Source organism: Sceloporus occidentalis, unplaced genomic scaffold (assembly GCF_023333645.1).
Source record: "Sceloporus occidentalis isolate IW3139 unplaced genomic scaffold, rSceOcc1.0.p SCAF_4, whole genome shotgun sequence".
Taxonomy (NCBI): domain Eukaryota; kingdom Metazoa; phylum Chordata; class Lepidosauria; order Squamata; family Phrynosomatidae; genus Sceloporus; species Sceloporus occidentalis.
The window spans coordinates 37073630-37361987 of NW_028316984.1; the positions used below are offsets into that span (position 1 = coordinate 37073630).

Here is a 288358-nt window from a genome sequence, read left to right on the forward strand (position 1 = left end):
CATAGTGTGAATGGGGGGGGCCTTTTGGAATTGGGGTTTTCCCTGTGGCAGACCCAGGATCCAATGCGGGTCATGCCACCAGTGGGAATGGGCTGTGATTTTTGCCAGATTCAGGATGATAGGATTACAAACTAGCTGTTCCATTCCTCAGCATTTTTTAAATCCTGTTCATCTTGAAGAAAGATTATGGTGATAATTGTAAATGTAATGGGTTAAACTGAATTAGAAGGTGTTTTACTTTCTCAGTACACACTCCCTGTCTTATACACATATTCAGGAGGGAGAGAGCACTGTGGGGTTATAGAAGGGAAAGAGAAGGAAAACAGGGCGAGGGAGCTCAGCCAGAATTGCAAGCTCGGTCAATAAACATTGTTCTTCAAAGGATTACAGTAGGTATCACTAAATTCAATTGGATTTACTTTTGAGACAACACAGATCAAATTGTTCTGTAAGCTTCACTTTAAAAATCGGATCAGACTTCAATGCCATACATAGTTCCCTGGCAGTAAACACCACTGAACTCAATGAGATTTACATCTGTGCAGATGTAGCAAAGACTTGTGCATTTGATAGACCATTGTCATCTATGTCCCATTTGCAAGCAGCCTTGCCCTAAAGTCCTTACTGTTCAAACTAGAAGGAATTTTATCTAGTCTCTACAGGAAGAATAGCTTCAGACAAATGCAATCAAAGGCAAAATTACAACTATTTATAAAACTGCGCATATATATCTGCGTTACTTGCCATATTTTCCCTGTCTGTAAACACACACTCCTTTTGGAGGATGTCTGATTGAACCCAATATGATTTATTCCAGAACAGATGAGCATGGAAAGCTGAACTGTGTTGACCATGGCAGTGGGACAAAGTCTGACTTACTCCTGACTAGATCCATTTTAAACATAATTCACTGGAAAGACACCACATTAAGGTACCGACATGTTACTTTCTAGTAAGGCTTTCTCTAGTTTTAACATTATGGCTAAGGACCAGAGCTGTGAGAAAGTGCCTCTCTTCTTTGGACTACATGGCTGGGTGGGTATTCTTAGTTGTATAGTGGCACCATGGGATCTGCTTGGTTTTTGTTCCAGGACCTACCATGGATACAAAAATTTGTGGATGCTACAGTTGCATTACATAAAATGGTGTCCTTTATATAAAATGGCAAAATCAAGGTTTGCTTTATGGGCTTTAAAAAACATATTTTCAAGCCATGGATGGTTGAATCCATTGATGCAGAATCGGTGCATACAAAGCACCAACTGTAGTCCAAAAAATGTGGATTTTTGTTTTGTTTTTTACAACCTGTGTGCTCTTCCCCTGCTTTGTTGAGGAGTCAACAACACAAGATGGAAACCAACCCTGTGAGGAAGGTGTATAGATGCCATGCAATGGGAGTGCAGGTGGTAAGATTGGCAGGAAAACAAACAACCTATACTTATTTGTATAATATATGGACTGTACTATAATTAAATGCAAAATAATTAATTTAGAAAGAGAAATTCATAAACTACAGTGATACATCAATCATATAACTTGCATATCATAGTGATCCACAAAGACTGATAGTGTCACAACTGATCACTATGTTAGAAAAATATATAAGTGAATAAGAAATTCTTTTTTTTTTAAGTACACGTTAGGGAAATTATTTTTGCCAAGGCTTCCAGATCACTCACAGACCTTGTACCCCCTTGATGTTAAAATTACTTAAAGATATAAGCAAGTCTATATTTAATGTAAACATCTACACTTCTCATTGTGTAGCCAGCAACCAGTATTACCTGTTTCCAGATTGCTCTAATCATGTACATTTTTAGGACGTAGCACTTTGGGGTTCAACATACATGTACTGTAGGTGTTGAAAGAAAGCTAGAAGGGAGACATGAATGGAAGTGTCTTCCATGTCTATTCCTGTCACCCACATCAAATGACCAAATAGGTTCTTGTATTGTTAATCCTTAACAAACAAACAAAACCAAGCACATTTATAATTGTCACCTTTAGCTTGAAGAAAAAGCAGCCAATTAATGCAAGCCTGGAAAGTGATCCCATTCTATATTGGAGGGCCTTACCTGTTCCCTTTTGAGAATCACCTCCCTTCTTGGCTGCTACATGACCCCAACGATGTTGTGTAAAAATAAAACTACACGCACAACTTAGAAAATAAAAAGCAGTCAAGGTAGCATCCCATTTTTCTTCCTTCTCCTAATGTAAATCAGCAGGTACTTTAGGGTGTAACCCACAGAACCTGTATCTCCACTTCCCACAGACAGTCTCCTATCATTACATCTAATAGTGGATTGGCTCCAGATTTAGACATACATACGTAAAGCTAACTCACTGAAATTGGGATCCACTGATTTCAGTAGGCATCCTCCAAGTACAACTAAATCTTCAACCAACTGTTTTTCTCAGACATTTTAAATTTAGAACACACATACTGAGAAGCCAACAATGGTTTTCCTGGCATTAGAAGATGCACCCTAAAGATGCTTCCAGACAGCACAAGCTCAGCAATAGTGTCTCTTTCTGCCACCTGGCTGCAACTAAGCTTGCTGCCACACTGCAGAAAGAAATCAGTTTGACACCACTTGGAAATTTCTGCCTTTTTTAAAACAAGAAGTGACCAGGAAGTGACTTCTGTAAAAATGTTAACAGAAAAAAAGTTGTTTAAAAAGGCCTTTACTGGTTCTAAAAAGACCCAGGAAGGCCCAAAAATATGATGGGAATGACTGCCAATTTTGGAAGCACAATTTTTTTATGGCAGCTAGTGCAGTGGGGAGGACAGCCAGCATGGTATAGTGGTTTGAGTCTTGGACTGTGACACTGGAGACTAGAGTATGAATCCTCATTTAGCCATATAAACTTACTGGGTGACTCTGGGCAAGTTACACTCTCTCAGCTTCAGAAGATGGCAGTGGCAACCCCCCCCCCCCCGAAGAAATATTGCCAACAACCCCTTGTGATAGATTTGCCTTAGGGCCACCATAACAACACAAAAACAACAATAACAATGTGCAGTGGAGAGAGAATGAATGAATGAATGAATGAATGGAGATTAGGGCACCCCCCTAGCCTTCCACTGTTGCCTACCATTGCCTTAGTCTCTAAACCTTAGAATGAAGGGAGAGAATAAATTATGAAGCAGCTATAACACAAGTAGAGAACATCTTATGACTAAGCATGTGCAAGAGCTCATTATCAAAACTCTTCCATGGTGGTGATGGTGACCAAAAGATAATGGTTTGCCACTATCGTTGTATTTGCACAGTGACATCTTATGGATTTTTTTCTGAGTGGTGTGGTGGTGGTGGTGAGGATGGTTCTCCTGTAAACTGATCCAATAGGAGATATCGCAGAGCCCTCAGCAAGCTGTGACATGGCTGCAAGACTTTTGGAGGGCAGAGTCACTCCCATCTATCACAATTATTTTTCTGCCTCATTCCCTGGCTGTTTAATGTCTACATGAAACTGCTGAATGAGGCCTCCAGGAAATTTGAGTGCAGTGTCATCAGTTTGCAGATGACACTTAGCTGTAATCTTTCTCATCAAATCAAATCAAATGGTGGATGTACTAAATCAGTACCTTGGTGTAGAAATAGACCAGATAAGAACCAGGAGATTGAAGCTCAGTCCAGACCGGAAAGAAGTACAGTTAATGGGTGGTTCCTTTGCTAGACGGTGGATCCACACTATTCAGGTATAAGGATCCAATACCACTTTAACGGCAAAGTTGCCATCCTATGGAATGCTGGGATTTGTTATTTGTTAAGGTTCTTATAATTCTGTAGTCCATTACCAGCATAAGAATTTACTGGTAGAGAATTTGAAGTACCTCCATTAAACTACAAATCCCAAGATTCCATAGGATGGAGTCATGCAGTTAAAGTGGTATAAAAGTGCTATAATAGTGCAGTGTGGATATCCCAGGAGAGTGGTGTTGAGCCTGTTCTGGAAGGGCTTGCGCTCCCTGCCAAAGGTCCATGTTCACACTACAGGGTATCACCACAAGCAGCCTCTATGGCTCAGAATACCTTTTATCAGCTTGGCACAGCCCTATCTGGATAAAGATAACTTGTTTTAGTGATCCATACTCTGGTAATTTCCCATCTGGATTACTGCAGTGCATTATACATTTGAAAATGGTTCACAGTTTCTTTCTTTTGAAGAAGCAGGTGATGCTGCTGGAAAGTTCTCCTAGGGGCCATTCATACTACCTTTTACCCTGGATCAGAACCCAGATTAACCACGGGAAGTTCATATTCGCCCCGAATCTCCCACAACCGAATCAGAGGCTTGCACACCCATTGAGGAGCAAATGCCTCTTAGCGCGGGTCATTTGGAAGTGGAGTAAAAGCTGTATCTTTTGGAAAAAGACAGGTCCGGCGAATAGGAACTTGTCCCCAATCATGATCGGGACAAGTTCAGGGGAGGGATTTAGGTCAGAGGGAGGGCAGAGGGCAGAACATGCCTCCCCTTCATCAGGCAAAGGAGGAGGAGGATGAAGCCGGAGGAAAGAAGGGTGCCATGGAGGGCAGCATTGGATGGAGGAGGAGGAGGAGGAGGCAGGAGGAGGAGGCAGGAGGAGGAGGAAGGGTGCCAAGGGAATCGGGATGACGGATGGAGCTGGGGATGCCAAGGGCAGAATTGGGGTAATGGGGGAGCAGAAGGCGGAGGAGGAAGGAGCCGGAGAAAAATGTGCCACGAAAACTGGAGATCTGGAGCCCCTGAGATCTGGCACCTCTAGTTTCCATATTATCTAACATTTACAGGATATTGCAGGACAGAATGCTTTATTGAGACACACAAATTAATATTTTATGACCCTTTGTACACCTTTAAAAACAAACTAGATAGTTTAGAAATCTTATCAGTTGAATGACACATGATGTCTGTTTGCTCCCCCCATGTATGAAGAATAATTTGTTCCAGATGTTATTTTCTTTAGTCAAGATCTGAATTCCTGATAAAACAATTAGGCTTTTTGTGTGTTCTGTAAATTATATCAGCAGCATGGCCATGGAAATTAAAAGGTCCATAATAACTGTATTGTCCCTGTCTCTAACCAGCCTATCACCAACCATGCAGAACTTGGAAAGTTACTTTAAGAAGGATGAAGAAAATACACACTGAAGATCACGGTAGCTGAGCAGTGGTTAGATGGTGTCTCAGCCCCATGTTATTATATTCATTCTGAAAAAAATTAACTCTCCAAACTCTGTCTGGGAGAGGAACTACCAACAAAAGGCACTAAGGAACCCTGACACATCATTCTGGAGAGTGGATATCTGGCTTTTAAAGGGTGGTCCACATAGCTGTGCTAGCAGTTCAGTTTTCAGAATTGTGGTGTTCTCTAACACACCTTTGTGTTAGCTAAAGTAAATATCATAAGACCTGTATAACTCATATAGATATTCAGTGAAATAAATTTACAGAAATATTTTCATGCATGGCTATATTTTAGCTTCATTTTTTTTTCATCCTAGTAATATGTTTGTAGACTGGATCTGCTTCCTCCTCCCCTACCCCCTGTAACAAGTGCTTCTCTTTTTCTGTGTTCAGGATATGTCTGCAGCATGAGTAGAAAAGGTACTGCATTTGGTTTCCACCACTACATCCTCTTTAGACAACAGTGAAGTTAAGCCATTTTATCCTTTATTATTTCTACTAATGTCACAGTTTGTAGTTGATAGATTTACTCAGCTGGCACTTACTCCTACATGGTAAATATTTCCAAACATATTCTTAATCTTATATACAGCCCTCATGCTAGTTCTTATATTAAACTTTGCAATCCAATAGTGTTAAATTGCTGCTCTAATTTCAGAGTAGCACTTGTCTGTGGTGTGATGTGGTTTCAACGCTGTTTGTGCTTGTTTTTCAATCTGATATGAACGTCACATTGTTTTAACCAGTAGCATTGTCCAATCTGATCTAAATCTGTGCTCATGTTGATCCTTTGCTATCTCACCTGCTGCTGCTGCTGTTCCTGGGTTTAGGCAGTGCTATGAGCTAGCTAGCTCTTCTGTTCAAGAAGATGACAAGGTCCACCTCATGCCTCCTCATCCAAGATGTGGTTTTGATGACACATTAACAACTGGAGTAATATTGCCTTGAGAGTGACACATGGTCTGATACAAAGACTTTTCCAATTGTAGTTCATTATCTTCCAAAACTGTTGTACTCTTGCCCATTTCTCTCTGTCAATTATATCAGCAGCATGGTCATGGGGTTAAAAGCTCTACCCCATTTCCATCTGTAAATTATATTAGCAGCATGGCCATGGGGATTAAAAGGCCCATAATAACAGTATTGTCCCTCTCTCTTACCAACCTATCACCAATCTTGCAGAACTTGGAAAGTTACTTTCAAGAAGGATGAAGTTGGAAATACAATTGGCCCTCGACATCCACAAATTCTTTATCCATGGATTCAAGCATCCATGGCTTGAAAATATTTTAAAAAATATAAATTCCAAAAAGCAAACCTTGATTTTGCAATTTTATGTAAAGGACACCATTTTACTATGCCATTGTATTTAATAGCATTTGAGCATCCATGGATTTTGGTATCCACGAAGGGTCCTGGAATCAAACCCCAGTGGATATCAAGGGCTCACTGTATGTACCAAGTGTATATACACATTCCTTCTGTCAGAGAGATGGTTCCCATGATGCTTGAAAGATACACTTCAATTATACATGTGGAGGTCAGACAGTTGGAGGGTATGTTTAAATTTTCTGTTATAAGCACTACCCATGTGATCAATTTTTGCCTCTGATATTTGCATTGCATGTGGATTGTGAGTTGCTTCTCCCCTTCCCTCTCCCCCAAAACTAGACTTTTGCAATGTGTTGTACTTTGAGCTACCTTTCTGTACCAAGTACAGAAAATTCAACTAGTTCAAAACATGGCAGCCAGATTGGTTACCAGGACATCTAGGAATGATCATATCGCACAAATATTAAAATCACTCCACTGACTACCAATTAGTTTCCAGGCAAAGTACAAAATGTTGGTTATTACAATACTTTAAAGACCTACATGGTTTGGGTCCAGGTTACTATGGGATTGCTTCATCCATTATAATCCACCCTGTACACTTAGGTTCTCTGCAGAAAATTTGCTCCAGTCAGCCAAAACTAGATAGGCAACTGTCAGGCAGAAGACATAGCCTGGAGAAAAGAAAGTTAAGAGGTGATATGATAGCCCTGTTTAAATATTTGAGGGGATGTCATATTGAGGGGGAAGCAAGCTTGTTTTCTGCTGCTCTAGAGAACAGGACCTGGAGCAATGGATGCAAGCTGCAGGAAAAGAGATTCCATCTCAACATTAGGAGGAGGTTCCTGACAGTAAGGGCTGTTGGACAGTGCAACACACTCCCTCGGAGTGTGGTGGAGTCTCCCTCCTTGGATGTCTTTAAACAGAGGCTGGGTGGCCATCTGTCAGGGATGCTTTGATTGAGAGTTCCTGCATGGCAGAGGGTTGGCCCTTGTGGTCTCTTCCAACTCTACAATTCTATGATTCTATGACTTTTTCTTCTACTGCCCCTAGACTGTGAAACAACCTGCCAAATGAGATTCAACAGCTGAATATGCTGTCTGATTTTAAAACAGCATGAAAGATCAGCCTCTTTTGGCAGGTTTATCAAGATGATTTTTAAATTATGAATTTTAAATGATGAGTTTTAAATGTGGATTGTTTTAATATGTGTGCATCTTATATGTCCTTTTAAACTGATGTGTGTTTTAACTGATGTGTTTTAAACTAATGTTGTGTACTTGTGAATTGTTGTTTTTTCCTCCCTTGATCCTTGGGGAGAGGTGGGTAAGAAATAATAATAATAGTGGTGATGATGATGATGATGATTCTCTTTCGTCTCCTAGTTTCTTTTCTTTGATCTTTTGTTCCTCTTTATTATTGTTGATAACTACTGTCAAGTTGATTTCAATTTATGGCGACCCTATGAATGGTTACCCTATAATTAACAGCCCTGGTCAGCTCTTGCAGACTCAGGGCCATGGTTTCCTTGTTTAAAGATTAAGTCTATCCATCTGTAATGCAGACTTCTTTTCCATTATCTTCTATTTTTTCAAGCATCATTGTTTTTTCTAGTAAGTTATGTCTTTTCATATGTGCAAAGTACAACAGTCACAGTTTAGCCATCTTGGCATCTTGGAAAGTGCAGGTTTAATTTGCTCTTTGTTGTCAATTGCCTTCAAGTCAACTCATGGTGACCCTGTGAATGAGACACCTCCAAGACACCTTATCCTTAACAGCTCTGCTTTGGTCCTGCAGACTCAGGGTTGTGTCCTCCTTGGTTAGGTCTATCCATATGGTATGTAGGCTTCTCTATCTACTGCCTTCTACCTTTCCAACCATTGGCGCTTTACAGACCACCCATTTGGGGCGGCCTGTAGGAGCTGCTTTTCTCGCTGGATCGGGGCCTCAGCTTTCAGAGCGGCAGCCTCTGAGGCCCCGATCCGCCTCTTCCCAGGCCGCGGGGAAGCGGCAAAAGGCCGCTTCCCCGCGGCCTGGAAAGGGGTGTCCTTGGGGCTTCATGCCCCAAGGACACCTGATGGTCACGGGGAGGAGGAGGAAGGGGCCACTTGGCCCCTTTCTCCCTTCCATCGCTGGGGCAACCGTCTAAAGGCTGCACCAGCGACGCAAATCTCACCCTTGTGCAGCGCAACGATGTCACGTCCGTGCAGCCCTGTTTGGAGGTGGCGCGTTCGTGATGTCATAATGGCGGCCCCCGTGTGGAACGGGCGCCACCATTTTGTACGTCCTGGGGACGTACTAGGGTTAGGTGCGTGCGTAAGGCACGCACTTTGCCTAACCCTAGTACGTCCCCAGGACGTACTTTACGCCCGTCTATAACGGGCCATTATTATCTTTTCTAGAGAGCCATGCCTTCCCATGATGTAGCTGAAGTACAATAGCTCAGATTTGGTCATCTTGGCTTGTCAGGAAGGTTCAGACTTGATTTCCTCCAGGACCCATTTATTTGTCTTTTTAACTGCCTAAAGTATTTAGTTCATATTTTGGCATGATGGTTGGTTTAGTGTTCTTCCTAAGCTTTATTCTAATTTTTGATATTATTAGTTCATGGTCTGTGCCACAATCTGTGCCTGGTGTAATTTTTGCTGCGAGAATACAGCTTTTCCATTTTCTGTTCCCAATTATCCAGTCTATCTGGTTGTCGTGTTATCCACCTTGTGATGTCCATGTGTACAGGTATTTGAAATTAGTAGATTGTTGGCCTCACAATGCTCTATCAGGTGCATTCCTGCTTCATTTCTTGATCCTAGTCCAAATTTTCCTATAATCTTTGATTCTTCTCTGTTTTCCACTTTTGCATTCTAATCACCTATAATAAATTAGTAATCCTGTTTGATGTTTTATCAGTTTCTTCCTGGACTCCATCATAGAATCGCTGTGTATCTTTCTGTTAATTCATGCTTTGCTGAGTGATTCCAAATTGGAAGTTTCATCTTCTGGCACTACCTATTGTTTCATTTTGGATTATCTCATCATATGGTTTTAATGGTAGAACACATTGAAAGGGGGTTTACCTTACCTCCTTCTGCACAGTATTAATAGAGTTAGCTATGGTGCCATGACCATTGTCGCTGAGAGATTCTCCGCCAGTGTCAACCCCCACTCCTGCTGCTGCCCAGTAACTGTGGCCCATTCAGTCTGGCTCCTCAGTCAAGGTTTGTCTGACATGGGAGAATCTCCCAGCAGCACTACTGCCATCAGCATAACTTCTTGCCTCACAGGAGCACAGGAGCCTCACTACTGTGGAAAGGTAATTCTAGGTTGAGATCTGCTTTGTAGAAGTACATTTACAGTAGTACCAAATATTTCACAGACTTTCAAAATATATCGCTCCTCCCACCACAGCATTATGAATCACTGTATTTGAGAGACAACCCACATTTTGCCGCCTTGCTTCATCTTCTGCAAATGACCAACATTGCTTATCTTAAAAATGCTTTGCCCCCAGTTGCACTCTCTCATGGAACCCAAAGTGACCTTTCATGGAATCCTAAGGTCCCAGGGAACCCTGTTTGAGACATCTTGCCTGATATGAACTCCTGGTCATGGGTGAGTAATATATCCCCCTGCCTCCAGACTGTCTGCCCATGGCAGCTAGGCCACTGGTGAAGACTGATAGGAACTGCAGTCCAAGAACATTTGGGGTTGTTACACGCTGCTGTAGGCAGTGCCTTGGAAGGACTGGGATTCCATTCTTCACTGATAAACTGTCAACATGGTCCTCTTGCCCTGTTTGGCTCCTCATTCTTCTGGGCTGATCAGAATGGCCAATGTGTATTGATTTCATTTACCTGTATGGATCTGTATATATGTGTGTGTTGAACAAACACAACCAAACCCACACATTCCATAATACATTGTGTTTCCATAGATTTGAATCTTGCACATACAGTGGGAAGCCTGTACATGTTTACACTCAGACCAGAGTCAGGGTGCTGTAGAAGTTTCTAGTTTTTTATTATTTTTTTAAAGGAAAACTTTTTTAATCCGGCTATTATTTCCTTTGATTGCTAATACGTTGACCTTTGGTGACACCTTGCTGCTTATGCCTGCTGAACTTTAATGCTGATCAGAGTAAAGAACACTGTGGTTATTTGAAAAGGCCGGGGTGTAATGCATTTCAGATTAACGGTGAAAGAAAAGCTATTCAGGGAGGCAGAGGTTCACTTTGCTATAGCACACTCTATGCTGCTTTTCTTATTATCAGTAAGAAAAAAAATGAAATGAGAATAGCACATCTTTTAATTTCCTTCCACTATTACCTCTTGATTTGCATTCAGGTCTCCCAGAAGAAATACCTCTGAATTCAGAAGAAGGCTATTTAAGCTGCATGGTGTTTAAAAATTGCTGGAAGAGGTTAAGGTACCGTATATTATGCAGTTGACCTTACTAAGAAGCTATGCTAACGATTTAGACTTATAATTTTCTCCAGTTACATTTTGTTAAAATATTTCTTTTTATCATTTTATTTTTCATCGCAAAACTCATTATCCCTTCTGGGTACCCCTGCAGGTTAAACCCTTCGATTTTCTCTTAACTTGTTTTGTTATATTTTTTTAAATGGCATTAAAAATTATATGAAAAGTTATTTTACTTGCAGAGAATTGTCTGGCCCTTTTCCCTTTCAGTTGAGTGAATTATTTTGTTTTGTCTTTTTATCTCCTTTCATTGTATGAGCCCAGCAGCAGATAGCATCCTATATTACCCACTGCAGTATTTTATCATGACTAGTTCTCTTCTTGTTCAAATCTTGGAGACTGAGTAAATCTGTTCTTTGCTTATCTTGAGTGCTACAAAAATGAGGTTACTATTAGATGTCCTATACTGGATTGAAACATTCTGGGTCCAAGACAGGACCATGATGCTCCAGAGTACAAAAATCAGTGAGCCCACCCCTATGGTGGACTGATTACTATCATGCTGTTGCTTCATGACTCCAGTTAAGAATATTTTTCCCTTACTGAATGGTACCATGCTTGTCTAATGGAGAAAAGTGCCCCTTAGGTCTATCTAGATTCAAACATTAAATCAGCATGCAGATTTGTTCTCTATGGATTCCATGAGAAGACATAGTGATGCTCTCTAGTTAAGAGGAGATGTACATTCTTTCCCTGTATGATGTCCTAGATGGCTAGAAGGCAGACAGGACCAGCCCTACCATTTGACAGAGTGAGTCAGCTGCCTGACTGGCAAGTCATTGTTAATACTACCTTGTGGTAGTTGTTCTGTCCTGTTGCCATTGTAGTGCCATCTGGTGGACCATTTGGCATAGAGTTTGGGAGCCTATTGCAAACTGACCACCTGGGGATGTGAAGGAAACTTAAAAACAAACACATTTGTATTATATTTTGAGGTCAAAATTGCTCATACCTGTTGAGACCCCAACAAGACTGAAGAGTGGTCTGTAGAGATGCACAGAGATCTGTCTGGTCCTATTTAGCCATGTTTCAGTTATTGAGTCCAGAAGTTGTTGATATAATTGCTTGGACAACTGTGGCCTATCAGAAATGTGGGTCAACCTACGCTCTTATAGATTCTTGAAATACAACAGAAATGATCTGTGTAAGAATGTGGTAAATGTTTTTCTTGAATAGAGTGATCCTAAACACCTTAAAAGAAGCAGTGATATGACCACTGCAAAAGAAACCTGGCTTCCACAAAGAAGATTTGAATTATCTGTTAGCAAGTTTGCTGTTATCTCATTCCTGGAAAAACTATAATGCGTGTGCACACGTGCACACACAAAGGCAACTGCATCTGCACTGTAAAAATAATGTAGTTTGACACCACTTTAACTGCCATGGCTCCATCCTACATAATTCTGGGATTTGTAGTTTTGTGAGGTACCAGCATTATTTGGCAGAGAAGACTAAAAACATGTAAAACTATAATTCCCAGGAATCCATAGGATGGAGCTACAACACTTAAAAGTGGTGTCAAACTGCAATATTTCTACTGTGCAGGTGTACCCTTGGATAAGACTGACTTTTAAGATCAACTTCAAGCCACCTTTAGGCCTGGTTTTTGTCTGCGTTGGGCACTCTAATGCATGGATGATCTAAGGTAGTACAGGGGAACAGGAAACTGTTCACTGTCCTAGGCTCCTCAGTAGTTTGTTAATGTTACCATACCCTCATAGTATTATTCTGGACAGACTGTCTGGAGTGGGAGCAGAATACAACATTTTATAACCATTTCATTCCTGCATGGATTATAGATGTTATTTTAGAACAGGGGTGGGCAGCTGTAGACCTACAGATGTTTTCTGAACATCTGTCAGTCATCAGTTCTAAACTAACTATTCCGATCAGAGCTGCAAATCAAAATATCTGAAGAGCTACAGTTGCCTCATTCTATATTTTTGAGCCTTGCTATATTACAGGTCATTATGCTTCTGCATTCCAGCAAAGAGCCTCCTGTGCCAGCAACCAGACCAAAAATGTAATTTGTTTATTTCTGATTATTTCCCCTAAGAAGCATACATATTCAGGCATGCTAAAATTAGTATATTAACAGCTTTCAGGGCCTTCGTATCTTCCTCTTAAAATATTTACAAATTTACCACTGAAAATAGTCTTCCAATTCTGAATGTGGTTATATATAGCCCTTGAACTACAGCAAAGCAGCAATCCAATGGTCCCTCCCTGGGAGGATATCCCAAAGGCAATAGGAAACACTGGCTCTTTCTCTGCAGCTGCGGAGAGAGCTCCAGTCTTGGCTCTTCCATCTCATCCTCTGCCTCTTCACACCACTTGCCTCCCTGATACTGATACTGGAACTCCAATGTCAGCATGACTGAGAACAGATAAAGCAACTGAAGTATACCCGATGGTCCATTTTCTGTTCCTGGGACTCCCTGGGAAATGTAAGACTGCCAAGAAAATGCAACTAATGAAAACAAAAGAAAACCTATAAACAAACAAAAAGGAAAGTGGCCATCAGTACTTCTAGACATATTTAAAAGTGGAAGTGCCTCTCCTCAGGTTTCCAGGTAAAACAATTAACCTTTTGGCCAATCTGGGGGATCAGGAAGAGCCAAAGGTCACAAAAACAGCCTTTAGAAATCTAAAACTCCACCACAATGCAGGCAGGATTGCCCTGTAGGCCCATTTTATTGGTTTCCCCACAATCTAATTAATAATAATAATTAATTAATAATTTGTTTTATTTATATACCGCTATTCCAAAGATCATAGCGGTGAACAGCAAGTAAGCTAATTAGCAAGTAAGCTAATTTGCCCCCAACAATCTGGGTACTCATTTTAGCGACCTTGGAAGGATGCAAGCCTGAGTCAAGCTTGGGCCCTTTTGCTGGTCTTGAACTCGCAACCTTGTGGTTTCGAGTGAATGGCTGCAGTACAGGCATTTAACCACTGCGCCACCAGGGCTCCTTTCAGCTACTTTGGGCTTTGGAGGGAAAATATTCATATCTTCTATACATGTAAAATTATATGGATACTTGTTAAATCTCACCCCCATCAAATCAGAGCAGCAGGAAAAAAATCTTGTTCAAAAACTTCCAGAAAACTCATATCACTGGGTGCAGTGGATAATTTTCCAATGTGTATCTGATTCCTGTTCTCTGAACTTAGAGCTGGGGAAGGAGCAGACAAAATGAGGTACCAAGATGATCAGAGTAGTACAGTTCACTGTATGGTGGAAAGCTTAATATTGTTCTGCCACAATATGGCCAAAAACAATTTCAGCAAAAGTAATACTCCAGCATTTGATATAGTCATAAGGGACATCCATTGGAATCCTAGATAACCTGTTATGTAACTGTATATAAACCTAGCTATGTAGCATAGAAACTAAGAAATCCCTTTACTGAATTATGAAGATGCATAACAGCACACTAGCAAGTGAGTGATGCATGTCAGGACTGCCCCAAAACACATCCAGTTGTGTGTTTGTCCTGTTGTATATTGGTCTCATTGCTATGTAGTAATGTAGCAGTAACCTTCTAGTGGATACTGATGTTACAGAACTCAATGTGTGCCTTCAAGTTGTTTCCAGTGCATGGTGTCCCTATCATGGGGTTTTCTTGACAAGTTTCGCCTGAGGGGGTTTGCCATTGCCATCCTCTGAGGCTGAGAGAGTGTGGCTTGCTCATCGTCAACCAGTGGGTTTACATACCTGAGCCAGAATGTGAACCCTGGTCTCCAGAGTCATAGTCCAATGCTCAAACCACAACATTATGATGGCTCTCACCCAGTTCTGATTCCTGCAGATGTAAATCCACTTACAAAGACACAAGATCCCCGACAGGGGTCTGGCCTTGTTCTTCACAGTCTCATTCCTGCTTCATTGATATACTTTCACATTCTTTCACTCTCAATGGCAAAAAAGAATGTAGAAAAGATCTTGGTCTCATTCTCTCGCAAATGTATTTAAAATTTGCTTTAACAGATGTAAATTGTCCTGATGTTTGACAGGGGATGTTGACATAAAATCTAATGAGGAGGATATCAGTTGTTACAAGTGTTAATTTGAGCTGTTTATTGTATCATCAACATCTAGCTCCTTTGAGACCATGGGGGGTGGCTTGAGTAGCAGAGAGGAGAATACTGTTGTTTCAAAAGCAGCATTAGTTAGATCGTTTATAAATTCCTGCACACCAGCTGTGTTCCTAGATTATTCATGCTACTACAATTAATACCATTACAGAGGGAACACAGACATCCTTGGAGATTATCACTAATAATGTCAGATAGCAATCTTTGTTAACCCAGTCACTTTCTCTTATGTCAATCTGTCAATTTCAGCTTCTCTCTTTTTGACATAATTCCAGTCTTAAATTGATATGTCTGAAAGTGTGAAAATCTGAGCTGTCTTAGGTTTGGTTTCTCCTCCTCCTCCTCCTTCTTTTGAATTTCAAAGTGTTAACAAAGTCCTGGGTATTGGTTCAAACCTGTGAAATTAGGTAAACTCACCTCAAAATATAAACTGAATGAATTTCTCCTCATCCCCACTTTCTCAGTAAATGATAACCTGGAGCTACCATTGCAAAAACACTTCCCATAAAGCAGTCATTCTCATCCTATGGACCTCCAACTGTTTTGGACTTCAACTCCCAGAAGCCCAACACATTACAGCCAATAGCCAAAGATTGTGGGAGTCAAAGTCAAAAACAGTCCTAGGCAATGTCTGCATGGGCCAGAATACTCCAGGAGTAAACCAGAGTATTCTGGCCCTGGAGTTGCCCCAATGTCCCCCAGTTACCTGGCACTCCCACTGCAACGTGGGGCGGCTGTTCACACGTTTCCCATTGTGCTGTTATGGTGGTAAATCACTCACTCTGAGGTCAGAATGAGGCACCCAATAACAATTACATGATTGGGTGCCTCCTTCTGAGCCCTGAGAGAGTGACTCACTGTGGTAGCAGTCACGCTGGGCAGCAAATTGAGACATGTTGTAAACAGCCACCTGGCGTCTCAAATCCCATCTCCAGGACCTTGCCATTGGCCACAGAAGTAGCAATAACAAGTATATTTCTATACCGCTTATCAGGGCACTTAAGCACTCCCTAAGCAGTTTACAAAGTGTAAGCTAATTGCCCCCAACAATCTGGGTACTCATTTTAGTGACCTTGGAAGGATGCAAGCCTGAGTCGAGCTTGAGGCCTTTCACTGGTATTGAACTCGCAGCCTTATGAATGGCTGCAGTACAGGCATTTAACCACTGCATCACCAAGGCTCTTCATTAATAGCAGCAAGTCTACAATCTTTCCCAGTCCTACTGGTGATCTAAGAGAATGGAGATGGAGCTCTCTGTATAGAAAACATGCATCTAAAACTGAGCAGTGACAAGTTAGAGTCCAGTTTTATGGAATGGAGCTGGGCAAAGGGGTGTTGGTGGGCCCCTCACACATCACACATAAGGCTTACTTCTAGTGAAGCAGCACTGTATATGAATGAGGTGCTTCCATTTAAGAGGGGTGCCCCAAAGAAGAGATACAAGGACTCCCTGAAACAACATCTCAGGCTTGGCCAAATTGATCACCAACAATGGTCTGCCCTGGCCTCGCATCGGGAGGCATGGAGACGCACTATCCACGATGGTGCAGCTTTTTTGGAAAGCTCCCGCCGAACGAGTCTCGAAGAGAAACGACAATGCAGAAAGAAACGCGGAAACATCACCCAAAGAGACTTTCCGCTGTGCTTTCTGCAACCGGACCTGTTTGTCCTCGATTGGCCTTTTTAGTCACCAACGCGCTTGTACAAAGCGCAGGATGAGACCTTCCTGAATCTTCATTCGCGAAGCAAAGCCAGAGAGAGTAACATAATATAACTTAAGGGCACTGTAAAAATGACAAAGGAGTCTGATGTCGAAAGTCAAGGGTAGCCATCTGTGCTGATGAGCTCAGAGGGTACACAGGGGGCTTGGTAGCTGCCCTAAGATGAGAGGTGCTGGTGCTAGGCCTGAAATATGGTTATGACATCCCAGCCTATTTGTATTAATGCAGGCTAAGATTCTAGATTAGTTGCTTAATTAAGTATAAGTATCCTTAACTAGTGTCCCAAAACACATGGGCCCAAATTGCCAGCTTTGGGATGATCTGGGGATGTGTTGTACAGATGACACATGCTCCTGGATCAGGCCAAAGGTGCGCCATGGCTGCCTAAGAGCCCAGCACCACCCACAAAAGGAGCACAAAAAAAGTGCTGCTTGCCAGTGGCCCATGCAGAACTGCAGCTGTGGCCCGTTTTGGGACCATGGTGTCTGAGTGCCGCAGTCCCACACCGAACAGGGAGCGACCGGGGCTGGAGTGGCCAGAGGTTGCTCCAAGCTGCCAATCTGCTTGATCCCAGTGTTTTCTGGCCCAACCCTCCCCCTAGTGAATGTGTAGGGATCAGGAATACAAATTAGTTAAGGATGTGTAACTCTAGGTTTATAATTGCAATTGTGAATTCCAGCTGCATTCATTAATGGAAAAGAGGAAAGTACTTGAACATTCAGTAGCAAAGTCTACAGTCTACACTGGCAAAAGATAGTAACTATAGCAATAGATCAAGGTGCAAATAGCAGATGTTGTAGTATTTTTTTTTTAAAAAAAGACAGCAAACATATTTTAGTTGGCAGTTACTTTTAATGAAGACTGCATTTTATTTACATGAAACACATAACACACTCCTTGTAGGCATGAAACGTAGACCAAGTACAAAGATCAAAATTGTATTTCCATTACATGCTAAATAAAATAGATAAAAATAATAATTATGGCACAGTGACTAACACAAAGAAATAAACTGTCACAATGAATTAACATTTATGTATACTGCCCATTTAAAAGTGCAAAATTATTCCTGAAAATTAGAAGATTTTTGTAAAGTTTAAGGTCCAGAAATATGACCTGATCAGCCCAAAGTATAGCTGATGTTGAAGGTTTCAGCATCCAGGAAAATATTACCTTGAAATAAATTGTGCATATTGTGCTCTTTTTTCAAAAAAAGAACTTGTGGTGGTTGTGGGGGTTTGCTGCTTTTAATGCTGTTCCCACCTCCAAAAAACCTTCATTGCCCTTTGTCTTTGCGGTCTTCAAAATCCAGATTGGCAGTTAAACACACACACAAAAGAAGTGAAATGTAAACACATAATGTACCTAGATCTTAGAGACCCAGTCAGTCTCAGGGTTACTAATGGGTCCACAATGCTCTACTGCTGTAAGGCAAATGTGGTTAAGATGCGACTTTTCAAAAATAGACTTCTTTTGCAGAGAAAGGCTTTAACTATTCTCTGAATGCCAAAACCATGGTAGTAAGTAACTGTACCTATTTTATGCCATTAGTTATTTTATTTTGCTACTGAAGCTCATCTGAGCTAAACATGCAAAATCAATGGCAAAATCTGCATGTCAATAATAAATTTAAAATACTGCAATTTATCTCATTAGATAAGAGAACCCACTGATATATTCCACAGAAATGGGAGAAGTTTTAGGTTCTCTTCTTATACCAGGTTTCAGAGCATTTTCTCTTTCTCACCCTCTCTTTAAATAAAGATTTCTAGTCTGTACAACACTTTTTTTTTTTTTAGAATTAACTAAGTATACACCAGTAACCTCCCAGCTACAACGTATGACCTCTTCAACAGCCAAACTCCTCTGTTGTTTCTTAGGGACAGCAGGTAGATTGTGCGTTAATTATCAAAGATGTCACAATCTGTTGTTACTTATATTTGTAGTGGCAGTGCATTAGCGGGAAGAGGTGGCCTTCTTAACAAATGACCTTGTACGGGAGACAAAAAGGGAGGTGTAATCACTTGGAACTGCTTAAGCACGCCGTGGTTCTAGTCGGTGTGACATCTGTGATAAAGTCCTCTGGTTGTCAATCACACTTAATTGTCGTACATAACTCCGGACATCCTGATGGTTCTTGTTCGCCAGAGATGCATCAGGATCTGATGAAACAGAAATGATGCACCATTGGTACGCTTAGTCAAACTCAAAACCTGAGCAGAATATCCAATTCCCTCTTTGCTTCTAAAAGAATGAACATATGCATAGCTATTTTTGTCACATTTAAATTAACCATGCCACAGTCTTCATTGATTCTTCCCCCATAACACAACCTGATGCTTTATTGAGCTTTATTTTATTATTTTCACTGATATAAAGAAACTACATGTATTCCTTCATCAGCCTACAGTAAACTATGTTGTAAATAAATACTGACAATTTGATTAAGAGGATTCTCAAAGCCATACCTTCGTTTCAGTAGCAAGATGCCACGATACAGCAAAAGCTGATTTCAGTGGGATTAGATTGTGCCTCTAGTTTATAATTTTAGATTGTGCTCCTAGGCTATAACCCATGATGTTAGATACAGATGGAAAATAATAGTCATGATGAATGAACATATTGCAATACGTACTGAAAGGCTGGCTCCGGCAGAATTTCACTGTTCTAACAGTGTTTGAAATCATGCGCTACAAGGAGAAAAAAAGATCTGTATAAATTATAATAATCAACAGTGGATCAGAATTAAAAAAATCACCATGCATAAGCAAGCAGGGTTTTAGGTTGGACTGCTCCCTGATCTGTTTACTGATTTTCCAGGTATACTCCTCTGTTAATATGGGACATATGTAAAAATGCAACAGCCCACCTGGTACAGTCTTTCTCTCTCTAGTCCAAAACACACTGCAGAAATAATCCAGTTTGAGACCTCTTTAACTGCCCTGGCTCAGTGCTATGGAATCTTGGGAATTTTAGTTTACTGTGGCACCAGAGCTTTGTGACGGAGAAGGCTAAATATCTCACAAAACTAAGGTTCCCAGAATTCCTTAGCATTGAGCCAGGACAGTCAAAGTGGTCTCAAACTGGATTATTTCTGTGGTGTGTTTTGGACATTAGACACACATACACATACATGGCTTTGTCATTTTGCCAAATCTAAAATAGCACTTAGAAGCTTTTTCAGCATCGGTGGTGAAATATGTTGGAGGAAACATAAAAAAAACCCTTTCTAGTAGTCCATTACTGTGGCCAGAGAGCTGCTTTTGTGAGCTTGGGGGTGGGATGTGGCAGCAAAAGGCTTCCCTTGTTTGTCTCAAATCAAGTCAGGCCCAAAAAGCCTTGCCACTGGGCAATGCTACTAGTGCAAGAAGGGACTAATTTGGCTTGCTGGTGTCGGTGTCAATGGTGGCTCCCTCATTCCTGGCTTATCTCTGGCCACAGCCAAGCACTGATAGATCATTCATGCCTCCACCCCATGAGATTGCCAGCCAGGTAGTAGTAAGACAACCTCCCATTCTCATACCCCTTTCCTTTCCGCCACCCTGTCCTCTTTCAAGAGGCCCAAATGAAAGTGGTGTCTCTACACAAAGCAACCTCTCGGTAGAGAGGGCCTGTGAAGCAATCTTGTAGCACCTTTGAGACCCACTGAAAGAAATAAATTGTCAGCATGAGCTTTCGTATACTTCAGTCTACTTCCTCAGGCTGAAGTCTAGGAGAACTCATGCTGCCAACTTCTTTCTTTCAGTGAGTCTCAAAAATGCTACATGCTGATTCTACAGACTAACACGGCTATATCTTTGAATTGTACCCCTTTGAATTCAACAAGGATTGCTCCAGGGCATTAAGTTACACCACCCTTTGAGGGAACAGGGCAGAACATAGGACACAAAGAAAACCATCCTCTTGACATGTCACCATAATTCCCCTCCCCACACACATGGAATCTCCCCCCCCCCTTTTTTTTTTTTTTTTTTGTTTTTTTTGTTTTTTGTTTTTGGTGATATGCCTTCAAGTCAACTCTGGCTTAACAGTGATTCTCTCCTACTAAAACTTATTTGGCAAGATTTCTTCTGGAGAGATTTGCCATTGTCTTCCTCTGAGGTTGAGAAAGTGTGACTTGCGCAAGGTCACCTAGTGGGTTTCTATGGCTAAATGGGGATTATACCCTAGTCTGTGAGAATCCTAGTCTGGCATTCTTCATTGGCTCTCTTCATTCAGAAACATACTTCCTGTTGATAGACATATCCTCCAGAAATTTGTTTAATCCCCTTTATGTGAAGGCAAATAACCACACCCCATTTTCAACACACTCTTCAAGGCTGAACAGTGTTTTTGAAACCATGTTGAATTCAAATAATTGGGGAGAGAAGTTCATATAAACACTCCCATGGCAATTACAGAAAATATTTGGTTTGGATCCTTACTTAGTCATACTTTAGAAAGAGACAGAGAAAGCAATAAGACTTAAGTTAGTCATAACCAAATGTTGTTGTTCTTGTGTGCCTTTGTTGTTTCTGATTTATGGCAACCCCAAGGTGGACCTATCATGGGATTTTCTTGGCAAGATTTGCCCAGAAGAATATTCATAGTAATATTGAAGCTTGGTCCAGGGATGGATTTGCCTTTCTTTTCCCTGAGTTTGCCTCTCTTTCCTTGGAGGCTGAGAGTGTGTAACCTGCCCACGGTCACCCAGTGGTTTCTGTGCCCAAGCAAGAATTTAAACTCTTCAGAGTCATAACACCCAAACCACTATAATCCTCTTTCAGTAACCCTACTTTAGGTGTGATTAACCCCCTGTGAAAGGCATTCCCAGTGATTCCTCTCAGAAAAATGATTTAGGCAAACACAGCCATGCCAAGAGTCCAGTTCATGTACCTGAAGCATAATTAGGGCATGATCAACATAAACAGGCCTACCCCATATTTTCCCTTATGAGGCTTACTCTTAAATGATGCACGTGTGGCATTGAAGCTGACTTTGACATTGTTTCACATGGTAAAAGATGCTGGTTTTCTATTATTATTTTTGAAAAGAATAAAGAACAGAAAAGGGTGCAACAAAGAGGGAGATGAAGAGAGAGGAGTGAGCAAATCAATGAGGACAGCCAAACTGTTTGTCTGTGTGGCTCTGCATCCCCCCACCCCCACCTCCACTGAACTTAAGTTCACCCTGTGTGCTTTGGAAGTCTATTACTGGAAAGCCACATAATGCTAAATCTGGATCTCACAAAAATAGAGCCAACCCTCCTAACACAATGGATATACTCCTCCTGCCCAGCCTACCCGACCTGCACCTCTGGCTTCCTTCTCATCCGCACGCTGTTGTTCCAGTTCAGGTTGTCTGCAACCTAGAATAGTGCGGCAGGCGGCCAGCACTTTATCTGCTAATCCATTCCTAGACCAGGCTTCAATATTAATATGAATATTCATACACACTATACAAAAAAACTACTAAGGGTTTTAAGTCACATACTTTCTGCATAATCTTTATGTTCCAAAAAAACCCATGAAAGAATGTTTGCCCCCTCTTCACCCCCTCTCATAAGGATCACTGTGTGAATTCCTTTTGTTCACATCCATAAAACCTGAAAACCAATATGCACACATTTGCTAATCCTCATTTCACACCTCAAGGGTGAAGAGTCTCAGTAAAAAGAGGAACCCGTGGTTGATGGTACTATTTTGTACTGCCATGGATGGGAAAGCTTATGTTGCAGAAGTGCCTTGGAAGGGCTTTGTAGCTGCTTTCTGCAAGTACCAATGGGAGAGATACCAGAAATACTCCAAAAAGCACCAGAGAGAAAAAGTAAAGGAGGGGGGGGGGGAGAGCGAGCAAGAGAGAGAGAGAGAGAGAGAGAGAGAGAGAGAGAGAGAGAGAGAAGTTGCCAGTTGCAGTGCAGCTCTTCTCTCCATATAGTGATTCGAGGAGCATTGCTTTTATCTGTTTTCCTGCATCTCACTAATCTATTTATATTTACCAAGATGGATTACAGCTGAACAGAAAACAAAAATAAATTATTTAAATAATTTAAAGTAGGAGATTTAAAGTAGGAGATGAAAACATGAAAATAATTAAATATTTTCAGATAATCAGATAAGATTCTCAAGTGTAAAGATACATAGCTGAATTCCAAAGTCACAATCATCCATGTCACAGCATTTTCAATTTCTATGTATGGCTGTCAATGAATAAACCTGACAGAAGAAAATTAATTCATTTGAAATGAGAAGGGAGTTATGCAGATAACTATGGACTGCCAAAAGGATAAATAAATGTGTCTGAGAGCAAATCAAACTTGAACTCTTCCTAGTAGAGAAAATGCTATGTTTGACCTATAAAGCCCTATATGGTTCAGGTCCCAGTGATCTGAACAACCATGTTCCTCCATTCTCTGAGATCTGCTGGAGGCCCTTCTCTCTCTGCCCAACCACCCCCACAGGTTCCTTCTCAGAGGCTGCTCCCAGGCTCTGGCGCTACCTTTCCAGAGAAGACTGGCACACCCACAAAGTTTTTTTGTGTGAACAAGACATTTCTGTTTCAACAGGCATTTTATGAGTAAGGCCAGTTTCACCTTAACAATACGCTGGATCTGCTAATTGTGGTGGTGATGGTGTGTGTGTGTTTCTAATGATATGCTTTTTAATGTCTTTAATTTTTTGATTGTTTAATCATTTTAACTTTTGGATCTTGTTAATTCTTAACAATGTGTTTTTAACTTGCTGTAAGCCACTTTGAATCCTGAACTGGGAAAAAGATGGGATAGAAATCATCATCATCATCATCATCATCATCATCATCATCGAAATGACCAAATCAGAGCTATTGCACTCTGGATGCATCATGAGATGACACGACTTACTGAAAAAGATGACAATGCTCTGTAAAAGTAGAAGGCAGTAGCAAAAGAGAAAGACCTCCTTACAGGTGGATAGACTCAGTCAAGGAAGCCAGGTCCTGTGTTTGCAAGACCTGAGCAGGGCTGTTGATGCCTGGGGTATCTGGAGGTCTTTCATTCATATGGCTGCTGTAAGTTGACTTACAACTTACAACTTGGAAGTTGACTTGATGTCAAATAGCAATAACAAACAATGACAACCTCTCTCTGGCCTAATTTTGTCAAAAGAGTATTCTAGTTATTATTTATTTATTAATCCAAGAGTCATAAACTGCCTTTAATACTACAGGGCATACAACCGAAGTGAAAATGGGTGCCAAAAGACTTTTAGGACACAAGACTTTTAGGCCTAGAATATGGCTTGCTGGGAGATGTGGACCATATGCATACAATGCACACATGGGGACACATTCCATTGAACTACGTTCCTTGCTAGGAGACAATGAAGAGTCTTCACTGCCCCTCATTCCCAGGGATATGCTAATAACAGATTGTTCCTTCCTCACTGTTAAGTGACAGCTGGAAATGAGTATTTTACTCATGTATGTTAAGAATCAGTGTGAAATAAACAGTGGAGGAATATGATGGTGGGAGGGTAAGGTCAAGCATGGGAAATCAGTTCTAAGGTCTCAAGGTGGTTGATGATTTTCCATTCCTGATTTAAGACCACATAACACAATAAACAGCTATTATAGAATAGCTAGAATAATAATTTTATTTTGTCCACAACTCCCACAGTCTCCTAGTCAGTGTGGGGGATTCTAAGAGCTGTAGTTCCCATCCTGTCTGGGGGATTCTAAGAGTTGCAGTTCCCAAAAGTAACTTTTCCAAGCTCTGGTTTTAAAAAAAATGCAATCAAAACCATATGATAACATATACACAATAGCACTCAAAGTAGTCTGACTTCAATGACTGGCCAAGCAATATACATATACTTCTCAGTTGTGCATCTCTAATTCTTCTTCATTATCTACTCACTTGTTCTGCTGCTAACGAATGCCTTGACTATCATTCCAGATAGGAAATATAGAACTGTAAGTACAGTTCATCCCTAAATTCAGGACTTTTGGGGCAGTCTGTACTGAGCCAAAGATTCTATGATTCTGTGATTCTATGTTACAAAAGAAGCTAGGCTAAAATTCTTCTCTTTCCATCCTATAGCATTCCATGTTTAGGGAAGCTTTCTCTTTATTTATTTATAGTCAGTATGGAGGATAATTCCATCTTACAAGAAGCATCAGTACTGACACACCTGCCTATTTGCATCCACCATGGAAACTGTTTACTCACTGTGTAGCATAAAATACCATCAGTGTAGCAATACTGCAGTACTGGACAACATGATTGCCCTAACCATTGCCCCATAGGTGGCACAGCCACATATCAAGCCTGTAGTGCAACAGCAGAGCCAACTTCCCATACACCCCTAATTCTTCCACTCAACAAAACCGCTAAGCAACACTCTTAGGCTTGTGCAATGGATCACCTCAGCATCATAGGGCTTGAACCATCCTGAATAGGACTCTACCTGTGCACAGCCTGAAAAAAGTACAGCTGCTTGTATAACAGTATTTACACAGGTGTAAAGCTACAACAGGTTTCCAGACTCTAATCTTACATATGTAATACCTGTCACGGCTTTGGTGTTAAAACTTCTGGGAAAAAGACTTCTAAATTGGAGGTCAAGTGCATACATTCTTAACACTCTTCCAGAATCTACACTGGCTGCTTGGCATTCTCTGCCAAACTGATTTGCAAAATCTGAGTATGTTCTATACTGGTGTTAAAAGCAGCTCCAAATGCTGCCAACATCTCATTACCATCTAGTGACTTGGTACGTGGGAGTTTGCCCTCTAGAGGCTTATTTAAAGAACAAGTGGGCTGAGCAAGAATTAACCGTTTTTTAAATAGAATAACAGATAAAAATTTCTTTGTGATCCTTTGAGAGGTATCGTGGAAAATCACTTTTCTAAGATAGCAAGATATTCTAGGAAGATCAATAATTGCCTAACTGTTGGAAGTGAAAGGTGTCTTCCAAGAAAACTGGCTTATGAGAAAAAATAAGAGATAAATATTCATTAAAGAGGAGAACATGCCATTGCTTCATTTGTTGATGAACTAAACTAACCTGCAAGAGAAAAGTAAGTGTCTAAGACACATTATTCTGGATCTGTGGAGTTAAATTACTGGCTCACTTACAACAAAGAGTGAGAGTCTCCTTGGGATCAGAAACTGTTGCTGTAACTCTGCCATAATTTCCAATCTGAAAGCTTTCTGCCTGGATGCCTGGCTGCTACTGAGCCCCTGTGGTATGCAAATAGGAGAAAGCCATATCCCCAAATCAAAGGCATAATATGTTTGGCACTGATTCCAGGAGAATGGTGATGACATCCAGTGTTCATTTTCATCCTTACAGAATAGCCTTCCCTGGTCTGCTGCCCTCTAGATGTACTGGATGACAATACCCACCACAGAGACATTGCTTGTGGTCCAGCACATCTGGAGGGAAGCAGATTGGAGAATTTGCTAAAACACAAGAATACATGCTTTTGAAACATGCCATGTACCAACTCTGCTTACCATTTTTTCAAAGTTCACTAGACTGTCAATAAACGTCTTGTTCCCTTCATGGGTAAATGTCATGTCTGCAATGGAAAGAAAGAACTAATGAGCAATAATAGAATTTGACATAAACTAATATCTAAACATCTAGAACATGAATAATCCACCTCCCTTCAGTTACTTTATTGTTCAGTCAAAGAATTCACTCATCTGCTTTTATGCACCTTCCTCTGATTTGAGATTGGTTGGGAAGGCCATTTTTTCTGTCCCACCACCCTCACAGCTACATCTTATGGGAATATGGAAGAGGGCCTTCTGACAGACACTAGCACTCCCTTCCTAGGGAGGTTAGACTGGCACTTTTTTTGTTATGCTTCTGTTGTCAGGTGAAGGAAAAGGGATCAAACATCTCATTTGACAGCTCTCATTTTAATTTTCATTCATTTTACATTTTTCTCACTCATCACTTGGTTACCTTTTATGAGAAGAGGCATAAAGGGAATAATAGGAGGCTCCAGTTTAGCTACAGTGAGTCTGTAGGGCCTATGGTTTCTTGAGGGGTCCTAAGAAAACAAGAAATAGTCAGACCTTTACCATATAACTTTTAAAAAATATATAAATTACAGCCTTTTCTTTAAAAATGCAATAATCTCAAAATCTAATTGTCAGAAAATGCTTCCTTCAAAGTGAGAAGAGCTATGATCCATTTCATTAGTTGGCTATTCCACATACGTGATGTACCCTCTCTTTATTGTGTGTACAAAGTCTTTATTATCAAATGATAAACACTCATCAGAATAGAATTCTATTTTTTCTCTTTTATGCATTTGGTCTGTCATCTCCATCAAGCTGTAAAATCATCATTTTGTAAGAAGAATGCATGATAAAATTTGAAGTTGACATTGTAATAAAATTTATTCGGTCATTGACCAAGTATAAAAACAAAATCACACAAGCAACATATCAATATAACAATAACAAATTAAAATATAAACTGATAGTAGACTGTAGATGTACAGTATCAGACAGTTCTTTCTACACGGTAATAATGATAAAATTTGAAGTTGGAATATATAATCTAGCTATAGATATACAGGAAAGATTTTTTAAAAATCTACATTTCCCAGATTGTCCTCAAGCAGGGCACACATTTTCTCAGAACAGGTTCCCTGAGACTATAATTTATAAATTATACATGCCTGTTTTACCAGCACTATAATGGGATCATAAACTCTTTAAAGTCACACAAGGACACATAAAACATTGAAAATAGAGGGATTCTCCAATCAGATCCTCAGAGCAGGAGGGAATCCAGGCCACATGAGGTACAGAATTAAGACTGTCTGTCATTTACCATTAAGCTTTCAAACTCTGCATAGATCTTCTTGAACTTGCTTGGAAGTTTCTGTCAGTAAAAACAAAACACATGTAAAGGCCCAAATCAAGATTAGATTATTTCTTGAAAATACAGGGTAAATATTGCTTCCTACTGTCCACTGCAGCACAGAGCTCCACACACAAGATTCCTGACCCATCAGTCCTCATTCACATGTATGCAAGTGTGTGTGTGTGTGTGCTGAGGAATATTCCTCATTGGGGAATAGACTGAGTTTCTACTTCAGTTTCTTTAACCAAGCCCTGAGATGGAAACAGATACTTGTTCTTTTGCCACACATTTACAACAATACAGCAGGGGAAAATACAGTAAGTCTCCTAGCAACCAGCTTATAAATAGAGAGCCATGAAGCTTGGAAGAGATTTGGTTCCAAATCTTGAAATACCCTGGGAAATCTAGATAGCTTTGCTCACAGTTCACAGAGGCCATGCAGCAGCAGAGAAACCCACATTCCAATGTGGATTTCCCAAAGCTCCACTGGGTTAGGGGGTGGGAGGCCTGTTTCCATTTCCCCCCCATTTGTCCCTATATTTTCCTGCAGGATGTTTGACAAGCTAGTCTTTGGGAGCTCTAGGAGTAAAGTTCCCTTCTTGACCTTTTGCTATTGTTATTGGAACATTTCAGCTAGTGGTTGCAACAAGTAAACTTGTACTGTACTACATAGCTATGGTAGTTTGCTTCCAGTTTAGCTGCCATGGCTTTAGCTACCTATGGAGTGCTGGGGTTTGCAGGGGTACTTGGCATGTTCTTCTAGAGAGCTCCTAGTGCACATTCCCCTCAATTACATCATTAGAGCTCTCAGGATTCTCTTGGATGGAGCTATGATTCTATAACTGTGTATTGCACGTACACTGTAAAGCTACAATCCTATACTTACTTGCCTGGGAGTAATTCCCATATAATTCAGCTTCTGATTCAGACATCTATATGATTATGCTATCTGTAGCATCTTGAATACGAGAGCTAGATTTGTCCTGTCCTTCTCCATGCCTCATGGTTGGTTAACTCCTTTTGCAACTAAGAGGAGTTTCAAAAGCAGTCTGTGACATGACTGGGGAAAGTAAAATATTCCACTGGCTTAAAGCAAACACCCTTTGCCTGAGTTTTTAAGCAACTCTTTGGATTCTTGCCAAGGCTTCTCAGTTTCCTGTGCTGCTCCAAAGAAACAGCAGCAAAGTCAAAGGAAAGAATCAAAGCCAAATGCCTTCTCCTCGCACTTACCTCCCATGTCATTGTGAGGCGGCTTACTGCGACATTGCTTAGTCCCATGATTAAAGCAAAAAATGAATTCAGATTTTTGTATTCCTTGCAGCTGGAAGAGAAGAGGTTCACCATTTGAAGAAAAAGAGAAAGAAAATGAGAAATGAAGATGGGAGAGTTCCTCCAGACGGACCTTTGTAACACATCTAAATTTATCATTTGAGGGAAAATGAAGCACTTTATTTATTCTAAATGGACTTCTGGCCTGAGGTAATAATTCTTGGTATATTTACTTAAAGGCAAATGCCATTTGAATAATCAAGAATGACTTGCAAGAAAACCAGTTAAAAACCAAGCTGTTCAACTGAAGTCCTCAGAGTCAAATCAAAACACATTCTAAACAAGGCTTTAATACTTGTCCTCTTTTTCTGAAAAGGCCTCTACATCTTAATATATTGTTTTTAATTTTTATTCTTATGATTTCTTCACCCTCTCCCACTTAGTGATACAGCCAAGAATTTTAGCTCAGGTCATATAGAGTGTCCATTAGTAGAAAGAAAAAGCTTTGGCTGTCAGTGTAGGACAACCTTCCCCAACCTGTGCCCTCCAGATGCACTGGACTACAACTCTTATAATTCTCAGCCAGAATAGTCAGTGACTATATAGGTTGGGAATGTACGAAGGTGAAGCCCAACCCATCAGGAGATTGCCAGGCTGAAGAAATCTGCCTCAGAGAATCAGCTAAAAAAGCCAATGGCCTAATTCAAACACTAATTCAAACACTATTTTTTGTGTGGATGAGAGCCAACTTTCCAAAATGAGATTCTATGGTTCTGTAGTAATTTTTTGCTATTTTTAAATTTTAAAAGTTGTCCTAAGAGCATTTTTTTTGCAAGTTTGTTTCATACAAGCAAGAGAAAGAAATTATAGCTTTCACTCAAAATCAACAACAGAAATAATGTAATTTAAAATTCTCTAGTTCCTGATCCCAACCTAATGCTCTTCTTCTTTGCTTTCTCTTCTACTCATCTCACCCACTTTCCCTTATCACTGGTTTTACTCCCACCTGGTGCTCTTTTAGCAACAAATTTCTAAGGTCTACCTCTACTTTTGCTTATAATAGTTAGGAAAGGTCTGGCACCTGGCAGCTCAAGATGGTACTGCAGGATACAGATGGATTTTAATTAGCTCAAAAATAATTTATCTATTTTTTTAAAAACCTAGAAAACCCCCAAACTACACTCCCACCAGGGTCATCAAGTTTCAGATTCTACATTTTTATGGTGGTGGAGACATACACAGACACACATGGATACACCCACACATTACAGATATGATAGCTGTCAAATTTGCATTGATCTGAGTACTTTAGGCTATTCAGTTCACCAAAGCAGAGGCACAAAAATGTGCAAGAAACAGGAGGCTACCAAACTGAATTACATAACATTAAACCCGTGTTAGTCCTAGACTGGATGCAAACCAGTTGCTTACCTCAAGTAATTCTGATGCATTTTCTCCTAATATTTTTTACTTTTTAATTAATTAATTAATTAATCTTATATAAAGTTGCAACTGCTTTAAAAAAACAAAACAGAAACAGAAATTGTCGATATGATATATTATTTCATTCACTAATACTTCCCTCTATTTTGTACCAGTGATCTTGGAAAAGAATGACTTTTTAAATCTTCTGTATGTGTGCTACTGCCCTCTACTGGTCAGAATGTGGAACACCTCTGTGCAATGAGGTCACGGCAAAGGTTTTTAAAAAGAGAGAGAATTTTGGTTCTATTTGCACTGAGTTAACCAGTGATCCTATGCTGAAAGTCACTGAATGCACCCCGTAATACCCCTGCAAAACAGAGAGTACCCAACATCCTTTACAGTTAACAGTGCTCTGTGCTGTAGTGACACTATTAGTGTCCTATAGAGATTGTCCTACATTTTTCAAAATGATCCTACTTCTATTTTTACTACAACCAATAAAGACAGAATATTGACTGGAGAAGCCATCCCTGACCTGATGCCCTTCAGACATGTTGGACTACAACTCCCATGGTTCTGCTGACTGAGGATGATGGGATATGGAGCTCAATGCATCTAGTTAGAATCCAGCTTGGGGAAGGCTGTATAAGTGTTTTGAATTGGGAAGCCCAGTGTCAAAGTCCTGTATAATTGTGAAATAAACAGAGTAGTCTTGGACAATTCGATCTCTAAGTCTAACCTATCTCACAGGCTGGCTAAGAGAGAAGATTTTTTTCCTGCTTTCTTTCTCTGAGGCAGATCTGGACAGTAAATTCATAAAAAATAACAGTGATTCATTCTGCCAGAAACATAAAGCAATCATGTGACCTGGCCCATCTAGTGCAAACTACTGTCACTTTTTGACCAGCATGAACAACTGTCCTTAACTGGATACAGTACAACCTTTGCATCTCTTTGGCTGCATTGTCTATTTCACAATACTTACTGGGCTGCTATCTTGATAAACTTCTTTAAGAGCTGAACACGTTTGCTGAGCTGAGAACAAAGACAAATTTCTGTGACTACCCAGAATTGGATTTCATTAAATCTTCGTAAAAACAAATCCAAATTTGCTGTAGTCTTTCTAAAATTGTGCCTTCCAAACGTGTGGAAGACTAGTTCCAGCTGAAAAGGAAAAAAGAGAGGGGGGAGGATGGGGAAGAATATGAGTGGTGGTTAAGTAATTTCTGTTTATTTACAAAAACATTTTGGAGAAATAATTAGTGTCATTTCCAAATGATTGCTGGCTGGATTTTGCGGAGTAATACAGCTGTAAATCTTAACTCGTTTTGTTCTTCCATGCAAAAAGGAAGAATTTCAGAAGGTTTCTTCCTAATGAGTTAGATTTAAAGTGTTTCTGTGAATTTTCAATTATTTTTTTCTCCCACCTTTTTGCAGAGACTTCATTTGTGAAAAAACATTATGCATAAAAATGCTATCAAATGAAATTTTCACCACAAAGTTCACAAATGCAAAAAATCTTGTAGCAGCTGACCATTTTTTCAGTGAGATGTCTCTATGTACCAAACCACCCTGTCTCATCCAAGAAGAGAAAAACTGAATATTCGTCCCTGTTATGTAGCAAATGGTGGACAGAGGCTCAATGAGAGGCACATTTGTCTGTCTTTCCTCCCTTCTAGAATTGCCAATTGCTTTCACCCTTTTCTGGATTGCATTTTGGTACACCTAGAATATGCCTTTATAAATGGAGAAACTTTGGTTAGCACAAACCAGGAACTGAAATCATATGCAGGAATGCATTAGCAGACCATGGATGGAAACAATCCTGGTTTGCATTAGCCATTGTTTGTATCTCTGCTCTAGTTTCTATGTTGCTGGGTAGGTTTGTATGTTGATGGTTTCAGTGTTCATTTTATTCCCCACTGCATTCCCAACTAATTAAACTGAGATATATTTAGGCATCTTAATGTGCAGCAGATTGTTGTTCCTTCTCTTAATACCATGGAAATATTTAACCATTGTTTGAACAATCTGCAATTACACTCCTACATTTCATAAATGTACAAAATGGCATACTATTACATGCTGTTAAATTATATATGATTTGTTTTTGAGGACTTAAAAGCTAGGCAGTAAATTTATATTACATAAGAAGGTAAATACTTATATGTAGTTGCGTTTTCCTCCAAATATTTTTCCCTTTCAGTAAAACAAACTTTTTTCTTTCTTATCAATTGGCAGAGGTTTTCTATGCCCACCTACAATAATTCTCCATCACGTGTTAAATGAGAGCTCCCACTTATAGTCTGACATGTAGAGTCTGCTTAGCCACCTCGGTATTAAGTATGAAGAGACCAGGCCACAGCCAAAGGTGGGGGTGGAATTCCTATTACCTCATGCACACAGTTGAAAAGCTCCCACTCATAAATTGTCATCTGGTACGCCAGGTCTTTGGAGCTCATGAGTTCAAATGTTCCCACAGTTCCAGTAGATGGGCCTTCTTGTTCCTGTAGCGGTGTCTGAGGGAAATGAATTATAATAGAGATGATGATGATGATGATGATGATGCACCACCAAGAACTTTACCCGTGTCTCGGACTGACTGATAACTGATCTATATTCCAAAAGGTACTGTAATATATAAATTGTTTCAAAGGTATAAATATCCTCTGAAACAGAAGGCAGTGTGACAGAAACTGAAACTGTGTGACAGAAAACAAATGGATCTTTCAGCACCACATTTCCACTGATGGAATCTTTCAGTAAAAGTAGGAGAGGGAGTGACTCCATTTCCATCCTTGCAGCCACATATGTTAACCTCAAACTGCTCCAAATGGCTGGGTGAGCCCCTGGAATAGGCTAGAACTGTGTGTGCAAGAGACTTGAAGTTGTAATTGGAAGAACTGCTGCAGATAACATAGGGGAAACACTCTGGACCCTCTGAAGCAACTTGGCCTCACTTTCCTTTGCTGTTTATATAATACTAGTGTGATGAATGCCCTTCTCTAAGGTGTTTATCACACAGAGGTTTTTGCAGCTCAGATCTGGGGTGACTCCTGGTTCAGCTATGCAAATTCACATTATAACGCACATGTTTTATCACACCTGGTTGCCCTTCCGTTGCCCTTCTGAATTGAGGGGGAATTGAATCCAAGGCAATTCACATGATGCAGATTTACGCAAAGCGGAGTGAGTGCACATTGTATTACCACACCAGTACATACCATGCAGATTCAACGATTCAAATTGGGACCCTTGCGCATGCTCAGTGGGGGTCTGAACGCATCATGAACCTTTGCACTTCCGGGGTGAAGAAGGGGCCACTTCCTGGTTCCACTTTCACGTGAATGCTAGCCTCACATGAATGACTGCTTCACGTTTCTTCCTCCCTTCTATTTTCCTATCTCTGGCAGCCAAATTCAAACGGGTCCTCTGTGTCAGAGCCTTCTTCCATTTCAGCCACATCTACATCTATTTTCTTGTCATTCTCCTCATCCATTTCAGCTACATCTATCTACATCTATCCTCCTGTCATTCTCTTCATCCATGTCAGTCACATCTACATCTATCCTCCGTGTCTGAGCCCCCATCCATTTATTATTATTATTAAGGCATTATTATTATTATTTTAAAAATTCTTTCACTGCAAAATAATCAGTGTAGAAGCTGAAGGTTTACTTGGAAGTAAATCCTTTGGATCTGAAGGAGACCCATTTTGGAGGATTGCAGAAATTATCCGGTTTCCCTTATTCTCCATGCTCCCTAAAGTACCACCTCCCTGAATCCAATCCACTCTCCTTCCCTTTGTAACAGTTGCCTTCTCTTAGGTTTCATCCGCACTGGGGAGATAATCCAGTTTAATTCCACTTTCACTGTCCCGGCTCAGTGCTATGGAATTCTGGGAGTTGGAGTTTGTTGTGGGGTCCTTGGCTCGAGGATATGGAATTCTGGGAATTGGGGTTTGTTGCTCCCCCAGCCTCCGATGGCCCTCTCCATTGCTCCCATCTCTCCCCCCAGCCTCCTGTTTCATTCCCTCAATCCCTGTCATCTACCCTTCCGAGCAACGGAAGCAATTGGGGCAAAATTTCAGCGCAGCATCATGGGAAATGTGGGACCTTGGAGGTTTGGGAGGGGGTGTACCGGGATGGAAGCAAAGTTGTATTCCACACCAGACCAATTCGGAGTGAAATCAAAGTGCGCTTAGAAGCAATTTCTGTGAATTCGCTTGTTACCGAATTCACCAAAATGGGGATTCACTTAGGGATCACTGCGGAAGCACCATGGAACGAGCCCCCATAGAAAGGAATCACGTGTGATAATACATCATGTTATCGCGTGAATTCGCATCGTTGGACCAGCAGTCATGTTGGATGAGAGCTGCAAAAAACTGCAAAAACCTCCATGTGATAAAGCCTTAAGACTGAACTAGCTGGAATTTTGATGCCTTCCATGTTTCTGTATCATCTGCCTTGGAATTAATGCCAAGCAACTCTCATACAGTGGAAGTTGGGAGTTCTAGATGGTAAAAATGACAACTGCAAGTTTGGACGGAATAATATTGCCCAAATGAGTCAGTATTTAGAACTACAGTACTACAAAAGATGATCACCATTTTAGTTTAGTTACCAAAACTTCAATAACCTTCCAACTATATAAAGTGATACACTTCCAGTTACTTTTTCTTCCACAAGGGGGCAGTACAGTTCATTGACATTTTTTCCCCCTCCAATTTATCACATTATATTAAACCAATACCAGTATATCCTAGAAACACACACTATTCTTTCATTTTCAATGGGATTGATCCTGGAAAGGTTTTAAAAAGCTTCTGCCTAATTTGACCTGAATCAGGGCCTTTAAGTGATTGCTAAAGGGAACCATGATGGGCCTGCAAGAAACAATCTACCATCTTTTTTAGAAGTCTGCACACAATGTACATTTGTTATCTTTGCATCTTTCCTATTTCAGAAAATGTACAGGTATCTTACACCTGCATTTTTGCATTTTTTATATTTAAAATATATGAGATCGAAAAATATATATACAATATTTGCACATGAAGGCCAATTTCCATTTTCACAGTTGCTTGTAAACTGGAAAGAAATGAAAGCCCATAAAGCCTCTCATTAAGCAGCAAAACAAGAGGCAATATCAAGGCTTAGAGCAACAGAATTCATGCTGACAAGACTTGGCAGTGAGAGATGCTTTTAATCAAGTTAAAAGGACCACACAACATATATTTTTTTAAATAAAAAATTCCAAGGCTACAAAAGTGGACCCCCTTGGAAGATGGAAGAATTACTTGACTGGTAAGTACTTGTAAACATCTTTAATGTTTAAGGAAAGTCATTTTTTTTTCTAATGAGAACAACTCCAGTGATTTTATTTACTGAGACCAGAGGTACTTCTTTAAAAAAAATCTCTATGCCTACAGCCCACGTAATATTTAAAAATTCTAATTATAAACATTGGCTTAGATCCTGCATCAAACACGTATGTTAGCCTGAAGTAGCTGTGCTTTAACTCCTCATCTGACCCTTGAAACCCACCTTAAAAGCCAGTCAATCATCGGGAGTGAGAGAGATCTGTGCTGCTGCTGAGCAGGGTGCTACCCAACGATGTGAGCAGCCCCCTGCCACCAGCAAATGATGTAGAGTTGCAGTAGACCCCCTCCTCCCATGTGTCTCAGTTTCTGCTCCTTGCAGTGTTGCTTGCTGGTGGTGAGAAGGGACTAGTGAGATCCTCCTGCAGCGCCCTGCTAGCCACTAGCTACTGTTGCTCAGGAGGGTTGGCTGGCTTTTATAGTAGTTTTCAGGGTCATTTGTTTCACGGCAATAGCACCGCCATCATAAAGGAGAATACAAAGCAGTTATAATGTCCCAAGTCTAAGTTATAGCATCATAACTGATCAACAGAATGCCAGTCAGATGACTTGCAACTACTGATTGGGGAAAAAATGGGGTTATCTAATTACTTTCACACCACAAATCTGACTTTTTCCATGCCTAAGTAAATCCACCTGATGTGAAAGTTACAATTTTGGTTTTTAATATTACTATTCTATCCTTTCTCATAGATAGGAAAGAGAAAATAAAGTAGACAGGGCAAGGACATTTTATCTTATTCAGCATTCAAGTAACTGGAATTAGCAACAGCCTTTGATGTGAAATGTTTTCAGAGATTAGCATACTTACATACCAGTGTATCAAACTGGTCTCGAGGACAAGCAAAGAGTCGTCCGTTAACACTGAGTGTTGTAAACACTGAAACATCATTAGGTTTGAGCAGCACTTTTTCTGTAAACATGAAAAATAAGGGTTGTGTTATACCAAAACAAACAACAAAAGTAAATGTAGGCAGAATTTGGCAGCATTAGATTTTGGATAAATCTCAGTCTCAGAATCCCCCATCAGCATGGCCAATGACTGAAAAATCTCCTCCAATGTGGATTGTAGCAGGAATTTGAAACAATTTGTAGCTTCCTGATGCTCATTTCTATTTTGCAGTGAACATCACTGAGACCCTGAAACTTCTTCCTGTGAGGGGGTAAGATAAGACTGATACTAAAATATCATGATACTACTATAAAATAAATGTATCTAAAGCATCACCAGACTTTCCCTCAAGAGAAAGATAATTTGGGAAGCAATTGTGACTTTCTAATTTCCAAGCTGTAGCACACAGCAACCCTAATATTTCACAAGGTAGTTTGTGAAGGAGCATAACAGCTTTTGTCCATACCATGACTTTTAATAATTACCTGACGTGAAGAAGTGTTAAAACACTCTGCAATCCCATACACATTTAGCCTGATGTAAACTGCCCTCACCCCCACCCCCTTGTGAACTCAATTGCACTTAATTCCTGAGGAAACACACCTAAGATGTTGCTGTCAGTTACATTTAGAACTCATGGTCTCATTTAAAAAGAAAAAAAAGATGTCTGTGCACATTGTTAGTGGTGTATAAGAGCATATTATTCCAGTAAAAAGAAGCCCTGTTGAAATTACAAAACAGCAGTGCCCCTGGCATCAATTTATTTGCCAAAAAAAGAAAGGAAAAATTGTCCCTAACAGGAGATTCTATTTGCATTCCAGTGTAATTTTAATTAACTCTGTCAGAACTCACAGTGGCACACAAAATTGGAACCAGCAGTCACCTCAAAGAAATGTTGCCTTTTAAAACTCTTTCAAATAGGGTTTAGCCATTATGGTCAAGCACAACATCTTATGTCAAAAACAAAGCAAATGGGTGCAAAAGTCTTTTACCATAGCAATAATAATAACAACAACAATAGTGAGCATTAGTATCAGCATCCCTTAGATCTCACAAAATGAAAGAGGATGAATAGGGCATGATCCAGTCCACTGTGGGTGCACCAGTAATGCATAAAAGGTCCCCATTGTCTTCACAGACTTCTTCCCAATAAACAACTAATTTGTAGTACGGAGAGAAGGAAGGTTTGATAAGGCAATGGAGTGGGGTGCCTAGACTTCCCATTCCTTCAAAGACCCTATCATGAATTGAACCTGCTCCTTTCCTTCTAAAGCTTGTGCATGAGCAAATGCTTTCAAGTCCCTTTCAATACTGAGATCTGTCAAGCCTATACAAATCCTTTTTGCATGGAACCTTGCCCATATTGGACTGGATGAGGCACACAGATGCTATGCCAACCTCAAAGTCCAAATTAACTTTTTGTTTTTGAATGCATTTTATGAAACCAATATACAAAGAACTAGAGGTTTGTTGCTCTTATGGCCAAAGGAAGGTTCCTAAAAATTTGGAAGCAGTTCCTTTCACATGGGTGAGAAACTAGAATAACCCTGGGAGGACCTCCATCATCAGAATTGGGAAGTCTTCACCCTACACATTTCTAACTTTTCTTCCCTTGCAAGACCTGTCAACCTTACCAGCTCAGTCTTGATACCATCTGCCACCCAGTGACAAGTGATAGCTTCCGTTTCAATGCACCAATAGAACCACTCTGAATTTTGAAGGAGCTATCCAGTGTTCTGAACCCTATGCCCAATCTACAATTACTCTACAACTGCAGTGTGCAAAGTCTACAAACACTTTGATGATGCCTACCTACCAGATATGGACAGGTGAAAGCCAATCATTCTCTGCTCAACCTACCTCACAGGATTATTGTATGACAAATTCAGAAGGAGAAAATCCATGTACTACTCTTTGAGCTCAGTAAAAGAAATGAAGGATATAAATGTATCAAATAAACTGTTCTGGTCTCAGAACAGGCCAGTTGTCTAATTTCATATTTGCGAAGGAAGGAGCTGAAGAGCAGAAATGCAGATTCCTCTGCTCATGGTGAAAATTACTGTCTCTTCCCAAGAGAGACAGTCCAGTTTGTCAGACATTAAAATTAATTTGAGAAGTCTTTGCAAAATCAGTATGGGTCTTTTCCATTCCATCATGGTCTGCTGCTTCAAGGCAAATGAGGAGTGTTAAAGATTATGCAAATACTCTTACCTCCTCCCGAGCTCATCTTCACTAATATCAAGCCGTCTCCAGAGCCCAGTTTGTCAGCCACAGCACTGATGACTTCTTTAACAGAAGACAACACGGGAATGCGGATGGTGGTATAGGTGTGATCAATGCAGTACACCTTGAACAAAACTTCAGACAAAACAACAACAATATTATGAATGGCGACTGGCAAGAACAATGCACACAGTAAGGCACTCACTACTAAAATTGCAGAGGTTCTGTGCTTAGCCATTATATCCTAGTCAGTGGTGGCTGGCAGATTTAATGTCTGCACTGGGCTTTAATGAGAACATTAAAAGGATTATCAAAGCAACGTACTGTATTCCTTAAACAGCACCTTGACGAGTTCCTTTAAAGTTCAGATGAAAGCCCATTGTGTATTCACCACTCCTCTGACATGGGAACCACCATTTCACTGATCTAACTGAGTATTGCTAGTTCCAGGTTTTGGGGGATCCCTGGCTATTGTATGTTCTGCTTCTCTAAGTGCAATCTGTGCTTCCTCCTCCTCTTCCTGCTCCTCACTGCTGCCCATACATAGGATCTTCTTCTCCTTCCTGCCCTTATTGCTCATTCACTCAGAGAGGGAAGGTGAAGTTACAAAATGATGGGAGAGCATTAGGCCAATGGGGTTCAGGGATTAACAGCCAAATTTTAACCTTCACATTTTATAGTATCATAGAATCTTAAAGTAGGAAGAGACCACAAGGGCCACCCAGTTCAACCCTGTGCCATGCAGGAACTCTCAATCAAGGCATACCTGACAGATGGCCATCCAGCCTCTGTTTAAAGACCTCCAAGGAGGGAGACTCCACCACTCTCCACTGTTGAACAGCCCTTACTGTCAGGAAGTTCCTCCTAGTGTTAAGGTGGAATCTGTTTTCCTGTAGCTTGCATTGTTCTGGGTTCTGTTCTCTGGAGCAGCAGAAAATAAACTGGCTCCCTCCTCAATGACATCCCCTCACATATTTAAACAGAGCTATCATATCACCTCTTAACTTTCTCTTCTCCAGACTAAACATACCGAGTTCCTAAGTTGCTCCTCATAGGGCATGGTTTCCAGACCCTTCACCATTTTAGTTGCACCCCTTTGGAAATGCTCCAGTTTCTCAACGTCTTTTTTGAATTGTGGTGCCCAGAACTGGACAATGCCAATTTTAGTCGACAATGCCAACACTAGGCCAGCCTTGCAATTTAAACTAGGCAGATATAGTCCATTTCTAGAAAAAGTGGCAGTTCTGTGCCAGCCAGAGGTGCCAGCCATTCCCATCGCATATCTGGATGCTTTTATATAACTTCAACTTCAGAAACACAGTTTTGAACCTTATTTTGCTGTGCCTACTGGTTGTGCTATGGACCAATGAAAAAACTCTTTTTCTTTACTTTTTTTATCTGCTAGTAATCCCTCTTCATGACCCAGAAATCATGCTGTGTTTACACATCTTCCTGTCACTCCCATCATCCCTGGTGCTGCTGTCAATAGGTATTAGAGGGATTTCTGTGCTGAGACTGAGAGATCTCCAGGCACCAAAAAGAACAGAACCAATGGTGGTTGATGGTTGCCATGTCAGTGGGACAGCGAATCCAGTCTATGTTTTAGGCCACACATTAAAATTCCAAGGTGATGAGCTTCTTTGGATAAAGGCATCACCACCTTGGATTGCACCTTTAAAATCTGGATGAAAACCCTATCATCAGAAGCCATCAGCTACTGAACATGCATGGCCAAAAAACAAACAAACAAAAAAAGACCTGGAGGTTTCAAGTCCTAAAGATTAAGGGGTTTGTTACTGAAAGACTGACAAACTCATATCACTTTAGGGGAGGAAAAGAACAAGTCTGATAAACTTGTCTTAGAACTTTATGAAAGGAACCCACGCATCTCCAAATAGCTATTTAGCATAGGGTGGCTTATTAAGAAACATACTGAATTTACTTTACAGCAACCAAATTAAGACGTTTTTAACCTGTAAAGACATTAAAGTGTTGATTTAATTTTTGTAGAATCCTACCTTCGCATAGCTTCTGGGATTAGTGAGGATCAAGCTGACCACATTTTTGACAAAGGTTCTTTACCACAGTGCATTATTTTCCTCACCTATGTATTTTGCTTTTAGTGTGCTTTCTTCAGGGATTGGTCATTTCAAAGTAAACACAGACTTAATTTACAAGCCTCATAGCTAAGGCTGTACCCATTGTGAAAAAGAAAACAGGTTAATCAGGGGGAATATTCATTTCCCTTAATATCTAGTTGTCCATGAACTTTGTTTCCATTCAGTACTGCAACCAATTGACTTACTCTCATCACTGCCTCTGATGGGCTGGCGTTTCTGTGTCCTTTCATCACTTGTGTTGAAGTGCTGCAAAAGAACTTTGTGCTGGAAAAACAAAACAACACCCCATAATCATAAATGTGAGAGAAACTTTTCTATACCAAATGGAAACACAGGTGGCCCAAGGGTGGTTGCTGATTACAGTTCACATGATCCCACCCTCTTGGCTGTGCTGTCCAGCAACTCTGGTGAGTCCAACAATGGCTAGGGAGCCACGTGGTCCACACCGCCTGTTCTAGACCCCATAGCATATTAATGCCACTTACTGAGGATAACTGTAAGGGAAAAGAACAGAAACATATCCACACATTTCAAGATGCTTCACTGCCTCCCCATGAGTTTACTTTGGAGGCACAGTCACACATTATATTTTTAATGTTACATATATATAGCCCATAATTCCCCAAAGCACATATTATATACAGATACATGGTGTCAGGATTTGATGTGCATCCTTATAAAATGAACATGGTGTGGTGAAGATAAGTTTTCACTCTGAAGGTATGAGGTTTACTAACCCTTAGTTCAAGATACAGAACATGTGGCTATCCAGATGTTGTTGGACTGCAGCTCCTATTGTGCCTTGCTTCCACTAGCTATGCTAGCTAAGGGTGATAGGCATTGCAGTCCAACAACCTTTGGAAGACTACATAGGTTACCCACTGTTTGTGTTAGTGATTTTACGTGAGTTGAGTATCTTATTTACCTTTTTCTGAGGTGCTTTAGCATCTTCTGATCTATAAAAAGCAAACAGAGCATATTTTTAAACAGCAATGTATCATTTAAAGTGTTATACTCACTTTTTTTGAAACATGAACTTTACCATGCAAGCAGTCAGATAGACTGGATGCATCCAAACAGAGGTGTTAGGTATGATTTCATTTATCACTTTACCCACCTTTTCTCTTTGTGAACACACAAAGTGTCTTATGGGATTTCAAACAATAGAAAATAAATAAGGAACCCACATCATAAAAGCAATCACTGCATGAATGATCAGAGCTGAAAAATCAAATTTTAAAAAAGCACACTAAAAAGCTTCAGCAACTGAGGAAGATGCACCAACCAACTGTGAGCAGACACAAAACATTCCACATTATTAAATGCAATCAATTGACTTATGCAACCAATTGAGCTGAAAGCATGGGGAAGGGGAAACAATGTATTTCCTAGGGCTGTGGATGTCATTATAGGAGTGGTGGCACAAAAATTAAATAAACAAATACACAATAAAGTACAAAATACAACAGACAGCAGCACAAAATCCTTAATGAGTGAATCCATTTTCAACCCTGCAACTTTGGGGAGACTAACCATCTCCTGTGAATTTTTATTAAGTCAATCAATTAACACATAAAATGTTGACAATAACAGAAACATCTGGAGATTTAGGAAATGACTGTGGAAGAAGAGAGAGGAAGTTGTACCTTTCTCCTTTAACACAAGAATCCTAGCCAGTGAAGAGCTTGAAACAATTGCACTATTAGAATAATTGATAATCCATACCAACTGATTCATTTTGGCAGGGACAGTGCTGATTAGACTTGAGCATTCCACTTTTTCAGCTGTTTTCAAAATGTCCCACTTTCCCTATCCTCCCGCTTTGTCCTCAGCTTACTTCAGTTGCTGCAAACTGTGTTCAAAGTGCAAAGGTAGTTTATACATTCATTAATTCAGTGGGAGGAGAGGAGGGGCCAGAATCTTGCCCTCTCAGTAGGCTTAGGCTGTGGCCTCTCCGAAATTGTCTTCTGTTCTTTCTTATTATGTAATAACTTCTGCCATGCTGACCGCACACTGATGTTGTTTGGCCAATCATGTAGTTTTCATCTATGAAATACCGGAGGATATGGAAAATCTGCCTCTGAGAAGGATATTTACATTAAGTAACAAACTACAATCATCCCTACCAATTTGCGGGGGATCTGTTCCGCTCCCCTTCGCAAATCGGAAAAACTGCAAACATTGGAACCCCATTGTTTTTAATGGCTGCGCTCCATTTTGTCGCTCCTAGCTTCCTGTCCACAGAAATTCAAAACCACAAATGGGAAGTCAGTGAATCCAGAGGGATGACTGTATATATTATTTCTAGAATAGTGCCCTAATACTATTGCTGGGAAGAGTTACTTTCTTGGACTAGAATGTCTTGAATCTCCTAGCCAGCCTGACCATTGATGTAGGAGTGGTGGCTAGGAGATTCAAGAAATTAAATAAGCAAGTATGCAATAAATAAAGTACACAATGAGCACGGTAGCTTGGAGCAGTCATTGTCAGAGAAAGTAATTACTCCCAACTTTGATGGACAAAACAAACAAACAAAATAAACAAAGAAAGCTGTTTGAAAGAAAGAAATTAAGAGAACAGAAACAAGAGAGAAGGGACTTTTTTTAAGTCAAGTGGCTTTTCCTCAAAATCCATATTAGTAAATTCCCTCCCCACTCCCAACACTTAGAAACATGAAATATACAATATGATGTTATGGTTTCCATATTTTGCTTCACTGATCTGGTCCACATATATTGTAAAAGAATAATTGGCTGCCACTTCAGGGAACAAAAAAACTCAAGAACATCATAGCACTACATCATGCATAATATCAGAAGCTATTCAAGAGAGTGGGAAAACTTGGTGTGCAGCTGCTCCTTTTCATATGTGAATGTCTTTAAAAGTACTATTAAAACTCTGCAATGATGGCTAGTCTGAAAATACTGCCTTACATCTATTCCGAGACATTCTCAGAGGACATTTTAGGGATGAATGAACTGAAGGCTATACTTACATTTGTTTCATAGTCTTTTCTAGTTCTGGGAGTTGATCTTTGAGTGCTGTAATCACTCTCGTATCATCTGATACAGATACATAAAATTCCTGTTAAATGATAAAGAACACTCTTCAAATAAGTATACAAAGAGATAGTAGACTAGTCAAGATATGCATCAAAGGTAGGATAGTTACTGATAATAAATACATTTAAAATATTTTTATGTAAGCCTCAAGGCAAAAAAGCGGTTGTTTTTGTTGAGTGCCTTCAAGTTGTTTCCAACTTATGGCAATCCTAAGGCAACTCTATCATGGGGTTTTCTTGACAAGATTCTTCAGAGGGATTTACAATAAATGGTGTGGGCAACTATTAATGGTGTGAAGTTCACACATGTCCCCCACCAGGAGTTGGAGGGCCACACAGCTCCACATACCTTCATACACTTCATTTTTAAGAGCTCAAAGGGTTCCTCATGTACTGTAGGAGGGGCAAAATTTAGTATGTTTTTGGCCTCCCTAGAGCTGTTTTAGTCCAGGGCACGTTTCAAAACTAGATTGTGTTTGGGGGTTAAAGGTGAAAAAGATCCCCTTCCCCCTAGCAGGAGCAGGGGATCTTTTAAAGTAAAAACATTTTTTTATTTATTATGGAAATCTGCTGGGCATTCGAAAGGAGCATGCAGCCCACATCATTCTTGGGCCACTCCTGGTTAACACAGTAAATTTTCAAAACAATAAAATATAAAATGCAAATATAACACCAGGAGGAAACATTTATTTAATGTTTAAAGTCTTTCTGGATTGTCCCATTTTGAAATACCTCAGCACATCATTACAATTATGCTTGTCAAATCTAGAGTAATGCCACTAAATCAGTTAGTGAAGGGTGAGTCTATTATAGTTGGGAATGAAATTTAATTTGGGTGCAAATATTCCAATTCTATGTGCTGTTCAATGGTTTAGAATGTTCAATGCCTTAACTGGAAACTCTCTTTTCCTGCCCTACAAACACCAGAAATGATAAAATTCCTGACAAATCAAGGGTCATGTAAGAAAAAATCAGAAAGGATTGTACATATTTCCAAAATGCAACTATTTCTAACCAAAGATTATCTCAAATTATAGGGATATGAATGCCTATTGGCAAAGTCAGGATATCTGGAGTGCCATGAATGGGTGGTACTTTGTCTGTTATTTAATATCATCAGCACCAGCATTATATCAGCAACAGAATCTGCCATTTTGTTTTTCCTGATGGAATAAAAAAGCCTCTCCAATCAGATCGCCATGCTGATTGTAAACTGATGGGCATTGCAGCCCAGTACTTTGGGGGGGGGGAGCATGGGCTTGGTGAATTAAAACATCTTTGGGTGGCAGAAAAAACATTAGCAATCAACAATAATGATTGTGGCTGCTGCCACAGTGCAGAATTAATGCACTTTCACACTGCTTTAACTACCATGAGCCCATCCCGTGGAACTCTGGGATTGATACTTTATTATGGCACCAGAGCTCTCTGACAGATATTTCACAAAACTACAAATGCTAGCATCGAACCATGTCAGTTATAGCAGTGTCAAACTGCATTAATTCTGCAGTGTAGATACAACCTGTGAGTACATTGGTCCTGGTTGTCTTCCATTTGCATCAATGAACGTTGGTTTGTTTGGCCAGGGTTTTTTTAAAAAGGCACAGTATATTTAATGCTTTATTATTTCTGAAACAATGCACTATGCCACAGCATTTCCATGAAACCTGTTTTGAAGAAGTGAGATGCCTAGGATCTTATAATGCCCATTTCCCGTGTAATGTCCATGACGTCCTATGGATTTCACTGTAATTCACTCCCCATTGTAAAATACACACCATTCTCAAATGATGACACTTGGTAGCTCCCCTCCCCTTAACTCTGCACTCAAGTGAAATCAACACCTGACTTTGCATGTCACCAAGTAGAGAGAGAGAGAGAAAGAGAGAGAGAGTGTTTAGTGTGTTCCATATCCTTGGAAAGACTCTAAAGCCTGAAAGACTGAGATGGTTCTCCAACCTCACTTACAGTCAACAGTCACTCTCAAGAAACAGACATGCTAGCAGTTGTGCCCTACCTCCAGGAAGGCCATTGCAGCTTCATCCTCTTGCAGGAGATCACCATACAAAGCAGCCCATAGCAGAACTAAGCGAATGACTCGCCTTTTATTGTTTAGAGCGTAATCCATTTTTTCTTGCTCAGTCCCTTGGGAAGGCTGAGCATGGTAAGTGCCCAGATGTCAAGGAAAACCTTCATTTTGCTTTTTCCCTGCATGCCGCCCTGCCTCCCTGAATTTCAAATCGCTTGCTCATAAGATGGCATACTTTCAGTAAATTAGCTCTTGCAAGCACTATTACCCAGTGGGTTTTTTAGGATCAATAACTTTTTAATGCATTCCCCAGTTTAAAGTTTTTCATAGCTTCTGATGGATATGTGTGTGTATGTGCATGTGTGTGTATGCACATGCACACATACATATCGGGAGATAAACTCATAAAAGCATGGCTGGTTCATTGTTGCCATGACTGGAACCCAACTAATGAAATTTTTGCATGCTGTGGATTCTCACTATAGCGAGAAGAAGAGAGTTCAGATGGTTCCCTCTGCCATTCGCATGGTACATATGCAATTGTCATAGGTCTAATTCTCACTATTCTCCTGAACCAAATAGATGGTATTGCTTGTGCTATCCCACCACATGTAGCATACCCTCCAGCATTTCAAAGATCAAAACCAGGACCTGAGTGGCCAAGCAACATCAGAATGTACTCAATATGGCAAAAATCATAACTGAGCAAGAATGGACAAGCTAGAAGAGACCGTAGCAGTTTGGTTTTGCCTAAGCTGACAGAGAAGGGCAAAGTTCTGTCCCCTCCTCTGCCCCTCTACTAAGTGCAAACCACTTTTGCACTTTGAATTTAGTTTGCAGCAATGAGAGTAAGCTGAGGACAAAGGGGAAAAGTGGGAAGAGGAGTAAGTGGGACCTTTCAAAAGCAGTTGAAAAAGTGGGATTAAAGATAATTAATTGTGACTGTTTCTGCCAAACTGTGACACTGGGGGGTAGGATGTAGGAAAACAGCGCCTTCTGGGAATGCACGAGGGACCATCAAACCTTGGCAGTAGCACATCCTTGCAGGTTGGTTCCAGTCACAAAATATACACAGTAATTGCATTGGGATTTAACAAATATTTCTGCAGCACATCTAACAGAGGATCAGCCAGCTCACAAGTGACAAATGGATACATCCTAAGTAAATAAAACAAAGAATGAAACACACTTCCATGAACTGGGGTTTACTTATGAGGAGGAAACAGACTTGTTGAAAAGTAGAGAGATTAGAAAGTACTATTTCAAAACCAGGCTGCATCTGCAAGGCAGTAAGCTAATGGGGCCCTACCTTTGAGCAAGAGTGGTCTGCATTTCAATTTTAGGAAGTTTTGGTGCTCAGAGCTAAGATAATCCATAGGTCTAAGGTTTTGGGGAGATGAAGAAAATAGGAAAGAGGTTCAAAGGAAGAGTGCAGAGACCAAGGAAAACAAAAAGATGCCAAGCAGTTTTTTTGCAAGGGGCATGAAGTGTTAATCTTAATTCTGGGTGACTGGAAAAAAGAGGAGGCAGGACAGTTTGGAAGACTGATTGTAAGATACATAGGTGCACAGTGAGGGCTGCTGGTGATGCCCTGTCTCGTCTGGTGGAGGTGAAGCTCCATTAGGGAAGGGACAAGGTTGCCAGGTAAGGAGTACCCCAGGCCCTGAGATTTCAGGGCCAAAACACCAGAACAAGGGATGGCACCTAATTAGATCTCTTTTCTTGAGATATCTCCTCTTATCCAAGTCCTAAGAGCTTGCAAATGTATAAGTGTGTGTGCGTGGGAGGGGGGCTCTCTTAACATGACATAATCCAGTTTTCCTCAGATAGCCATTTCTCTTCGAGCAAGACACAGAGAGAGAGAGACCATCAAACATGTAGTTACAATGTTGTAGCTAAGATCTATTTCCTGATCTTACCCCCCGAAAGCCCACCTTGAAGCCAGGCTGCTATAAAAAGCAAAGGAGTTCATCAGTGCTGCCAGGTAGGGTGTTGCATGACATATCTAGCCCCCTCCTGTTAGCAACCCATGGTGCAATAAGCAAAAGTAGGGACCTATCACAGCTCTTCATTGCACTGGGGCTTGCTGGCAGGAGAGTGCAGGATGCACCATCCTTCAGCACTTTGTTTGCCAGCATTGCAATATGCCTTCACTCGGTATGGCTGGCTGCCTTTAAGGTGGCTTTTAGAGCAATGATGCCATGATTGCAAATGCGAACAGCTTTGAAATTTTAAGTCCAGTCTATTACATCATAACTGCCTAAAAGAATGCTGACCTATTTTTTTTGGACTGCAATTTCTAGAATCCACAGAAAAACGCTTTCCATGCTCTGGCAGGGAGAAGATGTTACACTGCAAGCTTTGGTCTCTATAACATTTCAGAAATCAGGTATTATTTCATTGAGTCATTCTCTTCATGCAGTGTCTACCATGCAAGCACTGTAATTATTTAATATCTTTTTACCTGCTTATTAAATGACTCACCACAGGCACTGCTAATTTTCCCCCTCCCTCGTATTTCCATTGCTCATCTACTTATTTTTAATTCTGCTAATGATTTTTTCCATGCAAATTCTAACATGGGAAAAGACAGAGACCTCTCTTTCAAGCACTCACGCTGCATATCTAGCAGAATAATAGTGTTGTGCATATAAATAATGCCAGAGAGGCTGTAATTTCTAAAGTATTAATCAACAAAGATGTTGTGACTGAATACTGATTTCATCATATTTCATAGTTCTAAAATTTCATTCTAACAAACTATATAGCCTGTTGTCATCTCTTTCTGACTAAGGATCTGCTTCCTTTAATGTGGATACAACCCAAAGCAATTATTGATGACAAGAATGTATACAATGCTTCATCATGTCCATCTAAAAAACTAATCTTAAATAATAATAGTTTTATGTGCTATCAAGTCATTTTTGATTTATGGCAACCCTAACCCCAAGCAAACCTTCATGGGATTGGGGTGTCTTCTGTTACTGAGAGTGTCTGGCTTGCCCAAGGTCAGTCAGTGGTTTTCCATGGCTGAGCAGGGAATTGAACCCTGGTTTCCAGAGTCATAGTCCAGTGCTCAAACCACTACACCACACTGGTTCTTGATAATAATAGACAGTATAAGGGGTAGAATCTGCCAGTACAGACCCTGCCATATCAACCCCTTATTAGGTGTCATGAGGAAGGAGTCAAACTCATAGAATTAGCATTCTCCATGATCTTAAGTGTTACATTAGATTGCAGGGTTAGCGCTTACAAAATGTCCTGAAATAGTTACAAAAAGATAACAGGCTGTTGGGAACTGTGGTTCGGTTTCCTTACTGTCAGCAAAATAGGACAAGGCTAAAGCTTACTAAACAAATTAATCTGGCTGAGAGACAACAATATGGTTGTGTTCAGCATAGAGGAAACCCATAGACTCCATGTTTGACAAATACAGCTGGTTCTTAAAGCTTAAAGGGACTGAGTTCAGGAGAAGAAGCACATTACCTGGGAGCTGTCCTTGGAGTTGAACTTGCGTATTTCAATGAGGTGAACCAGGAGCTCCATACAGGTTACTGTATGCGGTCAACTTTCTATGGTACTAAATTTCTCCAAACTCACACTCCTGCTAACAACAACATTTATATGGCACTTGACAGTTTTCAAAGTGCTCCACATACCTGATGTTGTAGTGACCCTCATAAAAACTTTTTAAGGTAGGCTAGGAATGTCTGTCCCTCTGATGCTGAACCTAGGTGGTGAATATTGGTAAAAATTGAGCCCTGAGAAGCACAAGGCGAACTTCAACCTTTGAAATATTTTTAAAAATTAAAATATTAAAAGAGAGAGGACTGTTAATGGACCAAGGCAAAATTCCAATCATGAACCAAGTAAAATATATCTTGGCAAGGGTCAACTACAGTGAGATTCCACAGCAAGGAGTAGCATGGAAGATTTCAAAGAGTGGCAGCAGGGACGTAGCCAGGATTTTGGGAAGGGGAGTCCAGACTAAGTGTCACCATTATAATGGGGCTTGGGCACGGCGGTGCAGCGGCGCAGACCATTCATTGTATCTAATCAAAGGGGGGGGGGGGTCCAGACCCCATGCCCCCACCTTGGCTACGTCCCTGGTGACAGGGATGGGAAAAATTAGGAGGCAGAATATAACCTACTGTGGGGCTGATATGCAAGGACAGACCTCCTTATTGGTAGAGAAGCCACAGGTCCATAACCCAGTTTATTAGATCAAAGCTAGAACCTAGGATCAAAGAGAGGTTTTCGCACTGTATTTGCCAGAAATTATCATACATCTAAACTATTTTTTGATAATTGTAACAGCACAAGAGAACTCAGTCAGATCTGGTTTCCAAGGTGATTTTACTAGCTGATGTCAAAATCTGAAAACAGGTGGGTTCCAAAAGTGTATTATTTTACACGGTAAAGTCTAACTTCATCATGAAGAAGAACAGCACATGGTGCTGGAGGAGAAACAAGGAAATTATACTAGATAAACACTTATAAAATGGATTGAGACAGGCAAGAAATTAATTGGTGTCATATTTTGATAGATAAATACAAGTTTTCCATCTCCTGATGGAAAGGAATGCTTCTTGCCTTAGATGCCCATGTATTTCCAAGATTGCTCTACGGTGGAAAAATACACAGAGTGCATCTTTTTTGGTCAAAGTTATATAAATTAATCAGTTATTATGATTTTCAACTTAATTCCTTTCAAGGAATGGTAGTGTTCACATCTGTTTAGCCTGAGAGTGTGTTTTTTTAAAAGGAGGAATTTTTTTTTTCTTTCAAAAAGGATATTGGGCCATCAAAGCTGGACAAAGCTGATTATTTGGCATGAACACGCAATGCATCATAACAAAATCATATACGCCAGCATCTGTGAAAAGAGCAGGAAAAGTAGCAGCAAATGATCAGCTTGTACACTTTCTGAAGAAAGCTTTTTATTTCAGTGAAATAATTTGCCCATTCCCCAAGCAGTGCAAAACACTTGATTTAATCAGGTATATTTTTGAATCAATAAATATAATTACAATATAGCACTAAACCACAGCTTAGCTTTATAGAATAAGCCAAATCCTGCCTGCCCCCTTCTGGTGAATTCTTCCACTCTCCCTCTGTTGCAGCCCACAAGAAGCTTTCAAAAGCCTTTATTCCCATTTTTATTAACAGCATCTTATTGTGTTGTCCTCTGAACCTGGACAAATTAATTAATCCTAACTATGGCTAATGGATTTTCACATAGTGTATCATTAAAAGATGGAATTCACTAACATAAGATACAGTAATAGCCACCAACATGGATAGCTTATGAAATCAATGAAGGATAAGGTCATCGATGGGGACTGGTCATGGTGGTTACAAATTTGTTCCTGGAGCAGAACCAGTGGCAACTGGTGGCTGTCATGTCAGTGGAATGGCAAAGTCCACCTGGATGCTCATCTAAATTTTATAGGAGCTGCCCAGGGTGCTGAACTTCTTTTGGAGAAAGATTTTGGTGCTTTGAGGAGCCACTTTCAAGTTCAGACTGAAACTCAATGGGTTTCCTGTCCCACTGACAGAGAAGGACCTGTAGCTACTGTCAGAAGCTGTCGCCATCTACTAAGGCAGTGGTTCTCAAACTGTGGGGCAGGACCGTGGTGGGTGGTGGTGCAAGGCTTGCGCAAAGGAGGAGGAGTGCAAGACTGGCAGGCCTTGATCCCTTCTCCTTCTCCACTTCTCAAAGCTTTTCTGTCCTGGAGGGGAAGGGGAAGGCAAGGAGTATGCTTGGAGCCTCTTCCTGACGGAGGAGAAAAAGGAGGACGAGGACAGTCATTTTCTTATACAATGTTATAATATGAATTCACATGAAGGTGTGAAGAAGATACACACATTAAACGAACAAAGTATTTTTATTCATATACAAAGTCACGTGGGGGGCACAGCATCTGGATGTAGATGTAAATGGGGTCACAAGGGTAAAATATCAGAGAACCACTATGCTAAGGCATGCACTCATATCCTGCTTGTGAGTTTTCCATAGGCATTTGGTTGGCTTCTGTGAACGGAATGTTGAATTAAGTAGGTCTTGGGTTTGATCTAGTGTGGCCCTTGTTATATTTTGTTCTTATATTGTGTTCTTAAGCAGTCAACCAAATCAATGTGTGCAGGTCTCTAATAAATTAAAATGTTTTTAAAAGCCTGAATTGCTTTCAGCTTGTACATTCTGTCTGAAGTCAACTTCTCAAACACTGCCAATTTCTAATACATAAAAATGTATTTTAGATGTTATGTATACTAAATCCAACAGATCTCAACGAAAGCACTGTTTTCTTTGCTACTATGCACAACAAACTGTTTTAGGTCTGTCTTTTATTTTAAGCTCATGCAGAAGAAAGACAAGCAAACTAGTGATTACAGATGTTTGTGATCCTACAACTGAAGAGTAAAATTTCGTGGCTGAAATCACAACCCATACACCAACAAATGGAATACTGCCCTGAGATGTTTTGGAAAATCTGTTTCAAAATACATCCAAAAGTTAAATCACATTGAAAAGTTTTGTAATATCTATATAAAAAAATAAAATAGATGGTTGCTAAAAGAAATTTGAAACTTCATCCCAATAAATTCCAGACGCTTTCCTTACCCAGCTGCCACGTTCCTGCTGCAAGGATTTTTTGTGGGTTGACATATAGCTACTTCTAAAACTCATTGAAAACAATGCCAAAATTCCTAGACACAAGACATGGATTGCACAGAATCTGGCTGGCTGGAATATAAGCAGGTTTCTATGCTGGCGTGCAGCATTGCTTTCTTCATTAAACTTCCATTACAAATAGGTTGTTATTAAATCCAGCCTACCTGTTCCATCGGTTAACGTTGATTCAAGACGCACTGTTTCTAGGAAGTGTTCTAAAATTTTCTCTGGTGTTCCTGACATCACAATGTACCTGAGAAGGGAAAAGGGAATTCATTACCTAAAATAGCCCTCTGGGTGTTGCTGGAAGAACAAAAGGGCATGCAAATGTTTAAAAAGTAATGTTTTAACATCAGCAAGATATGTTTTATACAGTATGTATTTACATTAGCACATACTTATCAGTAGGCTCCATATGAATTTAAGACCTTGCTTAGTTTAATTAGATTTTTTTTTCATTTTAGAACAGGCTTAAAGATAATCAGAGATCAAAAGGGAAAGGAATCTAGTTAAGTTGTTACAACAAATATCCAAGTCAAGAAGAATAGGAAAAATAGCCAGACACAAAGCAGTGAGGGCAATTGTGACAGATATTGAGAAATGAGCCCCCATCACAAGACAATTCTAAGTTCAGTGGTATTATTAACATCAGAGTCCTCCCCCAAAAGGCTCTATAGGTATTGTTGACAGCTGACAACCATTGATAACTTCTACATTATTACTGGGGTCAGTTGGGATAAGAAACAGTTGCCATGCCACATTTCTTAAGAGTTGAGCTACCAGGCTTTCTTAAAGTGTTTCATATTATCTTTGCTCCTGGTTGTCTACCCATGTTACTCCTACAATTATTTTGTTCTTGTCAGCACATTTTCTTTCTGAGCTCACTATGGAGCCTTATTTTGCAATGATCTGTGGTTGGAACGACTGCTGGAAAAAATCAAAGAAGAAAGTGCTAAGGCAGGCTTACTGTAAATGCATCTGAGGAAGTAGACTGAAGTTTACAAAAGCTCATGCTGTCAATTTCATTCTTTCTTTCAGTTAGTCTCAAAGGTGCTACAAAATCTCTCTACACACATTAAGAAAACAAAAATAATGACCACAGAGGATTTACATAAATTCAACCTAGATGATGAGGAAATTGAAACAGTTAAGGATCTTCAATATTTTGGATAAATAACTGATCAGAACAAAGACTGCAGTCAAGAAATTAGAAGACGATTGGAGAGAGCAGTTACAAAAAAAACTAGACAAAATCCTTAAGCGCAGTAGAAAGATGGGAAGGCAGTATTTCAGATGGATAGACTAAGGAGGCCATGGCCCTGAGCCTGCAAGACCAGAACAGTTGAGGACAGAGTGGCTTGGAGACATCTCATTCATAGGGTTGCCATGAGTTGATATCAACTCAAGAGCAGTTAACAACAACAACAACAATTGGAGCAAGTAAACTGACTCTCCTACTAATAAAAAGAGCATAGAAGTGACAAGTAGTATTCATATAATTGCCAAAGTTGTTGAAGTTCTTGAATTATGAGGGTAGAGATAGGAGGTTCTTTACAGTATCTGTAAGTCCTACCTTCCAACTCCTCCTCCAAAGTTTTAGCCAACTAATGGCCTTTAACATTTTTAAAACTGTAGCTACAGGAGGCATCACTAAGAAGAGGCTTGTCCACATCTGGCAACCTTGTAATTTGAGCACCGAATTGCACTAGTTCAGGTGATAATGAGAAATAGGAATGTCTATCATCCTCTCCAATTTTCTTTCTCAGTATACTTTTACTATACCACTTGGTTCTTACAACTTTGCATCATTTTACTGTATTCAAGTAGAGGGGGGAAATGGGAAACCTCCCCCTGCCTCCAAAAAAAAAATAAAAAAGGCACCTGCTGAGAAATAAGTAATGGAACTGAGCTCCTGGGAGCTTCTCCTTACTTTGAGCCCTGGCCATCACACAGTTCTTTTACCTGACAGCCCTTTGGGAAGAGCTGTATTGATGTCCCAAGAACACAAACCCTTGTTAAACCAAGAGAACATCCTTGCAGAGAGACTAACTGGGTATCTTGGGGAGTAAAGCACAGAGAGCGAGCAGGGGTGGGCGAGGAAAAGAGACAGAGAGAGAGTTCACTTTGCTGTACTTTAAATATGAAAGTGAAAATGAAACAGTAGAAGTGGCTTGCAGAGCCTGAAGACTAGTTGGATGCTGTACTCGGCAAGAGATCAGTCAGTTAAGAGAGAGGTTGCGATTGCCCACGAAGAGGAAGTTGGCATGCAGGTCTTTAGAGTTAGCTCTCAAGCAAAATCTCTTTGAGATGGCGCTCAGCAGAGATGAGATGTGATGAGACCATGGAGTGGCCTCCATTTTTTTTAATTCAGGCCATGTATTCCCAAACTGAAGACTTCCCTGGCCTTTTAATATTTCCAAAATGAAAGGAGACAGTGCGAAAAACTTTCCAAGTATTGTATCTCATGTGCTGTGAAGTTTACTCAGAGCATGGGAAAAATGAGGACATTTTGAAATTCCTCCTGGATAGAAGGTTGAAATGTAGAACATTTCCTGGAAAAAGAGGACATCTGCTTATTCTGCACATGACTAAAATAATTAGGAAAAGAGCTATCCTTCATTCCTGGAGCCTCAAAGAAAGTAGAATGACAGAAGGAGGAGAGTCCTGCATTCAGATGCAGTCAAGGCAGGATGGAGAGAAATTTCTTAGACACTTGAGAGTGTGGCCTCCAGCCAGAGGTGTAATGCTATTTCTGTTCAGGAAAACTTAAGCATGGTTTCATGGATGAAGTAGCACAGCCATAATTTTAATTGGACAATTAAAATAAACTACACCTTTAAACAGTTTTGCAGAAGAAGAAATTTCATCAGGCAAAGTTTACATGATAAGCTACAGTACACTTGCTGAACTTCCCTCCTTTACACAACTGTAAAGTACAGGAGCCCTGACCTCTTTGTCATGTGGCAACTCCAGATATGGGCCCAGAACAGGGAGGCAAGGCTGAGATAGGATATGAGATCCTTAGCAACAACATTGGTTTTGATAGTCAAAAAAGAAACAAAACAGTAACAATAGCCTATAAGCATAAATAACTGATTAACCTGAGAGGAGCCATAAGATAACCAGCCAAAGTTAGTCATATAGCTGGAGTTGTTCCCTGAAGGAAAAAAAATGCCTTAAAGGAATACCAGGCACAGCCTGAGTTGTTTATCTCTTCTTGAAGTTTTAGCAAATTCTCATGACAAACATGTATTACATCCATAAATATTTTAATATGGACTAGTGTTTAGAGCTGTCCACTATGATGGGGGGGGGGATAATTGAAGGGGTAATAATGCAAGCAAGCTGCACTTTAAAGGCAGCTTTCACAACTATTTTCAAGATAAAAGTCAGTGTGCACTTTGCATGTACCTGCACATCCTAAATTCTTAATCTGTGAGTCAGCAGGAACAATTTTGTGCAGAGTCAATCATTAGTGTTGAGTTGTAAATCCAACATTTTATATCTATTTTCTTAATGTCAAAACAATGTGCTTTAAAAGCTGTTCCTAGAGATTGTTCTGCTTAATAATAAAATTCTTATGATGCAGAGTTTTCTTTCAACGTTTTCTTCATGTCAAATATCTAAAATCAAAATTGCATAGAACTGATTGTGGAAATCTGAACAACTGTGGTTAATGTGTTTGAAAGTTCATATATTGTATACTTCAGTGCATGTAACTCACACCATTCTTTGCTAGTAGATCACATATTTTCAAATGTGACACACTGCATTCTTTCACAGAGAGACCCCCCCCCCCCCCACATACACACACTAACTTGTTATATAAAATCAAACATTAATCATAGGCTAGCTTCAGTGTTATGGAAGGGAAACATACTTGTGCTGAGGAGGCTGTGTATTTCCTTGATTAGAGGCTCTGTTTCCTGCTGGGATCTTCTCCAGGACCAAGACATCTTGGTCGTGTTCCTTAAGTCTTACTGTGTTTGCTTCAACATCCTGAAAGCCAATTTGCATAATTAATATAGTAGCTACAAATAAATTCTAAAACAATGGCTTGGACAATTGACCCTATCTAATGCTCCATAAATGGAAGACCTCCTCCTATCTAGACTAGAATGCTGGTGAGGCTTCCACTAGATGAAGCTATGGAGGCAATTTCCTCTGAAGCTTCCTGCATCACCTCACACACTGTTCCAGAGTCTTCTAAGTCTAATCAAAATTAGGATGTGTGTATGCAAGGGGCTTTAGAATAGAAGATAGAACTAACAAAAATTGTTTCACACTCTGCCCCAGTGCTATCAATGGCAGTGCCCTCTGAGCAAAACTCTGCTAAAGGGATACTGTCACAGAAGAAGCATTTGTTAGGATCCAGGCCAGTGAAATACAAAAAGCTTTTAACACCACAAGGGGACAGTGAACGGCAATAAAATAAATCCTTGAAATAATAAAAACATTATACAGTATTGCTGCATTAAGGAGTGATATGGGACCCAAACTAAGGAAAGGGGGTTGTATTTTTACATTGGCCTTAATGGAGAGTTCATGACAACCTGGAACTAACCAAACACCTATGAATTTCAAGAGGTGCCACTAATCTTCCTTGGACAATTATCCTGTATTTAGTTGTGTGAGTGTCTTTAAGTCACCTGTTGACTTATGGTGACCCCATGAATTTCATAATGTTTTCTTAGGCAAGGAATATGCCAGGGGTGGTTTCGCCAGTTTTCTCCTCTGAAATATAGCCTACAGCACCTGGTATTCATTGCCAGTTTTCCATTCAATTATTAACCAGGACTGACCCCGCCCCCCTCAGTTTCCAAGATCAGAAGGGATCTGGTACCTTTGTGTTCAGTCAGACTGCTTAAATCTCACAAAAGTAAATGAGATTTAAACAGCCTAATCAGCATATGTGACTTTTTTTTTATATGCATGCATTTTCATGCTTTAAGGTGAAACTGTTTCACACATTTCTTTTATCAAAACACAAAGAGAAATGACTCTTTCCTTCCAGATCTTTATTTTTAAGGTTCAAAACTGGATTTAAAATGTTTTTGCATGGGCAAGGCTGGTGAGGGCTGGTGGGAGCTGCAGTCTGACAACATCTGGAAGATCACAGTTTTTCCAGTCTTTAGCACAACATTTGAGAGTCAGCACTTCTGTAACATAAATCCTCCTCCACATTGACTTACCCGGAGTATCCTGTTAAAATCTTCCTTGTCTACCCTCAAGAAGTGGCAGTTATCTTCTCTTAGAACAATGGAAGCTGCTCTTGGAGCATCATTTACTAATGCTAACTTGCCAAAATCATCGCCTTCATGTAGTGTACAGACCACACCCTTAAATAATAATAAAAAAAACCAAACAGATAAACTGTCATTAAGAGTTTGTTTCAGTGACACTCCATTTGCAAACACTGAATTTTGAAGCCAAATACTATAATAAATGCATTTGGCAGGAAATCAACAGTCCAAATAATGATGAGATAACAATATGTGGCAGCTGGTTATTACTAATACTACAGAAAAGCAAGAGGCAAAGAAAGAATGGAATTTGTTCTCTGAAATTTGATTCAGACTTCTGGCTGCACTAATGAAGCCAACTTTCTATATTTTTTCTTGTTTTTCAGTCAACACTTTTTAAAATCAAGTTTGTTGAATAATAGACTTTCCTCAGTGACTAGCAGTTTCTATATGCACGGCAGCCTATTTAACTGCAGAGTTAATTGAAGTCGCGTTTGCTCTAATGTGACAGAAGAGTTTATTGGATCTAGTTACTTCAAAACACAAAATAAACCATTTATGTTATTCTAGCTATTTATTCTATCCCATCTTTTAAGGATCTTCTGTAAGCGGCTTATAGTCTCTAAGTAATAATGTTAAATAACTTCTAAGAGTCTTAGGCTCGGTACACACCGCCAGGAAGCAGTGTCCTGGCGGCAATAGTAGGGCTCGGGAGCATGCACCAACCGCACGCTCCCAAGCCCTACTACATGTGGCGCCACTATTGTCTGGCACCACCCACACGGGGGGCGTGTTGATGATGTGTGGCCATCTTAGCACCCATACATCTCTTTCAGGAAGCGGTATCGTAAGGGCTGTGACACAGCTCTTACGACGTTGCAAAAAGGAGCCACTCTAGGCGGCTCCTTTTTTGCTGCACAGTGATGCCTCTCCATTTGGTTGCCGTGGCAAGGCTACGCAGCAAAAAGGGGCAGCATTTTCCCACCCGTCTGTACTGCCCCATAGAGACAATCTGATGAAATGGGCAGAAAATTCTGCCACGCAACTCTTAGTGGTTTTGGCTGGAACACAGTAACACACTCCACCCCATGGAAGATATAAAGTACAATATAAATTTATTAATGCATTATGTGATTTCAAAACAATTCATTATTTTAAAAAGAAGATACAAATTTAAAAGAAACCACAGTTATTTAATCATATAAATCTATGGGCTAAATATAAGAAACTGCCTTATACTTTAGCTACTTGAAAGGGCAAGTGTTTGAAGATTGTTGCTGTTTGTTTGTTTTAATATCCAAACAACTGTTTTGTTGTTATGGACTATTTACTGCTAATTTCTGGCATTAGATGCAACATACAGTATTATTCCCACACTCGCATAGATTCCTTTTTCATTCTGAGACGTATCCGAACAATATGTTCCCTTGTTTTCTTCTTTTTTGTCTTAGTTTTTCTTTTTTTAAATTAGAGTGCTACAGTATATTGGTGACATATCATTTTTGCAGTATAACTCTGTAACTCTAAAAAAAAAAAAAGGAGGAAATTTTCCCTTCAGACCGTAGAACTCACTCAGTAAACCTCACTCTGGTTTTAAAAAGCCTTTGGAAGAGCCCTAGTGTGAATCCAAAAATTGTTACAAAGAGCACCCAGCAATAATGGAATGAGTGTCCATGGTGGTAAGAACAACCAGCAAGACCTGGTAAAAGCCAAGGAGCTAAATCACGAGAAGCAACATTTCCTCACACCAGTCTGGGATGCTACTGTTTCTTCTTGCTTAGTATTACCTGCTCTGGCAAAACGTTCCCAGGACATCAGGTAGAGGTCTGGTTGTCCCTTTTAATGAGAAGTGCCAGGGATGGCACATGGGGTCTTCGGCATATAAAACATGTTTCTGTGACTGAGCTCTGGTCACTAATGCTTAGGTCCTCCTGATATCAATGGGACAAGTTAAGATAGATTGTGGTGAACAGGGATTTCTCATATATGAGAATCATGGTTCACATTCCAGGCCCCATGTGTGAAGAGAAGGGGGGGCATTATTATACCATGTGCTGTATCCATGCCCAATTATGTCTGCAATCTACACACTAGGGCTCTGTGTACCTCTGCCTTTATTTGTGATTGAGATACACAACAATACAGATTGTTAACTAAACCTGAGAACTATTCCTCCCCACCCCACCCCACAGACTGGCACTATAGAAATATTGTGGGTTGCATCCAATGAAGGCAGAAAGCATTTATCTCATTTTGGAAAGCAGAGTGCTCAATATGCCTGCACTCACATTTATATATACATGTATGTGTGTGTAGTGCATGCACATATACATGCATTCATGCACACACACACACTAAAGAAGTATAAAGGAAATATAAAGAAGACAATACCTTGCCATAGATGACTACATTTACTGATCCCTTTAGAATAATATACCACGAGGTCCCCTCTTCTCCCTGATTAAATACTACAGAATATCAAGGAGAAAAAATGAAGGTACAATGAAAATGTAATGACCTCTTCATATTTATTTATTTAAATATTGTAATCCCACCCTTTATCATTGGTTCTTAGGGTGATGTTCAATATAAATAGTTTACAACATTTCTAGATTAAAACCATAAATGATTTAAACAAAATAAAAAGTATTAAATAAAACAAGAGTTATAACAACTTTGATCGTAAAAACAATTTCAAACCATGTACACTTTTACTCTGAAGCAAATACACTTAATGTATACAAAATTCAGTGGAAAAAGCAATTCTATGAATGTTTCCCCTTTTTATTATTTATTTATTGATTGGATTTCTATGCCACCTTTCTCCCAGATAGGGACCCAAGGCGGGTTACAAAAAAAAAATTCTAATAGACATATTACAACAAAACAATTAAAAATTGTTGTTTTTATTGTGGCCTCTCCTTTTCTCTAGTATGGGGTAGGCAAAGGCCTGACTAACAAATTCCATAGAATGAAATACAGAAGTTTTTCCTTAGTAGAATAATGTAACCACTTCTGATTTCCAGTAGATGATCATAATTTTTAATTGTCCTGGCTCATGGAGTCAGTATGATGTAGTAGTTTAAGTTCTCAAGTAGGACTATGGGAGACCAGCTTTCTAATTTCAGCTCAGCCATAGAAACCCACTGATTCTAGACAAGTTACATTTTCTCAGATTAAGAGAAGGAGGGAAATGGCAAAGCTCATCTGAATAAATCCTGTCCTATGAAAACCTTATGACAGAGTCAACATAGGTTGGAGCTGACATGAAAGCATACAGCAAATACACTCACAAGAAGAAAACTAGATTATCAAAGAGGAATCTGAGTTAGAACCTCTCTCCTTGATATACAAGTTTTCTTCTTGATTTTTAAAAATCTGTTTTGATATGGTTTTGTTGCTGCTGCTGCACGGGGAAGCATTCAACTTTGCATCCCCTATCTTCAGCCTGAAATGGACAACCTGCCCTTAAAACCACTACATCCTACTGTATGTGTAACCCTAAGCAAATTTATTTGGAAGTAAAGGCCATTAGGATCAATGGGGTGCATCTACACTGAAGTTTGACACCACTTTAACTGTCATGGCTCCATCCTACAAAAACCTGAGATATATAGTTTTGTGGGGCACCAACACTCTTTGGCAGAAAAGGCTAAAGACTTTGTGAAACTATAGATCCCAGGATTATATAAGATGAAGCTACATCACTTAAAGTGCCAAACCACATTATTTTTACAGGGTAGATGCATCCCCAGGAATTCCAAACAAATACAGAAACATGAAGATATGGAAATTAAGTATTACCCTACATATTTTCAGTTTCTCCCCTCAAAAAATAAATGGTATCAATTCATTGCTTCTGTTCCATATGCCCCCACACACACCTCAAAACCTCCAAGTCCTACATCATATCTCACAATATAATACAAATGGAATAGAACATTTCTGTTTCTTCCTGCCACTCAAATTCTAAAATTTTCAGTTGCAATGCAAGAAGTAATTAGCTCAGTGTCAGACACAAGGATAAGATGATTAAAAATTCATTTAACTCACAGACTGTTCCTGCTTTGGGGTGTGATTCAAACACTAGAACACCTGCTAACTCCCGCTTTACCTTGAAGAAAAACAAATGGCAAACAATAATTTTTGACACTCTTTAATTTGTGTGAAGCTGAGGGAAGGTAAAGGAAGAAGGAACATGTAGTAAAACAGATTTCAAAAGTTTTTTTTAATGTACCTAGCATATTTTATTTATACTATAGCACAATTTCAAAATTACCATCTACACATAAAGCTACACCCATGCATGTTTTATGCAAATATATTCTTTATTTTGTGGGGATAATTGGGGGGCTCTCAAAGGGTATTGAAGAGGGCTGGGCCAGGCCAGCATATGACAAATGTGTGCAGAATTAGACAGGGGTCAGCCCAGATTTATTTGTTTGTTTATTTATTTGACTGGAAATGAAATACAAATGACTCACTGTTGTCGAAAGATGAGATAAAGCTTTTATATGCAGAAGTTCTTCATATATAATTTCTAGGTCATCAACAGTTCTCTGCCCAGGCCTGTGACAATATACACACATAACAAAGAAGTGAACAGAACATCATAATTTTAAGTATACTGCTTGGTGATATAACATGGAGATGGTTGAGTAATGTTAAAACAACACTGGAGGATAAAAAAGTAGGCTGCTGTCTTCTATACACACCCTGAAAATGTATTAATTCTTTTAATTACAGTATTGTCTAACAATTTCTATATATTATTTTAGATGAATACTGTATGAATTAGTCCACAAATGAGTTCAAAGCATATTGAAAATAGGGCAGCGTGTTAATATTATTCAGTAACAGCTCTCAGTAGCACTGCCTCCGCTTTAAAACTACTGTTTTTACAAACAAACTTTATGAACAAGTGTGAGTTCTGTGACTGCAGCTTCCAGTTGCTTGATGTAAGGCAGCTGTGGTGGAGCTAACACTTTGTTTTTACCAGAACAGTACTTCCAAGACTGAGGTTATCAATCCTCTCCTGGCCTTATTTTCCTGATTGAAATCACTCCCTTCAAGCTGCATTTTGCCTAAACAGAAAGAGGGGTGTGTGTGTGTGTGTGTGTGTGTGTGTGTACATATATGCCTTCAAGTTGCCTGTCGATTTATGGTGTGCCATGAATTTCATAGGGTTTTCGTAGGCAAGGAATACTCAGTGGTAGTTTTACCAGTTCTTTCCTCTGAAATATAGCCTACAGCACCTGGTATTCATTGGCAGTCCAAGTAACTAACAGTGCTGACTTTACACAGCCTCCAAAATCAAATGGGATTTGGTGCATTTGCGGGATACATATATCTAACCCAGCCTCACAGATTCCCATCATCCTCAAACAATATGGACATTGGAGGCTCTGGGGAGAAAGTCAAATAACTAGGTAAACTATTTTACAAATTTTAATAGGTCAAATAAGTACAGTACTTTAAAATGTTTAAATAATTGATTTGAACCTACATACATGATGAAATAATATTCATTTAACCAGGTGGCAGCTCTAGTCTTAGAATAATATGTGGTGCCTCACAGGATCAGTAAGCAGTAAAGGACTGTGGGTCTCTCTGAGATGCCTGCATTATCTATGCTATTTTTACAATGCTCTGCAATGCAATACTCTTTGCCCCTGCTTCAGATCACTAACAAACATCATTCATGAAGGAAATGAGATGCTGCAACCCACAAGGCAAAAGGAGGGAAAATATACTTTCTGCTTAAAGCACAAATATAAGAACTTAAATAGCGTACAGATAGCTCCTATCTACATTACTAACACTCTAATGCCAGTTGTTAGTGAATCCTCCAGTTCAGTTGTTTGCAGATCTTGCTTTCCTTTTGTAGAAAGAGGAAGAATAGGCAGGGTGGCATATGCTTTCCACTAAACAACCAAAGGAACAAAAATTCAGTTCCAAGACCAGGTAGCATCTGCATAAATTACACAAGGCCCAGTGTATTTTGCTTATTTGAAACAGCACTTTGAAAATATGCTTCTGCAAACCATAGAGCGATGCCAAAATTTTGCCCCTGCCTCTTATAACTGAACGTTTTACTAGCCTTTCCCATTTTTTTGCATCCACCCTTTCTTTCTCACACACTTTTAAGTCAGCATTACTGTCCTAAGAACTAGAAAGACACCACAGCCTCAGAGAGTCTCAAACTGATCATTTCTGTGACCTATAGTAAACCCCAGGTTCCATTAATGCAACTGAGTAATAGCAGCAAATACAAAGCTCTGGAATTGAGTAATTCCTCCTTGTATGTTGAGGGAGGAGGGTTGGGTTTTCTCTCTCCAGTTTTAAAGGATGTTTGACTCTGAATTCCAGTTGCCTGAGGAAGAAGTGCAGGAGAATGCTGCGGCCTTCATGCACAACTTCTGATCCTTCAGTGCTATCTGTCCAGCACCTGACTGAATCCTGAATTAGTTTTACTTTGGTTCGATTTAGCAAGGGAATTGCTACATCCTTGTTCTCAAGAATATAAGAAACCTAACATTAATGAAGGGAATGCTGACAGAAAAAGCAAGCTTTGAGAGAAATTAATTCAATAAATTCATGGAAGATAAAACTATCCATACCTACTATACATCATGACTATGTACTGCTACCTTTAAAGTCCCAAATGGCTTATGATCAGTCTGCTGAAAGGAGCAGCTGCTCCTAAATCTTCCTGCCAAATTACTGAGGTCAGCCTTGGAAGACACTCTCTGGGTGTCACCAATGGGGTGACCCAAGGCTACCACGGAAATAGCTTTCAGAGAACTCCTGTCTATCGAGTATCCTTTCTAGAGAGATCCTCGATATCTCCTTTAGATGACAAGTTCAGGCCCTTTCCTTTTAGCAGGCATACTAAGAGTTCAAGATGCTTACTGCTTGTGTCTTGCTTCTGGGGCTGCATCTGCAGAAATAATGCAGTCTGATACCGCTTTGTCATAGCTCAGTACTATGGAATCCAGGAATTTGTAGTTTGTTGAGGCACCAGAGCTCTCTGACAGAGAAAACTAAATACTTCACAAAGCTACAAATACCTGAATTCCATGGCAGTTAAAGTTAAGGTTGCCATATTCCAATCCCCCATATCCAGGCATCTAATTTGAATATTATGCAAATTATTATAATTGCATTCTGATTATTCAATTCAGCACATTAATCTTTGCACTTTTCTACCATTATGTTTCAATCTTAGTACTAGTACCATGCTAAGAGCTCTTTTTCTTCTTCATTTACCTCTAGCTGGTGTAAAGAGAAGAGGTTTCCAAGAAGCCCCAGAGAGTGAAGGAACTACCTTTACTCTGTCAAGGCTGTTCGGAAGAGAAGTTTCATTGTGCTGCCTAGCCTTAGGCCTAAGCCACTGCACAACACAAGTCCGTCTTGGCTTGCCTCCTTTCTTTTCCTGCCTTCTGGGCCTGTCAGGGGAAGGGAGGGGGACTGGAACAATAATCCCGCAGGGCCTGCAGGATGGAATGAGGCTCCCACCAGTCTTCTTGCACAATTTTCCTGCTTCATTTACACTGCCGCATTTTAACTTCCCCATCAGACTATGGTGAAGAGGAAATCTGGGATTTACTGCTTCAACTGGCTCAGCTGGCTGAGACATTTTTAGTCCCTTCAATCCAGGATTTTCCAGGACAAATGGCAACTCTAATCCAAGTGATACCAAACTGCATTATTTCTTCAGTGCAGATGTAGCACAGGTCTGGCTACTGTGGGAAACAAGCCTAGATTCCTATGTGAAATTAGCTCAGCAAAAACTCACTCTAGCATAGTTGCACTGGATTTAACAGTTTCATGATTGGTAGTGCAAGAAGCCAGGATGGTATAGTGGTCTGCGTGTTGGACAAGGGCTGGGGAGGTCAGCCCTAGATATTTCTTGTGTGAATTTGAACAAGTCACACTCTTGCAGCCTCAGAGGAAGGCCAGGACAAACCCACTCTGAACAAAACTTGCCATGAAAGCCTTAGGGTAACCTATCTGAGGTACACAACAAGAGATGCAAGAAACAGAATGCATGCCATCTCATAACCAACTATTTTTGCAAAAAAATAAAAGAAAGAAAGAAAGAAAGAAAGAAAGAAAGAAAGAAAGAAAGAACTGGTTTCTGCTCAATGCAATGGACATTCTGCAAGCTTGATGGATACAGATCCTGAACCAGAAAAGCCTTAAGTCTGGTTCACCAGCTTCTTAATACTGGGTTGTGTTTAGATTTTTTTTTTTTTTACGTGGTGCATATTAACATAAATTCTGCAAAATTGCTGAATTTGCTATGGAATGTTTCAGAACTTTCTGTCTTCTTAATCAGGAGAGTGACACTAAATTGAGCTATGTGTGAAGCTCCCTGTGTTCTGTTCAACAGTCTGTATAAATTATTTATAAGGGAGAAGGAAAGAGGAAGAGAAGAAAGGTTTTGTGGCACTACCCAGCAATCTTTATCACTCAGCAGTTACAGCATTTCATCTTTGCCAGAAAGAAGTGGGCTGGAAATTCTTATTTAAATAGAAGTAGCTCCAAAAAGGTCATATGAAATGTAAAGTGACTTTACCTTACATATCTGACAAGAAAAGTATTTTTCATCAAGTGCAACTGTAACAGATTTGCTGAACTTTTCTGGATCCAGACCCTCAAAAGGAGATCTGGTCTATGGCTCTGTGGTTTCTAATTGCAACACATTGAAAGAAAAATCACCTTAAGAAAAAAAGTAATTTCTGGTCTATAAATACCTCATAGCGGATGTGCAAAAAGTCAAGATTTCTGTGACAAATCTTAAAAACTGAAAAGTGCATTCTACAATGATGTGTACATGTTATGACATTCAGATAATGGCAGATGCTTTGTGGGTTTTTTTTTAAATGGATGGATAGGGTTTGTTGTTATTGTTGTTTGCTATAAGGGGCACACTAAACAAAATGGGTTTTTTAATTGTTCCAACAAATATTTGAGATGTCACATATTTTAATTATAGAGATTTAAAAAATCAGAGATTAGGTTTCTTAATTGGGTCCTAAATATTTTGAACATAGTAAGTTAAAAATAGTGTGTGTTTGTTGCTGTTTAGCAGTTCACAACTTTTGCTGGCTGCATTTCACCAATACATTTCAATACATAGTTTTTACTGTGTAAGGACAATAATGCTCCATAATGCTGAAGGCAGTAGGAAAAGAGGAAGATGACATTGCAAGCCACAGCCTTGAGTCTGTAAGATTTGAACAGGGCTGTTGATGACCAGGGCTCATGGAGGTCACTCATGGATAGAGTTGCCACAGGTCAAACTTGAAGGCAATTACTGGCAAGTGTGCATTGTGAGAGTTCATGTATGGACGTGGGCATATTTTCTTTTCTTTTCTTTTCTTTTTGTAAATAGCCATAGAGTTATATGATCCAAATGTAAACTGAATGCTGACCTATTGTTGGACAGGTTAGATATTTTGTTCTGCTTTTAATTTAATTTTTATTTTTCAAGCTTTCCTTTAAAGTGAATCTGTGACACAGAAGCAGCAACAGGGAGAACCCAGGCTTTTTCGTATTCTGCTGTCACATGGTAAGATATTAGGTCTCACAGCTTCTATAAATCTGTGTGGTGCCCCACTGATGTAGATTTCTAGGATCCTGCTGTGTGAAGACCTACTTTCTACAGAAAACTCATTGGGCAAGCTATGCCTAGTTATACCCAGGATAATAAATGGGAGGCAGACAGAGAATGAAGCTGCACATTAGTGGAAGGGGGTTTGGGTTGAAAATTATATGATCAATAAATACTGTTGGCTGTTTGAGTAGGCCACCAAGGTCATGGAGACAGAGTTTCTCTATTGATGTGTGGAAACGAATAAGGGATGCACCTCTACAATAAGAAAACACTGCTGTGCTCTCACTGCCTGTTCCTACCACCCCATTTTTGCTGTAAACTTGGACAAACTTCCATCCAGAAAGAAAAAAGAATCTGAAGTGAGAAGAGGACAAAGAAAAGCCAATATAATGTTATTTAGAATCTAGTACTACAAACTACATATATCTTGTAACACATACCCTCCAACGGTCCCAATTTGGCAGAGTCAGCCCCGATTAATCCTTGGTTGTCCCACATTTTCAGCTGCTTTTAAAATGTTTTTCTCTCCTCCTCCCACTATCTCCTTTAGTCCTCAGCTTATTTTGGTCCCTGCAAACTGAGGTCAAAATGCAAAAGTAGTCTGCATTCCATGAACCTAGATAGGAGGAGGAAATGCGGAAACAGAATCTTTCCCTTCATAGAAGGCTCAGGCAAAAACAAATTGCAGGAGCCTCTTCTAGCTTGTCTGTTCTTCCTCATTAATAACTTTTGTCGTCTTGACCTGCTCTCATGCTGCTTGGACATATGTGTCCCAGTTTTCATCTATGAAATATTGGGAGGTATGGTAATGCACCAGCAATATGCCAGAGACTGTAGAAAACTGCAGTGTTATAAACTCTACCCAGAGGGCTGAGGACCAAATTACATTATACAATTAGCATGTCATTAGAAAAGTGGAATTTCATTACATAAAATACAGTATGCCAGTTTATTTTAGCAAACGTTTGCATCTCTCTGCATACTGAAAATTTGCTTGCTCCTTTTTATGATTGGTCATTGGTCCACTTTAATTTGTGATTTGGCATTGGTATGATTTATTTTGTAAGTAAAATTGCTCGGCATGGAAGTTTTAAGGAAATGGACCCTTAGAATTTAAATAAAGACAACTTGTGACCTTTCAGATGTAGCTGAACTGCAACCTCCATCTTTCCTCACCATTAGCTATGCTACATAGGGATGATGGGAGATACAGCATAGCAACATCTGGAGGGTCACAAATTGCTCATTCCTAATCTAAATGATAGGTTGCAAATGAAGAATAGGGACTCTGGTAACAGAAGCATTAAAAAGGTGTTTAGCCCAATCTAACATGTAGAGCGATCCCTGTTCAGCAGACAGGGTCAAAGGCTCTACCTGTGCCAGGCATGAACTGAAACAATACTATAAGTTAAGGCATAAACCCAAAGCATGCTCCCACTGAAGCAAGTAGTAGCACTGACCTTACAAGCTCAGAACCAAGACCATCCCACAGATGGTGGAGATGAATGGTGGAAGGTTCTAGATTAAAAAGAGAAAAGGAAGCCAAGCATGCAGATGTCTTGTGGAATCAATTGCCACAAGACATAGAAATGGTTGCCAACCTGAATGGCTTTAAAAGCGATTGGATAAATTTGTGGAGGATACGTCTATCAAAGCCTACTCATTAAGAAAGCTATATATCACAAGGCAATTGGCTAACCACCACGGAAACAAAATGCTAGCTAGATGGGCCTTTGGTCTGATCTGGCAGAGCCCTTTTCTCATTCTCATGCAAGTGCAAGGAGAAGAAAAGTACAGAGTGGCCCAACCTATTTCCATCATTCCCACTATCTTGCTCATCTACATGTAGAACAGAGATGGAGAATGTGCAGTCCATGAACTGTATGTAGCTCCTATTCGCTTTTTAAAAGATGCCCACAAGCTCTCACCAAAGCCCCTGGAATCCCCCAATAAAAAACACAAACACCCACAAAGCATCTAAAATTCAGCCAAGTATAGATAAAGTGCAAATCAGTGGCAGACTTCTAGTAATTTCTGAGCCACACTTTTGGCTAGTTTTCCGACATGTTCCTCCACTTGATGGTAGTGGTGCTCTATGGTACATTCACATAACATGACATAGGTGTGATATTGGGAATTCTGAGTTTTGGACCTAAAAAGTAATTATGTGGCTTCTTTTCAAGGCAAATAGCAGCATCAGGGTATTGTCCTCCTACAGCTGTAAAACTGTCCCCTCCAAAAGCTGCTACTATTTCCTCAGGGAAAAATATATGGGTTCCCAAATAACATCTGCATTATTGCCCTGAGACTAAATGGTCCCACCTCACCCTCAGCAATATGAATTGGGCTTCATAGGTGTGGTTAACTTTTTTTTAAAAAAAAAACACTAGAAATCCTATAACTTCTCTAATTTGGTTCTAGAAAAACAAGGAAAAGCATGTGGATCTGCATCAAATAGCAACTGTCTACTTCAGAACAACATTTTCTAATTTAAATGCCCTGGGTCATAGTTTTTAAATATTTGAATTTATGTTTAAATGAGAACAAACTAGCATTTCATGCTAATAGCTAAATCAACTAAATAAAGATTTAAAATAAAAATTCAATTTAGGTTGTCATTCTTGAATTGTGAAATAATAATATAGAAAAAAAGTAATCCACAGCTTTCAAGCATTTTCCAAGAGTATACTACAGATCTGTAGCTCTTACAATCATTAAAGGCAAGCAGCTTTGTTTGCTGCACCAAAAAGGAAGCTAATTTTCCATTTATAGCAATGTATGTTTTTAACAAAAAGAAAAAAACCTCACCAATAGCAACAAGACTCTGCCAATCTCCCCCTTGAAGCTTTATTCTTTTTTTTAGCACCAGAGACATTCTTTCATAATTTGACAGTTAAAATGTTGCAGTTAATGTAATAAATAGAGAATTTTTAAAGTTGCTGTCAAAACAAGTGACACATTTTGCAAGTGAGTTTCAAATTCGAAACAATAGTGAGCACCTTTTGAAGCAACAGCATCATTATACAATCAAATGCTCAAAGTAATCTTTGCAGCATTTTTTTTAAAAATGCATTATTTCTTTCATGATAATTATGTCAGTTTTGCGTGCTCCTGAACAGTCTCAGCAGCTGTGGTGATTGGCAAAATGAAGGTATTTTTCAAGCCAACACAGAGCCTACACTTCTTGTGAACTGCAAGAATCTGGCTGCAATATTTAGTCAAAGATATAGGGGCTAAACACACCAGCAAAATATGCTTGCTTCTCGGTGGCTTGGGGGCATGACTTCCACATGTTGCATGCCCTGACTCTGCTCCAAAGCCGCCGTCATGCTGCCCGCCCAACCAGATGGTGGCCAGTGTTGCAGCATTGCGCCATTTAGATGTTGCATGCTGTCAAAATGCAGAAAAACTGCCACAGCGGCGACAAAGGCACCTTTTCCCAGCGTAAAAAGGATCAGCTTTCTACCACTTCTTTTAGTGCCAGGAAAATGTCGGACTGGGGCCATGGCATGCGGTTGCCACAGCCCAGATCTGGTGCTCAAAGGGGTGGCGTTAAGCCACTCCTTTACTGCCGTCTGTTTTTGGCCATAGTTCTTACAGATGAGACAGGCAGTCTTAGCCCTCATACATGAGGCAAGCAATTAATGTTTGGACTATACCATTATGATTCCCCATAGTAGGGAATGCTAGCAGCACCTCCTTCCACATCCCATCACATGAACAGTTAGCACATCAGGGAAAATGTTATACTACAACATTTCTCTGATATATAGTTTTCTACATGCACAGAATATTTTTGCAAAGTGAAAGGTTACATTGTATGAACATCCACTGAAAATCTGAACTGACAGAGTCTCCAGAGTTTTAAGGAACATTTGGTCTTCCAGATGTTTTGGACTTTAGCTCCCATTAGCCTCACTCACCATGACATATGGTAAGGGTCCCACCCTTACACTCAACATATTTAAGGTTTATCACCTTACTGGCTGTTTTTGGCCACCTAAAGTACATCAAAGATCAAATTTCAGTTCAGAGGCCCTGCTATTCTCCAGAAAAAGTTGCACCTTATGTGCATAAGGGCATATAAATGAATATGAGCTTTGTGTGTAGCCTGTCAAGCAAGGAATCACATGTCCCTTTTAAGCAGGTATGAGCTGAGATTCGGAAAATGTTAGGGACCCAGAGAAGTGATTTAAATAACATGCTTTGAAATTATCAGTAGCCCTCATCCAGCTAGGCCCAGCATTTGTTTTCTGCATTGATCAAACAGATGGCTTTCAGAAGTCTAGACCAACTAATTGACCTGATTTGACAGAGACAGTCCTTATTAATCTTGTCACCCCACTTTTTCAATTGCTTTTAGAATGTCCACACTTCTCATTTTCCCCCTTCATCCTTGGTTTAGTTCAGCTGTTGCAAACAGTTAACTCTTCAAGAGGGAGAGGAGGTAGTCAGTGGATGGACTCTCGGCCTTTCCAGGAAGCTAAGGCAAAATTAAACTGCTTTAACATTTCCTGTCTTGTGTGTTCTTCTAAGGAAGAACACACAAGACAAGAGAGGCTAAAGCAGTTTGAAGTTTTGCTGGTGTGTTTAGCCCCTATGTCTTTATTTGACTTAATAACTTTTGCATGTTGATCACACTGCTGTTGTCTGGCCACCTGTGCTCCTATTTGCATTTGTGAAATGCTGGAAGGTATGTACTGTAAGTCTACAGCAGGACATGGGAACAACACTTATACAACAGGATGAAGGACATCATCACACAGTGCATTATCAAGCAAATTCCAGAATTTGCTACTGGAAGAAGAGTGCCAGCTTCAACACTTTTGAAAAGGAAGTAGACTAATTCATAGAACATAAGATCAATGGCTACTGATCATTATGGATATATTATCTCCAGTATCAGAAGTAGCATATCTCATTGCTCTAACTGCTGGAGTACATGAACTTGAGGGTACGTTTGCTCCCATGTCCCACTTGTGGACTTTCTAGTGGGTTCTGAAAAGATATATAGCTGACTTGAGTGGAAACAGAATGCTGAACTAAATAGGCATTGGCCTGATCCAACATGGCTCTGCTTAAATTCTTATGTCCCTTTAATTACATGCACCTGTGCTTTTTATTATTCCATTAAAAAAAAAGATCTAAAAGCAGCCCCAAAGGAGAAGGGAACAGAAAAATGCTGAGAAAAAGAGGTTGATTAAGCCTTTCTATTCTTGCGAAGAGTCTACTAAAATCAATCTCTTAAAATTATTTCCTACCTGTTGGGGGATTGTAGTAATAGAATTTTTGAAGGATTACTGTAAAGCTGAACTATTGACGACTTAAGTTATCTAGCATAAGTACAAAGCTTAAAACTGAGAAGATGCCAACCTGCCCAAGACTCTAAAAAATGGGAAATAATAATCTTACGGCTTTCTAAGAATCATCCTCATATGGGCATCGGGTCCAATTTGAGAGAGCAGAAGCATGATGTCTTGTAGTTCTTCATCAGATTCTTTCTTCTCTTCCTCTGTTGGCATTGGGGCATCTTCATGCTCATCATCCAGAAATCGATAAAATAAGTACTTGTCCTGGAAGTGTTGCTCTTGATCCACTGAAAGCATCAATATAAATGAACGATCAAGATGAGAAGTAGAGCTGTCCCAATCCATTTTGCTGCAATCTAGCTCCCCTTGGCCAGGGGACTCACTCCAGTCAAGGTACATAAACTCCACTGTTTTGGTTTTTGGTTTTTTACTCATGAAGGAGAATATCTGAAAAACACCTCATCTCTTGCAGCAAAAACATGATAATCTTAAATGTAATAATTATTTGCTGCTCTTACACATTAATGCAAAATCCACTGTCTGAGGCAGCTGCCTCAATAACGATAAAGTTGGACTTGGTAGAAGGACTTAAATGAAATGAAATGACTGAGATCCTGATGATCAAGGGAACTTGCTAAGAGAAAACTGAACTTCTCACAGATTTCTCCCTACATTATCTGGCCAAAGCCATGAAACAAAATTGTACTGCCAGAAGTACAATGTAATATTTAACTGTGTTGAGTATGACTACTGAAATATCCAAGAGGTTAAGATGGCCAAAAAAATATTATTTTTGTTCCATTGCTTTGTTGTTGTTGTTGTTGTTGCATACTTTCAAGTTGTTTCCAACTTATGGTGACCATATCATGGAATTTTTGTGGCAAGATTTCTTCAGAGGGGGTTTATCTCTGCTGAAAGCGTATGAGTGTCCATGGATGAATTTGAATCTTGGTCTGCAGAATTAAATGCTCAAAACCACTACATTATGCTAAAAAGGTATATTTTTCAGAGAAATAGCTGTGTTAGTCTGTTGCAGCAAATAAGGGGGGGGGGGAAGGAGGGGTGAATCTAGCAGCATCTTTGGGACTATGTAATTTAAATTCCAGCATGAGCTTTTGTGGTATTTTAAATTTTCTAGAATTTTTATGTGGCTCCCTCTGGGGAGAACAGCACATTCTGCCCTCATCCACTGGCCAGGGGACTGATGGCCACTGGGAGGCTGCTTGATGAACATCACAGGAAGGGGAGGCCAACCTGGCCTCATTCATTGCTCAGAGAAGCAGCTGCTGCAAGAAGTTGGCTTCATTCTCTCCCTGCCAGAAAGAACACCTCATATTTGTAATGAGGCTAACCAGAAAAGGAGCTGCTGCTTCAATGCTTCCTGTACTCTCCCCTGCCAACTCCCTCTTCCTTTTTTTTTTAATCAATTATACAATGAACCTGCAAACAGGAATTGTCCCATCTTTCAATATACATACAATAAAAATGTCATTCTTTGCTAATTTTCTTCTTCAAGAAAGCAATGAGTAGTTTTATCAATTTTCTTCCTGCTGCAAGAAAGTTTTGAAAACTGGCCAATTTTCAGGTACTATTTGCACTTCTGGGCATATTCTTCACAAAGTTTGCATGTGGTTGTTTTGCACAGAAAAAAAAATATTGTATCGGTAATGGCATTTTCTGTGCAGAAAATAATAGCATGTCCAAGTAGCATTTCCTCTACAGCAATGTAATCTTACCGTGGTTAAGAACACCCTCCTCCAGCAATACCTGCCACATGCCCACTGCCTGGGTGCGTAAATGAACACATGAACTTTGCTGCATTATCCAATCTACCAGTTCTGTTCCGACACAGCATTGTCTGAGGAAGAAAGGGAAGAAAGAGTTTTTTAAAAAAGTTCTGTATAACAACTAGTCATTTTTTTTCCTCAAGCCACTCATTATGTTATAATTATTTTAAAATAAATAGAACCACCTGAGGGAGAAAAAGTTTCCTCTGTTATCATATATAATGGTTGCAAGGAACTCTGCTTCAGCTAGACAAGTGAGACCTCATCACAGAAGGCAATGACACCAATTCACTCAATATAATCTCTCTATCTCACTTTGAAGGACTGTCAGAAACAGCCAATTTTTAGAAATAATTTAAAACCAATCCAAGACATTCTGGAAAAAGTAACCTCTATGAGTCAGCCAGTCCTATAGGCATATCTGGATCAGCCTATCTAGCTCAATAAATTTAGATGACATTCTGCATGTATTCTAGATATGCTCCTGGTCCAAGGCAAGTGATTCATACCCCTCTAGCACAGAGGAATGAAACCCAGACACATGCCTTCTACCACTCCTTCATACACTTAGAGGGTGGGGCTAACCTTACTTAGCCTAATTTTTGAGCGACCTCAGGGCAGGGAACTGAGGCTGCTTCAGATGTTTTTGGGTTAAGCACCCAGTAGCCCACCTTTCTCATACTGGCAGGCTTTCCAAACTGCTTTGGATTTCAAAAAGAAGAATATAGTACCTCAAAAGAAATTAGTATGGAACTTTGGGCAGCATCTAGTTTGTGGTTAATTCCTAGTCCAGTCTGTATTCCTACAGAAGTTTTTGGACTCTCATAGGTCCCTGCCAGCATGGCCAATGGTCACAGATAAAATAAGCTATAGTTCAGCAGTGAGAGGGCCACCGGTTCCCCATCAGCACTACAACACATACACACACACAGTGCCTACAGAGCATGAGAACTTTCTGACTGACTGACTGAAGGCTTTAGCCACATAATATATGTGAAAAACACAATCTGTTCATATTTTTAGAAAAGAGTCTATGTGCATTAAAACAGCTAAGGAGCAAACATTAAAAGCATAGAAGGGGAATATATCACCTAAGAAAAACAGGTTTGGAAGAATAGAGCTGAAGGAAGAGGCTGTTTTGTAAAAAAAAAAAAAAAACAAACAAGCCACGACAGCATAAATAGCATCACTACTATTAATCAGAATGCCCACACATAATCACAAACCAGGCAGAAGGCTGGTACTTCTGTTGATATTTATTGTTTTGTAGCTATAAAGTGACACTGAATACAGGACTCTGCAGGTTTCCATTGGCAACAAGCAATAACTTCCTGGCAAAGTTATCCAATCCTGGCACGCCATAAGAGATCCCTTCATCTCTCCCTCCCCTAGTTCTCCAAGCACCACAGAGAACTGAGAAGAACAGCCCTCTCATTTAATGCCAGATGGTAGCAGATACCCTCTCTCATTTTGCAATGGGCTTTGCAGATATTTGGAAGCAAAGAAAATCCGTCTCCTATTATTATCTCTGGTGCCAGAACTACAGTGAAAAGTCAGCTGTGCTGTGCTTTTGAAGGTGTGTAACCCTTGCTTAAGTTCTACCAGGCTCAGGGTCTACACAAGCTAACATGAGTCCACTCAGTCCCTTAGCTCCCCAAGTCTTCTGGGAGATGATAAAAGAAGAAGGTTACTCCCTAGAAATGAAATCTGAAAGCATGTCATAAAGTCATTTACTTCCTGACTCACTTCATGCCATCTTCCTGAAGGCTCTCAGAAGCAGCAGAGCACACCTCGGCTGTACTCCACACATACCCCCTGATGCATTAAACAGCTTTAAGATGAGAGTCTAAATTTCCTGTTCCTGAACTTTAAATTATACTGTATGTTTTAAAAAAAGAAATATTCTTATTCACCATTATGGCATATTATTATTATCATCTATCCTAACTTTTCCCAGATTGGGACTCAAAGAAGCTTACAATGATAAAAAAAATATTAAAAATCCACAAGAAAACAAAAATTATAACACAAACAATTTAAACAAATCATAAACCAGGTTAAAAGATGTTGTTAAAGCCCACACAGTATGAGCTAGCACAGCACAGTAATACAGATATTCCTTATGATGCAGGATCAAGGAGAAATAAATACAATGATGATTTTACAAGGAAAATTTGCTGAATTTATCAGAATGTATAGGAATTCATGTTGCTTCCTGTATGTTCGCTGTGTGGTTCTGCAGGGTGAATCCACACTGCAGAAATAAAACAGTTCAACACCACTTAAAACTGCCATGGTTCCATCCTGTAGAATCCTGGGATTTGTAGTTTGGTGAGACAGCAGAACTCTCTTACAAACCAGGCTGAAAACCTCACCAAATTACAAATTCCAGGATTCCACAGGATGGAGCCATGGCAATTAAAGTAGTGCCAAACTGTTTTATTGCTGCAGTGCAGAAGAGCTGCTAGTTATATATCACTGCGAAGGAAGGAAGGAAGGAAGGAAGGAAGGAAGGAAGGAAGGAAGGAAGGAAGGGGGGCAAAAAAATGCTAGCTAGCTAAAAGAAACACCACTTTAGCAAAATGTTATTTCAAATAACACATCTGGCAGGGTTTAGAGACTGGGTAGCAACTGGGGTCCAAAACACACTGCAGAAATAATTCAGTTTGAGACCACTTTAACTGCTCTGGCTCAATGGTAGGGAATTCTACGAACTGTAGTTTTGTGAGACATTTAGCTTTCTCTGTCAGAGACTTCTGATGCCACAATAAACTACAATTCCCAGGATTCCCTAGCACTAAGCCAAGGTAGTCAAAGCAGTTTTAAACTGGATTATTTCTGCAGTGTGTTTTGGACCTGGATGAAATTTAAAGGCATATTCTCAGATTTATTTGTTGCAGGTTTTTCTTTTTAAAAAAATCTTAAAAACTAACTATAGCAAGGATTCACCACCACGCTTTTCTTCAGAGAATGGAAATGTTGCTTTTATGGGTTACAACAGCCAGAATCCCCAGCCACCAGAGTGGGAAGCTGATGGAGTTGTAGTCCAAGTGTTTTCAACTTCTGATATGAATGTAGCATAAGACTGTGCATTTAGTGGACTAGATACAAAAATTCAGAGACATAGTCATGTTGGTCTGTAATAGCAGGATGCAAAGGGATTTTGTAGTACTTTTGAGATTAATTGAGCAAAAGAATTTGTAACATAAGCTTTCATAGACGTGGGGTGTATCCACACTGCAGAAATAAAGCAGTTTGACAGCACTTTAAATGAAATGACTCTATCCTACAAAACCTTGGGATTTGTAGTTTGGTTAAGCACCAGTGCTCTCTAACAGATCAGGTTAAATATCTTGCCAAACTCAAATCCTAGGATTTCACAGGATGGAGCCATGACAGTGGTGTGAAACTGCTTTATTTCTGCAGAGTGGAAGAGCTGAAGGTCTGCTTCCTCAGATCAGTTTCTCACTAAAATCAATTGGAAAATGTAACCATGACTCAGTTCCCAAGGTAACTAATTTAAGGGAAACTAATTTATTCTATTCTGACTAGGACAGAAATGTAAGTACCAGTAAAATAATCTTGTACAATCTAAAACATTAGGTTGAGATGGTATATTCTATAATTCCATAATCCCCTACTATATTGTACAGACATTTTAGAAAAGTATCACTGAAGAAAGCCAGACGACACCATTGTTATTGTTCAGATCTATGAAATGATTGAATGATTTTTATTTTATTTTAAGGAGATGGTGTGATCTTTTATGAGAACAACTTCTGGTTCTATAAGAAGTTGAAAATATTGTTGAGGTACACAAAATTTTGTATCAAAGGAAATACTGTAGCAAGAAAAAAAGTGATAATTCTAGACTGGAAGGAAAGAAAACAATCTAGGCAGGCACAAACGGAAAGGTAAATAGACAGCAGTCAGAGCTTGGAAAAGTTATACTGACCATGGTGGCTGGATTCTGGGGGTTGTACTCCAAAAAGTAACTTTCCCAAGCTCTGAGAACAGTCAAATCAATCACATATTTTGTATCATTCCAAAGACAAGATTTAATATGACAACCAACCTTGGGCTGAATGTTGGAGTTTACCACACGGGAGGAATTTCTCTTAATTTCGAATGAAAAGAAAGTGGGGCCAGAATGCATTCACATGAATTCACTAGTTCAGCGAATTTACGTGAATTTGAATTGTGTTCGAACTGACTTCCCATTGCCCAAAAATAGCTTGCCATTGCCTGAAATTGTGTGTGATCACTTCTCACGCAATAACGTGAAACCCCATGATTGCGTTCAGACTGACTTCCCATTGCCCAAAATTGTGTGTGGTAGTCTATCACGCAATAACATTAAACCCCATGATTGCGTTCGGACAGATTTCCCATTGCCCAAAATTGCGTGTGGTAGTCTATCACGCAATAACGTTAAACCCCATGATTGCGTTTGGCTTGCCATTGGATTATACTTCCAATTTCCCTTGTCTGATAATGTCTGTTGTAGAAGTGGTACAAGAATATTAGATTCCCACTCATTTTAAAATATGTCTGGAAAATAAAATAAAATTGAATATTTTTCATTAGTATTGCTCACCCTTTTGAACTTGCCTTTAAGAGAAGCTAGTCTAGCTACCTTGTTACAGTGATTTGATTACCCGGTGAATGTTTTATTTATTCATTAAAACACACACACACACAAAGGCATTTCCACATTACTGAACTGTTTGTTTTGTTCCAAAAGAGTCCTGCAGCTACTGTAATGGTGTGATAATCCTCCCTGAGTGATGGACTTGTGGTGACTGTTTTACGGACTGCTGCTTAATTATATGGAATGTCTTATATCCTATCACTGTTTTCTGGGATTTATTTTAATAGTTCGTGCTGGATATTAATTTAAGGCCCACTGAGACAAAGAATGTGTGACTCACAAGCTTTTTAATTTCTTCTTTAAATCACAGACTTACTGACTACAAAGGACTACTTCTAAATAGAAATAAATGTCCATTCTGCTGTTCTGAGAAAGAGTTCCATGTAATTCAAATCATTACAGGTTGAATTAATGTATCTCAGTAAACTATTTTATTTTTTATGGAAAAAAGTCCACCCTCAGCTCAAACACATTTAATACAAAGAGAATAAGGTGGGCATTTAATTCATTTGTTCAGTTTCACGGAAAACTGCATGTTGCTGCTGTTAGTCAATGAAAGAAAACAAAGTTAGATTTTCCTAGTTTTAAATTGTTTAAAATTGTTACCCTGCCAGAATTATACCACTAGCTCCTTTTAACAAAGCAGTGCTGCCACCAGCAGGATGTGTGGAACAATGAACAGTTGGTAAACAGAAATCTGTATCCACTAAAATGTACACACAGAAAGTGGAAAACACAGATAAACTATGCAGTTCTATCAAACCTTAAAAAAATACACTTCTCCAATCCCCGAATCCTATATTTGTAAGCCCGACTGAGTTCCAACTGGTTAATTTTCTGATAAGTGTGTATGAACATGGGTTCAAAATGTGGCTGATCCCAAATGGTGTTGGATTCAAACTTCTACCACCCCTGATCATTGCTCACAATAGCTGGGGTTGAAAAGAGCTGGAATCCAACAATATATCGTAGAATCATAGAATCATATAAAGGGCTATAGCCCTCTACTCCAAGAATATAAGGCACCTTCCAACACTTTTGATAGAAAGGGGCCCAATTTAAATATGGCATGGGTCATGTAAGGAAAACAGATGTGTGGCATTCCACCAGAACTAACTTCTTGTTCAAACCAGGACCACCAACCTATGCATGCAGCAGTAACTTTTTAAGAAGGCTAGAGGTTTAGCATATTTAAGGCCGCAGGTCAGCATGCTTGGAGCATAGTCATTATATGCCATGCAGGTTGGGTATTTGGAAACCTTGAAAGATAAAAGTTATAATTAAATATCAGAGGATGCATGTTCATACACTTAAAGGGGCGGTGCATTCCCATATTATACAATCAGTTCATAAGTACCGGTATGTCTTCAGATGATACTTCCGGTCTCTTATCATGTGAGGGGCCCGAGAGAGAATTGCATTCCGTAATATCTTTCCAGCTCGGAGGATTTTTTCTGATGGAACCTTGAGGTGAAAAAGGGGAAAAGAGGGGAGGGAAGTTTTCATGATTTCCCGAAAGATGAAGAATTCTTCAGTCTTGCATTTATAAATACAGTTTGCATATAATTCCTTCAACAATACCAGGAAGCTTAGTAAGGTGGTTTTTAAAATTACAATGTGGCATGTAAACGTGGCATGCTTGGTCTGTTGTTGTGTGCCTTCAAGTCAATTCCGACTTATGATAACCCTAAAGTGGAGTTTTCTTGGCAAGTTTCTTCAGAGGGGGTTTGCCATTGCCATCCTCTGATGCTGAGAGAGTGTGATTGCCCAAGCTCACCCAGCGGGTTTCCACAGCTGAGCTGAGATTTGAATTTCAGGGTCATAGTCCAACACTCAAGCCATTACACCATGCTGGCTCCTGGTTTGTTCCAGGTTTATCTCCCTGAAAACTGCAGCAGACCAAGGATCTATGTATATGCAGATGCAACCACAGGTCTTCTGCATTTCCTAGTTTCTGTCAAGAGAAGGACTCAACATTTTCAAGGATATTGATACTTAATAAAGGAGGCCATTCTGGATGGCTTTCCTCTGTATGCACTTCTGACCTGCTATGCCTAGAATGAAGTGTATGGATGTGCTACACATTTTGTTTCTGTTATCCTGTTGATTTCCAGCTGTCCTCCAGATGGAGTGTGCCATAACTCCCATCTCCACTGAGTCACTGTAACCCCTGGGCAGGTTGGGTGTAGATAGGGTTGCCATAATTGTCCACTTTTACCAGGGACAAAATGTGGAACAAATTCAAGACCAAACTGTAGGACAACTGCAGGACAAAACTCAGCCCAAAATGTAGGACATTGAAGAAAAATGGTGGACCTTAAATGTCCTACATTTTGAGCTGAGTTTTGTCCTGCAGTTGCCCTACAGTTTGGTCTTGAATTTGTCCTACATTTTGTCCCTGGTAAAAGTGGACAATTATGGCAGCCCTAGGTGTAGATGATGGGAATTATACTCTGATACATTAGGAGTGGGAGATTGGGAACGGCTAACTGATAAACACAGTTTCAGTAAGCTTTCTGTTCCTTCCAACATCAAAATGTTAAAAGTATACCCTATGTTGGTCTGAACTGGTTTATTTCAGTACAGTAGGGATATGAGCATTTGTAGGTATGGTGTCATTTCTATCATTCTTTGTCCACGCAACAGATACTGGGAACTATGCAGTACTGATCAATATCAATTATGCTTCATCTGATTAATGCATGGGGTTCCATAAGTACAGTAAAAGAAAAGTAATAAATTTTATTTTCTGAGCAAGGAAGAGTGAATAAGGGACACAAGACTAAATAACTGAGGCTGGTGCAACACTGCAGAATTAACAGAATTTGACACCACTTGAACTGTTATGGCTTCATCCTATGGAATCCTGGAACTTGTAGTTTGTTGTGGCACCAGAGCTCTCTGACAGAGAAAGCTAAATATCTGCTAGAATTACAAATCCCAGAATTCTACAGCATTGGGACATGACGATTAAAGTGCATTAATTCTGCAGTGTAGATGCAAGCCTGACTGCATACAATGAAAGTCGACAAATCAAACCAATTGTTGAATGATGAGGTAACACTTACATAAATCCCCTTGATTTAGTGAGTCTATTGTAATTGGGGCTAGCAATATTGCCACAATATCCTACTTTTAACACCTGGTAAGTCAAAGTCACTTTTCAGGTATTTGCAGTTTGCATGACATGAGAAGTAAGTTACATAGATCTAAAATGAACTTCAGTAAAGCCCTCAGACTAAGAATTTATTCTACTTTACCTATATTTGTACTGCTGACTACACTCGTTTGGATTACTCAAGAGTCTTACATCCATAACATCATAGTCTTAGAGTTTACTATATCTATGCCTGTTGTGTGTCTGTTGCCTGTTACCTCTGTAATGGTTTTAACTGGACGAAGTGGGATGTGATGCTCACTGAAAGGGATCTGAAAAATAAAATTTAAGTGAAAGAAATGAAAGAAACATTGACGAAGAAAACAAAAAATGGATATGATCTTTTAAAAAAAGGAGAGAGATATAAATGATCATACTAAAACAAACAAACAAAAAACTGCTTGGAGTCTGAAATGATGTAACCCAATCTCCTCATGAGTGATAAGGCAATTCTCCACATCATTATGGAAATCATGAACAGCAATAAATGACAACTAGGTTCTAAGTTGAGAGGAAAACAAAACAATCAATTACTATTGATATAAAAGATGCCCACACATCGCTGTTAAAAGTGAGCCAATGACGAATCACCGTGTAAGTCATGCTTCAGGTAACATTTTAGCAGTTTAAGTCAATGTAAGTTGCCTTTTCCTGATCAATACTGTACATACATTGAAACCATCTTGTAAAAACGTTCCACAGATCCAGATTTTACTCTTTTCTTCATATCATGCATAGAGTGCCATCTTGAAAAATTAAACAATTCCCCTAACAGCCTATGTTTCTTGCAACTGAAGGAACAAGCCAATTTAGTGTGATTTTCAAACCATGTGAATTCAGCTGAACATCACATGCTTTGGTTAACTGTCATAAAACAAGACGTGGGGAAATTTGTAGTGACCCACCAAGACATGAAATCCAAAACATCTATGTGTCCTTTAGAAATGCCATGAGTGTCACCAGTTCACATTTGAAAAACTACTCTATAAAACATTCAAGACAGGGATACTTATGTTTTTCTGGATTGAATGAGATTATATTAATTATTTTAAGTGTTTTACTTTTGTTTTCATCCCCCTGTACACACACACACACACTGTTATCTAGCAAACGAAAGAAAGAAAGAAAGAAAGAAAGAAAGAAAGAAAAGAAAGAAAGAAAGAAAGACTTAATCTTTCTTCCTTGATAGCCAGTTATCCAAAAGTTTGATTTTTCTCAACATAAGTAATCATTATAAGTATGAGGGATGAAAAGGAATGACCTTAAATATAGCTACCCAAGCTACCTTCTGCACTCATCTAAGAGTAAGAACTCATTTCAAAAATATTGCAATTGCATCTGTATGGTATGTGTGTTTTGAAACCCTGCCTTATCATATTTTTACTTTTCATATTTAGGTGTACATTTAAAGAGGAATCTCTTAAAATAATAATAATAATAATAATAATAATTTTTTATACCGCCTTTCCAAAAATATCAAAGCGGTTTGATAAAAAGAACCAAGAATACGGTTCAGGAAATGCTTTTAAAAAACTGAAGACTAGACCCATTAGAGCTAAACTAAATCGGGGTGTAGAAACTGTTTTTGCCCTCGAAAAACGTCATATCCTGTAACCCTTGGACACTGACAGTATTGAATGGATTAATATTTTTATTATTTACAAAATTACAAAAACATCTGAAGGCATACAGGTTACTCACAGATTAAGCATACGCAGAGCTCCATATTAATTTCTCTGAGGCATTATTTGTGTCACCTTCTTCATTTTTTAACCCAAAGCAGTCTGGGAAGATTACCAATTTGAGAAGAAGAGGCTGAGAGGAGCTGCATAACCCTTTCTATTTTTTCTTTTTTTAAAAAAAAAAAAGATTAAAACCATATTTCCCTAAAGCTGTTTCCCTTGCAGGTAAAAAAAGAGAGACAGATACCTTTTAAAAAGTCCACCTTGGTGTCTGTGCATGAGCACAAAATAGAAAAGGCAAGCTTTCTTTATTTAAAGAAGGACAAATTAAACATTGTTTCTGCTTTAGTGACCCCAGTTTATTCACAACACTGATAAAATATGTCCTTTTGAAATCTTTTCATGCAATCAGTGCAGGCAACATATGTTAGAATGCTACATGAGACATACATTATTTAACATTTGTACCTTGCTGCTTCAAACAAAGGGCAAGTCACCTTCTTATAAAACTATAGAACACACACACACTTACGCACACGTACAAAATGCAGCAACCATTATTAAAAAATGACAGGTCATGGCCAATGTCAGGAGAAAAAGAACGCTGAGGCAGAATATGATTTGCACGCAAATACATGCAGAAAAACTGGAACACAACTAATGATGTCTTATTTTCCTGTCATTTTCTTGCTCCTCTACTACAGCCAAACAGCTGCTGTAACTGTTTTGCATGAATTGAATAAAATGCCCCAAAAGGTGAAACTCCAGCATGTGTATTCAAGGTATTTTGTAAAATTTGAGGCTGCATTTGCCATAGTCATCCCCCAGTGGGGAGAACTTGTTTGACAGAAATGTTTTAATCTAGAAGAAAAAGGAGGGGGGGAAACCAATTTGCTTCCTTTTATGATGAAGAAAGTGTTTATTTAAACCACTGGCGCCTTTGAATCAAGGTACAGTAATTTTACTGAAGGCAAAGCTCTGAAAGTACTGAAGGCAAAAAATGTTCACCTTAAATCACAAATAAAATAACATGAGATTCTGATGGGGAGCTTTTACTGCTGTGATGCCTGTCCTACAGAACTCCCTTCCTAAGCTCAGCAGTCTTCTTTCTTTCCTTTAAGAAGGAAAGAACCACAAAAACCTTCTTATCCCACCAAATGTTTGGAGATAGTTCTCAGTGAGGGTGTTTTTACTGTTGCCACACTGATTTTTTCGAAAGGCAGCAATGCTATATTGCCTTTATTGCTTTTGTTATAGAATCATTATAGATATTTTACTTATACTATGTTTGTATTGTGAAATGTTTCTAAAGCCCTGAGAGACAATCATGAGATAAATGCATTTTAATAAAATCATCATCATCATCATCATCACCACCACCATCATTGTGCATATTTAAATGTTGCAATTCTTTCTCCTGTATTCTTCAGACTGTGTCTGTATTCATACTGCAGAAATAATCCAGTCTGACACCACTTTCACTATGATGGCTCAGTGCTATGGAATTCTGGAAATTGTAGCTTTTTGAGACATGAGCCTTCTCCATCAGAGAGCTCTGGTGCCACAACAAACTACAGTTCCCATAATTCCATAGCACTGAGCCTGTTAAAGTGGTATCAAACTGGATTATTTCTGCAATGTGGATGCAGCCTGCAAGAGATAATTTCCCACTGGGATTGGGAGATACTCTAGAAGAGGCAAAACCAGGGTAACAGCTGAGTATTAAGAAAAAGAATGACCACAGATGATTGACATAACTTTAAAGTGAGTAGCAAAGATATTCAAATAATTACAGATTTCCTATACTGTACTTTGGCTCAGTCATTAATCAAAATGGAGATGGCAGTCAAGAAATCAGAACAAGACTAAGAATTGGAAAGGCAGCCATGAGGGAACTAGATAAACTCCTCAAGTGTAAAGTTGTTGTTGTCATCAATTCCAATTTATTTGTTAAGTCAATTCCAATTTATGGCATCCCTGAAGCCATAACTCTATCATGCAGTTTTCTTGGCAAGTTTCTTCAGAGAGGGTTTGCCATTACCATCCTTTGAAGCTAAGAGAGTGTGACTTGCCCAAGGTCAACCAGTGGGTTTCATGGCCAAACTGGGAACCCTACCATCTGAACTAAGACTAGAAACAGAAAATGCAGGTCTATGGCTAACATCTTCAATTTCTTTCTCCTGTTTGCCTGAAGAAATTGTGCATTTTGGTTGGTCTAATAAAGGTATAATTGTTTGGATGTTATTTGAAAGACAATCAGTTCATCTGAAATGTAGTGCTGGAGGAGAATTTGCAGTTTAGGGAGTACTCAGCCTGAAATCTCCTCTGGGGCCACTGACCACTACAAACCCCAGGATTCAATAGCATGCAGCCTTGGCAGTTCAAGTGGAATGATAGTGCTATAATTCTGTACTGTGAAAGGTCTCTAATTTGCTGGTACCCTGTTCTGAAGGCATAGTATCCATGTAATGTTGCACTGTCTTGTATCAGATGACTCAGCCTGGGCAGGAAAGATCTGCTACCCTCAAAATTTACAGCTATATATGGAAGTATATTACTTTTGAAAGTGATTTTAAAAAAAGCACAAAAAGCCCACCAGATGCTTCTAATTTTCAAATTCCTTGCACCAAGACAACAGTTCTAGTTTAGCCACCTGTATAATTTACACCATTTACACAAAAATTATTCCCACAAATACAAAAACTTTCTCAAGACCAAAAAAAAAAAAATTATCTCACTTATCTCACAGTTAAGGAGGGGGAAATTGCAGCTGCTTGTATTTGCACATGAGCATGTGACAAGCATGGATTTACATCCCCATATTAATCAATATTTGCTGTTGTTATGGGTTTTGAAGTCATTTCTGACAATGGCAAACCGAAAGCAAAGTAATCACAGGGTTTTCTGAACAGATTTGTTGAGTTTACCATTGCCTTCTCTAAGGCTGAGAGAGTGTGACTTATACAAGATCCCCCAGGAGGTTTTGAATCCTGGTCTTCCAGAATCCTAGTTCAACATTTAAACCACTACACCACACTGGCTGTCTATTCATTCTTACCTAGGGAATAAGCCCTGCTGAACTTACTGGGGCTTTCTTCTATGCATATGTGATTAGGTTCATGCTAAGAATATGTTCCCTAGGAATATCTGGCACACAGTAAATCACTTTAACTTCTGCCTATCCTCCCACTAAACTCTGAAATCTTTGCCACTTGTCTTTCTTTTTATACATAAAGAAGTGCTGCAAGGCTTATCCCATGTATTTATTATTTTACTAGCTTCATCATATTATGATTTCACTCTGTAACACCAATTTCCAGAATTATCTGCAGAACTGGTATTCACAAAGCTGTATGTGAGATACTATGACAGACTACATAATCCTAAACTTTTTTTAAAAATTTCCTTTTTCGATTTTTCTGCTGAAGTTGAAAGAATAATTGTAAGATTCAAAGGGGAATTCATTTGGCTGTTTCAAACATAAGTGCCAAACGTGTTGCTCACATGTGCTTGAGTTGTCAGAGGAACTGAACCTTGAAATAGGCTACCTTGTTTCTCATCACAATTATCCCCCACACACACACACACAAAATGTCCAACAGCAAAAGCTAATGGAGTATGTCTGCATGTCTTTATAGACTATGATGGAATCACACAGAACATATTGAAAAGGTACAAGGTTGTGCAAATTGCATTTTTTGACTTGTATCTGATCACACTCTATGATCTGGTGCCTTGTCTGATGTGATTATTTCTGTGGTCCTTTACTCCCTTCTCCAGCATATGGGAATAAAATATATGGTGCTATACAATAACCATCTTACCCTCTCAAGAAAAGAATACCTGTACAACACTTTTTCAAATCAACAATTCATATATGCCTGCTATTTGTCCTGTCCTGAACAATGGATTCTTTTTAAAAGTTCCAACATTTTAAGGGGATTCATGGAAAACTGACGTGTTTCCACAGATTTCCATCTATCTACTAAATGCCTAATGAGAACAAAGATGCCCAAACAACTCATGGGATTGTTGATATTAATTATATGTTATTTAAGTTTTTTTTAAAAAAAAAATAACATAAATATGTTAAAACAAATGGATAAGAGTTAAAAAATAATTAAACCCTAATAAATAACAAAACCATATAAAGCGATTCAGCAGCACATAGAATCCATGCATTAACATTAACATTGCTCTTCCCTGTTCTCCAACACTTACTGGAATAAACTGGAAAACTGGAAATCATTTTTGACTGATTTCTTGCAAATTAAAACTGGAGTAACCAACTAAGCATCTTTGACTGGCTGAAAAAAAGAATATGGGGTGGAAGAGGAAAGAGCCAAATCTGTATCGTTTTGGTTGGCTCAATAAAGGTATCATTGTTTGGATGTTATTGGATTTACCATATGGCCAACATGGCTACCACAGATATACAGTGGTACCCCGGGTTACGAAATTAATTCGTTCCGCCGCCGCTTTCGTAACCCGGAAACTTTCGCTAGCCGAAATGCCCTTAGGCGCTAATAGCGAAAGCCGCGATTCCGTGTGAAATCGCGCCGAAAAGCACCAAATTTTTTTTCGTAACCCGAAATAACCTTCGTAACCCGGAAAAATGTTTTTAAATGGATTTTTTTCGTAACCCGGAAATTTCGTAAGGCGGCGCATTCGTATCCCGGGGTACCACTGTATTTTGCTAGCAGGAAATGTTAGCATGCTTTGCTCCTGTATCCTGCTAGCCTGGTTTAACTGGCATCTGAGAAAACTCTTCAGAGCATTCTCAGTTGCCTATTACAGACAACGGACAGAATCTTCCAGTCTGTTCATTCAGTTTCACAATTAAGTCTACCACACTGGAAAATATGTGAAAGCCTGAATGAGGAGTGATAATCTGTAGCCTTCTGAGATGCTTTTGAACTACAGCTTCCATAAACAATCACCACTGGCTAGACTGGATAGGGCTGACAGCAATTACAGCCCAAGGACAACTGGAGGCCCACATGTCTCCCCCCACTCAACTGCATCTATAACATCAAAAACAGTATAGATTATAACACTAGTATTGGTAAATAGGCTTGGTAAAAGAGGCACTCTGGAACAGAACCAGAGATTCCATTTTCAAACTATAACTCCCAGAGAGGTGGGAAGTGTCTCTAGCCCTAGACAGAACCACGTGGCTGGGATTTCTCCTTTCAACATTATAGTGCTAAAAGTTGGATGCATACAGCATGAAAGATGTTTTTTTTCTTATTTGTTTAATAGCTTGAAAGAAAGATGAACTATCAAGAAATGGAAAAACTGTGCTATGTTAGGATAATTGTCCTAAACTAGTGCGTTTGTTCTGCAAAATCAATGTTTACTTTACTCTCCTAAGCAGAATCCAAAACAGTTAATTCACATAAAGGTCCTTAATTATATTCAATGAACTGTCCTTCATATTAAAAACTGAAGCCCTTCAGGATGAGGTAAATTTCCATATTTTTATAGCTTTTGCATACCATGTATGCTTCTCTATACGTTGACGTCATATATAAGTTGAGGGCAGTTTTTGGGGCCAAAATGATGGATTTTGAGGTTGAGGGTAAAACCTAGGGGCATGTAATAAAAGATGTAAAGGATGAAGCAAAGAATGAAAGGATGGCAAAGAATATACAAGATTCTGGCAAGCATAACTGTTTGTGCTAATCCTAAAGGCTGGATGGACGAGTAGGGAACTACAGTAAAGAGTGGCTTTGCGATGCGTTGGGCTAAGAAAATGTGAATATGTCAAAAAGGATGTAAAGACAAGAGTTAAGGTACAATATTAACTCTTATCAAAAAAAGGAACAATCCCTTTCTCTAAGTAGAGTAGTGAAAGGTGAGAGCTTAGGAGAACCTAAAAGAAGCATCAACCCAACCCTGTACTCTTTTGAGCTTCTTAGAGGGGAGGTGCCAAAGAAATACCAATGCCACTGTTTTCCAATCCAGGCTTCAAAAAGGCCAGAAGAGAGAGTAGAAAGGTTGGATGCTTCTTTTAGGTTCTCCCAGGATGAACTAGGCTCTCATGTTCCACCACCCTTCTCTAAGCACATGGTTCCCCCCCCACACACACACAGAGTGCACCCGCCCCATATGCAGGCGCACTGTACACAACTTTCAGCTTATGCTGAAGCTGCGCAGCAATACAATGAATGGTGCACGTGCCTGTGGTGTGTGCACGTTGCAGCCGCACCACACCCAGCCCCATTAAATTCAATGGGGCTCGAGGATACACATTTTTTTGCCTTACGTTGGGGTGTGTGTGCCCAGAATGGATCCCCCACGTAAGGTAAGGGTCCACTGTATATGTTTGTGTGCGTGTGTATGTTAAAGTACATTACTTACACTGACCTGTGGATAAGTCAACCCAGTTTTTTAAGGTCACTTTTTTATTAAAATTTCTAGACTGATATACAAGTCTGTATTATATACTGTATACTATAATAGGAGGAAGTCCTATTAGCCATGGGCCTAATGGGGTATTCTGGAGTCTCTAGTCTGGCCCATGGAGGTTTCCCACATATCCTTTCCCTTCCCAGAAGGTCTGCTCACTCAGGAGAGAGATATTACATGAGGAAACCTAGATTAGGTCATTTCATACAGCTGTATTATGGAAAGGTTGAAGATAATGCTAAATTATCACCAAGCAAGAGAATCCAAATTTTTCTTCTGGAATTTCATGGGCACATACTGGGTATCCCTTTCCTCTGTACAAGGGAAACTTCCTTCATAATACATGGTATTCTGAACCTCCCACGCTTAGAGAAGGGAGAGTAAAAACCTTAAAATCATTGCTGACATGATGGGATTTCTCACCTTTCAATTTATATGAGCAATTTACACAAACCTTTAATACTTTAAATCTCAGCGTGCTTCAATATTTTATCTTATGTAAGGAGTGAACTGACAACAAATGAAGAACTATACATATGTCACGATGGATTTTTTCATAAATGTATTTGCCACAGACTCCTCCACACTCTTCTCCTTGGTGTTTTGCGTCACTGTATTTTCCTACTTTGTATAAATGTGATTCATTTCCAGACGTTTGTGGTATTCACAATGCCCCCTCTTCATGTATCTAGTCAAGGGGGACCTGTTGTAGTGAATAATAATCAGCTGGCGCTTGCTCAAAGTCAAGCAGTTTCTTCATCCAGATTACTCAGGATATGACTTATTTTATGATGGCTGCATACAGACTTCCATTTGCAAGTTTGCCTGTGGCCCTTCAACAGCCCCATTCCATGTTGTTTGGCCAATTTTCTACCAGATGCTGAGCACACCACCCACCCTCCAGGGCATTTAGGGTCTCTCCCAGGCATTTTCTGATCACTTTATGGACAAGTGACCAGTGGCATTACTAGGGTTGGTGCCACCTGGTACGGTAACTCATGATGTCGCCCCCCCTCCATTGACCTTCTCCCATTTCAGACTACAGTGCTACCTCGGGTTACGAAATTAATTCGTTCCGCGGCGCCGTTCGTAACCCGATACATTTCGCAACCCGAAAAGGCGCTGGAAAGCCGCTAGCCGCGCTTCCGATTTAAATTTCGCGCCGAAATTAATTTCGTAACCCGAAAAATCTTTCGTAACCCGGAACAGTTTTTTTAAATCTAACTTTTTCGTACCCCGGAAATTTCGTAACGCGGTCAATTCGTATCCCGGGGTACCACTGTATATGGAATCCTTAGTTATGCATTTTTGTACTAATGTTACTCGTGAATCATAATTCCCATATACCACTGAATGTAATGCTAACAATTCTGACTAAACAACTAGCAAAATTAAAATTATATCTTCAAATTACAATATTATATGCACAACCTAAATGTATTTACATATACACAGTGAAGATTTGTTTAAAATGTGATGTTATTAAAGAAAATTTTAAAAGAATAAAAATTTCAAAAAAATCATTTTTTTTAAATTAAAAATTTGAAATTTGACATTTTAATTTAAAAAAAATCTGGGGCCACTCCTTTCTCTTCCCACTGAGCTTCCCCCCACCATCTCTTAAAGCATTTTAAAAGGAAGCATATGAATGCCACAGCCTGTTTCTGCCAAAATGTAGATGTTTGAGGAACAGTAGTGTCACTCTCCCTTTAGTTAACTTCAGATTCCATGACACACACACCCCCCCCAGCATTCTGGAAGCTGTAGTCCAAAATATTGCTGGTTTTCAAAGTTTTGTGTATCCTGGGCTTTCATACTATCACTAGTATTGGTTATCTGAAGCAGCCTACATACTGTTGTCTAGTTTCTATTTGGGTTTGTGAGGGTTTTTTGGTGCCTTCCAATTTTAGATATCATTAATTTTATATTATGTTAATTTTTTTTAACAAAAAGGATAGTTCAGAATTGTTTTGAGATTTCTTTGTTGGCTGCCACAAAACCATTAACTCTTTTCTACAGCAAGTGGCGGACTGATATAATAATAAAGTATCCTTTTCTCATAGAATGTAATATTCAGAGTAATTTTGAGAATAAAGTCACTGGGCTTTATTTGCAAGTAAACATGCTTAGATCTCTCCCACCACCACCCCGCTTGACCTGCACTGTTTAAATTTAAATCAGTTTTTATAACAATAATAAAGTTGCATCCTGGGTAAAAATTATGTTTAGGGGTGCTAATCTTTCTTCCTGCATTAGTCACATCAGAAGGAATTCTTGTCAAAGTGTCACAAATTAACTCCACCCAAAAGGGTTTATTTTCATGAGGATAAGGATGGGACAGGAAGCCTCATATTATGGGACAGGAAGAAAAGCATGTCTATGCAGCAATGTCTGGAAGGTTATTAAGGCTTTGAAAGATGTGTTAAAAAGATACGTCTCCCAAAGGAAATAGGAAAGACAAACAGGAAATGGTAGCCCTGAAAAAGAAAGAAGGGGGAAAGTATTTTGATTCCCCCCTTCTTTTTAAACAGTTGTTCACTCTTAAATAAAAGGTTACAGAAAACATGTTTGTCAAATTTTATCAGACTATTATCAGACTATTAAGAATATTGATTATTTAACCGGAAGGAAACAAAAATAGATATATCAGTTAATTTTCACTTGTCAGGAAAAAAACCATAAAACAGGATTTTGATTAAATAAAACTTCAAGAATAGTGATTAACTTTTTCTACCCCGACCTAATAAGCTTTAAAAAGGACAGCATTATTAACTGTACTAAGTGGTTGATGTATGGAAACAATTGAATGTTAATAGATTTCTTTCAGTCTTAAAATAGAAAGTGAAGTTTTATTTAGATTATATGCCATGTATATTTTTTCAGCATGGCACACCAGCAGTGGCTAGTTGACGAATTAACAATTCCTGATTTAAAACACACACACATAGAAACAAAACAGAACAAAAACCCACCAAAAATCTCCCTTGAGCTTATTCCATGATTATTTGATGTAAGTAGACATTTTGTTATTATAATGATACTTTGCAATGCTTTTCTATTCTTTGTCATTTAGTGTTGTAAAAATCTCTCAGACTTGATTTCAGCATGTTTTGATTTCATTTTGCTTTTTTCCTTCCCTATCCTTCTCAGCAAGTTAGAAGACTTTTTTTAATTCCACCATTGGCATTTGTGCTAATTTTAATGCACTTTTATTAATGTGTGCATTTATACATATTTTTCTCAATGTACATACTCCCCACTGTCTAAAACAGGAACCACAGGGCTCTTGAGTTGCTATAGGAATACAGCTCCCATCAGCATCAGCCAACAGTGGAGGATGTTGGGGTTGTAGACCAACAACAGCTGACCGCACCTGTCTAAAGCACATTTTTGTGTATTTTTGCAATTGTATACATTTTAATAATTCACAAGTTAAAAGATCCACCTTATTTTGTGCACACTTTATTTGTCTGAAATGTGCTGTAAGCACTGCAGAAATATAAACCCCCACCATAAGATGTGTTTCTTCTTATTAAAAAAAAATCTTGTAAGAAGGGCACTTTTGCTGAGACTGTTGAACCTCACAAAATTCTTCTCCATTCCTATGTAGATCTTACGTAACTGTTACAGTTATGTGTTGCATGTTCTGGTTGTATACAGGCTACCTCTAGCAACATCTTCATCTTATAGTTAGACTAGATTGTGTGGTTACATAAAATAATGTGTTGTTTTCCAAATTAGCTGGTACATCTACAGAATGAGACACAGATGGTTCAGGCGTATATTGAAGATGCATGTTACTGGCAGAGAACAACTTTGGTGTGGCATTTTACAACAGGGGTAGGCAACTGTGGGAGGCTGGGGGGCTTCATTAGGCCTTCACCTCCATCACATATACCCCACCACTAGAAGCTAAAACCAAATATCCCCATATGCCCTCAGCACCATCGGCATTTTGTCATATTTTTATGCTCCCTTGGGCCTTGCCCTGCACCTCCTCAGCTAGCCTGATACCATCAGACAAGGAGGATTTTGTTCCATATACAGTCGTCCCTTCAAGTCTGTGGACTTGAAATCGATGGACTGGACGATCCGTGGAGGGGCAACCCACACCCTATACTCACATAAAGGAGCGTGCCCCATTCATTTCAATGGGGCTTGATCATCTGTGAGTCTCCTAACTTGCGGGGGGGGGGGGTTCGGATTGGATCTCCTGAGAGTTAGGAGGGGCGACTGTACAACATAAAAACAAAAGCATCTTATGCCAAAGAAAGACTATGCAAAATGATATGAAAGAAAAAACAAAACAAAACTGATTTACTTCTGGTTTTTAAAAAAGGACTGCCCTGGGCCAAAAAGGTCTTAGGAGGCCTCAAAACATGGTGGAAATGTCCCCCAATGTATTTTGGGGGCAATTTCCTTTTGGAAAACCCACCCCTGTTTTAGAAGGACAAGATGACACCCTGCCTCACGTTCCACATACAGAAGCCAACAGGATTTGCAGTTGAATGTCACTTTAATACATTAGCTAGCTATTGTAAAAACAACAGGGAATCTTGCCTAGTCTTCCTTTGGCACAAGACACTTTACTTTTTATTTTATATATGGAACAAAATTCTCCTCATATGGGCAAGGGAAGTGATGCAGGGCAGACTGCACAGATCAATCCCTGAACATGTGGCCTCTGATCACTGCCCTAAGGCACCCACTGCCTGGGACCCTGCTTTGTTTAATAATGTAGCTGGCCCTGTTATGGAGTGATATGCATGTTTAGACAAAAGGGGAAATTTAATATTGGTTTATCCATGTAGAATCTGGCTCTTACACATTTCTGAAATTTCTGATACAACTAGCCAAAAGTAATACAATAAATAAACTTCCTCCAGCACCTTAGTGCTAAAAAATAAGCTAAAGAGTAGCCTACTGCACTTTTGAAATATCAACATTTTCTCCCCACACTAGTCTGCCCAAGGACTCAAGTGGAGGGAAGCCTCCATAGACATCCCTCTCTTCAGACCCATTCCCAAAACTCCCACCTTTCAAGCCATCTGAGAATTGATGGCTTGGATTTTCCACAAGAACCTGCTGCTTTATTGTAAGGCATGCAGTAAGTTTTTTATATATATATATATATATATATATATATATATATATATATATATGAGAAGATGCAGGTGTGGGAAAGGGGGAGAAGGAGAAAGTTATCAGACGTTTTCTCTCACTTGAGTTCTCAGGTTGACTAATACACATAAATATTATAATAATTAATTATAATTATTATAATATTTATGTGTATTAGTCAACCCGAGAACTCAAGTGAGAGAAAACATCTGATAACTATAATAATTAATTATAATTATTATAAACATAATTATAATTATAAATTAGTCAACCTGAGAACCAAATACACATTAGTCAACCTAAGAACCTCATACAACGTAATACACAATATTGGTGTGGGTTGATCTTTCACTGTTCAGGACCTTATTACTTTTGTCACAAAGGCTCTGGAAATAGGGTTTTTTTAAAAAATTAAAGACATAAAAGGAAAGCACGAGGAAAGAAAGCAGAGGATGGAGACAGGGAAGGAAATACAGAGGGAGAAATTGAAGGATTGAGCATTCATTTTGATATCACCATTCCCATAATGACTAAATATAGTCAGGCTTCTCTATCTACAGATTCTGTATCCACAGATTCAAGCATCCACATTTTGAAAATATAAAAAAAAACATTCTAAAAAGAAAACATCGATTTTCAATGTTATATGTCCTATATTTGTCCTATATTTTATGGTGCCTTGTCTTTCTTTGCGGTTATGACATATGGTCACCCTGACTTCACAGGGTAGAAAAATGGGGTCTGAGGCTGCATGTGGCCCAGTTTTCCTACCCTGGCCTAGAATTTTTTTAATGTAGGAAGTTGGAAAGTATGGTTAAACAAATAAAATAAAAATGGGTACTGGCTTTAACTCATTGAAGTATATTTAGTTTCAAGACTCTATATATTTCAACAACTGATGCATGTTTCATTAATATTTTCACAAAACATTAACTTAATGTACCTAGATTTCATGCCCCTTTCCCCTCTATCTCTATAAAATAAACACAAAAATGTATTTACCTTATTGCTATTTTTAGACATGGAGCAGAGGCTACTGCTAGACATATTGTCCTTGTCTGGCATCCCTATAAGAAAATAAGGCATAGATTAGAATAATACTGTTGGGAATCAGAGTTTTCTTTTCAAGTTGCAAGATTCTGGTTACCTATGCATTTATAAAAATATGTTCTTCTGATTTAGTGAGGTCACTTAGTGAGGCTAAGGGCCCTGACAGATATCCCTAACACCATTAGCCCCATATATTCTAAACCCTTGGGCTCTCTAGGGTGAAAAGGTTCAGGAAAGGTATCAATTAAAATCAAATAACTGAACATTATTTCAGAACATATGGCCATTGAATGGAAGGCTAAAGTACTGGCAGTGGTAAAACAGATGCTTATTTGTCATTCTGGGAGAGAAAAACCCTACTGGAGCAAAGTACACAAAGAATGGGGAAAAAAAGATTTTTGTTTTTGTAAAAAATCACAAAATGAATGGGATTTTCTGTGAATTGAGATTCCTGACTTGTATTCTATCTTTTTTTTTAAAGACTACATGATGACTCCCATTTCCAGAGCTTAGAAAAGCTCCCTTTTGTGGATTACAACTCTCAGAATCCATCAACTGATGGATTCTTAGAATTATTATCGAAAAAGTATCATTTCCAAGCTCTGCCCATTCTTGAGTTTCATAAGGCTGAAATGCTCAATCTCTCTAAGGCCGCATTCCCACTATGATTTAAAGCAAATTGCTGATCAGGTTACCATCATTCCCATTTGAAACCGGTTCCGATCCTACTGTGATTGGTTTCAAACGCAAAAAAAACCCACTCTTTCCTGACCCTAGTTCTTTGGCAGTTCTTTTGAAAAGAATCAATTCTGAAGCATGTTCAACAAGTGAGAATGACAGATTTGAATTGCATCATTCTGGAGGGAAGGGACTAATGGCAGAGGGGTGTTTACCATTGTAGAAAGGGGGAGAGCAGGAGGGTTGAGTGGGCAGAGGAAAGAACGGAGCAAGAGGAGGCTGGGGGAGAGAGCAGGGACCCAGAGGAGGACTTAGGCTGGGAAGGGGCAAAGGAGGTCCAGCTGATGCCAGTCAAGAGCCTGGGGGAGGAGGGAGCGGCGAGGGCCCTTAAGGAGGAGGGTGAGGCGTTGGCGGGGAGGAGAGTTCCTGGCGGAAGAGGAACTCGAGGAGGGCGGCACGGAGGAGGAGGAGAGAGGGAGGACCCTCGTGAGGAGCCGGAGGACGCCCGGCTCCGCTTCCTGACTTGGCGTGGAAGGATTAGGGTAGGACCTTGTCACGTCTCCATACCCATAAGCCCTTGACAAGACGGAGGTAACGCCGGAGTGCCCCTGAACCTGGAAGCGTGTCAGACCGCAGGGGTGGGTGGCCTCCAAGAGCCCACGTGGTGGGAGTGGCGGACCCGGAGCGGGACGACCGGGACGCCGGTGGGTGCACCAGGACAGAGGGCAGAAGAGGCATCCGCCGGGCTGGCTTACAGGCCTGTAGGTCAGAGTGCAACCCGGGTGGAGCCCCGGGGGGAGTAAGAACTGGGGGAAAGGACCAAAAGGGGGCCCTAGGCCGTGGTCAGTGATGAAACTAGGCCTGAGCCACTCTCTGGCCAGACGAACGGGAAAAGTGCACTGTTGTTGTTGGTGGGACACCATTGGAATAAAAGTTGGAGTTGTTGAGCATCCCAGTCGGACGTCCCTCGTTATTTACTTTTTGGGCAGACTGAGGACCCTAACATGGATGCCCAAGGGCCCCTACCGCCCCGCTCACAACCATCCCTCCTCAATTTCTGATTGATCCCCCACCCACCCCCAGTGCTGTCTTTGTGCTTGTGGTGTGAACTATAGATGCATAATTTTTCTTAAAAAATAAATAAAATTGATAGAAGATTTGATTAATTGTTTTTTCAACTACTTGCTATCAGTGAGGCAAGTAGTTGTGAAACCAATGAATCACATCTTCTATCAATTTATTTTAATATATATATATATATAGAGAGAGAGAGAGAGAGAGAGATTGAGAGAGAGAGTGTTCCCAAGCCAGGCTGCCTGGGCTGCCGCTTACATCACTGATGACACATAGATGATTGACATGCATTTTGAAGTAGCACAAACTAGTGGGGATGACAATCATGCCAAAAAAGAAGCGATTACAAGGGGATAATGAAAAGATCCGTTTTCATAGTAGGAATGATGGACCTTTTGGAATCGATTTACCAACACAGAGCAAAGTCGAATCCCAAACTGGTTTAAATGTAAGTGGGAATGAGCCCTAGAAATACAAATAGAAGGAAATACTTTGACTAGAGGCATTTCCACACACAGAGCTCATAGTGCCACCAGTCAAAAGACACAGTGCAACTATTCCATGTTCCCCTTCACAAATTTTCTGTGGTGAAAAAATAAGTGAAAGAAGTAATGGGGGTTTACATAAGCAAGAAGCAATTGTCTGGATGGCTTGTAGAATCCCATGCACAGAGTAAGGTGATTTTAAAGATGGGGGAAGCCTAAGCTGAAAAATGGCTGACACATCTAAGGAGATGTTACTTACTGCAAATAGCAGCCATAATATTCAGTCAGTGTCTATAAATCACACGACACACATCATCCTGAGTCCCTATGTCAGATTTAAAATCTTGGGATTATATATATCTCCAAGTAGGTACTACCTGGTGTCCTGAGACATGACAAAAGGACAAGTTGTATAATGATTGTGTGGTGGTAATTCAATTTGCCAACGTTCACCCACTTCATCCATGGCTGAAAAGGCATGTAGGGGTGGCTTCATGCCTAACTTGGGAAGTTAGGAACACATGCTGGTTTTTCGTTTTCTTTTTCATTGGGGGGGGGCACATGCTGAAGAGGCAGAAAGGAGCAGGCTGCTTACTTCCCTTCAACCACACATACTTTCAGGTCCGCCTGCCTGCTAAGTCTGGAAGAAGAGGGAATTATAGAAGGAGGTCTCGTCCTCCTTTGCCTTCCTCATAGACCTGCTTAATTTATATTTTCTTATTATTTCGTAAGAACATGAGACAATATTCACAAGTATTACATTAACTGCAGCAGTTTGTTGTTGCTTTAAAATCCTGGTGTTTTTCAATAGAAACTCTCACAAACACTGAGGAATCATCCCCTTCATCCAGTAATTCCTCACCACCTCTGTCGAAAAAGCCAGAATATACACTACAAATTGGTGCTTTTGTTGTTCTTTGCAGTCAAGCTGCTACAAATAGATGAGGAATGGCAGTCTTCATAAAAATCAGTAACAAGATTTCTGCGTGCTGACTTTCAAAACATGCAGCAAAAACAAGAGCAGGAATGGAAAAGAAATTGGTTCAGCTCATAATTTTAAAAGTATATAATTTTGCTATTTTTATACCCATTTCTAAACTGAAACCTTGTTAGCCTATGAAAGTTGCACTTTTCCAAAATTTGCAATTGCAAATATTTACATCTAGGAAGAAAAAAAATCAAAAACACAGTGTGTTAGGATAATTGATAGCAAGAAATGCCTACATTTGTCAAAATTGCAAACATAAATAAATATATTAGGAGAAATACAAAGAAAAATCTGTACAATTTTGCAAGCAAACTAAAAACAATTCTCAGGCTTTGGAACTGAACAAATTTAATACTGGAAAAATTAGAAACAACAAAATTAAAATTAACAGACATGTCCATTCCAACTCACTAATATGCCCCACTATGTTCAATATCACCTAGCCCTAGAGTAATAATTCCAATCTTATTGTACTTACTATCATTGTTGGAGCCAGTTTCCATAACACCATAAGGAGGAGCCAGAAGTCCTGACATATACTGCCGATATTTCTGGAGAAAAAGAGTTGAAATGTCATTGTGCTGAAAATTTTGTAACTGTTGTTTTCTCTGTGTAGAAGTAAGACTTCTAATTTATTGTAAAATTCACACTGATTCATTCAATTGTTAAAAATGTGTTAGCTATGTTGCTTAGAGCTCTCTGCAAAACTGATTTATAGCGAGTCTTATTCTGATCTTATGAAGATCACCAACATATGCATAATGAATCACATTAGTACGGTATATTATTCCTACACTTTAGAACAGGAGAGTGCAACTGCCAGTGGTCCAGGGGCAAAGGGAAAAAGAGAGAGAAAGCAGGAGCAGAACTTGTACCCTCCAAGGTGCCAAAGGGTGAGCAATTTTATTATATCCAGGAGGGATCATTTGAAAACAAAAAGTTTGTGGACCCACCTTTTCTTATCCACCAGACTCCATATGGTTAAGGTTATGATGATCGCCCCACTCTTGATTATGATTGTTGGCTAATTGGTGAACTGCTATTTTAGAGAACTAATAGGAATGTTGGTGAATTCAGTATTACAGTAGTGTGTTACTGATTGTATTTTGTACTATGTATCATTTTAATGATGTAATCCCACCTCAATTCGTGGGAGAGGCAGGAAATATAAATAAACTATTATTATTATTATTATTATTTCCCGCATAGTTAAATTTTATAAAAACAGTCTAAAATATTGGTGCAGATATATTCATGCAGGAATTACTAGAATTGCAAAGGTGAAATGCCTGCCTAGAGATATCACACCTTTAGCACTGTTTTGGGACAGATCTCTAGAACCACATGGGTGACTAGCTCCACACTATAAATGTTGATGCGTGTTGTAGCGAGACTCCCTGAATGACTTTAATTAGTAAAGAGGGCTATAAATAAAGAGAGCTGTTCTATGGAAACGAAAATTGTGGGATACCCATTAAACAAGATGTCACTTTGGTTTGTTGTCATTAACGGCCCTTGAGTCGATCTTGACCCATGACGACCCTGTAGGTGAGACATCTCCCTGTTCTCCACTACTCAGTTCCTGCAAAGTCTTACCCATGACCTCCTTAATAGAGTCCATCCATCTAGCATGCATCCTTCCTCTCTTTCTATTTCCCTCCACCTTTCCTAACATTATTGGTTTTTAATAATAATAATAATAATAATAATGTTTATTTATATACCGCTTTTCCAAATTAGATCAATGGGTTGTGCCTTCGTATGATGTGGTCAAACTACAACAGCCTCAGTTTTGTCATCTTGGTTTCCAGGGAGATTTCTGGCTTTATCTGCTCAAGGACCTCCTTGTTTGTGTGTGCTTTTGCACAGTTAAAACTCATGTGCCAACTTTGTCCGAGAAGTCAGATCTGGCCACAGTGGTTTGTTTGTTTATTTATTTATTTATGGTATTTATACCCCACCCTTGCCTTGGTTACATCCTGTCTGGATTACTGTAATGCGCTCTACGTGGGGCTGCTTTTGAAAAGTTCTCAGAAACTTCAGCTGGCTCAAAGAGCTGCATCCAGGCTGTTAACTGGAGCTGGCTACAGGGAGCATACAACTCCCTTGTTGCAACAGCTCTATTGGCTGCCAGCCTGTTTCCGGGCACAATTCAAAGGGCTGATTTTGTCCTATAAAGCCTTTGGGTCCAGGCTATTTGAAGGACCGTATCTCCTTGTACGAGTCCACTAGGGTGTTGAGATCATCTGGAGAGGTCCTACTCTCTGTCCAACTACCCTCTCAGCCGCGTTTGGTGGGAACAAGATAGAGGGCCTTCTCAGTGGCTGCTCCCAACCTCTGGAACTCCCTCCCTAAGGAAGCCAGGATGGCTCCATCTTTGCTTTCTTTTCAACGGCAGATAAAAACGCATATTGATATGGGTGGTTTTGTTTTTGTTTTAAAGATTTTTAAATTCTTAAATTTTAATAATGTTTTTAATTGTTTGAATTGTTTAATCGTTTTTTAAACTTTGTATTTTTAATGTTTTATACTGTTTTAACTTAGATTGTTTTAAATTTGTTAGCTGTCTTGAGTCTCTGTACTGGGAGGAAGGTGGGATATTAATATAGTAATAATAATAATAATAATAATAATAATAAATTTGTCTTTTTGGCTGTCCATGGGATCCTCAGCGTTCTTCTCCAGCAACACTATCTTCTTTCTTAACTGTCCTGCTCTCACATCCATACATGGCAACAGGGAATATAGTCAGCCCTCAGTATCCGCGGACTTGCCATCCCTAGACCCAAGCATCCATGGACAGCAAGCCCATGTTGCCCCCCATGGCAGCATGTGTACATGGCCATGCCGTCATTAGCCCCATTGTTCCTTGGTGGCACGTGCAAGCGGTTGTGCCGCCATTAAGTTCTGTTGTCCCCAACTGCGGCATGGCCATGTACATGTGCCACCACAGGACAATGCAGGCTGTCCCTAACGATGGCGCAGCAATGTACAGGAGCCATCATTGGATACAACACGGGGGGGGCTTCAGAATGAATCCCCCACAGATACCAAGGCTGACTGTATAATGGCTTGTATGATTCTAGCTTTTGTACTCAGTAGTGTATCTTTGCATCTTAGGGTCTTTTCTAGTTCTTTCACAGCCACCCTCCCCATTCTTAATATTCTGATTTCCTGGCTGCAGTCTCCATTTCTATCAGGGTTTGATCCCAGATATGAGAACTCTTTTACTGTTTCTATTTCCTCATTGACTAGGTTGAATTTGTGTAGATTCTCCGTGGTCATTATTTTTGTTTCCTTTATGTTTAACAGTAAGCCTGCCTTTGCACTTCCTTTCTTGATTTTCCTTAGGAGTTGTTCAGGAGGCTTTCTGCTGGTATTATGGTGTCATCTACGTATCTTAGATTGTTGATATTCCTTCCTCCTATTTTCACTCCTCCTTCTTCTATGTCAAAGCCTGCTACCAACTGCAATTCATGCTGGCTCAGTCCAATACTTTTTCCCACCTGAGGCAATAAATAACATATCTCCCTTTTCAGGTACAGAAGCTAACGGAGTAACAGCTGAACCTTATTTCAACACTGGTGATAGAGAATATCTTCAACCACAAATAAGTACAGAAAGCTAGCTTAGAAGCTGCTGGCCAGGCTCCACAGGCCACAGAGCTTTCCTCCCCGCCAGGACCTTATGTCCTCCTGGCACAGTATCTGCCACCTCAGGAAGCTGCCTCAATCTGCTTACTGGCAGAGCCAGTCTATTATTTTACCATGTTGTTCTATTTTGGAAGAAGATTTTCAACTCCTCCCCCCCCCCCCATCCGCAGCTCATGATGTAACAGAGATTTCCCACAACCTGTAAATTGTACCAGTGGCCTGTATTGCACAGTTCACAGAGGGGCTTCTCTGAACTCTGTATTGATGCAGAGTACAGAAAATGATCATAATCATAAATTGTATCCTTTCATTTGTGCTGCACACCAGTGGCTGCTACCACTGTGCAGACATAATCAATAAAGCACCAAGCTTATAAAACTTTCTGCTTCACATTTAAGAGATATCTCAGTAACTTGAAAAGCAAAGAACACAATGCAACAAAAACACCTTAAAGTAACTTTAATAGAAATCCATATACTGTATGCTTACCATGAATCATGTCTCCTAGAGATTGTACAAATGATTAACAATCATACAAATGTAATTCCACTTGAAACATGTGCACTGCTAATTTGCACAAAGAAAACCCAGAAATCATAATGCCTCTCTCTCTCTCTCTCTCTCTCTCTCACACACACACACACACTTTTTAGTTTGAGTTTACCTACACTTCAACTTATAGCTAGCTGACATTCATTGATTTATTCAAAACTTGTCAAAATAGTTGGTTTCCCCCAAGTTAAAAACCTAATAGTCCCACCCTCACCTCAGTGTTTTTTCTCTCTCTTCACTCCTCCACCCCCTTGCCCTTTCCTTTCACCCTGGTCTTCCTCTCTTTCCAGTGAAGGTACTAATTCACCTAATACAAGCTTTGCCTGGACTACAAATATGTTTGCCATCCCCCTCCATTGCTGTTTCTGTTTCTTTCCCTGCTCTTTCTTTTTGTTGGTCTTTCTCCCTACCCTGGTGTTCTTCCAACTTTTCCATCCTCTGTTTCCTCTCTACACTCAGAGAGCATCATGAGTCTCTCTCCTTCCCTTGGTTTCCATTAAGTTCTTCAAATCCAGCCACTATGTTTGCATACTAAAATAATTATACTGTGGGAGTCATAAAATGGTTGACTAAAAGATATACACATACACCACTACTTTCCCAGTGAGAAGCAATGAGGATTTATGGACAGAAAATAAACTGTTTGCTTTTCTTAAGGTTTATTCAGACAGTGTAAATAAACCTGGTAGAACATGGTTAGAATCTGTGTTGTTCACATAAATTTCAAATGCATCTGATTATGTTTTTTTGGGGGGGAGGGGCTGCCAAAATACCCACAAAACCCAGGATAAATCGATCATGAGTTTTTGTTTATCTAAAACATTAACATTGTCGGCAGTGTGATAGACCCAGGATAAAACTGCATGTTTTGAACATGTTTCGAATACATCCACATCATCGACTCCATCTTTAGTCACAGCGCTGACTTGTGTGGGCAACAGAACTCGCAGAGATGTGTGGTTCCAATTAAAAAATAGTGTGAATAACAAATTGAGAATGTGTGAGTGAGATTATTTGCATAGTTGCAAAACGTGTAGATAAACCCTTAGATTTTCTGCATGCAATGCAGGGGATTATATACTGCAGGCCAAGGTGATTTGTCCTTCCTCCAGGAGTGACACATTTTCCCACCTTTTCTCCTCACAAAGTGCTTGTGCCTTTAACAGCTGTAGAAGATGCAGATATTCAAAAGTTATGGTTTTCCCAGAAATGAGGATTCCAGGAAAAAAATGAACGGTTTTGTAGCCTATGTAATCTTACACTAAATGGGCTGCAAGGATTGGTATCAAACTTCAGTTATTTACTAGGAATTCTGTTACTCCTGGGGAAGCTGGTGCATGCCACCTAATGGCCTTGTGACTCAAGGTTGCCTAGCCACTCATTGTACTATTGCAGGCTACAAACAGTTCTTAATTAATTAAAATTAATTCATTCATTTTAAACACAAAAGGCTCCCTAGATGCATACCGTCAGGGTCCCCTTAGTAATTATGGCAAATTTCAGGTGTTTGGTTTTCATGGTCTTGGTGCTATGGCAAGCACAGACACAGACTCACACACTATTTATTATTATAAATAATTTCTAGGCAATAGACCTAAATGATGAAAGAGGCACATAGACCTAACCTGACAAAACAACTTATGGCAACTAAAAACAGAAACAAAAAAGACAATCTTGAGAAAACAAAAGGTGTAAAAGACATGACACTGCCTTCCATCCTACATAACAATGGGAAGGGCATTCCAAAATACAGCCAGGGCTGGCATCTGGGTTGTTAGACAAATTAGTTAACCAGCCACTTTGGGCAAGGTCACCCCAGATGACCTTAGTTGCCCTTGTGGGTCTAACAAAGGGGAAGGTAATGCTGATTTTGCAGGCATACATAACAATTTTGCCATAAAGTTCCAGAGCTGATAAAAGGGTTTGAGGAGGGAGGGAAATCACAATTCCCAGAATTCTGACTGGTTATGCTGAAAGTGGTGCTAAAAAAAATAATGTGCCCACGGTCTGATAACATACCCTCCAACATTTTACAAATGAAAACTGAGACATGTGTGTCAGAACAACATCAGATTGCGGCAGAAGTTATTCATGAGGAGGAACAAACATGCTAGGAGAGGCTGCAGCAATCTGCCTACTAGGAACCTACTAGGAAGGGAAATATTCCACCTCTTCTTCTCCTGTCCTCTCAACCCTGATGAGTCAAATGAGTGCAATCTGCTTTTGCGCTTTGAACTGTTTGCTGCAAATGAAGAACACTGGAAACAAAGGAGAAAAGTAGGAGGAGAGAGAAACTGGGACTTTTTAAAAGCAGATGAAAAGGTGGGACAGCAGAGGATTAATTGGGACTCTCCCTGCCACATAGGGACTGTTACAGGGCATGTGATAAGCTATCATTCATAATGCAGTTCTGTTGAAAAATCCTTACTGCTGATCATAATGGATGCCTATGCAGGCCCTGACCCAGCAGTTCAGGTACAGAAATTAAACATGCATGTCAACAGATTCTCTTCACTCAAATCTCAAATGCTGAAGTTATTGGAGTGAAAATACAACCTCATTCAGCTTGCCCAGATGGTTCTGCCTATGATCCAAAACCTCACTAGCAGACTGCCTATATCCTGTACCAATGGCCAGAATCCTGGAGCCTCCAGGTCTTCTCTGATGCAAAGGGGCAACACTTTCACCCCAGTCACTGGAAGAAGGTGGGGCAGGGAGAGAATAGGAGCATTGCTATTTTCACAGTTTGAAAGTTTACATGCTCTTTATATGCATTATAGGTTCTCTGCTCCACTTTTCTGTGGAGTGGTATAAAAACAGCTATAAAAAGCAGAGTGTATCTCATGACAATAACAACAAAGGAGATTCAAACCATATATCAACAATCAGACTCCATTTTCAGACTATTAAATGCTAAAAGCCTACTACTGTGTTACTTAAATGGTTCCCCAAGCTATAATTTATTTGGAAAAAGAAACTATTAGAAGACAAATATTTTCAATTAAATAACTTTATTTCACACCCAGTGCATTTAGTCTTCTTCATGCTCTCCCTTCCCCCACAAGCCACGTTTCCTGCCACTCTAAACCTCATATGTAGACTTTGTTTTTGTGTATCACCTTCACCTGTGAAAGAATAGGAAACCCTCAGCATGACCCCATTTTTTTTTTAAAAAAAATGTTTCTTTTTTTCCCATGGGTTCACATTCATCAGTGTGAAGAACATCTCTGTATTTAATTACTTGACACATTCTTCTATAAATCTTTTTTACTCAGAGGAAAGTATTCAGTGGCAGAGGGGGAAGCCTTCCCATGAATTGTGCTAACAATGCCACATAATAAAAAAACACTAAAATAGCTCCACGGAAGATTTCATGAGTGAACTGTTCTTTGCCTATCTTTTGTAATGGTGTCAGTGACGCTGCCATGATACACTTGTTTGGGCAGAGATTGCAAAGGCAAAATGCCATGACAGAGAAAGCTCTGCTCTAGTCTCATTCATCATCTGCCATACTTCCATGGTTTGGAAGGAATGTGTTACAAGTCACAGTGTTGTCTGTGCAAAACAAGGGTGTAACAATGCCCCTTTTGCAAATCGCAACTAGTTAAACATTACTTTTTCATCTAATGAATAATATCTAATCATTACTTTTTCTCATTACTTTTTGATAGCTAAAATGCTTTATTGGGCTACTGTTTAATCTACACTGCTGCTTGATATCACTTTAATTGCCATGGCTCAGTGCTATGATTTTGCTGTTTTATATAAGGGAAACAATATGACTATGTCATTTAATATGATGGGACTTGACTTGAGCATCCACAGATTTTGGTATCTACAGGATGTCCTGGATACCAAGGGCCCACTGTATTCTTTTAAAAAACAACAACTGAATATTAAATTCAAATATGCATTTAACACGATGTTTACTTGACACTAATTCTCTTCCTGGATGCCTATTCAACACTGAACAGTGCTGTTATATTTGGCACTATGCATCTTCATCACAATTTGTTAACATTTAGATACCTTCTTTTTGTTCACAGTTTCCATTCCTATGTGCTTTAAAGACACTTCTGATTACAATACAAACTGCAAATGCTGCTCCATCTTACTGTCTGGATTTCTGTAGATCTTACTTTGCCTCCCTCTTCCCCCAATACAACAGGGTTGAACTTTTTCTACTGAATTGTTTTTAACAATTGGAATAAAACAAAATAAAAGTTGTTCTGGGTTTGATGTACTAGCTTTCTTTTCCAAATTAAGGCAGCATGTATTGTTCCCATAATGATAAATTTATTTTTTAATATTTGACTTAGTTATAATTGATTTCACCCAACTGATCCAAAGTGGAACTTAGTAAAACATCTAAATATTTTACATGCTTACTCCTCCATTTAACCTCCCCTAAAGTGCTGTCTAGCTTCCATTTCTTGAGTATTCAAATTAAAATCAATAACTTCGCTCTAATTGCATTTATTTTAAATCTGCGTACATGTGCAAACTCAAATTCCGTTTTTCTAGCTTTATTTTGCTCAGACAGGGAAACAGGAAATGTTCTGCTTTTAAAACACTTCTGATTCTGAATGTCATAGTATTTTTTCCATTTAAAAAAATGTCTCCCTATATCAATCAAGGGCCAATTACAGGCAAAGCTGCGGGCCCTGTTTATTTCTGTTTCTGCATCGGATCTGGATAGTAACAGCAGGAGTGTTACCATCCACATTTTAAACACTGTTGTCCCTAAATTCAGGCACCATCTTTACATAATGCATAGTTAAGATAGGGCTTTAATTTAGATAAAATCCAGTATGACTACCAACCCAAAAGCCTTAGAAGAGTATGAGACAAATTCCTGTAGGATAAGGCTATGGTCATAATGGCTGTGTATTATCTTCACTATCCTAGGCAGTATGCTTCTGAATACAGTTGCTGAGAAATATGAGTAGGAAGGTCCCACTGTGCTCATGCCCTTCTAGTGGGCTTCCAAGTGTCATATGTATGGCCACTATGGTAAACAGGAAAGTCGGACAAACTGGTGGCCAGTGATGGGAGGCATGTCTTGAGCTACATTGGTGAAATGAACTCTCCCCTCTTCACTTGGACCATAGGCTGCCACTGTTGAACCCCTTTCTTCTTGGGCAGCAACCCTAGTGCCCTCCAATGACTATTTCTTAATATTATGTCTTGAATTTTACCGCAAATTCAAAGCAATCCTTCTGCTCTGTTTGCACCTGGTCAGCCTGGGAGCAGCAACTGTGGGCTGGCTGGACAGTGATCAAGAAGCCTCTTCTCATCTATGCTGGCATTTGTGTTCAACAAGGCGTCATAGTGGTGAAAAGAGAAGTTTCATGCAACCCTCAACACCAGTATGGTCTTAAAGGCTGCAGTTTCCCCTTGTCTTTCTTGTGCACTAGTACTTTGACTGAAGACCACCCCATTGCCCCCTTTTTCCTCACCACTTTCCTGCTACCTCTTTTCTCCTCACTCCCCACAGGATCTTTCCACCACCCAGGTGGGAGTACTGACCACTTTGGGAATCACTGGCCCCAATCCTACAGAGTTCTTTTAAGGTTCTTACTCCTTGGTTGAGGAAATGAGGAAGTCTTAGGATCTTTGGTAATGTAACATTTAAACACTGTTTAGCATTCTGTGAACAAACCAGCTTAAGCCTTAAGCTTGCAGAAATCTCTTCTACCTGCTGTAAGATCAGAAATATCTACTGCCTGTTTCAAACTAAATGGATTTTTAAAAAACAAAAAACAACAACCTCAAAATAGCACACCTTTTAAAATTTCAGTTGAACACTTTGTTTTGGCTTCTTTCATCAACTAAAATAGTGCAGGGGTGGGAAAACTACAGCCTCCAGGACCATTTTTGTGCCCCCCATGACCCCAAAGAGTAAAATAAATACGTATCTTTACCAAAAATATTTTTTCTCCAAAATGCTCAGGGTGATGGAGGGCATTTATACCATATTTGGAGCCCCTTCACCACCAGGGGTTAAAAAATAGTTTTGCAAAATATTTGCAAATATTTTGCAAATGTTACCATTCCCTGCCATAGTAGCTTGAATGTTGGACTAGGATTCCAAGAGACCAGGGTTCAAATCTTCCTTCAGTCAGCCATAGAAACTACTGGCTGATCTTGTGCAAGTCACATTCTCTCAGCTTTAGATGTAGTCCATGGCAAATCTCCTCAGAATAGATCTTGCGAAGAAAACCCTAGGATGGGGCCACCTTGAAGTCATATAACAACAACAATGTTCAAACTAACCAAAGTTTCTCAACATTTGAATGTAAGAACAAAGTAAAACAAGATGGATGCTAGGGACTGAGTGGAGAGGAGTAAGAAGGTTTTTTAAAAAAAAAAAATTAATAGCTTGGTCTCAATAAAGGTAATGCTTAAAAAAAGATTCTCTGCATTTTGTTTGGAGTCAATACAGCTACCTGGGTTTGAGCTACAAATGCTTATGTAAGTTCTATTTTCTTATCATAAAACAGTCTTGCTGATTGCCCACACGGCATGTTTACAAAAGAGATTTCCAAATGCAGCACTCATCTTTCTAACAATGCAAAGGACAACAATAATTTTCAATCAACCGCAGCATGTTCATTACACTCAGCCCCTTGAGACTTTTAAATCCATCATGATAGCATATATTAAAGTCATCCAGTGACCCATCTATAGTGCCTTCAATTCCATTCTCTAAATTTACAATTTCGTAATGTTGTAACTTACAGATTAGACATTGCTTGCATTCTGAATAAACACAGAATATGACAGTTGTTTTCATAAAGACTGTTGATATTTATTCTTTAAAAAATTAAATGCAATGAGTAAATGTACTTTTATTTATGTCTGTAGCCTTACTCATGGGAAACTATGTGAAGTATAAACATCGAACATCTACTAAAGGGACAATTTGTTCCCAAATCGAATGTTGCATACTGGGTAGTTTTTTGCATGAACCATTTTTAAAGATATTCGCCCACCTTACATTTTACAGGATCCACCCATCACACACTGTATGACTGATCTGCTGATCTGAAATCCTGTTGCAGCATAACTGAATTTCCTTCAGCAACATTAATGCAATTTGGCAAAGACCGTTGCATAACAGCTTTTAAAAGGAGGACTACCTATTTTTAGTAATAGTTAACAAACCTACTCAGTGTGATCAGAACAACTGTGTTTGTGATACCTAGAGTAGAAGACATGATGGTGATGGTGTGAAAAATATGTGCAAGTTACAAAAACAGATAATAAATGTTCATAATATATATACTGTTGCCTTGGCAGAAGCTCTCAGATACCTTCATTTACTAGATCAAGAGAAATTTGAATGCTTCTGTTTTAAACGTCCTTTGCAATCATCTATTAAATTGGTTTCTGAGATGTGTTGTACCACTTGGACAATGTAAATCAAAATAATATTGATATGCTCAGCAGCGGCGTGACTACCTATGGTGACATCTGGTGCGGAGGGCTGCCGATGTGTGTTTGTGTGTAGGGGGGTGCAGCGGTGTGTCCCTGTCAGGATTTGAAGGGTTAAAACACAGTACACAGGGAAATGCTTGATGTGTGTGTGTGTGTTTGGCCATGAGCATTCAGCAGAGTGGCAAGGTTGAACAGCACAGCTGAAGCTCATTGGGCCAAGGACACTTCAATATCCAAGTGCACGTAGCCATGGATGATGAAACATGTGTCTGGATTGCACAGGAGACACATGACATGGCTACACACCTGAACTCACTGGGTTTGGGAGACCACATGGTCTGGAGACTATATAAACCCAGGGGTTGCAAGGGTGTGGTGTGGGTTTGAAGTAGGAGTTGGGTTGGTATGTTGTGGAGTTTGAGAGATCTAGTTTTGTATTATAGCACTGTTAATAAAGAGCACTTTGGGGACTTTTGTTTCTCTGGTGGTTTATCAGAAGAAGCTACAGCATCGGTTTGTTGTGTGTCCCTGGAGGTTCCTGCATTGCTGCAGTTCCTTGAAGACATCCAGTTGCTGTCATCCCAATTGGACTCTGGGAGCCACGCTTCGGCTTCTGGAAATTTGCCAGCTCTGCTCCAAGGGTCTGATTTAACTCCAGGACTCATTTGAGTTGCTGACAAGGGTTGTTGGACCCCAGCAGTTGCGCTGACAGTCCCACTCTCCCACTAACCTCCCCTCCAGCCCCTGCATTGCCCTGGTCTGGCAAGTGAGGCAATGTGAGGGGACAGAAAGGATGCATTCACCTCATCTGCTCCCCAGGGAGAAAGCCCAGTGACGGAGCAGGTGGGAAGGGTGTGTATTTGTTCCTCCTGTCTTGAAGGGGGAGGAGGACCCAAATGGGTGTCACCCCTCATCTGGAGTGTCACTCGGTACGGTCCGAACCCCACATATCCCAGTGACACCACTGATGCCCAGTTCAGCTATAAAGGGAAACCCTGGCTTTACATTACATAAACAAGCCACAGAAAAAGCTTGCACTCACATGCCCATTCCTCTTTGCTCCTCTTTCATATACCAGGGGTCATGCTTTCTACAATTGCCCATATTCAGATGATGTAGAAACTGTGGTTTGTTTGAAAACAGAAATGGAAGCTTTCAGTTCTCTTGCATGAGGGGAGAAGGACAGCAGAAATCTGAAGCTGTGGACCAGGCTCGTAAGGCACCACAACTGCATTAGTTTAGGAAATGCAAACATACTAGACTGGTGACACTCAATATTGCACAGCTCTTCCAAACTGCCATGGTGCTGCCTCTGTCCCAGCTTTTTGCCTTCTTCATGCCAGCTTCCATAGCCCCGCCTCCCTGCTCTACCCCCAGTATGCCTTTCAGTCTGTTTTTATTTTTATTTTTAGTGCAACTGCATGTTCATGCCAATCCACTAAGTAAAATGTAAAATAAAATAAAACAGCCTGCTCGGGAATGGGAGAGAGGAGCATAATTACACCCACTTGCACTTCAGAAACAATTGCTTAATATCCTAAAATAATGGTTAAGCAATTGGAGGCATCCAACACAATTGCTTGATCCTCATCCTTCCTCTCTTCTATGGAGATCTTCACTATCCCCTTTCCTGAGTAAATTATAGTTATGCCTACACCAGTGTTTTTGTTTGTGTTGTTTTAATTAACCACAGTTTGAAGTCATGGCTGGATTCTGATGTGATATAGGAGATTACTATGCATGACTTTTTTGATTGTGCTTCTTTTTTGTCCTGGGTGATCAAAACACTGGTAGACCGAGCAAAACGCATCTGCGAACCCCACTTCTTGGAAGATGAACTGAAGCACTTGGACCGGGCTCTACAGGCGAATGGTTATTCCAGCTCAGACATCAGAAGGGCTGCCAGGCCCAGGAAAACCCAGAGAGGTGAAGACAAGCAGCCACCCAAAAGGAAGGTATTTTTACCATACATCAAAGGAGTCACAGACAGAATAGGCAAAGTGGTGAGGAAGCATAACCTGCAAATGGTTTACAAACCGACAAAGAAAATCCAGCAAATGCTTCGCTCAGCCAAGGACCAGAGAGGCCCTCTCACAGCCGCAGGAGTTTACCACATACCATGTAGCTGCAGACAAGTCTACATAGGGACCACCAAATGCAGGGTGCAAACCAGAATCAAGGAACACGAGAGGCACTGCAGACTGGCCCAGCCAGAAAAATCAGCAATAGCAGAACATGCCACTAACCATCCTGGACATAAAATACTGTTTGAGAACACTGAAGTTCTGGACCATGCCAACCACTACCATGTCAGGATGCACAGGGAAGCCATTGAAATCCACAAACACTTGGACAATTTCAACTGGAAAGAAGAAACCCTTAAAATGAACAAAATTTGGCTACCAGTCCTGAGGAATAGCAAAATAAGGACTCAGCAAATGCAAATGGGAAACCATTCAGAGTCAGGGGCTTTCCCAGAAGATAATGATCACCAATTAACAGACATGAATCCTCTTTTGCATTAGCCTCCCAGCCTGAGGCCTGCCATCAGCAACAGAACAAGACACATGCAAATCACTCCTGCATTCCCAGGCTCACACAGTATCTATATACCCAACTTTTTCCAGGCAAAGCATTCTCTGAAGATGCCAGCCACAGATGCTGGTGAAACGTCAGGAAGAGAATTTTATAGAACATGGTCACATAACCCAAAAAACCCACAAAAAAACCACAGCTATGTTTCCATTTTTATTACACTGATGTGATTACTGCAAGAGTGAGGCTTGTGTAGTAATATCCATAAATTTTGCTCCTGAAATATAAGGGGAGGGGGGAAATATGCACATAGGAAGGACTGAAAGAGCCTTAAAATATTCCTAATCTCCACCCTGAGATAAATTCTAATAGGTCTTGTCCTGAATCATTTATCTATCTTTTCTCATCTATCACTTTTTAATATCACAAATTAAGCCATAAACATGAGTCCACATCACTGCTGAAAGCACTGGAAGGCCTTAACCTGGATACAAAATAAAGTTTATTTTAAGAAAAGTTGATAAAAGACCTTAAAATTTAATCTGATTATACCTCTCCAGAAGTCCCCGTCACCCCATGAGATGCTGGTGGAACAATGCTAGTATCTTTCTTACTATTTATGAAATATACAAAAGTGAACCAAATAGCTCCAAAAGTATCACTATTTTTTTGTCCACATTCATGGCTGATATGAAATATTAATTTTTCTAAGGCTCTTTCACACTACACAATTATACCACTGATTCCACTTCATCCCATGGAATCCTAAGTTTTGTAGTATTGGGAGGCACCGAAGGAGCCCTCTGGTCAAGAATCTTAAATGTCTCTCTCTAAACTGTAAATCCCAAGATCACATAAGATGCAGCCATGGCACTCTGAGTAAAATCATAGTGCTATAACTGTGTAGTATCAGAGGGGACCTGGTAAGGTTGAGTTCCAGTGTTTACAATACCATAAATATAAGTTTAGATGCTTAAACCCTTTCCTGGAAACCACCTGTTTGGCTGACAGCAAAAGAAAGGAGAGGAAATCCATATGTACCTGATCTTGTTATAAAATTTTAATTGAAATATTTATTAATTCCTAGTGATTCTCCATCCAAAACACTTACCATGTTCATGCCTCTTGGCTCTTCTTACTGCACCTACTTCTTGGTAATAATGCAACATCACTACCTATTGTTTTTTGCAGAACCCTCTGAGAAATCTAATGAAGTAGTGAAGTACAATATTATCCAAAATCCAGAAAACATTGATACATTATTGGGGCAACTAAAATGCACATTATATTGTACATGTTGCAAGCTTTCAAAGTGCTACTGGCTTCTTCATCAGGCAAAAGTGTTAAAAAATCACACCAGAGAAAGAAAATAAAGATGTTAGTCACAGGCCTGCATTCTGTCGAGATAAGTTTGTTCTCCTCAGTTCAGATGGTATAGAAGGGTATTCATCCAGGCAGGGTCCTCCTCCTTCTGGCCATGTGGGTACTGGGAGATTCTTAAAGTCTAGGAAATAAACTTTACATCCACTAGCAAGACAAAAAGCTATTGCCTTTGAGATCCATTTTGTCTTGAATCCTTTGTAAGGCTAACACCGAAGTAGTATTATTGTTGTTGTTTTCTAATGCAGATTTTAGAGGGGAAACCACTGTGTATTAATAAAATATTATGTCCCAATCTGCAAACGCCATGATGGCATTATTCTAATTTAAGATATTGCCTTCTCAGTATATTAAAGTAGAATAATTAGCAAGTGTTTCAATTAGGCAAGTTCAAACAAGGGAAACACACATACCCACTGGTACAGCAGATCAATGACACTGAACTGAATGTCATAAAAAGGACCTGCCTCCAAGCTATTTGTTATTAGAGAGAAAATCCTAAACTAGAACTACAGCAACAATATTGCAGATACTGATTCCATGATATAGGTCCAAAGCGCACTGCAGAAATAATCCAGTTTGAGACCGCTTCAACTGCCCTGGCTCAGTGCTAGAGAATCCTGAGAATTGCAGTTTATTGTGGCATCAGAGCTCTCTGACAGAGAAGGCCAAATGTCTTACAAAACTACACTTCCCATTGAGCCAGGGCAGTTAAAGTGGTCTCAAACTGGATTATATCTGCAGTGTGTTTTGGACCGTAATCACATCTAATTGAGAATGGAGTTAAGTAACTAAAAACATGCACATATTAAGGACATGTTTCTGAGAAGGTACAAGATTTGTTTCTCAGCCCGCCAAAAAAAGAACCTCTATCATAAACAGCTTAGGAGGTATTTGTTATGGACATACTGGAATAAAATTAATTCCATATCCTAACTTCTGGGTTCTTAACTCAGCAATAAAGGTCTGCAAGGGAAAGATAACCACAGTGAAAGCTTCTGAACTCCTCTTCCCACCCACATGCACAGAGAGAATAAGAAGCACATCAGTTCATGGCAGAGTTCATTTGCATCTCAGGAAACCATAGTTTAGTGTGACATCCAAAGACAATTTATGGTATAGCATACTACAGTTGGCCTTCTTATCCATAGATTCTACATCAACAGATTCAACCACCCACAACCATTCACTTGCACACCTCAAAAAATCCAAAAAGCAAACCTTGTGTTGACATTTTATATAACCATTTTACTAGGCCATTATATATAATGGGACTTAAGCTTCCATTGATTTTGGTATCCATGGGGGATCCTGGAAACAAATCCCAGTGGATACTAAGGGCCCAATAAATAAGTGAAACTTGAACTAAATTAACAAGCCCCCACCCTCCCAAAAAAGAAATGATCCATCCACTTTCAAATTAAAGTTAATCACACAATGATAATGAGCAGATCCAACTGGTAAATAAACAGTTGATTAAATTGTATATTTATAGGAGGATAATATATATTCCAAATACATATGAACACAAATGTAGTAAGTAATGAGTTTTGGATAGCAGGTACATAACAATACACATGTGGCTTCCCTACATGCAAAAAACATGGATTCAAGATTCTGTCAGAATAGATAGACCCATTCTGGTTAATTTCAAGGGGCAGGAAATATACTAAGCTTACTGGACTAGTATTCTTCTGTCTGTATAGTTGTTACACTCTCCACTCAACTTTGGTTAAGGGCAGGGCTCTTATTGCAATTCAGTTTGCTTTTAAAAAATGCACAAGGTCATACAATTTCCTTGGGTTTAAATCAAGAAGCAAAAACTGTGCTTAGCTCAAAGAAAATGTGCTCCATAGCAGAAGAGTTTTGAGAACAGATACATATGGTTAAAAAAAAAACTTGAGTGTATGTGCATGCCTTCAAATCGCCTGCTGACCTATGGCAACCCCATGGAATTCATAGGATTTTCTTAGGCAATGAATACTCAGAGGAAATGAGTACAAGGTCTAAAACTCATCTCCAAGGAAACTAATGTATGAACAACAATCAGACCACAAATCACTTAGTATTATTCTGCTTCAGTTAATTTATAGGCAGAAATCCTATTCTGTAGTTCTCTAGTTCAAAATTCAAAAAGAGTCAAATTCAGTATCTTAGAGGAACTCACTCAGGAAAGGTGCTTAAAGGCTGGGCACTGTTTCTAACCAGAAAAGGACAGAAAAACACATAATGGTAGATGAGTGGGAAAAGTGGCCCATCTGCAATATTGATTTATTTCCATGATAAGATTGCAGCACAAGTGACAATCATGTTGCTTTTTTGCTAAATTTGGGGAAATGAACTTTTTGGGACTCCCAGCTCCCATAATCTTCCAGTCAGCATGGGTACTGGGTATACTCACTGGGGATTCTGGGCTCTGTAGTCCAAATATATCATTTCTAAGCTCTGCTTATAAGGCTCCAGCCCCAAGATTTTTCCAGGCTAGGAAAATAAGAAAAGCAGCTATAAAAACAGTACAGTATTAGGAGAGTGCTGTCTTTTTTATCTGAAAGAACTCCTGACTAAATAGGCTCACTTTATAAATCAGATGATGAATTATCTAAGTACTTATGTCAAAAACATAACTCAGGACTTGGAGAGTCAAGCTGTGTTCTTTCTGCCTCCTCCATTATCTCTGTAAGCAGAGATTCCACAATCAGAAATTGTAGGAATGATGCAAGCAGCGTGAAAGCATCCCTCCTAGAGCTCTAACAATTGCAAACTCATCTTTGGAGAAGTAAAGTCAACATTGTGGCTTGATGACACACTGAGAGCCAGACTATTGGATGAGGTGATGCTCCATTCTGCATTTATTTATGTATTTATTTATTGCTTATGGCCTCACTTTGAGCTGTTTGTATATCACATTCCTACCAGAAGACATTCCATCTTACCTATATAAGAAGGAAGGAAGGGGGGGGGGGAGAAGGAGGGGGAAAAGAAATGGGGCAGGACCTTTAAGAGTAATTGGTTTTTATTTTCATTTGTGTTTTCATGGATATAATCCCACTTCTCCGGATGCAGTACTGAATAGTATTAAAGCTTCTGGCATAAAGCATATTTATACAATTGTAGATGTGCAGTAGAATGTAATAGGATCCAGAATGATGCAAATCATGGCCCCTGCCCTACATTTTCAAATGGCTGCATAAGGTGATCAAGTGTTCCAGATCACTAGAGTGGTCAGTCAGTGTTGATGTATGGTCTTGTATGATCTTTCTGGATCCTGTTACATCCTATCCCATTCTCACAAATATATAAAAATGCTTTATGGCTGAAGCCTTAATACCACTTGGTGCTGCATCTGATAAAGTGGGTTTATATCCACAAAAGTTCATGTGACAATAAAAAAAAGTTAGTCTTAAAGGTGCTGACACATTTCCTTTTTTCCTTCCCCATTCCTTCTTTTTATGCTGCAAGAGACAAACAGCCTCGAAAGACTCCATCCTCTCCCTTGCTGGTGCAATACTATGCTGGTGCATAGCAGTCAGCATCACGGCGCTCCTCTGGTGCTGCATCCAGATGATGCAGCACCAAAGGAGCGCTGAAAAACTGCAGTGGTGGCAGCTGTGGTGCCCTTTCCACCACGCAAAAAGGAAGTGCTTTTTGTGGCTCCTTTTTGCAACGCAGAAAGGCCAGATCGAGGCCATAGCGTACAGTTGCCACGGTCCCGATCTGGTGAAGGCAGAGGCTGCTGCAGGACGCCCCTTAGAGGTGGTCTATTCAGCTCCTAACATGGCTACTTCTTTGAAACATCTTACCTACAGTAATGGACATAAGAAAAGGCAGTATGTTTTCACAAGAGGAATTATTCAGGGACATTTCCTTGTTTTCCCCATACAACACGTATATGTTTCTTCAGTGGAATTTGAGACTAAGAACATGCTTCACATTCTTATGCTATTACATATGGGCTGGCTGTGTTATTCTGAATGTATTACTTTGTGTCTGTATGACATATGCAAGCCAAAGCATGAAGCCATTGATCTGAGCAATTATGGCCTAATTATTTATATCTAATTAACATAGGCTACTGCAACTTCTGTTTATTTGTGCAGAAGAGCATCAACATTAATCAAGCTTTTATGATTATTATTATTATGGGCACAGATTCCAAATATTTATCACAATTATGAGCAAGTAGCTCTCTACAGACCCATTTCATACTACACTACCAGAGAACTATGATCCTACTTTAACTGCCATGGTTGCTTCTTATGAAATCCTGAGGCACCAGAAGAGCCTTCTGGCTGAAAATTGTAAGTGACCTTCCCTAAACTACAAATCACTCGATTCCACAGGATGGATCCAAGACCATTAAAGTAAAATCATAAAACTATAAATGTATGGTGTGAGAGGGACAAAAACTATTATTACACTTGTTTTTCATTCTACGGGACAAGCTCATCTAGTGAATCGAAAGGCAAAAGGACCAATCTTACCAAAATTAGAAGGGGAAGACAAAAGAGTAATTAAAAGTGGTAGTCTATTTTATGGTTATCTACAACACAATCTAAAAACTGAGCACAGCTTCAAAAACTAAGCATGTCAAGACCATTTTGGACCCCTTTACCTAGGTCCCAAAGAGACTACTATATATGGTCAATAATCAGTGTTTGGGAAAGGGGACACAGTTCACACCCTTATTGTCTACTGGTAAACTGTGCACTCCTCTGGCAGGGGGAGCCCATATACATTAGGTTGTGCACACAGAGATTATACACAAGGAACTGCCCATACGCTGAAGTCTGTAGAAGGAAGCTATGCTTGGATTTTACCATGTAAAGCATTATTATAGTGCTACAGAGGCAGCCAGTGTAATTCACTGTACACTGAGGAATGAATGTTTACATGGCCATACAACAGGATATTTGACAATAAATCTGCCTATTCAGATTTAAGTCCCATTGTGTCAAATGGGCCTTGCTCCCAGGCAAGTACACGTAAGATTAAAACTTCCATCCAGAAAATCCTCTGAGCAATTTATTTTAGATCCTTCTGAATTTCATCAGATACTCACAGAACACCTGCCATCTTCAACTATTAATTGTAATATGCCATTCTTGGACCTTCAAAACCCCAGTTTAAAAATCCCAGTCCCACTATTTCATTCATCTTTATCTGGGAGGAAATAAAAGATCAAACCCTTTGAAACAGATGACAGCTTCTGAATTTCATCAGGCCCGGAGATGTCCTCACATGATACTTCTCAAAAGAGCCTTTGCCAAAGAAACCCTGGATGCCTTTTTAATATTCAATCAGTCTTTTTGATGGCTAATCCCACAAAGAGAATCCAGTTTCCGTTACGATTAAATCCAAGAGAAAACCCTTTCTATGTTTAATTTTCTATTGAAGAAGGCTTTTAAACTTTATATATTTCAGTGAAAAATCCTTTCTGGCTAGATTTCAAAATTTGTTTATGTCATAAGTAACAGTATATTTTGGCAGATGTTGATAGAAATCACAAAGAGTTGGCCAGATTCTGCAAGTGATAAACATGCTCATTTTCATTGCATTCCTTTCAACACAGCCATGAGGTTTACAATTGCTTTATCTTAAAAGGTGATGTTCTTCACAAGCGAATGAAACCAAGACTGGTCTGCAAATCCAGGGCTGATGAAGTTGGATACAGAGGAACAAAAAACCAGGTTACCAAACCTTTGGAAGGCCCAGACCTCTGGGGGCTTGGAAAGTGAAAATACAAGCAATACGCTGGGGTGGAGTGAGGAAATTATATCTCAACAGCCTACAGAATGTGAAGTTGAAGGCTTTCGTGGCCGGCATCCATAGTTTTTTGTGGGTTTTTCGGGCTATGTGGTCATGTTCTAGAAGAGTTTATTCCTGATGTTTCACTAGCATCTGTGTCAGGCATCTTCTCTGATGGTGAAACATCAGGAATAAACTCTTCTAGAACATGGCCACATAGCCCGAAAAACCCACAAATAGCACAGAGAATGTCAGTTCCTCTGAAATCTCATTTCATTTTAGATGCCACAAGCACTGGGTAAGCAACTAACACAAAAACAGCCACATTACATTTTACAACAACCTCAGAAATGCCACTGGATACAGCAGTTCCTCTTGTGAGTCTTTCTCTTTACTGGCTTGAGTACTCCCTGTACTATGCAGCAAACATAAAAAGCTGCAATATCCCCCTGCAGGATATCTGTTAGTAAAAGCTCTTTGAAACTGTGCTAAAATCCCATTGTGGGAGAAAGGCAGGATATAAATCCTTGAAATAAATAAATAATGAACAGAGTAGCCAGCGTGGTGTAGTGGTTTGAGCATTGGACTATGACCCTGGAGACCAGGCTTCACCTTAAGATTGTCATAGGTTGCAAATGAATTGAAGGAATACAACAACAACAACATTTGAAAAATTGGGTGGGGTTGCTAGTCATGGATAGCCAAATTATTAATCAGAGTGAGACAGTCACCTCAAGCACCAAATGTTACAAGTAGGACACCAGTTCCTCACTATTTTCTTTGACTCCCCTAAACTAGCCTATTGCTCCTAGGTTTTTTGAAGTGGGAGGGGAATTGTTTCTTGAGTTGTTAGTCCAGTGCAATTTTATACATAGAATAAGGAGTGGAACGGGTTATCCTTTAAGCAGAAAAATGTCTTGGGGCTAGATAACCATTAAAGAAAACATGTTAAAAACTACACAAATGGTACCTCATAACGGTGCAGTTAGTAAGGATAACAAAAAATACAACGTCCAATTGCTGGAGAGGATGCACTGTTAAGGGCACCTACTTTCACATGTGGCTGGAATGCCCAAAAGCAAATAAATTTTGGTCCACAGCTATATACTAAACAAAACATAAAATTCTGCCCAACCCTTCTCATACTCTCAGCATTCCTGGCTGAGAATAAACCATTAAACACAAGGAACTTATTGCCTTTTGGATAGCTATTTCCAGATCGGAAATTGCCAGGAACTGGAAGACAGGTGATTTTACTTTAGAAAATTGGTAGAAAAAGCTATGGGACACGTGGATGATGGAAAATCTTGCTGATAATGTTACACATTCAAAGGTGTGTGGGAACCAATTGCAGTTTCATGAGAAATGGTTCCCATTAATTAAATAGGTCAATAACAATTCACAACATGTAAAACCTCCATTGCAGCAGTCAGGATTTTGGAAAGATGTCTTGACAGATTTTCTAATAACGACAACAAGACAATCACTTTATAGATGCTCAGCTGTACCCAAGGCTTTTTCTGTGAGAGAAGGAAATTGATTGGGTGGGTTTCTTCTGAAACAGGAAGAGCAGAGCAAAGGATGCAGCTGAAGGAACATGGTTTTTAGCCTCCTGGTCTACTACAAGGCCATTTGTTAGTTGCCAGTGTTTCTATACTCAGTCTGGTAGTATATTAAGAATTGCTGAAGTATTTGAAATATAATGATGATGGAGAACAGAAGAAATTGTATCAGCTTCCATTTGGAATTCAATTAATTAAACTGAATTGAAACTAATAATCACCACCATCTCACGGTTAGCTTTTCTCTCATTACCTTGCAAAAATGTTAGCTTGCTTTTCATCACAATCTGTCAGGTAAATACCATATATACTCATCTAAAAGTATGCCCAAAATGTATGCCCAAAAAATTGACTTCAAAATCCCACTATGGAAATGTGATAGCATCTCTTTCAGATTTCCCCATGCTGTTTGGAGAGGAGTTTATTTCTCTCTGAAGCCCAGCAGAAAGAGTCCTGAGTGATTGATTGATATTGCTGTTTGTTTAAGAGTCCCCCTCCTGCCCGCGAATCTGGCTGAAACGAAAGCTGAAGTGATGAAGCAAAAAGCCTCAGTGAGAGTCTCTCTTGCCATACGTACACATACATCCACTGAAGGAGCCTCCAAGTTTTACCCATGACCTTATCCACGGGTCATGACAAAATCCATACTTTTGGCCCCAAAACCTGACCTTGACTTATAAATGAGGTCGACTTATAGTCAAGTATATATGGTAACTATGTTGATATTCTGAAATAAGCAAGTAGACTAACAACACAAAAAGAGACTGTAAAATATGCTAAGTAAAATAAAGATGCATTTAGAACAAAGAAATAAACTAGGGGGGGATATAGGCCTATAAAAATGTAAGTGTTTAGGGGGGAAAGTGCTAAACAGCAACCAACAGAAGTGGAGGGCAGCACTACTCTTTTGATCTCATCATATCATATTTTATTTATGGAAACATAATATGAAAAACAGAAAACACTTTCTATCTCTATGGTAGTACATGCCAATTGCTACATATAGAATATATGATATGTATTTATGCATTATGCATGTACTGACTTGACAGTGGTAAGTATAAAAAGGATCTTAAGGGTATTTTAACAGACCACAAGCTAAATTGAGTCAACAGTATAGTTCTGTGGCCAAAAAAGACAATGCAATTCTAGGCTACATTAACAAGAGTACACTGGCAAGTCAAGGGAAGTACTTGCCCCACTGCATTTTGCATTCGTCAGACCTCATCTGGATTCTGGGTACCACAGTTCAAGGATATTGAAAAGATAGGATGTGTCCATGAGAGGATGATCAAAATGCATAAATTCTGGAAAACAAGGCCTTTCGGGAATATCTTAGGGATCTGATTATGTTTAGCTTGGAGAAGAAAAGATTGAGAGAGGACATGATAGCCCTTTAAAGATACTGAAAGGTAAGGGAGAAGATGGGATAAACCTGTTTTCTACTGCTACTGTTTTCTAGACATGAGCCAATGGAATCATCTTAAAAGAAAAGAAGTTCTGTCTAAACATTAGGAAGAGCTTCCTCATATTAAAAATGGGTTGACAGCAGACTAGACTGAGGCAGAGTAGGCCACCTAGAAGTTAAGTGAATTTTAACTCTTAGGAGATTTTTAAGCAAAGTTTGGATGGCCATCACTCAATAATGCATTACCTGCAGATTCCTGCATGGCAAAAGGTCAGATTAGATGGCCCTTGTGGTTTGTTCTAACCTTGTGATTCTATGAACCTATTATTCTCTCGCTCTCTCTTTTGGTAATATCTCTCTCTCTCTCTCTCTCTCTCACACACACACACACACACACACACAATCATTTTCTCCTTATGTAAGTGTGTTAATGCTACATACTGTACTGAAGAAGTATATAATATGATGTCCCTGAACTACAAAATGTAAAATAGTCAAAATCAGAATGATTTGTAATCTCTTTTTTTCTTTTTTTTTTTAATTTTATTTTTATTTGGTTTTTCTTTTCTTTACATCCTTATTTTCAGTAATCATCAATAAAAGATCATACATATCGTCTATACCTTCCCTTATCCCTTTCCCTTCCCTCCCTTTCCCCCCTTAAACCCCCCACCCTCTTACCCTTACCCTCCCCTTCCCCCTGTACACATCCTAGTACTTCCAACCTATATAGTCCTTTATAGATTACATATTACTCTTTCGATTTTGATTTGTAATCTCAATAGAAATAAAAGCCAATAACTGGGAGTGGAATGTTATGTTATGTAAAGTACAAGAAAATGGAAGGGACAGAATCCTTCAGCAGAGGTCATTCTACAAAACTAACAATGAGAATTGCCATGGAGGGTAATCACCAAGGAAGACAACACACAGATGTTGGAGAGAAAGGGCCACAACTTTATTAGTAAGCAGCAAATGTTAGGGTTGGCCCAAAGCATGAGGTCTGGATCTGGATCATTAATCAACCCCTGGTTGGTTGATGAACTGAACTGCTTAGTCACAGCCAAGCTTTAAGATGACATAGGGGCAACGGAAAATGCCCTACCGAATACATGCAACCGGTCAATCGCATGTTTCTGCCCCTAGTCACCAGGAGATGCTAAATCAGTGTCGCCTCTGCAATGGCCACACCGCATGTCCTCAGCGCTCCTGGGTCCCCGAAGGAGTCCCAATCCAGTGTTACACAGCCCTGGAAACCACACCCACCAGACAGGCCAAAATAAAGCTGCTTCAGGTCACTTTGGAGGTATGCTGTTTAAATGACACATGCATGTTAAGAGGCCGGAAGCTGTGCCGAAGCTGTGCTTCAGTCCTTAGGACTGGAGTGTGGCTTTGGCACAGCTTCCAGCCTCTTAGGATGCATGCATAATTTAAACAGCATACCTCCAAAGTGAACCAAAGCAGCTTTATCAGGCCCACTGATTCTTTATCCACGGATTCAAGCTTCGATGGCTTGAAAATATTTTTAAAATTATAAATTAAAAAAAAACAAGCCTCGATTTTGCAATTTTATATAAGGGGCAGTATTTTGCTATCTCACTGTATATAACGGGACTTGAGCATACATGGATTTTGGTATCCAGGGAGTCCTGGAGCCAAATCCTAGTGGATACCAAGGGTGTTGTGTTCAGATGAGTAACACATTATTATGGAGCTTAGTTTCCAGGGACTATAACTGGCCAATAACCACCATGCTAAGTGAATTTGTGTGAAACTGCATAAATATTAGAAAGAGGGAGAGCATAGAAAATTTCTTTACAGATCTTAAAACATTTTGACTTTAGCTCAGTAGGAAAAGGGAAAAAACATTAAGATGGCTGAGGAAAACAACAAAAGACAAGTATACAGAATGTTCAGACATACATGGACGTCAGGCTCACCACTAATTGTCTAGAACGTTTCTGCTTCCTGCAACTATTTTCTTTCCCTCTCTCCCACTCTTTCCCACACACACACAAAACACATACGCAAAATTCAAAAGGTAGGAGGAATAGAAAGTGTGCAAGAAACAACAATATTATGTACAGTAGATTCAAATGCTCCATAGAGAATGATGCATGGAAAGATAATGTATACTTTCAGATTCAACTAGTATGTTTCCCCTGGATATTTTCTCACTGCTTTTTTGTGAAATTCTAAGTGTAGGGTCATTAATGCAGGTCCCACTATCTGAATATATATACTAAGTAATCGAAACAGAAATCTGCAAAACAGTGATATCTTTATTGGCCAATCAAAATGCACAATATACTTGTTGTAAGCTTTTGAAGCTCCACTGGCTTCTTCATCAGGCAAGATATTACAAACCAAATAGGAGGGGGGAAATGGAGATGTTAGTAAGATGCCTGCGTTTTGTTGTTTCTGTCCTTAGTTAAGATGGTATGAGGAGGGTAAATTCTGCAGGCTGGCTCCTGCTCCTTCTGGCCATGTGGGAATTGGGAGTTTAACAAAGTCCAGGAAATTTAAAGTCCATTTGCATATCAACAGGACTGTTCTCTTGCAATCCAACATGTCTCCATTCCTGTGAGGCCACAGGCCTCTTGTAGGCAGAGGGCAATGGATTTTTCAAGAAGCCTCCATGTTTTTGCATCAGGAGTAATTTGGTAGGTGTAGAGGTAAACTATGTTAATCTATTCCAAATTTCAGAAGGAAAAAAAATGGTTTTACCTGTCATGGACTGCCCTGGCCCTTATTTACAGGCACAGAGGACTCAAACTCTGAAGACATGGAGGAGACTGAGACAGGGGCAGATCTGGGGCTGCCTGGATCAATAATCCCAGAGCAGGCTCTGGACACTGCAGACGGAGAAACTCTAGGCTGTAGGTGCTAGGAAGGCAGGTCAAGGAGTCTTTGAGGAGGTCTTCCAGGCTAGAAGCCAAAAGGAAAGGTAATAGGTTTCAGCTGAGAGAAGCACAGGCCTTTTAAAAGACCTCCAGTTGCAGAGGTTCTTTGCAGCCAATAACCAGTCTTGCAGCTTTGTTGTTCTCGTATTCAAGTTGTCTGACCTCGACTTGCCTTTGCCCTGACTGGTATTGTGTGACCCTTGGACTGGACTCTGGGGTACTCCTTGGCATATTCCCCTGCTGTGCTGCCCTCAGTAGAGGTGAGCAGGACATTACCTTGGTTGAAGGTCTCAGTTCACTGGCTTGTTCTTTAGAGTCCCCTTGTTGCAGCTACAATGTGGTATCTCACAATCCAGAAAATATGCAGGGGTAGCTGTTTTTGCCACTTAGCAAATTCAAACAAAAATGCAACAAATAGTGATACCTTTATTGGCCAGCTGAAATGCAAACTCTCATCTCCTTGACAGTTATGACTACAGGCCAAGACCTGATGATTCCAAGATCTGAGATTTCACAAGTCCAAAAGTCTACTTCAGTGTTCAAAGTTTTGTATCAATGATCTTTCCAGAAACTAGCGTATTTTTATGCTTGGAAACTAAAAATATTTTTGCTCTGGTCTATGCAGAAATGTGTAGTCATTCTAGCTGATCTAGTATTTTAAAATCGAAAGGGTTTACCATGTCTTTAGCCTATGAGAAAGATTTATTCATTCACTTATTTATTTATATAAAGAAACCCTTCTCGACTTAGAGTGACAAAGAATAAAAATAAATGTCAGGAACAAACTCTTCTAGAACATGTACGCATAGCCCAAAAAAACTCACAAAAAATACAAAAAGAATAAAAAAGAATAAAAATCAGAGTTAGATCAACCAAAATGCCAACAAAACTGCACAAGCTTTCCGGTTTCAGGCTTTCTTGGTTAAAGGGTAGAAAATATCAAACATGGAAGGAGGAATAAAAAGTTTGTGGGAAAATGAGTGGGTGTTGTGGCCATTATCTCTGATACAGGTGTAAAGACTGAGTGAAGAAGAGATACATTTTACATTTAGTGCTCTTTGCCAAGATGTATAGTCATGGGTTCTTTTCTCCCCCATCTAGGGGTATAGCTATGGGGGAGGGGGAGACACAAAAATAGTACATTGCCCTCCCAAATAAATATTATTTGGTTCCATTCACACTATTAAATAATCCAGTGTGAAACCTGCGTTAATTCATAGGTGTTCACCTTTTCCCCAACTGCATTTGGTGCAGTTTGGGGGGGGGGGGGGAGAGAATCCAAACAATCCATTGACCCGATGCATTTGACACTGGGTCAACTAGCAAGGGTTTTTTGTGTTGCCACAAGGATCTGGATCTTTGGTAGTGGGAACTACCAATTGGGATCCGCATCACTGCATCCTCCTCCCTCCCTCCCTCTCCCTTCCTCACACTCCTCTTCCTCTCCCCCATGCTGCATCTTCCAGCATCCTCCCTCCTCCTTCCTTTCCTCCATGCGGCATCATCCCTTCTCCTCCATCGTCACCCTCCTCTTCCTCTCCCCGTGCCGCATCCTCCAGAACCCTTCCTCCACCTTCTTCCTCTTCGCCATGTCCTCCAGCGTCCTCCCTCCTCCTCCCTCCCTCTCCTCTTCCTCCCCCCCGCCACGATCAAATCTCTTGTGGCATTTTATCTCTATCGCCATCCCACCCCACCTCAGTGTGAATATCAATAGGGTTAGATGCCACAGAGAGTAGCATTTCAATTTGGTATTGCATTATAGAATCTCCTCAGATCTACTCAGTACAAAAATGTGACTGTGAATGAAGCCTTCACCTCTTCTAATAAAATGTTCGTTTATTCCAAATGTGTAGCATTACAGAAAGTGTCATTGAAAATCATTCACACTTAGAACACTTTGCTTTCAAAGATATGTCCATGTTAGACTGTAGAATCAGTATGTAGAGAGATCTTGCAGCACCTTTGAAACTAACTGAAAGAAAGAAGTTGGCAGCATGAGCTTTCATAGACTTCAGTCTACTTCCTCAGATGCATTTGGTGCATAGATGCATCTATATGCCACTGGTATGTGAGAATGTCAATTCAGACACAAAATCCTTTGTGTATGGAAATAAAGTAGCAAGGCCAGTTTTAACAATGGTCGATGGTCATTAGTGAAAAAAGACATTGGGAATTAGCCAATGTGTATGGAAATGAAGAGGCAAGACCAATTTGGCTTTGGAAACTAACCTGTAGATGGGGAGAATAGATGAATGTAGGACACCTCCCTGAGGATGGGGTCAGATAGTGTTGAAATTTTATCTTTATAACATTTTATATTATATTTTATGTTATCTTATTTTATTTATAGTTATCTTTGCATTGTTTGAATTATTTGCTGGCCTCTTTTGTTTGGATGCCTAAACTATATTCCTAATGCTCAGCTGAAGTTTTAAGTTATTGCAATGCTAGAAAATTGGAGACTGAAGGAAAATTGGAGAGTGGAATTCTTATCTGGTGGGTGCATGCCCTCAGTTTGCCCTCCCTCCTCTCCTAATTTTTCAGACAGTCTAGCCTGTTGAAGCTTTCAGGTAAGAAGTCAAACATCTCTATGACATTTTGGTCACTCCAAATGACATCACTCAACCTTGTTTTTATTTTTACCACCAGACCACACAACCGCATCTATGGGTGCTTTTAAAGTATTGTTTTGTGCTCTCTTGTTTTGTTTTGTTTGCAATGCGAAGCCAGTTCTTCCTCGTCCTGTCAGAGGGCACAGGTCTGTTCACTGCTGTGATAACAGAGAATGCAGCTTCCTGACAAACAGCAGAAAGCTGAAAGCCTGTATTTCATGTTGTCATTGTTCCATCAGATATTAATACCTGTTGCTTTCCAAGACATTTATTGGAGAGAAAAATGGACACACAAACATTTTCATGCCATGTTTTTACACAGCACTTCTGACATGGGAGTTAGTATCCTTGTCAGAAAAGCTTCCTTCACTCAGACAAGAACAGATGGGGCACAACTAGAGTTATGAAGGGTGGGCACCAGTGTAAATGTCATTGCTTCCCCCCAAAGAATGCTGAAGATTTTGCTAGGGAGACCTTGGCTTTCCCTCAGTGAACTATAGCTTACAATGATGGTGTTCAAACACTCGTATAAAGGCATCCAGAACCATAATGCTAAACCCCTCAGATTAGCTACATAGATATCCAGTTCCATGGAAAAATATGTCACATTGAAGTTTAAAGTATGTGAGGTTGAGGGGAAAGTCTTCTGGTTCATAAATATACAATATCAATGTATATGTGAGAGTCAGTCAGTAGTGGCTTAACTAGTTGAACTATGACTCTGAAGACCAGGGTTTGATTCCCTACTCTTGGGTGAGTCACACACGCTCAGCCCCACAAAGCCCTGTGATAATATCACCTTATGGTTGCCATAATTTGAAAACAACTTGAAGGCACACAACAACAACAGCAGCAGCAGCAACAAATATGTAAGATGTAGTTTAGTACAGATGAGTAAAGGAATGATATGTAAGCATCTCAATAACAGGTTAGTGTTTTTGCAGTCTTATACAGTATATTTCAGTATTCACCATCATCCAGAAGGAGAGAAGGGCAGGCCAGCTCCATCAGGCGTAGCCTGAAAAAGAAGAATGCCCTCCCCCTCCAGTCCATCTGCCTTGGTCCTGGTGGCCCTGGTGGCGCAGTGGTTAAATGCCTGTACTGCAGCCATTCACTCGAAACCACAAGGTTGCGAGTTCAAGACCAGCAAAAGGGCCCAAGCTTGACTCAGGCTTGCATCCTTCCGAGGTCGCTAAAATGAGTACCCAGATTGTTGGGGGCAAATTAGCTTACTTGCTAATTAGCTTACTTGCTGTTCACCGCTATGATCTTTGGAATAGCGGTATATAAATAAAACAAATTATTATTATTATTATTATTATTATTATTATTATTATTATTATTATTATTGGTCCAGGCCTCAGAGGGAGAGAAGATCTGCTGGACTTATTTCCCTTCCCCACTGCCATTCCCTTCTCCTTTTGTGTTATGTCTTTTTAAATTGTAAGACTGAGGGCAGGGAAATGTCTAACAATTCATAAAGCACTCTGATAGCCTTTTGGCTGAAGATTGGGGTATAAATACTCTAAATTAAATAAATTTCTTGTTTTCTCTTCATATCAGTAGCATATATATAAGTTGCCCATTAATTTCAAATTAACTTACAATGCAATCCTACATGGTCTAATGACAGCTAATTCTACTGCTTTCAATGAAAGAGACTCCCAGCTAAATTTATATGAAGGATTGTGGCTTTAGCTGCTATGGTTCCCCATTTCACTCAGGATTTTTATTTTAAAATACCTAATGTTAAATAAAATATTATCCAAGATATGTTTCACCCTCATGTTTTCAGAATAGTTTTATCACATGCCTCTATTTCAGAAGAATACAAACCACTAAGATACAGTTAGATTTTCCAATAGATTCCAATTTGATCATATTAGGACATGTGCCAAGGGTGTGCACTTAACAGTTTCCAGAACCAGAGATTACTGGGAAACAGGATGGGATTTACAAGCAGAAATAACATTTCATTTATTTCAATTGCTTCATTTTTTTCTGCTGATTCAAATCTGGGTGTAGAGGTGGTAACAAATGCTCAACAACAATGAACAACAACAGTAACAAATGCAAAATCTTCACTGTTTTAGATGAATTCCGGAGAGTCATTAGGCAAGGAGAAAAAAAAGTGATCTGGTTCCTTGCCTTCGGTGAAATGCCAGTGCCTGTTACTTTGACTTCATGTCTCCCTGAAATGTAAGACTCTCAGTGGAACCGCAAGCCACCTGCCACCAAAGAGCTAATTATAGCAGTGACTCAGCAGGGCTAGGACATCTGTGCCAAACTGCAAACCAGCTGTTGGCTAGCAGAGGGGGGCAGGGGATAAGATGGAAAATGTTTGCAAGAGCCAAATACTTTTCTCTTCTCATTGCCTGTAATGCTTAAACTGTCTTTGCATATTCTAAGCCCACTAAAAGCTTAGAAAATGAACTTTACTAATAATTCCAGCAGTGCCATCTCAGATCAGGGACAAGGAATTATGTGGACCTCCAAATCTTGTTGAATGCAACCCCCAGTCTTCTTGGCCATTGGCTATGCTGGCTGGGGCTTCTGGGTGTTGTAATTCAGCAACATCTGGAAAGGCACACTTTGGCCATTCTTGTCTTGGATCTATTTACCCTTCCTGGTCTAATTGGCCATTGCAGAAGTTGTTCTGGGAGCAGAGATAGCCAAGGATACAAAGGCATGACAGAACTGTGAAGGAGTTCTGTGAGCCCAAGGAACTTCAGATGTTTACATGCAACATGCTACAACTCAGCATTTAAGTTATATGCTACCTTAAGAACACAGTAGGAAGCTGAGCTCCCCTTGGAGTCCTGATCCACAGGCAGATTTTTTTCCTAAATTGCTGGGCTGTGTCTTGCAGAGGCTTTAAAAAGAAGGGGGGATGTATAATTTCAGAGAAGTGGCAAATGGGTGGGGAAGCAGCTGTACATGAAAGACTTACATCTCCCCTACCTGCACACATGGACCCTATGATGGGAGGCCAGGGGAGCTTAAATCCTCCTGAGACTAGGTGGCCTATGAGGCTGAGTCTCTTCAGGAGTTATCAATTAGATGTGTGCTAAAAGAGCAAGCAGTAAGTAGACAGCAAGTGTTTTTGAGCCTAAAATATGCCTGTGCCCAAGGCCTAAATATCCTAAAGGCAACACATCCCATCTGAACTTGGAAGCTAAACAGGGTCAGCTCTGCTTATTACTAGGATGGGAAACCAATAAATACCAGGTGTTGTAGTCTATATTTCAGAGGAAGGCTCATTAGGAGAGGAGAGGCAAAACCACCTCTGAGTATTCCTTGCCTGAGAAAACCCTAACGAATTCATGGGCTATCATAAGTCAACAGGTGACTTTAAAGCACTTATACAATACAAGCTGTATTGAACACAAGGAGGGCACATCTAAGCAGACAATGTGTTTGTGAGTGTCTGCATATTTAAGGCTGTTTCAGTGATAATGGATGGGGAAAGTAATTTGGCTACCCTCTGCACAGCAGGGGTTTAGACTGGATGACCCACAGTGTGCATCTGTACTCACAACTTTCTTGTGGGCATCTTATTAGGGTCCCTGATTGGCCACTGTGTGAAAGAAGATGCTGGACTGGCAATACCTTTAGTTTGCTTAGGTTCCTAGATTCACATAGTGGAATGACTCAAAATACAGGTAGTCTAACTTGCAATCAAAAACCAACTAAGAAGAGTAAACAATATTGGCTCTCTCAAGTATTAAAGATTCATAAGCAATGAAGATTCAGGCTTTCTGCAATGTTAACAAAGAGCATTCTGCTTGTTGTTATGGTTAATTATGCTTTTGACACACATTATACAGATTTTTTTCCCTTCTTGCTCAAAAGCAATTTAGAGCAAAAGAATTCAGTCACTACCACAGGCAGCTCCAGTATTACCTGTGTTTCAGAGGTGACATTTTTACTTGGCACTATATGCAGCTTTTAGAATATACTGTACAATAAATGTATTGTTAAAACCAAACAGACTACCCTGTGTTCATAACCAGCAGCAAGATATGCAGATGAAGTCAAGGGCAATTCTGCTTTCACAGAATTCTAGCTCCCTCAGAGGTGGTTATTCCTGTTACAACAACAGTACATGAACTATCACTTTGAAACGTCTGGCTGAAAAACAGTGAAATGGAAGGTTAGCAATATGTTGACTCTGAATTTGTGTGAACTCTTTTCTCACAACTCTGTACACATGATTACCCATACCTAGGCTACGTTTTTTAGTTGTGTTCCTTCCAGTGCAACTAACATATAAAAGCACTGTGTTCTTTCACAACTGGCATGACTTTCTCACAAACACCATCCCAGCTCTGAGTAGTAGCCACAGCGAGACAGCCAATTCAGAAAGGCCTCCAGCACCAATCTTGGGTCCAGGCCATGACACCAAGTCTTAACCAGACAGCCAGAAGCCCTCAAACTGCAGTTCCTAATCATTCCGTCACCTATACAATAGATAACAGCTCCTTCCTAAATAGGAGTCTTACCCATGGGCCAGATTCAGGCAGATTCAGGATAACAATGGAATTAGTGTGACGTGTGTGATAATTTTCCACACAATCGTGCAATAAGTATGGCAAAAAGATGGGAGCAATCTGCTTCGATCCCGTCCTTATCCTATGTGTGATAATCTCCAGAGAGGTGACACAGAGTGCTAGTTTTCAGGCTCAAGGCCTGGTGCTTTATTGATCAAAAGGAGGGTGAAGTCTGGAATGGTCTGCAAATCTGGAAATGATATGAAGGACTCTGTTGTGCCTGAGACGTGCAGGGACATGTTGTCCGCTCCCAAAGACATCTCCAGTGACCATTTTTCTCCAAGTTAAAGTTGTCAACATTTGGTTGAGCACAGAATGGCCATTTGCTTCTTGCCATAAATATCAACAAGTCTGCTTCTGGACTTACTTTCTTCAATCCTCCTCTTTTGGCTCAGTTTCCTGAGCAACTGACATTTTCCTCCTGAAGCTGAAAGTTTGGGAACTGAACAGAAAAAACTGCTTTCAGTTGCTTGGTAAAATTATCTGTTTATCTTTGTGTTGTGGAGTCAGTAGTACATGCACGCACACACATGCACTCAGACAGGTTGCTCAGCTTTCCGTTGATTTATAAACAGACCTACGTAAATTGTGAACATATAAAGCCACAATCTGAGAGTGAAAGTCCACTACCTGTTACCTTTCTAGTTTTTGCAGCATGCCAGTTCAGTGACAAATTTGTTTCTTGTATAGACACCTGTGTGAGAGAGGAACACATCTCCAAACAGGAAGTTAATAAACGCCAGGGAGTAATGGCTGAATGTATTTCTCTGGCACAGGTCTCCAAATGTATGAAACTGGGAATCTGCCTGGGAGATACCAATTTAAACTTTGTGGCAGCAGCTTGCTTCAGAGGAACGTATCAGGCAAATTCCTAGTTTCAGGCTGGAGTAAAAGACTGGTCAATGGATCCCAGCTGCTCATCTTTTTCATATGATGAACATCTTTAGATCAGAGGTTGAGAATACTACTTTTTTGGCCATGCTAGCTGAGGGGTTCTGGGAAATGTTATCTAAAGAGGTAACATTCTCTGGCTCATGACTAAATAAAATGTTCACTTGCATGAGTAAGGATTAGTGTGAATTATGTAACTATTGAGATGAGATTAACTGTTCCTCAAAAGAAATGCAGACACAGAAAAAGTAAGTTTTATATTAATTTGCTGTATTCTTGATATTTTGACAAATTTTAAAACAATTTTTAAATCTTGGTTTTTTTAACTGTACAGTTTGATTACTGTTGATTTTTCTTTTGGCTATAAACTGTATTTGGTTGTCTAATAATAAAATTGGAAATTAGATACTAAGAAGGGTCACGTTTCTATGTTGTATGTTTTGTAAAATAAAATGTCAGGATAGGTCTACTGAAAAATAGTAATAGTATCACCACCACTGTCTTAAATGATACATACACTGCAGCTTTCTGTTGTCACTGTGATGGATTATTAACCCCTCTTTTGAAGGTAAGACATGTCAAATTATAAAATAAAGAATTTGGAAATGGTCTTTTTGGATTATACCCCCAGAGCTCCCCACCTAACATGGGCAGGGGACAACTTTTCCAAGATCTTAAAGTATTTTTAGAATGAAATGTGTTGCATGAAGGTATGGGCAAAAATGCTGAGTTCATGTATTTATAAATCCTATAAAATTTAAAAGGAAGCCAGTGCCTGCAGACCCTTTCCCACTAATAAAGCTATTCACATTAAGTATCAGGATTGTGCTTCATATTCACTGAAACAATCAATTACATAAAGACACAAAGTACCAGTTTTAAAGTTGCTGCTGTCATTTTTAATCACTTATTCAGTCTTAAAAAAAATCCAAGCACAAAATTCAACTTTGACAAAGTTATGAATAACTTTGATGTAATATGTTGACATACTGAATAAATAAGCATCTTAAGCAAACAATGAGCAGATATGTTGAACAAGTGTAACAAATGCATAAGCAGTACAATCTATATGAAGGCAGAAACTCAAAACACAACACGGTCAAATTTAGGGGAAATTAGCACAGAAAAGCATAGGCCATCCGCTGGCACAGGCACCTTCAGGCCAGGGGCTGCAAAAGTTCAATGCCTCCTTGCACCAGAAGTCCCATGAGGAATTGGGCCTTGTTCTAATTTTGGAATCTGGAAAAAAAAAAACCAGGAAGGAATTTTTAAAATATATTTACATATGTGTCTGTGGATGAAAAAAAGAACATCCTTTTAAAGAAAAGGGAAAGTCGAATGGAAACAAAAAAATAAAATAAAATAAAAATATACTCATATGTATTCTTTTAAATTGATATATGTTAAATGGTTTTAATTCTTTACTGCCTAATAATGACATTTTAAACATAACTTTTCATTTGTTTTTATCTATATGTGTTTTTACTTGTATTTGCTTTTACCTTGTAAGCCTTGAGTCTCAGCTTTTCAATTGGGGAGGAAGTAAATTATAAATAAAACAATAAAAACCAATATATTTTATTTGGGTTTTTTTATTAAAATATTTCTATCCCATCCTATATTACAAGATCTTAGGGCAGCATAAAATTAAAATCAATATAAATAGATTTTTAAATTTTAAAGCAATAGAAATAATTTAAATAGACTATGGTCCGTTACAGACCGCCCAAAAGGGGCGGTCTCGGGCCGCTGCCGGTTTCAGCGCAGAAGAGTCACAGCAGCCAAACCATGTGACTCCTCCGCGCTGCAAAGAAGGAGCACGCTGGCAACCCGGAAGAGACGCCGCAAGTGCCAAAGCGCGCACTCGCAGCGTCACTTCCGGGCCGCAACATGCGGACACATAGCGTCCACTATGTCAAAATGGCGGCAGTGTGGAACGGCCGCCGCCATTTGTTACAGACTCTGTCTGTAACAGGGTAAAGGGCGTCTGGAAGAGATGCCCCTTTTTCAAAATGAGACGTCCTAAGGACGTCCCTTATGGCAGTCTGTAACCCGCCATATGTTAAGCATAGTTTTTAAAAGGTTTTAAAAGTTTTAAATCACATGCATAAACATTTTAGAGTAAGCCACTTAGGCCCCAAACAGCCCAACCTTATTTGGCAGCTAAATGAAGCCAGCATGGATGCTAAAGGAAGGGCATTCTCATGTTCTCACACAATGTATTGGCCCCCTCCCCATTCCTGAAGACCTCAGTCCTTGGGCAGGCATGTACAGGGAGAACCAGTCCTTCAAGTGCTAAAGTCTCAAATGATCAAAAATATATAAAAAATTGTTTTATGTGTTTTTTTGGGGCTATGTGGCCATGTTCTAGAAGATTTTCTTCCTGACATTTCGCCAGCATTTTCAGAGCAAGGGTTTGCCTTCACAGCAATATGAGGATTACTAGTTACCATCCTCTCCTTCACATGTAGCCAGGATTTCCTGTAACATGACATGCCTTTTTACTTTTCCTCTGTATCAATTGCTTAAACTTTGATGGAAAGAGCATATACAAGTCTACCTAAACCTTGCCCTTTGGGGCAACAGACTGTGCTGAGCACTAGCACCTCATGTTTCAAACGGGGGTAGGTGCCTCACCCTGATAATTTGGGGAGAGACTCCTCCTCCTCTACATAGACCACAGTGAAGTGGACCAAATGGTGGCAAAACCATAGGTTATGTGATGGGTTGCATTACAGTGAAGCAGGCACATGACAAATTCCAACAGAGAATCAATATTTTCAGCTTGCCAATAACTATTGTTTAAATAAGTTGTTAGTCACTGAGAGAAATATCACTATCAGCTGAACAGAGCTCAAGGAAAGGAATAAAAACATTATCTTGAGGGAGATCAGCTAGGCATGAACCTGTCAAAATGAATAGAAATACTATGGATGCCGGCTGTGAAAGCCTTTGACTTCACACATGCAAGGTCATTTTTCTTTTTAAAAAAACACAACTATATTTGTAGGATTGCTCAGTACAGAAATAATTCAATTCAAAGAATTTTCAACTTGGAGGCACAGAATATACATGAATCTATATTTACATATAGCAGATTAGTGTGGGTGTGGCACGCGCACGCACACACACACAGCTGGAATCAAGATGTGATGGTGCTGGGCCTGGCTGCTGTTCTTGCCCTTCTTTGAGGCCAAAAAAATGAGCCCTACAAATGTTAATGAAGAAGGGAGAAAGAGTGACAATGGGATTGCCAGTATGTTTCTTTAGGGTCCTGCAGGAGAACAATGTGGATTCCCAACTCCTGGTTCTGGTCCAAGCCTGATGTAGGCCCATGTTGAACACTCTATGTGCAAATATTTAGTAAGCAGTGAACACCACTAAAAGCTTGTACTCTGTTGTATTTTATATTTATATTTTATTTTACACATAACACACAAAAGCTTTTCATGAGCTATCATGAAAATGTCTGTCTGTCTTTCCATACAGGGTAGTATTGCAGTATTATATAGCTGTTGTCATGAAAAGGGAAAGATATGCATACTGAGTGTAGAATTGAAATGAACAACATTGGTTCTTTTTTTCTCTCTTTTCATACTATCAATAATTGGATTCCCTATATGAATGCATTGCTGCATTAGGCCAGTAAGCCAGTGGAGAAGTTAGTGGGAATTCAGATCTGTTTTACCAAGTGTGGTTAGGCAAAGACATGGGCCAACCCCCCGCCAGTAGGTTTAGGCCTCCTTTACCCTATAAAACCCACATGGAGTTTCATTTACTTTTAGGAAGAAATAAGTCTTCTGCACTTGCCACTGCTTTCAAGCCTCTAATGGAAAACTGACATTCAAAAATCAGAAGTGATGGTCTTCTCAGCTAAACCAAAAGATTAGGCTTGACTAACTACTGCAGACTGCATTGTTGCATAGAGTGACAGGGTTTCAGTGTCTGGTTCCAAGGTCGGCAACCCCAATGGAAATTTCATCCTTCTAGCCCTTTTTGCAAGCTGAGTCTAGTGATGCATTCAACATCAGAAAAAGGCTGGGGATTCCAACCAACATTTTCACATGGGCTAATTGTACAGCAAATGTATAATTGGTTCATAATATCAGCATTTGTGCAGTTCTCTAATCTATACACTGTTTAGACAGTAATAATTCTACAGGTAATGCCCTCAGGGTACATGGGGTAGGAACTAGAGAATATGAGATAAAGAGGGTGTATGCTGCTCTAAGGTATGAAATCTGAACCAAGGTAAAATTCTCAACAAAGCCTCTTGTGAGTCATGGTGGATGTAAAGAAGGAGCTCTTCCTCTCCTTTTCACTTGTGGCCAATCATCTGATTGATGTAACATAGAAAGTCTCTCTTCTCAAGGAGTGAAAAGTCAAGCCAGTCATGTTGTCCACCAGGTATTTCCAGAAAATAATTCCTCTCCCTTGTCTCACCACAAGTGACTTAGGATCTTCCATTTTAATATTATCTATTCCAAACCTATGTATTTCCAAAATAATATGAATGGGCTCACTCCAGATCCCTGCCTCCCTAGTTCCAGCAGATGTCCCTTTAACCTATTAAAAATTCAAGTTCTGTAACATTGTAGATCCTAGGTTCCTTACACAGTTAGTAAACTTAACTATTTGAAAAGCATCTGGACTGATACATATTGCTACATGGAGTGTTGGAAGCATCTTTCATGAACTTTTGGTTTTCAAGGATCTCTCATCTTCCCCTTCATCTCCCCTCCACCATAGCCTACTCCTTTCAGCAGTGTGTCTCTCTAAGGAAATTGTCACGCATTGATTTTAAGCCTTGATTAGACCCAGAAAAAAACAGCTTTAGCAATACTTATTGCACACCTCCAGCCGTTAGCTCTGGGTTCCAAAAGCATGGTTAAGACATTCCTTTTCATTGTTGGGGGAAACCAGTCAATGACCTCACAGTTGCACTTGTCCCCAGGTGCAAAACGTCACTACTGGGGCAGTTGCAATACTTGCAATCAATTGGTGTCAAAGTCCCCTCCTATCCCCCTGTCCCCTCTCCCCCTTGCTCTTCCCAAGCAGGCTGGCTCCCTTTATTTTTATTTTCCTATTTCTTTTGTTGTTGAATTTTCACTTAAATCACAGTAGCAGAGCTCCACAATTGCATTAGAAAGTGAAAATAAAAATAACATTTTAAAAAAACCTCAAAAGGCATGCTGGGTAGGGAGGTGAGATTAAGGAAGAGAGCACAATGACAGAAGCAGCCCCTGTCACACAAGTGGGAAAATTGTCATAATGGCTGCTCACAAACAGGTATAATTCCATTTTCTTTAACAAGAGTGACTACAATGAGAATGGGGCTTGTGCAATAATATAGAATTACAGAGGGCTGGAGGAATTGCTGTGGGGAAGAGGGAGTGAAGGAATCAGGTTTGGCCAGCCATGCTACGCACACACGAATCTGGATACAAGCCAATCACCCACCCACATACCATATAAGAATGGACAAACTGCAATGTCTGAATATTTTCTAACAATATTTAGCATTGTTAGAAAGAAAGGTAGCAATAAGATGGGACAATTGTTAAGACTGGTTTAAGGATATTACCGTATTGTTTTATATGCATTAGTCATTTTGACACACAATCATGAAGTCACACATATATAAAAATGGCAACCATGGAAATGTGAAGACAACAAACTCTACCACTATACCAAATCCTTGAATGCTTCATTCAAATGAATGGATGCATAAAATATGTACCCCATACTCAGCACTAATATAAATACACTAAGTATATTAATTTGAACTACAGCAGTCATTAAATATGTGTAACATCAGCCTCACAATATCACTTTAACCTCTCCCTACAACACTGTAAACTTTTTTTTCCTGCTGTTTCTATCTTTTAACAGTGGCAGTGACCTCTGCCTAGGGCTTCAGAAAGGATTAATGACTAACTGGAATTAATGGTCCTTGAATGTATTTCAGCTATCAACTCCTCCAGTCCATTATTAATCCCATGAAATACCCCAGACACCACTCTGTCATTATTATTAAAACTTCATTTATATATATATATAAAATAATCTGTGCACAGATGGGTGGAGTGTAATCAAGAATGGAATAAATCTAATTGTATCTTAGGGCAATGGTCACTGGACACAAATACAACCCCAGGCTTTAGAAAGGTACGGAATTTTCAAATATAGCAGGCTTTCTTTCAAACCCACATTCACTTGTGCAAAAAACTATTAAGCGTCAGTTCAGGTGCTTATTCACAACTATCTTCTTCTTCAGTGGAAGAGCTGCCCATATCACATACCACAACCAGAGTTTGGAGAAGTTTGTGTTTGAATTACAATTTATACAACTCTCCCACCCACAATTTCCAGCATGGCCACTGAGGTTCTGGACATTGTAGACTAAAGAAAGGAAATTTTCCAGGATTGGTTCTCTGCACATCTGTCCTTCACCTCCAGATAATTAATAATGATATTTTTAAGGTGAATGAACAGGGATGGTGTGTACTTCATGCACCATTCTAACAATCCAAGTGGATAGATAGTGAAAGACTGCAGTCCCTTAAATATTAACTTGGAGTCAACCCCGTTAAATACAGACTTATGGACAAATAACATGAATACGGAGATGATCAGATGGGGGGGAAGCCCGGAGTAAAAGGAATACTCCTGGCAAAGTTATGCGATAGTGCTGAAGATTTTCAGACACATCACGTTTATACAGAACTTGGATAAGTCCTGGATAAGCTTGTTGTCGTCTGAAAATCTTCAGCGCAATCGTGCGACTTTGCCAGGAGTATGCCTTTTTCTTCCCTGATTTCCTCCCAACTGATAATCTCCTATGATAGGACCGTGTGATATGAAATGCAGTCTAAGAAGATCAGTATTATAGGTTGAATCGCCCTTATCCCAAGAGCATGGGAATATTTTGGAATTCTGGATAAGGGAGATTCACTCTGCAAAATCCCCAAAAGATCACAGTACCAATAAATGTGCTCTTTAAACCCATGCATATTGGTTTAGGAATTTAAAGATTTGTTGCACCTATTATTTATATACTGCCCAGAAACCATTATCTTATGCTTACTTGGAAGCAAGCTCCACTAATGTCAGCGGGGCACTTTGACATGATAATCTGTTTCACATGATTAATATTTCTTATGAAAAACAAACCTACACCAAACTTTTAATACGGTGAAAGCTAATGCTCTCCTATCAGAAATCACTCTTGCATATAGGACAATAGATGGACTCAGTATACTAGAGTCTGGAGAGCTAGAATAACATACCATCCAACTGTCTCCATTTGACTGGGGCTGTACAATTAACCTTCTGTCATCCCACTTTTTCAGATGCTTTTAAAATATTCCAGTTTCTCTTTCCTCCTACCACTTTTCTCCTTTATCCTCAGCTTCAATGCTGCAAACGGAATTCAAAGTGTGAAAGTAGTTTCCACTCAATTAACTCAATTAACTCTCTATTGACAAATTACAGAGGACTTTAACAAGATAGGGAAGTTTATGGAATAGAGAGTGAACTGAAAAAGTTTGATAAGATATTAATAGAAGGGGGAAAACATATGATAACAAAGTTATACAAACTGTTATTAGATATATACAGATGCATGATGAAACCATTAAGACTAATATGATTAAATGGTTGCAAAATATCGGAAGAGTAATCCCATTAGCAAACTGGGAGAAATCATGGAAAAATAATCTTAAATTCTCAAAATGTAATAACCTAAAAGAGAACTATTATAAAAACTTATTTAGGTGGTATATAGCACCAACTAAACTAGTGAAGATCCAGAAGACAGACAACAAAAATTGTTGGAAGTGTAAGAAGAAACTGGGTACACTATACCACATGTGGTGGCAGTGCAAGGAAGTAAATACATTTTGGAAAGGCACCCATAAAATAATGGAAGAAATAATGCAAAAGAACCTGCTGCTTGTACCAGAATTATTCTTGTTAAATATAACAGAGGTAGTCAGTGTGATCTGAATTAGGAAAATAAAAGTGTTCTATTATACATGATAACAGCTGCACATATAGTACAGTCAGCCCTTCTTATACAGTGATTTTTTTATACACGGATTCAAAAAAGTACAGTGGACCCTTGTTATACGCTGGGGTTTGGTTCCAAGATCCCCCGTGTATAACAAAATCCGTGTATGCTCAAGTCCCATTAAGTATAATGACATAGCAAAATGGTGTCCCTAATAAAAAATGGAATATCAAGGTAAATTTATACTTTTTTGGAACATTTTCAAACCGTGTATGCTTGAATCCGTGTATAAAAAATCCGTGTATAAGAAGGGCCGACTGTATACATTTCAAATATCAAACGTTGATTTTCCAATTTTTATAAGGGACACCATTTTGCTATGCCATTATATTTAATGGGACTTGAGCATCCACAGATTTTGTTATCCACGGGGATCTTGGAACCTAACCCCAGCGTATAACAAGGGTCCAATGTATACTGGAGAAGTAAAATGATGCCCACAACTGATAATGCATAGTAAAACTACATGAACTAGCTGTAATGGATAATCTTTCTATTTATGTTAATGGGAAAACAATACAGAAATATAAAAAGAAATGGGGGAAAATATCAAAACTATGGATTAAAGAGTGAACGAACAAATGACTTTAAAAAGTAAGAGTTTATAGGATTATTTGTATTAAGTATTAGATACAGATTTTATACATATTATACCGTAGCTATGAAATAATATATAAAGGTATGCATGTCCTAAGGGAATGTAATGTTTGAGTTGAATTCGGAAAAGGTATGTTCTGTCCAAAAATCCTCTTTATATCAGAAAAAAGTGCTAAGGAAGTGTTAATGTGAAAATACATGTATAATGTACAATGTTAATTTAACTATTATGTGCTGATATAATTATTTTATATATATGTGTGTGTATGTGTGTGTGTATATATACTGTATATGATATGTATGAGTATGTTTTTACCTATTTTGTTGGAAAATAATAAAAATCACTTATTAAAAAAATTAATTCAATGAGGAGGAAAGAGAGAAGGGGACAGAGTTTTGCCTTCTCAGTAGCCTCAAGCAAAGCAAACAGCTAACAGCCTCTGCTAGTTCTTACTCTTAACATCTTTTGCCATCTAGACTGCAGTTTTCATCTGTTACATATTGGAAGACATGGAATAAGGGGTTATGTCATATTTCAGGCCTAGACAACCTAAGATTTAAACTACCTGATTCCATGTGAACCTATCTAACCTTCAGAGGCTGATGTTGGAGGCCCTGCTCTCAGCTTCATTCCTTTCACTCAAGACAACCCACATGCCAACAACTCTTGTTTTATTAATGAGTGCGGCAGATCTGCATTTAAGAAGACAGGGCCATAACTGTCATATCTAATTTAAGCCCAACAGACAGGGCCTCTGACCTGCAAGTCCAAAAAAAATTCATCATTTAGTTGTTAGAGAGCAAAGCCCTTGGTTAAACAAGGGAGCAAGACCTATGAATGGTCTCTTAACTTTTTAACAGCCTCATTTAAATGATGCAGAAATTGCCTCCCAAATTCAAAATGTCCACTGAAAAAAGCAACAATACATGTCCCGTTCCAGGTGTCCTGTTATTAAGCATGGACTTGGAATTATAGGGTGCCAATGTAGCTTCTTTTTTTCTTTTTTTGGTGCTAGGCCTGCACAAAATATTTAGTCAAAATAACTAAATACATTTAAAAAAATCATTGCAAATTCCAGCTGGCTTTCAAGCCAGGAAAAAGATCTATGGCTAGGAATGTGCTTTTAGGCAGGATAGTCTCTAAATAAGGTTTCCTCACTTTCCAAGACAAAGATAATTGGAAATTCACCAGGTCAACTCTAGGGCTTGCCTGAGGAGGAGGATGCTAGCTACTGCAAACCCCCTGTCTATCCCAGCTGCTTCTGCTCCTACTATGTAGACTGTTTGCCTATCTGATCCTCCCAGCCAATCCAGCTCTGAATTCCTTGAAAAAGGCTCTCTTGACTGTTAACCCCAATCTGAACTCTGCCAACATCTGATTTAACCCTCTGAACTGCTGACCCATGTTGGCTGATTTTTATCAGCTATAACCAGTGCTCCCTGAACTTCCTTTGTGCAGGGCTTGTAAGCTTAATGATGACAAATTTATGACAACACTTATAGACATAAAGGAATAGAAGTAAGCTGGAACAAAAATGTAATGACATCATTTGTAAGTCCCATTACAGATATAATGACACTGACATCTCTCTCTTTTTTTATCTGTCAGTTGATCAGTCCCTGTAAATAAACCTGAGAACTAAAATATTCTATGGCCTGTTACAGACAGCCAAAATAAAGCTGCTTCAAGTCACAGTGGAGGTATGGTGTTTCAATGATGCATGCGTCCTAAGGGTTCGGAAGCCACACCAAAGCCACACTCCAGTCCTTAGGGCTGGAGCGTGGCTTTGGTGCGACTTCTGGACTCTTAGGATGCATGCATCATTGAAACACCATACCTCCACTGTGACTCGAAGCAGCTTTATTTTGGCTGTCTGTAACAGGCCTATGATTTAGTAAGTAAATCTCAGCTCTCAGTGCATAGGTTTCACTCATATTATCATACAAGAGTGACCAATCTAAATATTGTGCCACACATGCCAGGAGCCAGCACAGTATAGTGGTTTAGGCATTGGGCTATGAGTCTGGAGACCAGGGTTCCAATCCCTGTTTGGCGATGGAAATCCACTGGGTGACCTTGGGGCAAGTAATGCCAAAGTGCCCTGACAAGTCTGAAAACAATCCCGCTGTTACGGGATATTCATGGATTTAAACCCCGTTTATCCACTGAATTTGGGTGCTTTGCTTCCTGTGTGATAAAACTCCTATGTCAACACCAAAGGAAGGAAAGGCAAACCTCGTCTGAACAAATCTTGCCATGAAAACCTTCTGAGTGGTTTGCCTTAGGATCACCATAAGCTGGAAATGATTTGAAGGCACACAGCAACAATAATCCATTCCAGAAGATGACTGTAAGTGGGTTTTGCCAAAAACAAAGCAAACCTGATCTTTAGCACTAACAACATGGGAGACATTCATGGTAGCCAGATGCAGAAATAAACAGCAGATTCCTACAGGTTCAACAGTTGTACAGAAGAGAGAATTTCAGCAGGTCTAATTTTTTAATTAAAGGTGCAGGAGCTCTGTCTTATTTTACATTAAGCCATGTAAAGGTGTTATACACTGGACAGTATTTGTGTTATCTGGTCTATAAATTAGGAACCCTTATCTCAGAGTCCCAAAATTCATTGGAGGGGGCACTGAAGGGGGGGGACTAACTTAGCTTCTCATTCTTCCACATTTAGCATTATAAGCCACTTCCCCCTGGGAAAAGGCTTGGAAGCAGCATTTCTGTCACATGGCTTACCAATTTCTCATCTCAGAGAAGTTGTATGGCAACCACAACCCCTCATTTTAAGGTAGTTTAAAGACCATTTCCTAGCACACCCATTCACAGTAAGGGAAGAGCAAGATGATATTGGCTCTTGTCCACAGTCTGCTACTACAGACGCTTCTAGTGAGAAGAATATGTGTCTACAATGTTTCAGGGGGGTCATTCTACCAAGCAAAAGAAGGTAAGCCTTTACAGTACACTTTACAGTATCCTCCAACACTTGTTTTTACTTGAAACTCGCTAGCCTCTCCACGAAAACAAAAACTTGCAGATATTCAAGCCTCATAGGTTTGAATGGGGATGCGTGCCTGTGAGTGACTATGGGTGCATGTGCCTCAGGCATGCACCCCATTTTAATCCCCTCTGTTTGGTCCTCATGAGTAAGTGAGGGCCACAGATCTGAAGTTCACAAAAATGGAGGGGAAATTGTATAAAGTCATATTATAAATTTGGAGGGAGCGAAAAGTCAAGAGATTGGGAGTGTTTGCAGAAGTGTAACTATACAGAGAATGTCTTCAGTCAGTCCAAGATACAGACCAAAGTTGCCAGCCTTCCTGATCCAAGAAGGTGAGTTCTTGGATCACTGAATACCAAAATGAAAAGTCAGGTCACAAAGAACAATTATACAAGGCCAGGTAGAAAACCATTAGGTCCTTCAGTCACCCAGGCTTAAAGATTTCAGTACACTTCGTAACACAGAGCAGCTGATAGCAAACAAGCAGTTTCTTCTAAACTAGGGGTGAACAACTCTGGTCCTTCAGGTATTTGGGGCCTAAATCTCCCATCAACCTTAGCCAAAACAGTAACTAGTAAGGGACTGTGGGAACTGCAGTTTAAAAAAAACTGACTCAGTATTGTAGCTAAGGGTCCGATTAGGGGAATTTTATTATTATTGTTATTAGCTCAAATATTGCAAGAGGAGGGCCTGCTACGACGGCCCTTGCAGAATCGTCTCCCATTGTGTATATGGAGTAGACCAGGGGATTCCAATAAATAGAGCTGAGACAGACTTCTAGAATTAATAACCAATTTATTTATAATGGGGGAAAACACATACGATTCACTAGCATACACACACACACATACAAGGCTCAGGAAAAGCATAGGTTAGCATGGAATAGGATTTTAGGCATCACTGGGGTTATACATACCAGAATGTGGATTCCCTCCAGGAATCCAAATGGAATATGATGCTGATGGCATGAGGCTCAGCCATGGAATGACTGGCCAGGAGTCAAGAGTCAGGAGCCCAGTCAGGGTTCAAGGGGACAGAGCTTCCCCCTGAAATCCAGACTGGCCCCGTGAACAGGCAAATCTGATGATATTTATAGGCAAAATCTTGCTTCTGGCAAAGGTGCTTGATGGTGAGAACAAAGGTGTTTAATTACTTTCTTTTCACCTGGATGTCCCTGTCTGATTGTCTTAGTGGTCTTAAGCTGCTCGGACAACAGACCCTGGGAGGGAGTAAGAGCCTCAGGCAAGGCAAACATTTGCTCTTCCTGCTCCTATGATAATCCTCTTATGTGACTCCCTACATATGATGATGTGGGTGCCCCTCAGGGGTGTGTGTACATGTCCTCATGCCTTGCTGGCAATGGTGGACAGGCTATGAGAGTTCATCTAGGGGTCATTAAGGGCTATCATTTATACCAAAATTTATATGGAGCAGCATGGGTAACAGTATTACAGAAAATAAAGTGCCTTGACCACGTTACTGGAGTACCTGATCCCAGACATAATCAGCCTCATGTTACCCCCACCTCCAACCCACACATTTTCTCTTTCACATATTTTCAATAACAGAAATTGTTACCAGTCATTATAAATTTACAAGTCGCTTATAAACTGTTAGTGCCATGTCAAGGCAGTAAGTGACAAGGTGCGCGCTACTGAGAAACATTCTTGGTTGCAACAACCCTGCAAGACAGAGATCCTTGGAGCTACTTTGGACACTGGACAGATGAACCTGAAGGAAGTTATGTACATATCAAGCCAGAATCTTCATGACTGATGAAACAGTAGAATTCCCTTTATCTATACAAACTATCTCTATTGATACATTATCCCTAATTATGTCATGTTTACCAAATCTCACAAAAAAAAAAAAAAAATTACCACAAATAGGAGTGGGGTATCCCCAGAGAGTTCATACCATGACGAGGCATGTCTTCCACCACTGTCATCACCACCTTTCCTACCATGATAATGGCCATTTGCTGATTATATTTCAGTATTTAAGGTTCAAATGTGTATCTTGTATTAAAACTGCTCTCTCTGAATCTGCAAAATATATCCTTTTGGCCATGTCCACACCTTATCCAAGCAGGTTGTTCTGAAAACTGTTATCAGGTTTTTGTTGTTCAAACAACCATCTGTGCAATTTCAAATATACTTGATGCATACTATTCAGTGATTTAGACTGCAATCCTATACATATTTACCTAGCAGTGGGATCTATTTCTGAGTAAATATATATATAGAATCACATTGTAAATATGATTATCTGGTGGCATTCTTGAATCAGATTTGTTTAAAGAACTTTCTGAATGCAGTTTTTATTCTGGTAATCATTGCTTATTCAGTCCCTGTGTCATTTCTCCCTTTTCCCTCTTTTGCAGAGGCAGGAATGATAATAAATGAAACAGCTAATCACATTAAAAAAAAAAACTTTAGGAAAATCACTGTCTATACTGTATTTTACAAATAGTCACACACAACATACTTTTATTATCAATGTTTTAATACCAAAAGCAACAAAAGTGCAATATTTGAAAGTTTTAAAAAATGGTGTGCCATAATGATTGCTTCTCTAGTGTTTCCCCTCTTTAATTCAAAGCATGAAAGAGCTAATATACAATGCCCAAACTCCTGGGGTTAAGGACAGACAAATGTTAAAAGGGACAACTCCCATTAATTAGTAACGCAATGTCAGTTATATAGCTGCATGGCATTCACTCAAATGTGTCATCTGTTTTTTCCAAAACTGAAAAGAGCAAAATTTTGTTTTTAAAAATATCATCCCCCAAACAGTTGATAAGAAATCTTAAAACTTACACTGTAGTGTTCTCATCAGTTCAACCCAGCAAGCAGCCTTACGGGTACATTTTAGATTTTGTATCCATACTGCGATCTTCTCAGTGATGTGACTGTTCAGGCACATGGTCAAGTTGCACTCAGCTTCTCCCTTAGTGATGTATGAGAGGCAAGCCCAGCTGATTTATCTGGTCTTTCTGCAGCAGATTAGCACTAATGTTTCTGCCTCTGCATTCTACCTTTCTTTAAGCGATAGGCTCTGCTCTGTCATTGGCAATCCAAATTATACAGCAAATGCAGCATAGATTCTCTTTCTCTCTCTCTCTCTCTCTCTCTCTCTCTCTCTCTCTCTCTCTCCACACACACACACACACATCAATGAAACAATTGCTAGGCAGCTACACATACAAGAAATTACACTGTATTGACTATCCCCTCCAATTTCCCTGCTGGGAAGTGCTGCCACAATAGGTGGCCTTCTGCAAGATGAGACTGCTATAGTTCAAAGGTCTGTTTGCAATTTATTCTTCTGAAATGTATTTAGCTGAATCAGACGCTGTCAGGCAAACAATCTGCATCAAGAAAAAGTGGGTATTTTGTAATTTCAGCCCACTGGTCATGGACATACCACATGTAAATTTTACTGTTTTACTCAAAGTAATAACATTTTGGGAAACCAAATACAAAGTGGGTCAGCCTTTAATTTATTTAACATCCATTAGTGGCCATGCATTCATGCTCATAACCAAGCTTTATTCAATTACATTATAACATGTATCTAGCTCTCCCACTCTAACTCAAATCTGTGCTTCTTTTTATGTTTTGCATGTTGACATTGTAAAAACATTTTGTAAACCGTTCATGTTAAGACTGATGTTTTTACACTTTGCCTCAGAAGATGTCAACAGCTTTGTGGCACTTATTAGCGAAAGACAAACTTGAATAAACCTTTGCAATGTTGTTCTAGGCCTTCCAGTAATCAAGGAGTGTCTTAGCAATAAGAAACCATATTTTATTCATGATGTTTTCGGGCAAGAGACCATGAGATTAAAAAACAGTTTAAATTTTCATAAGCCTCCCAAACACTCAAGAAAACAGAAAATGCCCCTGAGCATTTATTCAATAAAAATTTGAGCAGCCTGAAGTTTGCCCACCGTCCAGATCATTTCATAATAGATTTCTCCCTAGTTTGATGCCCACCACTCTTCCTGACTGACAACTGCTAGTAGCCTTAAGCCTATGGAAATAAACCTGCACAAGGTCCATTTGAGGTGAGTTATAATTTAATCTCTCATCAGTGCTGGAAACTTATTCGCAGATGTTGAACAGTTAAGAAGATTTGTGCTGCCATGATTACTACAAGTAGTAATTTTGCATAAAAATATGTACAGTGCACAGAATTACCAAACAGACCTCTTCCCAGGGATGATATGGAGTATTCCTGTTTGTGGGTATTTTCAGTTAATGTTTTAACTTCTCCACATACCAATAATAAAAAAAAAAGATTAAGCACCTTTGTCACCAAAGCAGAAAGAAATGTTATAAATGTTCAGAATAATTACATTCCTAGGCCCTTGGACGACAGCACCTTCATTCCATATAGTTCAGCGGCTATCTATGATGAGCAATTTTCTGCCCCCTCCACCCCACTACAACCAAATAGTGTAAGCAACAGAGATTTCAAGGGAGATGTTACAGTAGGCATAGGGTAGTTATACAAACAGAGACTGGTCATGCAATAACGGGGGGATAATTTTGGCTCTTGCAACTAAAGTGTCATGGGATCTGTAACGGCTGCAAGCAAAGAAGATCTCATTGTTTTACAATCCCTTTGAAGACAGGATTTAATATAGCAGGAACTTCAGAGCATATGCTTAATGATTCCTATGAGATCCATTTTTCTAGCTTGCCTGTTGATTACTTTGGAGCCCAAGCTTTCTAAACAAGGGTGAGAAAGCTCAGCTCTATATAAGCCTTATCCACACCACCAAGTTTGTCATAAATTGATACAGGCGAAAGTAACTGTCTTATTAAAAATGAAAAACTTTGAACATTAGTTGTAAGTACAGTCCTAGCAAGCTTCTTTTACAAAGTCCTAGTCTGCCACCTCATCATAGGGGAGTGTCCATCAATAGGGGAATGCTGGGTGGTAATGGCTGTTTGCCATGAAATAACTAAATGAAACAGATCTTAGAAATATCAAATAAATAATAAATTATAGGTGATGTTTAGTGCATTACCAATCAGACTTCACATTGTGGAAACAGAATCTGCTACTCCCACATCTTAGCAACAGGGGAATTATTTTTCCAAGTGAGAAAAAAATGGTCTTAATACAGAGTGTGATGGGAAGGGTGGGGGGTATCAAATGAATATTCAATCCCTAGGCCTCTTAAATGGGGGCTGAGTATTATCCAAAAGTGTTTAGCACATCAAAGACTTATCAAACCAGCCAAAACAACCTGCTGGCCAATGCTCTCTATCATGCATATTTGAAGTAGTAAAAGCTTTGATATTAAGCATTTTCTGAAGTGGCTAAAGGCAACTAGCCCTTATTTTAATATAACAGAGTATTATCTCCCTTTCTGTCATCTCTGAAGAAGAAAGAAATATAGAAACTATTCTTAAAGTACCCAAATAATTTTTATGCAAAGGGATCTTGCATTTTTTTATGCAAAGGGACTAACTAAAAGAGAAAAAATGGTAGCATGGGCTTTTATAAACTTGAACCCACTTCCTCAGAGGCATGGGCTGTTACAAAATCCCTTTACATACTGATTTTCCAGACTAACATGGCTAAGTCTTTGAATCAAATCATTTATTATGTCCAAAGTGTTTTGTAAAGGCAGTTCCTTCTTCAGAGTGATTCTGATCAAATACTCTGTATGATAGGGCTCCCAGTATCCTCCACTGGAGTTTGGTTACAGGGCCCACCATGGATACCAAAATCAGTGGATGCTCAAGTCTCACTGTTTACAGTGGGAAAGTAAAATGGTGTCCCTTATGTAAAATGGCGAAATCAAGGTTTGCTTTTAGATTTGTTTGTTTATAGAATATAGAATATTTTTCAAGCTGGGGATGGTAGAATCCATGGATGCAGAATCTGTGGATAGGGAGGGCTGACTGTAATGTGTCATTCAGGTAAAAAACAAACCAATTTCTCCCAAAAATCAGCCTTTTGGGTTAAATCAAATACCTTGCATTGTCTCTCAGGCAAGAAAATTTGGCATCTAGCTATGCTGCTGGTTCCTTTGTCTGATTTAGAGGAACCAAAGAAGCATCTCTCCCAAAGGAAACTACATGAAAGGCATCTGAATAATAAAAATTCAACCCAGAAATTTTTTTTTCATTGTCTGAAAAAACCCAGGCTTATCTAAAATCACCCTTACTCATCCCACGCTCCCTCCCAATCTGGAATTTAGCCAGACAATCTCATTAGTTTATTCACTCTCTTAAAGTCCTCTCAGATTTCTGCCAACACCTCCATCTCTTTGCAGTGCTCCATCCAGAAGTATAATGATACCCAGCACCTCCTCAGGGGGAAAAAAAATCACTCTCATCGTTAAATCTGACTATATTCAGTTGCTCCCGTTTTAACCCCTTTAACTTGAATTTTATTGAGGATTTAAATAAAATACACGGGATCAGCATGACTACACCAAAAACAAAATTACAAGTAATAAGGGAGAAGTGTGAAATTACAAATGCCTTGGCTCACAACCTGTTGTGCAAGAGAGATGCATACTACTCCTACCTGGTGTAATTTAGCCTCCTTCATCCCAGCAAACACACTATATGAACTTGTTCTGTGCTGCAACAAAAAGGCCAGTAGCTCAGTGGTAAAGTAGATGTTTTGCCTGCAAAACAGCTGAGGCTGAACTAGTGCCATCTCAAGGTAACACTGGGAAAGCCCCTGTCCCAAAACCTAGAGAAGTGCTACCAATGTAGACACCAGGAGGGCCACATACAGCCTTTACCCTTATCTCACACACCCCTCAATCAAAATTCAAAAACCCTCTTCAAGTCAGCGTACCTCTTTTTGGGGATCTACAGGGTAAACTATAAAAGAAAGCTGCAAACAATGAAAAACAGTTTGGAAATTTAAATGTAAAATACTGTATGTAAATGATAATGCAACAGATTCTATGCTAAACTGAACACATTTCCTATGTCCAAGTTCCATGCATCCAATGAGGCACCAGAGCAAGGATCTGACCATTTGATTATTCTATAGATGCTGTTAAACAGTTATAACTTTGGATGCAATCATAAACTGCTAAGCAAAATACAAAATACAGGTATACCTGAGTTAATAAAGAAGATGTATTCCTGAGTATTACTTGTTTAACAGAGAATTTGGTATCAGTGGTAGAAATAACATGGAAAGAATAGGAACCACAAAAAAATGAATACTTCAGTGTGTTTCAGCCAACCTTTTATCTAAAACATCTATTGTTGTCATTGTTGTTACTTATATGCACATGTGAAATGAAACAACCTGGTCAGTAAGGCTTTACATAGATGTACATAAACAAAAACACTGTGAATCTTCTAGAGACTAGTTGAACGTCTTTTCCAAAATGCATCCAGGGTCCCCCTCCCCCCCCCCCCCCTTTCACTAGCATCTGCTTTTCTTATGATTTTCACTTTGTTGGCCAAACTTAGAAATCTATGGTTCTTTAACATTATGTGAGTTGCTAGTGAGTGAGGCAGGCTTATCTTTTCTACCCTTTTCTCTTTGTTTTCTCTCTGTTCTGCTGCTACATACTCAAGTTAGGGATTCTGGAGGCAACTTCTGTTTACTTTGCCTGTTTGGGGCAGACACACACTGTAGGATTGGCTAGAGTAGAATCCCATTCTCCCCCCCCCCTTTGTGTGTGTGTGTGTGTGTGTGTGTGTGTGTGCCTTCAAGTCATCTCTGACTTTTGGCAACCCTAAGGCAACCCTATCATGGGGTTTTCTTGGCAGGATTTGTTCAGAGAGGGTTTGCCATTGCCAACCTTGAAAGCTGAGAGAGTGTGACTTGCCCAAGGTCATCCAGTGGGTTTCAAGATTGAGTGGGGAATCGAACACTGGTCTCCAGACTCATAGTCCAACACTCAAACCACTATGCGTGCTAGAAAATTCTTTCTCTGCTGAAGCTTTATTGCATTGTTTACTTCCAGACAGACAGAAGGACAAGGAAGAAAAGGGGGGAAGGCTTGCGAAAAGGGTGTTCTAAATAAATGTTTTCATTATTTTGCAAAAAGGAGCTTCTTTGTTAACTGAGGTATGGCTGTCAATGCAAACACATAGCAGAAATGCTACTGTAAGGAATTTACCTATTTATTTATTTTCCTGCATTTCTGCCCAAAGTGGCTCCCATCCTATAAATTCAGCACCTGCCTTAGGGTTTGTCCATAATGGCCAAAACAACAATTTAAATTATGGGGATTACATTGGCACTTCATTAGCTCCTCATTCCTGCATTTCTGATTCTTACAGCCATGCTTTTGCATGCATAGGTCCCTGCAGTTTCATGATCATGGATCAGGTACACTCCAAGGCAGTCTTGTGCAAAACAAGTTTTGTTTTCTCTTTCATCTAAGAGTGGTGTTGGATGGCTTTTCTTGGTTCCATTAAGTTACAGGGAATGATTACATGCAAGCCAGCAGTTATTCCTAGACTGACTGTCATGTTACAGACTCCACTGTTGAGGGCCCACCTACAGCACAGAACAAGACCCCCAGTACCAGCCTTCATTACAAACAATGGGAAGCTCACATCAGTGGATGGCAAGCCCACAGATAAGAAGAGTGCATTGTATTAGTAAAAACTTCCACCTCTGATGCTGGAATAGACTGACTGGAAGATGATAGACTTTGCTTCTTTGGATGTTTGTTAAAAACAGCTCAGATGGGCATCTCCCAGGGGTATTCCATTCTAGCTCTTGTGTTTAGATGACATGCTCAATGTGCTTTCAAGTTACGTCTGAAAGTGGAGGGGGTTGTTTGTGCTGCACACTGCCCTGAAATAAGGTGTGATAATGCCCTGCATGAAGTAATTAATTAATGATTTATTTTTAGAGGCTATCACAACAGTTGAGAGCTGATTGTGTCTATGTAACACATGGTGCCTGTTATAGCAATAGGGACATTCTAAGGTGTCGCACCAGCCTTTGGCAACAAGCCAGTGGTAAAGTGCTAGCGTTCTTGGACTGTGTACGTGCACAAGCGTGAGAGTTAGCTGTGAATTGCTACAATCAAAACTGAAGTAAACCTCCTCTTTCCTTAATGATGTTCTCCTCATTCATTTCCATTCCATTAGCAATAATAATGTAAACATTGTTTAGTGACTCCTCCTTTAGTGTAAGCGCCATGGGTCAAGGCTGCAGTATGGAATAGAGCACCATGCTATCCTTGCCACCTGTCATGACACGCTGTTGCAAATCTATAAACATTAGCAGCTTTTGAAAGGAAGTCGTAGTCATAGCTGAAGAGAGCTACATAGGGCTAGAGGATATATAATGGTTGCTACACAGATGCTGCTAAATACAGTCCCCCTGTTTACACTTCTGAAGGCATTGTGGTCCGGATGTAGATGATGCTACAAAAACAAGCAGAAGATAGGGGAAGAAGGGAGTCTTGCTGTCTAGCAGAGGGGGAAAACTCTTTTCATTGAACTGTAAAGCCCAGGATGCTCTGGGGAAAGTTATGGCATTAGAGTGGCATAATAATACTAAAGATGCTAAACTTTCATTCCAAAGTATTCTGCATCCCATTCAAATTGTCATAACCCCTTCCACTTTTTAAAGATTTACAGCATTATTCATAGTGAGAGCATAAAGGAAGGCAAAGGGAACTCCATTACAATCTGAAATTTTGCTAGTATTTACATTGCCTGCTTTGAGACTATTCCTCATGTGACATGACTAAAACTATATGATTCTCACCAGAGTTTCCACACATGATCTTGTAATTTTTAATCATTCAAACAGACCTACCTCAGGCATTAATTATTTTTATTAGCACAAATTCGTACACATATTTTACAATTAGGTCTCATTGTTTAGAATCTGCGGACCTCTTAAATACAGAAACACACACACAAATAGGATGTAGCAATAACAATAACATTTGCATTTCTATACCTTAATAGTGTTCTCAGGAGTCTGTAAGTGATTTACAATGTGTAAATCAACTGCCCCCAACAAGCTCGGTATGCATTTTACAGACCTATGAAAAGTTAGAAGGCTGAGTCAACCTGGAGCCCTCTGGGACTGAACTCACAACCTTGTGGCTGCAGTACTGGCATTTAACCACTGCAATGTAAAATGCTTGTTTTGAGATTAGCTGGAGTGCCTTCTGAACAAAGAGTATGGAATGAAAATGTTCCTGTTATACCACTATAAAAGGATTCTGAAAACTCTCCTACGTTTTGAAGGAGTACAGTTAGCCCTCCATTTCCATGGAATCAACATCCACCGATTCAACCATTCATGGCCTGAAAATATTCAAAAAGAAAAATCCTGAATGCAAACCTTGATTTTGTCATGTTATGTAAGGACATATTTTTACTATGCCATTGTATATAATGGGACCTGAGCATCTTCATTTTTTGCTGTCCAGGGGACAGGCTTGAACCAAACCCAAGCAGATACCAAAGGCCCCTGTATACTAGAGGGTTACATGTGGTGTGCTCTGCTGGTAACCTGGTCAAGTGGCCACAATGCTTTGCTGTCTGTGTATTTCACGAAGCCCTCTGTGTAAGCGTGAAAGTGCCACACTTAATGTGTGGTGAAGTGGTGTATTATAAGTTGCTGCTGTGAAAGAAATCACACTGGAAACATCCTTTACTCTGCTTACCCACAAGAAAAATTTGAACAAAATAGAACATTTCAAGGTTATTTGATGAAAATTCCAGATTAATAATGGAAGCCCTATTTAGTAGTTTTTTGCTCGTACAGATGACACAATAATAGTAGCAGAAAATATCAGAGATATGGAAAAGCCAGCATGGTATAATGGTTTGAGTGTTGGATTAGACACTAGGAGACCGGGGTTCAAATCCTGGTTCAGCTATTGAAACCCACTGGGTGACCTTGGGCAAGTCAAACTCTCTCAACCTCAAAGGATGACAATGGCAAACCCAGACAATCTACATAATTTTACAGTTGAGGTCAATGAAAGAGATATAGTTCAATATTTTCCATACTTGAGCTCAATCATCAATCAGAGCCAAGACTGCAACCAAGAAATTAGAAGAAGACTAGGACATGGAAGGGCAGCTATGAAGGAACTAGACAAGATCCTGAAGTGTAAAGATATATCATTAAATACCAAAGCTAGTATTGCCAATGTCATTGTATTTCCCATTTCTATGTATGTTTATGAAAGCTGGACAGTGAAGAAAGTTGATAGGGGAAAAAATCAAGCCATTTGAGATGTAGTGCTGGAGAAAACTTCTGATAATATCGTGGACTGCTAAAAAGACCAATGGATGGGTCCTAGAATCAATCAGGCCCAAACTCTCCCTGGAAGCAAAGATAACTGAAGTTGTTGTATTTTGGCCATATCATGAGAAGAAAGGACTATTTAGAAAAGACTATAATGCTTGGCAAAGTGGAGGGCAACAGGAAAAGAGGAAGACCACATTTCAAATAGATAGCCTCAATCAGAGAAGCCACAGCCATAAGTCTGCAGGGCTGAGCAGAGAGACTGAGAATAGCGTGACTTGGAGGTCTCTCATACATAGGGTCGCCATGGGTAGAAGGCAACTCAAAGGCAATTAACAACAGCAACAAAAAAGTTCTGTAATCTGTAGCCAAGCAGGCTCACCATGCCATTAATAGGACTGAAAAATCAGGGTTCTAAATCTATCCAAGCACAGAAAAATCTGTACTGAACAAAGTCCAGCTCCCAATGGGTGGGAGGCTACAGTGCTAGGTGAAGGGGATGCAAATGGAGGTGTGGGTGAGCCTTATACAATTGGGGAGGGGGGTAAATTACTGGATTGGGCTTCATGATATCTTTTAATGAATGGAGAAACCTAAAATAGTAGTAGCACATTGCTGTAAACTTCAAAGGAATGAAGAAAGTGGCAGACTGAAGGAGGTACATAGGAAAACAGTTTTATAATGAGCTGCAGTCTTAAATTCTACTGAGAGTCAAGAGAAGCTTCTTTGGAGATAAATTAAGTGGAGAAACTGTCAGCCAAGCAAAAGAAACATACTTCCTTATGACAAATTTAAATTTTATGCTCTGTCAATAGATTCAGAGAAAGGAGCTACATTATCCAAGTGCAGGAAAAACAGAAAAAGTATCTATGTGCATTTGTATATGTAGCCCAGTTTTCAGCATCCATGTTGAATCACAATTCCCATTACAAGTATTCCAACCAGCACACCTGATGGCTTTGTTAGATTGGGGTGATTGTGGTCATAGTCCAACACATCAAAAAGGCAACAGATTGGAGATGGCTTGCATTAACCTTTAATCAGCCTTTGAGGCAAAGACAGTAGCATAGGACCTAAAGAACAAAAGATTTCATTTTCTCTCATCTTCCTCATGTCAGTGTGCCAGTCATATTCTGCTCATAGTAGCAGAGAGTTTTACATACTTGTGTTTTACTGTATTTTCAAAATTACAGTACCTGATGTTTTAAAAAAAAAAAACAGTGTGAAAACTTAAGGTTGCTCTGCCTTCATCATGTCATTTGTGCTTTACAATACTTATTTTTAACATATTCAAAGGGCTCATTGTGGGTAGCAGACACTGAATATTAATTAATGAGTGGGCCCCTTTTCCCCATCTATCAAGCATGAAAAAAATACAGCCAAAACCCAGGAAAGTGCCATTTTAGTGTATTCATGTGGAATGAAAGATCAGTCCCTTCCATTTACTGAAGCATCTCATATTGTAACTGTTGTTATTTGTATGTCACCTTTTCTCCAGTCTGGGACTCACAGCAGCTTACTAAAGTTAAAACAGATGCAGCTGAAGAAAATCATCCAAAGGCTATACTCTCTCTTCCTGAATCCTGTCACAACTGTAATTTGCCCCCTTCTCTTTCCCAGACTCAGTTCACACATAACACCAAACCATGATTAAAGTCACTGGGTTTTGTGATCTGTCAGCCAATCAAACTAAGGACTTTTTCACGAAGGGAAAATTGGAAGTGTATCCCAGGGTCAATCCGCAATCAATCATGGGATTTCACGTTATTTTGCATGAGACTATCAAACGACGTCGAACACAATCCAGCCTCAATCTGAATGCAATCATGAGGCATCCCAAAAATAGTTAAATTCAGTAAACTATTGAAGTTATAAATCCTGTTCTACTCCAAATTCGCAGTCAATCTACTTTTGTCTGTTTTGAAATGCATGTCTCAATCAGCCTTGGATTGCCTTTGTAAGAAATACACTACAGTCCCCATGATCCTATTCTCTACCCGCCTCAGCAGCCTCACTGGCAGGGAGCCTAGCCAGAGTGTCCCTGGGCCTTCCTCTGCCGCCTCCTCCTCCTTCTCCCTCTGGCTGAGAGAGTGTGACTTGCAGCAGTGGCAGCAGCAGCGCTCTGTCTTTCTCTCCTCCAACTCCTTCCCCGCTGGCTCTCTTTCAAGCCGGCCTGGGGCCTGCTTGCTCTGGCTCCACTTCAACTCTAGAGGCCAGTAAAGGAAGATGAGGAGGAGGAGGAAGGCAGCGGGGATGAAGGGAGGGAGGAGAGGAGCCAGGAAGAGACCCCCAGAGCAGCAGGCAACGCTGAGGCAGCTGAGCAGCCCTGATTCAGGAATTGAGGAATTCCTCTCCTCCCTCCCTCCCTCCCTCCCTCCCTCCCTCCCTCCCTCCCTCCCCGCTGCCATCCTCCTCCTCCTCCTCTTCCTTTCCTGTCCCAAAATGCTCAGGACATTTTACTGCATGAGCCCAAGCAGCCAATGATTCACCCCTATTTGTGCATGTTTTGGTGTATAGTACTCCAGAAAATAACCAATGCATATCTCCGCCTCCTTGTCAACAAAAGTACCATATATAGAGCGCCTGCATCATACCGTGCCGCTGCGTGCACGAGTCCCATTCATTTAAATGGGGCTCGAGCATAGGCAGTATTTGCTTTATGTGAGGGAGTCTGGAATGGATCCCCTGCATAAAGCAAGGGCGCACTGTATATACCTTACTATAAGTCGATCTCATGTAAAAGTCGAGGTCAGGTTTTGTGGCCAAATTTATGGATTTTGATATGACCCATGAAGAGGTCCAAGATAAAATTTAGGGGCATGTAACAAAGGATAAAACAAAGGAAAACAATGCCAAAGAACTTACAAAATTCCAGCAGGCCTAACTGTGTTCACGCTGGATGGATGAGAGAGTAGAAGGGAGTCAATGCTTCCAGAGCAGATTACACTCTTGCCTTTCACCAGGAAATGGTTCCTTTTTCATAAGAGTTAAATTATATGCATTACTGTATTACAGTGACCCATGGATAGGTTGGTTCGGGTCTTTTTGACTAAAATGTCTAGACTTATACATGAGTATATATAGTAATATGGTATAAATTTAAATAATAATTTTCTTATCCTTTTATGACAACTCAAATCTTCTGCCTGGTGTGGCTGTCTCACTCTGTCTAATGGCAAAACAGCCCCCCAAATTAATTTTCTGTGGAAGCAAAATTTACAAGGGGTCCAGAAGGAAGATAATAGCCCAACAATAACTGAAAGACATTTCATACCCTGAAATGACCTCTTTTGCATTCAAATTCCTGTATTCAAATTCCAGCAATGTCAGCTTTACTGTGCTATTCTCAGAATAGCAGTGAAATTCTATCCCAGTACCACATTATCCAATTCACTATTTTAATAATAATAATAATAATAATAATAGGATTTATTTATATGCCGCCCAATCACTGGGAATCAAATCTAACAAATATTCAAGTCCACCTCCCACCCCAAAGTGGATGTTTCACTTGAAAATAAACGTTTGTTTAAAAACTAAAATTTTGATAAGGAAAGATTCAGCCAGAAATGGGCCCTGGAACAGATGAGGCCCAAACTCTCCCTGGAAGCAAACTGAAGTTGACGTATTTTGGCCATATCATGGGAAGAAAGGACTCAACAGAAAAAAACTACAATGGAAAGAGGAAGACCATATACCAGATGGATAGACTCAATCAGAGAAGCCACAGCCATGAGTCTTGGGGAACCCTCATATAAAGGGTCACCATGGGTTGGGCTCAACTTGAAGACCATTAACAACAACAAAAAGTGGCAGCAGAACCCTCTGACAGACAAGGCTAAATATAAACTACAGTTCCTGAATTCTGTGGCTGTTAAAGCAGTGTCAAACTGTATTATTTTTGTAGTGCAGTTGAAGCTCTAGAACTAGTTTAGAAAGTAGGAATATATGTTTTTAACTACATTTTGCAAAGAAACATAGTTAATACATTTTTGCACATTTGTGCACAGAAAAACAGACTGAGACAGAAAGATGGGGGGGGGGGGGGAGAGAAGAAGCACATGCCCACTAACGTTGTTATATTTTGGGTTGCTATACTGTGCTGGTTTGGATTATGATTTCAGATTCCCCTCTGTCTAAGGACTGATGCCCATAATCAGCTGAACATGGCAGAATTCCAAGATACTAGAATAAGCTGTACTTTCACTGCAGTGGAGGAGAAGGTTCTGGTGTTGAACACTCCAGCTATGTTTTAAAAAAAGTAAACTCCCTGCAGGTAGAAAACTAGCACAGCCAGAAGTAGCCTAGGTTTGATCCTTTCTTCTTCATATAATAAATTATTCTTTTTTAAAAAAAACACAGGAAGGATTTTTAAGATGGCATCCCTTCACAAATGCTGTAAGGTTATTTAAATCCACTCTGCCACCTCTGGACACCATCACATTTCACTCTCTGTACAGAGCAGGCCAAATGAGCCCTCAAGGGGCTGAAAGATAATGCTAAGCTGACTGTGCTGAATTTTAAATTTTGTTTAATGCTGAGCTGTTTAAAACCTTTATTTGGTCCATTTGTATTGTCTCTGGAAAAAAAATCCTAGCGGATATTGTTTGATTTGAAACAACTAGGCTTAGCCTGGATACCACAGGGAGCCCTAGAAGTAGGATTTCTATTTGGATCTCTCTCTAAGCTCTACATTTTAATTAAAAATTCAGCACAGGGTGCACCTTGAAGAGCTCTGCATGATTGGTCAAAACCAAAATATCCTTAACAGATTAAGCTGAACAGCTAAAGGGAAGCCTGTGGGATTTGCTGGATTCCCCAGGGAATTTTGTTGCCTTCTTCCTGACCCTTCTGATAAATTGGACAAATGTACTTTTTATTGCAATTGCTGCTGAGTTTATACAGTTGCTGTTTCTCTGTAGAATTCCTGGATTCCTGGCAGAATCTTATTTTTTGTCTGGTGGGAGCTGTCCAGGCTGAACATCATGGCTGACAATTTATTAGAAGCTGGAAATGAATTTCTTCAGGCTCAGCTTCACCTTAGATATGAACCCGTCTAACAAAAACACCACAGCCTGCCCCTTTGCTGCAAAGTCATTTCAGAAGAGCAACTGAATGAATAAGAAGAGTAGGCAGTCCTTTTTATGATAAGGTTGTGGTGTCTAAACAAGGGTAGTTGTTTTCTTGCCAGAAAGCTATTTTGAGAGGCAATGAGAGAGTGAGAGATGCAAACATACACAATACAGACATACAAACATACTGGCTCAGAAAAGAAGCAAAAAAAAAAAAAAAAAGACAACACTTAACCTTCTCTTCCCACTGATTCTTCTCTGAATTTTACCCCAACTCTCTCCCTCCCTCTCTGAATGTGGAAAGCAGTGTATGTGTGATCGTGTGTGTGCGTGAGAGAGAGAGAGAGCTCGCAGACACAGACACGGTCACAAATGCATTGCTTTTCACATTCAAGGTTGTATATTCATGTTTTACCTTGCAAATCTGCATCAGGAAATTTGGATGGAGGGGAAAACTGGCTATGTTTTCTTGGAGAGAAGTGGATTCAGTGAGCAGTGAAAGTATTAAGTATCGCACATCTCTGTCACTTTTCCTTTCCAGGTTCCCCTAAATTTGTTTCTTTCTCACTCTCATGTGTTTTGGAAGAAAACAACAACAAAAGCAGATTGGCCTGGTCACAGCTAAATCATGATTTTCCCTTTGGGGCCCATGCCTCATCTGGTTCCCTACACTCCCCTGACCTTTTTCCTCCCTTCACCTCAGTTCTTCCCGCTAACTTCCTGGCCTGCGGAAACAAGTTCAGCATAATGTCTGATTTGAGAAAACTATGTTTACCACTGTTTGCCTCCAAACTAGATCAGAAATACCACTTCAAAACATGGAGCCACATTAATTGATCATGTGGGAAAGGCCCTGAAAGCACAGCTCTGAAATATAAACGATCAAATAAGTTCAATGCATATCTGTCACTAAAAACATTCATAACATTCTCTCCAGTATCTGAACAGTTTAGTTCTGCAACCAAAGGTCCCTTCACATGGCTTCCTAGCAAGTAGTTTTGAAACCAGTTATATAAAAGTAGATCAAAAGGAAAATATAGAAGGTGTAATTTTACAGTGCGTTCCAAAAGAACTATGCAATCCTCTGACATGCAGTTTAGCTGTATTGATACCCATTCTTCTTTCGACTGTGTAAGCTGCAATGAAAATAGTTATATTGAAAGGCAGTATAAAGTTTTTAGAACAAATAAATAAAATACTGAGAGACAGGGAGGGAATTAAAGGATATGCCAAAGGCACAGACTCAGTAACCAAATTGCTGTTTGGCTAGGACATCTGGACTGGGCTGCAGTCTGGGTTATTTTGCATGATTTATGTGTAACAAGAACTAGGCTGTGACAGTAACTGTCAAAGGGAAAGCATTTCAAGAGAGGTCAATACAGATATAGCTACATTTGCTGTTTATTGAGTATACCTGTCTCTTTTTTAAAAAATTATAATTGCTTTGGCTTTAATGATAAATATGACTGAGTTGTGTCACTTTTTACAAAGAAGAGAACAACCCTGAAATCTAACTAAGGTTGCACCATGTGCCAAGATATAAGAGCTGGCTTGCATCTAATAGTTGTGAGCAATGCATTTATGAGGGTTGGTGTCACCCCAGTGCAGTAACTCATGGGCTGGAAACACAAGGAATCAGACCAATGGTCCCACAGATCAGGGCACTGAGGAAGAGAGGCTGGAATCCTTGCTGCTGACAAGGAGGTGAATCAGGAAACCAGAAGGGACCGTCTGTGTCCCAGGCCATTCCAGTCTACCTGCCTTGTTCAAAACTCCTGAACAGGTCCAGGCACCATTCAGCAAAAAAGTGGTCTCTGGAAGTTCACTGTGGCATTTAAACAGTGTCCCAGCCATCTTCCTTGCCACTCCTGGCTGGTGGACTGGGTCCTTCCAAGGACCTGCAGTCTCCAGAAGCCCCAGTCTACCCCTGGAGAGGCACAGCAAAACACACTGGAAGGCAATCCCTTCTCACAAATGTCACCAGATGTGGCCCGTACCCCTTAGAAATGCTCCTGGCTGAGATCCTGTTATAAATACTATGTAAAGATCTTATTTAAGTGAATGGGATCTGTGTACACTTCACTCTATTTGGATGACTCCCTTTCTGAATGCTCAAGTAAAACAGGTTTTCCTTCCTGTGGCAGCTGGTGGCTTCCATGATAGTAAGGTACAGTCAGTCCTTCTTATACATGGATGTCTTATACACGAATTCAAGCATACACGGTTTGAAAATATTCAAAAAAAGTATAAAGTTCAAATATCATACCTTGATTTTCCATTTTTTAAAGGGACACCATTTTGCTATGTCATTATATTTAATGGGATTTGAGGAGCATCCACGGATTTTGTTATACACGGGGGATCTTGGAACCAAACCCCAGCGTATAACAAAGGTCCACTGTATTAAGTCTGGTCTAGGTCTCAGTACTGAGTGTTTAAAATATTTTCTAAGGTGTTGAACCTCCAAAATAGGTTTAGCACCTTTGATAAGTCCTCTAAATCTTTAAACTAAAACTGGGAGCAAATCCAGCTATCTATCTATCTATCTATCTATCTATCTATCTATCTATCTATCTATGTTCAATGCTGGAATGTTCCAGCTGAGCATTAACGCTGAGAATTAACAACCTGATGGTCTTTCCCCACAGAAAGAAGGAAGATTTACTCACTAATCTCTGGTTATCACTCTATGGTGATGCTGAAGACCCTGTCTCCAAAGAACATTTTAAAACCTATGAAATCAGGAATAGGCAACCTCTGGCCCTCCAGATGTTGGACTACAGCTCCATCATCCCTCACCACCAGCTAATCTAACTAGGGCTGATGGGAATTGCAGGGCAAAAATCATCTGGAGCAGCACTAAAGATCCTTGAAAGGGCGGGTTGTGGGCACTGAGAAGAATAGCCATGTTGTTGCTTAGCACTTTTTAAAAACATGGCTGGATGAATGTCTCTGCATGAGTTTATGGCACAAAACTTCAAACTAAGTTTTAAAATGAATCAGAACGTGGTGCTGTTATGGGGGACAACATCAAAACGAGATCTGTGTGTGCAATGGTGTACATTTATTATACAGAAGTTGATCATATGTAGCAAGCTAAATTCCTCAAACACTATTGTGTTAGGCATGAAGAATTTTACTCTTTCCTTTTACAATTTCTGCAGCATCCAAAATCTGATGAACTACAGCAGATTTTTAACTCCATAGAAGCACTGATCCAAACAGAGCAGTGCCTATTAAAACTACAAATCTGAATGGTGAAAGGTACAGAAAACAAAAGACATGAATCAAATGGAGGGCCAAGTGCCCCACACTCCATATCATTTTGCTATAGCAACAATTGATTTTTGTAGATCTATGTCAAGAGTACTAAATTTGTGCATTATTATTATTACTGAAAAGTCTCCTTCTTGATATTATAAAAAACATAGCTGCTTCGCAATCCTCTTTTGTGTTCTGCAAAATCTGCATTTACTACATGTTAAAGTAACATATTTGGCTCCCTCAACTCATCTCACATTTAAATAAGTGAACTGCATGCACAAATTTCTATTTAATGGCTTTCAACATTCCTACAATGCAACACTGTCATGCACTGCCCAAACAATTTCCCCAAATTAGTAGAGTAACTATGGTTTAAACAATATTTCAAAACATCCCACCAAATGTCATGAAGGGACAAGAGGCTTGTATTAAGAATTATTGTATTATTTCTCTTTCCCCTGATTATATAGATAAGAGTTTCCTATTTAGGTCCCTCTCTCTTTAAGACTAACTGTCTCTATCTCAAGATTCAAACTGTTAATCTTATAGTTGGTATGTGTCTCTAGCCTGGCAATATATAAATTTTCCTGCTATATATAACTATCTTTAGCTAGATTAGGTTTTAGTTTTGTTATGTATATATTTATTAAAGCCATTATTATTTGTTTTTAAACTACAAACTTAAGTGTTTGTTGTTCCTTTGAATTAATCTTTATTTTTAGGAAAGCAAATTAAAATATAATCTGACCCACACCTCTGCTGTATTGATAGTGAAAGCTAGACTCTGACAGGTTTGACTTTTTATACTTGCTTATTTTTGTTTCCCTTTAAAAGGGTTAACACCCTGGGAAACTCAAATTGCAGCCCACACTGACTGATATTTGGAGCTGGAGTCCAAAAAAAATAAATATCAAAACTTTATGTTTTGATGCATTTCATGAAAATGAAAAAGATAGCAACTCTTCCTCTACCATTCCCTTCTTTCTAGCATACTGTAATCACATTATAATAGCTGCAGAAATTTTGCTGAATGTAATCAATTTACTGTGTTAGAACAAACTGTTGTGTTTTGTCTGCATTTAGCCAATAAAGCCATATTGGACAAGATGAATCAGAGCAGTCTGCAAGGAAGATGACCGTAGGTGGTCACAGAAAATTTCAAGTTCTTGTTCTTTTTTTTAAAATGGTTATTATTGATATTGCTATACGAGAGCTGCATACCATTTATGAATTTAGTATATCTTTGGGTCTCCAAGTACTTTATTGTATAAAATTACATGGCCATACAATAAAACAAACTATTCCTCAATTTATTAAAATTTTGGTTTTATATCTATACAGAACATAGAGAAATCACTGAATTATAAAAAAAATTCTCGTGTTTATTATTGTATAATAGAACAATATCCCACAAATCATCCTAATATTTTGAATGACTAGACCTAGAATCCAGTGTTTCTATGGCATTTGTACTGCAACATTTTCTTTCTTAAATTTAATTTCTCAGATAAGGTGTAAAACATTTCTGACATTCTACATTTGAAATGAACCAAATAAGTAAGCAAATTAGAGCCTGGAGATATAGCATTTTTACTGCTCCTCAAACAGCAAAATATATACATCGTCAATGTAGTTAGTTAGCCTACACTGAGCACAACAATGCAGTCAAAAGTACTATTGTCTCATACATTTCAATATGATAAATTATGTACATTAGTAACTATCCTTTGAAATCAATAGGACTTAAACAAGCTTAACTTGAGTTCTACCTGACGTCTCTTTTAAATCAATTCTAAACACAGCATTTCTTGATCACAGTAACAACAGGTGCAACATTAAACTCCCTTGTAACCTTTTTTTATCTCTTTATTATAAATCAGTCTAGGTACCTAGTACTTGTTCAAGCAAATATCAAAAATAGCTTATTAAAATTAGTTTTTTAATCTATTTCTTGAGCTACAAAGACAGTTCTCTCCCCCCCCTTCTCACACACACATGCACACACTCTGTTGGCATTAGATGCCTCTCTCTTTAAAACTGATGTATATTTTTAAAAAAAACAGTCTGAAGAATATTTGAATTAAGGTCTTTAATCTTATTTTAGTTTTTTTAAAAAGTCTTCCTAATCCTTCAAAATAGAACACATTTTATATTATGTAACATTATATAACAGTTCCAGTACTGTATAATTTGTTTTCTTAAACATGTTGCTATAAAGACTTAGGTTTTGTTTTTCTTTCTGAACAGTGGCTCGGAAATTAATTTTTGGTATGAGAGAGTCACATAATCCAGAGTAGATCTGATAAAGTACTGCTCATTAAAACAGTTTGTTCATGGCTACTATACCTAGTCAAACAGAATCAGACCCTGCAGAGCTCCTCTTGCGGTCTCTTTCCAAATAATGCTTTCTCAGTTATGCATTGGGAAATATTTCACTCCTGGGTGCTATGTTTGTATACAACTTCCTACCCATCCTCCTAATTGCACTAAGTTCTTATTTTATTCCCTAGGAGAAAAAACTGTTTGTTCTTCTGTTGTCATCTCGGGAAGTTCAGCATACACAGCAATAGGAAAGTACTCTAAAAATAAGTAATCTGTCAGCCAAATTCACTCCCTTCCTGTCTGCAATTTTACAACCCAGTCAAAGGATAAAACAAGGACACACTGTGAGCAATGCTTCTTTACCATCCTACAACATGAACAAATAAACATATTTCTTTCATCCTTTCTGTTTTGTTTTTTTAAAACCCACTAGTAAGATGTGGGAGGGATGGTCTTGTGACGTGCCATAGTGCGTAGTAGAAGAGTTGTTCACATACTGAATCCATTATACTGTTTACACTTGTTTTCCTTTGAAGCCAATTTCAAAACCTACTATAGTATTAATTTGGGGGTTCTGAATTTTTGTTTTTAAAAAAGAATAAAAATGTAAATTCAACACAGAGATCAGGGCTCACCTTTTAGAGCTCCTGGGTTTGGAGATAAGGGAATCAGACCTCTTCACCCTTAACCACTGGTTTCATCTTTTCCAACCTTCTGCAACAGCTGCCTGTGTAAAACTAGATGTCTCTAAGGAAGAACATGATCTGTGACTGTGCAGATGTTCTTGGACAGGGCGTTATTTGAAGAAAAGTAGTCATCTGACACAAGGGAGGGGAGAAATAGCCAGTTTTGTTAGAAATGGGTGCCAAAAGGATAACATTGGATGTCTTGATTGAATATTAAAAATGAGTAACTGCTGCAGGAGAAGGAACTAGCTATATATAAAAAAATGTTTAGGAGGAATCATAGTTGGCTGGTTTTAATACAATGGGAAAGCATAATTTGCCAATAGGAGACTAACTTTGCCTTGCAAAAGAATCAAGCCAGGGAGATTAGCAGTCAAAGAAACAGACCGAACTCAGGGCAGCAGACATAATGGTGGTTCTCCATCCAAGTACAGAAACATGCCACACTGGTAGGTAAATCTTACATTGGCACTGGTGATGGAACAGCACTCTGAGGAGTGTGGGGCAAGCGGTTCTGGCAGGCATGGCTCTGGCATTCAGCAACTCACTGCTGTTCCCCTCCTCACACACCTCTGGTAAGAGAGGTGCCTAACTCACTCTGCTGTATGGTTGCTCCAGACTTGTTACATGTTTGCTCCTACTGTATTTTATGAATGATCTGAGCCACTTTGGGGGCTCTAGTCTAAAGCCAGATACAAATTTACTGTGAAAATAAATTAGCAAGAAAGAAGTAATTCCTTTTGATTGTTCAAGGAGGAGGAAAAATGTCCTACCCTCCAACGTTTCACAGACGAAAACAAGGACACATCTGGCCAAGCAACATCAGAGTGTGGTTAGCATGGCAAAAGTTACTAGTGAGGGAGAAAATACAAGCTAGGAGAGGCTGCAGTAGTTTGCTTTTGCCTCGAACTGTTGGGAAGTGCAGGATTCTGCCCCCTCCCGTCTTCTCTCCCCTGGTGAGTTCACTGAGTACAAACTAGTTTTGCTATTTGAACTTTGTAGCTCTCGAAGGAAAGTGACAGCAAATAGTGAAAGAGGGAGGAGGCAAGAGAAACTGAGGCATTTTAAAAGCAGCTGAAAAAGTAGAACAACAGAGAATTGGATCAGACACAGGTATGGATTTTAAACTCAAGGTTCCTATCTGACTTCTCCTCATACCTTCACACTAAGCCACTTTCATCCACAACATTAGTTGGTTAAATTCTTTAAGCAGATGTTAAACTCTGACAATTCCTATGCATAGTAATAACAACATGGTTCATCGGTAAAGGTAGAACCCCTTTTGACATTGTATTCAGGCATAGTGAACCAAATAAAACACCAAAACAATAAAAAGATATTGTTGTGATAATGCCACATATTCACACTGCATAGTGACATTTTAAAAAGAAAATTTGTCAATCAAGTGCTTTCCACATATGTTTGAAGCCAAATGGCATCCTCTTCCCCATCCTTACCATAAAATAGAATCATAGAGTTGGAAGAGACTACAAGGGCTCCAGTCCAACCCCCTGCCATGCAGGAAATCTAAATCAAAGCATCCCTGACAGATGGCCATCCAGCCTCTGTTTAAAGACCTCTAAGGAAGGAGACTCCACTACACTCCGAGGAAGTGTGTTCCACTGTCGAACAGCCCTTACTGTCAGGAAATTGCTCCTAATGTTGAGGTGGAATCTCTTTTCCTGCAGCTTGCATCCATTGCTCCGGGTCCTCGTCTCTGGAGCAGCAGAAAACAAGCTTGCTCCCTCCTCAATATGACATCCCTTCAAGTATTTAAACAGGGCTATCATATCACCCCTTAACCTTCTCTTCTCCAGGCCAAACATTGGTCAAGCTATTATAGTTAAGGTCTGTTTCCTTCTGCAGGGGTCTAAGATGCTCTCAGATACTTTGTCACTTATATACCAAATTACTTCCCTAAAACCGACCACCACTTGACTGATTATGATAAATATCTGATTCTGGGACACTGTTAATCTTACAGCTGAAATGGGCAACATATGTCCATCAACACTGGCAATGCTAGCAAGGAATAATGGGAGTTGCTGTTCAATAATATCTGGAAGGCCACAAGTTGCCCAATATCTATTTGTAAGGCTACAAATTGCTTTACAGCTTGACACTAAATGATAGACATAGGCGGGTTATAGACAGCCATTTCGGACGTCCTCAGGACGTCCCATTTTAAAAAGGGGGCGTCTCTTCTAGATGCCCCTTTCCCTATCACGGACTCAGTCCGTGACAAATGGCAGCGGCCGTTCCACACGGCCGCCGCCATGTTTACATCTTGGATGCATAGCGTCCAGACGGGTCACGGCGGTTATGACGTCGCGAGTGCGCCATGGGTGTCTCGTGACGTCATAACAGCGCTGCAGGAAGAAGCTCCATTTTGGAGCTTCTTTTTTGCTCCGCGAGGGAGTCGCGCGGTTTGTATGCTGCGACTCCCTCGCGGAGCAAAGACTAGCGCCAGCAGACCGTGAGTCACTTCTATGGAACTCCACGTAAAATAAGTATCTTTCAAAGGGCTATAAAGGAGAATAAAAATCTAAGGATTCGAAGCTGATCATCACATGAAGACTTCAACCTAATTTATTAGCCTATGCAAACAATCAGTTCAGCTGCTGCAAGAACAATCTTTCTCTAATGCAGAAGTTCATTACACAGGAAGGCCAAGGAAAAGGAAATGTCAGAGAAAGAGGGAAACCAGGTAGCAAATAGAAGAGCCCATTTCAGGGACTTGGTTTACCACTGTCTGCAGCCCCAATTTACTGATGACATGTGGTCAACTTGTTACTCCCAAGAAAATGCAGCAATAAATATGAAAAAGATCACCCAATTCCTAGTATAAAACCTACAGTCCCCAAGTTTGGAAATGTTAACATTAGCACTAATGGGTCTATATTAAATAGTTATGAAAAAGTAATCTATTGATTTTTTTAAAATACAAAAAATCTATAAAATTAATTGTTATATTAGTCATTAACAAAAATTATAAATTGTTAAAACATCCCATTTTTAAAAATGTTTTTAAACTACTAAAAATGACCAAACACCCCCAAAAGCTTCTCCTAAAGTAACACGTGTTAATGGTTATCCAAAAGCTAAATATTGTTGGTATCTAATTCTTAAAATAGTGAATTTTAAATTAATTTTTGTAAGTGTAAATGAATTGTTGTTGCTGTTGTTAACTGCCATCGAGTAGACTTCGACACATGGTGACCCTGTGGATGAGACATCTCGAAGACCTCCTGTCTTCTACTGTTCTGCTTAGGTCTTGCAAATTCGTGCCCATGACCTCCCTGAGTCTAGCCATCTGGCCTGCAGTCTTTCTCTCTTTCTACTATCCTCTGTCTTTCCTAGCATATTATCTTTCCTAGCATTATTGCCTTCTCATGATGTGGCCAAAGTACGACAGCCAGGAGTTGATATATGTGTGAACTGTAGCAGTTCAACTGGAATATCATCTTTTCCTGGTGATTTATTCTTCTCAGTTTCTCTTATTGCAGCTTTGACCTTGCTTTCTAGAACTTGGGGTTCATCTTTGTATGATACTTAATTCGATGTGTCATACATTTTTCCTCTCTTTTATATAGCTCTTCTATCGATTGCATCCAGGGTCTAACAAATTAATGTTTAGGCATCATTTCTAAGCTCTGTACAGACCATATAGCACAGCAGGTCTGAAATATGCGTTCCCACTCCAAGTAATACTTCTTAGGTCATATTTTCAAATCCTAAAAGTCTTTACAGTGTCTGCTAGATTAGCATGTTAACACATGAGTGAGCCTTATGAAGCATGAAAACATAACTAATTATAAGCAGCAAGAGCATCAACAGTTTGTCACCCATGTGCCAACTAATGAGGTTTTTTTAAAAAAGTTAACCTCATTCTGTTGCCAAATTTAAAATTCTACAAACTGCTGGCAACAGGCTTCGCCCACAACATTACAAATATTTAGCAACTTCCAAATCTTTGGGGGTGTATGACTAAAGAGCAATGAAGAGCCTGGCAAACAGACAGCAACTCCAGGTTGTAGCTAAAAGATATTTTAATGGCATGGATATTTCATAGAGCTAATAAATACACATTAACAGAAAGAAAATCCCTTTAAAAAAATTATTAGCCAGGGCAAGGTACATTTGGTAAGTTAGCAAAAAGTGAAAATAGGAGGTCTTTCTTTGAAACAAAAAGGACTGTTGTGTTGCTTTTAAACTAAAAGGTATGATATGACACATCTTTTATGTTTTTGCAGTTACAGATGAACACAGCTATCATTATGAAAAAAATATTTCCAGTTTCACAGAGCCATTCTAGAATCCTTTTCTATCTGTACATTCCCTATGCAGACACTGCTGTAAATTCAGTGTTGTGGAAAGCTAGATTCATTGCCTCTTCAGGTCTTCTCCTTAACAATGTTAAAACTGATCAAGCATCTTTTTTTGTCTTACCTCCCAAAGTGCCTTGAAATCTTTCTGCTCAATTCGCAGCAGCTCACTGTTTTCCCTTGTAACAATAGTAGCATGGCGAGGGGTGTTATCCAAAATCGACTCTCCAAAAGCTGTTCCTATTCCCAAGGTGCAGATTGTCACTGCGTCCTGTGAATCAGAGTTAAAGGGATACACACTCAGCCCTTGAGTTCTGCAGAGTTTCATGTCACAGTACTGCCAAAGATACAACAAGCTTCAGTTGTAAACAGATGTTTTGGACTATGACAGTTCTTTGCCTGTGAATAACACAGTAAATTTTTTGACAAAAACTGTGACTTAATTTGAACAAAAGCTCAGCCTCCAACACACTTCTGTTCAGTTCAGTGTGTCTGAAATAATAATAATGAAAAAGAGAGCTTTACTATAAGAAAACAGTTTTCTGCCATCATAATTTGGTGATCAAAGTACTAGCAGTATTCAAATGGGCCCTGATCCAATAATGCAATGAACTAATTGGGGTGAAACACATGGTCAAAATGAAGTGGCTTCTGACCACTTTGGAGGTGTGGCGACATACACCTCCAAAGTGCTTGCCTTTAAAGCAGCCAGAGGCAATGCTGAAGCCACATTCCAGTTCATAGGACGAGAGCAGCCGGGATAATCTGCCTTCTGGTGGCACAAGTTGGCCCCTGTGTGCGTGGCCTGCCTTGGGAGCAGTCTGTGTGGGGTTCTGACCTACTTCTGGTCAGAGCGTACTCGGGCAAAACCTTCTGTGTATCCCTCTTTTATAAGAAAATCTCTTTTTAAAAACAAGAATGGAGTTGTTGTTTTTTAAAGGGGGGAAACACAGGGCTCCCTCTGAGGGCCTGGCAGAGATTCAATTTAGAAAATAAAAATTCTGCAAGGTAAGAAATGTGAAGAAGGGCAGAGACAGCCTAAGGCTGCACAGTACCCAAAATCAACCAAGTTATTCTGATACTCTACATGAAGTGCACATGCACACGCAGAAATCCCACAAGCACTGCCCTTTCCTAGCAGCAAAGATATAATAATAACAAAGATAAGTAATCATTTGCTGCCCTTTCATGACATTAAAAAACTTTACTGAAAGAAAAGTAAGGAAAATATTCTTAAAGGTGAGCTTTTTCCTCAGACCAGCTGCAAGTTCATTTGGTTTTCTAGACTTCAGAACCCCTATTTCTTTCTGTTCCCTATTAAGAAATCTACTCCCCTTGGGGAAAGTAAGGCACATGATTCCAATTAGGTGGGTTAACATGGCTTTCAAGGAACTCCCACTGTTCCTGTAGGCCAGTTTGAGGAATATTATCAGCTAAACACCTTTACCTTGCTTGTTGTCCGCTCCCCCCACCCCCCATTCCCAGAAATAGCAGGAGGATCTACTCCTGGGTATCCACTGAAGGTCAGCTACAGAGTGGTCTTAAAATAAATAAATAAATAAATAAATAAAAGATTACTCATAACCTAGGAAGATACACTTGTTTCTAAAACTACACACTGGTTGCACACCTTCTGGGCAAAAACTGAAAAAATCCGCATCACAAAATCACATGCTGTGAGGCAATCGATCTACACTGTGTTGTATGAAAAAGGAAACATGGAAGCTTTAGAATAACTTATGTCTGGAACTTAATTCCTTATTTATTTATTTGTTGTTGTTTTGTGCCTTCAAATCATTTCCAATTTATGATTACCATATAATGTGGTTTTCTTGGTAAGTTTCTTCAGAGGGGGTTTTGCCATTGCCTTCCTCTTGTTGTTGTTGTGCGCTTTAAAGTCACATAAAGTTTTGATTTATGGCGACCCTAAGGGGGACCTATCATGGGGTTTTCTTGGCAAATCTCTTCAGAGGGGATTTGCCATTGCCATCCTCTGAGGCTGAAAAAGTGTGACTGACCCAAGGTCACTCAGTGGGTTTACATAGTTGAGCTGGGATTTGAAGCTGGTCTCCCAAGTCCTAGTCGGACACTCAAACCACTACTGGCTCCCTTACATTTATGGCTATCCTCATACATTTATATTATTTTGCTTTTCTTCCAGTAAGCTCAAAGCAACATACATCTCCTCTTAATTTTATCCATAAGTGACAAGTCAGGCCAGGATAGTAATCTCCTCATTGACTGACTTTCACAGATCAGTCAGGAATATAACCTAGACCTCCAACATATATATAACCACAACACCACACAAGTTCTCAGTGGCTCCTCTTTCCATGCATTTGAAAAGACCAGTAAAATATTTCTATTTCATAGGAGCTGTAGGATTTGGCACCAGAAGAGATATGAAGCAGACTTTCTGTTGAAGATGACGGTTTAATTTTTGTTATAATCTGCTTTTATTTATTTTCAATTTTTGTTGAATTTCTTTTTCCTTTCTGTTCTCTGAAGATATTTTTAAACCTGCTGGGAAACAGTATATATCTAAAGACAAATAAATATGCTTCCAAAGCCTTTGTTCTTTTATTTACGTGAAAGCTTAAAATATTGCAGAAGAAAATGACTTTTGCTTTCTGCAAATCTAAGGACATTTCTATCAGCTTATTTATTTCTAGCCTAACTGTATTCCTTCCTAACCTCATTGCATCCTACAAAAGTATGAAGAATGTTACAAGAACAAACGTTTCTTTAGAGGCCATTTCTGCTACTATACATTAGGAAAACTTTTCAAACGATTTATTAAATGAACTGCATTGTGATCCTGAATGCCCAGCCTCTCCTAACTCATTTGTTGCCTTCTTCCCTAGGTCATCAGGTCACCAATTCCTTGAAGTGTGCACAAGAGAAGAAGAAATCTACAAAAGCTGGTATTCTATATGTTGGGGGGAAAATATTCGCATGTTAGTCCCTTTTGTTCCCAATAGGCTATTGCTGGCTAAGCTGCACATAAAGGAATGTTTCATTTTTACAGGTAAAAAGGGTTTTTTTTAAAAAATAAAAAAAAATCTGATCAAATGATTAGGTAGTGAAATGGAAAATGGGTTGTACTGTATTAGAATTATGTGCTCCCTTGAAATTTCTTTTAGGATGTTTCTCCATCCCGTGGAGGGGGAAAGGAAGATAATCTCTCTGCACTTCTGAAATTACAATAGCAATTATCCTGATACTTTTAAAAGGCCCGTCATAAGAGGCTGGCATGAGTTACGGTATACCAGGGGTCCCCGGAATAGGGGCAGCTTTATCAGTATGCATCTTCCCTGAGGGATGGACAACTCTGAAGGGCCACTATTTGGCTTCATGGAAGGTTGGTTGTAGTAGGCCCCAAAAATATCAAAATAAGTACCTAAGAAATCATAACTAGGCTGCATCCGCACTGTAGAAATAATCAAGTTTCACACCACTTTAACTGCCATGGCTCATGCTATGGAGTCCTGGGGTTTGTAGTTTCTCTGTCAGAGAAAGCTAAATGACTCTCAAAACTATAATTCCCATAATTTCATAGCATTGAGCTATGGCAGTTAAAGTGGAATCAAATTGTATTATTGCATTGTGGATGCAGCCCTAGATCGGGTTCAAAGGTTAAGACTATCACAGGTTCTGCAATTCTGCAGGACTCAAACTTGAGACCCATAGGGATGAAGATCTCACAAGAGCTGTTATGTGCTGTTATAAGAAGGAATTCCTTCTGATGTAATTATACAGGATATCACAGAGTTGCACAGAACATGCCATTCAGATCTAACAAACAACACACAGACACATTTCAGTGGGGTGCTCTAGCCTTGAGATTTCTTTCCCTCTCCCTTAGGACCATGCCCTGAGATCTGTGATTCCTCTAAATGGAGGTGGCTTCCAGCCTGTTGCCAGTTTTACATTTTGCAGTATAGTAGCTTAGGGGTGGGAGTGGGGGTGGTACCAGCACTCCAAACACAAACCAATGCTCCGGTAAGCCCCCAGATGCAAAAGCAGCAATTTCTTCTTTAAAAACAAAACAAAAAGGGGAGAGCAAGATGGCATGGGGGAGAGCTTTGCAGAGTCTGCTGGCTGTAAAAACAGATTTGTAGGTTGCAAAAACATATATGTGGGCCTCTGGACCAGCTCTTAACCTGCTGTTGCTTTGTTGTGTTGTGTGGCAAATGGCTGCTCCATTATTGCCTATGCTGATGCTACCATTAGTCAGGTTGTTGGATCTGAGGACCTGACCTATCTTCTATAATCCTCAGAGTGAGGGGGAAGAATCTCAGTGCAAAGGTGTTGCTTTCAAATGTATGTGTATATATACATGCTTTCCTCCTTTCAGGGATATCACTGTCACTATCAAGGAGATGCACCAGGTGACACTATAAAGGGGGATGACACCTCTGCTCCCCAAACAACTGCCTTTTGGCAGAAACAGGCTATGGCGTTTGTCTGCATCCCTTTAAAGTGCTGAAGAGATGTGTTAGTGGGGTGAGTTTCAGTGGGAGAGAAAGGAGAGGCCCCTAGGTTTTTTAAAAAAATAAAATTAAAAATTATTTTTAATTATTTTTTTAAAAAATATTCATTTTAATTTTTTCTTTAAAAACATCACATCTTACCAATTTTTCAGTCTAACAACATGAAACAATGTACATGTAAATGCATTTAGGCTGTGCATGTGATATTGTAATTTAAAGGTATAATTTTAATTTTGCTAGTTGTTTATGTTCCAACTATTGCCATTACATTCAGTGATATATGGGAATTAATGATTTATGAATAATGTTAGCACAAAAAAAATTATTAAGGATTCTGTATCATGTGGTATGGGAGGAGGTCAATGGGGGCGTGACATCATGAGTTACCACATTGGGTGACATCAGCCCTAGTGATAACACTGCCTCTTTTGTTAGCCTTGATGTTTTTTGGTACATATGTGGTTGATGCTTAATATAGCATGCTTAATGATATCACCAAGACCCTCGCTTGTGACAAGCAAATGTCACTTCCCCTGGGTCTCAGGTTTTGAACCTGAAATTTCAAGTCCTGGAATAGGTGCAGGATGTAGCAAGCCTAACTATTAGGTATACTAGTTGTGGTAATACTAGAGCTGTGATAGAGATAACAAGGAGCCCTTCTTTCCTCTGATGCTTTGGCAACAGTGGGTGGAATGAGGGCAGTAGCAGGGGCGTTTGGTTTTGGCACAGCTCTTCCCATGAAACTAGACAGCATTCAATGGAATTCACAGAAGAAACAAGAGACATGCATTTTAGACTGTGTGTACTCTCAAGGCTTTCTGTAGGCAGTTATTTGGACTCAAAACATCAAAAATTTCTGAACCAGGAATGACCAAACCATTTACAGGATAAATGAAAACATTAAATGTTTTGAGAGTTTCTCATTCTGAAATTTCTGAAGACCCAAATGAATTGTGCTTTTCTACTCAGAAAACAACCATTTTAAGTATCTTGAAATGTGTCTTTTGCTTCTTCTTTGCTTAGACTTTCTCGTACACACAAACAAAGCTGAATTATATTTGCCATATCCTACTGTGGTGATTATTAGCATTTCCATAGAGATTCAAAATCTAGATCACTGGTGTTGCTGATAAACTCTGCATGTTTGTTCCAGTAAACAAACAAGCCTTCCAAAATGAAGAAATATGATGGAATTACATGAAGAGTGAAGTCTGCCTCTGTTAGTGTGAAAATAATCAGAGAAGGAAAATTTTATGCATTCTCACACTGCCCTCTTGTGGTATTATTGTTTAGTAGATATTAACACAATCCTGTACTTTTCCTCCATATTATTTTTGCCTGCTAAAGTATATTATTCCCTGGAAAAAATGTTAATGACATTATCAGTGTCTGACATAAATTTAAAGTTAAATACATTTCTAGCAGACATGACACCAGTGATTAAAAATCTGGGATGTCAATAGAGGAAGTAAGTAAGAGCTGCATAATAGTTGTACAATAATACAGGAAAGTCCGTTTTAGAGTTACATCAACATCTGGACTGATAGTGCCTTTGCTGATTCTGTCCATACTGAAATCAGCCATATAACAACACCCACAATTTTCTTTTTTTAGGTTAAACTATGTGATACTGATTTTCCACATTTAAAATGTTTATTGTCCATTTCCAAGCTGTTTGCTTAGCATTGTCTCTTGTACTGGGTGAACTGCAGATTAACCTAACCATATATATCCCTTGACAGGCAGCTTTCTTAGACCAAATTGGCCCAGGCTCTCACCTAGCCCAGTTTTCTCAACACTGACATACTATGGAGATTATCACACGGAAGCTTACTGTCCCTAAAACATCACTAAACCATCTGTAAGGCACGAGGGTGTGATTGCCAGTTGTGCTTGTCCCCTGGGATTAAATCGTCATGGAGGTGTCACATCATTAAAATGTTCACAGAGCAGCCATTTTTCTGCATAAAAGGAACTTCCATCACAATCTTCTGAAGGAGGCACAGAGGAGCTGTATTTGTTAACTCTTTGCATATCAAGAGTTGGTATAATAGAAACACATTAAAGATGCAACCCTCTCATGCTGAATTTGCTCTGGCAGGAGATTTTGGAGGAATTTAGATTAATGAAGGAAGACTTTAAATCTACAGAGCAAGACTAAACCAGAAAGTTGAACTCTCTGATTATGAGGATAATGAAGAGGAATATTGGGAGATTGGGACTGGGATCTGCCATGGAAAATCAAGACTGAGAAACAATCCCGATGACTTGGAAGGAACAATCACAGATGGAGATGAGACATAGAATCAAGAGACCCCTGTTTTTAGGGAAGCTACTCTGGAGGAATTAAGGGAGATGGTTGGGGGCTGCAAAAACAACACAGTGTGAAAGAACAATAAGGAAACTGTTGATCAGTACCCATGGTGTGAAGATTTTGGTTTTGATGGGGGGTGATCTGTGAGGAACAGGGGGTGCTTGTTGAGGATATCAAGAATTATCTGGACTGGAAAAGAGATTTTGAGGAGGTGAAGGTAAAGGTATCGGCATGGGGTTGGGGTTGGGCAGGGAAAACATGAATGTGGATTTTGACTGGTTGTTCTCACCTCCTGGTTCAAGTAATTTGTGTTTTGCCCAATTTGCCCTATGTCTAAGATTTGGTAGAAAAACCAAAATGAAATTTAACTGCAAATAAGATTGGTAGTGAGGAGAGGGCTAGATTATTTGGATTTTGGAATATGCATCTTGTTATCTGGGGCTGATTTAAGATAATCGATTTATGATTTAAAATAAAGGAACAAAAGTGTTAGAAAGTGGATTTTATGGGTTTTAGTGTTTGATTATATTAAGAATAATTCAGAGGGAGCTGGAGACTTTCATTAAATGGATAATTGTGGTATAGTTCACTGCTTTTGAAAATGAAGAGAAGAAGATAATTTCTCTTTTCCTTTTTTCTTTTGTGGAGGTGGGAGATATAGCTACGGTTGTAATACAATGAGGTCAAATGGGACTGATTTTAAAAGAAAGAGGACGAGAAGTAATCTGATTATTATAAAAAGGGGGATTGTATTGTTTTTGATATTATCATAAAAAAGACAACATGTACTGGTTTTGATTGTGTATTCCTGCATGACTAATAGTTGCTCTGGACAGCCCTTGTAGTCTTTTCCAACTCTATGATTCTATGATTTATTCAAACTAGGGTTGATGTAATGAAATTAGAAATAGTTAATGGTTATTAATGTTGAATATTAATGTTAGATTTCCTGTTAAGGAATTTATTTAGAAGAATACTGTATAAGAACTTTATTAGAATTTAGATTTTATAGAAAGGAGGAAATTTATTATATAAGAAGGGTATGGATGACTTTTTTTAGAATGTATGTTGGGTTAATAACCTCTGAAGAGAAGATTGGAAGTCGCTTTTGGCTTCTTCTTCCTTTATATTGTATTTAATTCTTGTCTTTTTTTCTCTTTTGGATCCGGATATTCTGATCTTCTTTCTTTCTATATATTATATTATCTTCACTATCTTCACTATTCATTTCGTATGTTATGTACAGGATCAGAACCAAACTGCCTCTGACTACCAATTGTGGAACACAAGTAGGAGGATGCTGTTGGATTCTTGTCTGGTTTGTGAGTTTCTTGGTAGGCCTCTGATTGGCCACAGTGGAAACAGAGCACTGCCTTACACTGGGTTTTGATCAGCTCCAACATAGCTGTTCTTGTGTTCTTATGATTGCCATACCCGTGGCTTAAAAAATTATTGTGAAGAAGCATATTGTCATGTTTGCTTATGCTTTATAATGTTTGAAAACATTTTTATCCTGGAATCAAGAAATTTTACATCTTATTGACTTGTATGGGCTCTCAAAGGATTTGCTGTGCTCTTTAAACTATCATAGAGCTGTAAAATATATGAAGTCCCACATCTTGAAACATGACTTTTAGTTAGATTATACCTCTGTTGGCCTATCAAAATGTGCTCCTTGGTATGCCAAACTCCCTTTCCAAACAAGCTAACCACAATACTTAAATAATGTAACTAACTTCAAACAGAGATATGCCTTCACAGCCCTACGCTATCAGTCTATGATCACAGTCTATGACCATGGCTGTGGTGCAAGGGTTTTGCTATACGTAAATAACAAATATATCAGTTTTGTTTGTCTTAGGAGCTTGTTGCTGGCAATTGTACCAATTCCATTCCTATGCCACAGGAAGAAAGCTAGCCGCTGGTTTCTATGTGGGTTAATTTGGTGGCAGTGGTTAAAGGTTTTATCATTAATGCTTTGTTTTCCCTTCCCTCAGTGAGGGATCCATCTGAGAAATTTATTAGATCTTATGGGAGAGAATTCCATAGGCCAAGCAGGAAAAAAAGAAAGAAAGAAAAGTATACAGCTCAGGTTACCATATTATTTTGTTACATGCCCTCACAGTATGTTTCACATATTAGAGAAATCCACAGTGGGCATTATGGATGCTTGATAATGCCATCAATTTTTTTGGTCAACTTCTGTCAGGGTGGAAAAGAGCATCATATTGATGAAATCTCCAACCGTTTTATCCACTTGTAGTTAACAGTTTCCTCAGAAGATTGTACTCTGCTAGAGGAGCAATTTTACCTGGTGGTTGCTTGTATCAGAAACTTTAACGTCCAAAGATCCTGTCAGCACAGCATACCAATTTGTTCCAATATCACCTTGACGGAATACTGTAAGCCAAAATAAAAAGAGAGAAATAAGGAATACGCCTGCTGAAAAGTATGTTTAACCACAATTACTATATGACTGATTTTCTCTAATTGTGACACAGTTACCCAGTTAGGACATGTCTGTATTAACAGTCATTCCCTTTTGCAAAAGAACTGTGGGAGCTATATTTTAGGAATGGGGGTAGGAAAATCTTTAGCACCAGGCTACAATTCCCAATATTCTTTGAGGACTGACAATTACACTAGCATATACACTTTTTACTGTGAGTTTACCTGTATTCCTTTCTACCCATATGCTATCATAATTAATCAGGCCATTTCAATGCATCCTCTAAGTTATGCCACCCCTACACAAAGTTTGTAGTACAAAAGTGCAGTGTTCTCGGAGCAGTATCACACCTCATCAGATTTGTATATGAGAAGCAGAATTAACATGAAATCTATTTGAAAAATCATAGCGGCTAGATAGGCACTACAGTAGACATCTTTCTTCCTCTCCCATCCACCACTGGACTTTTCTTTTCTTCTCTCTCTCCTAAACTCACCCAAGAGACCTCTTTCCTCCTACACCACATGGGCTTACCCAGAAGTAGTGTTTTCATTCTCCTCTGATTGATACTGGATTCTAATTTAAATTTTCCTACAGTGTCCTAAGCCCTAATATACTATCAATAGGAAATACAGAACGTTGAGAATACCCAGCACTACTACTGCTTACTTTTTCTTCTTACAATTAAGGTGGTGGTGGTGAATGGAAGACTAGTACAGACATGAGGAGCTGACCCTAGTGAGCTAATACTCCTTCCATGTAGGACTTTATATTGAAGCATCCTTCTGATATTGTTATGAAACTTCCTTAAAGACCTTGCCCGAACTCTGCCTTAACCATCTTTTGAAAGCACAGTAGAGACTTTTCCCTTCAGACCAGATGTTCAGACTGCTGATGACCTATTTCTTGTTATAAATCCTAATATGATCTCTTTGCTTTTAAATTATGTGTTGCAATGGATATAATGTTGGACTTACAACTAAAAAGACCTGAGGCAAAATCCCTACTTAGCCATGCTGCTCTTTGGGTAATATGTGGCAGAGCTTAGAAAGTTCATTTTAAGAAAAATGAGTATAATATCATGTTGAAGCTATACATAATGGAGAAGTGGTTAGATGAAGCTCTGGGATCCACAGGGTTGTTGTGAGGCTCAAATATTTGTTACAATAAAATAGAAACAACATAATTTAATCAATTGATAAAGGCAATTAAAAATGGCAGAGACTAAAATCTTGGATAACAGTTACTGGGAGGCTGTTTTAAAGAGACCCCAAATGATGCCTCTCTCTATAGAGTTCAGTTTATGGACTTTTCAGATTACATATCCTGCATGCAGGGAAACCTATACAAATTTACACCAAGGAAACTAGGGAGAGAACTAAAGCTGAGAGTAACAGTTCTGGCACATAATGGCTCATTACATGTCCCTTCTCAGCTTATTCAACAAGCCATGATGGCTGTCTTCCAAAACCGGTGTATCTTCCAGAACATGGTGGTATCTTCCAAAACTGATTCAAGGGAAAGTTTCTATTATCTATTTATTTGTTCTTTTTTCTGAGAGGGTTGAATCACCAAATTCACAAAGTGGTTTATATTTATATTTTTCTCTTGCTGTTATAATAGCACGTAGTCTAATTATCAAATTCTCCCAGTCACTCAGCAGGAGATATTACAATCTTATGCAGGTCAGCTAAAAAATATGCTTCACTTACTTCTTCAGGGGGGCTTATGCTCAAGTATATTTTTACGGGACTGCTGCTTTGAATTCATGCTTGATTTTTGAACTGCAATGGTGAACAAACATGGTACACTTACCATCAGTTACATATGCATAGTACTTTCTAAGTCCTCTCACTTTCAGTGGTATTGGCTTAACTTTGTCTGCCTCATGGCCAACATTATAAAACACTAATAGATTGGATGAGGGTGAACAAATTGAAACGTAATCCGGACAAGACAGAAGAGCTGGTCATCTGAAAGACATACTAGGGGACAAGGATTCAACCTGTGCTAGATGGGGTTACCCCCCCCCCCAATCTCAGGTTTGCCTCTTGGGCGTTATCATCAGGGTCCCTGCCACGCCTGCTGGTCGTGGGATTCTAGTACCTTCCATTTCTTCAAAATTGAAAGTAAACTTGCACACAGGGAATGCTTGCTCACCAACCTTTTATTATTTAATTCAACACCAACCTTCTCCTGTAGTGCGAGGTAGGTTAACTCACCACCATGGTATATAACAGTTCGTAGGGTTCTATTTAAACTTCCCCAAACCAAGGTCCCCCACACAGATAAAGCTCCTTCTTGGACATCTCTAGGTCCATTTTCTCCCAAGCTGCGGGGTGTCTCCAAGACACCAACACTGTCCCCTTATATCCCAACACAGCCGCTGTCTTGGAATCCCCTTGGGGCGTGCCACTACTGGCTGTGCACACTCCACCAATGTGGACACTCTCACCCTCTCTGCCAAAACCCCCTCCAGGCATGGGTCCTTGAGGCTCTCAGAGCTCCAGCTTCCTCTTCTTCCCTCAAGCCTCTCCAACTCAAGGCTGCCATCCACCCTTCCCAGCTGCAGAGTTTTTTCTATTCCTCACTCCTTGTTCTGACCACACTCCATCTCCCCGTCTTTACCCCTCCTCCTCAGGTCCACCTCTCCCTCTCTCCTTAAGTTCTCTGCGCTCATATTCTCCCCTCTCCTTCCTCTCCCAGCTAAATCCTCTTGCCCCATCCCCTCCTTTACTTTTCCTTGGCTTGCTGGGTCCTGTAGTCCCTCGTCCCTCCCTTCTAGGGAACAACCCGATCCTACTCTCTCCTCCACTGTACTCCTGGACTCTGATCTAAATCTGTATGCTTAGGTTCAGGCTGTGGCCAGATGTGAATTTATATAGTTAGAACTATGTTTAAAATAAAGGTATTGTGGGCCCGGTACAAACGGGCAAAATGTGGCGTGGCGTCGTCGTCACTAAGGTTAGGGAGTGCGCACTAGTACTACATGGGTGCCGCCATTACATGACGGACGCATAGCATCCGCACATCACATCACGCTTGTGACATCATGAGTGCGCCATTTGCGCACTTGGGCATCGCAAGCACGACACAAAAAGAACCTACTTTTTGCGGGTTCTTTTTCTGCCGGCAGGAAGCCTCGCGGTTTGGCGGCTGAGGCTTCCCTCCAGCAGAAATCCATGTGCCAGTAGGCCCCCCTTTTCGGGCGGTCTGTATCTCGCCTCTGTTTTGTGGATTTTGGATGTTATTGTACTTTGCTATAAGGCCAACACAGCTACCCCTGAAAATGTTTCATAGTTAAATTAGCTAACTTTCATAGATTAGATTACACAGATTAGTAAATTACATATATAGTTTACATAGTTTACATGTAAATTATACTTCCCAAAATATATATATACCATAGATACTCAACTATACTCATTTATAAATCGAAGTCAGGTGTTGAGGCCAAAATTATGGACTTTGCCATGACCTGTGGATAGGTTGATGGCAAAACTTGGAGTCTCCTTCAGTGTGTGTATGTGTGCATATGGCAAGAGAGACTCTCACTGAGGCTTTTTGCTTCATCATTTCAGCTTTCGTTTCAGCCAGATGCGCAGTTGAGAGATGGACTCTTAAACAAAGAGCAATATCAATCACCCAGGACTCTTTCTGCTTGGCTTCAGAGAGAAATAAACTCCTTTCCGCACTGCAGTGGGAAATTTGAAAGAGCTGCTATCACATTTCCATAGTGACTTGTAAATAAGTCAACCTGGGATTTTGAGGTCAATTTTTGGGCATATGTTTTTAGACTTATAGACGAGCATATATACAGTAGTTAACTTAGGGCCCATACAGACAGGCCAAAATAAAGCTGCTTCGGGGTTCTTTGGAGGAATGCTATTTAGATGATGCATGCGTCCTAAGAAGCTGGAAACCAAACCAAAGCCACGCTCCAGTCCAAAGGACTGGAATGCAGTTTTGGTGCAACTTCTGGTCTCTTATGATGTGTGTGTCATTTAAACAGCATACCTTCAAAGAGACCTGAAGCACCTTTATTTTGGCCTTGTCTGTATGGGCACTTAGATAGCCAAAACAAGCTGCACCCATTCCTCAAGATATTAGATCTGCCAATGGTGACACATGCCTTGATTTCACCCCATTTGGACTACTGTAATATCCTCTGCGTGGGACTGCCATTTGGAACTGTTCAGAAATAATAATAATAATAATAATAATAATAATAATAATAATAATAATTGTATTCCCCTTTTTCACAAAGGAATCATAGCGGATTCCAACAGTATAATTAAAACATCAAACAATTAAAAATTACAATTTTAAAACCCCCAAACCCCAACCCTCCCCCCAGTCATAAAAACAGTGATCAACCCCTAAAAAAAGATTAAACATCAAAAAATTTAAAACTGTTCAATATGAATACACTAAAATTTTGGGCAGATTAGCACTAGAAATGAGTCTTCCTCTAGAGGACGGGAGGGACGTGGGCGATGGTATCAATCAATTTTGATATCGGTATCAATAGAGGGGGAGGCAAGTCTAATGGATCTAATGGTCTGGAAAGGCCTGCCAGAAGAGATCTGTCTTAATAGCCTTTTTAAAGGCTTCCAAGGTGGTAATATGGCGGATCTCGTCCAGCAGGTTGTTCCAGAGCCTGGGAGTGGCTGATGAGAAGGTCCTCTGGGTCACCGCTGAAAGTCTGGTCTTCTTAGGTTGTAGCAGATTCTTCCCAGAGGACTGAAGTGTGTGGGGTGGATTGTATGGAAGTAGGCACTCCCGCAAGTAGTCAGGACCCAAGCCATATAGGGCTTTAAAGGCTAGAACCAACACCTTGTACTTTGCCCGGAAACTGATAGGCAGCCAGTGGAGAGATTTTAGAACCGGTGTAATACGGGCTTCAGCAGATACCAAAAAACAAAACAAAACAAAACAAAACACTTCAGCAGATACAAAATGCTGTGGCCAGGCTGTTGACTGGGACTCATTACAGACATCATGTGATCCCCTGTTGAAACAACAGGTTTTTGCTGGTTTTGACCTTTAAAGGCCTAGACGGCTTGGGTCAGGACTGCTGAAAGACTGTGTCTTCTTATATAAGCCGGTGCCAGCTTTAAAATCTGCAAGGGAGGGCTTTCTCTCTGTCCCATCACCTTTGCAGGCACAGAATCATAGAATCACACAGTTGGAATAGACCTCAAGAGCATTCAACCCCATTCTGTCATGCAGGAATTCACAATCAAATCACCCCTGACAGCTGGCTATCCCGCCTCTGTTTAAAGACCTCCAAAGAAGGAGATTCCACCACTCTCCAAGGAAGTGTGTTACACTGTCAAACAGGTCTCACTGTAAGGAAGTTCCTCCTAATGTTGAGGTGGAATCTCTTTTCCTGTAGCTTACATCCATTGTTCCATGTTTGGTGAAAAGTCATGAAACAGCCTTCTCTGTGGCCATTCCAAGGTGTGGCAAGTGAAGACATTTTTATTCAGGGAGGTCACTGAATTTTAATCATGCAGTAGTAGCGTCTCTGTGTGTGTAAAGTGTATTTTTAATCTTTTACTGGAAATTATGTTTTAAACCTGTTTTTGTGTTTTTAACTGTTTTAACCATGATTTTTAAAATAATATTATTGTTCAATTCCTTTCTAACATTTATAAACTAATGTTTTAGTTTAATCTTTTTAAAATTATAGTAAGCCATCTTGAATCCTAGCCTAGGAGTCAGAAGAGATATAAATTCAACAAATAAAATCCCAAGAATGTGGGGCTACCCATGAAAGGAGTTCAGAATCCCAGGTGGATTCCAGATTTTGAAAAAGGGGTGTCTCTTCCAGACGTCCCTTACCCTGTTACAGACAGAGTCCGTAACAAATGGTGGCGGCCGTTCCACACGGCCGCCGCCATTTTGACGTAATGGACGCTCTGCATCCACACATCACAGCCCGGAAGTGACGCCGTGAGTGCACACTTTGGCACTTGTGGCGTATCTTCCGGGTTGCCGGAAGGAGCGCGATTTTCACGCTCCTTCTTTGCAGCGCGGAGGAGTCGCGCGGTTTGGCTGCTGCGACTCCTCCGTGCTGCAACCAGCAGCGGCCCGAGACCGCCCCTTTTGGGCGGTCCGTAACGGGCCCCCGTTTCACCAAAGCATAGAAAGGACACCTTTCTTGGAAGGTGATACTGATGAATGAGATGACTGCAGAAATCTGGTTAAGGATGGTACTTAGGTAGTAAAAAAACACAGTAACTGGGTTGAAAGAGGAGGCAAGGGTTAGGGGGGTTTGTCTCAGGCAGCCCTGATTCGTAACTACTTTCCTTCAGTTATCCTTGGGGTAAGAATCAGGCAGCCCTCCTAATGTTGCTTAATGGTAGTTACCAGCAACTCTAGCAAGCATAGTGAGAATTGCAGTCCAACAACATCTGGAGGGCTGCACAATTCCTAGAGTGATTTATACAGTTCATTCCTGCATAAGATTTACAAGAGCTTAGCCCATTTAGATGGGTTGTTTTCTTTTTTTTTTTCAAGTCTAATAGAACTTAGCTTAGTTCATAATATTCTCCTTAGTCTTAATGCAATGTTGCCGATTAAGTTTTTACTTCCTCTTTGATATTTCAGTGTTTTGTTATAATATCATGCTCTGAGCATTCACTTGAGTTGAAAAGCAGATTATAAAGCCTGTCTGCACTAAACTAATCCCTCTGCCAATACAGCTACAGCCCTAGGGCTCTCTTTTTGACCTTCTTTCTCCAGTGCTACAAAACTTGTGCCTCAAGAATAAGGAAGAAAAAAGCAAGAAGGAGAAAAGAAATGGAGGGATGATTCATCCAGAAAGGGAAAAAAGATCTGGAAGTACTGAGTTTCCAGTTCTTTTTGTTTTAATTTCACCTACATATTCCCAGGTTTCATCCAAACTCTTTCTTGCAATAGCCTAGGTTTCCCTTCCTTTCCCCCTCCTTTGTGTTCATCCCCCTCCTCCTCCTGATCATATGTTACATCTAGACACAAGATTTTCAGAAAAACGTAGCCCGAAAAACCCACAAAAAACTATTTCAGAAATTGATTTTCAATTTCCATAGACCCTTCTTTATTATAGTCAAAGTGCTAAAATGCTTCACCAGTATTAAACTAGTTAAATAGAATAATTTTATTTTAGTGCTGATATTCCTCCTTCGTTTGATATCTGTGGAACATGGGCCCTGGAAACAATTCTGTTCTGACAGTGGCCTCTTGTCCTTGGTACAGATTTATAATCAGGATGATCAAAAGTATTGAGTGCATTCCATTGCTTTTCATGATCTATACAGTTAATGTTTTGCTATAGTCCATGAAAACCATGCTGATTTTTTTTCTGGAATTCTTTGTCACGCTCCATTATCCATCATATGTTTGCAATTTGGTCCCTGTTGCCTCTCCCTTTCCTGAATCCTGCTTGCACCTCTGGAATTTCTCTCTCCATGTACGGTTGGAGTCTATGCTGCTGAATTTTGAGCATTATTTTGCTTTCTATTGTTCTATAGTTGCTGCTGCAGTCTTTTGTATCTCCTTTCTTGTGGATTGGTAGATGATAGATAGATAGATAGATAGATAGATAGATAGATAGATAGACAGATCATTTCCACTCTGTTGGCCACCTCTTTGTTTTCCATATTTGTTGACATATTTCAGTTAATACTAGAGTTGCTTCTGTCTGTGTGCACTGCAGCAGTAGAATTCAGATGTTATCTGTTTCTGGTGATTTATTTTTTCCAATTTCCCTTATTGCAGATTCCACTTCACTTTGTAGAATTTGGGATTCATCTTCACATGATTCATCTGGGGCAGAAATCTCTCTCAGCTCTGCCCACCAGGTTTTTCAGCACAGTAGCAGGCAAGACCTGCGCAATGAGGAGGTGGAGTTGCACTGGTCCATTGTGATTCCATCCCCCTAACCAGATGCATTCTCATAATTTGCAGGTTTTGAGTATGAATATCTAAAGGTGGGTAGGGACAGAATAAGGATTCTGTTGGCGTACTGCACACTCCACTGCTCAAGTCTCCCTTCCTGGCCTAGCTGGGAGGGGGTGGGCTCAGGATTAATTTTGGTCCCCACGGTTAGTAGTGTTGTGGGGTCTGCAACATCCAGGTTGAGACTGCTGTGTTGGGAGTGACTCAGGACTTCATGGCAACTATGGGCCTGTCTCAAGTGGTATCTGGCTCTACTCATGCTGCTGGGCACACTCTGGACCTTGTTTTCTGTGCTGGGTGTGGTAATGGTGATCTTGGTGTGAATTTTCTGCAGTTCCATTGTCATGGACAGATTCATTACCTAGTCAGGTTTAGATTCACTGGGACTTGGAACCTCTGCAGGTGTTAGGAACAGATTAGGATGGTCTGCTCCAGGAGGCTGATGGCTCTTGGGGATTTTACTGTCACCTCAGCAAGTGATTATGTTGGAGCTTTGGCTGAATGGGGAAATGGCCAGGACAATGGTCACAGACTCTTACAGAGTGAGCCAATCCAGCCCCCTGGTTTTCCTGGTAGTTAGTGGTGATGAAGCGACTGAGATAGAGACTAGAGTGATATTGGCAGAAGACTCAGAGTGAATCTGACCAAACATGAGCTAGAGCCTATTTGAAGGCCTACTCTGTGGCAATGCCAGCAGGAAAGTTGTTTTCTGGTTTTTTCCCCTGCAAGTAGCCATCCAGCATTTGAGTGGTCAGAGGTCTATCACACACTGGCACTCAAGTAGAAAATGCAGACCCACTTGATAGCCCACCATAAAGAATTTGCACCGCACTTTGCAGACAAAATTGCTCACCCTTGTTTGAACTTGGATGCTGTAGTTGAGACAGTTCCAGTGGATGTAACCTTGGTTCCTGTTTGCACAGTGTTACTGAATACTTGTCAATTTGTGTAGTTTGAGAATGTGGACAAGATCCTTGGAGAGGTGAGAGCTATCATATGTTTGCTAGATCTTTGCCCTTCCTGGCTTATCAAAAGGGCCAGAGGGGGATTGGCTGAATGGGTGAAGGGGGTATTCGATGCTTTCTTACACTAAGGCAGAGCTCCAGCTTAAGGAGGCAGTTGTGAGACGTTTGTTGAAAAAGCTATCCTTCCACCTGTCTATAATGGATAATTATCAGACAGTGCTAAAACTATTATTTTTGGTCAAGGTATTGGAGTGTGGGGTGGCCTCCCAGGACCAGGGGTTGCTGGATGAAATAGGTTACAGTCGGCCCTCAGTATCTGTGGACTTGCCATCTGTGGATTCAAGCATCCACAGATGGCAAACCCACATTGTCCCCAGTGGTGGCACGGCCATGTTACCATGCCACCATTAGGGACAAGAGGACTTTTCACCACCAGGGGCTCGGAAGACCACAGAATTCACTCTGTCAGAACAAAACAAAACAAAAGTGAACTCAGGGCCCGCCATAATTGCCAGGGAAATGCCTGCCAGGCTGCCTCTGCATCCAACTCTCCTACATTTTCATCAGCCACTTATCGGAGGGAGCCATCAATCACCCAGTCCTCGGCAAGCCTGACTCCCTGGGAGATTGACAGCTTCCCTCCAACAAGTGGCTGACAAGAATGTGGGAGAGGTGGGCATGGAGGCAACCCAGCAGGCATCTCCTTGAAAACTGTGGCAACGCCCCGAGAGGGGGCTTATAGGGATCAAGAGGAATTACTTTGTTTTTCTTTCATAACAAATGAGAAAATAGCCCATCAATGATTTGAAATTATGTGTTCTTGGAAATGTGCTTTAATAATACTTACTGCTCAGTTCTGACAAAAAACATCTCTGGTATAGATCTTTATTACTGAATAAAGACTATCTGAGTTTTGCTATGGAAACTTGGATTTCTGAACTAAGGGAGTCACTGTACTTGACACATAGGGGTTGAACAGACAGACAGGAAAAAGCAGCTCAATCCTAGTTTTTCCAAAAGCAGGTTGAAATCCCGCTGCCCACATGGTCTGCTCCAAAGACAGGCCAAATAAGCATGGTGCGGCATCAAGCTGCACTGCTGGGTAATATTTTTTGTTGCCTCCCACCATACATGTGCATCATCAAACAAACACACTGCCTATAACCAGTAACCTCTCACATCCATCCAAATGCCATCCTATTGCATGGCTGCCCCTTTGAATGGCCATACAGTCACACTTGCGATGCTCCGCCCATACAGGGCATCGATGCCTTGGTGTGTGAGTGATACATTGGCAAAGCACAATCATGGAGGGGCCCTCCACATGCCCCTTTCACCCCATGCCCCCCTGTTGGACTGTTTGGTTTGTGTGTATTGTAATTATCCATTGGTGTTGTTGCACTTTCATTTCTTTGTTTTGCTGCAAGCCTGCACTTGCATTTATATGCAGCAATGAAGATTTTCCGCCTTGAGCTGTACTATTCTGGTTTCTTTTTGCTCTGGTTTTTAGCCTCAGAGTGCAGCATTGATCCATTTTCCAGCTGCTTTCAAGGTGCATGTTGTCTAAACAGCCCACCTTCTAAGCAGCTGGAAACTGCTTTATTTAGCCCATCTGTTTCACCCCACAAGAATTAATAGTTCTCCATTCAAAGTTGCTAAAGACTATTCTAACTATTTAACACTTTTTAAAAATATATATATAATGGATTTCCTATTAAAAAGAACAGCCAGACTATATAAATGAACAAGATTCACATGACAGATGAAATGGTAACCAAGCTAACCACTGCTCAGAATCTCTGTCTTCAGGAAAACATATGATTCTACAAATATTTCTACAATACAAAGACCATCTGTCTGATTTTGGTTTACTCTTATACATTTTCTTATCCACAAAGAAGAACATCTTACATGTAATCCCTTTTTCCAGGTTTTCGTAATAGCCACAGAGACATATTTGCTGGAGCAGATTTGGGTGGAATTTTTCAAAAGCTTTTACTTCCTTTAGCCGGGTGAATATAATATCTATATCTTCACTAGAGCGTTCCAAAGGCCTGTAAGATCAGAAAACAAATATATATGGACATTTATAAAAGAATGAATTTATTTTGCTTTTTAGATCCCTTTATTCCAAAAACTATGGTAGGATTAATACATTTATAAAACCAAACCACTGGTGAAAAATATATATGAAATGTAAAAGTAGACCAACCAGGAATATCTTCAGCAAAGTGTTTCATTTAGCCTAAGGAGGACAGAATTCCACATCTGAGTAGCCACTGAAAGCATCTTTCTCGATGCCCATACAAATTGATCACAAGATACAAAATGCATAGTTAAGAAGTTTCTCCCAGCATCATGTACCCAGTATTAACCACAAAGAGTAAGCTCCAGCCACATTACTTACCACTGAAGCAGGTTGTGTTTCATATTTTTTTTCTTTTTATGAACAGCAGATTCATATTTCATTTCATAAGGATGAACCAACCAAGTAAGTTAGAGATGCATAACTCCCAGAAATTCGCAGATGAAAACAAGGAAACATGGGGCCAGGCAACATTAGATTAAGGTCAAGATGGTAGAAGCTATTAATGAAGAAGAGCATGGAAACTAGAGGAGACAGCAGTAGTTCGCTTCTGACTGAGCCTAGTGGAATGGGCAGGATTCTGCTCCCTCCTTTTATCTTCCTCCTAGGGACTTATCAGACAGTGCTAAAACTACCAAAGTACAGTTTGCAGCAACTGAAGTAAGCCAGGGGAAAAGAGGGAAAGTGAGAGAAGAGGAGAGAGAAGCTAAAAAAGTTAGATCAATGGGGCTTGTTCCTGCCAAATTGGGACAGTTGGAAGATGTGGAGATGGGTACATATAGATGTTGTTGGACTGCAACTCTGATCATCCCTCCTACTATTTAGGACGGATGGGACCTTCTGTCCAACCTGTTCAACTCTTGAAGTAAAGCAATCATAGGAGTCTGACTTTATTTTTACACAGTTGTGGCAACTGGCTCCACAGGGAGTGATGCTTTCCTGCATAAAATCACCATCTGTCTCTGTGACTTATCTAGTCTAAAGCATGGTTAGAAATGTTCTGCTTTGACTCTTTATTTTTGGTACTTTTTTAAAAGGGCAGCAATGAGGAACAAAGTGCAAACTAATCTGTTCTAATCTGTAATTCTGTCACAATAGGAAAAAATGAAACATTAAAAAAAACCATATGAGAAAAAGGGATAGAGAACTGTGTGCCTTGATTACTGGCTCTCTCACAACACAATTGCTTCCAAGATTCTAAACACTAATTCGTTTTGTTTTAGAGATTTATACCCAAGCACTTCAACAAGTTGCCAGGGTGATGTTGGCAAGGAAAGTAAAACTGTGCTGTATTTGTATTTGTGAGCTACAGACATCCATATCCCCTTTTATAGATGAAGAATTACAAGGATGTTGTCATCTCTCAGATAGTGTTAAATGTTTATAAAAGACCTATATGAACATTGTGACAAATTCAATGACCATGTGAAGGGCTTGGAATCTATCACAGACCAACCATTTTTCAGATCATTCTCTCTCTCTTTCTCTCTCTCGCGCTCTCTTATCACTTCGGCCTGCTAGCTAAGAATGCGAGACAAGCTAGGAGATGATAAAGACCAATCCATTGGCAACAGAAGCACAAGAGCAGTCCTGCACATTCAAGCAATCACAGAATAATTACAGTGGGGTCTGTTAGAGAGATTACTTTTATCATATTTCACTTCACCTGATGGCATGAATGTATCTTTTCCTACATCTGCCTCTTACAAAATGTACACAGAATGGCCACTCTTCCTCTGTAGTCCTTGTTGGTAGCTATTTTCATATAAGCAGTCCATTGAACTTTTTCATTATTTCTACTATAATAATAGAGAGGAATATAATAAACAGTCCTTAATTTAATCTTTCCTTTAGAGGTGGCTCTAATATAAAACTGTAGATGCCGTATGAACATCACAGAGAAACACTTTAAATGTATGGCTGAACTCTAAGTAGGAGCTAAAGCTATAATATCTGTAAATAACTTTCCTCCTGCTGATTGTGGCTTTACACCAGGGCAAAACATCCAGAGCTTCTCCTGGTACTAGTATGGTAATGCTCTATCTCATCATGAGAAACAACCAGGAAATTTGTTTACCAGTGTTACGGCTTCCAGGTAAAGTGCTGTTTAGCAGATTTGGTGTTTTTTTTCCTTCCTTCCCCATGTGCCTCAATTATATTTATATGAAAAATGGTTCTGTGGTACATGTTGGTTCCACCACAGCAAGGATGCATGAACTGAGGTATGTACTTGGCCAGTGCTCAAATTAAGTGCAAGAGCAGAGGGGGAACCCTTAGTGGAAACCGCAAGCACTATTTTTCCTCCTCACAATTTCAGCCAAATAACATGTACCTCCTGTAGCCTTTTAAATATAATTGATACCTTGCCATCCCTCCAATAAGTTCAGGATGGCAGGGCTCCCACATCCCACTTTATCTTCACAACAACACTGTGAAGTAAAACATTAAAAAAGCAAGAAAGGGGGGGATGTCAAAGGAACCAGCAAAATTGGCAAATTATTTCTAAACACATTCTAAAACTGGTGTCATTTTTAAATATTATCTTAATCTTCCCCCCATTAGTGCTCCTTCCTTGTCCTCTTCATACTCTAATGGGACTGTTACTGCAGCAGGTATTCCCAAATGACAGCTTTGCTCCTCTGACTATCCTCTTTTCCACTATACTTCATATAAGTTTCTCTTTTGTTAAAAACACCATTCTGAAGAATTAGGGAAGATAAGGGCAAATGCTGCCTTCAGCAAAACTAGATTCTGGGATCTGTACAGATGTGCAGATAAATCCATTTCCATGGGTTTGTTTATTTGTATCAATGATTCAGCTTTTGCTAGCAGGGAACAGAATTGTGTACTGAAACCCCACTTTAGCAACTGCAAACATTACTCAATCCATCTGTTGTTTCTCATTTTCCATATATGAAAACAGGATGCTGTTTTGTATTGAATTCAAGAACAAGTCCACCAAGCTCAATGCTGTCTACCCCAGAGGTGGCAATTATGCACCCCTTCAGCTGTAGGGGCTACAACTCTCTGCATACCCATGCCCTCCTGTGCAGCCAGTTGTAGTCAAGATGGCAAAGGTCATCAATGAGGAAGAACAGACAAGTCAGGAGAGGGATTGTTTTTGCCTGAATCTACAAGAAAGGACAAAATTCCACCCCCTCTTCCTCTCTCCTTTCCCTCCCTCAAGTTAATTACAGTAAGTGAAAACTACTTTTGCACTTTGAATTTAGTTTGCAGCATTGAAACAAGGTGGGGGCAAAGAGCAAAAGTGGAGAAGGAAAGAGAAAAACTGGGATATGAGAGTTATAATTGGACTGTTCCAGCCAAATCAGGACAATTGGAGTATATGCTCACCTCAATGGTTAATGGAAGTTTCAGTCCAAAAACATCTGGAAGGCTATATGATTTCCTAGTTTATTCTGACTGGCAGGAGTTTTACACGGGTTTAAACCAAGGGTTTTTTTCCCCAGCTCCCTCTTCTGAATACAATGCATGTGATCTACCACTGAGTTATGGTCCTTTCCTTGTGATGCTGCCCCGCATACCGTAAGGATCACATGAGCTGACTTGACTGTTAAGGCCATCTCCATTACTCCTCATGCTCAGAGGTTAGGCAGGTGATAGATAGTGCTACCCCAACTATGGAAATTGCTGCCTATAAAGTGTTCATCTGCCACATTGTAGGTCATTTAACCATGCTTTCAGTGAACACAAAGGTTTGTTCCTAGATGTGCTATTGATGTCATTGCTGCTACTAATCTGTGCTGCCCTACCATTCTACATCAATAACTGGTTTAGGCTTTAGGGGTAATTGGAATCTGTCTTGTGATTTCTTGATGTGCAATTAAAAACAGATGATATACTCTTCAAGAATGAAAGAAGACCTACAGACCTATGTTCACAGCCCAAGGGATAGACTCTTGATGTATTTATATGAAAGCTAATGCTCTTAGGATATTTTCTTTGTTTATGTGCTTCCTTATGCATAAATGCTTTGATTTAATTGTGTTCTAATATTTAAATTTGATTTAAATTTTAATTGTATTTTGTATTATGAATTATACTTTTGTGAGTCCCTTTTCTTGGAGACAGGTAGGATATAAACTCAACAAATAAACACTGAATTCTGCACCTAATAAGAGATTTTACCCTTGTAGAATCAAAGCAAATATGTAGCCCTAGAAAAGAATTACCAATATCCAATGCCATCAGCGTGCCCATGGAAACAGCTTCTGTGAGCACAAATGGGAAGCAGAGAGAGAAAGCAATAAAGGGAGTGAGTGAAAATCCTGTCTTTACTGCAAGTAACTTTCTGGATTTAGCCCAATATATTTACAGTGTGTACTTTGCCTTTTATACACAATGGTTTCTTTAGTTTAGAAAGAATTTAGAACTGTTGAAAGAAGCAGTTGTGCAATTGTATAAGATAAGTTTTAATATCCATTGCAGATTCTATAATAATCTGATTCAATGAATCTCTTTCTGCTTAATTGTTTCTGAAATGCAGCTATTGAACATGTTTTCAGAAGGACTGGGAGCTGTAACATTGATTACCTAATATCTAATTAAATAATAAACTGTCAGTTAATCATTTCTTCAAATACAAGAAATTCAGGTTTGAGATTGGATCACACCCCATTTGACTATCCTCATCCTTGTGTAATTAATTATAGAAATCTAGTTATAACAGACAGTTACAAATGTCTTACAAGGAGTGAACACCTAAAATAACCTGCAAAAAACAAGTCACGGATCATGTTGTCAGAAAACAACATTTGGGCTTATTGTTCACCACATTCACAAAGAGCAAGAGAATGGAAATCAGTGGGAAATGCTTTACACATTGTGTTAACTGTTAATGAGCTTGAAAATATTACCTATTTATGTTATAGCTTTTAAACACGATAACCTGCCCTTATGTTAATCATTAACATTTATGTTAGAAATCATAGGAGTGACAGAGAAAATGGTGTCTAATACTTGTATTGGGATCTTCCTCTAAGTCCCGTCAGTGGGAGCAATGTTCTGTGTGAGGACTTGGGAGCGCTTACCCTTCTCTCCTGTGGTGCCCCTTCTGTGCAATGACTTTCTATTGGCAGCCAAACTGGTGCCAACACTAGCTGTTTTCTGAAACCAGGGTCCAAAACACACTGCAGAAATAATCCAGTATGAGACTGCTTTAAATGCCCCGGCTCAATGCTAGAGAATTCTGGGAACTGTAGTTTTATGAGACATTTAGCCTTCTCGGTCAGAGAGCTGTGGTGCCACAATGAACTACAATTCTTCGGATTCCCTAGCACTGAGCCAGGGCAGTTAATGTGGTTTCGAACTGGATTTTTTCTGCAGTGTTTTAGACTGAGGTTAATCATGGCATTGGATGCCAGCCTTTGGGGGGTCTAAAGATGTTGCCCAAACTTGTACAAATTTTAAACTCTCTTAATTTGTTTTGAGAGTCAGTGTGGTACAGGGCTCTGGAAAACTAGACCAGGACTCCAGACGACCAGACTAGGATTCTAGGAAACCAGGGTTCATATCTCTAGTCACAATATCCCTTGTCACAATAACAAAATCTGAGGACAGTCCAAAGTCATAATGAGAAAGCTAGAATTTAACAAAGCCATGGAGTCTGTGTAAGAGAAGTCATAATAGACTGGAGTCATTGCCAAATAATCTAAAAATCCTCATGACAAAGGATTCAGGAAAGAAAAGGCTGTAAATGTGCCAAATCAAACCACTGAAGAAACAAGATCACTAGAAGGTCCCTTAGATGCTGTTTGCACAGCAGACAAAAAAGAATTGAGGTAAATGAGTGGGAACGGTTAGAGATAGTGATGAGGGTGGGTGGCACTACCACCAAAATGCTTGCCCACCTATTCTAGAAGTTTCCAAAGATGCACTGTTCAGGCGCAGGAATACCCAGTTGTGTGAGTCACAGAGACCACAAAGAAGATGTCACATTCTCTTACCCTCAGAGAAAGGCAAAGGCAAAGATCCTCTGAACAAATATTGCTATGAAATCCTCATGTTAAGACTGTCTTAGGTTTACCATACATCAGAAACAAATTGAAGGCAATGGAATAAATCATTTGTTTCAATTGCAGTGTCCTGTCACACACACTAGGCTTTTCCTGCCAGTGGAAGGAGCTGCAGTAACACCAAAGTAATGGGTGTGGGGGCAGGGGGTGGGTGAGGAATTAGCATTATTATTTAAACCCAAACAATTTGTTCTTGCCAAACAAACCTTGGCTTTAGATTCTGGCTTGTTAGGACAGTGACAGGGATGTAGCTAGAATTTTAGGAAGGGACTAAGTGCCACCATTATAATGGGGCTTGGGTGCGGCGGCGCAGCATTTTTCTAAGGAAGGGGGGGCGGACCCCAAGAAAACCTCCCCCCCCCCTTGGCTACGTCCCTGACAGTGACAAGGTTTGGCTGTACAAGAAGAGAAGGTTAAGAGGTGATATGATAGCCCTGTTTAAATACTTGAAGGGATGTCACATTGAGGAGGGAGCAAGCTTGTTTTCTGCTGCTCCAGAGACTAGGACCCAGAGCAATGGATGCAAGTTACAGGAAAAGAGATTCCACCTCAACTTTAGGAGGAGCTTCCTGACAGTAAGAGCTGTTCGACAGTGGAACACACTCCCTCGGAGTGTAGTGGAGTCTCCTTCCTTGGAAGTCTTTAAACAGAGGCTGGATGGCCATCTGTCGGGGATGCTTTGAATGAGATTTCCTGCATGGCAGGGAGTTGGACTGGATGGCCCTTGTGGTCTCTTCCAACTCTATGATTCCATGATTCTATGATTCCACAGTTAACAAAGCCTCTGACAAAGAAACTCCTTTTTACAAAGTATTTTAGGCCCCGAAACTCCTTTCCTTCCTTGTCCTCTGTCAACCTGTACGTTTTTTGGCAGCATCAGCAATGGGAAGATAGTAAAGATCTGGAGAAACAAAAGCTTTTGCTATCAGGTTATAGCTGCATTTCTGCAATAAATATTATACATTTTGATGTAAGAAAGAACAGGATTCAACTCCATCTGATCCTATTGTAGCTGTTTGCCTGCCTGCAACTGGCAAAGTAAGCAGCTGCTGATTCCAGAATCTCCTATGGAGCATAAATGAACAGCAAACCAGAAAGGAAAGCAGAGAGCAGATAAGCCTGCATCTTCAGCTACCCTCCAGGAAGTTAAATAAATACAAATCTAGACACTTAGCCACCAATATGGAAATTGTAAGAAAAGAGGAGGTTGGTGAAAGACAAAATCATCCCTGGAGACATTTTGAAATAAGTTTTCAAATGTTCTATAGCAGGTTTAAATGTTTTTGGTTACTTATGCACAGCATACCTGTTTCATCACATGTATGCATATTGTTTGCTTTGGATAAAAATGTTTGCTGAAAACAGTGCATCATCTTGTGGTGCAGGAAATTATCTCCACTCTTTCCATGTTATTTCTACCTCCGGTAACAAATTGTTTCTTAAAGAAGATTGCATTTTCCATCTAACTGAAGTATACCTGTATTGAAAAGCTTTTTCTTTCTTGTGTGTTTCTTGTCTTTGTATCTGCTTTCCCTGAAGGAACAGTGGGAGTGATTGGACAGCATCCACCAGCACACTGTTCATGATCAATAAGCCAGTACTGTGGGTATGATCATGCAGAGAGAGCTGGGGAGCATTATGAGATGTGTCAAGTAAACATATAAATAATTTCAGGATGGAGGCTTAAATCCTGAAAGAAAGAATTCAACATCACAATCAGAAGTTGAACAAGTATGGAAAAGTGTTCCAGTTCATACAATATAATAATTTAGAATGGGGAAGGAGTGTCATTATTCTCAGTATGCTCTTGTTAAATACAGTAGTATTCAAGAACGCATGTGTGAAAAACAATGTGGCATGTCTCTCCCTGAATGTCAATAATCTCTTATAAACTTAAATCAAGTTGTGTGTGTGTTTGTGTAGAAATTTCAGTTAAAAGCTGCAGAGGTATAACCTCATTAATCTGTTTTATTAAATACAGAATTCTGTAAAACTTAAAAAACAACAAATATGTTGCATGAATAAACTCTGTGCTAGAAACAGCTTCTTCAGTTTTTTAGAATCTAGTAAATTCTATGTTCAAACATCACAAACCATTTTTTTAAAAAAAGCAAACCTTGCTGGCTGAAATTTTTGAACAGAAAATGAATTTCAGTGTTTTTCAATAAATCAAAGAAAAGAGCCAAAGGGTTCTGGTAAAAACTAAAAAAGAATAACAGCACCCTGGAGCAAAAAAATGTGTTATCTAAAAGGGTAAAATTACCCCACTAGAAGATCTAAAATGCTAAGGGTGAATAAAATATCCAAAATACAAATCCAGAGAAACTAAACCCTGGTAAAAAGCCAATAAAACCACAGAAAGGGTGAAGAAAAGCCCCCTCTATATTTTTTGTTTTGGCAATAATAAACAAAACTATTTATAAAAGAAAAGGCCAGACGCGTTTCGACCTATGTCTTCTTCAGTGGCCTGTTAATGTTTAAAATATAAAAAGTGTAATAACTCCTTAGCAAACAATGTAACTTTGCTGAATTCAAAAGCTGCAATCAAACATCACAAACATCACAAACCATTTTTAAAAAAAAGCAAACCTTGCTGGCTGAAATTTTGGAACAGAAAATAAATTTCAGTGTTTTTAAAATAAATCATCATAAACCAGATTATCAACTAAAATTCAAGTAATTAACTTAACTTAATGTAGGCTTGCCATATCCCGCCTGGGGGCGGGACTTTCCCGGTTTGGGGCGGGTCCGCACGGTCCCGCCCCGGTTTGCCCCTGCCCCCGGGCAGGATGTGGCAAGCTGAGGGAGGCTTTCAGTCGCCGCTTGGGCCTCTGCTCCCCGCCGCGATCGCAGCGAGGCCGGAGGCCCAGGCAGCGACTGAAAGCCTCCTTAAGGCGGAGGCTTTCCCGCGCCGCTTGGGCCTCCGCTCCCCGCCGCGATCGCGGCGAGGCCGGGGGCCCAGGCGGCGACTGAAAGCCTCCTTAAGGCGGAGGCTTTCCCGCGCCGCTTGGGCCTCTGCTCCCCGCCGCGATTGCGGCGAGGCCGGGGGCCCAGGCCCTGAGGAAATCCTTCACTCAGGGAGGCTTTGCCTCCCCGCCTGGGCCCTGGGCCTCGCTGTGATTGCGGCGGGGGCGGAGCCCAAGCGGCGAGGGAAAATGTAGGACAAAAATTTCAAATGTAGGACACATGTTTGTGTGTCCTACATTTGAAATTTTTGTCCTACATTTTTCCCGGTTTCGAGGTCCGGAGGTATGGCAACCCTAACTTAATGTATTGCGTCTGTGCAGCAACAAACTAATGATACATGAGTATATTTACTTGTTGATTACACACTCGCAGAGAACTACACCTATATTAGGAACCCCTTAATTCCTTCTCCTCTGTTCATTCTTCCTCCCTTATCCTTCCATACTTTGCCCCCTTCCTGTACTGAATTTCCTCTCCCTCCATCCATCACAAGACTCACTCAGATTTTTCTTCTCCTCTTGCCCTGCCCCCTTTGAACTTCTTTGAGAAGTTCTTTGGGCCTTGTAGAGTCCAGAAGAACATGGAGTCCTCTAGCAGCCCTATAAAATAGTTTCCTAGGGTTGCTTCTCGCCTCATTTCTACAGTCATTTGGGGATTCCTAGCATCTAATCATCATTACAGACAACAAAAATACAGTCAGCCCTCTATATTTGTGGCTTTTATGGATTTGATTATTCACTGATTTAACTGATAGGTTCTCTCTAGGAATCTCTAGGCCCTCTAGCACAGGACCTTATCACACATGGGGGGGTTGCAGCTCAGATCCGCAGTCACTCCTGTTCTAGCACTGCAAAGCGTGATGTTTTTCCACACCAAATCCAGAGTCACTCCTCTCTAGCAATGTGGATTGAGGTTAAAACGTCATGTTTTCCCACACCTAGTTGCCTTTCTGTTGTCCTTCCGAAGTGAGGGGCAAGCGAAGTCAATTCAATTCCAAGTAAGTCACGTGATGCGGACTCAAGCAAAGGGGAGTGAGTGCACATTGTATTACCACACCAGAGTATACTTTGAGGGGTCAACGATTCGAATCGGCACCCTTGCACATGCTCAGTGGGGCTCTGGATGCTGCCCTCCTTCCCTGCCCCCTCCTTAGCTGTCATCCCTCATCGGGGTCTAGGAGAAGGCAGGAGATGGTGGGATAGGTCGCGGGGGTCCCTAGGGCCAGGATCAGGATGCAGGAGAAGGCAGGGGATGATGGGATAGCTCGCTGGAGGTCCCTGGGGCCAGGATCGGGATGCAGGAGCAGTCAGGGGATGATGGGATAGGTCGCTGGGGGTCCCTGGGGCCAGGATCAGGATGCAGGAGCAGTCAGGGGATGATGTGTTAGTTGGCACAGAGGGCGAGATGGGGATGCAGGAGCAGTCAGGGGATGATGTGTTAGGTGGCACAGAGGGCGAGATGGGGATGCAGGAGCAGTCAGAGGATGTTGGATTAGGTGTCAGGGTGAAGGAGGGGAGTAGATCGGGGTCTAAGAGAAGGCAAGGATGATGAGATTGGTGGGAGGCTGAAGGAGGGGAGCAGATCAGGGTCTAGGAGAAGGCAGGGGTGATGGGATTGGTGGGAGGCTGAAGGAGGGGAGCAGATCGGGGTCTAGGAGGACGCAGGGGGTGATGTGATCGGCTGGTTGGCAGAAAGGAGGAGATGGCATGAAGGAGGAGGATGACGGAGCTAGACGCAGGGGCCAAGGGGGGTGGCATTGGAGTGCTTTTCCACACCAGACCAATTCGCAGTGCAATTGAAGGCAGCCTGGAAGCGAATTCTCTGAAGTCACTTTTTTCCCGTTTTTACCAAAATGAAGGGTGACTTCAGAAACACTGCTGAAGCAATTCGCAAGGGGCTCCCATAGAAATCAATGGCATCTGATAAAACAGTCAGTTTATGACATGAAACTGCATCATTGGAAGTGCAATCTCTTCGGAAGTGAGCTGGAACTGAGCCACAAAACCATCAAAAAGCTCAGTGTGATATACTCCATAAACTCTGCGGGAAGCTGTCCATAGGAGTCATGCTGGAGGATCTAGAGATTCCTAGAGAAAACACTTATACATCATTTGTTCGTCCTCTAGCATGATTTTATGGTCAACTTCTGGCTGATGTCATCCACAGAGTTATGGTGCAGGACCTAGAGATTCCTAGAGAGGTATTCTCTCAGGTAGAAAATAGTTTTGTTTTGTTTTGCTTTCTTTCTTTTTTTTTTCTTTTTTTTTTTTAACTTTAACATGGATCCTGTGCCCCTAACTGCAGCAAATCTGGAGGGCCCACTGTATTTAAATGAACTAAAATTTATTTTAAAAACATAATAAACCTGAGGTGCAAACCCCCTCATCTTGGAGCCACATTGGCTCTGTTATTGTTGTCGTTACTTATCCTTCCTCTTAGGATCAACAGAAGTTTAGAAAGCATCAGTTCAATTGAGTTGGAGCCCACATTGGTCCCATCTACAAACCTTAAGTCAGCATGTGCTAACACATTTAGCTGCTGAGGAGGTAGTCATATGCTCACAGTCATGAGTGCTAAGACCCTAAGACTTTCTCTTCATGTCAGGACCCAGAAAACTTTTGCACAGCCAATGTCCCCAGTGCACTTCCTGCTTCATTCCAGCCCCCATGATGACATGGCCTGATAAGTCTGTCAAGGACTGTGGCAGATATACAGATGTAAGTACAGATGGCTGAGCCACCCTGCGTATCTGAACATGACATCCATAATACAGTGTGCCCGCATTATATGTGGGTGCGCCTTATGCAGACTCAAGCATATGCTGGAAGTCTGCGCCGGAAAAAGTCTCAGTGTGTCCGGAAGGGGTAATGGCGTGTGCGCCGCCGCGTACACAGCCACCATTATCTTCAATGGGGCTTGAGCATATGCGGAATTCCCTGTACGTGGGGGCATCTGGAACTGGTGAAACGTCAGGAAGAACCTCTTCTACAACATGGCCAGATGGCCCCAGAAACCCACAAAAAAGCTAGTAAAATCCTTCTTACACTTGCTTTTTGGCAAATAATGCACAGTGGGTACAAGCCAAGTCAGCATTCGCCTTACTTAAATGTACTGAAATCAAAGGGCGTAAATTCTGTGTTGAATTGTAGCTAGTAATTGGGAGATATTCCACGATGCCAAGATTTTAAATAATAGAACGAGAGTCTGGATTGTGTTGAAGACTATAACTCAAGGGATGACTGTATTTACCAAAATTCTATTGGAAACTACTAAGTGATTTCCCTGAATGACTGTATCATTTCTATATTGAAAGCACAATGATTTTGTTTCATTATTAATGGTGTGTGTGTGTGTGTGTGTGTGTGTACACATGTCTGTCAATCCCTTGAACTTCAGTAAGGTTTTCTTAGGCAAGGAATACTCAGATGTGGTTTTGCCAGTTCCTTCCTCTGAAATAGAACCTACAGCACCTAGTATTCTCTAGTAGCCTCTCATCCAAGTACTAACCATAGGCTGGCCCAGCTTCATCAGGGCTAGCCTGAAGAAAGAGGCTCCTCCCTCCTTAAATGTCATCCTTCGGCCTATGAGGGAGAGAACAGGCTGGCCCAGCTCCATCAGGGCTAGCCTGAGGAAAGAGGCTCCTCCCTCCATAACTGTCATCCTTTGGCCTGTGAGGGAGAGAGAAGGCTGGCTCAGTTCCATCAGAGGCTAGCCTGAAGAAGAAGAGCCCTCCCTCCGGTCCATCTGCCTTGGTCCAGGCCTCAGAGGGAGAGAAGAATGCTGGACCTGATCCCCTCCCTCCCTCACCTTTCCCTTCTCCTTTTGTGCCATGTCTTTTTAGATTGTAAGCCTGAGAGCAGGGAACTGTCTATTCTCCCCTCTGTTGTAAGCCGCCCGGATTCCCAGTGATTGGGCGGCATATAAATAAATCCTATTATTATTATTATTATTATTATTATTAACCAGGGCTGACTCTGCTTAGCATCTAAAATCAGAAGGGATCTGATGCCTTTAGACATACTTAATGGAATAGACAAATCAGAGTTTGGAGAGTTTAAAGGTAATTGGTTACAGTTACAGTACCAAGCAGCAGCAACTCCAATAGTTATTTAGTATGTCCCAAAATCCACAGTTGGGAGTAATACATCTGATAGGACCAGCCAAAACAATTCTTATAATCTAGCATTCCTTCCTTAGCGGGTTTCTTGAAAGTGACTAAAATAGTCAATTTTTAAAACCATCTGAATGCTACAAGCTGCTGATCTTTGGTACAAAACATATTCTGCTCCCACTTACTTTCTCATCACCTCCATATGCACAACAGAGCATGAGGCACAGCATGAGCCATTACATGAACCATGTGATATTCCTCATCTTCCTCCTCCTCCATTTAGAGAGACCATACACTCAAAACTGTAGAAGTAGCTTTAACCATTAGCATCACCCTGTAATTTATAATGTTACAACTCTAATGCAATGCACTTATACTTGTAACTAATTATAATTTTTGTATTACACATATTAGTTGCTTCCAACCACTGGTAAAAATCAAAAGGCATACAGTAAAGATGAAACTGTAAAGGAAAAGCAGAGATGTATACAGTAACTCAGCTGACTGTCCTCAAAACAGCCTTCTGCTTTTAAATAATTCAGCAAAAGCTCATCAACGATCATAACAATCTTGACACACCAGGACAGTAACATGACATTTGTTTATTGTGCGATCTGCTCCTGCAGCCAAGTACAACACTTAGCAAAGGCACTGCAGGTTCTGTCTACTACAAAGGAAACACATGAATTAATGTATACATCATGCACAGAACAGAAATCTCTAGGTTATCTATCTGGTCATTACCATCAGCTTGGCATTACAACCTGTTAATACCATTTTACTGCACCATTATATTTAATGGGACTTCAGCATCCATGGATTTTGGTATCCATGGTGGGTCCTGGAACCACCTACAGTGGATAACAAGGGGCCACTGTACTACAAGATCAAGAAGAAATAAAAAGACGTTAGATGCAATACACAGAACAGCTGCAGCAATTATGGGACTGTAGCATTAATTTCCCATGCAAGAAAAATTATGCTGTAAATTATGCGATATAGACTCCAACCATATAGAGAGAGAGATAAATTATGTTGAAAATTCTGTGATATAGACTCCAGAGGTGCAAACGGGGTTCAGGAAGATAAGAGGTTCTAGGGACCACATTGCAATATGATGGTTCACAGAGTGCACCAAGGAATTCCAGAAGAAAATTGATATGTGTTTTATACACTATAGCAAAGCCTTTGACTGCATAGATCGTGAAAATCTATGAATTGCTCTTAAACAATAATAATAATAATAAATAAATAAAAGTTTTATTTATATTGCCCCACCTTTCCCTTCGGATCGAGGCGGGTTTACAACCTGATAAAATGATAAATGCAATCATAAAATGCAATACTGTAAAATACAATACTTAAAATATAATCACAATCCAGGAACAGTAAAAATTCAAAACATGCTACAGTGGTCAATTACAGGGAATCAATCTGACAGATAAAGACATGAGAGTGCCACTACATCTGATAATTCTGATGAGAAATCCATACTTAGGGCAAAAGGCTCCTTTTATAACAGAAAATGGAGAAACAGAATGGCTCCCAATTGGCAAGAGAGTTTGGCAAGACTGCATTGTACTACCCTACTTGTTCAACTTGTATGCGGAAAATACCATACGAAGAGTAGGGTTAGACTTAGAAGAAGGAGGAGTGAAGATAGGAGGAAGGAATATCAACAATGTAAAATATGCTGATTACACCATACTACTAGTGGAATACTGTAGACTTTGAAAAAAATTAATAAGGAAGGTCAAAGACAAAAGTGCAAAAGCAGGCATGCTGCTGGTTATAAAGAAAACCAAAATAAGAGGATCAACATTAATTCAACTCAGACAGTGAAGAAATTGAAACAGTTAAAGATTCCCTGTACCTTGTATTCAAAAATTGATCAGAAAGAAGACTACAGTCAAGAAACAAGAAGAGGACTAGGAATGAGAAAGGTAGTGATAAAAGAACTATACAAGATTCTAAAGAGTAAAGATATGCAACTGAGCACTAAAGTCAGAATCGTCCAATCCATTGTATTCCCCATCACCATGTACAGATGTGAGAGTTGAACAGTGGAGAAAGTGGATAAAAGAGAATAATCTCATTTGAGATGTTTTGCTGAAGAAGAGTTCTGAGAATACCATGGACAGCCAAAAAGACAAACAAATGGGTTCTTGAACAGATCATGCCTAAACTCTCCCTAGAAGCCAATAAGATCAAATTGAGGCTGTCCTACTTTGACCACATCATGAAAGGTATGACTCATTAGACAAAATAATAGTGCTAGGAAAGGAAGAAGGTAGTAGAAAGAGAGGAAGACTGCATGCCAGGTGGACAGACTCAATCAGGGAGGTCACAAGCCTGAATATACAGGACCTAAGTTACAGAGCAATGGAAGTCAGGGGTTCTTGGAGCTATCTCATCCACAGGGTTACCATGAGTCAGGATTGACTTGAAGGCAGTTAACAGCAACAATAACAACAATATCAACTTTCAAGCACCACCACAATGATAACAGATTTTACAATACATTGGTCAAACAATATCCTAGTTTAAATGGCCTGCTTCAATAAAACGGCCTTTCTCTGCCAGCAGAAGGATAACGAACAACTTTATCGCACACCTTTTTTCCCCTCTTATGGGAACTGGAAGGGGACTCTCAGGGCCGTGCACGACTTGCAAAAAACGGATTTTATCTCACAACAAACTGTCCTCAAAAGGGCCCTGTTCTGTCCCCTGGCGCCAAGCCGTCCCCGTTCAGTGCTGAGGGGCGTTAAATATTCTGGTCGGAATCTTCCAACCAAGGAAAATGGCGCCCCTCAGTACTGAATGGGGACGGCTTTGCGCTGGGGGATGAAACAAGGCCCTTTTGAGGACAATTCGCTGTGTGATAAAATCCATTTTTTGCAGGTCGTGCATGGCCTGAGAGTCCCCTTCCAGTTCCCATAACGGGGGGGGGGGGGGGGGAGGTGTGCAATAAAGTTCAGAGAGAAGCCACCTGAGCTGTTCAGCAGAGATTCAATAGCCTGAGAACAACTACGGAGAAGGCCCTTTCAGAGGATGGCAAGACTACAAGACAAGGCCAGCCTCTCAACATGTCTGGGCATGGTCTTAAGTGGGAATTTATGCATGTGCCTTCAAGTCACCTGTCAATTTATGGCAACCCCATGAAATTCATAGAGATTTCTTAGGCAGAGGTGGTTTTGCCCGTTCCTTTCTCTGAAATATAGGAAATAGAGTCTTTCAAATAGCCTGATACCATGTCACATAGGGCTTTCCATGTCATAACAAGTACTTCTTGACCAGTTGGGCGTTCCTTGTACATGGTGTTCCTTGTACTCATAACACTACAGTAGTCCAATCAAGATGCATCACTACAACAGACCAGACATCTCCAGAAATAGGAGCAACTGACACACAAACTATGCAAATGTTCTTCCTGCCACTGCTGAAACACTGACATCTAGGAGCACATGCAAAATAAAGTCTTTGAATGAAATGTAAACCTGTCCAAACAGGTTGAATACCTATTCCTTGATGGGAGTCATTTCACTGACCAGGAGTATCTCTGTCTTGTTTGGATAAAGCTTCCGCCTGTTTGCCCTCATTCAATCTGTGACCAGTGTATAGCAACCATATCATCTCTGCACTGGTATCAACTGAAATAATTTCACCATGAATAGGATTAGTTGAGTGTGACAAAAGATAATTGCAATATGCCTAGCATGTGATCAAAAATGACTGCTGGTCACAGAATGAAATCATACTTGTCCCTCTCTCTGCCTGCAACCTGAGAGACATTCCAATGTTCTTAAGAAAAAGCTTGCTTTATTATTCTCTTTCCACCCTTTAATCAGTATTAATGAACAAGAATGACTAACAGTCTATTGTTTACTGCTAAACCTACAATCTGATCTAACAGTGTATTACCCAGCTTGTCAGCATCTGGGAACAATTGAAATTACTGCACATGATGATCATGACGAAATTACTACAGAGATTTTAGAGTAGGGAAGAGACTACAGCAACCTTTCCCAGTCTGGCATCCTCCAGATGTGTTGACTACATTTCCTACCAGCCCTGTGGGTGGGCACTGTTAGAGTTGTGATCTATAGGGTACCAAGTCAGGCAAGGGTGGGCAAAAGCAATCAGGCTCATTCTATTTCCAACATAGGTGATGCTGTCATGAGGTAGATTTAGGAGCCACATGTGGCCTGATGGGGATGCATATAGTCTGTGAGAGGCACTTACTTGCCTCACCTCTGGTTTAGAACCATCACCATTAATATCTACTCAGGACTAGAAGCCATGCACCCCAATCACAGGAACAAGGGACCCTATGGGCTTAAAATCTCCAAATGAATGGAGACAGTTCCCCTTAGCAACAGTGTGACTCTTCGCTATACCTCATCTACTGGTTTAACTACAGCAAGTGTGGAGAGCCTCTGTCTTTTTGGCCTATTCCAGACCGCCTAAGATGGCCACAATCTCTTCCCCATAAAGCCATTATATGGTAGCTATTTACATCAGTTGCAGGGACTTAGCTACTGGCAATAAGAGTTTTAAATTCAAATATAGTGGTATTTGGTGCCTCCTTCCCTTTTACCTTTACCTCCTCCCTCCCTGACTGGAATGGACTCCCCAATAACCTTTCTGAAACTGAATCTTGCCCTTAAAGTGGAAGGGGTCATCCACTTTGAACTGTACAAGCCACATGCACAGAGCCTGTGAGTTGCAATGGCATGGCCATACTTACAGTAGTTAATCAGCTATACACCATCAGATCACTACATGCAGCTGCCTCCAAAAAAGTGGGATGCAAAATGGCCTCCCTATTTGTGCCAGTAATGCTATAAAATACTGCAAGGCTATGCATAGAGTACACTACACTTGCTCCAGTAAAATGATTTAGGGGCATATTATGGAGTCAAAAGCCAGAGAGATGGGACTGAAAGACAGTGCAACCGTCTCTTTTTAAGAAATCAACTCACATCAATGGGTGAGTAAATACTACCCCAATTTTTGCATTTAGGACCTCCAAAGAAGTTTCTTTTCTGAATCCCAAGGCACCCTGGAACTGCGGCCGAGTCAGACTATTAGAGACAATCATAGGCCACATGGGCACCTTCTTAAACTCCCACCCCTTCACTGCCCCAGGACCTGTCCTACTATTACATGAAGGGAGGCAGCCACCTCAGGCTACAAATTTTTGGTGTAATGAAAAGGCAGCAAATGGTTAATCCTTAATATTTTGTCATCCTACACTTACTGACAGGTCAGTAAAGTATTAACTGCCTCAGTCATAAAAATAACTGAGGGTCACTGAATGCTATGCACCTTGTTTGGGGGCAGTAATTTGCTTATCCACCTCAGATAGCAAAAAATGTCTTTGATGGGCCCACTGTGGAAATGTGAGCATCATCATTTCATGTAATATAACATGGCCTTTCCAGCCTTTGACACCAAGGAAACACTGGATCATCTCCCACAATTCCCAGGAGTTCCTTTTCACCTTTGCACCTTCCAGGCAGCAACTCCCTCTCATAGGTGGCATCCAAATATAGATCTATCACTTACAACCCATCCCTGCAGCCTCTTGTGCATTTGCAACAATTATTGATCCCTTAGTAATCTTGCTCCCCCCTCCCTCAGCAGGGCCCTAAGGCCTAGCAGCACCTACCTGCTCTAAACTTGCATCCATACTGCAGAAATAATCCATGTTGACACCACTTTAACTGCCAGGGACCAAGGCTATAGAAACCTGGGAACTGCAGTTTGTTATGGCACCAGAGCTCTCTGAAAGAGAAAGCTAAAGATCTCACAAAACCACAATCCCCAGAAATCCATAGCATGGAGTCCTGGCAGTTAAAGTGCTGTCAAACCGGATCATTCCCTGCAGTGTGGATGCAGCCTAAAACACAAGCAGAGGGGGGAGGGAGGAAATGAGAAGAACTAGCAGCTCCTGGCAAACCATCCACTCTCAGCTTCCTTTTTCCTCCAGCATTGCACAGGCAGGAGACCCCTGATGGGAATGTATGGCCCATGGGGCGGCTAGGAGGCGGATGATGGGGTGCAGCAAAACGCCTCTCCGTTGGATAGCCTTTGGATATGCATCCCTGGAGATAGATAGATAAATAGATAGATAGATCTAGATATATAAACCATCTTCTCAATTTCCTTTTTCCTCTGGCAGGTGCAGCATAAATTAGATAGACAGGTAGATAATAGATATCTGTGTGTGTGTGTGTGTGTGTGTGTGTGTGTGTGTGTGTGTTATAATATTATATATATATATATATACACACACACACACACACACATATATATATAGATAAAATCATTCACACACACACACATATATATATAAAATCATTCACACACACACCCCTTCTGCACCCCGATTTGTACCCCAACCTTCCAGTGTATCGACTGCACTCCTAAAGGCAATTATATAAGGAATTGTTTGACAGATGGACTTGGGAAGTGGAGAGGGGTGGGTGGGTGAGGAAACTAAAAGGAAGGATGCAGGTCTCTCTCTGCAGCAGCCCTCCCAGTCCAGCCCCATCCCAGGCAGGTGGCGGTACCTTTTATCCAGGCATGCGATCCACTCGTTGGAGGAGGAAGCGTGGGAGGTGTGAGCAGCCACCATGTTTGCCCAGATCACCCAGGAGGAGGCTCTTGCAACCACCACCACCTCCACCACCACCACCCTGGCTGCTGCTGCTGCTGCTGCTGTGGTGGGTGGCTGCTTTGATCTCCCCTCCTTCCCTTCCCTTCCGCGCCTGCCTGCCTCTCCTTTCCCCTGCAGAGCTTCCCTCCCTGCTTTCCACTGAAAGGAAATCGGTCCTTGCAGGCAGGCTAGGGCTGCAGAGGCGGCTGCTCCTTCCCTGCTGTGCAAATGCCGGGCTCATCCGTCTCCTCTGTCACCCTGGCTTCCAGCCTTCCTCCTCTCTTGCTCCTCCTGGGCCCAGGGTCTCCTGCACTGCTGGAGGGGGGGGGCTCCCTTGCTTGGAGCACCGCAGTCTCCCTTGGACACAGTGGGCTAAATATAACCTGCTGAAGTCAGCAGATTGACAAGGAATATGGGGGACTTTGGGGGGGGGGTGCGCCTTATCACCACCACCATCATCATCATTATTATCACCACCATCATCATCATCATTTTTATCATCATCATCATCATAATTATCGCCACCACCATCATCATCATTTTTGTCATCATCATTATCACCACCATCATCATTCTTATCATCATCATCAGCAGCAGCATGGACTCTCAGGCTGACCAGTGTATGTCCTCTTCACTGCAAAAAAGGACAGAGGCATGGCAAAATGGAGGACCTGCAAGGAAAAGGGAGGACAGGACCAAATTCAGAGCTCAGAACATTTCTAGAGAAATGTCAATTCATGCTTCTGAGCCCTGCTGGAAATGGAGGACATTCAATAAAAAGGGAGGACATCCCCAAAGATAAAGCTCAAAACACTCCTAGAAATGTCAATTCATACTTCTTGGTCATGCTCGGAATGGAGGACATTCTAGAAAAAGGGGGGACATGACCAAATACAGGGTTCAAAACACTCCTAGAAATGTCAGTTCATACTTCTTGGTCATGCTCAGAATGGAGGACATTCTAGAAAAAGGAGAACATGACCAAAGACAAAGCTCAAAACACTCCCAGAAATGTCAGTTCCTGTTTCTGAGCCATGCTCAAAATGGAGGACATTCAAGAAAAAAGGAGGACATGACCAAACACAAAGCTCAAAACACTCCTAGGAGTTTATCACACGAAGGAGATCAGGAGTTTATCCCATGAATTTCCCAGAAAAATCATGTAATTACGTGAAATGATTTCACACAACATCGCACAAAACCTGCCATTAAAGTGGTCACAAAGAAGCATGAACATACATCTTTTTTACTTTCAGGATTTCAGCAACAATGCATTTCCAACATCGCTTTATCTGCGCAATTGTGTGTGATAATCATTTGCACAATTACGTGCCATTTTCACTTTATTTGCAGGATGCTTTAAATGCGCTTTAATCTCTCTTTAATGCCTAAATTAGCCCCAGTATGATAAACTCTCTAGAAATGTCAATGCATGCTTCTGAGCCATGCTCAAAGTGGAGGACGTTTTGGGATGAGAGGCTGCAATGGAGGGCTCAGCCTGAAAAGGAGGATATCTGGTCACCCTGTAATGGAGAAGCTGTGTTGCCCCCAGAGAGGAGGAGAAAGGGAGAGGGAAAGACCACATTTGGCCGATTACGCAGCCTCTTTTCTCTTCTTCTTCTCTCCTCAGTTTTACTCTAAGAAGAGGTACGCAGCTAGAGGACAAGGCCACCACCTGTCAGGGCCGGCCCAAGATATTTAATTCATCACTGCCTGGCTTGGAATAGGAAATGGGGCTTCCACCAGCCACCCTCAAGGAGCTGTGGTGCCCAAAGGAGCTGCCCAAGTTACCTCAGCACTTCTATTGTTGTGGGCCTTCAAGTCGTTTCAAGCTTATGGCAACCCTATAGGGTTTTCTTGGCAAAATTTGTTCAGAGGCACAGTGGCCAGACATCCTTCTTTTTCAGGGCACGCCCTACATTTCAATCTTCTGTCCAGGAGGGATTTCAAAATGTCCTCCACCATTTTGAGCATGAATATGAAGCATGGATTTACAGTGATATGAGTGTGTTTAGCTTTTATTTTGTAATGGCTTACATTTCCCTTGAGTGCCCTACATTTTGCAGTGCCTTGTCCTCCTGGACACCTGGTCACCCTGTTCAGAGGAGGTTTACCCTTGGCTTCCCCTGAGGCTGAGAGTGTGCGACTTCCCCAAGGTCACCCAGTGGGTTTCATGGCTGAGCTGGGAATCTAACCCTGGTCTCCAGAGTCATATAGTTCAACAGTCAAACCACTATGCCACACTCTCACACACCAGGCAGAAAATTCTCAAAAGTGCCTTTCCTCCTCTCCAGCATTTAATGACACAAGGAATAACCATTTGTTGCCCTTTCATGCCATCCTAAATTTTCCACATGAGGCAATCTGCCTCTCTCCAGGTCCCTTTTTAACAAAGATGACATCCTAAACCTAAAAGGCACAGAGCCAAGATACCTGAAAGATCAGCTCCTCTTTTGAGAATCAGGCCAAGATTTATTTTAATCTGAGGCCCTTCGTTCTACCCTCCCATCAAAATTAGTTAGTTGGTAGGAACATGGGACAGGACCTATCTTCCAGCAGGGGTGTCACTAGAGGGGGTGCAGACCTCAGCAGGTGAAACCCTAAAGGGAGGTAACCCCATTGCTCCCCAAACATCTGCCTTTGGGCTGAAACAGGCAGTGACATTTAAAATACTGAAGAGTTGGGGTGAGTGGGAAGAGGTTCAGTGGGAGGAGAGGAAAAAGGAGAGACCCCTGGTTTTATAAAAAAATAAATTTTAATTATTAAATGTAAGCATTTTTATTCTTGATTCTTTTTTGAAAAAATTCAAAACTTCACATCATACAAAATGTTCATTTCAACCACATGAAATGTACATATAAATACATTTAGGCTGTGCGTCTGATATGGTAATTTAAAGGTATGCTTTTAATTTTGCTAATTGTTTATGACACAACTATTGCCATTGTATTCAGTGATATACGGGAATTCCGATTCATGAGTAACATTAGCACAAAAAGCATTAGGATGGATTCTGTATGGTGTGGTATGAAAGGAGGTCAGTGGGGGGAGTGACACAAGAGTGACACCAAGTGACGCCAACCCTAGTGATGCCACTGTTTTCCAGTAGCCCAAATATAGCTTCTTCATTGTTCAGAAACTCTGTCTTAGTCAGTGTTTGTTTGGTGGCGGCTTTTATTCTTATGGAGATGCTATTGTTCTGGGTGGGTTGTTAAAATTAAATTTACTGATTAAAACAAATATGAAAATCAATATTGGCACAAATAAACATGACATATTATCTACAACATTGAACAACAAAAGAAGAAAGGAGAGAGAAAAAACCATATATTCCCTTTTTTTATACACCCCCTTCCCCCTTACATAACTAAACAAAACACATTACAAAACAGTACAGTACAAAACAAAACAAACTTCCTTGTCTTTCATGTCTTCTTCGTTACTTCGTACTATTATCTCAATTCTTACTTCAGAAACTATATATTACTATTTCCTTCATATTTATTTACATAATGTTAAACTTGTTAACTTCTTTACACCATACGTTTAACCTTCTATCCCCTATTCTCACCTATTCACTCTAACATCTGATGTATTTCAAATATATACAACCATAACTATTCCAGCCCTATTACAAAACCTGTCCCCCAGACATGTTGCAAATATGTAATCAAAGGTTTCCATTCTTTTATAAAATCTTCTAAGATCTTTTTCTTTATCAAATATGTCAATTTATCAGTCTCCATGAAATCATATAGTTTCACTACCCAATATATAGATCTGTCATGATCCATCCCTTCAGCCTCTTGTGCATATGTGACAATTATTGATCCCTTATTGATCCTGCTCCCCCTCCTAGCAGCAGTTATTGTTCTGGGTGGGTTGTTTTTTAGAGGTCTGTTTTTTATTTATGTTTTTCTTATTATTATAGTTTTTACTATATATATTACTATCAGAGCATCATGGAGAAAAAGGCTTCTATAAATGTTTTTGTATATACACGCTGTAGATAAAATATACATTCTTCTCTGTTTCTCACACAAATGCATTTCTCTCCCTCACACACACAAAATATAATTTCTATCTAGGGTTGCCAAATTGAAAACTAGAGTGGGGTCCTGTACCTTTAATGACTGGGTAAAAATAGGGGAATTTCAGCAAGTGTTACTTGTCTTGAAACCAAGTAACAAACAAGAGCTGCTGAAATTTCCTCTTTTGCACAACCATTAAAACTACAGGACCCCGCTCTAGTTTTCACCTGGGAAAACTTAGATTTCTCAGAGTGTGCTGGCTTTAACATTAAAAAAAATTAATGTACAAAAGTGGGATAAAATGCTAAAGTACGAGATTATCACTATTACAATATAGAATCTATATAAATAAAAATGTAAATATTCGTTTGTTCAAAATTTTAAATCTCCGAAAGTTCTTCACCGATTGCTTTGAAATTTTGACACAACGTTCCATTTGAATACATGCATGTTTTTATTTACCTACTATGTTTTTATATACCTACTAATATATAGATGTCACACTTGTGACAGGTAAAAATATGTTTTTAAAAAACAGCGCCATCTGTTGGATGTAACCGCAACATACGGCGTTTGCAATCACCATCAACAAAGCTCAGGGCCAATTTTAGAATTGTGCGGTTTAGATCTAGACACGGATTGCTTGTCACATGGACAATTATTTGCGTGTCCTAGAGTCAGCAAACCAGACAATCTCTATATCTACAATGGAACAACAAAAAATATTGTATACCCACAAGCAATGTGAAATTAAATATTTCAGAAACGTGCACTTTCTCTTTTCTTTCTTTTCCATTTAACCAGACTGAGCCACAGCAACAAGTGGCCTGGTACAGCTAGTATATGTTATAAAGTAGGTGAAGGTGTGGTATTATAAATACAAAATATTAGATATTATCTGTATATAAAACTAGATAATATTTAAAGTTATCTTTTTCTTGCTTTAGAGAAATTGAGGAGGATAGGAATGGAAAACTAAGGCCCTATACAGACAGGTCAAAATAAAGCTGCTTCGGGTCAGTTTGTAGGTGTGCTGTTTAAATGATGCATGCGTCCTAAGAGTCTGAAAGCCGCACCAAAGCCACAATCCAGTCCTAAGAACTGGAGCGCAGCTTTGGCGCAACTCCCAGACTCCTAGTACACATGCATAATTTAAACAGGATACCTCCAAAGTGACCTGAAGCAGCCTTATTTTGGCCTGTCTTATGGGGTCTAAAACTGTAACATGAGAGTGAGGGATTAAATAAACAAAAGGAGGATGTTTGAAAATATGGGATTGATGTACTATTAAACAGTTTGAGATAGGAAGTTAATTAAATATTCAGTAGGAATTACCAAAGAGGAACAAAGAAGGAAGTCAGAATGAAAGGATTAAAAGAGAGATGGAATGAAGGAAGATTAGCTATTAGAGTGAAGGTTGTAGTATGTTGGAAGAAGAATGAAGAAGTATATAGTATGCTGTGAGGGTGAGAGTAAGGGCCCATTCACACTCAGAAATAACCTGGTGTAGAAACCAGGTCATTTCCATTATTTGCCACGTTCTAATCTCTCCATGGCATTGATTTGCCATGATCAAATCTCTCTGTGGCATTGATTTGCCATGATCGTGGCATTTATCCCTGATTCTGTTTACATTTGCAACAGGATAAAATGCCACCATCCTGGCAGGAGGAGAAGTAAGGGGAGGAAGAGCAGAGACAGCAGGGGTCAGAGGAAGAGGAGGAATAGGAAGAAAAGCAGAGGTGGCAGGGGGAGAGGAGGGGGAGGAAGGGGAGGAAGTGCGGAGGCGGCAGGATGCACTGAACAGGTTCGACTTTTGAATTCCCAATGGCAGCTCCCACAAAAAAAAAAACCCAGTTCTTTTGAAAAGAACCACAAAAGAACCATTAAAAAACGGGTTAAGGGGGATTTGCACCACACCCCCTCCCCGAATCCAGGTCAGAAAACCCTGGTGCAAGTGTGACCAACCCCCTAATTCAGGTCAAGAAAACCCAGCTCAAGTGTGAACAACCCCAATTTAAACTGGTTTGGAGCCCAGTTTAAAATGTAGTGTGAATGGGGCCTAAGTGATAGAGATTGGAAGAACAGGTTGAATGGGATGAAGTTGGAAGGAACTAGAAGATGACAGAAAGACAGAAAGATAGAGAATGAGAAAATAGATAGGATGTTTTAGATGGGATGGGGAAAATGGTGTTAGGTGAACCACAAGAAGGTATAAGGAGGTAGGGGAAGGAAGGAGAGATAGGGGAAGAAAGAAGATGTAAGGATTTGAATGGTTCGAATGGGGAAGAAGATGTGAGGTAATGTTTTTATGTGATATATTTTGTATTTTTGTATGTGTATGTACTGGTATATGTATTGAATAATTTGTATTGTGTTTAATATGTGTCTACTAGTGTGTTTAGTATATATGTCTGCATTTGTATCCTTTTTAAAGATTTGATTTGTTGTTTTGAAATTAATAAAAAAAAATTGTTTGCTCCTTATATTTCTGAAGGTTCCCTTCATTATCAAATCCAATGCATAAAAGGAGGCATTAAAAAGCTGACAAACTTGTACTAATCATCCCCAAACAGATAATCTAGCAGTTGTTGTTGCTGTGTGCCTACAAGCCTTTTTGGACTTATGGCAGCCCTAAGGCAAGTCTATCACAGGGTTTTCTTGGCAAGACTTGTTCAGAGGGGGTTTACCTTTGCTTTCCTCTGAGGCTGAGAGAGTGTGATTTACCTAAGGTCACCCAGTGGGTTTCCATGGCTAAGCAAGGATTTAAACCCTGTTCTCCAGAATCATAGTCCAGTGCTCAAACCATTATACCACACATTATACCACATAGTCCAATGCTCAAACCATATCCACACCGGCTCCCTAATCTTGCAGTAGCTCTACTTAATCTACCTGTCTTAAATCATACAAACTAAACTCTAAATGGAAAACCAGAGCCATAATTCTTGCCAACAAATAGTTCCCCAGCAACAGGACTATAGCTTCCATTACTGAAATGTACCTACCTGTAATGCAATTTTCCTCTTTTCCTTCTGCCATTGCCAAGCATTGCTCCCTTTGTACAATGTCACATTATCTCATCATATGTCCAAAATATGACAGCATCCATTCAGTCATTTTGGCTTCGGTTGAAAGTTTAGGCATCATTTGTTCTACAACTCCTTTATTTTTCTTTTTGGCAGTCCATGATATGCTCAGAACTCTCCTCCAGCACATTTCAGCTTTATTTATGTCCAGCTTTCTCAACCATCACAGTAATCAGAAATATGATGGCATTAACAATACTGACTTTGATATTCAACAATATATTCTTACACTTGAGAATCTTATGTAGCTTCTTCATAGCTGCCTTTCCAAATCCTAGCCTTCTGATTTCTTGACTACAGTCTCCATTTTGATTAATATACAGAAAGTGTTTGACTATTTTGAAATCTCTATCATCCACTTTAAAGTTGTGCAAATCCCCTGTGGTCATTATTTTTGGGGGGTTTTGATGTTCATTTGTAGCCCTACCTTTGTACTTTCTTTCATGATTTCGCTCAATAATTGTGCCAAGTCTTTCCTGTTTTCTGCTAGTAGTATAATGTCAACTGAATATGTTAAATTGTCGGTGTTCCTTTCTCCAGTTTTCATGCCTCCTTTCGCTGAGGTTAATCCAGCTTCCTGTATGATATGTTCTGCATATAAATTAAACAGATACAGTGATAAAATGCAACCTTGTCTGGCCTCTTTGCCATCTGGAAGCCATTCTGTTTTTCGATATTCCCACCTTACAATGGCCTCTCTTCTTGTTGTAACTCTGGTGCCATAAGAAACTACAAATCCCAGAATTCTATAGCATTGAACAATGGTAGTTAAAGTGGTATCAAACTGCATTATTTCTGCAGTGCAGATGCAGCCAGAGTTAACTGCAGATTATTCATTCATTCACTCACTCACTCATTCGTTTTCCTTCCTTTTTCCTAATATGTGACCCAAGTTCATGCTCATAAAATTTACAGGTCATGTAAATTTTAAAAATTTAGCTAAAAACTATCATTATTATAAAAACAACTAAAAAGGAATTAAATAAGATATTCTGTTAAAAACAATGATGGGTTAAAACAGTTTTAAAGTATTTAAAATATAACTGAGAGACTAATGTCTGAGTTGTTAACAAAGGGCTAGAATAAGGATGCAAGAGGCTGGCTTGAATAAATTCAAACAAAAGGATATGAAACCTTACAGAGAGCAAAACCAAAATACCATATAAGCAAAATCAGAACAACCGACTGGTTGCTATCCGACCAAAAAAACCAAACCAAAACAAAACAAAACAAAAAAACCACATGGTGACCAAAAGTATTTATAACATTATATCTAGAGGCAGAGTCACCAGATATCCTAATGGCAAAGGAGGCCAGCACACCACAAAATGTAGGACATTCAAGGAAAATGTAGGACATTACAAAGCTAAAATCGCTACTATAAATATAAATGCATGCATCTTACTTGTGCTCAAAATGGAGGACATTTTGGAATCCCTCCTTGACAGAAGGTTGAAATGTAGGACTTGTCTTGGAAAAGGAGGATATCTGGTCACCCTGATCTAGAGGTAACTATTCACCAGATTTCCTCTCCTCCTCTCTGCAAACTTTGCCAGATTGGAGAAGCCAATAGTGAAGATTTGCGGAGCTTAGCCGGGAGGAATCAAGGATGAGTTCTACTTCTGCTGCACAAACCGAAGCCCACTTGTGAAACATTGGATGGAACCCCAAGTCAGAAACAGCCCAGGAGAAAACAATGGGCTCTTGATATGGAGGAGATGTGAAGCCAAGGTAGGACCTGCAGTTACAACTCTGCCACGGCTTCTCCACTCTGCAGTCTTGAATTATTCACTACACACCAGGGAATCCTCTTTGGAATCCAAATTGAGAGATGCTAAGCAATTTTTCCAACCAAAGGGATGAGTTGCCCCTCTTAAGAACAGTTAAAGTGAAGCACAAGCATAGTGGTAGCTGTTCTTTGTCTTTAGCTTTTAATAACAGTAGTGCAGTGGTTTGAGTGTTGGACTACCGACTTTGAGACCAGGGTTTGATTTCCCGCTAGACCATGAAACCTGCTGGGTGACCTTGGGCAAGTCACACTGTCTCAGCTTCAGGGGAAGGCAATAGCAAATTTCCTCTGAACAAATCTTGCCCCCCAAAAAAACCCAAAACCCATGATAGGCTTGCCTTAGGGTCGCTATTAATTAAAAACTATTTGAAGGCACACAACAACAACAACAACAAGAACAGCAACACCTCACTGTATGCAGTGAAACTTATGAGAGCCAGTGTGGTGTAGTGGTTTAAACATTGTACTATGACTCTAAGAGAACAGGGTTTGACTCCTCCGAAACCCACTAGATGATCTTGGGCAAGTCACACTCTCAGCCTCAGAGAACACAAAGGCAAACTCCCTCTGAACAAATCTTGCCAAGAAAACCTTGTGAATTGGAAACAATCCTAGCTTCATTAGAAATCCAATGTAATTGTGCTGCATAATATACATATAGAAAATCTTAAATTTTGCTTTGCTGGGTTGCTTTTATGTCCTAGAGATTCTGTTTCTCTGAGCTCCTGGTGGTGGCACCAGCACCCGCATCCTCAACATGAAATAATGGAACTGAGCAAATAGAAGACAAATAGCTACAGCTGATTAGCTGACACACTCTCGAATGTGGGTTACTTATAAATGTAACTTTATACCTCACTATTTACAGCTGCCTATTTACAGCCTGAACCCATATATTCTTGCAGCAAAATAGGTACATGTTTGTACAGGATTATCTTTTTGCTTTATGGTGGGAGTAGATTACAAATGAGCAAATGGAGTATACAACCATGAACAAAAGCATTCCAGTGAGTGAAGAACAAAGGTGAATTGTTGGACAAAGGATGAAAGAATCTCTGATAGGTAAGAGCTGTGTTTTCACTGTTGAAAACAGATGGCATTTGATGAGTATAAAGAGTCCACAGTCTGCTGTTGTGACACAGAAACCTCAATGGTAGCAGCTATGCAGCTAAATTATCATCTTCTGAGGTTACCTGCTTCCATTCTCTAAAATGAATTTAAAAGAGCATTTTACCCATGACAGAACAACAGAAACTAGGGCAATGGATCCTCTTGTTGGTACACATATGTATTTATATATAATTCCCACTGGGGTTTGAGCAAGATAAAAGGATTCACAAGATTTACTTTGAGATAAATCCACAACTTGAAAACGCTTCTTTTATCTTAAATGATCCCTCACTTTTCAAGCAACACTTACTATTGCAGGTTCATCCATGTGTCTACCAACCACATTCCTACTGGGTGATAACTGGTATTCAAGTGTTGTAAGCAATATAGGTGCAATTCTAAGCATGCTTATTTGGCAGAAAGTTTTGTGAGCTTTTTTTCTAGGAATAGGACACTGATTCAAGTCTTTTGTACTACATCAGTAACAAATAGAAGAACTCATTCCAAAAGTTGCCTAGATTGGAGTCCAGCCATAGTTTAGCTGGACTCCAGTTTATCACACCATTCAGTTAATAAAGAAATAGTTCTCAACCACTGTTATAGTGGAGTCAGAGCTCATGGGGTCAAAGTGCCAAAGCTTGAATGTGAATCCTGTCAACTCACTTTCTTAGCAAACTCTCCAAAATGAGGAGCCAGTAAGGATTCAGTCCGGAAGCACTGCGGATGCGCCACGGAAGGACCTCCCATTGAAAGGAACCGGGTGTGAACATACATTAATGTTATGACGTGAATCCGCATCGCACAATTCACAGTCACCCTGGATCTGAGCTGGTAAAACCCCTTTTGATAAACGCCAAAGACTTTTGCTTAGTAGGAATGATTAATGGATTTTCTCAGCAACAATCTGTAGATTGGAGGTATCCCTCTGTAAAAGAGAGGGTTTGGGGGATGCTTGGTCTTGAATGAGCAATTAAGGTCCATTTGGTTCACAAAAAGACTTGAATCTGGAGAAGATAAAACTAGTAGAATTGAAAGAGGTAGCCCTGTTAGCCTGAAAATCAGTATGCAGAGGGATCTTGTAGCCCATTTGAGACTAACTGAAAGAGAGAAGTTGAGCTTTCATTAGACTTGAGTCTACTTCTTTAGACAATTGGTTTGTTGTCTCTTTCTTTCTGTCAGCAAATACATTTTTATTTAAGTAGACCTTTGGCTCAAACCTTATGTGGCAGAAATGTATTTTAATAGGGTGCGCTGCACTTTTATCTATTTTATGTTTTAATTTGATGCATTTTTAAAAATTGTTTAATTTTAAAAACTTGTTTGCTAATAGGATTTTTAGCTGTACTTTGTTATAGCTTGTAAGCCAGCTTGGGTTCCATACCATGATATAAATAAAATACAAATAACATAAAATATCATGGCTGACTATATTTTTGCCCTCTCGAGACTGTGTGGTTTGTCATGAGTCTCTGCATATCAACATTTCTCATACCACCACTGGATCTTCTTTCTGAATATTGTGTTTAATGTCATCTCTGCCTTTAATAGCTGAAAGAAAATAAGGAACTATACAGATGAAACCATATTAGAACCCAGACCAAATGGGAAGTATGGTAGGAGAAGAAAACAAAAGATAGTGAGAGGGATGTGCTGGATTGTAGACCCCATGTTCTTCAGCCAACAAATCTGGAGACCATGCAGGTTATGGAAGATCACACTGTTATATGTGCATGGTAAATTCCTCCTTCTTTAAATTAGGCCCTGTGCAGACTGGTAGTTTGGTCCAGCCTGGAGGCGGAGTTGGGGCATAGTATCTCCACATCGAAAGCCCTGGCTCCATCCCCAGGGCACCGTGATGCTGTGTGCCGCTCCACACAGTGCACGGCATCACAGCGCTCCTCTGTTGCTGTGTCCAGAGGAGCACTATATAGCTGTGGCGCCATGGCTATCACACCCTTTCCAGGGCACTCCCTGCAAAAGCTAGATGCCGTTGCTGTGGCCCTGATCTGGCTGAAAAGGGGGCGGTCTGCACAGCCCCTTAGTCTATAATGTGGCAGCAAGATCGACATACCTTGCAACACACACTTGTTTTCTCGTCTCATTCTGCCTCTCATTAACAATATTTATACAGGGAACAAATACCACTAAATAGGCTCATCAGTGTTTTGAGTCTTTCTGAATATGGAGGAAAACACTACTCATAGACTCCTTGACTGAGTCATGCATTTTACAGTACACAAAGTAACATCACACTTTAATGAAACATAAAAATTAACTGAATAGACCCAGGATTATCTTGGCTTTTGAGGTGTTGTATTTGACTCTGCCTGCTCCTAATGGCTTCTGCCCCAAACTGAAAGCTGTCCCTTCTGTTCCTCTCACAAGACCTGGTAGCACCGAAGGCCTTTTAGCTTTGCTTCGTTAAGAGACAGTAAAGAACACTTTTCATTGGTAATAAAGCTCTAAGCCTCTGCTACTCAAAGTAATGGTGTTTTGGCTGGTGTTGGTCCACAAGCCATTTGCTTCTGATCGCTGGAGAGCTTCCAGGGAAGAAAGAAATAATTGTAGTCAGTGATCATAAATATGGTAGTGGTCCCTGGCACAATAGAGGGGGAAAACTGCCAGTCCCCCACATTAAACACACTGTTGTAAATTATGTATTACAGTGAACTGTAACACTGCCAAGCATAGGTCATATGCATATGGTAAGCATGCAGATGACACAGTTTTGAAACTAGGTGTGAATGCCACACCTTGGCCCCATTCATACTGGTCTAAAAGACCTGGAAGGAACTGGGCTGATCCGGATGCGCCTCCCCCGAATCGCTCCGTTAGCAAGTGCCCACTACAAATTTGAAATCGAATGCATTTTGACCTGCAAATTAGAAATCGAATGTATTCTGTGTCTGCTGGCGAGGTGGCTGCTGCCAATCAAGCTATCGTCATGGTGACGTTTGCAGGGCATCGGGGAAAGTGTCCTCCCTTTTTAAAGAGCCAGGCACAGGGGTTTCAGTGGCTGAAGCAGGGAGAGAGATGCCTCTCTCTCTCTCTCTCTCTCTCTTTTTTTTTATAAACCTGTGGGCTTTGGGGTCAGATCTGCCCCTGTCCCAGGCAAAGGATGGGATTGCCATGCATTTTTTTTATGCTTTTAAAAGCAACATTAGCTTTCCCTTTGCTTCCCTTGCTGTATCTGCTCAAGAAGACAAACCATGCGCATATTTGCTAAAAAAAAATTGTTAAAAATGTAACATTGATTGTTTGCAACATTTGTAGCTTCCCCCTCTGCAGAAGGAAGGAGATCCAAGGATATAAAGTGCAAGCCCAGCTCCATCTGCCTCTGGAATACAAACATAATGTATTCAATACGCATATTTGCTCCAAAAAAATTGTTTGAATTTGAAAAGGGGGGGGGGTTGCCTGACGTGAGCTCCGTTCGTGACCTGAATTTTTTCCTCCTGCAAGGGAAGGAATGCCCAGCAACAGAGGGCTTTGGGCAGGGGATGCAGGGAAAAGAGGCTCCTAAAGAATGCCTTCCTTTGCTCTCTTCTTCCCAGGGCTCTTTCCTCCTCCCCCTCCCCTCCGATGAGGGGAGGAAATGCCTTGCCCTTTGCCCACCCTCTGACCTAAATCCCTCCCTCAATTTGCCTCGATCGTGATCGAGGCCAAGTTCTCATTCCCAGGACCCGGGGTTTTCCAAAAGAAACGGTATTTGCGCCGATTTCAAAAACACCGCGCTAGGGGCCATTTAACACGGAACGGGTGTGCAAGCCCCGGATTCACTTGTGTGAGATTCGGGGTGAGTAGGAACTTCACGTGATTGAATCGGTTTCAGAACCGATTTTTTTTTGTAATGTGAATGGGCCCCTTGTTTCACGTAACTCTCTTTGTATAATTGAAGTACACTTTAATATAAACTATGTACTTTGTTTGATATAAGTCTTTCAAAGCAGTTCTCAGGCCTTTGTCTTCCCTTTCCCTAACACCACTCTATGGTATGATACGACAATCATTAGTTGTTTAGTACCTCTGGCATATCATCTAAATCGGTTTCACTGTTTCTCTTTAATGTTTTACTGACACTGCTGCTTTTATTATCAATATTTGTTTTACTGCTTTGCTCTTTTAAATTTATTTTTATGATTGTTGTCAGCCTCTTTTTATTATTGCAATCAATGAGCTGTGAAACTGAAGAACAGCATAGAAATGTCTTAAGCGGAGAAATAAACAACACAAAATTCCAAACTATAGAGGTTTTTGCATTTGCTGGCTTTTGTCTTCTGCTTCTCTTTTTTCCTTTCATTTAATAAAACTAAAATCAACCTTGGTTATCCTTGGTTATCATCAACTGGATTATCATCAACTTGGATGATAACCAAGGGAAGTCCCAACCTATGCTGAGTGTTCCTGGATTGCATTCACACTCTTTTGTTGTTGTGTGCCTTCAAGTAATTTGGCAACCCTAAGGCAAACCTATCATAGGGTTTTCTTGGCAAGATTTGTTCAGAGGAGGTTTGCCATTGCCTTCTCCTGAGTCTGAGAGAGTGTGACTTCTCCAAGGTCACCCAGTGGAATTATTGGCTACTTGCCTATTATTATTAGTCTTCCTTCATTCCTTTACCACCATCCAGTCTACTACAACCAGTTATTAGACACAGTATTGATTAGTATTGTTTGGGTAGATAATTTCTTCCCCACAACCCACCTTTGACTTGAACCAAGCAAGGTAAAGCAGGTTGCAACAGATAATCCAGGAACGAGCTTGATATTTTTCCTTTTTATCTAGCACTCCAAGTGGTGTTTTAAATAGGAGAATCACATAGCTATATAATGAACTTTTCACCATCAGGGCATGCTACTCTTTCACCCAGTAAGAATATTTGTGGAGTAATGTAATACATGGATCACTTCAACTTCAGATTTATAACTGTTCTTTCAATGGATGATCTTTTTCCAGGACTAATTTAAGATCTATTTGTGCATAAAGAAAGGGATCAAATATTTGACCCCAACAGTGTCTACTAAAGAATGACCTTGGAACACTCCCTGTTCAGAACTGGCTGCTCAGAAGAACTTGGCAAGTCCAAGCAAGGGTCACAAGGGCTCGTGTTTCCCTTCCATTCTGAGCCTCAGAGTTCTTCATGAAATATTTGCTGCACAACCTCTGCATGAGGTTTACTAGTAACATTAATGGCTAGAGCTTGGGGAAAAAACTGTTTTGGATTGCAATTCCCAGCCAGCATGGCAACTGGTTGCCCAAACCTATCAAACAGGAAATTATGGGGGTTGATTTTAAAGTCCAGGAATTAGATACTGAACTCTCTCAACTTTTCCCTCTGCAAATAGTCTCCCCATTGTTTTACTCTCCTGATTGAGTTCTAAGACTGTAAGAAGCCAAGGAAGGAAGGAAGGAAGGAAGGAAAACAAAATGTGGAGATGAGGGAATGTGAACACCAACTACCACCCAGCACTGTATCTGTGGGGAATTCAATATGTCTTTGTCATGATTGTGTCTTGTTTGCCTACAAACGAACAAAAATCCTATAGCAGTGATGAATGCAGTAGGGCCACTTCAGTGTTTGCTAAAACTAATCTCCCTCCCTCTCTCAATCCCTCTCTCTGAAAGAGATACATTTCTTGGTGCCACACCTCTGCCCATGTTTATGCCTTCAGAGTCCTATCCTGTATAAATACGATGGGCCTTCTTTAGATGTTAATACATGTTACTTGATTTATTTCAGATTATTTTAATAGGTTCTTTTCAGTGGTAATGCAGAGATTGGAAGTAACTAGTTTCAGACAATTAGAATCTTGGAATTAATAACTTTTTAAAAACAACTAGGGTACAACTAAGGTGCTCTCCAGACCGCCCCAAAGGGATGGGCTGGAGGTGCCCAGTTTCCCTCCGGAGGGATGCCGCAGCAGCCAAACTGTGTGGCATCCCTCCAGACCAAAAAGAACCCGAGAAAACCAGGTTCTTTTTGGCACGCGGGGATGACGTCATCAGTGCACCATTGGTGCACTGTGACGCATCCACGATGCAAGAGCAGTGCCCGAAGGTGTGGACATAGCACCGTGCTGGCATCATGCATGCACGCCACATATGGATGGGCCATGTAAAGATGGTGCTGTCCATATGTTTTAGGGATCTGGAGCATGTGGATGCTGCGCACTCAAGAACCCTAAAATTGGCCCGAGGACAGCGCTTCCCGCCCATCTGTCTAGGACCTAAATTACACTGTGATACTGACATAACAAGAGACAACACTGCTTCTTTCTATGTGTAACTCTCAATTTTTGATTATTTTTACAGTTTCAGTAAGGAATGAGGAAGCACAGTATCATAAGGCCAAGATGTCATCTGCTGCTGTGCCTATGTTCTGTTATCAGTTTGAGGTGATGTGATGAGAAGGTAGAGAGGAGGCAATTGTTTTGTACCCCAGGTCAGCACCCTGTAGCATTCAGAATCTTTAAAACAAACTACAAAATGACTATTTTAGTCAGTTTTGTGAAACTGGAAATAGTTGCTGTGGAGAAAAGTCAGATCTGAGTATTGGCAACATCCAATCAGAGTTAGATAGGGACCAAATAGAGTTGAATAGGGACCAAATAGAGACAGTGCTCTTAGTTAGAGGTTTATTAGACCCTGAGGGGTTTTAACAGCCAAAGTGGCTGAGATATACTGCTGAAAGGGGCAGCAGGAAGGGGTTTTGAGTACCCAGGTTGGTCTAAAAAGAGGTCAACTGTGGAAAGTGAATTGGTGTGGCTGGAAAAGGCATAAAGTAGCAACATAGTTTTAAAGTTCAGAGTCTAATCAAAAGTCATATGTGAAACTGTAACTGTTTAAGCACATAAATACCGTATCAATTCTGACCATCAACCAGAAGAGATATACTGTAACTAACTATCTTGTAAATAAAGTTTTCTTTTGTTTGGTTCAACGTGTGATCACTTGAGGTATTTTAAGAAACTATAAGTCAAACGCTACCAGGGATTAATAATACTTTTATTGCTCAGAACACACAAAATAGTGAGTACCCTGTCATCCTATACGGTGGCCCAGAGGTAAAGGAAAAGTGTTGGAATTACTCAAGCGAGGGATCCGAGTTTGAGGGTCTCATTGTGCAATTTGGTGGCAGCTAGAGAGGTAGCTGTCACATATTGGTGGCAGCAGTGGGATAAAAAGACCCATTGTGATGCCATCAGAGAAAAATAGTTGGGTGAGTAGACTCACCTTCATATAAGTGGTGGCAATACTGGCACACAGTAAAAAAAGAGTGAAAGATTTTGAGAGATTTTGGCAGTGCCATGTTGTCACTCTCACAGTTGCTCTTTTTAAAATGATAAGTTGGTAACTAACCATTTCTGGAAATTTGGAACAATGAGTTGATCTTGTGTTGTAAGACAGTCTCAGAACATTTTATTATATAGCAACATATATATGCAAGCAGGCATACACACGTAGATAAATACATGCACACATGAGCTATGAGTGCCGAGGTCAAATGATACAGGCAGCCATTGCCTTCATGTCCTCCTTCTGAGTTTGGAAGACACTGGAGGCATTTGGATAACTGCTGTTCACTGCTGGACCATATAGACCTTTGTCTAAGTTACAATTCTGATGCTATAGTTTGGAGCACTGCTTCTTAAGTGATTTTAGGAGAGGTACCAGCAGCTCCCCCTCTCATGCTGGTAGATACTGATTTTTCTATCGGTTTTCCACAAATGGAGCTACAGAAACCAGATTAGAAATGGGAACTGTGCTAGAGCTCCCAGGTTAATTTCTATCAATAGTGTCTTAAGCATGCCACCTAGGCAGAGTTCTGTTTCCTGCCTAAAAATGCAGAACCTAGATTTTTGAAATGGGAGTGTTTCAAATTGTCGTAATCCATCCAAGTGTCCCCTTACAATGAGTATTGGAACTATTAGTGGTTTGCTGCAAGAGGTACTCTGCTGGCACCGCAACTCCCACTATGGAAGCAGAGAGAAAGAGAGAGCTGCGATTTTCCCACACCTGACAGGCATGAAAGGGTGTGTCAGTTTAGTAATGGTGACTCCATGTACTGCAGCTTTAGAAAAGGCTCCTAATTATATGATAGCTTATGCTGTGTGAAAAGAAAAGACAATCATTAGGTGAGGCCATAATCTACAATTCTAAGACCATAGAAAACACAACTTAGAGAACAGAATATTTCCACAAAGATGTTTTTTATTTAAAAAAAACAAACACCTGCCATTCCTTTTTTGCAACATACTAAAAAAAAGTCAAACAGAAGCAAGGGTCAATCTGACTAAAACCTTCCAATATTTATGTTTTGAAAATGGTATAGTTCTTGCTGTTTTAGCTTAGCTATTTCTCTTATCTCTCATTATAGCTTTTCAAACTGTTGCCCTTCTCCATGTTAGTGTACTTTGCTATTTCTACTTTTAATATATTGCAGCACTTCATTTGTGATTTTAAATAACGTTGATGTTTTTATTGGTTTTATTGTGGGTTTTTTCTTTTTTAAAAAAATCAGGTATGTTGTAAAATAAATAAATAAACAAAAAAGATTAACATTACAATTTTGCTACTGAAGATGGGATGGAGTCCTATAAGAGGTGTGTTCTAGAAAGTGTGTCTGCCTCTAGCTGTAAAAGAAGAGAGCTTTCCCGAATAGGAAGAAAGAGAGTTGTAAGCTAGAATAAATGACAGTGCAATTTAAAGACAGTAATAACTCAGATTGTTTGGTCAGATCTTCACCACTGAGGTTGAACTGTATGTTATGCCAGCAGATACATATTTTTCAAATATGTATGTTGAATAATGGAATGGCTCAAATAAGGACATGTGAAGGGGAGATTAACCAATTTCCCTCCCACAACCCCTCTTAAGCCATGTGCTCATTTCTACTCTGAAAAGTTTGCCCTGAAAAATGCAAAGAAGGGGGAAACAATACAGGGAGGCATTCCAGATAAGAAGAAGTGGGGAAAGAAAAAGTTAAGCATCACAACTATGCTTGCCTGCAAAATAACCTTTCTTGGTCTTTGCATTATAATTACAAAGCACATGTGGGGGGGGAATTGGGTATGCTTAGTCTACAGAAAATAAGATTATGGAGTAGGGGCATGATAGCACTTCCAAAATACCTAACAGACGGTCACACAGAAGGCCGGAGGGGTGTGTGTGCTTGTTCACTTTTGCCCCAAAAGTCCGCCCTAGTTTTAGATACTTTAATTGGCAGGAGAATAGATTTGAGGTCAATATTAGGAGAATTATCTTGCCAGTAAGACCAGCTGGCCAACAGAACCAGTTACCTAGAGTGATGATGGGCTTACCTTTCTCTTGATGGGGGGTCTTCAAATAGGCACAGCTATCTGCTGGAGATAGTATATATCTGAATTTCCTATATCAAGCAAGAGCTGTAATTTGATGGCCTATAAGGCGACTTCCAACTCTATGATTCTAAGAAAAACACAGGACTGGGAAACTCATGTCTTCCCCTAATATGGACATTAATCTTGGGATAATAACAATAAAAATAATATCTCATGAAGAATCTCCATGGAGTGTGTTAACAGCTGATACAGTAAAATGAAACCTCCTTAAGTTATTCTTAGTGATTTATAGAAGCAATACTCAGTTTATAGAATTAATAGTGGTAACTCCATCCCATTCCAACCAAAATAACTTGTGACCTACTTTGGGAACACAAACCATGAAATAAATAATACAGTGGGGAAAACAAGATTATACTGCCACAATAAAGCAATTATTCTGTAAATTGCCATGTACTTCAGGATGACACAGCTTGGATCCAGATATCTACAAGGCCAGGCTCCAATGGACACATGAAGCTCTGTGCTGACAGAAGAATCCTTCAAGGATGAAAGAAACAAGCTAGCTAATGTTCAGTACAAAAGATTTCAATGTAAGGCTTCCCTGTATTTATTTTTAGAACCAGATTACCTCCTTACTGGCAAAAGACTGCATATGAGAGAGAAAAACTATGGGTGTACAATGTTATATGTAGCATGCATGGTACATATCTAGGTATGTGTACATACATATGACCAGTTTTCAAGAGCTACACATGCTTTGCTGAAAGTAAAAAAAGACTGCATATTTCTGTATCAGGGTGGCACTTGTAGACACCAAAGCCCTACTTACAAGTACCATGGAAGCTACCTTTCTCAATTTTTAAATTACTACAAATAAATACATTTCAGTACCTTCATGAAGGCTTATGGTGAAGAGGAAGTGAGGTGTGAGTTTCGATTGTGGGTGGATGAAGTGAAACAGCATGTTTGTGAATGCATAGAGGTTGTGTGCCATATACATAAGAGGAAAAAGGCAGAGGTGAAATGGGAATGAGTTATGTGTGGTGGTGGTGGTGGTGGTGGTGGTGACCCAAAGAAAGGGACATACCTTTGATAGAATAAATTAACTTTAGATGTGATTTGGGAAATGATTGCCTTACCTTTGGGTAAAATCACTAGTCAACATTAAATGTGCCTACTAATACAAAAAGGTTAGGGACCCCTGATTTAGGTGCTACTCCAGATAGCACAAGAGAGGTTCTAAGTTGGTTATGAGCACATTTTTGGATTTTGCTCTGCTCTCAATGTGCTTGCCACTCTTAATATAGCAAAGGAGTGGCTGAGCAGATGGAGAAGAAAAACTGGCATTAAGCTGTGCTGCTCAATTATTTTTCTGCCCCCCAACCCATGCATGTGCACCATTACATGAGCACACCACCTGTGACAGCCATTTACCTCCTTTGTACCACCCAGCTGCCATCCCATTGGACACACAAGTGACACACCACCTGTACAGTGCATCAGTGCACCCAGTGACACAATGGCAAAGCACAGTCTTGGAGGCCCCCCACACATACCCCATGGCCCCCTGTTGGATTAGCCAGTGTGTGGGTGTTTTTATTACATCCACTGCATTATTAGTGAACTGCCATGTTTATTGTAATTTTGCTTTATGGGGTGTGTGGTGGCTTGCTTGTGCGGTGCATCTGGCCATTCATGCACCTGTACTCTTGACGAAAGAAAAACACCATATAGCAAACAGTGGTGGTGGCTGCTTCTCACTGGGCCCAGGGTGCATGCTCCAGACCACTTTCCTAAACCATCTGGGCCTTCCCACACTCCTGCATTACCTTCTCTTCATGGAGTTTATTTGCTGGTGTGATAATGCACATTTTACGTGTTAAAGCAAAACAAAGGGGCTTTATTTTGCTCTGGTTATTCACCTCAGAGCATGTCATCATCCTGGTTTCACCCTGTTTTAGCCTTGTGTGTCATGTAAACAGCTGAGGCTTGAAATGGATTGAAATGGGGGGGGGTGTCCATGTGGACAGTTCTGGACAACAGAGAGGGGGCTACTCTAGTTGGTATATGAAACTGGGGCTGCATCTACACTGCAGAATTGATGCAGGTTGACACTGCTTTAAATGACATGGCTCAGTGCTACAGATTTGTGGGATTTGTAGTTTTGTGAGATATTTAGCTTTGTCAGACAGCTCTGGCTCTACATCAAGCTACAAATCCCAGGATTCCACAGGTTCGAATCATGATAGTCAAAGTGGTGTCAAACTGCATTAATTCTGCATGTGGCAGAAGCCTAGGATTGGGGAGATCTTGGTTCAATTCATAGATATCTTCTGGTGATGTAGAGCAAGTTGCTGTCTTTCAGTCTAACATACCTCAAATAGGTAGGTTGTTGTGAAGACAAGATAAGGGGAAGAATGGAAGGCTATGATTGAAAAACAATTAATAAATATACAGCAGAAGTGAATTTGGAAATAGGGCAAGCCTTGGTAATTGTCTTACAAGCATGGCTGGGCACTTAGCCTCTAGAAGTAAGGAAATGTTGAGATGGAGCAGTCAGGGCTGACATCTGGGCACTGCAGACAGCTTTAATGCTTTCTGATAAAATTGTGGTATCCCTATTTCTGTCATTAAGTACAGGGCAAGATAACTTTCCTTTACAACTGAGTTGATTTAAATATTGTTTGCTGGATTTACTCCCTAATCTTTAGACATTCTTGTACAGAAGTAAGACATTTGTTTTCAATTACATTACACTATATAGTCACCCTTCTGTCATGCCTTAATCTACTTACCAAATCTGATTAGTTACATTGCATTTGCTGCAAGGCAAGCCTTACTCCACCACTCCCCCTTTTCTATTAATGAATATGTTACACACATCCTCCCCCCCCCCCATCGGAGCCTGTACAGTTGAGTCAGAAAGGCATGCTGGAACACTGAACCTTGGAACTGCCATACCAGATCAGGCATGCTGTATGCATAGTCCAGGAACTTGTGTCCAGATTATGCATGATAAGTACATAGTCAACTTTACTCACCTGACTTGACCATTACTCTTGCAGCTTGAAAATCCCAACAGAACAGAACAAAAACTTGCAAAGGAGATCTGACCCACAACAAATAAAAACACACTCTCTCTCTGTCTGTGTGTGTGTGTGTGTTCATATATATATATATATATATATATATATATATTCATTAATTAGACTGTGATCCATTCATTTATTCATTCATTTTTGACACTTACCTTTGAACTCATGGGACTTGCTTATGATTTCTTTTCTCTCACTCCCTTTTCCACATTCCTGGCATTTGTATGGTTTCCATGTGGACTCTTTTGTGGATTACAAGATGTGAACTGAAAGAAAAAGATTTCCCACATTCCTGATCCCCTTTTGTTCTAAATGCTAAATACAGAAAGCAAAAAAAGGTGACAAAATGATAAAAATACATTGAGCTACAGACAGGGAAGAACTCCAATAGAGCACAGGCCTTGCATGAAGAAGGTCCCAGATCCAGTCCTTGGCAAGCATCACCTGAGAAGGCTGTTTGTCCAGCAAATAGAATGAAATTCTCAGCTTCAGAAATCTCTGAAGTCAGAGTTCAAATCACCCTGAAGGATATAAAATTATATAGAGGGGCCGAAACATGTGGGGCTTTTTGTACAGTAAAGCAGTAATCTATCAAGGACTTTGAGTGGTGTCTTCAGTTTCCCCCTGACTTGGTATAAGGTGCTTTTCCATACTGCATTCATACAACTCCCCATTTACTTGATTAGAACAGTGCTCTTAGAACACAATTAAGTGCCTCCTTCTATGATATCTTCAGCTCTGCCTTGGGTCTCCAGTCCAAGGATATATAGTGAGCCCTTGTGATCTACTAGGGTTTGATTCCAGGACCCCCCATGGATGTCAAAATCCATAGATGTTCAAGTCCCATTAAATACAGTGGCATAATAAAATGGTGTTCCTTACTTACAATGGCAAAATCAAGGTTTGCTATTTGGAATGTATACTTTTTAAAAAATATTTTCAAGCCATGGATGCTTGAACCGGTGGATGAAGAATCTGCGGATACAGAGGGCCAACTGTACATGGAGCTTTCCTACCAATTTAAGTGAACGGGGAAGCTCCATGCAGGCAAGAACTCTGTAAACACACTTGAAGTCCATACAAACCTTCTATTTGAGTGATATGTGTATTTATTAGAACTCCTGGAGTTTAAAAACTATATAGTAAGGGATCGCATTACAGACTATTCATGATATTCAGATTGTGTTACATCCTGTAGTGGTTTTCAGAGTCTTCATTTTAACAGAGCCATTCACCATTAATTTCTGGTGGGATTTCTGCCTTTGTTCACACCTCTTTCTCACACCTCCAAGTCAACATAGCCTGAAAGTTTAACTCCTTTCTTTCGACTGCAGACAGTCGGTCAGTAACAGCAGCAGCTGTAGAGGCGACACATGCCAGACTGCAATTCATGTTTCAGGAATGTCTCCTGTGAGGGTTGAGCAATAACTATTTAGTGAAATGCCTTTCCATGGAAACATAAATACCCAGGGATAGAGAAGAAGCACGGGTTTTGCTTTTGCTTGTCTTTACAATCACGCTTGCAGACTAGGCCATGAAATCATCTTTTAAAAAACTGAAAAAGATTCACTTAACCACCAGAACTGGTTAAGCTCAGAGTGAATGGGTAATAGGTTAATTATATGGTAATATACATTTTTCATACTTGACTAAATATGGTAAAAATGGTAGACACACAAATGGCAGAAATCCAAGATCCTATTCAATGCCAGCATGGTGTAGTGGTTTGAGTGTTGGACTACGATTCTGAAGAATGAGGTTTGAATCCTTGCTTGCTCATGAAAACCCACTGGATGACCTTGGTTAACTCACACTTTCTCAGCCTCAGAAGAAGGCAAGGGCAAACCCCCTCTGAACAAATCTTGTGAAGAAAAACAGATTTGTCTTAGGGTTGCCATCAGTCAGAAACAACTTGAAGGCCAACAACAATTTAGTGGTTTCAAAGGCCAAACGAAAATGCATTTTGAAAAGGCACTGAAGTAATTACAGCATATAGAAACTGAAATCCACGATACTGTTTGGCTCAGAAATATGTTATGGAAAAGCAGACTTTACACCAGCCAGTATAGTAAGGAGCAAGTATATTTTTAGAAAATGTACTGAGGGAATAAAGTTTGAAAAGTGCTGGAATAGATAACATTTGTAGTGCAGCCATGATATCATCATCATTTATTTACGGTTCCAGACCAAAATGACCCCCTCCCAAAAAATACAATTTTTAAAAAAAGTTTATATAGGCCCCATACAGACAGGTCAAAATAAAGCTGCTTCGGGACACTTTGGAGGTATGCTGTTTAATGTTGCATGCATCCTAAGATTCCAGAAGCCACACCAAAGCCACGATCTAGTCCTAAGGACTGGAGCATGGCTTTGGCGCAGCTTCCAGACTCGTAGGATGCATACAACATTTAAACAGCATACCTCCAAAGTGTCCCAAAGCAGCTTCATTTGGGCAGTCTGTATGGGGCCATAGAACAGAAGCTAGCCCAAGTTAAATACTTCTAAATCCATTTATTTGTTTCTTACATTCATGCCCAGCTTTCTCCCACAAAATGGGATGCAGGGTGGCTAATGATAAAATTAATAGAGCAATTACATGCTCAAAACATGAATTCTAGAAATTAAATATCTTTAAAAGCAATTTAAAATACACCAATAACTTTTATGTCAATGTGAGCTGTCAATCCAGCACTGACACCTGCTTATCTCTTCCCTTTAAATTAGTAAGAATTGGAAATATTTCTAACTGTAAAAAAATTAAACTGCTAATGGATGCATTAATTACTGAGTTTGAGCAATAATTAATTTACCAAAATGAATTCAAGGATTCCAGCATCACTGAAATATGAATCTGATTGACTATGCACCAGAATAGTGGAGCTTGGTGTTTGTGAATGTTTCTAAGAAAACGTCTACTATACCACTGGTACCTAAAATCACAGAATAATAGCATTTTAATTAGAAGGGGTCTCATCTAGTCTGCCTCTCTGGCAATTCAGGAAATCCACAGCTAAGCTCCCCATTTGACAGATGGCCATCTAAACTCTGTTTAAAAACATATAACGACGGTAAGTCCACTAGCTTTTCAGGTGTTATTGCTATCCAGTAGCAATTGATACTGTGTTTTCAATGTAGCTTGTGCTATCAGATGTTATCTGTTTTTGTGAAGATCCCTGAACAATTCTTGCAATCATATGCACAGGTACATATGAATGGCCAAACATACTCAATGTGACTAATGTGTAATTCCACATGCATAGAAGTATGATAAATAAGAAACAGACCATTCTTTCCAAGGATGCCAAGAGTTTTGTCCTTTAAAAAGAACATGGAAAGGTTAAATAATCCTTCATTACAAAATAAATGAGGCCAGCACAACTGATATCCTGCTACATTGCCCATGCTACCTGGGATAAAGATACTTTGTGTGTGTTCATGAAGCCGTATCATCTACCTAGTTCCAGTTGCTTTCATCCACCTTTCCTCAGGGCATAAAAAATACTCTATTTTTAAAATATGTTCAGAATAAATTGTCATAATTGTTAAGAATTCTGATTAAAGTATGATGAACAGGCCAAAAACATCAACTTTGGTTATTGATCTGTCTTCACAGTGGAAGAATACTATGACTTTGCAGAATTTAAATAAATTCTAAAACATTAACTATTGAGACTGAACAGTTTGCAAGGCATACCACAGAGTTTAATTGTTTGCTCAGGAATTCTTGCTTCAGGTCTATGAATGAGAGCTACAGAATGAAAAAGAATGACAAAAGGAACCTGATGCTGGACAAATCAAAATGAAAAGTCTGAGCAGCAACAGTTTAAACGGTAGTGATGGATTCATGTTTTTAAAGGAACAGAAGTATTTAAAGGGCCAGAGTGAAAAAAATGACTATCACAGTAAGCAGAAGAGTTAATGAAGAAGGAGACAAATAACTCAAAATAAAATTCTAAGAAATCAAACGGAGTGGTGAAGTGTTGATAGATACAGATGAACCTGGATCACGTTGCTGTTGTGAGGCTGGAGTGAGGTAGGGTACCTCCTGATCCACGTATATCTCCATATAATTGCAACAACATTATTTCACAGATAAGACACTCTGCCAATAAATGAGTATATATATCTTATGAAATCAGGCATTCCAAAAGCGGAAGGTCACTCATGCAGTGAGTAGTCCTTTTCTCTTATAACCTCTGTATCTCCCTATGTCCTCTTGGCAGTCTTGGAAATTTCCTAGAGAGGAAAATAATGAAAACTTAAAACTTTGCAAAAGCAGGATAAGATATTTCTCTTCCTGCTTATTTTGGGCAATTCTTTCCCTTCACTGCAGTCCCATAAGACACAGTTGTCACATTACATTCCCCTCCCTTTTAAGTGGCCTTTTAATGAGAACAGGGACTTGCAGAGGGAGAGAGAAGATCTGCTTTATGCATTGCTTTCTACTTATAGAATGCTGGAATTAGTCTCATATATATCAATTATTTGGCTGAATGTTGCATCTGCCAAATTCCATTAAAAACTAACCAATGAATTGCTGAAAAATTAGAATTCTTTCTTAGAGTTCAGTGTAAGGACAATGAGACATTTTCTATCTTTAGATAAATCCTTTATGGAGATGGACAGAATTGGTAGCTTCTTTTGCCCTCTTGCCTACCAAGGCTCTCTGCAATCATATTCAGACCTCTTTGAGCTGCATATTTTCTTTTTAATTGAGAAAGATGAAAGCAAATTCAGAGTACACTAAAGCAGTCTCTCAGCAGATGTAATGGGAGGAGCACCAAGGGAAAAACTAGAGAGTGGGTAGGAGGAGCTGGAAGAATCTCCGAAAGAGCTCTTGGAAAATAATAGAGAAGAGGGCTGGAGATCATCAAATAGTCGTAGCAAAACTTACTATATTAAACAATTTCAAGGGCAGCAGGTTAAATAGCATTACTAGTCCTTTTTTACGGTAGTTGGGGGGAAATGTCGATATCATTAGTACTTCCTAGCTCCCGTTTGAGAGAGAAAAATATATTGACTCACTAACTTTTCATGGATATTTCTTGACAAATTAAGGGATGGGTGCTTGAGACATCTTTTAGCAGCAGCTATGCAATCCAAGGAGTATTACAAGCCTAAATATAAGAAAACTTTTATTCATATGGAAGCATCCAAACTACCTGACCTTGCTTCTAGCCTGCTTTGGAGAGAAGGTTGAACCGGCCTGGCTTTGCCAATCTACTCGGCACATTTAAAAGAAAGTCGAGAAATGAAAGCGTCCATTTTAGACACCATGAAAACTAGGAAGATAAGAAAAGTTGAAGTTCTGAAAAGAGCCCTTTTCACTGAGCCTGTTAATAAAGACGGGCCATCTCTTCATTACCATGCTACACATCCACCTCAGTTAGACTTCACAAAAGGGGAAAAAAGCGGTCTTTATAGTTGTACATGATTATATTTTTCTTTTGTATTGAGTTCAAAGTCTTTTTTTAAAAAGCATGTGTAGATTGCTCACAATGTAATGGGCCATTCCCTGGAAATGGGGGGAAAATGGCCTTGGCGTTTTATATTAATACAATAGGTTATGTATAAAACAGTTTTTAAAAAGTTAATGCATATTAGCTTCGAACAGCCATATTCTAACACCGTGCGGCTCTTCCAGTAGAGCAGATGAATGGAGGTACAGAAGAAGAGAGAAAAAAACCCACAATGACAAAGGGATAAAGGTTTAACTAAAAGGACATGGATCTATGTTTCAGGTAGCTCTTTACCTTCCATCAGGAAACGAGTTATTAGGAGTAATGAAATCAGAGATCGACAATACAAAAACTTTTCAGATCCTCTGTACAAGGCGGCGACACTGGCCTTTTACTTCTCCACTTTGTAATGATTTCCTTTGAGTTGCGGTTCTGAAAAAGCTGTGAGACATCTTCCTGTTAGTTCTTTTTCATCTGTTCCAAACACTGGCCAATAATAACCCCAGTCCTATTCTTTCCTTGCTTTTTTTGAAACACATATTGACTATAATGACTATAAATTACCTAGTCAATGTACCGGGTTTGTGAAAGAGTTAGAGCTCCTCTGTGCTGCTGCTTGGTGCCTATGTAGAAGTTTGATGAGATGGAGCAGGAATGGAGAGGGATACATACTGCTATTGCATTCCCAGTTATAAGCTGCTGGATGGAAGAAAAGAATGCAAATGTTGTGATCACCAGCAGGGACTGTGGACAATTGTTCCTTGCAATGTTATAGATAGTTCTTCAGTGGAGAGAATCTTTTATTTTAAGTGTGGAATTTCAAATATGAATACATGTTAGAATGACTGAAAAGCTCTTCCAAGTGTCATCATGGCCTACAAAACCCAACAGGATGAGCTGTGGTAGTCAAAACTAGCCAACTAAACCTCCACTATGAAGTTATAAGCTTCTTGGATCGTTGTGTTTATTTAATTATTTATCACATTTATATGCCACCCAATAACTGCAGCTCTCTGAATAGTGGTCAAATAAATTAAAACATAAAATAAAACAACAAATAGTCTAAGATATTCTGGCAATAATATTGTGGGCCATTTCTTCCACACACCAAGGTCCACCAAAGCTTTCCATGAGTTTTCAGATTTTGTTGGGGAGCTCACTAATATGCTGTCCTGCTGTGGCTGTCAAATATTTTTTCAGTTCTCCCATCAGGCACACATTAACTGTAAGATGTAAACTTGCCTTTGGTCAATATTATTTTCAGTAGATTATTTTGACTAATATTTAGCCTTGTTTTGGTTAAATGTGACCTAATTAATCAACTTCTCATGCCATGTTTTACTCCGAATTCAGATAATCTAATTCCTAGCAATGGTACCTTATCACACAATTGCAAAACTAGTGTTTCATTGACTAAACACACAACCAGATGCTTGCAAAGTGTATAGACATCACAGATGCTTCTCAGTTGTACTCATGTTAAAAATAAAAGTGTCCCTCTCAACAATGTTAACCAAATATAATGCCTGAATCTGTAATTATTTTTCCCATATATTGTGAGCTGTCTAAAACACCATTTCTTTTGAGGAAAGGTGTCATATAAATTAAATTCTAGACCATTTACTTATGGTCACTTAAGCAGACCATCAGTATTATTCTTTGTTGGAAATATCAGAATTAAAAATTGCCTCTAGAATCTTTGTATCCACCCAAAGAACTTACACAACTTGATATCAAACTGGGAACAGCAAAGCTCTCAAATTCTTCAGTTGTCATAGTTGTGAAAGTCCCAAAACAAGATTATACCAACATAATGACACACTCCCATGTTTCCCAACTAATCTCACTGACATAATACAATCTGAAACAGATTCTAGCTATAAATACTAATATATTGACTTTTGTAACACAGTATATACATTTTATTCCAAAGTATCAGTTACCTATCTGTATAATTTTCTTACCAGCAATGCTATTTGATTTTCTGTCTGATCTCTAAATTACAAACAAAAACAAATTCCTATATGAAATCCATTTCTTTCCAAAGACACTTGCCAAACACCTATCGTTTTACAAACATCCACAAAAGCTTGAATAATATATTTGTTAGAGTGCTTCCAGACAAAGAGATCCTAACAAGAAAAATAAAAAGACATTGTAAACCAATATGTCATTTTCTCTTTATTTGATTTTTTTTTCTGGTAAGAAAAAAAGATGGAAGAAGGAGAAGGAAAACATAGGAGATCAATGGAAGGCAACACAAGCCCTTAAATTCTGTTTTGGGAACAAGGTGATTGCAGGATAGGGACATTTTCTGGAACCATCCTTAGTCCTTAATGAGCCATAAGACATTCTTATCCTATATCTTAATTATGTAACCAGTAAATATATAAGCTCCTGTAGATCTGACAAAACAGTTTGGTGGTGGGATAAGCACCTGATGGAATCTGATGTTTTCATTATTTAGGTAGGTGTCCAAAGTGTTCATCTACTAAGAACAAGGGGGTGCTGCATGAAGTAATGGGAGAACTTAGGACCATTTAGTAATCATTCAGATTTTGTGCTTCACAAATTTTATTTTTAAGACCAACATGATTTTAGTTAACTTCTTCAGTCTTTGTCCCAATTGCTACTACTGTTAGTTATGCTTTTTCAAATGCTCCTAAAATAGCTGCATAAAAATATAGCAATGCTTTATACTACACATGCTTTATACTACAAAATCTACATCAGGGAAAGCCTTTAAAAAAAACCATTCAAGATTTCACAAAGCATTCAAGCTCATGGGAATTTTTTTTATTAATTTTTATTAGTTAAAAATCCACATATAACAAATCACAAATACACACATTAATATACAAAAAAGACAAAACAATACCAAAACAACACATATGTAAGCCTCCTTAGAAAGTTCAATAGTCTGAGCTTCTTATACAGAGCTAACACCCATTAATACATAACAGTCGTGTTTTAAAATCTATTTGCCGTATACATTCCTGTTGAGATAAATATACTATCTTGTTTTCTTAACAACAAAGAATAATACTCTGTCATGAAACAAAATTAAATTCTGCCTCCACTCTCTGTGGCTGACCTTTATAATTTTGGACTACCAGATAAAATTGCTTACTATGCCTTCAACTGTTATAAATTCAATTAAAGGTATCCAACTTTTCTTCCTTTTACTCCAATCTTTACCCCTAATCAAGCATGTAAGTTTGTCCATTTCAAGGTAGGTCAGTAATTTCAACAACCAATCATTCCACGTCAGATTGCTTCTTTCTTTCCATTTTGAAGCGAAGACTATCCGAGCTGCTGCAATCATGTAAAACAAAAGTACACCATATTTAGCTTCTAAATGTGAGTCAGATATCATATTTAATAAATAAAATTTCAGTTCTAACTTAAATTGGCAACCTAATTTTTTTTTAATCTTTACATGGATTTGGGTCCAATATTTTTTAGCAACTGCACAATTCCACCACATGTGGAAAAAAGAACCTGGAGCTTTCTCACATCTCCAACACACCGGATTATTCTTTTTGTATATTTTAGCTAATTTTGTGGGTGTGAGATACCAAAGGTTTTGCATTTTATAATAAATTTCTTTAATCTCCACACAGATTGCATGGTATAGTCTATGTGTCCATGTTTTTCCCCACTGATCCAGGGGTACGACCTCATTTAGGTCTTGAGCCCACTTGATCATGGATGGTTTCACATAGTCCTCATACATTTCAATTTTCAACAGAAATTTATAGAAAAGTGAAAATTTTTTAGGGCTATCTGCAAATATAATCTTATCAAATTCTTGTGGCTCCAAATGAATACCGAATAGTTTATTATCACAAATATATCTTTCTCTAATTTGACGGAACAGAAACCAATTTAGTGAAAACCCTTCTGTACACATTTCTTCTTGTGATTTGAAATTCCAACTATTAGTTACAGGATCAAACTTAATCATATCTTCATAAGTTACCAATTCTTAGTATGCATTAAATCATTTTTATGAAAAGCTTCATTAATTGAAACCCAATATGGCAATTTATTGTAAATTAGTTGTTTAAATTTGAGCCAAGCTTTGATTAACGGTTTTCTTATAAAATGGTTCAAAAACACCTTATTTACCTTTATTTTGTCATAAAAGAGATACACGTGTATACCATAAATCAAATCAGCTGATTCCAAATTCAAAATCTCTCTGTTCTCTAACTTGAACCAGTCAATTAACCAATCAAAACAACATGAATAAAAATAAATTTTAAGATTCGTTAGCCCCAATCCGCCTCTTTTCACCTCATCCTGCATCGTCTTTAGCCTAACTCGGGTTTTTTTGCCCTCCCATATAAATTTACGAAGTACGATGTCCCACTGTCTGAACAGCTTTTCATTAACAATAATCGGAATTGTTTGAAATAAAAACATAACTTTGGGCAAAATATTCATCTTAATGGTAGCAATTTTACCAAGCCAAGACAAACCCAGTTTTCCCCAACAAACTAAATCGTTTTTTATGGACGGCCAAACCTTCAAATAATTATTTTTAAATAAGTCGACATTTTTTGTTGTTAACCAAATCCCCAAGTATTTTACTTTATCTTTGATTTTATAACCAGATATAGATTCTAGAGTTACTTTTTCTATTTTATTCAAGTTCATCACTAAGGTGGATGTTTTTTCTTTGTTGACCACCAGGCCAGCTATGGCTCCAAATTGTGCTAGCTTTTTTTTTTTTTGTTATTGGAATGTGCTCAGTTGGGTTTGTGTCATGGCCAGCCAAGATCAGCTCTCGGAGGATGAGGAGGAGGATGAGCCTCCTCCAGAGCAAGGGCTGATTGAGGCAACGCCAGGTGCTGTTCCTGCCCTGCCAGGTCCCAGCTGTGATCCTCCAGCCCCAGAGGAGGAGGTTCAACCAGGTCCTAGTGCCAAAGAGAGGCTTCCTTCGGTACCACAGCCTAGTGGTGAGTCTGGAGATGAAGCTTGCCTGCAGGTGCCTTCTTTCAAAGAGAGAAGAGCCGAGAGTTCTTGCAGACGCAGATCACAGAGGATTGCCAAGAGGCAATTAGCCAACCAGCCTCAGGTGGCACGAGGGAGAGTTTCCCTTACTTAAGTGGGAGAGAGACTAATGCTGGTTGCTAGAGTTTATTGCATGATCTCTCGGCGTGATTGCTGCTAGCACTAGCTCCTAGTATCTGGATTCTTTGTTACCTTGACCTTGGACCTTGGCTGTTTGACCTTGGACTGTTTGACCAACGTTGTTTCTCGGTATCCTGACTTCGGCTTGACTCTCGGAACGTTTGGACTTCTGGAATTCTGAACTCGGCTTGTTTTCTCGGACTGCTCTCAGACTGATTCCTTGCAAGGTCTGCTTTACTTTCACTTCCACTGTGCTAAGGCTCTGTTATCGGCTACTGTCAAGTGTCTGCTGGCAGCATTCCCGGACAGTTTGCCAGAGTGAGGACTAGATCATCTGCGTAGGCTTTAAGTTTAAATTCCGTCCCCTTGATTTTAACCCCTTCTATATTTATATCATTCCTTATAGTCATGGTAAGTATCTCCAATACCAGTATGAACAGAAGAGGGGACAGGGGACATCCTTGTCTGGTGCCTTTAGAGATGTTAATTTTTTTGGATTTTTCTCCATTTACAATTAAGTTTGTATGCTGTTTCTCATAAATTTTTTCAACCCATCCACAGAAATTCAATCCAAGATCCATCTTTTTAATTGTTTCTTTCAACAATAACCAATTGACACAGTCAAATGCTTTTTCGAAATCAATAAAGATGAGAGCTAACTTCCTATCAGGTCTTTTCTCATGGGAATTTTTAAAGATCTCAGAGCTAATCTTACAGATTTACTGTTTACTTAACTATGTTCACGCTATACAATACAACACAGAGGAAAGCCTCTGGCTGAGACTTGAATAGCCCACAGAATCCAAATAGCCTTTAATTGGGTGGAGATTATAATTGTTAGCCCACTCCTGCCAAATGTCATCATAAAGGATCATGCCTTCCAAACTTTCCCCTGCAAAAGTACCTGTGACAGGGAGAAAGGCACAGGATTGGAACTGTAGCAAGCAAGGAAGTGTTACTCTTCCACACACACAATATGATCCTGTTTATAATCCAACCCAAACTTCTATTTCCATCAAAGCCAAAATCTTCCACCAACTGAGTGACAATTATGTCAAACAATGTTGGGGAATGGGGTTTGCACGCTCTGTCCTACCCACGGCATTCCTGAATTGGCCTGGGGTGGCATTGTTTTCTGTGAAGTTTGTATGGTTGTAGCATGAAGGATGGCCTTCTCCACTGCAATCTTCAACATGTGGAATGATCTCCAGATTCCCAAGGAGCTATGTTTTCATTAACAATTGAATTCTTATTAATATGCTCAGTCATTTTTCTGATCATGAGCCAAGTCAATTATCCCAGATATTTTAACTGAATATTTAACTGAATATTTAATTGTTTTATTGCTGTATCAATTTTTTGCTACATGATCTACCTTATTTTGTGGGTTTTAATGCAGAAGTATTGTAAACTGCTTTAAGATTTTTGGAATAAAAAAGTGATATCAAAATGTTGTGACAAATAAATAAATAAAGTGTATATTAAATGCAAGGACACATCTAATGCTGTGTCTACTTTGACCCTGACCTAAAGCTCTTTATTGAAAATGCACAGGATTGGGGGTGCAAACATTTTTAGTTTTTTATTTGAAAAAAAAAATCTCCTAGGAGGAAAAGTCTAGACAGGCAACAGATAAACAATTTTACATAAAATATGCATTTTCTGACATTATTTCTGCAATCTTCTGCAATCCAAGCATCTTTTTGGAGTCTACTGTAGGGGTCAGCAGCTGTGCATTCACTTGAGATAGCTACATGTATTTCCACTGAAGGAAGGAGAAATAAAACAAACAATCCAGCATGAGATTGAAGAATGCAACCAAAGAATACAAAACTCACCATCTGACTACTGTTTTTATTAAAGCCAGGCAACTGTCAGTCAGTTTTAAATGATCCTCCTAGTCTATGTGCCTGAGTAATTGGACATGTAATTGGACATATAAAGCAGCTGTATTCTGTGAACTTGACTGGGAAAATTGGATGGACAAAACTGTGGTTAATATGTATCAAGAATCTCAGATGTGCATTGCAGTATTTCCATACAGCTGAAATGGAATAAAGGAAATCTTGTTTAAGAAGAAAACAAACAATGAGGCACTGTCATTACCAAACCCTTCACAGAAATATAAATTAATTACAAATGTAGTCACTTTGCCTTTTCAAAGATTAGAGTGGAAGGATACACATCAGAGACCTATTTTAAAAGAACATTAACCTGACTTGATTTTAAATCACTCTCTTTGGTGACATCACAATACAGTGGGCTCTTGGTATCCACTGGGGTTTAGTTCTAGGATCCCATGGATACCCAAAATCCATGGATGCTCAAGTCCCATTAATTACAGTGGCATCGTAAAATGATGTCTCATCTATAAAATGGCAAGATCAAGGTTTGCTTTTTGGTATCTACAAATTTTTGGAATTTAAAAATATTTTCAAGCCATGAATTCTTGAATCCATGGACACAGAGGGCCAATTGTATTCTGTTAGATATTTGGGGTTAGGGTCAGTTTAAAGTACAGGCAGACATCTTTTCCTACCCAGTGCCAGCAAAGGAGTGCACAAAGTAAAAGAAAATAAGAATGACAGCTACATAGTGTGCATATACTTTTATATTCATTGTGCACCAAATTCTCCTGGAATTAATCCCATATTATGGGGTGTATGTACACTGTAGAAATAATGCAGTTTCACACCACCAAGGTCCTGTATAAACGGGGGGAAAGGGTGGACAGAGGCCACCCCTTTCTCCCCAGACCCTGGCCATGCCAACCAAAAGGCGCGGCAATGATGCACCATGAAAAAGGAGCCGCATTTCACAGCTCCTTTCTTCACTGCTGCCGAGGCGCCATCAGTGCCCTGGAGTGGCGTGGTGATGTCCCTTGTGCACCGCACTGTTTGGACATGGCACACAAGGCACGTCATTGGCACGCACGCAGTCTGAATACATGCACACCAAGATGGAGCCTGGACAGTGAGGTAGGGCTTGGGAGGATGCCCTAATTTCAGCCCCAGGCCAGTGCATAGTGCCAGTCTGTACTGGGCCTAAGTGCTGTGGCTCCACCCATAGTAATCTTAGGAGTTGTAGTTTTACACGGTCTTTAGCCTTCTCTGCCCAAAAGTGCCGGTGTTTCCAAAAACGAAAAATCCCAAGATTCTGTAGGATGGAGCCACGGCAGTTAAAATGGTATCAAACTGCATTATTTCTGCAGTTTAAATGCACCCTATGTTAATACTGAAAAAAGAGTATTGGATAAAAGGGGGGGGGGTGGTACTGTTGGATTGCAAATCCAGTCTGTCCTTGTCAGCATGGTGAGAGAGATAGGATTTGTGATCCAACAACAGACCCACAGTTGCAAATATATACATATTCTCCTCTCCCTAGCAGATGCCTGTAGTTTACAACAAAAGATAGGTGGTGGTGGTGGCGGTGGTGGTGATGGCAGCGACGGAGGCAGCCAAATAAGATAGGGGACTATGTTGCCATTAAAAATCACTCTACCTACTAGAATTGGAAAGGAAAGTTAAGAATGGTAAGCATGAAGGTAAATAATCTACTTCATTTTTATTTTGACCTACTCTCTATACCTGTCAATCATAATTCACAGGTCTGGAGAGTAGGTTCAAATAAAAATGAAGTAAATTTGTTATGTGGCAAATGAAAGCAAAGGATAGATGCTCACCTAATGGGACAGTGAATTTGCTCCAGGTTTTAGCCTGAACTTTAAAGAAGCCATCCAAGGTTCTGAATGCTATCCCCCAATTATGTTCCATATTTTGGATAATTCCTTTAAAATTTAGACTAAAACCTGGAGCACAGGTATCACCTCACTGACATGTGAGTCACCAGCCACTGCTGGTATAGGGTGAAAACAGAATATAGTCTAATAGAATATAGTAAATGGAGTAATATTTGAAAGATGCTAGGGCTGGGGAAATACTGGTTCCATGACCCAGATGCAGTCCTTGACAACTGAAGCAGCTCCTCCCTAGGCCCCTGAGAAATCACAGAGATATCTCTTCCTCCCTATTCAGCATAGGAACACAGAAAAATGGAGGGCTGGGTCTTCCTGTTTTGACTAGAACCCTACTCTGGAACTAAAATCTCCTCCCCATGATCCTAATCTGGATCTAGACCCCCCCCACACACACACACAATTGCAGCTTCAAGGGGGGGATTTCATCACCTCCTCCTTTATGCATATGAGAATCCCAATTTGGAACACGAGCTTCATAGGAAGGGCAATGGTTAATGCTCTGCTATCTCCACAACATTCTTGAGAACTCATTCTTGAGAACTGCCGCCCACACACCACACACATGCATGCAAATATATTTTGAATCATTGAAGAGAAATATCCATTGGACATGTGGGTAGACAGTGTAACTGTGTGAGATGTATTTGTGAGGCAACATATTACCCATAAAGAAATGTACCGGGGAGGGGAGCTGAAGAGATTTTTTTTCGTCAACTATTGTACAGGAGAAAGTCTTTTTTTATTTGGTTAACTATGTTCTGAATTATTATATCATAATACAAAATGAAATAACCTGTTGTCTTCTTTTCTGTGGTCCTTCTACCTGTAGACAAAGAGCTCTTAATTTACATAGGAAATTTGGTATTTAAGCTGACCTGATGTTGAAGAGAAATTTGAGTGGTTGAGTTGGCATTGTTTTTTATTTATGTTTTTTTAATTATGCTTTAATATGCCTTCCAATTTTAATTTTCTTTAAGTTAGTCTCATGTATTGCTGTTAATCTTCTTGACTTTGGTAGAGAGGTGAGAAATAAATTTAATTCATATATAAGCAATATAAAATATTGTATAGCTTCAATTATTTTTATTAAGATTTATACAATAAAGCCAGCAAAGTCTAATCAAATATAAAATGAAAAATTTCAATACTGTGAAGATTCAAGGTTCCACTAGAATTTTAGTCCCTAGGAAAAACACTTGCCCAGTTATACATTATTAAACAAAAAGTCGCAGCCTTTGTACATATTATCCCTGTTTCACAGAATGCTTTCAACCAGATTTATATCTTTATATGTATATTTGGGGAGATTTTAATGCCTTCTGACTTATAATGGCAATAAAAATCAAGATGTGAAGTCATAAAATATCTGAGCACTGACTCAAATTCTGTTTGAACAGGATTTGTTAATGTAATTTCCCATTCCAGTGATTTAATGTACTATAGCTATTTTAATGCTAAATTTAGTTTTTCCACAGGGGGATCATAAACTAGAATCCAAGATGTTAGAGTCTATTGTCTGTGATAAAAGTTAAGGAATATAAATAAAATATATGTGCTAGCCTCTGAAATTTATGTAGTTCAGTTACAGCGCTCCCTCAGCCTTGGTCTCCTCGCCAGTTATCAAGTTAGTCTCTGTGGCAGCTGGTGTCTTCTGTGTCAATGGAAGGGCGAATATGTTCCAGTTTTTATCAAGAGCTATCCAAGGTGCTGAGCAATGTCCCCCAAATATATTCAGAATTTCAGATAGCTCCTTTCATGTTCAGACCATTGTGTCATGGTAGCAACCACCAACCATTAGTTTGGTTCGGGGATTGGGCTTTCCTGATATAGAAGGGATGTACGCTTATTGTAAAGTTAAAGCAGTTATTCTGGTTTTCATGCAAAGCAGAACTATCAATGCATTGTTGACCAAACCCATATTCATCCTGAATCTGGAACTGTCCCTTCTCTTTTTTTTTTTATTTAGTTAGGCTGGTTCAGATGTAGCCAAGGGTCTGTTTAGGGGAATTTTATTATTATTGTTATTAGCTCAAATATTGCAAGAGGAGGGCCTGCTGCGACAGCCCTTGCAGAATCGTCTCCCGATATGTATACGGAGTAGACCTGGGGATCCCACTAAATGGAGCTGAGACAGACTTCTAGAATTAATAACCAATTTATTTATAAGGGGAAAAACACATACGATTCACTAGCATACACACACATACAAGGCTCAGGAAAAGCATAGGTTAGCATGGAATAGGATTTTAGGCATCACTGGGGTGATACGTACCAGAATGTAGACTCCCTCCAGGAATCCAAATGGAATATGATGAGGATGGCATGAGGCTCAGCCATGGAATGACTGGCCAGGAGCCAGGTCAGGGTTCAAGGGGACAGAGATTCCCCCTGAAGTCCAGACTGGCCCAGCGAACAAGCAAATCTGGGAGTATTTATAGGCAAAATCTTGCTTCTGGCAAAGGTGCTTGATGGTGAGAACAGAGGTGTTTAATTACTTTCTTTTCACCTGGATGTCCCTGTCTGATTGTCTTAGTGGTCTTAAGCTGCTCGGACAACAGACCTGGGAAGGGGGCAAGAGCCTCAGGCAAGGCAAACATTTGCTCTTCCTGGTCCTATGATAATCCTCTTATGCGACTCTCTAGATATGATAATGTGGGTGCCCCTCAGGGGTGTGTGTACATGTCCTCATGCCTGTTTATTTTGATTTATTTATTTATTTTGAGGACCACTCATCTGGCAAACCTAAAGTGCTTCCCCACACCTTTGTCCAGGCAAAACAGATAGATGGCCAAGTGCAAACTATAGTTGCAAAAGGGATGCTTCCACGCTGAGTATCTTTAGCCCTGAAAGGGTATCACTTTCGTACAATTAACTAGAAGCATAATTAAAATGAAGATGCACACACGCACTTAGTAAGGCACAGCATCCCCAGGGCCAGGATCCCTTTGCTCAAGTTAAATCCTTTTCAGGGAGTGGGAGGGGGAAGCTGCAACATTAATTTAAAGTTTCCTTCTCTAAAGTTTAGTTTCCTTAATTAATAGCTAAGCCTATTTTAATTGCTTCCTGGTAAAGAATAGTGATGAGCATCCTAACTGTATGCATTCTAATTGAAGGGCTCTCTTAATTAAGTGCCCATGCCTCTTCCTTCCCTTAGGAGGAAAGTGAATTTAGTTTTGCTTTTCTCAGTGTATTGTGTCCCCCACTTTTCATTGTTTTATACCTGGATGTGAAGCTTGAGGCCACATATGGCCCCAAATATATATTATTTTACAACCTCCCTCTCAGCAGATGCTACAGTTCACCTTTTAATAACAGTGCCTTGCACAGCACTGTTTTTGAAAAAATGCTTTGTATTATTTACAGCATGGAATAAATAGTACATACATCATAAACAAAAAGAGAGATAATACTTACACTATGAATGTTAAAGGGGGATTGTCTATCTATACATCCAATTTGGACAAATGTATTGTCTCATAACTGACCGTGTATAATTGGGTTGGATCTGTGTTTTGATTTGTCTAACAAGTAATGAGGAACCACTTTTCTGAAAATGAGTCTGCATTTTCATTTAACCTTCTGACTCGTTATGGTAATGTGTTGGAGAAAGCTAAATCTCTGATTCTGGAGTACTGTATTATGTGGTGATTCCCAAAGTGTCACCTGTCTTCCACTGCTTTATGACAACTTGACTAGCTGCAAGACGTAAGAACATCATAAGGTCTTTTTAAAATAATTGGGTGTTCAATTCAGAGAAAAATATTAGATAAAGACAAATTTGGTCTTGGTCATAACTGTTGGTGTGTGACTTCACCTGTGTTATGAAAAACTACACCCAAGAGACTGAAATGACTGGACTGTTCCACAACATATGCAGTTACATTCCTGTCAGCCAGCAATCCCTCCAACATTCAGAAGAAATATTTTTCAATATACATAATAATCTTACTGGGGTTAGGTACCATCAGTATAGATTTTGTAAGACATCTTTCTGGATTCTGCAGATATGGATTTACCATATCTAATACCAATTGTTATCTCTGGACTGATGTCCAGCTGCTACTCTGTTTTTTAACTTGTAACAAATCATAATTTGTATATAACTGAGCACATGCCCTTAGGATGCATATCTTAAAAATTTATTACGATTTTAAAAAGTGTAAGTGCCAGTGCCAGTCTTATCAGATTAATAATAACTTGTTTACTTAAAACTGTAAAATTTGATAGATATGAAGCCAGAGTCTCAGGCTATCTGGTACCATTTGTTATAATTGCTGTCTGTTCAGACTTTTGATACATGGAAAAAAGCTGAGTGTACAATCCAATGTCCTCTCAGACTCTGGTTGCCCAACTTTATTTTATAATTAAACAGAAACCCTGGTTCATCCCAATCAATTTTACCCACATAAGAACCCTATCAGGCAGGTTAGACTGAGAGAGAATTACTTTTCCAAGATCAATCAATGAGGCTCATACTCCTTTGATGGACATTTCAATGCAGGCTCTTAGCCCAACATTATCTACTGCGCTGGCTCTTACTGCCAATCATAAAACAAACTGTTTCTTCTTTTCATTGGCTGAGTGAAGCATAGTCTTTGCATTCATAAGCACCTTTCATCACTCGGCAAAAGAGGCCATATATGCTTGCCACCTGATCAAACAGCATCCTTTAACTGCTATATTCAAACAAGAGAATGACAGGATATAGCTATATGACATAATTTGACACACTACAGGTATGTATACTGCACAGGTACAAAGTACAAACCATAATGTCTGCACATTAAATATTGGGGGGGGGGGGGTTCATGGTGTGTCAGCCCTAACAGCCTGCTAATTTGTACCACAATATATTTTCAGAGAGGGAACCCACCCCCCAAAAAACTTTTATTTAGCATTATTTATTCCGTTTACAGACCTTAGGCTTGGTTCCAATATTTGGTTCTAATACTAATCACAAATTCCTGGGCTGAGCACATGCTCAGAGGCACCCTGTTCCTTAATGCTTAGAAATGCCCATCAGCATATGCCATTCCTTTGTGCCTGGTTGATGAATCAGCTAGCAGCTAGTAAAAAACCAAGTAGATTCCACAAACCTCCAGTCTGCTCAAGCCAGCAACCAGTGGCGGCTGGTGGATGAGAGTAGGGCAATGAATTTTCTCAGGTTTTTAATAGCAATTTTAAAGCAACTATCCAAGGTGTAGAACCTATTGTGGGGATAGGAGTCACCTTTCTAGATAACTCTTTAAAAGACTGGGCTGAAACCCAGAGCGGATTCATTGTCCCATTCACATGGAAGGCACCAGCTCTCACTGCCTGTATATAGGCTCTATTTGTTGTTATTTTGAAATGGAAACAATCAGAGAGGGCAGATTAATTGCTTATCCTTCTTTTCTCACTGCTTCTTTAGAAGTCTTTGAGTATCAAGTGGTAAGTTGGCTGTTCAAGGGCTCCTTTATATATAAAAATGCTCATAAAATATAATAGATTCTAGGCTTAGAGATTTGCTTTGGGCAGTTATGTATCTCTTATAATTGCAGTTCATTTCAAGCCTTGAAGTTTGCACAGTCTAAAGGCAATGTGGGTCAATATCATCATTGTTGTTGTTGTTGTTTTCCTACAAATCATTTCCGACTTTTGGCAAACCTAAAGCAAAGATATCATGGGGATTTTTGGGTAGAATTTGTTCAGAAGGGGGTTGCCCTTACCTTCCTTTGAAGCTGAGAAGGTGTGTGGTCAAGCAGAGATCCAAACCCTGATCTCTGTGTCCTAGTCCAACTCTCAAAGCACTGCACCATGCTGTTTCTCTGTCAATGTCATCATGCTTGCTGTAAATTTGCACAAGTATAGCAAAAAAATGTAGAAGAAACAAGATCTCAAATGGCAAATATCACCATTGTCAACAGCTTAGAAGAATCATTTTCCCTGGTCTTCTACTAGAAATTTCAGTTGTGTTTGTTCATATCATTTCTGCTGTCAATTGTTGCAGTTTCAATGTGATTTATGATCATTTACTAGAGATTTCATAATCCGGATTTTGCAAAGTGCTACATGCTTTAGGGGGAAAAAACCCTAAATGGCAGCATAAAGCAATCATCTCTGCAAGAGCAGCTGCCACCACTTACATAAAGTGCCAAATAGCCCTAATACAACTGACTACTTTTTTAAAAAGATGCAACTCCACACAGCACAGTAGATTAGACTGTAGAATGCCCCCTTTCTGTCTGGAACACAATATTGCAAGGCAAAAATCAAACAGTTCTAAGATACTACACACTGTTGGGTATTTGTTCATATTACATGTATCAGGAAAGATTGTAGGGTGCTTGTAAGATGACAGATGATTGATTGATGATTGGATATATGGAAATCTACATGAAAATTCATATGGATGTTCATATGCATTTCCCTTTACAAATGCATTTTCATACAGACATTTGCCATATAACATCTATGTGTGTGTGTATTAAAAGTGGGTTTACTTTACATAATGCTCTTTTTTTCCATATTTCTATCACTGACATGTGTGTTTGTGTGCCTATCCCCTTAAAACATTTTTGTTATTGAAAGAGACCTGTACATAAAATGTGGAGAAGTTCAAGTAGCAAAAGGACAACTCAGAGTTGTTAGTCTGCTATCCAAAATATTCTTCACTAGGAATGAAGCTCCACTGACCACATTTCTAACAAAGAATGGTTGCTCCCCATGGCAACCCTCAGGTGAAACTATCACAGCGTTTCCTTGGGCTGAGAGTGTGAGACTCATCCAAGATCACCCAACAGGTTTTCATGGCTGAGTGAAAATTTGAACCCTAATCTCCAGAGTCCAAGTCCTATACTCAAACCGCTACTTATATTAAATATATATTTCTATAAATGGATAATAGATTATATCTTTCTATATATCTATAATATATATCTATATCAATATATATATACAATGAGCCCTTGGTATCTGCTGGGGTTTGGTCCAAATATCCTTGGATGGGTTTGATTCCAAAATCTTGGATGCTCAAGTCCTATCAAATACAATGACATAGTGAAACCATGTCCTTTATATAAAATGGCAAAAACAAGGTTTGCATTTGGAATTTCTTATTTTTTTAATATTTTCAAGCCATGGATGCTTGAATCTGTGGATAAAAATTCTGTAGATACTAAGGGCCAACTGTATATGTCTAATTAACAATTTGTAAGCCGCTCTGATAGCCTTTTAGCTGAAGAGTGGGGTATGTATGTATGTATGTATAAATAAATAAATAAATATTGTTGTTGCTATTATTATTATTATTATATAGATATATATCTATATTTCATCCATATTAATACCAAAATGACATTTACTTATTTCTATTGCTGACATCCTAGTAAATCTGTTTTCAAATCAATTTGCTATTGTTTTTTTTAATATTCTTATGTTTCTCAAAATTGATATTTTTACTATTAAATCCTATATATTTAATAAAAAGAACATGTTGGAGAAATAAACATATATAAATAAACATCTTAAATAAACGTATGTAATATTGCATGGTTAAACAACTACCATCAAGCTGTCTCTGGATAACTGACAGGCTATCCTGAATTACAAATGAGCAGAAATTAATAATGAAAGAGGCCTATCAAAATGATGATTTTCTAAATCTTTTTTCTTCCCCCAATGCTTTGTATCCTATTACTGCTGTCAGTAAATTATAAATTCTACCACAGACCAGGTGTTGCAGAACAGTACAATTATTTTAAGCAAGCGAGAATAAAATAAAATAGCTGCACAATCTGTGGCTGCAGATTTCAGATGTTCTGCTCATTATTTTTGAAAAAATAAATGAGTTCTGAAATGTAACGTCATTGATAAATTTGATTTTCCCTTCCAAAGTTTACTTATACCTATCAGAAGATATAAATAGCCCAAATACCACATGTCTTGCTGTATTAGGCTGGTCTTGAAGAATTTTTTCCAGTTGAAGTGAAAATATAAACTGAGAACATAGCTCAGTTTCAGCCAGCAAGAATTTTGGTCAAGTAAACCAATAATCATTCCAGAAACATGTTGCTTCTTCAGAATAAGGTGGTCTGACTTAAAACAGAAAACCTAAAATCATTATAAAGTGTGAAAGAAGAAAAGGGGGCAAGATAGGACATGGAAAAGGAACATGACACTTCACAACTCTAGTTGTCGTTTAATGGCATTACAATGGGTGTCTGTTTTGTGATGGTTTCACTACAGTGGGTAATTCCCATCTGAGGAGGTTTCCTTCTGCTTCGCTGATGGGAAAAAACACAGGCGTTCAAGCCCATATTAGTCAATGGGTAGTGATGTGTGCCCCCTGTATTAGTATGCCCATGGGCACACACCACCATTGGCTAATATGGGGGCTGGGCTGGGCAATCCATGGCAACTCCAATCCATGGATGGGTTCACTGTACATGCACATAAGAAAATCTGAATCAATCATAATTCTGTATATACTTTGCTTTTGGAAATGTGGCTCCTAAGTAATTTGCATTGTTTTTCAAGGTTACACTTAGGCATAAAGGCAGCAAGTAGTGATCTGTAAAGTTAGCTTTATTGGCTTTTTCATCAAATGCAAAGTGTTCCTGCAATTGTACTGTTGTCACGTCTTATTACCGATAGCATTAAGAAAAGACAAAGTGATTATTTTGTATCTTCATTCCCCCTGCAGGAAAAAACAACAACAACCCAATGAGCTCATTTCCTTTACCCACCTTAGGAGGTAATGAATGGCTGTGAGCTTTTTAAAAATAGAACTGGGAAAGATCAAGAAAGTCTGTGCCATTTCAGTACACAATGCATTACACAATTACCACCTTTTGCACATCTCTACTTGACATAGAATAGGGATGGAAAAATCTGTCAGGGTTCACATTATCTTGCATTCAGATTCATATTCATGGTTCAACATATGAAGGGATTAGTGAATTCTTTAAAACTGAACTGAAACAATATTGGCAGTGGTAACATTCAGTTTGAATGCTACTTTGCCAGCATGTTGTACCTTCTTGCCAAGTGAAAGATTTTAAAGCCTCTAAAGGAAAGAAAGATACAGTTTTATTATGATTTATTATGATTTATTTCATTTTAATGTCATTTTTCTCCCCCAAAAAAGGACCCAAGGCAGCTGCCAAGATAAAAACAGCTTAAAAACAAGTTTTTAAAAAACAATTAAAACAACCCAGTTAAAACAGTATAAAACTAAGATTAAAAACATACAAAAGTTAAAACACATAATCTATAGTAATCCTAATTTACCGCCAGCATGTATATTCATAGATTATTACACATGGATTTAAAACCAGAATTTTTGAGAGTAATGGGATGGACCTATCTGTTTCAGTTTCTGCCACACTTGAATTTTTAAAATCTGGTTTGTTTCACAAAGATGACAGATTTGTGATTTATGTTGGGTTTTGAAAATATAATTGCAAAACACATGTTCCTAAGTAATTAAAGTAGTAAGATCTTCTGACCATAGAGTAATAGATGATGAATATTTACCTTTTCAACCTTACAGTCTAAGTTTTTTCCCTCCAATGGTAAAATCATGTGAGACCCAATCATGTTAATTATTAGTTAAATTTCACATCACAAGAATGTGAAACACCCTCCAGATGGGTCTGCCTTTGGAAACTATTCAAAAACTTCCAAAAATCTAAAATGGTGTGGTTACACTGTCAACCAGAGCTGGTTACGGGGAATATAGAAATCCTATGTTGCAAAAGTTCCTGTGGTTTACCAGTGTTTCTTGGCACAATTTAAAGTAATGTTTCTGTTGGGGATGCTTTGACTTGGATTTCCTGCATGGCAGGGGGTTGGACTGGATGGCCCTTGCAGTCTTTTCCAACTCTACAGTTCTATGATTCTATGACCTATAAAGCCCTATATGGCTTTGGTCAAGGCTATCTGAAAGTCCCGGTTTCCCTGTACAAGTCTGCCCAAGATTTAAGAACTTCAAGGTTTCCCCAACACTGTTCACAGGTGTGTTTGGTGAGAACAAAGGAGAGGGTCTTCATAGTGGCTGCTCCCAGACTATGGAATTCCCTCTCACAAGAGACTAGGGCTGGATCTATACTGGCATGCAAAAATAAGTAAGTAAGTAAGTAAGTAAGTAAATCTGTACCCACTTCGATTCTGGTGCTGTTGGAACATACAACATACAGACATTTTTACAGTGAAAGTGCTTCTTTTAGACTTTAATGGGATTTAGAAAAAACTCACTTTTTACACTGGTTTCCGGGGGTGGGGGTGGGGGAGTTTTCCCCTATTGTTTTGCAATATGCGCCATACTGGATTGGTGTGGCATTGTGCTATAGGGTAGTGGGAGAGGCGGGACAGATCAGTGGATGTCATCCTCCATCTGGAAAGCATTTCACTATATATCTTTTCTCTTTCGCAGTGGACTTGACCAAGGAATAAATCCAGCCCTGTGCTACAGGCAGGAAAGTTTGTTTCCATCCCAGGGGTTGCTTTCTCTATTTCAGAAGAGTCCTGACTGTCAGAAGCACTTGGAAAGAGGGGGCAGAGGGAGGGAAAGCAGCACCAGTCAAACATCACAATAAGAAGAAGGAGCTTGTTCAGTAGACATTTGTCTTAATTCAGTTAAGTTTTCAGAGTGGAAAGGGAAGCAAGGGAAGAAATATTTTATTTTATTTTTTTCTTTCTTGGGGTTGCCTGTGTTGGAAGATATTTAAAGTTCCATCACGTACTCCTTGGGACATGAAGAGGAAAGGGGAATTAGATGCCATCCAAAGAGAGTGCCAGGTGTGTGGTAATACTGACAGAAAAACAAGAAAGACTATTGGTTGCTAGGTTTATGCATGGGGGGAAATTGCATAGGGAAAAGCCTTTTTATACCAATTTGAATTTATCTGGGGAACTAGGTGGCTATAAATACAATTTAAATCTGGATTTTTGTGCATCAGTGTGGCATAAACAGAGTGAAATCTGGGCGTAGTACTGCAAACTGGATCTGGATTATTTTGCTGGTGTGGATTCAGCCTAGGTTGACCAATTGTGTATTGTCTTCCTGCAGGGAAAGATGTTTTTATTCAGACAGGTGTTTGTCTGTTAACTAGTTGTTGCAGAAAGGCCTTTTAAAGAGGTGTTGAATTTTTATCTTCATTGTTATGTTTTAAATTCTTTCATGTTTTTAATGAAATTGCTATTTTTTTTAAAAAAAATCCTTTTGGACTGGAAATTTTTAGCTGCAATTTGTTTTAAACTATGTTGTAAATTGTTTTGAATCCCACGTGGGGAGATAAGCAGGATAAAAATGAAATAAACAAGTAAAAACAGTAATGTTAAAGACTCACATTAATCCCAAAGATTTTTGTAATGCAAAGTTATCATGTTGCAATGCATATAACCAGAAAGGGTTAACCACTGGATGTGCCTGCTTCATATACCACAAGGAAACATTTTCTGTTTTATATCACTAACATTGGGGCTGCTGCCACATTGCAGAATTAATGCAGTTTGACACTGTTTTAACTCTCATGGCTCCATCCTAAGGAATCTTGGGATTTTTATTTGTTGTGGCACCAGATCTCCCTGACAGAGAAGGTTAAAATATATCCCCAAACTATAAATCCCAGAATTTCATAGCATTAAGCCATGGCAGTTAAAGTGGTGTCAACGTGCATTAACTGTAATGTAGATGCAACTTCAGTTGAAGCAGACAATCTCTTTCTTAAAAGTTATAATGGTGCCCAGAATATCCAAAAATCCATTTTTGCTGAATCAAACATAGCTGTGTATTGGTGAGTGTGAGAATTCATGAAAGTCAGTATTCTTATCTAAACTGAACACTTTTCTTATCAAAAAAGAAACTAAACTCTCATTTATCCTTGCTGGTTTAAAAGAAAGAGAAGAGCATGGAGCAGCTTTGGGATCATCATCATCAAGCTCTGGTTTCTTCAGCAGGGATTTTGCACCACTGGGGACTTGACATATGTCATAGCAGCAGGAACAAAAGCTCCTGGGGCATTCTGAATGTTAAAAGAAGCACAAACATGTCTTGGGCTGGCAGCTATAACTGGCAACTGCACACAAGCAGTTGCATCCTTGCTATGTTAACACAAAATTAAAGAAAAAGTATTTCACATAATGGGAGTAATACAAGGGTGTATCTATTGCTAGAGGGATAAGTGCATTGTCCTCACCAAATAAGAATTCCACACACACAATGGATTTTTTTTCCGGTCTTTATATTTATAGCATTGCAGAGAGTGAGACACTGAAAATCAATCATGTTCACTGTGTTCCTTTTCTATTAGCAACTTTGACTGCTCCTTTTCTTTGGATGCCTACACTGCATTTTAAAATTTCAACTGAAGTTTTAACATACTGCGATGCTAAAGATTTGGGGATTGAAGGAAAATTTACTCTCATTTACATACCTGTAGTAACATACTGCATGGAAAGGTTTTTTTTAATCTACAGGTCATGCTGGGTGAAGGGTTATGGGAATTGTAGTCCAAAACTACATTGAAGGAGCCCACCTTCCAGAGAAAACCTGAATAAAGTCTTCCCATTTAAAAACAAAGTAAAATGTTGTAGAGGATTAAAGATAAAGGGACATTGGTTCTTACCTGTAAGATATTTCTTTTCAGCAATCGAGGCAGAAACATCCCGGCATGAGTTAATCCATCTCATTGCTCCAGTAGGCAGGAAATAGACTTAGGCAGCCACCACCATCCCTCAGTCCATGTTACCACTGAAGATACAAAACAAATCAAGAGAGTACTCAATTCAAAGCAAAAGTATTCAAACTAAAAATCAACTAATAACTACCTTTGCAGAGCCAAGAGGAACAGCCCCCTCAGTTCTTGGTGGGAGAGATGTCTTTGCCTCCATTGCTGAAAAGAAACATCTCACATTTGTGAACCAATGTTCTTTTTTCCAGCAATGGAGGTGGAAATATCCTGTCATGGGACATACCGAAGCTCCCCAAGCAATGGGCGGTGAACTGAGGCATATCACTTATGTAGGAACCAGAGTCTATGGGACCATACAGAAAGGCTAAACTAAAGCTGCTTCAGGTCACTTTGGAGGTATGCTGTTTAAATGACACATGCATCTTAAGAGGACAGAAGCTGTGTCATAGCTGCACTCTAGTCCTTAGGACTGGAGCATGGCTCTGGCACGGCTTCCAGCCTCTTAGGACTCATGCAGCATTTAAACAGCATACGGTACATCCAAAGTGACCCAAAGCAGCTTTATTTTGGCCTGTCTGTTTGGGCCCTATAATACATGTCTTCCAAAGGTAGGCTTCCTAGCAGTAGTGGCATACAAATGTGGAAATTTGTAAAATTATTTCTTGAGCTCTGTAAGATGCCACTCTGATCTACCTCCATTGAGTCCATCTGTCTTCATGTTAAATTCTACTGTTTATATGATCTGCTTTAAGACAGATCAGGTTTACTTCATCTCAAGTTATTAGAGATATTGCTTCCGCAATCAGTGACTTACATCTTGTTTACCCTTCACTATTCACATGTGCCTTTGTTGTCATCGTGTCCAATCAGGACTGACTGTTTTGTACTTGTGGATGAAAAATATGAAGAACTAATCTTATTGCTTATAGCTCCAATCAGTTTATACTGCAGGATAGATAATGTAATAAATAAAAATAAAAATTGTATTTATATTGCCCCGCCTCTCCCTTTGGATCGAGGTGGGGTTACAACCTGATAAAAACATACAGTACAATCATAATATACAGTCAAAAATCCAACAAACTGTTCAATAAATACATCAGTGGTTATTTACAGAGAATTGTCATCGCAGATAAAAGGTAATGTCTTAATCAGGTTCAGAGCTCCGTCTTGACTGCCTTCTTGAAGGCATCCACGGTAGTAATTAGATGGATCTCTTCCGGCAGGCTATTCCACAGTTTAGGAGCGACAGCAGTAAAAGTTCTTTGGGAAGTTGTGTGCAATCTGGTAGTTTGTATTTCCAGTTAAGTTTTTGCCTGAGGTTCTGAGAGTGCAGGGCGGATTGTGTAGGGAGAGGAGTTCCCGCAAGTAACTCAGGCCCAAGCCATGTAGGGCTTTAAAGGGATCTTGTTGCTCCTACCTTACTTGTTTATTGAGAGTCACATACTGCTCTCCACCTCCTTAAGCTGGCATCTGTCATTATTTGGAGCTCCAGCAGAGCCCAAATCAGACAGCCTTTCTTGATTTCTGGTGAGAACCACCCTTCAAAAGGTGCTTGAATTTGTCTTAGTATACACAGGCACAGGTGATTCATCTCTGCCATCTGTTTTGGATACAACAGAAGGAACCACTGCAGGCTCCTGGCATGAAACCATGACATGGCACACCATCGATTGCAACAATCATCAGGCCCTATAGGTACAACAGTAACAATTGGTCTGATAACTGGGAATGACCTACCTGCTTGATGGTGTTCTCAATGGATCTTACCTTTTCTTTGGTCAGGAAGACTCTCACCAGCAAAGTTTCTATAACCACTCCAAGGTTCTAAGGTGAAACTAAGTGGCTCTTCCCATGAATTACTAGAAAGCCACTTCTGGATAGGAAGGAAAGCACAAACTCAACATCTGTTAAACACTATGGAAAATAATCAGATCTGATCAGGACAACATTGAGGTACGGGCACACATGAAAGCCCTGATATTTCCAGTGTGCTACCAGTGCCACCATAATTTTGATGAAGATGACCAACTTCTTCAAGGGCCTTGTGTTGAAAATGTTTTCCTGGTAAGCAAAGGGTATGTACTTATAGTAAAGCGGGTGGACTGGGATGGACACGCACACTACAGCTAAGCTGAGGGATGCAAGAAAATCCTGGGGCTGAATTGCTTCTAAAATTGTCTTGATAATCTGTCTGAACATGAATTTCCATACAAATCAATGACCCATTTTAGCTTCAGAACCATGCTTCACAATTTGCTTTTTTTTGACACAATGAAAGAAAGAGCACATTTTGCTCTTTCCAAAGATAGTAGTTTTGATGGCCCCAATCTTGATCATATGCTTTACGGCTGCTAGCATCAGCCAATGCTTCTCTGCTTTCCTGTGCCTTGGGAAAGCAATTCAAATGTCACGAGAACAATATATAAAGTGCCTTCTTTCAGTGTTTAGAGGACCCATTGGTCTGTTGAGGTTTCCTCCCAAATGTGAAAAAAAAGACCTCCCACCTTTACCTTAAGACAGTCAGGATAGAGGCAATTTCTGTCATTGCTTGCCAGAATTGGTACTGCCATTGACATTGTCTTTGGCTCTGGCAAAGTCCTTTGTTTGTAACTGCAGCCAAGGTTGGTATCAACACTCAAACCACTTTCTACCAAATCTATTTCTTGTATATAAAAAGCACCATAATTGTATCTATAGGGATGAAAGGGAGACTGTTCCTGATAAAGGGACCTCCTTTCTTCTTTTTTATATGAAGAAGTTACTGCTTTTCCTTTATCTTTTGTCCCTACCAATACTGGATCCAAATACTGATACCAATACTGATTCTTCAAAGAGACTAAAGGTGGCAAATGTCAAATTTTGTTTAGAATGGGCATCTATGTGCCAATTGTTTGTTTGTTTGTTTGTTCTTCAAACCAAATCTGCCTCCTGAATGCCTCTGCTCTGTTGCTAAAGTGCATTACATCTAAATTGGCAACAGCTGAGAAAACAGCCACTTGGAGCAGCCTTGGCATAATTTGATGTTTTCCTGATGGGTCTCATAGGCGCGTTACAGACCGCCCGTTTGGGGCGGCCTGTAACTGGCCCTTTCCCCGCCGAATCAGGGCCTCAGCTGCCACAGTGGCAGCCTCTGAGGCCCCGATCCACCGCTTTCCAGGCTGCGGGGAAGCAGCAAAAGGCTGCTTCCCTGAGGCCTGGAAAGGGGTGTCCTTGGGGCTTCAAGCCCCAAGGACACCCGGAGGCAGCGGGGAGGAGGAGAAAGGGGCCGCTTGGCCCCTTTCTGCTCTGCGTCGCTGGCGCAGCCATGTAAAGACTGCGCCCAGCGACGCAAAGGTGGAAGGAGCTCCGAAACGGAGGTCCTTCCGAGGCTGCGGAAAGGGCGCCCCAGGCGCACTCGCACGGCACCACTACGTCACTTCCACGCCGCCCCATTTGGAGGCGGCGTGGTCGTGACGTAGTCATGGCAGCGCCTGTGTGTATAGGGCGCCGCCATTTTCTACGCACTCCACGCGTATTAGGGTTAGGGGCATCAGGAAATGATGCCCCTTCCTAACCCTAATATGTGCAGAGCGCGTACTTAATGCCCGTCTGTAACGGGCCATAGATAAGATAGTTAGTCCACCCAAAAGCAGCCCTTGAGAATATTGATATAGTTCATGTAGCCCTAATTGCAAAGGGGGGGTTTGTTTTATATGCCCTTTTAAACACTGTTGAGGTAAATTATAATGCTTATTGACAGACATAGAAGATTTCCACACCAGCTCACAAGCGCTGGTAAAATGTTGCTGGACCATTGAGGAAGCATGTGTGTGTGTGTGAAAGCCTGGTGCACTTCCTGAACATCAATGAATCGTCGGCTCCCTCTAGCATCAGTAAATCGTTCCAGGAGAGGGCATTTTCTCTGAACGGAAACTTTGCGTTCAGAGGAATTTTCCTCTCCCGGACTGATTCACTGATGCTAGAGGGTACCAACGATTCACTGATGTTCAGGAAGCGTGTCAGGCTTTCACACATGCAAGCTTCCTGAATGATCCAGCAACATTTTACCAGCGCTTCTGAGCTGGTGATGAAATCTTCATAGAATCTAAGTGTACTGGGGCAGGGTTTACACACTCTTGCATGACCTATTTCATGAAGTCAGCTCTGAATGGTATATCTAGTGATGAAGGTCCTGGCCTAGGAAAAGTCACCCTTGCTTTGTGGCAACTTAGGACCCTCTTTTAGATTCTATGAAAAAAGAAGAACACAACCTACACAGAGTTGAGGCAGAAATGGTGAGTGTTGCTCCCCTTGGAAGTGGCTCCCTCTAAGTCTATTTTCTGCCTACCGGAGAAATGAGAACATCAACCGATGACAGGATGTTTCCCCCTCCCTCGCTGGAAAACTGTTTGGTTTCCAGCTCTCTTCAATATTTGAAGCTCAAACAGGGTGATAAGTTTTCACACATGATTCTACAAAACAGAAAACCATACTATGTTTTTTAAAAAACATAATCCCATGTGAATCTAATGGGGGGGGGGGGGGGAGAGAGCAGAAATTTGAATTTAAATTTGAATCACTGTTGTTTACATCTAACATATGGTCATGCATATACAAAAATACAATTGCAACTTACGTACTATGTTTACACACAATTAACTCCTAATATGTTCAATACAACCTACACCAAACATTGTACATTGGACTTCAGCCTTAAGTCACAGTGTTAATTGTGACACAGGCATGAACTTACAACCCTAAATACACTTTCTGAGTGGCAAGGCCCATTGAACTCAGTAGGTAACATGTAGAGATAAGACCAGGCTGCATGTCTACATGAGTTTGCTTCCTGGAATACGTTCCCCACCCAAGAGAATAAACACCATTTAGTTATTCCAAACATGTACTTTCATTTGACTCACAGCTAGAGGCTAAAATCACAAGGTGGTGGCTTTACCTGTATGAATCTACCTTAACTGATGTTTGCTCTGTCCACCCTCTCAGTTATGAAGTGAGGAATAATTGTGAATCATCCTGCATTTCTTCAGATCAAACAGTCCTGATAATATTATGGCAAGTATTAACAAGCCACAGCTTTTGTGAGGAACCTTTGGCTCTTTTTGTGGTGTAGGCAGATCATAAAAACATGAAATGAAGATATTGTGTAATTTGGGATTAAAAACACTTATGGGATTTCCATACAGGATTCAGCCTGAGAACCTGAAATCAGAGAGTATTTAGGAACCCAAAACATACTTCTTAGTTAAGTGTCAATTGATTTTCCAGATAACCTGAACAGGATTTAAGATTTGTCCAGAGCTTGGGAAAGTTACCTGTAGACAGTACAATAATTGGATTTGAAATTGAATTACTGTCTACAGGTAACCTTCCCAAGCTTTTGATAGTTTTTGTTGTTGTGTTTGTGTTCATTTCCAACTTATGGTGACACCAAGGCATCATGAGGTTTTCTTGGGAAGGTTTGTTCAGAAGGAGCTCACCTTTGTTTCTGAGGCTGAGAGAATGTGACTTCCCCAGTGAAGTTCCATGGCTGAATAGGGATTTGAACCTTGGTCATAGTCCAATGCTCAAACCACTACCCACTGGTATTCCTGTCAAATGCAAAGGAAGCAAATTAGGAATTAGGAGAGCATTGTGCACACTAGATGATGTATGAAAATCAGGCACCATATCATACTTTTCTCTGCCATCATTTTCACATAAGAGCCTAACAAGCACGGGAGCCTAGCAATTCCAGATGTCACCAAATTTCTTTCTATTCCAGTAATTTGTTGTCACAATGGCCAACCAAATACCAACAGGAGACCCACAAGCAACACTTGAGGACAATACAACAGTTCATTGTGTGCTCCCACAGTTAGTACTGAGAGGCACATTGCTTCTGATTCTATGGCCCCATACAGACAGGCCAAAATAAAGCTGCTTCGGGTCACTTTGCTGGTATGCTGTTTAAATGATGCATGCGTACTAAGAGTCCAGAAGCCATGCCAAAGCCATGATCCAGTCCTAAGGGGCCAATAGATCAGGAATTTTTTGTTTTTGGAAATTCCTCCCTCCAAGGAAGGCTCTGTGTAGTTAGTCTGTCTCGACTCATGGCAACTCTGTGAATGAGATGTCTCCACAACCTTCTATCCTCTACCTCTCTGCTCGGGTCCCACAGGCTCAGGCCCCTGGTTTCCTTGACTGAGTCTATCCATCTTGCATGTGATCTTCCTCTCTTTCTATTTCCCTCCACCTTCCCCAACATCATTATCTTTTCTAATGATAATGCCTTCTCATTTTGTGGCCGAAGTATGACAGCCTCAATTTAGTCATCTTGGTTTCCAGGGAGAGATCTGCTTTGATCTGTTGTAGGATCCAATTGTTTGTCTTTTTAGCTGTCCATGGTATCCTCAGCACTCTTCTCCAACACTACATCCCAAATGAATTATTTTTCCCCTATCTGCTTTCTTGACTGTCCAGCTATCACAGCCATACATGGTAACAGGGAATACAGTGGCTTCAATGATTCTAGCTTTAGTGTTCAACTGTATATCTCCATGGACTGCCAAAAACAGCCAATAAAAATCATCTAACTTTTTTTAAAGAGCCTGTAAACAGCTTGCAAATTACTTAACCAAGTAATTAACTTATTCAATATTTTCTAACATGGTTTTATTCACTAGATTTTTGGATTAAGACAAGTAACTCCTATACTTTAAACAATTAATTCTCTTTAGAATATTAAAACTCTGTGTAGCCTGCCGATTATTGCTGCAATTGTAATAGATCAGTGTCTTGTAGCTAAAATTAAGATATAATTCCTTATCATAGCTCCCTATGAACTTTCAACAAACAAGGTGCTTGAAGGCAAGTGAACAGTGTACATGTTACCAAGATTGGGATGTGTGTCAAAGAAAGGCCAGGATGATATAGATCAGTGAGAAATTCACAGTATTTTGTAAAATGAAATCCTAGGACAGCTTTTACGACATGACAGTTTTCAGATGTGTTGATTTCCTGTATATGTGTATATATACTTTAAAATCACCTGTCAATCTATGAATTTCATAGGCTTTTTATATGCAAGGAATACTTGGAGATGGTTTTGCCAGTTCCTTCTTTCCTCTGAAATATAGCCTACTACACCTGGTATAGTGGGCCCTTTCCGTTTCAGAACCCTCCCCCCTGTGTATGGCAAAACTATGGGACTTAAGTCTCATTGATTTCTATGACTGTGTGCTTCCGCGAGCGCATCATTTTACGTCCCTGGGCTTGCCGTGCACAGAAGCTTAAGTCCAGATATGGGAAGCCTGCATATGGAGTGGGCGGGCTGTGTTAGCTGGTGATGTCCCACCGAAGTCATAGCCATAGCTGACCCTGCTTACTTCCAAGATCAAACAGAATTGGGTGTCTTTAAGGAACTCCTACCATCCCAGTAATGACATCATTTGTAGTCCATCTGGGGGGAAATTCCAGATTGGGGAAAGGCAGCTTCAAGATGACAAAAAAAAAAAAAAAAAGCACATTTGAAGGCATCAGTAACAAAATGTTTCCTAATAATAATAATAATAATAATAATAATAGTTTATTTTTACCCCGCTTTTCCAATGTGATCAAAGCGGCATACAGAATATCAGTAAAATACATTACAATCCATAAAACCAATACACAGGATTAAAAAGAACAATACTCAGCCAGCTGAGTGGGGGAATCCAAAAACATTACAAGAGTCGTGCCAGGTGGAGGGCGAAAACCATATGATCAACAGTCATGGGGGGAAGGCTTGGGAAAAGAAGAAGGCCTTAAGATTCTTCTTAAAAAGATCCAAAGAAGTGGTGGAGCGGAGCTCATCAGGGAGATTGTTCCATATTCTTGGGGCCAAGATGGAGAAGGCCCGTTGTGAGGTCCTCACTTAACGTGCATTTGGGACCTCCAGCAAATTTTTCCCTGCCGACCAGAGTATGCGGGGTGGATTATATGGGGAGAGGCGGTCCTACAAGCATCCTGGGCCCAAGCCATTTAGGTCAATAGTGACAACTTCCCTGCCATTATCTATAAAACTCATCATCTACTCTAGAAACCAACAATGTTTATTAATGTTGGTGTCAATTAATTTCTAATTTCTAATACTTAACATTATTATATTAATTATCAAACCTAATGTTCCAAGCTGTCATAAATACAAAACTGGAAGTTGTTGGAAGTCTATGGGCCTAAACAGATGGCCCCAAAGGGGTGGTGTTACACCGCCCTTTTGTGCACCAGATCAGGTCTGCAGCAATCACACACCATGGCCCCAATCTGGTGATTTGCGGGCTCCAAAAGAAGAGGCAGAAAGCCACTCCTTTTGGAGCTGGCAAAAAGCCACCCTTGACACCATGGCAGCAGTTTTCCCCAGCTTCTTCAGCACAGCGTGTCTAAATGCTGTGCCGCAGAAACGACATAACACTGGACACCGTCTGGTCCAGCAAATGGCGTGACAGCAGCAGCGGGGTGGAGTTGAGGTGGTCAGTTGGCACACCCCCACTCCACCCCATTGCCTTTATGCCTGTCTGTATAGCCTGCGTGTCTGGCTTTGCAGAACAGCAATTTTTTAAAAAAAATGTTAAAAGTTAATGTAAATGTTAAAAGTGTGAGATACATGTGTGATCTATTTAAAAGGGGAACTACCACGTCTGGACATTTCCAGAAGTAGCAAGTCACCCTTTCGGACAGAAAAAAAATTGTCTGTGAGGAACGTGAGGGCTACTTGTAATATAGGTAATATAGAGCCATCATGACCTAGTTGCCATTGATCTTCTGGTTTAACTTCCAGATTAACTGACCTGGTAGGGAGAAACCCACATGCTGTATGAAAAAGTTATGCTGCTGCCTGAAAGCAACTGAATCTATGGTAACTTAAATTGCTGGGTATTTTTATCCTGTACTATTCAGTGGTATTTGCGTTTGTATGTACAACAGTTATATACAAAGAAACTGGTGAGACTTCTGACACTGCACTGAAATCAGTGGGTGAATTCGCTAGTTCTTAAGGAAACCATAAAACCACAACAATTATGGAAACCACAAACCACATGAGTTCTAAGAATAAAAATCTGTTGCTGCATTTGTTTCCTTCTGATTGTGTAATATAAAATACAATAGAAAAATGCAGTTCCTACTTGCATATTGGTCTAGAACCAATCTTTTCATAGTGCTGTAATAAGAAAACCCTATGACTTCATTCAGCGGAATAATGAAGGGCCTCAAATGCACAAAGCTAGCTTATAACATTGTGAAGTATATGGATGACCATCTAAATAACTCCTTCAGTAATACAATTCAAAGCAAGCTTGGGAAAAGTGAATTCTGACTCTCAGGGACCCCACAATATTTTAACAAGCTAAAAATTTTTTTCCTAATTCCACCGCCCTGGCTAGGTCCTAAGTATGTTTTTATCTAATGATAATAATCCTATTATTTTATTTCATTCATATCCAGCCTTTCTACCAACTTGGTGCCCAAGGTACCTTACAGTATGAGTTAAAATAGAATGAGTTAAAATAAAATACATTTTTTTAAAGGCATAATATAAAAAAAGAAAACAAACAATTAAATTAAATTAAATCTTAATTTACAACAATTTAAAAAGCAGGCACAAGATAATAGGAGCCCTGGTGGCGCAGTGGTTAAATGCCTGTACTGCAGCCATTCACTCAAAACCACAAGGTTGCGAGTTCAAGACCAGCAAAAGGGCCCAAGCTCAACTCAGGCTTGCATCCTTCCGAGGTCGCTAAAATGAGTACCCAGACTGTTGGGGGCAAATTAGCTTACTTGCTAATTAGCTTACTTGCTGTTCACCGCTATGATCTTTGGAATAGCGGTATATAAATAAAACAAATTATTATTATTATTATTAATGATAATGCAAATACAGTACATTCCAGATAATAGACTTTCTGTAACACTCAGGTGCGGTACATACCGCCCCGAAAGGGAGTGCTGGAGGCATCCGTTTTTCTTCCGGAGGGACACTGCAGCAGCCAAACCGTGCAGTGTCCCTCCACAGTAAAACGAATCCAGACAAACTGTGTTCCAAAGCACATAATGAATGCACCATTGGTGCATCAGTGACATAAGGGACGCGCAGCGACATCTGCACGCTGCAAATCACTTACATCATCATGGCGGTGCCCATGTGAACGGTATGCCACCATGATGTCATTGCCATTATACGCTAGGGCTCGGGAGCGTGCGTGCGGTTATTCCCGAACCCTAGTATCAGTGACGGCACACCCCTTTTGGCCCATCTGTCCTGGGCCTCAGGCACCAAAATCATCATCATCATCATCATCATCATCATCATCATCATCATCATCATCACCTATTTATTTATTTAGCGCCATCACTGTACACTGTAGCCACCTTGAATTCCATTTTGGGAGAAAGGTAGGATATAAATCCCATAAATAAAAATAAAAAATACATGGTGCTTTACAATTAAAAGAACAACCAAAAACAGTTCCTTGCCCTCAGGCTTACAATCTAAGGCACAACACACAAGGAAAGGGGGATGGCAATGTGGATTAAGTTCAGCAGATACTACATTTTCTTCTTTACTTCTGAAGCCAGGGCAGTGGCATTTGGGATGGAGAGAGGTCCTTTCATCTGCTTCTGGGCTAGGCATGATGGAGGAGTGCCTGCCTCTTCTTCTCTCCCAGGGCAGTTAACAATTAAAGCAAGCACTGAAAGAACTTTTACATATTATATACTATTACATATATCAAATATATGTAATAGTTGTCAGTGAAGGCCAGCTGGGCATTGGATTGCCACCACAGATTAGCATCCAGCGTATCATTGCCTCTTATAATCACTACAGTGTCTGAGCACTGTCATAAAGTTCCAGACTTGGTGCATTATTACACAATGCCCTTGGAACACTAACCATTTAGACAGACAATGTTATTTGATGACTAATTAGGGCATAAGGGGCATTTCAAATTGCTCAAACAAACATTTTATAGAGGGACAAATCTTAGATGGTGGAAACAGCCATCATCAGTTTTCCCACACCTGGAGTTTGAAATTTTTATTTCAAAAAAGTAACTCCTCACTAGTTGTCCAATTAATATAGTGAGTAGTGCATTGCTAAATAACATTACTCAATACTTGCCATTAATGAGCAAAGTAACACATCATTAACAGCTTATTCCTATTTTTCAAAATTATTTTTAAGATTAAATCTTCTAAAATTGTGCTCTTTCCTCCCACCATTCCCCCAATTAACATTGTGAAATGACAAATAAATTTACAATTATGAAAATATTATAATATTTATAGTAGTTTTATTAAAACATTAAAAAATAATGTTGTTCTAGTTGTTGTTCCTGCATTGAATGGAGGAGGAGAACATGATGGCTTACGGGGTCATTTTCAATTCTATGATTCCATGCCATTAACTTTATTGTGTGTATGTATGTGCCTTCACTTTGCCTTTTGACTTATGGTGACTGCATTAATTTCATTGGGATTTCTTAGGCAAAGAATACTTTGAGATGGTTTTGCCAGTTCCTTCCTCTGGAATAAAGCCAGCAGCACCTGGTATTCCCCGGCAGTCTCCTATCCAAGTACTAACCAGGGCTGGTCCTGCTCTGGTTCCAGCATCAGATGGAATCTGGTGCCTTTAGGCCAGGTATTTAGGCCTACTGTCCCACCCAAAAACACAAGGCAATGATGTTATTTTTAACAGATTGCCTTGAACTCCACCCATCCAATTTTACAACAAGCAAGTTTCTAAATTTGACTGATAAAGGTGGAGGGTGCTTGCAATCTCTGCAGAAACGACAACAATCTAAACTGGTATTGGCTCTCAAGAAAGAAAAATATATAGACTTCCATGCTTTTGATTTTTAGAAATATAGCATGAAATACACTTGCTAACAGGTTATTACCATAACAGGAAATGTTATGGTAATATAGGTCAACTGCTAGCCCAAACCAAAGTAGACACACTGAATCAACTACATAAATCAGTATGTATATAAATCTTATCAATTCAGTGATCTGCTGGTTGGAACTAGCAGCTGGATCTGAATCCTACTGTTCTGCATTCTTAAGGGGTTTTTTTCTGTTACAGAAATAGATGAGGGAAAATTACAAGAATGCTAGGTGAATTTCTGTGGTTCTCTCTTACGCAATCTGTTGTCAGTTGGTAGAGTTGGTTCAGAAATTAGCATATTTCACTACAGATGTATAGCAGTACAGTATAGGTAATATTACTCATATGAACTTTGGGAATGCTCTTGTAAAATATTGGTGAGGAAGTAACAAAGGATTTTATCAGATGACAGTACCTTATCAAATGACACTGGGTCTGTCCAGTAACTGGTCTGCAGTCCATCCACTGCTGTAGTGTTCCTTCTCATTGACAGGCAAAACCCATCAATGCTGCCCAATCACACTGCTATTGCAGTATTTATTCACATGTTATAAGCTCCTCCGGAAACAATTCCCATATACAGGCAATGAGTGTGATCCTGCTCCTCTCTCCTCTTCTGTTCCCTGCCATCTTCTCTGAAGATGCCAGCCACAGATGCTGGCGAAACGTCAGAAAGAAACTCTGCTAGAACATGGCCATATAGCCCGAAAAACCCACAAAAAACTATAGGTGTGAGACACACTTTCTCAGTTTGAATTTTTAAATTGTTTTGTTTTTACTTTCTTGATCCTTATTTTTACTGGAAAGGTGAAATAAAACAACAATAAATAAATGCCTATCATTCTGTTATGAGCTTTCTCAAAAACAAAACAGAAGGATGTAGAGCAGGAATCTTCAGAGACAGAGAGAAGAACACACTTTTTCTAGCTGCGACTGAGCTTTCAAAACAGAGAAGGATTACAGGATGGTAGAATGCATGGATGGGAGCCAAAAGCTAGACATTTTGAGAATCAGCTGCTTGGGATGTCTGCCAGGAAGGCCACATTCTGGAAATCACACTGAGTTCAAGAGCCCAAGACCATTTATAATCCTAGAAAACTAAAAAGTGTTGTTAGCAACTAAAAAAGAGATATCCAGGTGAAAATGAGTGTGTCTGTGTGGCAGCTGTCTGTCTCTGTTTTTCTGAATAGAAAGCAGGCCCAGCATCAGCCCAGGTACATGAGGCAGATAATGTGCCCTCTCACTGATGCCTTTATTTTTATTTTTTCAGGCCAGGATTCCCTATTCACTGTTAGGCTGAAGAGTTGTCTGCACCAAAGGGAAACCCCGTTCTCACCCCATAGCCACAGTGCAGTTTCCTAGTCTGTAGTGACTCCAATAACAGCACACTTACTATGGCGTGACCAGAAGTAAAGGGCAGTCCTATGATGATCACACATTCTACAGTGCAGAATATTCCTAGCCACACAGCCATGTACTTGCTACTGATCCAGGTTTTCCAAATGAATGTGGGGTAAAGGGAAGTTTTTTTCCCTCCAGATTTTCAGAGAAAAGTCCCCTATTGCCTGTGAATCCTGAGGAACATCACATGCTTAGGTCGCAGCTGCTCTGGATGAGTACAGGGTTTCCTGCTGGTGTAGACAAACCCTGAGTCTAGATGGCATTTAAAGAGAATGTTGTGGGAAATTTAAATAGCAAATAGGCCCTCTGTTTGCTCTATGTTGTGACTTCACAAGAAATAAGTTGATTGTGGTTATGAGTGAGTCAGAAAGAGATATGCCTAACCTCAGATCACCATCTTCTTTCCCAGATGGAATACTAGTTCCTGTCATATGGGTCAGGTCACATGCAGGGACAGCCACATGGCTGTTCTTATTAGAGCCATGAAACCTTGAAAATGACAGATTCAGTATGAATGTTGATAAATGCCTGAGGGAAATATCCTCCATGCCAGATTCCAGATCTCATTTATCTGTTAGTTTTGGCATTCAGGGGGACTATTAGGCATTCACTACTTTCTAAATACACTATTCAGCTACATGCTGAACTATTTTCCTTTTTAAAATTGTAGTCACACAACTCCTCTCTCTCTCTCTCTCTAACTTTGTGTGTCATCAGGCAGCTCAATAAACAAAGAAATAAATCACTGTTCCTTACTGTTGCTTTGTCAACAGTGCTGGGTGCTCTCTGTATTTAAGTAACCAGGTATGACCTAATTTATGAATAATCTTTCCTGTTATAGGCTGAAACAATACTAACTGCTAGATCCATTCATTATAGGCTTGCAGTGCTGAAACCGTTTTTGGTTGTTTTCAGTGGAGCCTGAGAAGTAGACAGTTGAAAGCAGCAGACAACGTTGCACTGTTTACAACTTGCAGCTGTTTTCCTGCATCCTGCCTTTTGAAGTATTAGTTCCAGCCTTGCTATTTTCAGCATAGGCCTCATGGCCACCAAGGGGGCGGGGGTGAAGTGTGTCTCCCTCAGGGATATTCCCGAGTTTTAAAATGTTGTGGCTGTTCCATAGTACAGTCAGCCTTCCGTATCCATGGATGTTTAATCCATGGATTCAAACATCCACAGCTTGAAATATTTTTAAAATATATAAATTCCAAAAAGCAAACCCTGATTTTGCTATTTTATATAAGGGACACTGTTCCACTATGCTATTGTAATTAATGGGACTTGAGCATCCACGGATTTTGGTATCCATGGAGGATCCTAGCACAAAACCCCAGCGGACACCAAGGGCCCACTGTATAGTGTCAACAGGCCTAATAATAGGATTGGGAAGTTTTTTGGCACCAATGGCAGTTCCCTTTCACCAAGTAAAAAGCAGTAATTTTCAATGGGATGGTATTACATAGGAAGGATTTAACTTACCCAGCCTTAGTGACACATATCCAAGCAGCTGCCTGGGTTCATTTTGCCTCCAAATGCAGTCATTTAATACACCCTGTCACACATTTAATACACCCTGTTAAAAACAGGCATAAGCTTGCTGGATCTACTTTGTTGTCATTGTTTTTTATATATTTTATATTTTATATAAGGGACATTGTTTCACTATCATATTGTAGTTAATGGGACTTAATTAGACTGCTGAGATCTACCAACAAGAGCCAGGTGCAGAGGACTCACACTTAACATTAAAGAACAGGGCTCTCTGAGCACAACCTGAGGCTAGTATAATTTTAAAGTATAATTTAAATTTTGCTGGTTGTTTATGTCATAACAATTATTACATTCAGTAATATATGGGAATTACAATGTATGAGTAACTTACTACAAAAAACATTACTAGGGATTCTGTATGGTGTGGTATAGGAGGAAGTCAATGGGAGGATGACACCATGAGTTACTGCACTGGATAATGCCAATGCTAGTGATGTTCCTGCCTCCTTTGTTAAAGTTGGTGTTTTTTGGTGCAGCTGTGGTTAATGTAGAATGCTTAATGATATCACCAAGACCCTCACTTGGGACATCACGTCCCCTGGGTCTTCTTAGGTTTTGAACCTGAAATCTCAGGTCCTGGAATAATCAGGATGTGGCAGCCCTAACTATTAGGTAAGCTAGTAGTGGAAAAACTACAGATGTGATAGAGATAATAGTGAGTCCCTCTTTCTTCTGATTCCTTAGCAACAATGGGTGGAATCAGGACAGTAGAAGGAGCATGTGGTTTTGGCATAGCTCTTCTCATAAGAAGCAGAAACCAGACAACATCCAATGGAATCTCTTTAAATTGTCTGTTTTTAACGGAGAAACTATTTAATGTATTTTTAATATTTTTAAACTTCTGTAATTATTTATTGTTTAAAACTGATTTTATTGTAAGTTGCCCTGAGACCTTTGGATAAAGGGCATTTAAAATGAATGAATGGATATCAGCAAGCTATACAGTAATGTAACATGTAGCTGAGAATTAATCCAGATGTTTCCAGCTCTCACCACATTATTTATAACTGGTCCTATCTATAGACTATCAAGATTGGATACAGTTAAAAGAATTTAAACAGGCAGGCAGGCAAGCACACAAAGCAAAGCTGAATTTTTTTAATGCAACTCTTCCTATTTGTCTGCAATTTTTCATCTGCTTGATACACATTCTGATAAGAGATCTGCAGTGTTTTAGCTATTTAGATTTATACACCTCTCTAATTTTTAAGTAGATACAACCATTGTGATGTCAAACGCTTTCATGGCTGGCCTCCATATTTTTTGTGGATTTTTTGGGCTATGAGGCTGTGTTCTAGAAGAGTTTATTCCTGACATTTTGCCAGGAGCTGTGGCTGGCAACTTCATAGAATGCTGGCCTGGAAGAGAGAGGGGTATATATACTGTTGGTTGAGAGGAGGTGATTTGCATGTTAATCCATGTATTGTTCTGTTGTTAAATGGCAAGGCCCCAGGGTATCTATTTAATTAATGATCCATTGTCTGCTGGGAAACCCCCCTCACTCTGGTTGGTTTTCATTTGCATTTGCTGGATCTTGATTTTGGTGTTTTTCATGACTGGTAGCCAAACTTTGTTCACTTTAAGGGTTTCTTCTTTCCTGTTGAAGTTGTCCAGGTGTTTATGGATTTCAATGGCTTCCCTGTGCATTCTGACCTGATAATTGTTGACATGGTCCAGAATTTCATTGTTTTCAAACAGCATTTTATGCCCAGGATGGTTTATAACATGTTTTGCTACTGCTCATTTTTCTGGCTGAGTCAGTCTTTAGTGTCTCTCATGTTCCTTGATGCATATTTGAACACTCTGTTTGGCGGTCCCTATCTGTGTTCAAACACGAATCAAACACAGTGTTCAAACACAGATCATACACAAATGAAAACCACCCAGGGGGAGGGAGTTGCTGCTAGCAAAACGTCAGGAATGTAGGAGCTATACAGATGGGCAGCATGCAGCCGCCCCTTTTTTCCCCAGATCGGTGTCGCAGCAACCGCATGCAGTTGCACTGATCTGCTCCCTGGAGGGAGCAAAAAGAAGCTGCCTTAAGCAGCTCCCTGGAAGGGGCATCATAGGCACACCGGCCCACCATGATGACACTCCTTCCACACTGTGCCATTTGGGCACTGTACCACAGTGGTGTCATCATGGCGCATGCCATGTAAATAGGAGTGCACCAAAATGGCACCCTGGCAGCAGGGTCACAGTGTGACTTGGTCCACAGATCAGCGCTTTTCGATGGTCTGTACAGGGCCAAACTCTTCTAGAACACAGCCCCATAGCCTCAAAAACCCACAAAAAAAGATATCACTATTGTTTAGTATAGTACTTAGTGCTATGCAGTCATGAAGGTATGGTAGGATGAATCAGACTTTTCCCTCTAGCATGCACATTCAATACAGCGGTGCTATTCAATATCACCCCTGAGTTCTCCTTACATTAACACCTGCTCAGTGAACAGTTCTTAATCCATTTATTTGGAAATAAATTCCCAGGATTCCAATGGCATTTGCTTCAGATAAGAAGACTTAACTTGTGGGTTGTAGTCTCACCCCTATATCTTAAGACTAAGCTATTGAAACTGTTAAGTAACATCAAAACTGTCATCACAGAGCACTTTGCATTGGGTAAAACAGATTGTCATCCTTCATGCTCTTACTTTTTTAGGAAAATGATTCTTTCAAGCTTTCAGTCTGCTTGCTGTAAGTTTTTCATCGGTTTGAGATATGTGAGTCATTTGTGATTATACTGATACATTTGTTGCCTATATTTAATGAACTCTAATAGGAGCTATCAGTGGTATGGAAAAGGTTTTCCTTTTTGACTGAGGTTTGAATGGAGATTGAAGCACTATATCAGATATGCTTCCACTAATCTTGAGAAAAGACAGAAGTTAAGCATTATGTAATGCTAGAGGAATGATGCAGATACCACCTACTAAGCTAAAAAAAAAACCTCTGTATTTGTAAAGCAGCACCAACACTAGTGAACAATCATTCTTTGTTCTATAGTAGGAACATCCTGAACAGAGATTTGAATAAATATCCCATTATTTTTCAAGCAGTAGTGTTTCTTCTATATACAGTATTGAAGGTTCTTTAATTTTCTTTTTAAATACTGAAACCTTTTATCATCAAAAGAATACATTTAAATTCTACACAGATAGGTAACTCAAGGAATGCTTGTGTCTGGAAGAGACACCAAGATCTTCTGAAGCTTTCCTCCAGATGCTTCTGCTATCTCAGGTGAGCCACGTGATACATGGAGGGAAAGGGATGCTTCTTTCTGGTGACAAACTGATGTGGCTCCCTTGTGTCCCTGTTTTGGGTGTCACAAAACAACCTGATATTATTTATTACTGACATAATACCAAAATATCTGGACCATGGTATGCCCTTATTAGACCTTTCAGTTGTCATCTTGTTTCATGCTGCTTTGCACTTTTTAATGTCTTTGATGTTTTTATGCTGCTTGATACTTGCTTTTTTTTACTGCTTTATTGAACAATGAGCTTTTATTTTAATGGTTTATCAAAAATGTGCTGCTTTAGTTTGTTCTTGTTCTATCAAAATTACTTGTAAATTCCCCTTAAAATGCACTGAAGAACAAGATATAAATCTCTGAATGAATAAATAAAAGTACTGCACTTACTTAGGCGCCAATATTTCTTGTCTAGCTTAGACATGTATTTCTCCAAGAAACTATCTATTATTTAAAAAATCAATAAAATATGACATTTTTAATAAACAGATCAAGTATTTTTCTCCCTCAAATAACTGGTGGATCTGTCAGTTTTGACATTGCTGTGTAATGTTGTAAATTCTTTAATAAGTGATCAGTGACATCTCAATTTATATCTGTTTTTGGAGTATGGTATTTTAACTATTATAACAGAGATTGAATTTGTTGCCTGCCTTATTTTATTGAACCCTTTCCTGTATTGTTATGTATTATTTATATGTATTATACTATTATCTCTTAGATTGTACACCATGGGTAGGTTTACTTTTATATTTTTAATTGTTTGTATGTACAGTACTGTGTAAATCTATAGTGCTATATAAATAAAGCATAATAATAATAATAATAATAATAAGAAGAAGAAGTGATTAAAAGAAGCCAATTCTTCATTACAAAAAAAAAAAAAAAAAAAAAAAATCCCTGAATACCATCCATAACTGTAGATACATACATTTTCAAGAAATTCCTCATAATTTATCACTGTATGTCAATATATCAATTGTGTTAACATATGGTTCTCTTTTGTGGTCCATTGTATTTATATTTATTAGTTACAGTATTTTGTATCCTGTGTCAGGTCCAACATAAACCTGTCAAGGCAAACTTGGTTCTGATGATAATATTTAATCCTAATAGAATAAATCTGAATACAGAGCCCTCATTTTCTGCTAAATAGGTAGAGCCATACCTGCACTGCCACCTATAGAAGGGCTCCTTCTTTTATGAAAGGAACCAGGATCAAGCTGGTGTTTCTCACTCAAGGAAGAACAAGAGCAATAGCCTTTACATTTTTATACTGCTTATGAGTACAGCACTCTCTTAGCTGTAAGCCAGTTGCCCCCAACAAGCTGGGTACTCATTGTATTGATCTATGAAAAGATGGAAGGCTAAGTCAATCTTGGAGCCCTGGGATTGAACTCACAACCTTGTGGCTGTAGTACCAGCATTTAACCACTGTGCCACCAGGGCTGCTTGGGGGCAGGATAATAATTTGCTCCAGTTCCCCGTTTCCACTGCAGCTTCCCTTAAGAGCCATCTCACTTGCTGCCCTAGGGTTCCCTCAGATCTCTAGTCCCCAGCTCTCCAGAGGAGGTAATGCTGGGAGACAAAGAGACAAAGGGCAAATCAAAGAAAACAGCTCATCCAGTGGTGGCTGATCCTGTTTTGGAAATAGGAACCAGCCTTTACACCTCTCCTTTAAAGCTTGCACTAAAGGCCAGAACAGATTCTCTACCATGAGCGATGCCACTATTGTCACCACTTCAGTCTCTTCTTATAGATGTAGCAGAATGCCACTGAGTGTTTTCTTCTTTTGTTCATTTAAAAAATAATATGTGGGCAGCTTAGCTTTATCACTTCATTTTAAAAAATACATTTGCTTTAAAAATGAATCAGTTCAGAACTTGTATTTTAAGGAGATCCAGTTGTTTCCTATTATCTTTTAACCTAGTTACATTTTTAAAATAATTAGTCTTTACAATATATAAATTACAAAACACAACAAAAAATCGTAATCTAAAAACATAATTCCATCTCATTCCTTCCTCCCCAACCCTAGTCATAGATTTGTATAAAACACTTCACTGTCAACCCTTTTACTTAAAAATTACCACTATTTAATTATCTAATTTCATTGATGTTATTCCTATCTGCCACTAGCCATTTATCCAAAATCTCCCCTGATGTAACCCTGACACATGTAACTAATAAATGATTTCCATATGGTCTTGAATAAATTCTCCTCTATTTCCCTTCCGTCTGACCTCATTTTATATGTTAATTTGTCAGATAAAGCTATGGGCCATGTTCACTATTGTATGTAACCTAGTTACATCAGACTGCACATTTCACACTTTTTAACATCATCTATAATCTCACTCTCCCCTTTTTTCCCTTTGACCACTGTCTTTGTTTCCACTGTAATTCCACTCCTCCCTCCCCAACTTTCCCATCCTAGAATTGGGGTGGGGGAGGAGATGTGGTTGTGATTGTTGGAACTGGCAAAAAGTGGGTGGGGGCAGCTTGCACAAACAAGATGGAACTGTAACCCTATCTTCTCTATGATCAAACCCACCAACCCTATATTCCTTGAAAGAAATCCTGCTCTAAATGTTGTCACATCTTTGAAATATCAGAAATATAGAAAGCATAGGTAGCCTGAGCAACAAGAGCACATCATCCTGAAATTATAGCATGAGCCCATCCTCCTGCTCAGACTGCAAGTCCCCCACATGCCCATTAAGAAGGAAGACTTTGGCAATCTGATGAGGCTCAGATTTCTGAGCTACCCTTTAAAGGGTTTACCCTTTAAAAACCCTTCAGTTTATTATTTTTCTTCTCAGTCCTGTCTAGATTCTCATTAGAGTTTTCTGGCAACCCTTTAGATTAGAATATTGTTTCTCAGACTTCAGATAGCACACACATACACACCTCTTCTGGATTAAAATGAAAGGCTAAGCTTCCACTGTAAGTTTACTTTTAAATCTTTGAAAATGAGCTGAGCTGAAATGCTTTACTATTTTGCTCCCTCGATGGCAAGTAGTGAAATGAGGCAAATTTGGGAGAGACAAAATTTGTTATCACAATTTGGAGGAACCCCTGGTGGCCCTTTCTTCCCAGGAGGCTCCAAGTAGAGTAATACTCTGGTCATGTAGTACAGTGGGCCCTTGGTATCTGCTGGGGTTTGCTTCCAGGATCCCCTGTGGGTATCAAAATCCATGGATGTTCAAATCCCATTAATTACAATGACAAAGGACAGTAAAATGATGACCCATATGACAAAATAAATGTTTGCTTTTTAGAATTTAATTTTTTTAAAAATACTTTCAAGGCGTGGATGCTTGAATTCATGGCTGAAGAGTCTGTGGATATAAAGGGCCGACTGTACTGTTTTGCTGGGACCCTCTGAGAGGGGGAAATTGCCACCAGTGACTAACAGGAAGAGCTTTATATACTCCTCTCGTATGTTTGCCAACTTTGGGGATTCCTTTCCCTCATCACAAATCCCTGAAATATAGAGAATTTTCACCATCAATAAGAACAATCTGTCTTCACAAGAGCCGACATCTTGCATTATTTTAGTATGAGGCACTCTTCGAGGGCCAAATTAGACATGACTCCAAATGCGTTGCTATACTTAACAGGCTTGCTTAAGAGATGCAAATAGAACCCTCCAGGGGATGTATCAGGACCAAAGCAGGTGGGGAGAGGGAATTTATTTCCCTCCCAGCTGCTCACAGAGAGCTGCTATTTGCACTGCAAGGAAATGCCTAATTGGTGCCGAGAGGATTAAAAGCCCTTATATCTACCATCATTATAATTGTCATCCCCACTGTTGTCATCAATGACACAAGAGACTAACAGAATTTTAAAAACTTGTGTTACTATACTTTAGTGATGAAGCACTATGAATGGAACTGATCAAACAAGGTCTACTTGTTATATAAAATATACATCATATTTTCCTGTGTGTCATCGGACATAATACTACCTTGCGAATCCTTCTTTTATTAGCTTTGAATGCCAAGCTGCATCCTAACATTTCAGCAGACTTTGGAAAAATTACTTTTTTAAGTCACAACTCCCAGAATTCCCTAGCCAGTATGTATTTAGTGGCATTATCATCTTCAACAATATATTTACAGAATCTCCCTGGGTCATCTGGGAAAGAAACATCTGGCTGTGGCTGGTGGGTTCCCTAGTAACAAATCAAAGCAGAGTTACCAAGTCTACCCACACCTGTTTTCCCTGCCCATCTCAACTGGTTAAGTGTGACTGGGTGGAATTTTGTGACCTATTTGCTGAAACAGTAGCCCTTAGCAGATGAGTCTGGAACTGGGGGTCTTCAGCACTGGGCGGTTCGAATTCACGTTATTTCGCACAATACCATCATACCAGCATTCGGATGGCCCAATCCGAACTCATGTGAATGCGCGAGATGCTGAACTGAATGCGTACTGGCTCCTCTTTTTGGAGCGTGTTGGCCAGTGCGCTGATAAGGGGATTGGCAATATCCTGGATTGGGGCTCTGTTCGATCTCAGTGCGAATGGCTCTGGTGTGACTACCCAATCCTGAATTCCATCGCAAGACCCCCAGATTCCAATTTTAACTTCCAGTGGGTCTTTCCTCTTGCCGGTTCCAGGGAAGCGGGGGGGGGGTGGTTCCAGCGGCCTCCTCCTCCTCCTCCCGGCTTGGGAGCCAGCATAAGCTGCATCCCAAGAAGGGAAGAGGCGCGGGGGGCCGCTGGAATCGTGGTTCCGGCAGCCTCCTCCTCCTCCTCCCGGCTTGGGAGCCAGCATAGGCTGCATCCCAAGAAGGGAAGAGGCGCGGGGGCCGCTGGAACGGCGGCGATCGCCGCGATTCTAGCGGCCCCGCGCCTGTTCCCTTCTTGGGATGCAGCTTATGCTGGCTCCCAAGCCGGGAGGAGGAGGAGGAAAAAAGCATCCCCATTTACTTAGATGGCCATCCAGCCTCTTTGACAGCCGCTGGAACTGGTCCTCCCCCCCCCCCCAGAATACATATTCACACACTCACACACACACACGTACAACCGGGCATTGCTAATTTGTTGCAAGGGAAGGTCATGGTAACGTTAAAACCAAGCAGGAATGTAGAGAGGAAACAGAGAGGAATGTAGAGAGGGCACGTTGTATCGCGATTGTTAATGTGCATGAGCTGGCTCTCCAGCTGTTTACCGGGCTGTCATGACGTGACCTCCCCTTTCACCCCGGAAGCGTTTAAGGTCGCAACCCATGCAGGGCACCACTGAGCATGTGCGAGGGGGCCGATACGAATCGGCCAATCCTCATGTTGAGCACCGGTGTGACAAAACATTCTGCACTGAATGCACTTCGCGCGAATGCGTATTGGCCAATTTGAATCATGCCAATTCGGAGGGGCTCCCAGGTATGATGGTATTGTGCGAAATAACGTGAATTCGAACCGCCCAGTGCTGAAGACCCCCAGTTCCAGACTCATCTGATAAGGGCTAGTAAACATACATCTTAGGATCTTTCTCTACTAGAAGAGATTATTGTCTATCTTCACCGAGGGAAATCACTTTATAACTTTATAATGGATTACTTCACCAAACTTGAGGTAACCTCACAGATACCTTTAAAATTAATTAGTTTCAATGATAGTTCCAATAATTTCATTGCAGCTACTTTTTTTTTTAAAGTTATACCTCAAGTACCAGTCCTATTATTAAGGCAGCCACTTCATGCAGTGATTTGGAAAGTCATAAAAGGACAGCAAATTGTTATATTTTATATATTTATTTTACTGCTAAAGGTTGGGAGTGGTGCTTGAAAAATCTTCTAGCTCCTGTGCCAAAACTACTTGGCTAACTTTGGATATTGTGCCTTATTGCAGCCTTCACAACAGAGCCAGCACATGAACCATGTGATATTCCTCCTCCATACCCCTGGAACTATGAGAGTACCTAAATGCCTGAGCAGATGGGCAGGATACCACAGGCCAAGCCACCATGCCATGGAACTGCTGCTGCTGCTGCATGCCCCATACCCATGGCAGCCCATTAGGGTGGAAGCAAGACGCCTTGCTACATCCACATGGCCAGATGTCCCATTCTGACATTAGAGGCCATGGTGGGGGACTTCAGGACAGACACAACAGTGGCAAAAGGTACAGGGTGCATGGGGCCATCTGGTCTGCCAGCTTTCACCATAGAGCTTCAACCCTACTGCTAACAACCAGTCTTTGGGGTCCGCATCAACGTCTCTTTTGGCAGGGATTGGTCCAGGACCCCTGGAGAGGTGTCCGGACTGGCTGATCCCAACCTGGGCCTTATGTCCTGCATCATCCAGACAGAACAACACAAGGCAGGGCAAAACACGGGCGTTTTGGCCCATACGTACATGCTCAAAGAAGTTAGTTGCACCACACATATTACAATCAATTATGCCCTAGTTAATCCAAAAAGAATGATCAATAACTAGTTGCCTCCAAATGCTACTTGATCCTAAATTACTCGCTAGCACTGCAGCCAACTTTAAAAAGGCTTGTTGCTGCACTTCTTTCATCTATCCCTTTTGCCCACCCCATGGCTATGACACTTTACACTGCTGAATAGCAGAACTATCACAATAAGCTTTATTACTAAAACTTGGGGATATATCAAAATATTACATCATTTATATATAACCTAGATTTGGCATTCATAGACTACAATCCAGCCCACAGTTAAGAGCTCTAAGGTCTTGCTGATTTAAATGAGCCTTCAGCATCCATTAACTGTGGGCTGAAATACAATAATGGGGGGAAAGCAGTTATAATTTAAATGAGAAAGGAAGTGGCTATAACTTTAAATAAAGTTTGAATTAGATTGTTATCTGAGTGTATTGGGACCTCATAATAATTAGTGAGAACATTTTCTCAGTGTACAGAGTATAATTTGTAAGAAATTGAGACTAGGAGTAGATTTGAGGAAGGATTTTTTAGACTTAATCACTGCACATATTCCTGG

The 288358-nt window shown here is 39.9% G+C and overlaps 1 protein-coding gene across 4 annotated transcripts; it reads right to left on the reverse strand.

The window, feature by feature from the left end:
* Positions 1 to 17644: 17644 nt before the first annotated feature.
* LOC149313753 (rap guanine nucleotide exchange factor 4) lies at positions 17645 to 214080 on the reverse strand. Of its 4 annotated transcripts, none has more exons than XM_089519741.1 (31): positions 213732 to 214080; positions 193869 to 194011; positions 182911 to 182999; positions 173917 to 174063; positions 100463 to 100535; positions 96712 to 96776; positions 82714 to 82767; positions 80696 to 80802; positions 74637 to 74758; positions 73004 to 73187; positions 62454 to 62538; positions 62023 to 62083; positions 60361 to 60437; positions 57919 to 58065; positions 56607 to 56725; positions 52891 to 52979; positions 50848 to 50926; positions 46036 to 46186; positions 43953 to 44041; positions 41883 to 41913; positions 41143 to 41221; positions 38826 to 38972; positions 36538 to 36635; positions 32733 to 32858; positions 31325 to 31374; positions 28876 to 28966; positions 27613 to 27663; positions 26734 to 26821; positions 26277 to 26341; positions 19437 to 19491; positions 17645 to 18963 (listed from the first exon to the last, which is right to left on the reverse strand). In XM_089519741.1, the coding sequence occupies exons 1-31, from the start codon at positions 213794 to 213796 to the stop codon at positions 18836 to 18838; spliced, it is 2955 nt and encodes a 984-aa protein (XP_089375867.1). In that variant the 5' UTR covers positions 213797 to 214080; the 3' UTR covers positions 17645 to 18835. The 4 variants fall into 4 exon arrangements, with proteins under 4 accessions (XP_089375867.1, XP_089375865.1, XP_089375866.1 ...); XM_089519739.1 differs by having other exon boundaries at positions 31325 to 31503; XM_089519740.1 differs by lacking the exon at positions 82714 to 82767 and having other exon boundaries at positions 31325 to 31503.
* Positions 214081 to 288358: the final 74278 nt, after the last annotated feature.

Bases quoted from the DNA above. Each gene is read 5' to 3' on its own strand.
- LOC149313753 (XM_089519739.1), bottom strand. From the start codon at position 213,796: ATGGTGGCTGCTCACACCTCCCACGCTTCCTCCTCCAACGAGTGGATC. The intron at 74,759-80,695 runs GTACTTATGAAC...TTTCTTCCTCAG, and splicing joins TATCATCTGAAGACATACCG to ACAATGCTGTGTCGGAACAG. The intron at 28,967-31,324 runs GTAAGTATTGTG...CTTCTCTTCCAG, and splicing joins TTTATCAAGATAGCAGCCCA to CTGCAAGGAATACAAAAATC.